General features: G+C 46.5%; 2 protein-coding genes and 2 pseudogenes across 6 annotated transcripts; 3 read left to right on the top strand and 1 right to left on the bottom strand.

The window, feature by feature from the left end:
* Positions 1–45,907: 45,907 nt before the first annotated feature.
* LOC134968135 (5S ribosomal RNA) lies at positions 45,908–46,026 on the bottom strand (annotated as a pseudogene).
* Positions 46,027–49,443: 3,417 nt separating this feature from the next.
* Positions 49,444–49,562, top strand: LOC134968134 (5S ribosomal RNA; annotated as a pseudogene).
* Positions 49,563–104,612: 55,050 nt separating this feature from the next.
* LIPE (lipase E, hormone sensitive type) lies at positions 104,613–246,721 on the top strand. Of its 5 annotated transcripts, none has more exons than XM_063942524.1 (11): positions 104,613–104,807; positions 228,570–229,108; positions 231,857–231,947; positions 238,219–238,245; positions 238,372–238,517; positions 239,874–240,059; positions 240,588–240,882; positions 241,463–241,690; positions 241,785–241,943; positions 242,051–242,673; positions 245,889–246,721. In XM_063942524.1, the coding sequence occupies exons 1-11, from the start codon at positions 104,753–104,755 to the stop codon at positions 246,171–246,173; spliced, it is 2,634 nt and encodes an 877-aa protein (XP_063798594.1). In that variant the 5' UTR covers positions 104,613–104,752; the 3' UTR covers positions 246,174–246,721. The 5 variants fall into 5 exon arrangements, with proteins under 5 accessions (XP_063798594.1, XP_063798592.1, XP_063798595.1 ...); XM_063942522.1 differs by lacking the exon at positions 104,613–104,807 and adding an exon at positions 113,953–113,971; XM_063942525.1 differs by lacking the exon at positions 104,613–104,807 and adding an exon at positions 209,260–209,280.
* LOC134965022 (uncharacterized) lies at positions 175,702–184,221 on the top strand. Its single transcript, XM_063941607.1, has 4 exons — positions 175,702–176,219; positions 181,981–182,451; positions 182,547–183,672; positions 184,190–184,221. Exons 1-3 carry the CDS (start codon positions 175,994–175,996, stop codon positions 182,732–182,734), a joined length of 885 nt encoding a protein of 294 aa, XP_063797677.1. The 5' UTR covers positions 175,702–175,993; the 3' UTR covers positions 182,735–183,672; positions 184,190–184,221.
* Positions 246,722–288,358: the final 41,637 nt, after the last annotated feature.

Below are 288,358 nucleotides of genomic sequence, written 5' to 3'. Positions count from 1 at the left end.
GAGTGTATAGAAGATGTATAAGGAGTCCCATTGTGATCACTGGCCCAAAGCTTGCTGGTACCTCTGAGAACATGAAAAATAAACTCTAGGAGAAAAAATGGTTGCCTCCACAAAATACAGCCCTAAATTTGCATGGACAGCCTACTTTAAAGTAACCTGTCCCTCAATATGAGGTAATTATTTTGTACATAGTGTATTCTCAACAAGAAAATATGGGGTTAAATTTTTTATTAGATTACCTGAGTGCTTTGAATACCAGTGTAATATGATATTGGCATACTACTGTAATCATACTTACCTACTCTCCCGGATTCTGCGGGAGACACCTGGTTTCTCGGGTAGTTCCCCGCAACCCCGGAAGAGTGGGCACCCCTCCCGCATTCTGCCCACTTCCAAGGGAAGTGGGAAGAATGGGTAGCTAAATAGGGCAAAATTGCTGACCTGGCAGAGGGGGCGGGGCTAATGACACAATTATATGCAAATCGCGTCTTTGAAGCTCCACCCCAATGCAAATACTGACCAATCGCGGTATTTTCTTGTGCAGTGGGTGGGGCCTAATGAGGTCATTGGCTCGGTCCCACCCCCGTCGCTGCCCACCTGCTTCTCCTCTCCAGGTATCTCCCGGAGAGGAGAAAAGAAATGTAGGTAAGTATGCTGTATATATGTTACAGTGGTGTTGCACTTTGAGGAGACATATGCAGTAGAGTGACTACAGACAGACAGCTTTGGGAAGCAATCATACAGTGGATCAGAAATCCAGGCCACTTATCAGATATATGTAAAGGAGAGGTGTTTTTCTAGGGGCATTGAGCCAATAATGTCCAAAACTGGCTTAAAGCCTGGGATAGGATTCAGCAGAGGCTGCTGGCCCCTGGGCTGCAGCGCCGACCAAAATGTGCAGCGGGCAGCTGGCCAGTAAATATGAACATACATGTGTAGTTGTATGTAACATATGTGCTGACCAGAGGCTGAACTTGTGATCGAATGACTGCGCATGCATACGGATCGTAATGCGCATGCGCGAGGCCAAACTGCGATAGGAAGCATCATCTTTTTTTGATCACTAGGCGAATGCATGATAGGAAGCCGGCATTTGGGGGTGGTAACTGGCCATTTTCTGGGAGTGTCAGGAAAAATGCAGGCGTTCCCTAGTGTTTTCAGGGAGGGTGTGTGACGTCAGCTCCGGCCCCAACCAACCTGATTCTATCACACTGTGGGAGTAAGTCCTGGGCTACGCATAGACTGGAAAAAACAGATGGTGAGTGAGTTGCGAAAGGATTTGCAGCTGACAGGTGTTTGCAAAGCTTTTCACATGGCGTACGCAGACTTGAATGGGGCGGGTATTCACTCTGTCTGGGTGGCAACTATCCGATCATAAACCTCTGCAAATTCGCAGAGGAGCGATCACGTCTGAATTAGGCCCATAGTTCCAAACCTATGTCGAATACTCACTTTCATGCTTTGTTCCCAGCTGTATTGTGTACTGAGAACTGTGGCCTTAATTATTACCTGAGTACTGTTATGTTTACTGTACTGTTCTGTTCACCCCATACTGTTTTATTTCTGCCGTATGTGCGTGCTGCGGACCATTTGTGGCACCTTATAGATAAAGTACAAAAATAATATTGAGTCTATATATATTGAGTGGTGATATTGCGCCTATTGTGCTTTTGGTTTCCGTGCTGGATTTCGTGCTGGAATGATTATGGTGGACAAATGTCCTTACTTGATGAAATCCTGTGAGCCACATACAATGAAACTATTTCTATGATCTCTAATATTATTATTATATAAAGTAGGTGCTGCATTATCACATACATCACTATATGTAATTGTGCACTTCATATTTTACAGAAAGAAAATGCTGATGATGGCACCTATGCAAACAGTATCAATTAAAAGTAAGAATTTTGTTTTTCTTTATCAAGTTTTATTTGTAAACCTTTAGGTAAAGGCATAGAAAGGAACACGGGCTTTCGGTCTGCTCCATAAAGCAGTTTACTGCTTTTACTCAGCATGGGACATCTACAAAAGTGAAAGCTATAGTACAACGGGTGTTATTATTAGAAAAAAGACATGCTTTCATAGCGTTAGGGCTGGATTAGAGTTAGGGTTAGGCTGCAGTTAGGGATGGGGTTACTGTAGGTTAGAGTAAAACTGCATGGCAAATCATATTGTCAACATGCCAACTGTCGACTTTCACAATTTCAGCATTCTGGTAATGTTAGCATTGTGTCAGTATCGACATTCTGTACATGTTTACATTCAGGGCCATCGAGAGCTCAGACGGGCTGGGGTATGGCAGGGCTGTTTCTAGGCAATTTGGCTCCCAGTGCGAGCAGTAAAAAAAGTGCCACCCCCCCATAGCCATAAAAAACTATTTTGCGTGTGCTGGAGGCGTGCACGTGCACAAGGGGGCATGGTCTCACTATAATGGGAATGGCCTTGCTAAAATAGGAGTGGCCTTGCAGGAAAAGACTACCTTACACCACAGATTTTGACCCTACACCAACGGACCTCAGCCACCACAGAAAAAAACAAACATTCCACCATATTAAACTCTACACAGTAATGCCCCTTGCACCATATTATGCCCCTGAACAATATTATGCCACACATCAGAATACCCATGATACATTATGCTCTACAGTAATGCTTCTAATTACTTTTAAATGACCTGCTCGTTGCCAGGGGTTTCACGCGATGGGTGTCATGCTCGTTGCCAGGGGTTTCATGCAATGGGTGTCACAATTGTTACCAGGGGTTTTATGCACTGGGTGTCATACTCGTTGCCAGGGATTTCATGTGCTGGGTGTCAAGCTCGTTGCCATGGGTTTCATGCGCTGGGTGTCATGCTCATTGCCGGGATTTTGACTCCCCACTCCCGTTGGGCCACACATTGGGGGTCATTCCGACCCGTTCGCATGCAGCGGTTCTTCGCTGCGGTGCGAACGGGCCGAAACTGCGGCTGGGTGGCGCCCACAATGCACATGCACGTAGTTGCCAGGCAACGGTCATCACCGGGCAGCGACGACGCCAGCGCAGAAAGTGATCACAGTGGCGATCGCATGAAAACTGACAGGCGGAAGGCGTTCTGGGGCGTCAACTGACCGTTTTCAAGGCGTGGTGAGGCAAATGCAGGTGGATCCAGGCATCTGGAGGGAGGATGTTGAGGATGTTGTCAATCCCGGAACCTTCGTTGCTGGATCTGTCACACAGGGTAAGTAGGTCTGATCCTGGTCTTGTTTTGCAGGAAACTTTTTTAGCATAGCAGGGCTGCACAAGCGATCGCAGCCTTTCTATGCTAAAATCCCCCCATAGGTGGCGTCAAGTTGATCGCATGAGCAGCAAAAAGTTGCTACATGTGATCAGCTCGGAATGAGGGCCATTGTCCTGGAAGTGGTGCGCACATCAGGTGATGACATCATGATTCTGCCGTCAATGTCTTCTCACTCTGAAGACTCTGCAGTAGTAGTACCTGAAGGAGCATCAGTACAGAGGCGCACAAGTGCACAGGGGAAGACAGAGGTAACATCCCTGTGGACAGAACAAGACAGATGGCAGAGGAGAGAGGACAATGCAAAACAGCGGGCAGAGGGGAGAAAACAATGAGAGACAGAGGGTAGAAGGCAATGCAAGACAGGGCAGAGGACAGCGCAAGACAGATGGCAGAGGGCAATGCAAGACAAATGGCAAAGGGTATGGGACAATGCAAGAAAGAAGGAAGAGAAGGACAATGCAAGACAGGTGGCAGAGGAGAGAGGACAATGCAAGAAAGAGGGGAGAGGACAATGCAAGGCAGTGGGCAGGGGGAAGCGGGTTATACAAGATACAGAGGGCAGGGGGGAAGGGACAATACAAGACACAGAAGGCAGGCGGCATTACAAGACAGAGGGGGAGAGGACAATACAAGTCATGGGGGAAAGGACAATCTAAAACTTACAGATGGGTGTGGGGGGCACAATATAGAAAACATAGAAAAGGGGTACTGCATGCTACAGTACATATAGATTGGAGAGAGGATGCAGAACGTGATATGGACAGCACAATGCAAAACATACAGATGGGGGAGGGGTGGACAGCACAATGCAGGATATACAAATAATTAGGGGTGGAGAGCACAATGCAGGACTTACATATGGTGGGACAAACAGCAAAAAGCAGGATACACATATGGGGGAACAGACAGCACAACGCAGGATATACAGATGTGGAGGAGGAAGAAAGCACAATGCACTATATATATATGGCAGGACAGATAAAACAATGCAGGACCTACAGAAGGGAAAATGGATGGAAAGCACAATGCAGAACATGCAGATGGGGACGGATAAGGACAGCACTGGCATTACATAGAGATGGGGAGGGAGGTGGACAGCACAATGGAGGACATACAGATGGTTAGGGGAATGGAAAGCACAATGTAGGACATGCAGATGGGAAGGAGTAAAAACAGCACTGGCAGTACATAGAGATGGGGAGGGGGATGGACAGCACAATGCAGGACATCCATATGGTGATGAACGGACAGCACAATGCTGGACATACATATAGTGAGACAGACAGCAAAATGCAGGACACACATATGGGGGAAAAGAGAGCACAATGCAGGATATATTACGATGGGGAGGGGGAAGAAAGCACAATGAACTACTTACTGACACTGTACATATGGCAGGACAGACAGCACAGTGCAGGGCATACAGATGGGGAGAGGGATGGACAGCACAATGCAGGACATACAGATGGGGAGGGGGATGAACAGCGCAATGTATTACATACAGATAGGAACGGAGCAGACAGCACAATGCAGGACATCTATATGGTGATGGATGGACAGTACAATGCCGGACATATTTTTCGTGATGGACGAATAGCAAAATGCAGGACCTAGAGTACAGATGGGGGAGACTGACAGCACAGTATAAGACATACAGATGGAGGAGACAGACAGCACAGTGTAGTACATACTTTTTTTTTTTTGGGGGGGGGGGGGGGCAGTACAATGCAGGAACATACAGATGGAGAGAGAGATGACAGCACAATGCAGGGCACACATGTGATAAAGGGGCGAAGGGCAAGAATACACCGATGAGGGGTATCACAATACAAGCATATAGGGAGGAGTCTTAGTACAACAAAATGAAGATATGGGGGTGATGCCAATACAATACAGACAGACAGACATATGGAAGAACTTTTTTGTCATACTAGGGTCATGTCAACAATTGGTGCTTCCCTTTGTTCATTGGTAGACTGTCACGTTACGCTGTTGATATAAGCAAAGAGAAATTAAGGACGCGAAAGGTAGGCACTAGCTATGTCCTCCACGATGCTAGCCACATCCCACGCTCCCTGTACAGACCACACCCGTAGCACTGGTCACGCCACCAGATCAACAGTCTTTCACCCTCTGATATTCATCACACCCGCTGTGGTGGCACACAATAGGCATTTCATACATTTCAGATCCACTGGACCAGGCCCTTGTGAACCTTAATCTGGCACTGGACAAGATATACCACACACTTTTTTCTGACACACTATACTGTCTTATTACTGCATTAGTACAGTCTGCAAGGGACATTATATAATACATACATGGCTCCAAAAGTAATACTGCATCTTTTTTTATTATTATTATTATTATTATTATTATTATTATTATTTATGGGAAATATTTCTGGCAGGAGGGAATCTGGCATCATCAAACCACCACCATGGATTCTGTTAAATTAAATAACAAACAACTTACTCAACAAGCAAAGAATGATTCCAATGGAACAGATTAATATATGGGGGGGAGGGGGGGGGAAATCCTGAGTCACCAAATCAGCACAACCACAGAGTTTGAATGTCCATGGCCCCTGTGGTTCTGTAGCAGCTCATTTCTGCCAGTTCCTGCTGTTCCATGATATTTCAGCCTAGAGTTGGAAAGTCTACTATTGCAGATGCTGGTTGTCAATACAGCCATGTCGGTGCCCTTTATATGTACAGGTCAACATGTCATGTCTCATCATATAAAATGTCATCTGCCAATTACAGATGTATACTAAATGTAGCAAATGGGGGTTGAAAATACCATCGCAAATAAGTAACTGGGGGGCAGATGTATTAACCTGGAGGAGGCATAAGGAAGTGATAAACCAGTGATATGTGCAAGGTGCTAAAGGCACCAGCCAATCAGATCCTAACTGTTAATTTACATATTGGAACTGATTGGCTGGTGCCTTTATCACCTTGCACATATCACTGGTTTATCACTTTCTTATGCCTCCTCCAGGTTAATACATCTGCCCCTCAGTATCTTGTTTCCACACGTTTTCAGAAACACAAATACTCCATAAAGATGTTTAGCAATGGTCTACAGATGTGTCCTTTTTCATTGTTGCTGCATTCACATTAAACAGCCCTTCTAGTCACACTTAGGACCTAATTCAGACCTGATCGCAAAAGCATAATCTTTGGGTGGATTATGTTGTTTCTATGCAGGGTAAATACTGGCTGATTTATTTTTACACTGCAATTTAGATTTCAGTTTGAACGCACCCCACCCAAATCTAACTCTCTCTGCACATGTTATATCTGTTCCCCTTGCAGTGCACATGGTTTTGCCCATTAGAGAAAAATTTTGCTGTTGTGATCAGGTCTGAATAAGACCCTTAGTCGTGACACTGTTTACTAATGTTGGGCATCTTTTTGTGCGTTTTTTCCATGAAAATATGTCTTATTCGCACAGGGACGCACAAGCAGACTCTGCTGATTAAAACGTAATGAGACATGCCTATATACTGCGACTGCACCTGCTTATGAAATACTACGTTACAGTGTTTTCCTGGATGCAGATACAGCCGCAGTCACACCCGTAGTCACACCTAGACCATAGGCATGCTGCATATCATTTAATCAGCAGACTCTACTTGTGCGTCTTATCTGCATAGCGATGTGATTAAGATGCATATCGGCAAAAAAGACACCCAACATTAGCAGAGTTGCAGGGGTCCTGGGAGCTCACTCACACCAGGCATCTCGCCGTACATGGCGTATTGAGGCTAGGACCAATATTAACTAATAATCCGAGTTTGCCCGATTTGTGTTTTTTTTTCTAAGTCCCAACACGGGAATTCACTAAGCACAAATCTCGGCAGTGTTTGGGCCATTTGTAATGGTTTGAACGGCAAAGTCCAGAAATATGAATGAATAGACCATCGGTCAAATGTGGCTGTTATTTCATACAACACGGGTATTCACTATTCATTCATATTTGGGTGTTAGTCTCTGAGTGCTCAAGTGCGGGTGTATTTTTTTGCGATTCGTTAAAAAAAGCAGCAAAAAAATAGACCTGCTTTTTCAAGGCGAGTTTGGATAATCATACACGGATCAGTGAGATCTGTGCATGGTTATCTATGGAAAAGGGTCTGTTTACTGTAAAAACTTGAAAATAAAATTGCGTGGGGTCCCTCCTCCTAAGCCAAACCAGCCTCGGGCTCTTTGAGCCGGTCCTGGTTGAAAAAATATGTGGAAAAAATTGACAGGGGTTCCCCCATATTTGAACAACCAGCACCGGGCTCTGCGCCTGGTCCTGGTGCCAAAAATACAGGGGACAAAAAGCGTAGGGGTCCCCCGTATTTTTTGAACCAGCACCGGGCTCCACTAGTCAGTGAGATAATGCCACAGCCGGGGGACACTTTTATATAGGTCCCTGCGGCCCTGGCATTAAATCACTAACTAGTCACCCCTGGCCGGGGTACCCTGGATGAGTGGGGACCCCTTAAATCAAGGGGTCACCCCCTCCAGCCACCCAAGGGCCAGGGGTGAAGCCCGAGGCTGTCCCCCCATCCAAGGGCTGCGGATGGGGGGCTGATAGCCATGTGTAAAAAAAAGAATATTGTTTTTTGTAGCAGTACTACAAGTCCCAGCAAGCCTCCCCCGCAAGCTGGTACACATTTCTGCTTACTAACTTGGGGGGCTGTAAGCAGAGTTGACGACCCTGGTGGTACTCGTGCCCAAATGGCAGAACAATTGAATAGATGCCGGCGGGTGCCCAAACAATAATTGAGTCAGCCATATAGAGTGGTGTTAGAATTAGAAACTTTAGAATTTAGAATTGTCTGAATTTCTGCATAAATATACAGATGTGTCCCACTACATCTTTGCTGCATATAGCAGTGTTCTATAGTGGGACTGCGATGCATACAGATCACATCATGCCGCTGCTTAAGCATTGCTAGGCAGTACCCATTAGAATGAATGGACCACCACCGCACATTGACAATATGGCATAGTGTACCATATGCGTCGCTATGCCGGTAGTTGTGAGCTGCGATGCCACAACAGGACACATCTACCTCTACCTGTCACCTTCTGCCTCTCCTTGTTGCCCTCTGCTTCTCCCTGTCACCGTCTACCCTACAATCTCTCTCTGTCACCCACTGACTCTCCCTGTCACCCTCTGCTTCTCCCAGTCATCCTGTACTCTCTTCCATCACCCTCTCTCGGACACCCTCTGACTCTGCTTGTCATACCCTGGGCATCATACACTGCCCGTCACCCTCTGCCTCTCCCTGTCCCCTTCGGCCCCTGCTCATCACCCTCTGTCCATCATCCTTTGCCTTACTCTAGACCCATTTGTGGAGCCTACGAGCAGCACTGATGACATAAAACACTTGTGAGTTAAAAGAGGGCACAGATTATTATTATTTGATTAAAGGAAGCACATATTATTATTATTATTATTATTATTATTAATTTTATACTCTGGGATGCTGTATGTATTATTTGGAGGGCTAATACGGTGTGTGTGCCATATTATGATTTCACCATGGGGCCTAGAAGGGAAGGGGCCCAAAGCATATATTTGCACCTGGGCCCACCACTCGCAAGTTCCGCCACTGATTCCAGCATGGAGGCCTTAGGATTGGTTCACAAATTTATTTGGCAGAAATCTTGCCAAGTACAGTATGAGAGAAAAGTCCCGAGCAGTAAAACAGGTTCACTATTCACCTTTCTAGTGGTTTTACACAAATAGATTATTAGCTTCTTAGTGGAACACTTCCAGCTCACTTCTCACCTGTTCTTTTGCATCCATAAGATGCCACGGTTGGTTGCACTGTGCTGTCGAGTTCTGCCCTAGTTCTTCTGATCTGCACTTCAATAAGGGTGCAAATAGCTAAAGTGCAGAAATATAGGTATTTTATTAATGGATGTCAACAAATCTGCCTGTGAATATTACCAGAGACTGTAAAGTGGTAAATTAACACTGATGAACCATGCCAAGATTGCCGCAACAGGCATTATTCAGATGCTCCAACAATATTTTTTTATAAATTGTGATCAGTGATTTATATTTTAATTGCTGAATATTGATAAATAGGCCTTATTATCTGGAGTACACTGTGCTATGCGTAATGTATTATAAATAGTATTTGTGATGTTAATAGACTACTGTACACTATATTTCGGGTGTACTACGTTTGGCCGGCACTCAGAATCCCAGTGCCCAGCATACCGGCGCCGGGATCCTGACCGCCGGAATGCCGGCATCGTGGTGAGCGCAAAAGTGGGCACGGTGGTGCACTACACACACCACACCATTTATTCTCCCTCCAGGGGTGTCATGGACACCCCAAGAGGGAGAATAGTTGTCGGTATACCGGCTGTCGGGATCTCGACAGCCGATATACCGAGTGCCTCCCTATATTACTGTGCAAAAGGACAATTTGTGAGCATGTATTTGTATACATAAATAAGGTGTTCATTGTATTACGATTATCTTTTATATTTCAGGATCAGCAACTTGAAGCAAACAGCCTGTAGACATTGGCTATAATCTATTCATTACTGGGAAGACTGATCATTGCTACAAGTGGACAGTTCCAGGCCATGAACATTATCAAAATTGAACAGGATTTTAGAACATAGGTTACACTGGAGAAAGATAACATCTAAGGCTAGGTACACACTTTTACAATAATAGTGGAAACACATGCAGATTCATGCATACAAGCTATTAAAATTTACCATTCGCTCTACTGAATCATCTGTGAAAAGCTTGTGACTCCAGGAGCAACAGAAGTATTGGACAGAATTTTTGTGGTCCGTACACACTTCCAGATTTGTTCAACATTGTACCATCGCGTCTCCCATAAAATCAGAAAAGTAGGAATCCCATAAAATCAGATCAGTAGACACAACTGGTTTTCTTGAAATAAAACATGATCTTGGGTGCATACACACTCTTACAATAGCTCACTAACAGGTTGTAAATCTTATGATTTGTCAGATGATTGTAGAGGTGTGTACCCTGCTTTACTCGCCACAATCCTTGTACAGTATAACAATGTACAGTATTATATTCTCTTTATTGCCTCTGTAATGTTTGCACAATGGGCGTGATTCGGACGCACCTTGGCCTGGAGAAAAATATTGCTTCTGGACGCATCTAAAGATGCATTTGATTTAACATATGTAAATGAATATGCTTTATTCATACAACTCTTTTCCCTCAGTCATAACATAGTAACATAGTAACATAGTATCTGAGGTTGAAAAAAGACAATTGTCCATCGAGTTCAACCTTTTTGTGGTCTCCTATGCATGATGATTTGACTAAAATTTCTGACTGATGCTGATGTCAGCCGTTGCATTTTATCCCTATTTATAGTAACTATAATGCATGGCTATGCACCATACCCCTGGATATCCTTATCCATTAGGAATTTATCTATGCCATTCCTAAAGGTGTTGACAGATTCCGCCATTACAACTCCCTCAGGCAGGGAATTCCAAACACGTATTGTCCTTACCGTGAAAAAGCCTTTACGCCATATTGTGCGGAATCTCCTCTCCTCTAACCTGAGCAAGTGTCCACGAGTCCACTGTGTTGATCTAACCAAAAACAGGTCCTGCGCAAGCTCTTTGTATTGTCCCCTTATATATTTGTAGATGTTGATCATATCCCCTCTTAGTCTCCGCTTTTCCAATGTAAACATGCCTAGTCTTTCAAGCCTTTCCTTGTATTCCATCGTCTCCATGCCCTTAATTAGTTTGGTCGCCCTCCTCTGAACCTTTTCTAGCTCCAGGATATCCTTTTTGTAGTCCATTGAGTTCCTGATTCAGAGGTGGACACATTGTCGATGTCGGACGTAGTGTAGTGATTTTTTGCTACTGTGTATGCCTCTGTTGCACTGCGCATGCATCCCAATTCTGTTCATAGAGTCGCAGTTGCTATTTCAGATACATGCACGGAGATGTGTATTGAAAATGTAGTGGACGTTCCCAGGCGGTGACAGGGAAATGTTTTAGAGCGCACACGGAGATGGTCCATCTTATGGGCGTATTATGGGAGTGTCAGGGGTATATCCAGGGGCAAACGCTGGATTTCCAGATGGGGGTTTCCAAATGCAATCCACAATCTCCCACTCTGCGCAACAGTGGAGCAAGAGTGGGAGTCTGAGGGAGTGGTAGAAGAACCTAGTAATGACCCTGGACATTAATGTAAACATTGGTCTTTTTATATACCGGATACTATGTTAAATACAGTATTAATATTTAAAACTATAGATTGTGGTATAGTATAGGCTGTATCGAACATATTTAAGTCATATAAATAAGATAAGTGGTCAGGAAAAGGTTAAGCATACCCTAAGAAATAAATACACAACCCTAATAGAACCAGTACTGCACTTTCTAACCACACAATCTCCCACCTCTTGGTAAGGTGCCTGTCTCTTCTTCCTGGTAGCTACTATCTGGTCCAGTACACTAATTCTCAGATCCTCAATCCTGATTCTCAGTGGTTCTGGCCCCAGCAAATTTGGTAGAAGAAGCTGGTTCCACGGGGTATGTGCAGCAGCTCTGCTCTGTCCCTTAAACTTCATGATGTGGCAGCAGTCCTAGTAATCGTATTATATACCATTGCTATTGTTGTCATAATTTTAGCCACTTGAGTGCAACTAGAAACCTCCCCTACGTTTGCCTATGATATTGGGTAAATTGGCTGCATACAATACACAGATGCTGAACCGCCACCAATAAGGGGCCATACACAGAGAAGGAACTGCAATTAGCATAGATGCACCAATCGGTATTACAGCGTGTATGGATGCTGAAAGTGGGTGTCTCAGTCCTTCCACATTAGGACACATGGCTGTACTCAAGGGAAGGAGTTTCCAGATGTATTTGCAAAAAGTTGTTGGTGGGTGACCGCCATTAGACCCAGCTTCGGGCGCTTCTGCATCCACCTCTGAATCAGCCCGTTAGAGTGCATGCAACTCTCCAACTCTAAATGAGTTTTAGTGTACAAATATAAGACATACATAGGCAGTACAGATGGTGTAATGGTTAGCATTACCGCCTCACAGTACAGAGGTCATGGGTTAAATTTCCACCATGACAGCCCTAACTGTGTGGAGTTTGTATATTATCCCCATGCTTGTGTTGGATTTCTTCGGGTTCTTCAGTTTCCTTCCACAATCAAAAATATACTGGTAGGTTAACTGGCACCCAACAAAAGTTAACCCTAGTGTCTAAGTGTGTGCGTGTACATGGGCCGAGTAGATTTATACACGAACTAACTGCGCTTGGGTAATCCCCACAATTTGAGTCAAAGAATAAAAAAATAATTTATTAATTTGTATGAAAAATAATAATAATGCATGTAAAAATGCCTGTATGGTGGATAGAAAATTCTCGGATTGTATCAATATAGAACTGTATGGTTACAAACAATCTGACACAATATCAATACATAAAATATTGCTCATATAAATAACAATGTTGCCATATTCAGTATCACTCTCTGAGATAAGCTGCATAGAAATAAACATCAGACATAAACATAAACAGGCTAGGATACAAGGGGTTAACAGCAGGGCATTCTCCTCGGATTGCCCCAATATGCACATATGATAAGTGCCTTCTATCAGTGTTATACAATGCAGCTTTAACCTTGATAAAGGGTGCCTTCTGTCAGTGTGATGCACTGCAGCTTTTAAATGTAATATTCCTCCAAGCTGGAATGATGTTCATAAGGTGTTTGATAGATGGTAATGCAGCTTAATGCAAGTACTGTACCTTAAAAATGCTGAAGGTAATATGATCCTGAACTTATAAATGCTGGTAGCAGTGAAGGCACTGATCTTACCCTGTGTAGTTATGCTTGTGCATATGATTTTAGATGCGAAGAAGCATCAGAATACCCACTGGGGAATCGGCTCTATCCAAGCTTCCTCAGATGGTTGTATACTGTACCTTGTTGTGTGATGGATACGTCAGAGGGGGGCGCACAATGCTGGTTTGAATGACCGATCTGTGGGAGGTAGCCGTCGGGCGATCAGGCCGGGAATAGCTGCACACTGTGTTTTTTATTAGCTGCACTCACGGAGAGGGCACTGCGTAATCCCAGGTACTGTATGTAAAAGGGATCAGGTAACGGAGGGCTAACGCGTTTCATCACTGACACGTGACTTTCTCAAAGGTATGGGCCGAGAGGTTCTTATCTGCCATCAAATTCTGTTTCTATGAGGCCATTTTTCATACATTGTACAATTTACCATAGCTTGGTAACTTCTCTTGGGAGAAGGAAGAAGGGGCGACAAAGAATATTCCCACAAATGTCATTTTGTGCATACATTGTACAATAATACATTAAAATTGGACCTTTCACATACAGTACTGTATGCAGTCATTCACAAGCCTAACAGTTCAGTAGGACCCAGTGATATCATTGAGATGCTCCATTAATTCAGATATCTGCATGTAACTATGTTACTGTGACACAGTATTCAATATTAAACTTGTTTATTTAAATTGTATACTTGTAGAAACTATTAATTTGTTTTCAGAATATAATCCTTAATGCCAACTTCAAAGAAAATGATAATGAAAAACAACAATGGTGGAAAATTACTTTACAGCAAGTGTCCACTATGGGCCTAATTCAAGGTTGATTGCAAAACAACATTTTCCTCTAATGGGCAAAACCATGTGCACTGCAGATGGGGCAGATATAACATGTAGAGAGAGAGTTAGATTTGGGTTGGTTATATTGTTTCTGCTCAGGGTAAACACTGGCTGCTTTATTTTTTACGATGCAATTTAGATTTCCTTTTGAACACACCCCACCAGAGGCGTCGGCAATGGGTGGGAAGGGGGTAGCATGCCCCCCCTTAACATGTCAGAGGCACAGGCGCTTGGGAGGGGGTGCACTTATCACACGATCCCCACAGAGATCTCTTCTTTAAAAAGTGTACTCTGTGCTCCGCAGCGTGCTGCCCCCTGTCCTGTCCTAGTCGGCTCTTCACTGATGCATTACTGGGAGGAGGCAGAGATGTCCCAGCAGGCTCAGCATGGACACGCCTCCTCCTAGCAATGCATCAGTGAACAGCCGACTAAGATAAGGACAGGGGGCAGCACTTAGCACACTTTTTAAAGTAGAGGTCTCTGCGGGTATCCTGTGGTAAGCGCTCCCCGCAAAGTGCCACTGAGTGAAGCAGTATGTACAGTACATCTGTTGTGAATTGAATATGGTGGTTAGAATTCTGGTGACTGGTTCAAAGGATACAAATCTTGCAGGAGATTCCACTATCATTGCGAAGGTCTAGGACAAAAGATAACTATTGCTGTAGATATTCAAGGAAATTCAGAAGTCTGGTGGGACTAGAATAACTAGCAAGATCTCAGAGTAGGAGCTAGACATGAACTAGTAGCACTGGCTGCAAGGTTGAAGTGGGCTTTTATAACAGGAGGATGTACAGTCATTACTTGAACAACCAAGGGTATAAAGAGAGAAATCCATGAACACCAGAATCCAAACCACAGAGAGTAAAGCCTACTCTAAGCTTCCTTGCAAGTATTGCAAACTGTCGTCATCCCAACTGCCTGGTAATCAACCCATTCTAGCTTGCCCACACAGCCAGAGCCAGCCCTAACCAATATGATGCCCTAGGCAAGATTTTGGCTGGTGCCCCATAGCACCACCGCTAGTTCTGCAGGAGATGCCTGGCATGAGTCAGCTGGCAGCTCTGCTAACGTTGGGCGCCTTTTGTTTATGAAAATGCATCTTATTTGCATTACTATGTGGCTAGGATGCACAAGCAGCTTCTGCTGATTAAAATTATATGCAGCATGCCTATATTCTGTATCCGACTGCGGCTGTATCTGCAAACAAAATGCTACATTACAGTGATTTCCAGGAATAAACTGCAACGTAGCATTTCGTATGCAGATACAGCCGCAGTCACACACAGAATATAGGCATGCCACATATCATTTTAATCAGCAGAAGCTGCTGGTGCCCCTAAGCATACCAAATGCTCTAGGCGTTTGCCTATGCCTAAGGCCGGCTCTGCACACAGCATACTGTATGTCAGACCAAACATGTCCCCACTTTTTGGGCTGGACCCCTTGACATCCAGTATCTCTTGAGAGGTAGAATTTCTGTGTCAAATGAGCCTTTATACTGGGTATTTGAGGCCTATCATTCTGACTACTGTACTGTAGCTTGTCTTTTAGCTTTAAAAACTGTAATTGCCTTCCATAGCATCTCAGGAGAGATACAGTGCATCTGAAAAGCATTCACAGCGCTTCACTTTTTCCACATTTTGTTATGTTACAGCCTTATTCCAAAATGGAATAAAGTCATTTTTTCTCCTCACAATTTTACACACAATACCCCATAATGACAATGTGAAAAAAGTTTTTTTTGTGATTTTTGCAAATTTATTAAAAATAAAAAACTAAGAAATCACATGTACATAAGTATTCACAGCCTTTGCTCAATATTTTGAGCACCTTTGGCAGCAATTACAGCCTCAAGTCTTTTTGAATATGATGCCACAAGCTTGGCACACCTATCTTTGGGCAGTTTTGCCCATTCCTCTTTGCAGCACCTCTCAAGCTCCATCAGGTTGGATGGGAAGCGTCGATGCACAACCATTTTCAGATCTCTCCAGAGATGTTCAATCATATTCAAGCCTGGGCTCTGGCTGGGCCACTCAAGGACATCCACAATGTTGTCCTGAAGCACTCCTTTGATATCTTGGCTGTGTGCTTAGGGTCTTTGTCCTGCTGAAAGATGAACCGTCACCCCACTCTGAGATCAAGAGTGCTCTGGAGCAGGTTTTCATCCAGGATGTCTCTGTACATTGCTGCATTCATCTTTCCCTCTATCCTGATTTATCTCCCAGTACCTGCAGCTGAAAAACATCCCCACAGTGCAGGCAGCAGCGAGGACTTCTTCCAGTTGATGAGCCACCCGTGAACTTGTAGGAAATTGTCAGATCCAGTTGGCTTAGGAGGACATCTTGGGAGTTCACCAGGATCAACAAGTCGTCACGATACGGCAGGATCCTGATTTCCTGAATGAGGAGAAGGGCCGTCATTACGGCCATAAGCTTGGTGAAGATCCGAGGGGCCGTAGCCAGTCCAAATGGCAGGGCCTGGAATTGATAATGTAGGTTGCCAACAGCAAACCGCAGATATTGCTGATGCAACATGGCAATAGGAATGTGCAGATAAGCATCCTGTATGTCCATGGATACCATATAATCCTCAGGTTCCATGGTCAGTATTATGGAGTGCAGTGTTTCCATATGGAATTTGGACACTCTCACAAACTTGTTCAAAGATTTGAGGTTGAGTATAGGCCGGAAAAAAAACCATTTGGTTTCAGAACTAGAAACATGGTCGAATAGTATCCCCTACCTTTCTGTGGCAGAGGTACAGGCACCACCACTCCTGTATCCAGGAGGGATTGCACAACCAAGCGTAGCATTTGTGCTTTTAACGGGTCCGAAGGGATAACTGTTGAGCAGAACTGGTGAGGGGGATGTCTCTTGAAAGAGACTGCATACCCGTGAGAGACCACTTCCCGCACCCAGGCATCTGAAGTGATCTTTAACCAGGCCTGGGTGAACTGTAGAAGTCGGCCACCAACCCTGGGGTCCCCCAGGGGGAGGCCCGTCCCGTCATGCAGCAGGCTTGTCTTGTTTGGAACCAGGCTATCGGGCAGCCCAGGATTGTTTAGGTTTGTGCTTAGTGGTTTTGGCAGCACGAGTCTGTTTGGGGTACGCCTGACCCTTTGCTTTTCGTGGAGGTCGAAAGGAACGAAAAGTGGTAGTCAGGCTTCCTCTGGCGAGCACATGGAGGGCTGTGCGGCCCCCCAAAGAAATGCCACCCCACACCATAACTGACCCACTGCCAAACCGGTCATGCTGGAGGATGTTGCAGGCAGCAGAACGTTCTCCTTGGTGTCTCCAGACTCTGTCACGTCTGTCACATGTGCTCAGTGAGAACCTGCTTTCATCTGTGAAGAGCACAGGGCGCCAGTGGCGAATTTGCCAATCTTGGTGTTCTCTGGCAAATGCCAAACGTCCTGCACGGTGTTCGGCTGTAAGCACAACCCCCACCTGTGTACGTGGGCCCTCATACCACCCTCATGGAGTCTGTTTCTGATCGTTTGAGTAGACACATGCACATTTGTGGTTTGCTGGAGGTCATTTTGCAGGGCTCTGGCAGTGCTCCTCCTGTTCCTCCTTGCACAAAGGCGGAGGTAGCGGTCCTGCTGCTGGGTTGTTGCCCTCCTACGGCCTCCTCCACGTCTCCTGATGTACTGGCCTGTCTCCTGGTAGCGCCTCCGTGCTCTGGACACTACGCTGACAGACACAGCAAACCTTCTTGCCACAGCTCGCATTGATGTGCCATCCTGGATGAGCTGCACTACCTGAGCCACTTGTGTGGGTTGTACACTCCGTCTCATGCTACCACTAGAGTGAAAGCACCGCCAGCTTTCAAAAGTGACCAAAACATCAGCCAGAAAGCATAGGAGCTGAGAAGTGGTCTGTGGCCACCACCTGCAGAACAACTCCTTTATTGGGGGTGTCTTGCTAATTGCCTATAATTTCCACCTGTTGTCTATTCCATTTGCACAACAGCATGTGAACTTGATTGTCAATCAGTGTTGCTACCTAAGTGGACAGTTTGATTTCACAGAAGTGTGATTGACTTGGAGTTACATTGTGTTGTTTAAGTGGTCCCTTTATTTTTTTGAGCAGTGTATATATATATATATATATATATATATATATATATAAATAAATGAGACTCTGACGCACTTGACCACCCAGGGTATAGAAATATAGTGATAGCAAGTAGTGGGATACACAAATAGAAATCACACTGCAGCTACAGGCACGCTCAGTCACAAGTTCAATGCAGAAGTATTACATATAAACAATAAACTGCACTAGTGAATCACACACATATATATATATATATAGATATATTTATATATAGATAGATATATAGATAGATATAACAATGCACAGTAACCACTGAATGTATATCACAGAATACTTGTACTATATATTCCTATAGCAGTACACTTGTTCTTAACTAACACTGTCTAAAATGACATGTAGAATACTTAAGTGTCTGTACATGCACAGCGCTGATAATGCAGGCGGCTTTACAGAGGAGACAGTGCCCAGCAGCCCCAAGGATCAGCACAGCTCCGTGAAATGCCGCCCAAACACTGACAGGGAGTGAGGGAGAGAGAGATGCAGCTCCAGGGTGGGAACATCAGCAGTAGTTGGCGCCTGGAGCTGGGGGAGGGGCTACAGGTCAGCACCTTATCCCCTCTGCTGGTGCTCACCACCGGGTACCATGGAGCCTATAAATAAAAAGAATGGAATGAACCAGCGCTATGTTTCTCTAATATATTGGTCTCTTCTCAAATCTGGACAATCTCTAGCTCTCTCAAGAACAGAACTTACATTGAAATTCTGCCTCGAGTGCACATAGCAGTTTCTTTACACACATTAAACAAGACTTTTTTTCATTTAAAATTAGAATGAAACTTACATTCGATTTCTTTCTCGTGTTCATATAAAGGTATCTTTCATCTGCGTAGAACGACCTTCACTCCAAACAAGGCTTGCATCCCAATAAAGGTTAAAAAAGGATTTATTTAAAATACACAGTCAATTTAAAAAATACCAGTTTGGTATATCACTTGCTTGTGGGGAAACACACAGTTCTCGGATAGTGCAGGTGGTACAAATGTCCTGTGCTGCAGTCACTGGATGCGATGTTACACCTGCTTCTTCTGATGTTTGTGGATGTTACCAATTTCCTCCTGCATCAAGTGGTCTCTCCAGCAGCTTCAACGCGTTTCAAGGAGCACCCTCCTCTTTGGCAAGAAGTGCTGCTGTGTTCTCTGCCCTGACTATTATTCATTGCTCCAAACATCACATGGTCATTCCTGACCAATGACAGCATGACAATGTTGCCAGTTATTCATTTTAGTAAAACATCCATATACGTATGCAATTATAATGTGATTACATATGGCAATAAATATATACAGTTATTCAAAACAGGGAACTTGTAAATAAGACAATACATTTATACAATTAGAAAAAATGGGGACAATATAAACAAAGACATGTATAAAATCAGCCTCTAAAACCATCAGACAGCTATTGCGATCCTGCATGTTCACTATCGCACACATAATAGAGACATTGCTCATAAGGGAAAGAAAAAGAAGAAAGAAAAAAAAAACACCATGACTACATAATTGTTGAGGTTGAAAAAAGACAAATGTCCATTGAGTTCAACCTATATTACATTATTTTATTCTTTTTTTAATATTAATTAAATGCTGTATCCCTGGATATTTTTTTCCACTAGGAATTTAACTAAGCCGTTTTTAAAATTATTGATTGAGTCCACCATTACTACCTTCTCTGGCAGAGAATTCCAAATCCTTACTGCTCTTACTGTGAAGAATCCTTTCCTCCATTGAGTATAGAATTTTTTCTCTTCTAACCTCAGGAGGTGTCCTCGTGTCTTATGTAGTGTTTTTTTTATAAACAAATCGTTTGATAAATCCTTGTATTGTCCATTAATGTATTTATAAATATTAATAATGTCCCATCTCAGTCGCCTCTTTTCCAGTGTGAACATATCAAGCCTTTTAAGTCTTTCCTCATAGTCCAGTGCCTCTAACCCAGGCATTCCCAACCACGGTCCTCAAGGCACACCAACAGTGCATGTTTTAGTGATATCCAGGCTGCAGCACAGGTAACATAATTAGTAGCTCAGTTATTTTGATTTAACCATCTGTGCTGCAGCCTGTATATCACTAAAACCTGCACTGTTGGTGTGCCTTGAGGACCGTGGTTGGGAATGCCTGCTCTAACCCCTTAACCAGTTTAGTGGCTCACCTCTGAACTCTTTCGAGTTCCAAGATATCTTTTTTATAATATGGTGCCCAAAACTGTACACAATATTCAAGGTGTGGTCGCACCAATGATTTATACAGAGACACTCTCATCCCTTGTCTCCATACCCCGTTTTATGCATGATAACACCTTATTAGCCTTTGCTGCTGCATTCTGACATTGCGTACTGCTACCATGTTTATTATCGATGAGCACACCAAAATCTTTTTCAACTACCATTATTCCTACATTTTCCCCATTTAGTTTATAGGCTGCCTGATTGTTCTTAGTCCCAAAGTGCATAACTTTACATTTGTCTATATTGAACCTCATTCTCCATTTATCCGCCCAGTCCTCAAGTTTAGATAAGTCATTCTGTGGAGACTCAACATCCTTGTCTGAATTAATTATTCTACATAGTTTAGTATCATCTGTGAAAATTGACACTGTGCTTTCCAGTCCCTCTCCTAGGTCATTAATGAATATGTTAAACAGCAATGGCCTGAGTACTGTGCCCTGCGGTATTCCACTGAGTACTGAAGCCCATTCTGAGTACATCCCATTAACCCCACTCGCTGTTCCCTATTAAACAGCCAATTACTCACACAAGTACAAATAGTGTTTCCTACCGAAAGTTCTCTTAGTTTGAGAATTAGTCTCCTGTGTGGAACTTTGTCAAAAGCCTTAGCGAAGTCTAAAAAGATCACATCCACTGCTTGACCCTGATCAATATTATCGCTCACTTTCTCATAGAAGCTTATTAAGTTAGTTTTACATGACCTGTCCTTCACAAATCCATGTTGATTCCTAGTAATAACCTTGGAGGTATCCAAGTACTCTAGAATGCTATCCCTTAATATACAGTACCTTCTAGTATTTTCCCCACTATAGATGTCAAGCTAACCGGTCTATAGTTCCTGGGGAGCATAAATTAGAAGTATGGGCAGCCAAATGGAGAATGCGCTTCAACACAGACAAGTGTAAGGTAATGCACTGTGGTAACAAGAACAAAAATTACAACTACCTGGGGTGTGGCCTAGCTACTGTGAGGAACAGACACACTTGCCTTGAGCTCCCCACTTCCAGAGGCCTGAACCATCTAATTTAGCTCAAATCATACCACAAAGTGCCCCCGTTCATAGACCCCCATCTGCAGCACTCAGGGGAGAGCTCAGACTACGACCTCGGAATCGGGGAGCAACTTAATAGAGCTCCCGCGGATTGAGGCCTAGTCGTACCCTCCAGCCTGGGACCTCGATTTTGCTCCGGACCCGACGCGGCTCCACACTGTCCCGCCCGCTACTAATTACATGCCCTGACAGACCATCTAACACTCTCCAATCAGAAGACCCCCCCGACGGTGCCCAACACTCCACCGCAGAACTCACCCTGTTGATCGGCGCTGGGTGCCACTCCAGCCAAGGGTGATCCCTCCGGCGGCCATATTGGAAGGGGCAGATTCATGCGACGGGCCCCCCACCGCCGGCTACGCTGAACGGATAGACCCGGCGAGGTCTCCGCCCGACGACGCTGGGCTCCGCACACCGCCGGACACGACTACCGGACCTGCCCGACCTCCGGCCCCCGCAGCAAAGCACTCTCACCCGGTGCACGGACCCGTCCGGCGGCCATCTTGGAGGTGGCGGACGATCACTGCAAGCTCCACGCCACCAACGCTGCCCTCATTATAAGCTGCGGGAGCCTGTCTGCGGGCGGACACCTCCCTGAAGGTATTTAGCCCTCCGCCACTACTTTTATTCACCCTGCCCACAGGCCCTGAAAGCTCCTGCCACGAGTGCTCTGTCCGGCGGCCATATTGAGAGTGGCAGCCACTTATAAACAAGCCCCATTCTGCTGCTTATACTGCTCAGCCGGGCCCGGTGTGGCTCTACACAGGGCGGCCCCCGGCTCATCATTGGACACTCCTGCCCGAACAGCCCGGCCTTTGCCGCACTCCACACCCGCACATTAAACGGACCCGTCCGGCGGCCATCTTAGAGGTGGCGAACGGCAACAATAAATCCCCACACCACCAACACCGCCCTCATCATGCACTGCAGGCTCTAGCTGGAGGTCCCCACTGGACGCTCCCCAAGACCCCGTGCCTCTGCTTCACTAGAAGCGCATACGAACAACCCCCCCCCCCCCGCGCAACTGATTGGCCCTCAAGACGCCGGCTGATACGCCACTACTTAAAAGCACAACCTACGAGCGCCCCCCCCCGGATGGTGCTGCTCATTTGTGCCCTCCATCCCATTCCTAATTCACAGTGCCTAGTTCCTCACTACATGTGTTCTCTATAATTCGCCTGATGAAGATTTACTATTAAATCATGGGGTGGCCTGACCTGAACAAGGGCTCAGCTGCACGCTTCGGTTATTAACACCGTATGCCTCTAATGCATCTACTTCTATGAGAACGTAACTGTCACTTTATCACGGGAAGCCCCATAACACCCGTTCCGCATTGCAGAACTTTCCATTTTCACTATTACCTATTCCCACGGAATGCCACAGAAGCGCCGAAAGGCCCCTGCTCCATCCAAACACAGTATTATCAGGGCGTGGGAAAAAGCCGGTTCTCTACCGAAACAATCACCTGGAGCAGAGAACGCTCTGATCATGGCAGGTGCCTCTCGCACCGACCCCCCTTTATCGGCTCAAGATGTGATCGCCATAGTTACTAAAACGATACAATCAGAGATGAGATCGGCCCTAGCAGATTTTAAATCGGAACTGGAAGACCTAGGTACCAGAACGAACACTCTCGAACAGAAAGTAGATGAAATCTGCCAATACCAGAGTGTCATGGATCAAGAATTCACGGATCTGCGGGCAGAAATGGAAACATACAAAGATCATCTCGAGGACATTGAAAATCGAAATAGGCGGAATAACATCCGCGTACGCAACATTCCGGAAACAATAACTACCGACACACTTCCATCCTACTTAAAGGACCTTTTTCTCCATATAGACCCTGACATTTCAGTGGATCTTCTTCACCTGGACCGGGCCCATAGGGCCCTCCGCCCAAAACCACCCTCGACCCAACCGCCACGGGACGTTATCCTCCGCTTTCATTATTTTAAAGCGAAAGAGCAAATTATGACTGCTGTTAGAGGGCTCTCAACGGTCTCCTACTCTGGGTCTCAACTTCAACTCTTCCAGGACCTGGCACCGTCGACCCTAAAGAAAAGGAGAGATCTACTGAATGTCACCAAGACTTTGAGAACCCACTCTATCAAATACAAGTGGGGCTTCCCCTTCCAACTTTTGGTCAACAGAAATGGCACGACTCACGCCGTCAAGACCCCAAATCAAGGCTATGACCTACTGAAGTCGTTTGGTCTCCTAGAGGATGTTCCAGAAATATGCCGACAACCCGCCTCACCCTCTAGACCCATGGCGCCAACGAAGGATTGGACCCCGGCTTAATTACATTATTCATGCTAGTTTGGAAACTATGTTTCACATTATTTCACTGTTAGTTCTTCATTCACTTCTTGATGCTCTTTTTATAACAAGTTTGATAATTGTCCTTTAGACGATCCTGACGCCCTTTTCCTTCTCTTCTTATCCACTTGCATCAGGCACCAATATGTTAACACGTTAATATTTGCCCTTGTTCTTCCTTAGGTCACCCCGTTCTTTTTATTTTTTATTTGTTACTTGATATGCTCACCAAGCTTCACGTTCAACGAATTCTGTTGTTAATACACACCCTCACACTCAGATGGATGTGTCAGGACGACACTCCATCTTTCTACATTGGACCTAGCTCCACTAAAGGAGTAGGTCGCCTTCTCTCCCCCTTAACTCTTAACCCCTCTCTCTCTATCTTTAATCTTCTCCATGTTCCACCCCCCTGCCCTCCCCGCCAGTTGGGGTGTGAACCCCATCTGTTACTGAGCTCATTCTCTTTTGACCCACCATGAAGTTGACAGTTTTTACTCTCAATGTAAACGGTCTTAATTCCCCAACCAAAAGGGCTATGGCCATTCAATACCTTCACAGACGAAAACCTAGCATTGTTATGCTGCAAGAGACCCACCTGAAGACTCCACATTCTTCCCTCACGACCAAGCAATATCCCATGGCCTTTCACTCCTCCATGAACGCTAAACGCCGCGGCACAGCGATTCTCATCCATCAGAACACACCTATCACTATACACGACTCTATTTCCGACCCACTGGGACGTTTTCTTATCCTCAAGGGTACATATAATAATGCCCCAATTATATTGGCTTCAGTCTATGCCCCTAATGACCAACAAGGTTCCCTATACGCCACCTTCTTTAATCAACTTACCCAATTGCCCCGAGGACTTACCATCATAGGAGGTGACTTTAACACTATCACGGACCCCAAACTAGACAGATCTCACTCCTCTACCACTCCCCCCAGGCACGCCAAGACATCTAAGGCGCTCATGTCACGATTGGCCCTTCACGATCTATACGACGCATGGAGAGTACAATACCCCAATGCGAGAGGTTTCACACATTACTCTCCCCCCTATGATCTACACACTCGCATTGACTACTTCTTCGTAGACCGTACCACATCCCAATCTCTTGTGGGCGCTCAGACCCTCCCTATACCATGGTCAGATCATCTAGCCATCAAACTGGAAATTTCCTCTCATATAGGCCCCCGACCTGTTCGCCAATGGCGACTGAATGAATCCCTCTTCTTGAAACAATCAAATGTTGAGACTATAGCCACAGCCCTTACAGATTTTATTACCCTCAACAATACCCCTGATATCTCTTCACCCATCCTGTGGGAAGCTCATAAGGCTACCCTCCGGGGCACCCTTATCAGTTTGTCAGCTGCATCTAAGAAATCAGAAATGTCACGTATACTAGAGCTAGAAAAGACACTAATTTCCCTGACAGACCTACACCACAATCACCCTAAAAGATGCACTTATCTAAAAATACTCGCTGTTAAGGGACAACTTTCGCAAATCTTATCTAAAAAGGCAGCACAAACACTTTTATGGGTTCGACAAACTTTTTATGAAAAATCTGATAAAGCAGACACCATTTTAGCTCATTCCCCTAGCATGATGATACACCCCGACTGGCAACCCCCCCCCCCCCACACTACTTTTATCTTATGATTGCATCTTCGATTTTGAAATTCCTATCCCTAATCCTGCCTCCCCCCACCCTCTCTATCACCTTCTCTCTCCCCCTTTTCTCATGTTCTCCCTCTCTGCACCCTTTCTACCTTCCTATCTCCCTCTATGCATATTCATTAAAGTTATATACTGTCTTCTTCCTCCTTCTTTCCCACAATCTACTACACTTTTTTCTTTTACTCTTAGATCTCTGACTAGTATATGCTTCTCCACATACACAAAATGTTAAGTTCTATTTCAATGTTATAACAAGTTACACTCCTGTCGATCTCCAATGATATATACTAGACTGCAGGCGCTATGTACAGTATAATGATGTCTGATTAAGATTCCATAACAAGCCTGCTGTATTTTATATAATTTTTTTTTTTTTTTTTTTATTCTTCTTATGTTTTTTCACACAAGCTGTAACCTAATTCCATATCACCCAATAAAATATTCTTTAAAAAAAAAAAAAAAAAAATTACAACTACCTACTAAATGGGGTAAAAATAGGGGATTCTGTACTGGAAAAGGACTTAGGTGTCCTCATAGATAGCAAGCTAAGCAGTAGTACCCAAAGTAGGACTGCAGCAAAGAAGGCTAATAAGATATTAGCATGCATAAAACGGGGTATTGATGCTAGGGACGAGAGTATTATACTCCCGTTATATAAATCACTAGTGAGGCCACACCTTGAATACTGTGTACAATTCTGGGCACCGTACTACAAAAAGGATATCCTGGAGCTAGAAAAGGTACAGAGGAGGGCGACCAAACTAATTAAGGGCATGGAGACGGTGGAATACAAGTAAAGGCTTGAAAGACTAGGCATGTTTACATTGGAAAAGTGGAGACTAAGAGGGGATATGATCAACATCTACAAATATATAAGGGGACAATACACAGAGCTTGCGCGGGACCTGTTTTTGGTTAGATCAACACAGAAGACTCGTGGACACTCGCTCAGGTTAGAGGAGAGGAGATTCCGCACAATATGGCATAAAGGCTTTTTCACGGTAAGGACAATACGTGTTTGGAATTCCCTGCCCGAGGGAGTTGTAATGGCGGAATCTGTCAACACCTTTAAGAATGGGTTAGATAAATTCCTAATGGATAAGGATATCCAGGGGTATGGTGCATAGTCATGCATTATAGTTACTATAAATAGGGATAAAATGCAACGGCTGACAGCAGCATCAGTCAGAAATTTTAGTCAAATCATCATGCATAGGAGACCACAAATAGGTTGAACTCGATGGACAATTGTCTTTTTCAACCTCAGATACTATGTTACTATGTTACCCTTTTAAAATATTGGGACTACCTCTGCTATACGCCAGTCCTTTGGTATCATTCCTGATCTAATTGACTTGCTGAAGATCAAATATAGAGGTTTCGATATCTCTACTTTGAGTTCCATAAGAACCCTGGGGTGGAGTCCATCCAGCCCAGGAGATTTATTTATCTTAATTTTACTTAGTCTCTCCCGGACTACTCCCTCGTTTAAGCAAGTACCAAGCAATGGGTCATTATTATTTTTTATGTTATGCTCTACTCTCGTCAACCTGTCCTCTTTCGTGTATATTGATGAAAAGAATTTATTAACTAAATCCGCTTTTTCCCTATCATCATTAATCAAGACATCCAACTTGCCCTGTAAGGTCCCAATATTCTCCCTTTTCAACCTTTTACTGTTTATATACTTAAAGAACTTTTTGGGGTTTGTTTTACTCTCCTTTGCGATTTGTTTTTCATTTTCTATTTTAGCTGCTTTGATCGCTTTTTTGCATTTTTTGTTACATTCCTTGTAGAACTGGAATGATTCCACCTTTCCGTCAGACTTAAATGCTTTGAAAGCACACCTCTTTTTATCCATTTGTTCCTTGACCTTCTTATTAAGCCACATTGGTTTGAATTTCCTACTTCTGTTTTTGTGGACTTTGGGAATATATAAATTAGTGTACTTATTGAGCGCAGTTGTAAAAATGTCCCACATTTCAGCAGTATTCTTACCACGAAATACAATTTCCCAGTTGATCTCCTTCATTACTTGTTTCAGCAATGTGAAATTTGCTTTCCTAAAGTTCAAAATCTTAGTTAAACCCTTATATTGTTGTTTTTGAAAGCTGATATCGAATGTGATCATATTGTGATCGCTATTTCCTAGGGTCTCCCCTAATTTAGTATTTGTTATTATTTCCTCATTATTAGTTAGTTCTAGGTCTAGTATAACCCCTTGCCTAGTTGGCTCCTCAATTACCTGGGACAAGTAATGATCTTTTAGCATGTTTAAGAACTTGTTATCCCTAGCTGTATTTACTGTTTCGGTGTTCCAGTTTATGTTCGGGTAATTGAAGTCCCCAACAATAACGACGTCCCCCATACCTGCAGCTTTTTTTATTTGCTGCAAGAGTTGTAATTCGTCAGCCACACTAATATCTGGCGGTTTATAGCATGTCCCTATTAAAAGTTTTTTTTGTATCTTTACCCCCACTCGAAATCTCAACCCATAATGACTCTACGTTATCTCCAGTACCCTCATAAATGACCTCCTTTAAATATTGTTTTAAGAATGGTTAAACATAGAGACAAACACCCCCTCCCTTTTATTAATCCTATCTCTCCTGAAGAGAGTATATCCCTCGATGTTTTCCATCCAGTCGTGAGAATCGTCCCACCATGTCTCAGTAATGCCTATTATGTCATAATGGTCATTAAGTGCAATTGTCTCTAATTCCCCCATTTTACTTGTTAGGCTTCTCGCAGTTGCAATCATACACTTAAGTTTATTAATTCTCTGATCCGCAAGTTCTGTTGTACATAAAATTTCCATAGGAACCTCGGTTTCCCTTAAATTACCATTGCTGACTATTTCTCTCCTTCCCCCCTCTTCACTGCCATTATACTTTATCCATCCCACTATTCTTTGCTCTCTAGTTGTCCCACTAATTCTTTCTAATCCCACCCCCCTGGCACCTAATTTAAAATCTCCTCCAACCTTCTAACCATCCTTCCCCCCAGCACTGTTGCCCCCTCCTCATTCAGGTGCAATCCATCGCGACCAAAAAGATGGCGCCTGACTGAGAAGTCCACCCAGTGTTCTAAGAACACAAACCCCTCCTTCCTACACTAGTCTCTAAACCACACATTTACCTCCCTAATCTCCCTCTGTCTTCCTGGATTAGCGCGTGGCACGGGTAATATTTCAGAGAATATTACCTTAGATGTCCTTGCCTTTAATTTTTGTCCTAGGTCCCTATAAACTCTCTTAAGGACATCCCACCTACCACTAACTTTGTCATTGGTGCCAACGTGCACCAAGACTGCCGGGTCATTCCCGGCCCCTCCCAACAATCTTTCTACCCGGTCCGCAATGTGCCGTACCTGAGCACCCGGGAGACAACAGACTGTACGGCGATTGCGGTCCCGGTAGCAGATTACCCTATCTGTTTTCCTGATAATAGAATCCCCTACCACCACAATTTGACTAGGTACCTCACTTTCTTTTTTTCCCTTTGTCCTGGAGGGACTGCTCCTCTGGTTGCTAGAGGGAAGGGTATCCTCCAGTGCCGTCATTTCCTCACTGCTATCCCCAGAATCTTCGTCCAGTCAGGAAAATTTATTGGGGTTTGGCAGGTCGGAGATGTCCTGTCTCCCCCTCCCCCTCTTCTTCCTTCTAACCGTGACCCAGCTTGCTACCTGATTGTCCTCGTCCTTGACTACCGGTGGCCCCCCCTGCAACTCCTCCCCCGTTCTATCTAAGCTCAGTTCGAGATTGTGAATACTCATCAGTCTCGTAACGGTTTACTCTAGATCAGTTACCTGGGCTTCCAAGGCAACCGTTCGCATACACCTCGCACATATGTATTCACACTGGGCTGGTTTGTCCAGTTGCACATACATCATACACGACATGCACTGAGTGAGATTCCCAACCACGCACTCCTCCATTTTGTCTAAAAACTTTAACTCCCTGTACCTTTATAAAAACAATACAATATAGGCCCTCATTCCGAGTTGTTCGCTCGTTATTTTTCTTCACATCGGTGCGATTAGTCGCAAACTGCGCATGCGCAACATCCGCAGTGCGCCTGCGCCAAGTAAATTTGTTAAAAAGTTTGGTATTTTACTCACGGCTTAACGAAGAAATCTCTTCGTTCTGGTGATCGGAGTGTGATTGACAGGAAGTGGGTGTTTCTGGGCGGAAACTAGCCGTTTTATGGGTGTGTGGGGAAAAACGCAGCCGTTTCTGGGAAAAACGCGGGAGTGTCTGGAGAAATGGGGGAGTGTCTGGGCGAACGCTGGGTGTGTTTGTGACGTCAAACCAGGAACTAAACTGACTGAACTGATCGCAGTGGCAGAGTAAGTCTCGAGCTACTCAGAAACTGCTAAGAAATTTCTATGCGCAATTCCGCGAATCTTTCGTTCGCAATTCTGCTATGCTAAAATACACTCCCAGTAGGCGGCGGCTTAGCGTGTGCAAAGCTGCTAAAAGCAGCTAGCGAGCGAACAACTCAGAATGAGGGCCATAATACAAACAATACTGACTATGTATTACAATATAACTTAGTACAGACTATGCTACACAACACAATACTATAGCTTAGCTGTGGAAAGAGACAATTTTCAACACAGTAAAGTAATTCGTAATGCAATGTCAATGTACAAATGTATAAGTGTATCTATGGAAAACAGTCAAAAAAGAAAAATAGAAATGAGTGTTTAAGAGATGTGATACTTGCGTGTCCGGCCCGCGTCTGGCCTGCCTTCAGCGAAGTTCTTCCACTTGGTGATCACCTTCCTAGTAGTAGAACCATACAACGGGTTTTCTTTTTCACTTCCAAGCACTCACACATAAACAGGACAGCAGTAGTTGCACTCTGATCTGTAACACCCTCACAACCTAACCCTCACCTGCAGCCTTTTCTGCTTAATCCCCGGCTCACACTCAGTCCCCAGCTCACACTCACACTCAGTTCCCGGATCACACTCACCCTCAGAGCAGCACACTCTCTGCTCAGACCTCAGCTCACACACACACACACACACACACACACACACACACACACACACGGAGCAGCACACTCCCCTGCTCCTGTTTGTCCCTGGCTTACAAACACATGGAGCAGCAGCACAATTTCTTGCTGCCTGCTTCGCTTGGCCCCTGCCGCCTGCTCCGCTTGGCCCCTGGGTTCAAAGCGAGAGCCCGATCGGCTCTTTGCTCTGGTGCTCCTCCGGCCTGCCCGAGCGCAACCTGCTTGTCCCCCCGGCACCCGGCAACCGGCTCACGTCACTTCCGGTTCTGGGTCACGTGTCCTCTCAATGCCTCAAGCGTCTCTCAGCCCTCAGCGTCTCCAGCGTCCAGCCCCTCCTCTCCTGCATCCCAAAATGCGGACAAGTAGCGCAGCCCTGCGGACAAGTAGCCCCAAATGAACAGGACATCATCACCAATTAGTATCTTGCAAACAAAATTCTCATAAAAACCATTTTAGCTCAAATTTAACATTCAGCCCTGTTGGTGCTAATGTTCTCATATAATATATGATTTTCATATCTTCTTTTGCTAAGACCTCTTTTATATTTTTCTTTCTCTAATTATTTTTTGCTATTTTGAAGCCACAAAAAGTTTTCAGTTCTTTGACATTGCAACAGTGTTTCTCTTTAAAGTGTAGGGAAACACTGTGTTTATTATAGCCTTTTTTCATATTCCGTATGTGCTCGGCTAGTCTCTCCTTCAGCTGTCTTCCTGTTCTTCCTATATACTGAGTGCAACACTTGCACTCTAGTAAGTAAACCACATTCCTACTATTGCAAGTAATAAAATCCATAATAGGGTATACTTTTTGTGTGTTACATTTGATTTGTATTCAGTGATTTTATCTGTGGTCTTACAATTCCTGCACATCGTGCAATCACCACAGAGGTAAAATCCTTTTGAAGTGACCCTTGTTGTTCTTTTTCTTACTGGAAGAGCACTCTGTACTAACATTGATTTTAAATTTTCAGCTTTTCTATATATTATCTTTGGTTTAGTTGTTATATATTTTTTAAGAATCGGGTCTTTTGTTAAGATGTCCCAATGCTTGCCTACAATGCGTTCCAATTGCTTATGTTTTTGTTCCTTTCTGTTTTCTATTGTTTTTATCAAGATTAGTCTTCAAAATGTCTTGCCTTACTAAGTCCCTGCATTTGTTTCTCGCTTGATTCACATTATGCACATCATAACCTTAATTAAATAACTGTTCTTCCATTGTATTTGCTTGTTCAACAAACATCTCCACCGTTGTAAAATTGCGTCAGAGTCTTTGAAATTGGCTCTGAGGATTGCTGCGGATCCAATTGTCATGATGATTGCTATTAAAATTGATGTATGAATTACAATCGGTCGGTTTTTCATAATTTTTGGTTAACAATTGCTCATTTTCAATGAAAATCATCAAATCTAAAAAATGTACCTCTTGTGTACTTATTTGAAAAGTGAACTCAATATTTTTGGAGTTAGAGTTTAAATACGTGCAAAAGCCCTCTAGGGAATTTTCATCCCTGCCCCAAATGAACAGGACATCATCTATGTAACGCAGACAGAGCACTAGGGTGGCACCCCATTTGTGTCCCGCCCATATGACATGATTCTCCCAATGGGACATAAATACATTTGCATAACTAGTTGCCACACTAGTGCCCATCACTGTCCCAGAGGTCTACATATAATAATCACCTTCATATCAGAAAAAGTTGTTTGATAAAATCAATGACTGTCCAGAATAAAATTTCTTGTGCTTTCACCAACTTTCCCCTTCTCGAGATGATAGCCCACTGCTTCTATACCATTATGATGTTGTATACAGGTATATAAGGCTTTCACATCAGCTGTTACTAATCTATACCCTTCTTGCCATTTTATATCCTTAATTTTATTGATAACAGCTATGGTGTCCTTAACATATGATCTGTTCATGACAACTAATGGCTATATTTTGTTATCAGTAAAACTGGACAAGTTTGATGTAATCGAATTTATCCCTGCAATAATAGGGTGACCTGGTGGGTTATTTTTGCACTTATGTACTTTAGGGAGTATGTATAAAACAGGAAATGCTGGTGTTTCAATTCCCATATAACCTTTCTCTTCCTCAGTTATAGTTCCGTTAGTAGTATATAAATTCAAGAGGACATCCATTTTTTTCTGAATATTTACAGATGGGTCCCCTTTTAATTTTTTTGTATGTTTTCTTATCGCCTAGTTGGCGCAAAACCTCTGCATGATAATAATCCCTATTTAATATCACTACCCCACCACCTTTGTCAGGGGGTTTTATGTAATTTGGTCATTACTTTTTAAGGAATTCAATGCTTGTCTTTCCTTTGATGTAAAATACCAATTTTTTTTGTGGTTTGAGACACATTTTCTCTAGGTCCTCTCTCACTAGACGTTGAAACGTCTCCACAAAGCAACCTCTCTTGTGTTTTGGAAAAATAGGACACCAGAGAGGTTAAGATATAATAAGCAAGAAAGGAGACAGAATAGTAACAGATTCAATGAGGAAAGAGAATAGGAATGAACATTATATAGAAAGAATCCCACACGACAAACGTGAAAATAGGAAAACAAATAGGAGAGAAAATGAAAATATCTGTAAGAGAGAAACATATCTCACACCAAAAATAAGAAACACTGTATACCAAGAAAGCTCCACACAGCATAATTTTTTAGGGATAAGACACCAACAAAGGGAGAATGTATAAGCTCCAAAAAAACAAAAGGGGTTGTAGAGCAGGTGTGTATTAAAATATATCTAAGAAAAAAAGACAAAAAATAAGATTTTAAACCTACCGGTAAATCTTTTACTCCTAGTCCGTAGAGGATGCAGGGGACTCCGTAAGGACCATGGGGTATAGACGGGCTCTGCAGGAGACATGGCCACTCTAAAGACTTTAGATGGGTGTGCACTGGATCCTCCCTCTATGCCCCTCCTCCAGACCTCAGTTAGAGAGCTGTGCCAAGAGGAGACGGACAGTACGAGGAAAGGATTTTTGTTAATCTAAGGGCAAGATACATACCAGCCCACACCATCCACACCGTACAACTTGGAACATACGAACCAGTTAACAGTATGAAACAAAACAGCATCAGCCCGAGACTGATCAAAACTGTAACATAACCCTTATGTAAGCAATAACTATATACAAGGGACGGGCACCCAGCATTCTCTATGGACTAGGAGAAAAAGATTTACCGGTAGGTTTAAAATCTTATTTTCTCTTACGTCCTAGAGGATGCTGGGGACTGCGTAAGAACCATGGGGATTATACCAAAGCTCCAAACCGGGCGGGAGAGTGCGGATGACTCTGCAGCACCGATTGAGCAAACATGAGGTCCTCCTCAGCCAAGGTATCAAACTTGTAGAACTTAGCAAAAGTGTTTGAACCCGACCAAATCGCCGCTCGGCAAAGCTGTAATGCCGAGACGCCTCGGGCAGCCGCCCAAGAAGAGCCCACCTTCCTAGTGGAATGGGCCTTTACCGAATTTGGTAACGGCAATCCAGCCGTAGAATGAGCCTGCTGAATCGTGTTACAGATCCAGCGAGCAATAGTCTGTTTAGAAGCAGGAGCGCCAAGCTTGTTGGCTGCATACAGGACAAACAGTGACTCTGTTTTCCTAACCCGAGCCGTCCTGGCTACATAAATTTTTAAGGCCCTGACTACATCAAGGGACTTGGAATCCTCCAAGTCACCCGTAGCCACAGGCACCACGATAGGTTGGTTCATATGAAAAGATGAAACCACCTTAGGCAAAAATTGAGGACGATTCCTTAATTCTGCTCTATCCACATGGAAAATCAGATAGGGGCTCTTGTGAGACAAAGCCGCCAATTCGGACACCCGCCGTGCAGATGCCAAGGCCAACAACATGACCACCTTCCAAGTAATTTTAAATCCACCGTTTGAAGAGGCTCAAACCAGTGACATTTTAGGAACTGTAACACCACGTTAAGGTCCCATGGTGCCACTGGGGGCACAAAAGGAGACTGGATGTGCAGCACTCCCTTTACAAAAGTCTGAAATCTGTACCTTAATGGAGCCTAACTTTAGGCCCATATCCACTCCTGTCTGTAGAAAGTGGAGAAAACGGCCCAGATGGAAATCTTCAGTAGGAGCATTCTTGGCTTCACACCAAGATACATACTTACTCCAGATGCGGTGATAATGTTTCGCCGTCACCTCCTTACTAGCCTTGATCAGAGTAGGGATGACTTCCTCTGGAATACCTTTCCCAGCTAGGATTTGGTGTTCAATCGCCATGCCGTCAAATGTAACCACGGTAAGTCTTGGAACACGCAGGGCCCCTGTGAGCATTTCCTGAAGATCTGAATACCAGGCCCTTTGAGGCCAATCCGGAACAATGAGTATTGTCTGCACTCTTTTTCGTCTTATGATTCTCAGTATTTTTGAGATGAGCGGAAGAGGAGGGAACACATAGACCGACTGAAACACCCATGGTGTCACCAGGGCGTCCACCGCTACTGCCTGAGGGTCCCTTGACCTGGCACAATACCTCCAAAGCTTCTTGTTGAGGCGTGACGCCATCATGTCTATTTGTGGAAGTCCCCACTGACTTGTTATCTCTGCATAAACTTCTTGATGAAGTCCCCACTCTCCTGGATGGAGATCGTGTCTGCTGAGGAAGTCTGCTTCCCAGTTGTCCACTCCCGGAATGAAGATTGCTGACAGAGCGCTTGCGTGATTTTCCGCCCAGCGAAGAATCCTGGTGGCTTCCGCCATTGCCACTCTGCTCCTTGTCCCGCCTTGGCGGTTTACATGAGCCACAGCTGTGACGTTGTCTGATTGAATCAGAACTGGTAGGTCGGGAAGAAGATTCTCCGCTTGTCGTAGGCCGTTGTATATGGCCCTCAATTCCAGTACGTTGATGTGTAGACGTGCCTCCTGGCTTGACCATAGTCCCTGAAAATTTCTTCCTTGTGTGACTGCTCCTCATCCTCGGAGGCTCGCGTCCGTGGTCACCAGAACCCAGTCTTGAATGCTGAACCTGCGACCTTCGAGAATGTGAGCACTCTGCAGCCACCACAGGAGAGACACCATGGCCCTGGGGGACAGGCTTATTTTCTGATGTATTTGTAGATAGGACCCCGACCAATTGTCCAGAAGGTCCCACTGAAACGTCCTTGCATGGAATCTGCCGAAGGGGATGGCTTCGTAGGTCACCACCATTTTTCCCAGTACTCAAGTGCATTGATGAACTGACATTTTTTTCGGTTTTAACAGGTCTCTGACCATGTTCTGGAGTTCCTGGGCTTTTTCCATCGGGAGAAAAACCCTCTTTTGCTCCGTGTCCCGAATCATGCCTAAGAAAGATAGCCGAGTCGTTGGAATCAACTGTGACTTTGGTAGATTTAGAATCCAGCCATGCTGCTGCAGCACTCTCAGGGAGAGCGACACGCTTTTCTGCAATTGATCTCTCGATCTTGCTTTTATCAGGAGATCGTCCAAGTATGGGATAATTGTGACTCCCTGCCTGCGCAGGAGCACCATCATTTCCGCCATTACCTTGGTGAAAATCCTCGGGGCCGTGGAAAGCCCAAACGGCAACGTCTGAAACTGGTAATGACAGTCCTGTACAGCGAATCTCAGGTACGCCTGATGAGGGGGATATATGGGGACATGAAGGTATGCATCCTTTATGTCTAGTGACACCATAAAATCCCCCACTTCCAGGCTGGAGATAACTGCCCGGGGCGATTCCATCTTGAATTTGAACTTTTTCAAGTACAGGTTTAGGGATTTTAGATTTAGAATGGGTCTGACCGAGCAATCCAGTTTTGGGACCACAAACAGGGTTGAATAGTACCCCTTTCCCTGTTGCACTAGGGGAACCTCGACAATCACTTGTTGTTGACACAGTTTTTGAATTGCAGCTAAAACTGTCTCCCCTTCTGGGGGAGAAGCTGGTAAAGCCGATTTGAAAAATCTGCGAGGAGGCACGTCTTCGAATTCCAGCTTGTAGCCTTGGGATACAATTTCCATCGCCCAAGGATCCACGTCTGACTGAACCCAGACGTGGCTGAAGAGTCGAAGTCGTGCCCCCACCGGCGCGGACTCCCTCAGTGGAGCCCCAGCGTCATGCGGTGGATTTAGTAGAACCCGGGAAGGACTTCTGCTCCTGGGAACTAGCCGTAGCAGGCATTCTTTTCCCTCTACCCTTACCTCTGGCGAGGAAGGAAGAGCCCCGACTTCTCCTGGACTTATGCGACCAAAAGGACTGCATCTGATATTGTGGTGTTTCTTTTGCTGTGGGGGAACATAAGGTAAAAAAGTAGATTTACCCGCGGTAGCTGTGGAAACCAGGTCCGCGAGACCTTCCCCAAATAAAACCTCACCCTTGTAAGGCAAAACTGCCATATGTCTCTTTGAGTCGGCATCACCCGTCCATTGGTGGGTCCACAGGGCTTGCCTAGCAGAAATCGCCATGGCGTTTGCTCTCGAACCTAACAGCCCAACGTCTCTCGAAGCGTCTCTCATATATAAGACTGCGTCTTTAATGTGACCTAAGGTCAATAAAATGCTATCCCTATCGGGGGCGTGGTCTGACTGTTGAGGAGTGCAGGCGTACTTTTGTCTGGCTCCTCTGCTCACCTTAATTAAAGACATTTCTATAGGGTCAATACCCTCTGTGGACATCCTCCGGGGGCTCCCCTCCCCCCCTGTAACACTCCTGTGCCCAGCATAGCTGACCGCAGAGCCGGGGAGCAGTTTTATCTGTTCCCGCAGGTTGCGGCCTTCACACCTCCGGGAGTCGGGGCCTCGCGTACTCCCCACACCCGCGTTTGGAGCTCCATAGCAGGGACGCGGCACCGGGAAGCGGCGCGGACCTTCCCCGGGACATAGGAGTCATCGGCTTGCTCCCCCTGACCCCCAGGGTGGACACCCCCCGTGGGCAGCAAGTAGAGAAGGCATCTGGCGGTGGGGGACAGCAGTAAGGCAGGCACCCAGGAGACGCGGCGGCCATTTTGGATCCCTCTGGAGAGGCTGGATATGTGAAGGTAGTGTGCCTGTTTGCTGTGGGGGACTTTGGACTGGGGATGCACTGGATCTGGTGGCCCTCTGACTCTACTTTAGCTGTGTTCCCACTCTGGGGCCTCTGTTGAGGGATCTGGGCTTTTACCTTTTTTTTGTGTGTGGAACTTTAGACTTTCACCCAGTAGTATCTTCTTCTACCACAACTGCCCCATCCCGTGGCCACTGGGTGTAACTGCATGCACTTCTCCCACAGTGTGCTCGATACATAATACATATTATACTGCAGGCTTCATTGGAACGCAGCTGTCCCAGCACCGGCCGTGAAAATCAGATGCGTTGTCCACATGATAAAATAACCACGCTATTATGATTATGATGTGATTGCTCTGAGATAACTCTGCCTCCACCCGACCGCTCCAATGACATGATATGACAATTCAACTTCCATGTGGATCCTTCTTTGATTGCTATTACTGACGTCTCCTGTCTCCAGTTCCTCTATTTGTGTCGGTCAGCTCTATTATGCCTCCCAAGAAATGTAAGTCTGCGAAATCTGTTTCCCAAGTGGCGTTCTTTAAACCTTCTCCTCAAGCCACCAAAACAAAAGATGTCCGGAGTGGCTCCTCTAAGTCTGTTCTCCCTGTGTCCTCGCCGCTGCGAGCTGCGACCGCCCTTACCACTGTCACCGCACACAACAGCTCTATCAAGGACAGTGACTCGCTTACGGTGGGCGCTATGAAGCATCTCCTAACGCAATTTAAGGATGAAGTTGCGGCAGAATTCAGAGCGACTATGAAGGAATGCCAGAGATCTATTGATGAGACTGGTGGCCGCACCGATCACTTAGAAACAAAAATGGGTGAAGTGGTGTCGTCGCATAATGACCTGATCTCTTCCCATGATCTGCTTCAAAATGAGGTCACAGCACTCAGAGACAAACTTTCGGAGCTGGAGGACAGATCGAGACGTAACAATATAAAGTTGCGAGGTGTTCCAGAGGCTGTCGCCAATAGCGCTTTGAACGATTTTGCAGTTGACCTCTTTAGTAAACTCCTTTCCTCATACCGCTCGTCGGACTTTCTGATTGATCGCATCCATAGGCTGCCTAAAGCCAGGAACGCTCCTGATGGGGTCCCCCGAGACGTCCTTATGAGGTTACATTATTTCCATGTGAAGGAGGCAATTTTGAAAGCTGCAAGATCCTCGGATACTCCTTCGGAGGCTTTGGGCTCACTTCAGCTATTCGGAGACCTGTCCCCTGCTACTCTAGCGAAAAGGCGCTCTCTTTACCCCATCACGTCAGTGTTACGCAAAGAGAACATTCTATACAGATGGGGATTCCCTACAAAGTTTCTTATTTCTCGAGAAGGTTCTACTGTCGTTATAACGAACGTTGAGGAGGGTAAAAAGATCCTCGCATCATGGAACTCTGCAAGCTCATCTACACACACCTCGCCCGAACGAGGCCTTCAGCGGGACTGGACCTCGTCAGCTGCTGATCTTTGAGTATCATCTGTTCTATTATGCTTGCATTGTTTTTATATCTTTCTGATCGTTTTGTTATATCATGTTTCCTATTTTACACCAGTTCCTTGGCGGATGCTTATTATGGGTGTTTATGTAAGGCCTATTTGAGTGTTGTTAGACTGTTTTTAGGTGATACCTCAACACTGTTGGTTTAATGTTTGTTGTCTGCCTCTGCTGCCCCGTCTGCCGCCCACGTCTCTTTGTCAGCTGGGTATTCTACCCTAGATTATTATTTTTTTTGTTTGTTTGTTTGTTTATTAATCCCGGAGGCTGGCGATGCGGGGGTCCAGAGATAGAGGTCCGAGAAACTGCATCTTGTTAAATTTTGGTTCGGGTGTGGGCAGAGTGACCACTACCCCCCCCCCATAGAGTAATTCTGAGTCGCCATGGTTACGCGTCCAACCATGCCCCCGAGACGGGTTAATGTTAAGTTTCCTTTAATTGTTATTCTCCTTTTTCTTATCCTTTCTTTCCCTTTTCCTCTCCTTCTGTCTGGAAATTGTTGCACATATTTTCTACATGCCAGCTGGTTGATGATAATTTTGCAATCTTCGATACCTTTACAGTATGGTTAACATTGTTTCTATAAATGCAAAAGGTCTTAATTCCCCGCATAAGAGGAAGTTAGCACTTAATTATTTTCATAAACTTAAAGCTCAAATCATAGCCGTCCAAGAGACACATTTTATTAATTCAGCCCCTCCACGGTTTACTAATGTGAGATTTCCCCATTGTTATTTGGCCAATGGACCAACGAAGAAGGCGGGGGTGGCAATCTTGGTGTCTCAACATTGCGTGTTTTCCCTCACGTCGCAATACTGCGACCCTGAGGGGAGAATTCTAATCTTGGTGGGCACTCTTGAAAATAAAGAGGTGACGATTGTTTCTTGTTATGCCCTGAACACCAAGCAACTAGCATTCTGCAGGAAACTCTGTGCTAAGGTGCAACAATTGGCCAAGGGTGCTTTACTTTTCTTGGGGGACTTTAATTTGACCCTTGACCCTTTGGTTGATAACTCTGGCAAGCGGCCCTCACTCTCCAGTCAGCTCCATAGGAATGCAAAGGGCTTTAGCCAACTATTGGCGGAATATGATCTTTTAGACCTTTGGCGCGTTAAACACCCCATGGATAGAGACTACACATTTTATTCCCCAGTACATGCCTCTTATTCCAGAATAGACCTAGCCTTAGCGGATAAGTGGACTCTACAGTCCATCCGTAAAATTTCCATTCTCCCCATGTCATGGTCGGATCACTCCCCACTATTTGTCGAGTGGGATATTAATAGTAGAAAGATTGCCCCGGACCCCTGGCGCTTAGGTAAACAAAGTCTTCTTCAGCCGGAGACCAAGCAGGCTATCCAAACCACCATAGATTATTACCGCTCTGAGAACTCCCCTCAGGAGACATCCATCTTCACATTATGGTGTGCCCTCAAAGCAGTATCGCGAGGGACAGCAATTCAAACTGCGGCTAAACTTAAAAGGGAATATCGTAAAAAATTTGAACAAGCTGAGCTTGCAGTCGCTTCCTTGGAGAGTTCTCACAAGGCACATCCACATGATAAAACCCTTCTTAAATCATTGCAGGAAGCCAGAGAGGCGGTAAACGTTTTCTATTTAGCGGAAGTCCAACGCAACCTGCATAGACTGAACCAAAAATTCTATGTATATGGTAACCGGGCTGGTAGACTGCTGGCGAGGAAGTTGAGGGGCAGGAAAGCTAAAGAAAAATTCATATTGTTCATTCGGATAGGGGCAGGAGAGTCTATGATCCTGACGAAATTGCAAATGTCTTTGCATCATATTACTCTAAACTGTACAACTTGAAGGAGGATTTCTCCACTTTTCAACCCACAGGCATGGATGTTCAAAATTTTCTGGGCAATTTTCCTCTCCCTTTGCTGTCACCGGAGTCTTGTAGCTCCCTTAGTGTGCCCTGGACTTTAGCGGAAGTCGAAAAGGCTATTGACTCCCTTCCAGCAGATAAGGCCCCGGGACCCGACGGTTATCCTTCTGGTTTCTATAAATCCTTTAAGGAGAGTTTGGCCCCGGTGCTCCTATCAGTGTTTAATGAAGCCTCAGAAGCCGGGCGCTTCCCCAGGGAGATGCTGGAAGCTCAAATCATCACCATCCCCAAACCGGGAAAAACTCCCACCTCTGTCCAAAATTTTAGACCAATTGCTTTATTAAATACAGATTTGAAACTTTATGCCAAATTAATTGCCAACCGTATCAGTCCCCTCCTCCCCTCTCTTATCAACCCTGATCAAGTGAGCTTCGTGTTAAACAGACAGGCCACAGATAATACGCGAAGAGTGATTAATGTTATTGAACATTCTGCCTGTAGAAAAGAACCCCTCCTAGTTTTGTCTTTAGATGCCGAAAAGGCGTTCGATAGATTGAACTGGGACTTTATGAGATTAACTCTAGACAAATTTGGCTTCTCTGGAAGGATCCTGGACACTATCCTGGCTCTCTATTCCATGCCCTATGCGAGGGTCTTTGTTAACGGATGTCTTTCTTCACCCTTTGACATCTCTAATGGCACTCATCAGGGCTGCCCGTTATCTCCTATTATTTTTGCGTTGGCGATAGAACCTTTGGCTGCTTGCATTAGATCCCGGGACTCGATTAGTGGCCCTGTTATAGGGGGCATTTCTCACAAAATCAGTTTGTTTGCAGACGATATTTTGTTATGTCTTTCTGATCCTGAGACTTCCTTGCCAGCTCTTCATGCCGTTCTCCAAGACTATTCGGATGTCTCCTTTTATAAATTGAATACTAATAAAACTGAGGCCCTCCCACTCAATATATCTCCGACTGTGGTCTCTAGGTTGAAGGAATCGTACAAATACGCCTGGAAGTCCTGCTCACTGAGATATCTAGGGATTAATTTATCCAGTGAAGATAATTTAATTGAATGTAATTATGCCCCGTTATTAAAAGCCTTTGCGGAGCTGACTGGGGAGTGGATGCTGCAGGAGGTGTCTTGGCTGGGCAGAGTTGCTGCTGCCAAGATGGTCTTATTGCCGAAATTAATGTATCTGTTTCGCGCCATACCAAGACCCCTTCCCAAACTCTTCTATAATAAATTTAATCAGGTCCTAATTAGGTATGTGTGGGGAGGCTCTATGCCGAAAATTGCTAAAAAGATTCTTATTCTGCCCAAACAAACCAGTGGGGTAGCTTTCCCAGATATAGAAAAGTACCATGCTGCTTGTCTGTTAAGTCAGTCTAGAGACTGGTTTGACACTTCGAGCCTGAAACCTTGGGTTATTCTGGAGGCTTCCTATCTGAATGCTGTTACTCTCTCTGATTTGTGTTGGTTACCACCTTCTGCTGCCCGTAGTAGGTTCGGATCTTGCAAGTCTATTAAAACGACCCTAGATTCATGGCATAAACTAGTGTCCTCTTCAGAAGAGATCAAATTACCGTCCCCCTGCCTGTCGTTGACCGCTCTTATGTCATTGCACTAGAAGATTGGATTCGGAAGGGGCTCTCCACTGTGGGTGATTTTTTCTTAGGTGACGTCTTGATGTCCTTTTCTCAATTACAAGAGAGATTTGGGATTCAGACTCAAGACTTTTTCAAATATTTGCAGGTGAGAAGTTGGTTACACTCTTTTTCTCCGCATCTTCACAAACCTTCTCTTCCGGCTTACATTAAAAGCCGAATGGAGACGTCCTCACACAAATATGGGATTACGTGGTGGTATCAATTTCAATTAACTAGCAGCACACAGACTAACTTCAAAGCGCAGATTTTATGGGAAAGAGACAAGAATAGATCCTTTACTGATGCAGAATGGGACAGTATATTTAAGTCTTGTTTTAAAGTCTCCAAATGTATTAACCACTCCGAAATGTTCTATAAGCTTATACAGAGGGCCTACTTCACCCCTGAAAGACAAAATAGAATCTGGCCTTCACAATCTAAATTATGTTGGAGGAAATGTGGTTCAACGGGGGATATCTTTCATATTTTCTGGGCGTGCCCACTTATACAACCACTTTGGAGTGAAGTTTTCAATATGGTTAGCATGGTTTTAGGGATCTCCATTCCCCTGGACCCAGCTTTAGCGTTATTTCATTTGTACATAGACCACCTCTCCGCAGGTGATCGCTATGTCTTGGGGCATATCCTGATAGCTACTAAAGCTGCTATAGCCCAATTGTGGAAATCTGAGAATCTTCCTTCCCTAGCGTCTATTCAAAATAAGATTCACAAACACTACATTTTTGAAACAGCGGAAGCTAAATATTCTTCCTTAGCTAATTCTATTCACCTGAAATGGTTAGGTTGGTCCGACTATAGGGGGAGAGAAGGTAGGCTAACCGTCTATAGCTCTCCAATTGATTTATCTGTGCTTCACCCCACCTAGACTGACTGCTTTAAGAATGTTGTAATATCAGACAATTTTTTTGTTTTTTTGGTTATGCCTCTTTTTTTTTGTGTGTTTTTTTGTTTTTTTTGTTTCTGAACGCCCAATGTAACCAATTGTATATTCATCCAACTATGCGTTAATAGTGCTTTGATTATGGTAACCATTCCGGACTGCCCCTATGTTTCCCTTTATCTCTTTTTTCTGTTCCCCATTTCTGTGTGAAAAATCTTCAATAAAAATGTAATGTTTAAAAAAAAAATGCTATCCCTATCTAGGGTATCAATGTCAGATGACAAGGTATCTGCCCAAGCTGCTACAGCGCTACAAACCCAAGCCAATGTTATTGCCGGTCTGAGCAAGGCACCCGTATGTGCATAAATTGATTTTAAGGTAGTTTCCTGTCTGCGATCAGCAGGATCCTTGAGGGCTGCCGTGTCTGGAGACGGTAGCGCCACCTTTTTGGACAAGCGCGTTAAAGCCTTGTCCACCCTGGGCGAGGATTCCCACCGTAACCTGTCCTGTGCAGGGAAAGGATACGCCATATGAATTTTCTTGGGAATCTGCAGTTTCTTGTCTGGAGTTTCCCAAGCCTTTTCAAATAACGCGTTCAGCTCATGAGATGGGGGAAAGGTTACCTCAGGTTTCTTTTCCTTAAACATTCATACCCTCGTGTCAGGGACCGAAGGGTCATCTGTGATATGCAAAACATCTTTTATTGCAATAATCATATAATGAATACTTTTGGCCACCCTTGAGTGTAACCTCGCATCATCGTAGTCGACACTGGAGTCAGAATCCGTGTCGGTATCAGTGTCTGCTACTTGGGACAGGGGACGTTTCTGAGACCCTGGAAAGCCATGGATTGACTCCCTGTCTTTTCTCTGGACTCTGCTTTGTCCATTCTCTTATGTAATAAAGACACATTTGCATTTAAAACATTCCATATATCCAGCCAATCAGGTGTCGGCGTCACCGACGGAGACACCACAATCATCTGCTCCACCTCTTCCTTAGATGAGCTTTCTGCTTCAGACATGCCGAAACACACGTACCGACACCCCCACACACTCAGGGATAGATATATATATATATATATATATATATGGAAAAAATAGTATAAGGGTACCGGCGACCACTGGTGTAAGAAAATGTTTCAAACCATGTATATAATAAAATAAAATATACAAATTTATTTGGTACAGATAAAATACAATTAGTATGAAGGTAAAAATTTAAAAATAGAGGGGGGAGGGGTTGTGTTTTGTTAAAAACACACACGCAATGTTCTAAGACCAAGAATTTTTGCATAAAAATGATAGTAAAAATAATAATAATTAACTAATAATGTTCTAAAATTAGAATAAATAAGAATAAAGGAGAGTCTTAACTTTGTAGGTAGAGGGTCACAGAGGGAGAGCCCAACGCGTTTCGTCCTGATGACTTCTTCAAGGGGTACTGGTGTGCTGGGATCGGGTCTCTATATATACCCTCTATAATCAGGCTGTGATTGCTGATGTCACTTCCTGTTACAGGGCAGGTCAACGACCTTTCGTTAGGAATACATGTAAGATTGTGCCTTACTATGTGGGGGACAGTACACATCGAGTGAAATGTTCAGGTACATACACATTTTAAGTTAAAAATATAAAAATATACAGAGATCGTGTATTCAGACCGGAGTGCGGCACTTCCGCCACACTTCCGGTATCACCAAGTCTCTATTGCGCATGTGCAAGGTACACGTGTACCTCTAATCTCGGAGTGAGACGTTTCCGCCCCACTTCCGGTATCTGACTCATATGGAATGCGCATGTGTCGTTAGAAAGTCTTTAACCACATTATATTCTCCTCTTTCTCCCGGAACCGGAAGCCCGTTCACGTGTGATGCCAGTTGTGTTGTTGCCAAGGGGATCCTCCCGTGGACCGCATACTGACCCGCATGACGATGTCACTTATACCGGAAGTCGACGTGTTGCATAATGATTTCTTAGTCTAATTAGTTCAAAGTCCATGCCTCGTCCTGGCTTCTGTAGCGTTGTGGAACGCATAGTTCACTCTGATTGGCCAGTTCACAGATTCCATTGTTCTCCGGAATAAATATATATAGGATGTAAATAAAAACAGTTTCAGTCATCATTTAGTTATCATCATTTAGTTATCAGAGAATATGCAGAGAGCAACCTTATATTAATGTGCATATTTGTTTGTTTATAAACTCATAATATATCATGTACAGTAGGAAATTCACATTATTTTAATCGATTGCAGATAATAGACATGGTAATTCATTGATATGAAAAAGTGCTTGTGCTAAGGTGGTATGTGTGATAAAAATATTAAAATGTATTTTTCGTGTGAGTTATTAAAGTGATCGCGTTACTATATATCAGTATACAATAAGTTCGTTGAGTGCCAGTGCCATATAGAATTACAGTGATTCTATCAATTCTATATACGATACTCAAATTACGACGTGTGTGATATGCTAGTATTCTAATATTACAGTGGAATAAAAATATATTAAAAATATGCTGTGAGCAATATTTGTGTGGGTGTCTTAATTTACATATGGTAAATACCTTGCTTCCCTTTCGCTCTTCTTATACAGTACCGGATCTTCCCAGGTAGTCACCTCCCCTGGTACTGGTCCGGCCCAACACTGTTTTGCTTCCAAGATCGGACGAGGTTGGGCTTTTCCAGTGTGGAATGACTGTATTCATTCAGCAGGAAAACCCAAATTGCCATATGTTTAATTAAAATATATCTTTTATTAGTGATGTGCTAATTAACAGTGATATAATCTATTTACAGTGTTGTGATTAAAAATAATAAAAGAAGAAATATATAGGGGACCTTCACAGAAATGGTGCAATCTCATAATTCTCGTTAAGTCCCAATGGATGCATGGTTCTCAGGTGGAAAATCCAAAACATTTCTCTTTGGGAAAGCTTGGTGGCTAAATCTCCACCCCTTTCTCCTAATTTCACCACCTCTATTGCTTTGAAGGTGAGTTCATCCGGGTTTGAGCTGTGTTCTGCCATAAAATGTCTCGGTATGGTATGACTGTCCACTTTATTTTTGATGTTCCGTATATGCTCCTGGATCCTTAATTTCAAAGTTCTTTTGGTTTTGCCAACGTATTTCTTGCCGCAAGTACACTCCAGAAGGTAGATGACTGACGAGCTGTTACAATTAATAAAGTCCTTGATCTTATACTCTTTGTTATTGCCGACATCACTGAATGTTCTTCTATTGGGATGAAGATATCTGCAGATGTTGCAACTGCCACATTTGTAAGATCCGACGCACTTGGGCATTGAGCCGTTATCTGCCATTGATGGTTTAAGCATGCTTGGTGCCAGAATGTCCTTTAGATTCCTAGATTTCTTATAGAGAATATCCGGGTGTGGAGGTAGTATCTCTTTAAGAATTGGGTCCATTAGTAGGATTTTCCAATGGTCATTGAGAGATTTCTTGATCATGTTCTCATGTCTATTGTAGGTGGTAATGAAGGAGACTCTTTCCCCCTTCTGGTCTTTCACTCTACATTCAAGCAGATTATCTCTTTCCAATGCCTTGGTCCTCGTGATTGCTTCTTGGATAACAGTTGCCGGATATTCTTTCTCCTCAAATCTGGACTTAAAAATTCCCATTTGTTCTTCACAGTCTTTTAATTCACTGCAATTTCTCCTGATTCTATGGAATTGTGAATATGGAATATTCTTTTTCCATTTCTTCAAATGATTACTCCGGTAATGCAAGTAACTATTCTGGTCGACTTTCTTTATATAATTCGTGGTAGTGACTCTTCCTTCTTTTCCCATTAGTATCAGGTCAAGGAACTCAATGCTGCTGGTGTTGATAGAGGAGGTGAAGGTTAGATTTCGGTCGTTATGACTTAAAAAGCTAAAAAATTGATTAAAAAGATCCGTAGACCCATCCCAGATAATTAAAATGTCATCAATGTACCTCCTATAAAAGATTATGTGCTCCTTAAAGCGGTGTTGACCATATATAAAAAAATTCTCCCAGTCCCCCATAAAAAGATTTGCAAAGCTGGGTGCAAATGTAGTTCCCATTGCTGTGCCACAGCTTTGGAGGTAGAAACAGTCCAAAAATTGAAAATAATTATGACCTAAAATGTACTGCATGATGTCACATAGGAATTCTCTGTGTTGGGGTGAAATTGATGAGTCTTTTTCCAGGAACTTCTTACATGCTTCAATACCTTTGGAATGTTCAATACACGTATATAACGATTGTACATCGATCGTTACCCAGTGGTAATTCTCCTTCCATTCAACATCCTTCATTAAATTGAGTACTGCGGTAGTGTCTTTTAGATATGATGGCAGTTCTTTCACATACTTGCTCAAAAATATATCGACATATTCCGACAATCCTGATGTAAGGGAATCGATACCCGCTACTATCGGACGTCCTGGTGGATTAACAAGTGATTTATGGATCTTAGGTAAGAAATAAAATACGGGGGTGACGGGGTTGGAGCGCATTAAAAACTGGTACTCATCCTTAGTAATTATTTCAGTTCTGAGGCCTTTTAGAAGTAAATTCCTGAGTTCTTCCACGAACATATCTTTTGGGTCACTTGGTAAAGTACGGTAGGATTTACTATCCTTACTATATATTTCAGAACTGAAATAATTACTAAGGATGAGTACCAGTTTTTAATGCGCTCCAACCCCAGTACATTTTAAGTCATAATTATTTTAAATTTTTGGACTGTTTCTACCTCCAAAGCTGTGGCACAGCAATGGGAATTACATTTGCACCCAGCTTTGCAAATCTTTTTATGGGGGACTGGGAGAATTTTTTTATATATGGTCAACACCGCTTTAAGGAGCACATAATCTTTTATAGGAGGTACATTGATGACATTTTAATTATCTGGGATGGGTCTACGGATCTTTTTAATCAATTTTTTAGCTTTTTAAGTCAGAACGACCGAAATCTAACCTTCACCTCCTCTATCAACACCAGCAGCATTGAGTTCCTTGACCTGATACTAATGGGAAAAGAAGGAAGAGTCACTACCACGAATTATATAAAGAAAGTCGACCAGAATAGTTACTTGCATTACCGGAGCAATCATTTGAAGAAATGGAAAAAAAATAATCCATATTCACAATTCCATAGAATCAGGAGAAATTGCAGTGAATTAAAAGACTGTGAAGAACAAATGGGAATATTTAAGTCCAGATTTGAGGAGAAAGAATATCCGGCAACTGTTATCCAAGAAGCAATCACGAGGACCAATGCATTGGAAAGAGATAATCTGCTTGAATATAGAGTGAAAGACCAGAAGGGGGAAAGAGTCTCCTTCATTACCACCTACAATAGACATGAGAATGTGATCAAGAAATCTCTCAATGACCATTGGAAAATCCTACTAATGGACCCAATTCTTAAAGAGATACTACCTCCACACCCGGATATTCTCTATAAGAAATCTAGTTATCTAAAGGACATTCTGGCACCAAGCATGCTTAAACCATCAATGGCAGATAACGGCTCAATGCCCAAGTGCGTCGGATCTTACAAATGTGGCAGGTGCAACATCTGCAGATATCTTCATCCCAATAGAAGAACATTCAGTGATGTCGGCAATAACAAAGAGTATAAGATCAAGGACTTTATTAATTGTAACAGCTCGTCAGTCATCTACCTTCTGGAGTGTACTTGCGGCAAGAAATACGTTGGCAAAACCAAAAGAACTTTGAAATTAAGGATCCAGGAGCATATACGGAACATCAAAAATAAAGTGGACAGTCATACCATACCGAGACATTTTATGGCAGAACACAGCTCAAACCCGGATGAACTCACCTTCAAAGCAATAGAGGTGGTGAAATTAGGAGAAAGGGGTGGAGATTTAGCCACCAAGCTTTCCCAAAGAGAAATGTTTTGGATTTTCCACCTGAGAACCATGCATCCATTGGGACTTAACGAGAATTATGAGATTGCACCATTTCTGTGAAGGTCCCCTATATATTTCTTCTTTTATTATTTTTAATCACAACACTGTAAATAGATTATATCACTGTTAATTAGCACATCACTAATAAAAGATATATTTTAATTAAACATATGGCAATTTGGGTTTTCCTGCTGGATGAATACAGTCATTCCACACTGGAAAAGCCCAACCTCGTCCGATCTTGGAAGCAAAACAGTGTTGGGCCGGACCAGTACCAGGGGAGGTGACTACCTGGGAAGATCCGGTACTGTATAAGAAGAGCGAAAGGGAAGCAAGGTATTTACCATATGTAAATTAAGACACCCACACAAATATTGCTCACAGCATATTTTTAATATATTTTTATTCCACTGTAATATTAGAATACTAGCATATCACACACGTCGTAATTTGAGTATCGTATATAGAATTGATAGAATCACTGTAATTCTATATGGCACTGGCACTCAACGAACTTATTGTATACTGATATATAGTAACGCGATCACTTTAATAACTCACGCGAAAAATAAATTTTAATATTTTTATCACACATACCACCTTAGCACAAGCACTTTTTCATATCAATGAATTACCATGTCTATTATCTGCAATCGATTAAAATAATGTGAATTTCCTACTGTAAATGATATATTATGAGTTTATAAACAAACAAATATGCACATTAATATAAGGTTGCTCTCTGCATATTCTCTGATAACTAAATGATGATAACTAAATGATGACTGAAACTGTTTTTATTTACATCCTATATATATTTATTCCGGAGAACAATGGAATCTGTGAACTGGCCAATCAGAGTGAACTATGCATTCCACAACGCTACAGAAGCCAGGACGAGGCATGGACTTTGAACTAATTAGACTAAGAAATCATTATGCAACACGTCGACTTCCGGTATAAGTGACATCGTCATGCGGGTCAGTATGCGGTCCACGGGAGGATCCCCTTGGCAACAACACAACTGGCATCAGACGTGAACGGGCTTCCGGTTCCGGGAGAAAGAGGAGAATACAACTGTAGTTAAAGACTTTCTACGACACATGCGCATTCCATATGAGTCAGATACCGGAAGTGGGGCGGAAACGTCTCACTCCGAGATTAGAGGTACACGTGTACCTAGCACATGCGCAATAGAGACTTGGTGATACCGGAAGTGTGGCGGAAGTGCCGCACTCCAGTCTGAATACACGATCTCTGTATATTTTTATATTTTTAACTTAAAATGTGTATGTACCTGAACATTTCACTCGATGTGTACTGTCCCCCACATAGTAAGGCACAATCTTACATGTATTCCTAACGAAAGGTCGTTGACCTGCCCTGTAACAGGAAGTGACATCAGCAATCACAGCCTGATTATAGAGGGTATATATAGAGACCCGATCCCAGCACACCAGTACCCCTTGAAGAAGTCATCAGGACGAAACGCGTTGGGCTCTCCCTCTGTGACCCTCTACCTACAAAGTTAAGACTCTCCTTTATTCTTATTTATTCTAATTTTAGAACATTATTAGTTAATTATTATTATTTTTACTATCATTTTTATGCAAAAATTCTTGGTCTTAGAACATTGCGTGTGTGTTTTTAACAAAATACAACCCCTCCCCCCTCTATTTTTACATTTTTACCTTCATACTAATTGTATTTTATCTGTACCAAATAAATTTGTATATTTTATTTTATTATATACATGGTTTGAAACATTTTCTTACACCAGTGGTCGCCGGTACCCTTATACCATTTTTTCCATAAACAATTACAACAGTAACTCACCACTACTGCATACTTAAGGGACGGCAGACGCCCAAAATTATTGGGAGTGTTTTTTAGTCGGGTGTATCTGTAACACTTGTGGCGCTTGCACATTCTCTATTTTACATATATATATACAGGTTGAGTATCCCATATCCAAATATTCCGAAATACGGAATATTCCGAAATACGGACTTTTTTGAGTGAGAGTGAGATATTGAAATCTTTGTTTTCTGTGGCTCAATGTACTCAAACTTTGTTTAATACACAAAGTTATTAAAAATATTGTATTAAATGACCTTCAGGCTGTGTGTATAAGGTGTATATGAAACATAAATGAATTGTGTGTATGTACACACACTTTGTTTAATGCACAGAGTTATTAAAAATATTGGCTAAAATTACCTTCAGGCTGTGTGTATAAGGTGTATATGAAACATAAATGCATTCTGTGCTTAGACTTAGGCCCCATCACCTTGATAACTCATTATAGTATGCAATTATTCCAAAATACGGAAAAATCCGATATCCAAAGTACCTCTGGTCCCAAGCGTTTTGGATAAGGGATACTCAACCTGTATATATATATATATATGGAGACAGTCCCCCAATAAGGCCCTTTGGAGAGACAGAGAGAGAGTATGCCAGCACACACCCAGCGCCACCGGACACTGGAATAAAATCCCAGTCAGTACAGCACTTTTATAAATATACTCACTGCGCCAATTAAATGTGCCCCCCCCCCTCTTTTTTGCCCTCTGTACTTGTGTTCAGCAGGGGAGAGTCCGGGGAGCCAGCTTCTCTGCAGCGTGCTGTGGAGAAAATGGCGCTGGTTAGTGCTGAGGAATCGAGCTCCGCCCCCTCACCAGCAGGCTTCGATCCCGCTCAAATCTTTATACTGGCGAGGGTTTTTGCAATATACTGCCTCCGCAGTATATATCTATGCCAGTGTCCCCAGAGGGTTAATAATTGCTACCCAGGGCGCCCCCCTTCGCCCTGCACCCATACAGTGCCGCCAGTGTGTGTGTGTTGGGAGCAATGGCGCGCAGCGTTACCGCTGCGTGTTACCTCATAGAAAATCCGAAATCTGCCGCCTTTGAAGTCTTCTATCTTCTCATACTCACCCGGCTTCTATCTTCCGGCTCTGTGAGGAGGACGGCGGTGCGGCTCCGGGACGAACGGCGAGGGTGATACCTGCGTTCTGACCCTCTGGAGCTAATGGTGTCCAGTAGCCTAAGAAGCAGAGCCTATCATTTAAGTAGGTCTGCTTCTCTCCCCTCAGTCCCACGATGCAGGGAGCCTGTTGCCAGCAGTGCTCCCTGAAAATAAAAAACCCAACAAAATTATTTTTCAGAGAAACTCAGTAGAGCTCTCCTGCAGTGCACCCAATCTCCTCTGGGCACAGGATCTAACTGAGGTCTGGAGGAGGGGCATAGAGGGAGGAGCCAGTGCACACCCATCTAAAGTCTTAGAGTGCCCATGTCTCCTGCGGAGCCTGTCTATACCCCATGGTCCTTACAGAGTCCCCAGCATCCTCTAGGACGTAAGAAAATAAGATCAATAAAGGAAACTAATCCTGAAATTGAGGTAGAAAAACAGGAGCAAACAAAAGATGACAGTGGTAAAACAAAAATATACAAACTTAGCAGCTATACCCTAACTAAAGAGGTACAAGATCTTCTACAGAAAGGTCTTAAATTTGCTCCGTCAAACAAAGTAAATGAGTTTGAGGTGTTTATAGACCTTCAGCAATTTGTGCGCAAATTATCATTAAAACGATTCTTTACAGAAAAACAAATAGAAAGAAAAGAAGAAACTGAAACAGCCACCTTAGATGACAGCGTGAAAGTCTTTAAGAAAAAAAATCAACATTTTTTCCAAAACATAGGAGAGGCTGCTTTGTGGAGACGTTTGAATGTCCAGTGAGAGATGACCTAGAGAAGATGTGTCTCAAACCACAAAAAAATAGAAATTTAACATCAAAGGAAAGGCAAGCATTGAAATCCCTAAAAAGTAACGACCAAATTATCGTGAAACCCACCGACAGAGGCGGTGGGGTAGTGATATTAAATAGGGATGATTATCATGCGGAAGGTTTTGCGCCAACTAGGCGATAAGGAAACATACAAAAAATTAAAAGGGGACCCATCTGTAAATATTCAGAAAAAAATGGATGTCCTCTTGAATTTATATACTACTAACGGTACTATAACTGAGGAAGAGAAAGGATATATGGGGATTGAAACACCAGCAGTTCCTGTTTTATACATACGGTACTTCCTAAAGTACATAAGTGCAAAAATAACCCACCAGGTCACCCTATTATTGCAGGGATAAATTCGATTACATCAAACTTGTCCAGTTTTACTGATAACAAAATATAGCCATTAGTTGTCACGAACAGATCATATGTTAAGGACACCATAGCTGTTATCAATAAATTTAAGGATATAAAATGGCAAGAAGGGTATAGATTAGTAACAGCTGATGTGAAAGCCTTATATACCTGCATGCAACATCATAATGGTATAGAAGCAGTATGATGTCCTGTTCATTTGGGGCGGGGATGAAAATTCCCTGGAGGACTTTTGCACGTATTTAAACTGTAACTCCAAAAATATTGAGTTCACTTTTCAAATAAGCACACAAGAGGTAAATTTTTTAGGTTTGACGATTTTCATTGTTAATGAGCAATTGTTAACCAAAAATTATGAAAAACCGACCGACTGTAATTCATACATCGATTTTAATTGCAATCATCATGACAACTGGTTCCTCAGCATTCCTCAGAGCCAATTTCAAAGACTCAGATGGAATTGTACAACGGTGGAAAAGTTTGTTGAACAAGCAAATAAAATGGAAAAACAGTTTATTAATAAAGGTTATGATGTGCATAAGGTGAAACAAGCAAAAACAAATGCAGGGACCTAGTAAGGGAAGACATTCTGAAGACTAATCTTGATAAAAACAATAGAAAACAGAAAGGTACAGTAGTTGTTAGATCTATCACTAAGTATACCTCACAGCATAAGCAATTGGAACGCATTGTAGGCAAGCATTGGGACATCTTAACAAAAGACCCGATTTTTAAAAAATAAATAACATCTAAACCAAAGATAATATATAGAAAAGCTGAAAATGTAAAATCAATGTTAGTACAGAGTGCTCTTCCAGTAAGAAAAGGAACAACGAGGGTCACTTCAAAAGGATTTTACCGCTGTGGTGATTGCACGATGTGCAGGAATTGTAAGACCACAGATAAAATCACTGAATACAAATCAAGTGTAACACAAAAAGTATACCCTATTACGGATTTTATTACTTGTAATAGTGGGAATGTGGTTTACCTACTAGAGTGCAAGTGTTGCACTCAGTATATAGGAAGAACAGGAAGACAGCTGAAGGAGAGACTAGCCGAGCACATTAGGAATATGAAAAAGGCTATAATAAACACAGTGTTTCCCTACACTTTAAAGCGAAACACGGTTGCAATGTCAAAGAACTGAAAAGTTTTTGTTGCATCAAAATAGCAAAAAATAATTGGAGAAAGAAAAATATAGAAGAGGTCTTAGCAAAAGAAGAAATGAAAACTATATATTATATGAGAACATTAGCACCAATAGGGCTTAATGTTGAATTTGAGCTAAAATGGTTTTTATAAGAATTTTGTTTGCAAGATAATAAATTGGTGTTTTTTTATTCTTCTTCTTTTTCTTTCCCCTATGAGCAATGGCCCTCATTCCGAGTTGTTCGCTCGCAAGGCGATTATAGCAGAGTTACACACGCTAAGCCGCCGCCTACTGGGAGTGAATCTAAACATCTTAAATGTGCGACCGATGTATTCGCAATATTGCGATCAAAACCGAGTTAGCAGTTTCTGAGTAACTCCAGACTTACTCTGCCTGTGCGATCAATTCAGTGCTTTTCGGTCCCGGCTGACGTCATAAACACACCCAGCGTTCGCCCAAGCACTCCCACCGTTTCTCCAGACACGCCTGCGTTTTTTCCGGAAACGGTAGCGTTTCCTGCCACACGCCCCTAAAACGCCGTACATCCGCCCAGTAACACCCATTTCCTGTCAATCACAATGCGTTCTCCGGAGCGACGAAAAAGCCGTGAGTAAAATTACTTTCTTCTTAGTAAAGTTACTTGACGCATGCGCAGTGCGAACATTACGCATGCGCACTAAGAGAATTCTCACTGCGATGCGATGAAAAATACCGAGCGAACAACTCGGAATGAGGGCCAATGTCTCTATTATGTATGCGATAATGAACATGCAGGATCGCAATAGCTGTCTGATGGTTTTAGAGGCTGATTTTATACGTCTTTGTTTATATTGTCCCCATTTTTTCTAATTGTATAAATGTATTGTCTTTTTTACAAGTTCCCTGTTTTGAATAACTGTATACATTTATTGCCATATGTAATCACATTATAATTACATACGTATATGGATGTTTTACTTTAAAAATGAATAACTGGCAACATTGCCATGCTGTCATTGGTCAGGAATGACCATGTGATGTTTGGAGCAATGAATAATAGTCAGGGCAGAGAACACAGCAGCACTTCTTGCCAAAGAGGAGGGTGCTCCTTGAAACGCGTTGAAGCTGCTGGAGAGACCACTTGATGCAGGAGGAAATCGGTAAACATCCACAATCATCGGAAGAAGCAGGTGTAACATCGCATCCAGTGACTGCAACACAGGACATTTGCGCCACCTGCACTATCCCCACAAGCAAGTGATATACCAAACTGGTATTTTTTAAATTGACTGTGTATTTTAAATAAATCCTTTTTTAACCTATATTGGGATGCAAGCCTTGTTTGGAGTGAAGGTCATTCTGCACAGATGAAAGATACCTTTATATGAACACGAGAAAGTAATTTAATGTAAGTTTCATTCTAATTTTAAATGAAGAAAAGCCTTGTTTGATGTGTGTAAAGAAACTGTTACGTGCACTCTAGGCAGAATATTAATATCAGTTCTGTTCTTGAGAGAGCCAGAGATTGTCCAGATTTGAGAAGACACCAATATATTAGAGAAACATAGCGGTGGTTCCAAAGGCGTCACCAACGTCTTGTACACCCGGTGCAGCGCCATCATAAAAAGGGGTGTGGCTTCATGGAGGGGGCGTGGTGTTGCAGACAGGAGCGGGGCTTTTATTCCCGACCCCCGTTTTTCGTCACTTGGGGGGTTCGGGAGGTGCGTGCTGCCTTTCGTGGAGTGCTTTATGTGCAGAGCCGGCTCCTGTCACTGAGCAGGAGAAGGCATTTTGGTGTCACCGCTCGGCGGGTGACACCCGGGAGCGGGCCACCTCCCCCCACCCCCCACCCCCCCTTGTGACGCCACTGGGTGGTTCATTCCCTTCTTTTTATTTAAATGTAATATTTGTTGGAGGTGGAAATCATAGGAAACAACTAGCAGCTGTGTAGAGCGCAGAGTTAAAACTCCTTTCTGCTTTGTGAACACTATGGAGCCTATGTTAAACAGATTTTAGTAAATCCTATCGATGCTCCTTGCCCTGGTGGATATAGTGTCCACGCCATCGTCGCGGTCCGTTTTCTGAGACTTTGACCGGATCGTGATTTACGTTATCTTCTCCCCTGATGTGCAGCCACGTGATCCAGGAGAGCAGCGGCGGTGTGTGTGTGCCTGAATACCAGAGTGCCTCCGCTGCAATTACCCTGGAACCAGGCCACGGATATGCAGCGCCGCGTGGGAAGGTGATGAAGTCACAGCACAGGATGTCAGACTGATATTCTATACAGTGCTGTGATCCTTGAGGTCTTCTTAAAAGCTCTTTTCAGGGCTGCCTAGCGCAGCCCCACCTGTTAGCTGCCTGCTGTACAGGCACCAACTTACAAACTGAGCTCCAGTGCCTGGAGGCGGGGCTGTAGAGGAGGCACTGCAATGCATCTTGGGAACAGTCAAAGCCTTAGCCTGTTGATACCTCAGATCAAGATCCAACTCTACACCCCCATGTGATTCCCTGTGAAATACCAGTGTACCCCGCTGCAGAAAAAATAAGAATTTACTTACCGATAATTCTATTTCTCGTAGTCCGTAGTGGATGCTGGGGACTCCGTCAGGACCATGGGGAATAGCGGCTCCGCAGGAGACAGGGCACAAAAATAAAGCTTTAGGATCAGGTGGTGTGTACTGGCTCCTCCCCCTATGACCCTCCTCCAAGCCTCAGTTAGGATACTGTGCCCGGACGAGCGTACACAATAAGGAAGGATATTGAACCCCGGGTAAGACTCATACCAGCCACACCAATCACACCGTATAACTTGTGATCTGAACCCAGTTAACAGTATGACAAACGTAGGAGCCTCTGAACAGACGGCTCACAACAAATAACAACCCAATTTTTTTGTAACAATAACTATGTACAAGTATTGCAGACAATCCGCACTTGGGATGGGCGCCCAGCATCCACTACGGACTACGAGAAATAGAATTATCGGTAAGTAAATTCTTATTTTCTCTAACGTCCTAAGTGGATGCTGGGGACTCCGTCAGGACCATGGGGATTATACCAAAGCTCCCAAACGGGCGGGAGAGTGCGGATGACTCTGCAGCACCGAATGAGAGAACTCAAGGCCCTCCTCAGCCAGGGTATCAAATTTGTAGAATTTTGCAAACGTATTTGCCCCTGACCAAGTAGCAGCTCGGCAGAGTTGTAATGCCGAGACTCCCCGGGCAGCCGCCCAGGATGAGCCCACTTTCCTTGTGGAATGGGCCTTGACAGATTTAGGTTGTGGCAAGCCTGCCACAGAATGTGCAAGTTGAATTGTGCTACAAATCCAACGAGCAATCGTCTGCTTAGAAGCAGGAGCACCCATCTTGTTGGGTGCATACAATATAAGCAGTGAGTCAGACTTTCTGACTCCCGCCGTTCTTGAAATATATATTTTCAATGCCCGGACCACGTCCAACAACTTGGAATCCTCCAACTCGTTAGTAGCCGCAGGCACCACAATAGGCTGGTTCAGGTGAAACGCTGACACCACCTTAGGCAGAAAATGAGGACGCGTCCGCAGTTCTGCCCTGTCCGTATGGAAAATCAGATATGGGCTCTTATATGATAAAGCCGCCAATTCTGATACTCTCCTGGCTGAAGCCAGGGCCAGTAGCATGGTTACTTTCCATGTGAGATACTTCAGCTCCACCGATTTGAGCGGCTCAAACCAATGGGATTTGAGAAAATCCAAGACTACATTAAGATCCCACGGTGCCACTGGGGGCACAACCGGGGGCTGTATATGTAGTACTCCTTTTACAAAAGTCTGGACTTCAGGAACTGAAGCCAATTCTTTCTGGAAGAAAATCGACAGGGCCGAAATTTGAACCTTAATGGACCCCAATTTGAGGCCCATAGACAATCCTGTTTGCAGGAAATGTAGGAATCAACCCAGTTGAAATTCCTCCGTGGGGGCCTTCCTGGCCTCACACCACGCAACATATTTTCTCCAAATGCGGTGATAATGTTGTGCAGTCACCTCCTTCCTGGCTTTTACCAGTGTAGGAATGACCTCTTCCGGAATGCCTTTTTCCTTTAGAATTCGGCGTTCAACCGCCATGCCGTCAAACGCAGCCGCGGTAAGTCTTGGAATAGACACGGTCCCTGCTGAAGCAGGTCCCGTCTTAGAGGTAGAGGCCACGGATCCTCCGTGAGCATCTCTTGAAGTTCCGGGTACCAAGTTCTTCTTGGCCAATCCGGAGCCACTAGTATCGTTCTTACTCCCTTCTGCCGTATAATTCTCAGTACTTTTGGTATGAGAGGCAGAGGAGGGAACACATACACTGACTGGAACACCCACGGTGTTACCAGAGCGTCCACAGCTATTGCCTGAGGATCTCTTGACCTGGCGCAATACCTGTCCAGTTTTTTGTTGAGGCGGGACGCCATCATATCCACCATTGGTTTTTCCCAATGGTTCACAATCATGTGGAAGACTTCTGGATGAAGTCCCCACTCTCCCGGGTGTAGATCGTGTCTGCTGAGGAAGTCTGCTTCCCAGTTGTCCACTCCCGGAATGAATACTGCTGACAGTGCTATCACATGATATTCCGCCCAGCGAAGAATCCTTGCAGCTTCTGCCATTGCTGTCCTGCTTCTTGTGCCGCCCTGTCTGTTTACGTGGGCGACTGCCGTGATGTTGTCCGACTGGATCAACACCGGCTGACCCTGAAGCAGGGGTTTTGCCAGACTTAGAGCATTGTAAATCGCTCTTAGCTCCAGTATATTTATGTGAAGAGACATCTCCAGGCTTGACCATACTCCCTGGAAGTTTCTTCCTTGTGTGACCGCTCCCCAGCCTCTCAGACTGGCATCCGTGGTCACCAGGACCCAGTCCTGTATGCCGAATCTGCGGCCCTCTAACAGATGAGCACTCTGCAACCACCACAGAAGAGACACCCTTGTCCGTGGCGATAAGGTTATCCGCTGATGCATCTGCAGATTCGATCCGGACCATTTGTCCAGCAGATCCCACTGAAAAGTTCGTGCGTGGAATCTGCCGAATGGAATCGCTTCGTAAGAAGCCACCATCTTTCCCAGGACTCTTGTGCATTGATGTACAGACACTGTCCCTGGTTTTAGGAGGTTCCTGACAAGTTCGGATAACTCCCTGGCTTTCTCCTCCGGAAGAAACACCTTTTTCTGAACCGTGTCCAGAATCATTCCCAGGAACAGCAGACGTGTTGTCGGGGTCACTGAGATTTTGGAAAATTCAGAATCCACCCGTGTTGTTGCAGCACTACTTGGGTTAGTGCTACTCCGTCCTCCAGCTGTTCTCTGGACCTTGCCCTTATCAGGAGATCGTCCAAGTAAGGGATAATTAATACGCCTCTTCTTCGCAGAAGAATCATCATTTCGGCCATTACCTTGGTAAAGACCCGAGGTGCCGTGGACAATCCAAACGGCAGCGTCTGAAACTGATAATGACAGTTTTGCACCACGAACCTGAGGTACCCTTGATGTGAAGGGCAAATTGGGACATGCAGGTAAGCATCCTTGATGTCCAGGGACACCATAAAGTCCCCTTCTTCCAGATTCGCTATCACTGCTCTGAGTGACTCCATCTTGAACTTGAATTTTTGTATGTACAGGTTCAAAGATTTCAGATTTAGAATAGGTCTTACCGAGCCGTCCGGCTTCGGTACCACAAATAGCGTGGAGTAATACCCCTTTCCCTGTTGTAGGAGGGGTACCTTGACTATCACCTGCTGAGCAAACAGCTTGTGAATGGCTTCCAATACCGTCTCCCTGTCTGAGGGAGACGTTGGCAAAGCAGACTTTAGGAACCGGCGAGGGGGAGACTTCTCGAATTCCAACCTGTAACCCTGAGATACTACCTGCAGAATCCAGGGGTCCACCTGTGAGCAAGCCCACTGTGCGCTGAAATTCTTGAGTCGACCCCCCACCGTTCCTGAGTCCGCTTGTAAGGCCCCAGCGTCATGCTGAGGGCTTTGCAGAACCCTGGGAGGGCTTCTGTTCCTGGGCAGGGGCTGCTTGCTGCCCTCTCTTACCCCTTCCTCTGCCCCTAGGCAGATATGACTGTCCTTTTGTCCGCTTGTTCTTATAGGACCGAAAGGACTGCGGCTGAAAAGACAGTGTCTTTTTCTGTTGGGAGGGGGTCTGAGGTAAAAAGGTGGATTTTCCGGCAGTTGCCGTGGCCACCAGATCCGATAGACCGACGCCAAATAATTCCTCCCCTTTATACGGCAATACTTCCATATGTCGTTTGGAATCCGCATCACCTGACCACTGTCGCGTCCATAAACTCCTTCTGGCAGATATGGACATCGCATTTACTCTCGATGCCAGAGTGCAAATATCTCTCTGCGCATCTCGCATATAAAGGAAAGCATCCTTTAATTGCTCTATAGTCAATAAAATACTGTCCCTATCCAGGGTATCAATATTTTCAGTCAGGGAATCCAACCAGACGACCCCAGCACTGCACATCCAGGCTGAGGCGATGGCCGGTCGCAGTATAACACCAGTATGTGTGTATATACTTTTTAGGGTAGTTTCCAGTCTCCTATCTGCTGGATCCTTGAGGGCGGCCGTATCCGGAGACGGTAACGCCACTTGTTTTGATAAGCGTGTGAGCGCCTTATCCACCCTAGGGGGTGTTTCCCAGCGCGCCCTAACCTCTGGCGGGAAAGGGTATAATGCTAATAACTTTTTTGAAATTAGCATTTTTCTATCTGGGTTAAACCACGCTTCATCACATACATCATTTAATTCCTCTGATTCAGGAAAAACTACAGGTAGTTTTTTCACCCCCCACATAATACCCCTTTTTGTGGTACTTGCAGCATCAGAGATATGCAAAGCCTCCTTCATTGCCGTGATCATATAACGTGTGGCCCTACTTGAAAATACGTTTGTTTCATCACCGTCGACACTAGATTCAGTGTCTGTGTCTGGGTCTGTGTCGACCGACTGAGGTAAAGGGCGCTTTACAGCCCCTGACGGTGTCTGAGACGCCTGGGCAGGTACTAACTGGTTTGCCGGCCGTCTCATGTCGTCAACTGATTTTTGTAATGTGCTGACATTATCACGTAATTCCATAAACAAAGCCATCCATTCCGGTGTCGACTCCCTGGGGGGTGACATCACCATTATCGGCAATTGCTCTGCCTCCACGCCAACATCGTCCTCATACATGTCGACACACACGTACCGACACACAGCAGACACACAGGGAATGCTCTTATCGAAGACAGGACCCCACTAGCCCTTTGGGGAGACAGAGGGAGAGTTTGCCAGCACACACCCAAGCGCTATAATATATATGGGAACAACCTTATATAAGTGTTGTTCCTTATAGCAGCTTAAATATATCCAGTATATCGCCAAAAAATGCCCCCCCTCTCTGTTTTACCCTGTTTCTGTAGTGCAGTGCAGGGGAGAGTCCTGGGAGCCTTCCTCACAGCGGAGCTGAGCAGGAAAATGGCGCTGTGTGCTGAGGAGAATAAGCCCCGCCCCCTATTTCAGCGGGCTTTCCTCCCGTGGATTTAGATAAGTGGCATGGGTTAAATACATACATATAGCCTTAATGGCTATATGTGATGTATTCTTTTGCCTTAAGGTAATAAAATATTGCTGCCCAGGGCGCCCCCAGCAGCGCCCTGCACCCTCCGTGACCGCTTGGTGTGAAGTGTGTGACAACAATGGCGCACAGCTGCAGTGCTGTGCGCTACCTTCATGAAGACTGAAAAGCCTTCTGCCGCCTGATTCCGGACCTTCAATCTTCAGCATCTGTAAGGGGGGTCGGCGGCGCGACCTGTGTTCCGACTCCCTCTGGAGCTAATGGTGTCCAGTAGCCTAAGAATCCAATCCATCCTGCACGCAGGTGAGTTGAAATTCTCTCCCCTAAGTCCCTCGATGCAGTGAGCCTGTTGCCAGCAGGACTCACTGAAAATAAAAAACCTAAAAAACTTTTTCTAAGCAGCTCTTTAAGAGAGCCACCTAGATTGCACCCTGCTCGGACGGGCACAAAAACCTAACTGAGGCTTGGAGGAGGGTCATAGGGGGAGGAGCCAGTACACACCACCTGATCCTAAAGCTTTATTTTTGTGCCCTGTCTCCTGCGGAGCCGCTATTCCCCATGGTCCTGACGGAGTCCCCAGCATCCACTTAGGACGTTAGAGAAATAAATAAAAAGTCAACCTCATACTTTAGCCTCATCATGGATCAAATTCCTATTTCCATAATCTTGCAAGCAGGACCATCTTAACTCTATTTCCCGTTCTTGTTATATTACTGTTTTCTCATTTGTAAAGAGCCAAGGATTATGCAATGGATACACCTCCAAAATAGGCGTACTTCATTTGCATTCATGCCTACATACAGGGATCGTTATGAGAAACTGGCGGATGGGATACTGTCAGTATACTGACAGCGGGATCCAGCGGCATTTCTAGAGAGGAGGGGACCTATGTGCAGACTCCGTGTGTGGGCCCCCTCCTCTCCTGTAGCCGTCACCGCCGCTGTCAGCGCTGAGAATCTGGTGCAGCGGCCATTTTTCTGGAGTCCTGCACATGCGCTGTAGACTCTGGCACTGTGCCAAAGTCTCTAGCACTCAATGCACTAGCAGCGGCGGTGACAGCTACAGGAGAGGAGGGGGCCCACACACAGTCACCGATGGACGCCGGAAAGGTAAGTATAGAAGAAATGGGTGCAGTGTGTGCTGTGTGGGCCCCCTCTGGTCTCAGGGGCCCATGTGCACCGCACACACTGCACCCATTATAGATACGCCAGTGGCGGGATCCCGGCTACTGGTATGCCGGCAGCGGGGTGAGCGCTAGCAAGTCCCTTGCAGGCTCGCTGCACTCGCCATGCTGCAGGCACAGTGGCTCGCTGTAAACGCACCAGCCAATCAGCTCCTAACTGTTAATTTACATATTGGAGCGGGTTGGCTGGTGCGTTTATTACCTTGCACTTTTCACTGGTTTATCACTTCCTTATACCTTCTCCAGGATAATACATCTGTCCCATTGATCTTAGGTTGAGAAAACATGACTCAACTGAAAGGCAATGTGATCCACTTGGATTGGGGAGTTTGAACAAGAAAAGAATAAAAGAGGAAGCCACAGCCGTCGCGGTTCCAAAAGTAATGGGCTTAAACTCATAATGTTTTGACAATGTCAATGAGAAGAGGCCATAACTTTGAAGCAATACTTCTTTGATGATAACTGAGTGGGTTTCCTGGAATCTGTTATTATTGGGAAACACCACCGCCGGTGGACTCACAGGTCACGCGTCTGGTGGTGTCATCTGCTCTGCCTGTCACTATCATCACCTCTCTGAGGAACCAACGGCTAAGCATGTGGAGGGTTGCTTGAAGTCTATTTACACTCTTGCAGGAACTGTGCATAGGCCCACTATAGCGGCCTCTTGGGCTGCAAAAGCTATTGAAGACGGGGTTCAGGAAGTTGAAGCAGAGCTACCTTCCGATAATGCTAGACAGTGTCTTTCATATATTATTACAGCCTCTCATTATATTCAGGAGGCGGCGTCTGATGCCAGTATCCTGGCGGCCAAAGCGCCTACTACGTCTATTCTGGCTCGCCGCATTCTCTGGTTGTGGTCTTGGTCTGTAGGTCTGGACTCTAAAAAGACCTTGGAGGTGATCCCCTTTTAAGGGAAACATCCTTTTTGGGGAAGATCTGAACAAGATTGTTGCTGACTTAGCGTCTGCTAAAACTGCGTGTCTGCCGAGTACTAATCCTTCAGGTCCGAAGGCTAAGAGTACCACCTTTCATTCCTTTTGACCTCCAGGTTAAGCAAAGGGTCAGGCGTACCCAAAACAGGCTCGCACTTCCAAAATCTCTAAGACCAAACCTAAACGTGCCTTGGCTGCCCGTCAACGTGCTTCCAAAACAGACAAGCCTGCTGCATGACGGGGTGGGGCCTTCCCTTGGGGGACCCCAGGGTGGGAGGCCGACTTCTACGGTTTGCCCAGGTATGGTTACAGGCCACTTCAGACGCCTGGGTAAAGGAAGTCGTCACTCATGGATACGCCATCTCTTTCAAGAAACGTATCCCTCGCCAGTTTTGCTCAACAAACCTCCCTACAGATTCGGTGAAAGCAAAAACTCTACATTTGGTGGTATAATCCCTCCTGGATACAGGAGTGATAGTGCCGGTGCCTCTGGCTCAGAGAGGCAGGGGGTACTATTCAATGCTGTTTCTAGTTCCGAAACCGAATGGGTCCTCCCGGCCCATTCTCAACCTCAAGTCTTTGAACAAATTTGTGAAGGTATCCAAATTCTGTATGGAAACTCTTCACTTTATTGTTCTGGCCTTGGAGCCCAAGGACTATAAGGTATCCCTGGACATTCAGGATGCTTACCTGCATATACCTATTACCGTGTCTCATCAGCAATACCTGCGGTTTGCTATTGGCAACCTATATTTTGAGTTCCAGGCCTTACCTTTTAGTCTGATCACGGCTCCAAGAATCTTCACCAAGGTCATGGTGGTCATGATGGCTCTGCTTCGCCATCAGGGTATCAGGATCCTGCCGCATCTGGACGACTTATTGATCCTGGCGAACTCTCCGGAGGTTCTCCTTCGTCATCTGGAACTAAAGGTCCAATTCCTGCAAGCCCACGGGTGGCTCATCAACTGGAACAAATCCTCATTGGTCCCTGCTCAGAGCATGGTGCATCTGGGGGCATTTTTGGACACACACAACCAACAGTTATTCTTGTCTCCGGAGAAGGTCCTGAAACTTCAGGACAAGATAAGATGCTTCCTATCTTGCCCACGTGTGTCGATACACTCGGCGATGCAAGTACTAGGCCTCATGGTGTCGGCTTTCGACATGGTGGAGTACGCTCAATTTCATTCCCACCCTCTGCAGAGGTTAATCCTTTCCAAATGGGACGGCTTGCCTCACCGGATCAGGACTCACATGATCTCCTTTACTCAGGAGGTTTGCCTGTCACTGACTTGGTGGCTACAGGACCAGATATTGAGCAGGAGTCATCCCTTCTGGATCTCCAACTGGGTCCTTCTAATGACGGATGCCAGTCTGCGGGGTTGGGACGCGGCGTTGGAGCAACACTCTCTTAAGGGTCGGTGGACCAGGGAGGAATCTTTCCTCCTAATAAACATTCTGGAGTTGTGGGCAGTGTTCAATGCCTTGAAACTGGCTCTGCCTCTGGTACAGAACAGGCCTGTTCAAGTACAGTCGGAAAACGCCACCACAGTGGGGTACATAAATCATCAAGGCGGTACTCGAAGCCGCATGGCAATGATGGAAGTGTCAAAGATTCTTCTTTGGGCGGAACGCCATCTGCCAGCCATATCGGCAGTGTTCATTCTGGGGGTCAACTGGGAAGCGGACTTCCTCAATCGTCAGGACATACACGCCGGAGAGTGGAGTCTTCATCCGGAGGTCTTTCAACTCCTAGGGGACAAGTGGGGCCTACCAGATGTAGACCTAATGGCGTCTCGACACAACCACAAGGTTCCGGTCTTCGGAGCAAGAACAAGGGATCCTCAAGCTGCGTTCGTGGACATGCTGGAAATTCCATGGAACTTTCGGCTGCCTCGCATGTTCCCTCCAGTGTCACATCTGCCAAGGGTAATACGGAATTTAAAGCAAGAAGGAGGATTACTACTTCTAATCGCTCCAGCGTGGCCCAGACGGCATTGGTTCTCAGACCCAGGGCCAGAATAACAATGGGGCGGATGGAGCTGCAGCTCCAGGCCCCCCATTGAAAATAGGCCTACAGGCTTCCCTGCAAAGCAGCCAGTGTTGACAGGAAAGAAACACTGTCTGTCTGCATTGCTTTGTCCCCACGGTGGCCTGCACTCACCTCTTCAGTGGGTTGCTGCCGCGATCGGAGCTTAGCTCCGATCAGGCAGCATTTGGTAATAGCACCTAGCACAACCTGTACCACTGATGCTGCAGCCCGTGCTGGTTCTCCGTTCTCTTAGTGGCTGGGCTATGCAGCACTTCCTCCTCATACTGCAAACCCCGCCCACTGCATGACATCATGAAAGTGGCGGGGCAAGCACTGCTGCTGTCTTGTCACATGCAATACTGAGGCAGGAAAAGGTAGGAGAGAGAAGTAGCAAGGGAGGGAGCAGCCAGTAACATTTCTTGGTGTCTGTCACCGCTAGCAGCGATCTCATCCAATCGCCGCCTGAGACCTACGGCCTTCCCTCTCTGCTCATCATCGCACACTTCACTACTTTACAATTTATATCAGGTGTTACAATGTGCACGTTCGGGGAGAGCTTGTCGATGTGACTTGGGCTGCGGTGTCAGCAGAGCTGTGCTGGTGCTGACAAGGATCATGAAGCTGAGCCGGCAGATCACGGTGCTTTCTGCGTGGTGATCTTCTTCCTCTACCTGATTCTGTACTGGGCCAGTTAGGCTGTGGGAGGGGAGGTTAGGGTTAGGCTGCAGGGAGGGAAGGTTAGGCTGCAGGGAGGGGAGATTAGGGTTAGGCTGCGGGAAGGTTAGAGTTAGGCTGCGGGGAGGGGAGGTTAGGGTTAGGCTGCAGGGAGGGGAGGTTAGGGTTAGGCTGCGGGGAGGGAAGGGTTAGGCTGTGGGGAGGGGAGGTTAGGGTTAGGCTGCGGGGAGGGAAGGGTTAGGTTGCAGGGGAGGGGAGGTTAGGGTTAGGCTGCGGGGAGGGAAGGGATAGGCTGCGGGAGGGTAGGTTAGGGTAGGCAATGGGAGGAGGTTGGAGAAAGGCTGTGGAAGTGGAGGAGAGGGTTAGGCTGGTGGTACCTATAATTATGGGACACACAGTCACACAGTGACTGGGGAGGTCTATGGACACCTTGCACAGGGCAGCACAAAGTTGCTGGGTGCAATCCGCACCCCACAGTTTTAACACACACACACACAGGGTTAGGAGCCAGTGTCAGGTGTACCAGCGGTGACAGCAAACTGGGGATCTCTAAAACGTGGGCATATGTCAGGACAAAGAGAGGTATGAGCCGGACACAGGGGAAGCCTCCTAGTGGAACAGCAAGCCTCCTCATCTCTCCCTCCTCTTCTGCTCTCCCGTCTCCCCGCTCACTCACCTTGGTCTGTTTCCTGGTGCCGGCGTCAGGGCTTGGTAGAGCAGGTAGAGGTGCTATTGCTCGGGCAACATGTCCGCAGCGCCTCTGCTACAAGGGCCATGCAGGGAGAGATCAGCATGCAGATCCACAGGATAATCAGCCCACATCGCCACCACCAGTCAGGACGCGCTGGGGATAGGTCAGCCAGTGTTGGGGGAAGACCCTTCTGCCCTTAGAGGTGCCGCTCCTGTTCATGGGGTCGAGTGGAAGGGGGGGGGGGGCGAGTGACACAGCAGGGGGAGGAGGGAACAGCTCCTGCAGAGCGGGTGCCTCACTTCTTTTTTTTTTTTTGGTGCATGCAGAGACGCCCTTCATGTGCCGACAGCAATAGGCAGCTGCCTAACGTAAGAGCCGGCACTGCTTACTGCACTGTATCTGACCCGCTCTTTAACCTGCACTGCACCTGACCCACACTGTGTGTCCCACACTGTAACTGACTCAATATTTAACTGTGTCCCAATATATTCCGCACTGTACCCCACACAGTACCAGCAGGTACAGAGCTCTGTTTTTATTGTTGGGGAAATTTTGGGAGCTGCTCAACAAAAAGGCTTATTGATCGGTCTTTTACATGGGCACAGAGTGACAGTCACCAGTGGCCCGGGGCCGCCAGGAGGCTGGTATAGATTGGGAACTGAGAATACGCATGTGCACATGCCTAAAGGCCCATACACACTAGAAGATATTGTGAACTATATCGCTCATTGTGAGCTTTATGAGCGATATCGTTCATAATATAGGGGGTCATTCCGAGTTGATCGTAGCTATGCTAAATTTAGCACAGCTATGATCATGAACTTAGACATGCGGGGAGACGCCGCCCCACATGTCAGGGCCCGCACAGCGGCGATGCTCTTGTATTTGTGGAGTAACTCCCGGCCAGCGCAGATCCTGCGGCTGACCGGGAGTTTTGTGTCGCTGCCGCTGATGTAGTGTGAGGAGGTAGCGTAGCGATGTAGTGTGGATTGGTAGTGCAGTGATATGGTGCAGAGATGAGGCGTGGGGTGGTAGCGTAGCAATGTAGTGTGAGATGGTAGTGCTTTGATATGGTGCAGAGATGTAGTGTGAGGAGGTAGCAGAGTGATGTAGTGTGGGGTGGTAGTGCAGTGATATGGTGCAGAGATGTAGTCTGGGGAGGTAGCGTAGTGGTATAGTGATGAGATGTAGTATGGGGAGGTAGTTCAGGGATATAGTATCGGGGTGTAGTGTTGGGAGGTAGTTTGGCTATGTATAGTGCTGGGATGTAGGGGGGGGTAGCGAAGTGATATAGTGCAGGCATGTTGTGCAGAGATGTAGGAGTGATATAGTGCAGAGATGTAGTATAGTGAAGATAGGTAATGTGGGGAGGTACTGTAGTGTAGTGATGTAGTATGCCACCACACCACCCTGGCCACACAGGGAGAACTTCTGTGCGGTGATAACACACTCGGTTGCGGCACACAATAGGCCCTTCATAAATTTCAGCTCCAGACCTATGTGGACCTTAATCTGGCACTGCTCAGACCTACAGGGTCTCTCGTTAGAGCGTCCTCTTCTACTTCCAAAATGCCCAGACCTCCTCGTTCAGGGCCCTTGTGTCTACCAGGATCTGGCCCGACTGACTTTGACGGCATGGCTCTTGAAGCTTCAGTTCTGAGGGCCAAAGGATTTTCTGAGGAGGTCATACAAACTATGTTGAAGGCCCGTAAACCGGATTCTTACTTCACCTGGTGTGCGGCTAAGAATTATGATGCATACAAGTCCAGTACTTGTTCTGGATGCCTTACAAGAGTCTCCGTTTGAACCTCTTTAGTCTGTGGCCCTTAAGTGGCTTACTCTTAAGGTCTTGTTTTTGCTGGCTATTGCCTCTGCTAAACGGGTTTCAGACTTGGGTGCCTCATCCTGTTGGTCACCCTTTCCGATTTTTCACCGTGACCGGGCGGTTCTTAGAACTTGCCCTGGTTATCTGCTTAAGGTGGTGTCGTCTTTCCACCTTAACCAAGAGATTGTGGTTCCGGCCTTTACATCTCCTGGTTTATCCTCCAAGGAGCGGTCTTTGGATGTGGTACGGGCTCTCCGTATTTATGTGAAGAGAACAGATTCGCTTAGGAGATCTGATTCTCTCTTTGTTCTTTTTGGTTTTCACAAACGTGGCTGGCCTGCTATAAGCAGACCTTTGCCAGATGGATTAGAATGGTAATTGCACATGCTTATGTACAGGCTGGACTTCCAGCTCCTGCTACCATCAAAGCCCATTCTAGTCGGTCTGTTGGACCTTCATGGGCGGCCCGCGTGGTGCGACCCTTGAACAATTGTGCAAGCAGGCTACGTGGTCCTCAGTGAACACGTTCATAAGGTTCTATGCCTTCGATACTTCCGCCTCCCAGGATGCTTCCTTTGGATGTCGGGTTCTTGTGCCCGCTACGGTGCATCCCCTCCTATCAGGAACTGCTTTAGGACATCCCTGATGTCATTTCCTGTGGAATCACAGTGTACCCCGCTGCAAAAAGGATATTTATAGTAAGAACTTACCTTTGTTAAATCTCTTTCTGCGAGGTCCACTGGATTCCACAGGGCGCCCACCCTGATGCACTTAGCTTCTTTGGGTTTGTATGGCATTAACCACTGGTACCTTCTCCTGTCGTGAGAATGTAGTTATATGTGGCTACTAACTGTTGTTGTCTCTTTTACCTGCTACTGCATTGGACTGGTTAACAAAACTGAGCTCCAATGCCTGGAGGCGGGGATATAGAGGAGGTGGCGCTATGCATCCTGGGAACAGTCAAAGCTTTTAGCCTGTTGGTTCCTCGGATCAAGATCCAACTCTACACCCCGATGTAATTCCCTGTGGAATCCATTGTACCTCTCAGAGATTTAACAAAGGTAAGTTCTTACCATAAATCTCCTTTTCTTTCATGATTTCCACCATAAAATTGCGTCTCTTTCTCATTGTGGGACAATTTAGTAGAAATATTGGAAATAATTTCCTTAATGGAATTCAGCCATGCTGGCTCAGCCCCGCTAGCCTGGGAGGGTGCAATATACTGAGTACACAGTAATGAACCCCCTGGAGAAGAGGAACACTCTTTGCCTGACATATTGTAACTGTGACAACACACACACACACACACACACACACACACACACACACACACACACACGAAAAGGGTAAATGCACAATTAACCCACAAAGAACCCTTCCAGGGAGACACAGAGAAAGTATGGAGCCAGCCCACACAGCGCCCTTACCGCCAGAGCCGGATTAAGGCTATGGGGGGCCCGGGGTGCTTCAAACAAGGGGGCCCCTAACAGAGAGGCAGGGAGATATATATATATATATATATATATATATATATGGGATGTATTTATGTGACCGGCGATCGGGGGACCGCCGGTTACAAAACCGACGGCTACATTTCGCTCCCTTCACAATTCCTAGAGTCGGTATGTCGACTAGAAGGGACTATTCCCACTCATATTCCCATAGAGTGGGAATAGAACCTGTGACGAGCTTGCCACTTAGCCCGCCGGGCATCTAAATGCTGAGATCCCACCTTCGGTATGGTGACCGGCGGTCCTACAATACCAACATATATATATATATATATAAAGTCCAGAAATGAAGCGCACACACTTAAATAGAAATAGAAGGGTGCCGTGTCGATTCTTAATAATACAATTGTTCCCAATGTTTTACCCAAGGGGGTTAGACAAGAGGAGACCAGCACACCACCAAATGAAAAAATATGAAAACATTTAATGAGTAAATAGCATTATCAGGCCTTTTGAAAAAAGATTCTTAGTACTCATCATAAGTCACTGAGCAGTATTCATAGTACAGAACAGCCATCCCAACGGCCCGTTTCGGTTGTCACACCTTCATTGACTGACCCCATGATGAAGGTGTGACAACCGAAACGGGCCGTTGGGATGGCTGTTCTGTACTATGAATACTGCTCAGTGACTTATGATGAGTACTAAGAATCTTTTTTCAAAAGGCCTGATAATGCTATTTACTCATTAAATGTTTTCATATTTTTTCATTTGGTGGTGTGCTGGTCTCCTCTTGTCTAACCCCCTTGGGTAAAACATTGGGAACAATTGTATATATATATATACATATAAAATAAATAAATAAATATATATATATATATATATATATCAAAGGCAAGATGTCTGGCTTTCCCCATGCATGAACAATGCTGCAGCGGTTGCCCACCGGGTGTTGCGCTGGGTGGCCGCACAAATAAATCCACAATTGTCCCAATGGTGCAGCACTCCTGGCGTCTAAGTAATACCACTGTTTTAGGCATAAGTTTAGCAACGTTTCAGTGACCTTTATTAGTGTGGCACTTTCATCAATAGTGGTATTACTTAGACACCAGGAGTGCTGCACCATTGGGACACTATGTACATGCATACACCTGCATATACAGTATATGTTTACACATGCACACATATATATATATATATATATATATATATATAAACACACACACATATATATATATATATATATATATACACACACACACACACACACACACACACACAGACACATATATATATATATATACACACATATACACCTATACACACACACACACACACACACACACACACACACACATTACCCATACACACATAATTACACACAACACAAAGCAAAAAATTTCAATTCAACACAGCAGCAGGTAAATAAAAAAACAACAACACACAATACACCCATCTTACTTTTTGATCTGCTGCTGCCAGGATCTACAGCTCGCTCCCCCACGCAACCCCTCTGGCTCCACACATCTTCCGTGCAGCCTGCGCGCCCAGCCAGTGACTGAGCCGCAGGCTGCTACTACATCTCACCCATTGGACAGCTGAGCCGTCGCTCAGCTGTCCCTTACTTCAGGAAGCGCCGGCGCCAGCGCTGTTAGGTTGCCACGGCAACCGACGGGGAGACGCGCGGGGTCCGGGAGGTCAGTGCTGCAGGTCGGATCGCTACCAGAGATCCGATCTGTGGCTGGGGCGGGGGGGGGCCCTTTCAGAAAGGGGGGCCCGGGGTACATACCCCCTGGGCCCCCCCCTTAATCCGGCTCTGCTTACCGCTAATGCCAAGCGTAGCTGGTTCGCAGACTAAGTACCCAGATTGGGGACTTAGTACACTAATAATCGCTACCCCCCTGGTACCGCTGAGGTAATGTGTAGTCACTCTGGAGGAGATGCACGTCTCTGACAGTCAGCGTCTGTGTCCACTGCAGGGGGAAAATGGCGCTGGTGAGCTCCTGGATCCGCTTATAGTGAAGCCCCGCCCCTTTAATGGCGCACAGTCTTCCCACTTTTTTTATACTGGCTGAGGTCATTTTGTGCCTAAAATGAAGTCAGTCCCCTTTTAAGCCTGTGATGCCAGTGTGGGTACTGTGTACACATATAGTGTACTTAAGACTCAGTTTGCCCCCTCAGAAGCGGTGAGTCTGCACTGTGTACTGAGTCTGGAGACCCAGCAGCCTCATGTAAAAGCTAATCGTCTTCAAACCCTCACGCCGCCATAATAGTACTCACCACTTTTCTTGCTGTTAGGGGTGGCGGTGTGATGCGGGAATGTACGGTCACCTTTGCGGAGCTTGCGAATAGTTCCCTCAGGAGCTAGTGCCCTGTCAGCGGGGAATGGGACCATTAACCCTTCAAGAGGTTAGCCCCCCCCCCCTTTAGTCCCACGAAGCAGGCAGGCTGGTGCCATCCAGTCCTACCTGAAAATAGCAAATATATAAAACAAATGCAGAAAACTCTTCAGGAGCTTCCATAAGCGTGACCGGCTCCTCCGGGAACATTTTCTAAACTGAGTCTGGTGGGATGGGCATAGAGGGAGGAGCTAGCGCACACTATCAAATTCTTAAAGTGCCCATGGCTCCTAGTGGACCCGTCTATACCCCATGGTACTAAATGGATTCCTAGTATCCTCTAGGACATAAGATAAATTGGGGCTCTCAATTTGCAGAAAATGTACCCCCTTTTTCGACTGGATTAAACAAAATCAGACAGTGCGCACCTAGATTTATGCTACAAACCACTGTTTCTAGTGTCACCACACCCATTGGTGTTTGTACCTGCGTTTTCAGTAACGCTACATGCAGTGCCGTTTCTAGCGGCGGGCGAGCCGTGCAACCGCACGGGGCGCCCGCCGCGGCACTTTGTTACTCCTTCTCGCCTCTCCCAAGCGCTCCTGCTCGGGGGGCGGAGTTTAGCGGAATGACGCGTTGCGTCGTGACGTCACGACGCAAATGCGTCATTCCGCGAAACTCCGCCCCCCGAGCAGGAGTGCTCGGGAGAGGTGAGAAGGAGATAAGCATGGAGGAGGAGGCGGCCGGCGCGAGGGACGTGAGGCGGCGGGACCGAAGAGCGGGAAGACGTAAGTATTCTCTCTCTCTCCCCCTTCCTTCCCCTCAACTTGAAACCTGCCTGCCGCACTGTGTAAAATGGGGACACCTGCCTATGGGGATACCTGCCTGCTGCACTGTGTAAAATGGGGGCACCTGCCTGCGTACTGTGTAATATGGGGGCACCTGCCTGCGTACTGTGTAATATGGGGGCACCTGCCTGCGTACTGTGTAATATGGGGGCATCTGCCTGCGTACTGTGTAATATGGGGGCATCTGCCTGCGTACTGTGTAATATGGGGGCATCTGCCTGCGTACTGTGTAATATGGGGGCATCTGCCTGCGTACTGTGTAATATGGGGGCACCTGCCTGCGTACTGTGTAATATGGGGGCATCTGCCTGCGTACTGTGTAATACGGGGGCATCTGCCTGCGTACTGTGTAAAATGGGGATATCTGCCTGCCGTGCTGTGTAAAATGGGGGCACCTGCCTGCCGCACTGTGTAATATGGGGATACCTGCCTGCCGCACTGTGTAATATGGGGGCACCTGCCTGCGTACTGTGTAAAAGGGGGATATCTGCCTGCCGTGCTGTGTAAAATGGGGATATCTGCCTGCCGTGCTGTGTAAAATGGGGATATCTGCCTGCCGTGCTGTGTAAAAATAAGATTTTACTTACCGATAAATCTATTTCTCGTAGTCCGTAGTGGATGCTGGGACTCCGTCAGGACCATGGGGATTAGCGGCTCCGCAGGAGACAGGGCACAAAAATAAAGCTTTAGGATCAGGTGGTGTGCACTGGCTCCTCCCCCTATGACCCTCCTCCAAGCCTCAGTTAGGATACTGTGCCCGGACGAGCGTACACAATAAGGAAGGATTTTGAATCCCGGGTAAGACTCATACCAGCCACACCAATCACACCGTACAACTTGTGATCTGAACCCAGTTAACAGTATGACAAACGTAGGAGCCTCTGAACAGACGGCTCACAACAATAACAACCCGATTTTTTTGTAACAATAACTATGTACAAGTATTGCAGACAATCCGCACTTGGGATGGGCGCCCAGCATCCACTACGGACTACGAGAAATAGATTTATCGGTAAGTAAAATCTTATTTTCTCTGACGTCCTAGTGGATGCTGGGACTCCGTCAGGACCATGGGGATTATACCAAAGCTCCCAAACGGGCGGGAGAGTGCGGATGACTCTGCAGCACTGAATGAGAGAACTCCAGGTCCTCTTTAGCCAGGGTATCAAATTTGTAGAATTTTACAAACGTGTTCTCCCCCGACCACGTAGCTGCTCGGCAGAGTTGTAATGCCGAGACCCCTCGGGCAGCCGCCCAGGATGAGCCCACCTTCCTTGTGGAATGGGCCTTGACAGATTTAGGCTGTGGCAGGCCTGCCACAGAATGTGCAAGTTGAATTGTGCTACAAATCCAACGAGCAATCGTCTGCTTAGAAGCAGGAGCACCCAGCTTGTTGGGTGCATACAGTATAAACAGCGAGTCAGATTTTCTGACTCCAGCCGTCCTTGAAATATATGTTTTCAATGCCCGGACAACGTCCAGCAACTTGGAATCCTCCAAATCGCTAGTAGCCGCAGGCACCACAATAGGTTGGTTCAGGTGAAACGCTGACACCACCTTAGGCAGAAACTGAGGACGCGTCCGCAGTTCTGCCCTGTCCGAATGGAAAATCAGATATGGGCTTTTATACGATAAAGCCGCCAATTCTGATACTCTCCTGGCTGAAGCCAGGGCCAGTAGCATGGTTACTTTCCACGTAAGATATTTCAAATCCACCGATTTGAGTGGCTCAAACCAATGGGATTTGAGAAAATCCAAAACTACATTAAGGTCCCACGGAGCCACTGGGGGCACAACCGGGGGCTGTATATGTAGTACTCCTTTTACAAAAGTCTGGACTTCAGGAACTGAAGCCAATTCTTTCTGGAAGAAAATCGACAGGGCCGAAATTTGAACCTTAATGGACCCCAATTTGAGGCCCATAGACAATCCTGTTTGCAGGAAATGTAGGAATCGACCCAGTTGAAATTCCTCCGTGGGGGCCTTCCTGGCCTCACACCACGCAACATATTTTCTCCAAATGCGGTGATAATGTTGTGCAGTCACCTCCTTCCTGGCTTTTACCAGTGTAGGAATGACCTCTTCCGGAATGCCTTTTTCCCTTAGAATTCGGCGTTCAACCGCCATGCCGTCAAACGCAGCCGCGGTAAGTCTTGGAATAGACACGGTCCCTGCTGAAGCAGGTCCCGTCTTAGAGGTAGAGGCCACGGATCTTCCGTGAGCATCTCCTGAAGTTCCGGGTACCAAGTTCTTCTTGGCCAATCCGGAGCCATGAGTATCGTTCTTACTCCCCTTTGCCGTATAATTCTCAGTACTTTTGGTATGAGAGGCAGAGGAGGAAACACATACACTGACTGGAACACCCACGGTGTTACCAGAGCGTCCACAGCTATTGCCTGAGGGTCTCTTGACCTGGCGCAATACCTGTCCAGTTTTTTGTTGAGGCGAGACGCCATCATATCCACCTTTGGTTTTTCCCAACGGTTCACAATCATGTGGAAGACTTCTGGATGAAGTCCCCACTCTCCCGGGTGTAGATCTTGTCTGCTGAGGAAGTCTGCTTCCCAGTTGTCTACTCCCGGAATGAACACTGCTGACAGTGCTATCACATGATCTTCCGCCCAGCAAAGAATCCTTGCAGCTTCTGCCATTGCTCTCCTGCTTCTTGTGCCGCCCTGTCTGTTTACGTGGGCGACTGCCGTGATGTTGTCCGACTGGATCAACACCGGCTGACCCTGAAGCAGGGGTTTTGCCAGGCTTAGAACATTGTAAATCGCTCTTAGCTCCAGTATATTTATGTGAAGAGACATCTCCAGGCTTGACCATACTCCCTGGAAGTTTCTTCCCTGTGTGACCGCTCCCCAGCCTCTCAGACTGGCATCCGTGGTCACCAGGACCCATGCGTGGAATCTGCCGAATGGAATCGCTTCGTAAGAAGCCACCATCTTTCCCAGGACTCTTGTGCATTGATGCACAGACACTTTTCCTGGTTTTAGGAGGTTCCTGACAAGTTCGGATAACTCCCTGGCTTTCTCCTCCGGAAGAAACACCTTTTTCTGAACCGTGTTTAGAATCATTCCCAGGAACAGCAGACGTGTCGTCGGGTTCAATTGAGATTTTGGAAAATTCAGAATCCACCCGTGCTGTTGCAGCACTACTTGGGTTAGTGCTACTACGTCTTCCAGCTGTTCTCTGGACCTTGCCCTTATCAGGAGATCGTCCAAGTAAGGAATAATTAATACGCCTTTTCTTCGCAGAAGAAACATCATCTCGGCCATTACCTTGGTAAAGACCCGAGGTGCCGTGGACAATCCAAACGGCAGCGTCTGAAACTGATAATGACAGTTTTGCACCACGAACCTGAGGTACCCTTGGTGTGAAGGGCAAATTGGGACATGCAGGTAAGCATCCTTGATGTCCAGGGACACCATAAAGTCCCCTTCTTCCAGATTCGCTATCACTGCTCTGAGTGACTCCATCTTGAACTTGAATTTTTGTATGTACAGGTTCAAAGATTTCAGATTTAGAATAGGTCTTACCGAGCCGTCCGGCTTCGGTACCACAAATAGCGTGGAGTAATACCCCTTTCCCTGTTGTAGGAGGGGTACCTTGACTATCAGCTGCTGAGAAAACAGCTTGTGAATGGCTTCCAATACCGTCGCCCTGTCTGAGGGAGACGTTGGCAAAGCAGACTTTAGGAACCGGCGAGGGGGAGACTTCTCGAATTCCAACCTGTAACCCTGAGATACTACCTGCAGGATCCAGGGGTCCACCTGTGAGCAAGCCCACTGCGCGCTGAAATTCTTGAGTCGACCCCCCACCGCTCCTGAGTCCGCTTGTAAAGCCCCAGCGTCATGCTGAGGGCTTTGCAGAACCCGGGGAGGGCTTCTGTTCCTGGGAAGGAGCTGCTTGCTGCCCTCTCTTACCCTTTCCTCTGCCTCGGGGCAGATATGACTGTCCTTTTGCCCGCTTGTTCTTATAGGACCGAAAGGACTGCGGCTGAAAAGACGGTGTCTTTTTCTGTTGGGAGGGGGTCTGAGGTAAAAAGGTGGATTTCCCGGCAGTTGCCGTGGCCACCAGATCCGATAGACCCACGCCAAATAATTCCTCCCCTTTATACGGCAATACTTCCATATGCCGTTTGGAATCCGCATCACCTGACCACTGTCGCGTCCATAAACTTCTTCTGGCAGATATGGACATCGCACTTACTCTCGATGCCAGAGTGCAAATATCCCTCTGAGCATCTCGCATATAAAGAAAAGCATCCTTTAATTGCTCTAAAGTCAATAAAATACTGTCCCTATCCAGGGTATCAATATTTTCAGTCAGGGAATCCGACCAGACCACCCCAGCACTGCACATCCAGGCTGAGGCGATGGCTGGTCGCAGTATAACACCAGTATGTGTGTATATACTTTTTAGGGTAGTTTCCAGCCTCCTATCAGCTGGATCCTTGAGGGCGGCCGTATCAGGAGACGGTAACGCCACTTGTTTTGATAAGCGTGTGAGCGCCTTATCCACCCTAGGGGGTGTTTCCCTAACCTCTGGCGGGAAAGGGTATAATGCCAATAACTTTTTTGAAATTAGCACTTTTCTATCTGGGTTAACCCACGCTTCATCACATACATCATTCAATTCCTCTGATTCAGGAAAAACTACAGGTAGTTTTTTCACACCCCACATAATACCCCTTTTTGTGGTACTTGCAGTATCAGAGATATGTAAAGCCTCCTTCATTGCCGTGATCATATAACGTGTGGCCCTACTGGAAAATACGTTTGTTTCTTCACCGTCGACACTAGATTCAGTGTCCGTGTCTGGGTCTGTGTCGACCGACTGAGGTAAAGGGCGTTTTACAGCCCCTGACGGTGTCTGAGACGCCTGGGCAGGTACTAACTGGTTTTCCGGCCGTCTCATGTCGTCAACTGATTTTTGTAATGTGCTGACATTATCACGTAATTCCATAAACAAAGCCATCCATTCCGGTGTCGACTCCCTGGGGGGTGACATCACCATTACCGGCAATTGCTCTGCCTCCACACCAACATCGTCCTCATACATGTCGACACACACGTACCGACACACAGCAGACACACAGGGAATGCTCTATTGAAGACAGGACCCCACTAGCCCTTTGGGGAGACAGAGGGAGAGTTTGCCAGCACACACCCAAGCGCTATAATATATATGGGAACAACCCTATATAAGTGTTGTATCCTTATAGCAGCTTAAATATAGTAATATCGCCAAAAAAAGTGCCCCCCCTCTCTGTTTTACCCTGTTTCTGTAGTGCAGTGCAGGGGAGAGTCCTGGGAGCCTTCCTCACAGCGGAGCTGAGCAGGAAAATGGCGCTGTGTGCTGAGGAGAATAAGCCCCGCCCCCTATTTCGGTGGGCTCTTCTCCCGGAGTTTGTGAGATCTGGCAGGGGTTAAATACATCCATATAGCCTCAAGGGCTATATGTGATGTATTTTTAGCCATAAGAAAGGTATTATACATTGCTGCCCAGGGCGCCCCCCCCAGCGCCCTGCACCCTCAGTGACCGCTGTGTGAAGTGTGCTGACAACAATGGCGCACAGCTGCAGTGCTGTGCGCTACCTCATGAAGACTGAAAAGTCTTCTGCTGCCTGTTTCTGGACCTCTTCAATCTTCGGCATCTGCAAGGGGGGTCGGCGGCGCGGCTCCGGGACCGGACTCCATGGCTGGGCCTGTGTTCGATCCCTCTGGAGCTAATGGTGTCCAGTAGCCTAAGAAGCCAATCCATCCTGCACGCAGGTGAGTTGACTTCTCTCCCCTAAGTCCCTCGATGCAGTGAGCCTGTTGCCAGCAGGACTCACTGAAAATAAAAAACCTAAAAACTTTTTCTAAGCAGCTCTTTAGGAGAGCCACCTAGATTGCACCCTGCTCGGACGGGCACAAAAACCTAACTGAGGCTTGGAGGAGGGTCATAGGGGGAGGAGCCAGTGCACACCACCTGATCCTAAAGCTTTATTTTTGTGCCCTGTCTCCTGCGGAGCCGCTAATCCCCATGGTCCTGACGGAGTCCCAGCATCCACTAGGACGTCAGAGAAATGGGGATATCTGCCTGCCGTGCTGTGTAAAAATAAGATTTTACTTACCGATAAATCTATTTCTCGTAGTCCGTAGTGGATGCTGGGGACTCCGTCAGGACCATGGGGATTAGCGGCTCCGCAGGAGACAGGGCACAAAAATAAAGCTTTAGGATCAGGTGGTGTGCACTGGCTCCTCCCCCTATGACCCTCCTCCAAGCCTCAGTTAGGATACTGTGCCCGGACGAGCGTACACAATAAGGAAGGATTTTGAATCCCGGGTAAGACTCATACCAGCCACAGCAATCACACCGTACAACTTGTGATCTGAACCCAGTTAACAGTATGACAACGTAGGAGCCTCTGAACAGACGGCTCACAACAAGAACAACCCGATTTTTTTGTAACAATAACTATGTACAAGTATTGCAGACAATCCGCACTTGGGATGGGCGCCCAGCATCCACTACGGACTACGAGAAATAGATTTATCGGTAAGTAAAATCTTATTTTCTCTAACGTCCTAGTGGATGCTGGGGACTCCGTCAGGACCATGGGGATTATACCAAAGCTCCCAAACGGGCGGGAGAGTGCGGATGACTCTGCAGCACCGAATGAGAGAACTCCAGGTCCTCTTTAGCAAGGGTATCAAATTTGTAGAATTTTACAAACGTGTTCTCCCCCGATCACGTAGCTGCTCGGCAGAGTTGTAATGCCGAGACCCCTCGGGCAGCCGCCCAGGATGAGCCCACCTTCCTTGTGGAATGGGCCTTGACAGATTTAGGCTGTGGCAGGCCTACCACAGAATGTGCAAGTTGAATTGTGCTACAAATCCAACGAGCAATCGTCTGCTTAGAAGCAGGAGCACCCAGCTTGTTGGGTGCATACAGTGATAAAGCTAAATATTTATCTTATATAATACCCTTTATGAGGTCTAAGAACACTGTACGCTATCTACGTATGAAGTACCGTAAGGGTACGCACGTTGCGTAACAATCGCTTAGCCGTAGTCGAGACGCTCAAGCGTCACGTTCGCTCACGGCCAAGAGATCACTGGCAGGCACGCTATTGGCTGCTGACTAACGTAATGATTCGCTATAGCATAGCGGACGCTCGGGACCACGAGGAGATCACCAGCGGCGCTGACGCTCACAATGTTAAACCTTTGTATCTAAACCATAAACAATGTAATATGCTGTAAAACCTTTGTGTAGAGATAGGGTGTAGATGCAACCTAGTGTAACCTTATTAACTTAAAAGGTGTTTGAGCGTCACCGACGCTCTGAGAATACTAGACACTATAAGAAATACACAGATACCTGGGCTTAGGGTCCAACGCCTAATATGTATATATTTTGAATGATATACTTGCAAAAGAATTAATACAAATACAAATCATACACTACAATATAACATAGACTACCTAACCAGATAACTACACAGTAAATATAATACAATTACTATTTAAAGGAAAATAAGAGAGAAAGAGGAGGAGAGAGAGAGAGAGAGAGAAATTGGCCCACAATAACAAGAAGATCAATATAGTTGCGGAGAAACACTTACGCACAAGGGGAAACGATCGCATGCGCCTCGATATCCAGCTCCCAGTTATCAGCAATGAGAACCGTTGAAGAGAGTGAGCTGGATATGGTCGGCTTGCCTATTTATGCCCCACACACAATACAATTCAAGGGTCCCTACAATCTCATTGTTCATTGGACACAGGAATTCGGCTTCGTATTATAACAAAAGGTCATAGGTTGATTCATACAGGTGGGCTGTGACTGCTTCCAACTGTTCAGGTGGGTGGGACACTGAGTTTCCCGCCGCATGACTAAATAAGAACAAATAATAGTAAATGGACATAAACTTCTTATGTCCATAACTATTCGCACGAGCGATTAATCCGCTCCAAACCAACACCGGAATATTGCTATTTAAATACTCTTCCGATGGGTACCAAACACCACTGTATGACCCCTATTAGACCCTTCGTACAATACAAAGAGGGATCTCTCTGTTCAGGAACATGCTATGTTAACTAAACTTTCAGAATCTATCAAAGGGACCATGATCTACAAAATACATTATATAGTGAAAATATGTAACGATTGAGTCGCACGCTACGATCACATAAACTCTACCGTAAATACGCATACCGTGCGCCTGCGGGAGCCCGCGACTGTGAGTATGCGCACGTACGGGAGAGCGCACGCATGCGCAGCACGGACCTGTGTGAGGTGCAAATATGGTAGTGTGCATAGAGATATTTTTCTGACTTTGACAGTCCACCCTTTGGCAGTCAATAATAACTGCCACCTTCTAAAACATTTCAAAAGAGCAAAATATATGTCAGGGGTTAATACATTTACATGGTTGGGTAGGGGAGGAGAGGAGAAGGTAGGAAAAGGGTATGACCTAGTGAGATAGCAGAAGCATGTGTGTATGAATCCGTGCTTGGGGGTCATGTATCATCGTGCCGTACGTGTTTTAAATCAAGCTTCGAGGTATTGCGAAGTATACATTTGAATTCCTTCTTATCCCGTGGTACGGGTCTGTGGATGGGCTGTCAAACTTTACCGAGCTCTTTTCGGCTTTGGTTGTAACAAAATGGGGGAGCACATTTTAGTTGATGATACATGAATGGGGGAGATATGTGATTGCTGATATCTGTGCCTGTATTCCCTATCGACTATGTGTGTCATTACCTGAGGGTTGTAGAAATGAAGAAAAGACATAATTACGGTAAATGCGGTGGTATTCTATGTCAGGTAAATGTACATTCGTCGATTGAGGTCTTGTTTGGTGTCTGTTGAATGCAGTCTTCTTTGTGCTTTTGCCCATAAGGTGCGAGCAAAAGCTGTCAATGTCCATAGATTTACAAAAGTGTTGGGCTAGCGTAATTTTAAAATTTCTAGGGAAACTGGGGATCCATGGCATAGTTCATCAAAAATCTGTGTATCAGGTTGTCAAAACTTCTTCTTTAATCCCTCTGTTGTCTGTATATCGGCTCATCAAATTCCTCGTCCAAGTGGGTCTTTTTACCTTGGAGGAAACGGAAAAACAGGTGAAAGAAATGGACCGTAGAAATCGCATTTTCATCACATCATTGTTTCTACATTTGGGTCATAAATCAAGTCCATTGGAATTACAGTTTCCTCACTCCTTAAACTCATTACCTTAGTACGACGGTTGCACCTCATTAAAGCCTGACCGCATCTAAATATCAAACCAATCGTTATGATAACACCTAAGATACATAGGAGAAACTTCCCAACATCCATTATGACTCCTTGAGCCCAGTCTCCTAAACCAGAGAACCAATTTCGCGGGTTCAACCATGACACCCAACCAGTCAGCTCATTACCTACAGCAGCAAGAGTGAGATTGTGTCTCCTGCGAAATTCCCACTTCAGTTGGAGAATATCGTCCATCTTTTGGTCTATGACCTCGACCGGGTCCTCGGTGCTATTCGTAATATATGTGCAACATTTCACGCCGTATTGTGTTGCCAGTGTGACACAATATCCGCCTGTCACTGCTGTGAGGTAATTAAGAACCATTCTATGCTGTACCAGTTCTGTTTTATAAGCTTGAAGTTCCCTTCCAGTATACCTAAACGTGTCATCATACATTTCAGTGATATTATCTAACAAATTGGCGAGCGCAGATATGTATTTATAATTCAACACTCCTCTAGCGGTGCGAGTGATATCTAACGCGATTAGAAACTGAATCCCGGTGGATTCATGGATCATGTCAGAGGCCGGATGCTCTGTTCTTTCTATCAGGTGCCGTTTAACTACGTGCTCGTAATGGGTGTGAGTATAAGGAGTTTGGGCAACACGGTGTATGTCTTTCATTTTGTCATGTGATACAGTCATTACTTCAGGCAGTACTTTTCCAATATAACACAATCCTTCAGAGTTTGGGGCAAGCCACTTATACGCCTTTCTCCCGCATATGAAATATGCATCATCGGGGAGAACATATGGGACGGAGTAGGACATAACCATATTACACACCTTCCATGTGAAATCTCCTAACCCTAATTCTTCCATCTGCTTAGTACACGTATCAGGTTGTACGATATGTGCACAGTATCCTGGTGATACCTCTCCAACTCTCGTAATCCTATTTCCTAAGGTATACCTATACCGGAAAGATTTTCCTCTACTGGCTATGTGGCGTATAAGCTCTGTGTCTGTAGGCATTCTATCTGCTCTATGTGAAAAGGTCATGGTTTGATTACTCCATGACACTTCCCAATTTCCCGGCTTTCGGGGATTGGAGATGTTAAAACATAATAGGGACCTATCCACATGGTATTGGTGGAGCTTCAAACTAGGAGGGCTGGAGATATTAAACCTCCTGTCCACCGGTCTCCCACCACTTAACTCAAGTACCTCCCCTAACGTTAAAGGAAATGGTACTAGCCCTGATTTGCTATGACCTTGAGGTACTTGAGAGCATACCCAACAATCTGTTTTATTTAACACACTACCCACTAAGGAGTGATAGTCACTCAATGGATGCCGGTCCATATGGATATTAAAACTGGATTGGCATTTCTTTATGCACCTATCCTCAATGACATTGTTACAGAGCCGACAGATACAGTTTTCTTCAGCTAACAATCCTTCACAATTCCTTCTATGGTCAATGTTATCGGATCGTTTTCTGATACTCGCCTTTGCTTGTTGATTATGTTGTTCTTGGAAAACTACGCCTCCATCTCTGTCATCAGAACCCATTCCAGAACCTCTCTCGACCTCCATGGTACTCTCGCCGGAACAGACTGCTCTGGTCAACATCATGGTCAACAGGAAAATCCGGATCACAGTCTCTTGGGGCAAGTCCATCTTGTGGGAGGAAACGGAGAAGAATGAGAAGGGGGAAAAAAATAATTTGAGGGAGAGGGGATGGGAAGTTGGAGAAAAACAATAAAAGGGAACAGGGGATCGACAACTGCTTTTGGTCTTGTGATTTTCAATGCTCAGGTGCCGCCTCAATCTTCCTGGAACAGACACTCCAGTGATACAACCTCTACCGTCTGTTCCTTATCACGGGACCTCTCTGGATCAGCAACCTTTTTACAGTGGGACGAATGAACCCAAGTCTCTCTCTCAGCAACCTTCAATGCTGTAGTGCTAGTCAATAAGACCTGGTATGGTCCTTCCCATCTGTCAATAAGGCAACCTGAGCGTAGAAAATTCCGTATCATTACATAATCCCCAGGTTCAATGTCATGACAATTACTATCTGGTAAATCAGGAATCACTAACTTCAGATTATTATTTTGATTCCTCAACTGTTTACTCATGTTAATCAAGTATTTACAGTCACTTCATTGTTACACTTCAAATCATCCTGAGGGTTAATCATAACATGCGGTTGTCGACCAAACAAGATTTCAAAGGGAGACAGATTAAGAGGGGACCTGGGAGTGGTTCTGATGCTGTACAGTACAATGGGTAAAGCTTCTGGCCATGTCAATCCTGTCTCTGCCATCACTTTACTCAGTTTATTTTTAATAGTGCTGTTCACTCTTTTGCAGCTTGCTATCAATTCCCATCAATTTACACATTCCTTGAAAGACATCACCTGTGAAATGGGTACCCCTATCACTTTCGATAATTCTAGGGATACCATATCTACATACAAATTCCTGCACAATTTTCTTAGCAGTAAACATAGCGGTATTTGTGGCCGCCGGAAATGCTTCGACCCAATTTGAGAAAACATCTATACAAACAAGTACATATTTCAAATTTCGACAAGGGGGTAATTGAATAAAGTCAATCTGTATTACCTGGAAAGGGCCGCCGGCAGGTGGGATATGAGATGGTGCTGTAGGTATTGCCTTTCCGATGTTCTTTCTCAGACAGGTAAGGCATGACATTGCCCTTTTACTCGCATGAGAAGAAAATCCTGGGGCACACCAATATGCTCTTACCAACTTGCACATCCCTTCCTTGCCCAGATGAGTCAGCCCGTGAGCTGCCTCAGCTAAGCATGGAAGGTATGCTCTGGGGGCCACTGGTTTACCGTGTCCATCCGTCCAGAGTCCTGAGGACTCCTGACCATATCCCTTTGCCTTCCAGACTGCCTTTTCCTGTGTGGAACACAAATTTTGCATCTCACACAACTTCTGTGTGTTGATGGTATTAAATACCATCAGTTGTGTGGTGTCTGTTTGTCTGGGGGTAGCAGCTGCTAATTTAGCAGCTTCGTCTGCTCGGCTGTTACCAAGTGATACTGGGTCTTGGCTATATGTGTGTGCTTTACATTTGATAACAGCCACTCTGTCGGGTTCCTGTATCGCTGTTAGAAGCCTTTTTATGTGAGCTGCATGCGCTACCGGTGTACCAGCTGCCGTCATGAAATTTCTGAGGCGCCATAGGGCTCCGAAATCATGGACTACCCCGAATGCGTATCTAGAGTCGGTGTAGATATTGGCTGATTTGCCCTTAGCCAATTCACATGCTCTGGTTAGGGCGACCAGTTCAGCAACCTGGGCTGAGTGAGGTGGGCCTAGCGGTTCCGCTTCTATGGTGCCTTGGTCATCTACGACTGCGTATCCAGTACACAAGTCTCCCGAGTCTGACTGTCTATGACAACTACCGTCCGTGTAAAACGTAAGTTCTACATCTTCCAGTGGGTTGTCACTGATGTCAGGCCTTGCGGTAAAATTTTGGGTCAAATATTCCATACAATCATGAGTGTCTTCCTTTGTATTAAATCCTCCTTCCCCACCACTCTCATCCTCCACCCTTTGTGCCTGTCCAGGCACACCTGGGAGATATGTTGCAGGATTTAATGCACTGCATCTCCTTATGGTGATGTTTACGGGGGCCATTAGTGCCAATTCCCATCTTGTAAACCGCGCTGATGAGACGTGTCTGGTTTGGGCAGAATTCAACAAGGCTGACACTGCATGTGGTGTATGAATTGTGAGGTTGTGACCTAGCACGACGTCTTCGCTTTTTGTTACTAGCAATGCTATCGCAGCAACGCTTCGCAAGCATGTGGGGAGGGATCGCGCTACCGTATCTAGCTGAGCGCTGTAATATGCTACCGGCCTGCTGGCATCACCGTGCTTTTGGGTTAGTACGCCTGCCGCGCAACCAGCACTTTCTGTTCCGTATAGTTCAAAGGGTTTCCCATAGTCAGGCATACCTAATGCTGGTGCCTGCGTTAGGCACTGTTTAAGTCTCTCAAATGCTGTCTCAGACTCGTCTGTATGCGAAATCCGATCAGGTTTGTTTGAGGAGACCATCTCCTGCAAGGGTAACGCTAGGATGGAAAACCCTGGGATCCAGTTACGGCAATACCCACACATTCCTAAAAATGTTCTGATCTGTTGCTGGGTTTGTGGCAGAGTCATGTCTCTAATTGCTTGAATTCTATCAGCGGTCAGGTGTCTCAGTCCTTGTGTTAAACAGTGTCCCAAATATTTTACCTTAGTTTGGCATAATTGCAACTTGTCTTTGGAAACCTTGTGTCCTGTGTCTGAAAGATGAAACAGGAGCTGTTTCGTATCCTTCAGGGATGCTTCCAATGAATCAGAACACAGTAGTAGATCATCCACGTACTGTATTAATACTGATCCACTCACTGGTTGGAAAGACTGTAAACAATCATGCAAAGCCTGAGAAAATATACTTGGGCTATCTATGAATCCTTGTGGTAATCGAGTCCATGTGTATTGGACTCCTCTGTATGTAAATGCAAACAAATATTGACTGTCAGGGTGCAGAGGTACCGAAAAGAAAGCGGAGCAGAGGTCAATAACAGTGAAAAATTTCGCAGTGGGAGGGATTTGCATTAATGACAGCTGGATTTGGCACTACGGGGAACTGACTCTCAACTATTTTGTTAATCCCCCTTAGATCCTGCACTAGCCGGTAACCCCTCCCCCCACTCTTTTTAACAGGGAAGATGAGACTATTGGCAGTGCTGGACGTTCTTACCAGAATGCCCAGTTGTAGCAAGCGCTCTATTACGGGATACACTCCTAACTCCACCTCTGGCTTCAGAGGGTACTGTGGGATTTTTGGAGCTATCCTACCATCTTTTACTTGTACAACTACCGGAGCTACGTTTGCCATTAATCCAGTGTCCTGTCCATCTTTAGTCCAAAGTGACTCTGGTATCTGAGATGTCATTTCTTCTACTTGGGAGGGAGTCCTATTTGTCATAATGGTATGTGACATTAATTTTGACGGGGAGTCTAACATGTCTCGCACTTCCTGAGCCTGATTCTCAGGTATGTCCAAGAATACACCTTCAGGAGTACAATAAATGACGCACCCCATTTTACACAGTAAGTCTCTTCCCAGGAGATTAGTCGGTGCCGATGCAGCCAGCAAAAAGGAATGCTTGGTATGTAAAGGCCCTACTGTAATCTCGGCTGGTTTGCTAACAGGGTAGTGCTGGACTACTCCCGTTACCCCTATGGCTGGAATTGTCTTACCAGTGGTTCTCATGCCCACTGTCGAATTTATCACTGATTTGGCCGCCCCTGTGTCTACAAGAAAGTTTAATGATTTACCAGCTACATTGATTGCAATTTCTGACTCACTTTCAAGACTTGCAATCAATTTTACTGGCTGCAGATTACAGGTATGGCCACACCCCTATTGGGTATGGTGACCTCCCTGAATCCCGCTGGCAGCAACTACTTGTGAAGGAGTTAATTGGGAGCTACCAGAGGCTTGCCAGTCTCTGTTCGGGGGGTATCTTTTTGTTTCCCCTGTATGTGGCTCATAACTCCGTTTCTGCGGACCTTGCTCCCAATGTCGTGTGTCGTGTCGTTGTCTAGGGGTTTGGTATGAGTTTCGTGAATTCTTCATTCTACAATCTCGTGCCATGTGTCCCTGTTTATGACAAGAATAACAAGTAACCACACTTGACTTACCCACAGGGTTTGGTGATATAAACAAAGGCTGCCTTGTGGTCAGGGCCTGTATACTTACTGCCATTAACTTATCACCTTGTTGTTCCCTGTGTCTGGTGATGTTCCTATCGTGATCAATAGCAGCCTCTCTCAAAGTAGCCACAGACAGACCTCGCCAACATGGTTGTGTGGTCTGTACCCTAGTCTTCAATGACTCTTTTAAACCATCCATCAGTACCGATACTGCTACTTCTCGATGGTTTATGTTTGTTTTAATGTCCTCTATGCCTGTGTATTTTGCCATTTCTGATAATGCTCTGTGAAAATACTCTGCAGCTGTTTCTGACTCCTTCTGTTTAATGGAGAATATTTTGTTCCATTTAACTACGGCTGGGAAATACTCTTTTAACTGTAAGCTTATTCTTTTTACATTGTCTTTGTTGTACACATCTGTAAGAGGTACATCCTGATCTAATCCACAGTCAGCTAAAAATTGAGCTGCGTCGACATTGGAGGGTAAACATGCTCTCAGCAATATCTGCCAGTCTTTATTGTTGGGCTCTAACGTGTTACCTAGGTCTCTGATGTATTTTTGGCTGGCAACTAAGTCTTTTCTAGGGTCAGGGAATTCCGACACTATGGTCCTTAATTCCATTCGGGAAAATGGGCTGTACATGGCAATGTTCCTAACAGGAGTGACTCCTGAAGTGTCTGTTTTCCCATTTGGAACTACTATTACCTTAACAGGATTAACTCTAACAACCTCATCCTGTGTAGATTCTACAGGCTGTGGTGAAATAGTTTCAGCATAGTGTATGGTGCCGTACTTACCCGTTGATACGACCTCACCTATCCCTCCGCTAGGGGCTTTCGTTACTAATCTCGGGGGTTGAGCTGTGCCTACAGTGGTCTCTGCTATGGTGGCTGCTAGAGAGAGCGCTGAAATTGTTGCCGATTCGTCCTCTTGATCACACTCCTGAGGAAAGTTCAAAACAGGGTACAACTTGCACGGGTTAATGCTTGCATTGGTTAATTGGTTAACATTATCTTTAACATTTACACAGTTGCTAAGTGTTTGTTTGTTACACCTTAATGCGTCATTCTCCGCAACCAATTTTTCTCCCGATATATATGGTGGCGGTGGGGCCGTGGCTATCAGTTTTCTGATCGAGCCAGATCCCGCCGCCTGAGCCAATCCCCTCTGTATGTCACCCTCCTGTTGCCACAACTGTAAATAATCATAATGCTTGATTCGTCTCTTGGCTGATTTAATGAGACATATCCTTCTCCTTAAATTCGTTAACACTTCTGTGCTGAAGCTACCTACTCTTGGAAATTTCTCCCCGTCATGTACCGTCATTCTCTCCCATTCATCACATAAAGCTTCTGTGTGACTTCCGTATTTCTCACACATTACGTATCTTGCCGACCCGACTGGTCGGTTCACTGAATCAACCCGAACCGAGGTTGATCGCCCCCTACCTGAACAAGTGGCCCCCATAGTTCGAAGGTGTTGCTTTATTCAACCAACCCTTACGCAAACCAAAATGTTCAAAATAGGCTGACGGTGGCGGTTTACCGAGTACCCCACTCACTCGCCCACGCCGACCAATACGACCTGATCACACCGATATGGTGCTGGCGTACTCGACCTAGGGCCCCTGCGACCTGAACCTCTATTTACTGGAACCTGTGAGGGTGATCCGAAGAACACTTACTCTTTCCAGTAACTATTGGTTGTTGGATAGTTCCTGAGTGAGCAGCGAACCTCCCTTAAAATAAAAAAAATTACACAAATCACGTTAGAATGTACAAATAGCGTTTATGACCTTCGTACACAAATAGTACCGGTCAGGTTTACTAATGCACACAATTACGTGCGGTACAATCGTTCAGCACATAAGCAACTAATCTTATGTACGGAGCGACCAGTGGAATCGAAAATTGCGGCTGCGAATTCCTTCAGCCAGAGCTTGTATGGCCTATATGGGTGTTGCACCAACCCTTTCTTGGTGTTGTGCCTGTGGACTGTATAGCGGACTTCCTTGTCTGCTGTACCTGAACCTGCTGGTCTGCTATGACCTCCTGGTCTGTTACAGTATGACCTCCTGGTCTGCTACACTCTAATGCTCAAATTGTATGTTTTAACCAGGGATGCCTCCCTAGCCACCATGTACGTCACTTACACGCATGTACCTCACGAGAACTCGACTTTTCTTGTGGTTCAACCTCAAAAATTGTAAAAACAAACACTCACTCACCACATATACACTTTTGTTTCTATTTCTATTTCTGCGCAGAAATTTTCTTCAGACCAGATGTGTTACAAATTAGGAGAAGGATCTATTAATTTAAATTTCGAATTTTAAAATAGATTTGCGCAATTTATCGCCTTGCGTTATTTACCGCGTTGCGCTATTTATCGCGTTGAAAAAAAATTAACGCTTGTGATTTGAGTTACGTGGGCGTACCCGTACGCTCCGTTGCGTAATATACGCTGCGTGCGTCGGCCCTTGGGTTGCGTACACAAGTCTCAGTCCTTTGTTAGAGACACGTGTACGCAAAGCAAAGATCCACCGTAACACAATTTATACGTTTATCAATGTAGATGAACCTTTATCATCTACCACGCACCACACTGACTTCGCCTTGTCTCTCAGGCACAGCTGTGTGTTTGTCTATACTTTAACTATATTACCTTTACTCTTAAACTATAAAATAGCGGCAAATCTCTCTTAGCACGTTTATCAACTATAAAACTGGCAAACAGGAGAGTGATATACGAAAATACACAAATGAAAAAAAAGAAATGCAGATATGTGTGCGTGTGTGCGCAAGACAGAAAAATAAACAGTTGTAAAAGAGACTAGCGTGTTGTTCTTACCTCCGGTTCCCGGATTCCTTCAGCACCCTTTACTAAGAGAAGCAGACGCTTATCCAAACAGCACTACGAGGAATATGATCTCCCGCCCTTTGCTGCTGGATAATGTCTGCTGAAATTACCTAGTGCAGATGTGTGAAGGACAGGACGAGCCCCCAATTGATAAAGCGAAATATTTATCTTATATAATACCCTTTATGAGGTCTAAGAACACTGTACGCTATCTACGTATGAAGTACCGTAAGGGTACGCACGTTGCGTAACAATCGCTTAGCCGTAGTCGAGACGCTCAAGCGTCACGTTCGCTCACGGCCAAGAGATCACTGGCAGGCACGCTATTGGCTGCTGACTAACGTAATGATTCGCTATAGCGTAGCGGACGCTCGGGACCACGAGGAGATCACCAGCGGCGCTGACGCTCACAATGTGAAACCTTTGTATCTAAACCATAAACAATGTAATATGCTGTAAAACCTTTGTGTAGAGATAGGGTGTAGATGCAACCTAGTGTAACCTTATTAACTTAAAAGCTGTTTGAGCGTCACCGACGCTCTGAGAATACTAGACACTATAAGAAATACACAGATACCTGGGCTTAGGGTCCAACGCCTAATATGTATATATTTTGAATGATATACTTGCAAAAGAATTAATACAAATACAAATCATACACTACAATATAACATAGACTACCTAACCAGATAACTACACAGGAAATATAATACAATTACTATTTAAAGGAAAATAAGAGAGAAAGAGGAGGAGAGAGAGAGAGAGAGAGAGAGAGAGAGAAATTGGCCCACAATAACAAGAAGATCAATATAGTTGCGGAGAAACACTTACGCACAAGGGGAAACGATCGCATGCGCCTCGATATCCAGCTCCCGATTATCAGCAATGAGAACCGTTGAAGAGAGTGAGCTGGATATGGTCGGCTTGCCTATTTATGCCCCACACACAATACAATTCAAGGGTCCCTACAATCTCATTGTTCATTGGACACAGGAATTCGGCTTCGTATTATAACAAAAGGTCATAGGTTGATTCATACAGGTGGGCTGTGACTGCTTCCAACTGTTCAGGTGGGTGGGACACTGAGTTTCCCGCCGCATGACTAAATAAGAACAAATAATAGTAAATGGACATAAACTTCTTATGTCCATAACTATTCGCACGAGCGATTAATCCGCTCCAAACCAACACCGGAATATTGCTATTTAAATACTCTTCCGATGGGTACCAAACACCACTGTATGACCCCTATTAGACCCTTCGTACAATACAAAGAGGGATCTCTCTGTTCAGGAACATGCTATGTTAACTAAACTTTCAGAATCTATCAAAGGGACCATGATCTACAAAATACATTATATAGTGAAAATATGTAACGACTGAGTCGCACGCTACGATCACATAAACTCTACCGTAAATACGCATACCGTGCGCCTGCGGGTGCCCGCGACTGTGAGTATGCGCACGTACGGGAGAGCGCACGCATGCGCAGCACGGACCTGTGTGAGGTGCAAATATGGTAGTGTGCATAGAGATATTTTTCTGACTTTGACAACAGTATAAACAGCGAGTCAGATTTTCTGACTCCAGCCGTCCTTGAAATATATATTTTCAATGCCCTGACAACGTCCAGCAACTTGGAATCCTCCAAATCGCTAGTAGCCGCAGGCACCACAATAGGCTGGTTCAGGTGAAACGCTGACACCACCTTAGGCAGAAAATGAGGACGCGTCCGCAGTTCTGCCCTGTCCGAATGGAAAATCAGATATGGGCTTTTATACGATAAAGCCGCCAATTCTGACACTCTCCTGGCTGAAGCCAGGGCCAGTAGCATGGTTACTTTCCATGTAAGATATTTCAAATCCGCCGATTTGAGTGGCTCAAACCAATGGGATTTGAGAAAATCCAAAACTACATTAAGGTCCCACGGAGCCACTGGGGGCACAACCGGGGGCTGTATATGTAGTACTCCTTTTACAAAAGTCTGGACTTCAGGAACTGAAGCCAATTCTTTCTGGAAGAAAATCGACAGGGCCAAAATTTGAACCTTAATGGACCCCAACTTGAGGCCCATAGACAATCCTGTTTGCAGGAAATGTAGGAATCGACCCAATTGAAATTCCTCCGTGGGGGCCTTCCTGGCCTCACACCACGCAACATATTTTCTCCAAATGCGGTGATAATGTTGTGCAGTCACCTCCTTCCTGGCTTTAACCAGTGTAGGAATGACCTCTTCTGGAATGCCTTTTTCCCTTAGAATTCGGCGTTCAACCGCCACGCCATCAAACGCAGCCGCGGTAAGTCTTGGAATAGACACGGTCCCTGCTGAATCAGGTCCCGTCTTAGAGGTAGAGGCCACGGATTTTCCGTGAGCATCTCCTGAAGTTCCGGGTACCAAGTTCTTCTTGGCCAATCCGGAGCCACGAGTATCGTTCTTACTCCCCTTTGCCGTATAATTCTCAGTACTTTGGGTATGAGAGGCAGAGGAGGAAACACATACACTGACTGGAACACCCACGGTGTTACCAGAGCGTCCACAGCTATTGCCTGAGGGTCTCTTGACCTGGCGCAATACCTGTCCAGTTTTTTGTTGAGGCGAGACGCCATCATATCCACCTTTGGTTTTTCCCAACGGTTCACAATCATGTGGAAGACTTCTGGATGAAGTCCCCACTCTCCCGGGTGTAGATCGTGTCTGCTGAGGAAGTCTGCTTCCCAGTTGTCCACTCCCGGAATGAACACTGCTGACAGTGCTATCACATGATCTTCCGCCCAGCGAAGAATCCTTGCAGCTTCTGCCATTGCTCTCCTGCTTCTTGTGCCGCCCTGTCTGTTTACGTGGGCGACTGCCGTGATGTTGTCCGACTGGATCAACACCGGCTGACCCTGAAGCAGGGGTTTTGCCAGGCTTAGAGCATTGTAAATCGCTCTTAGCTCCAGTATATTTATGTGAAGAGACATCTCCAGGCTTGACCATACTCCCTGGAAGTTTCTTCCCTGTGTGACCGCTCCCCAGCCTCTCAGACTGGCATCCGTGGTCACCAGGACCCAGTCCTGTATGCCGAATCTGCGGCCTTCTAACAGATGAGCACTCTGCAACCACCACAGAAGAGACACCCTTGTCCGTGGCGATAAGGTTATCCGCTGATGCATCTGCAGATGCGATCCGGACCATTTGTCCAGCAGATCCCACTGAAAAGTTCGTGCGTGGAATCTGCCGAATGGGATTGCTTCGTAAGAAGCCACCATCTTTCCCAGGACTCTTGTGCATTGATGCACAGACACTTTTCCTGGTTTTAGGAGGTTCCTGACAAGTTCGGATAACTCCTTGGCTTTCTCCTCCGGAAGAAACACCTTTTTCTGAACTGTGTCCAGAATCATTCCCAGGAACAGCAGACGTGTTGTCGGGGTCAACTGAGATTTTGGAAAATTCAGAATCCACCCGTGTTGTTGCAGCACTACTTGGGTTAGTGCTACTCCGTCCTCCAGCTGTTCTCTGGACCTTGCCCTTATCAGGAGATCGTCCAAGTAAGGGATAATTAATACGCCTCTTCTTCGCAGAAGAATCATCATTTCGGCCATTACCTTGGTAAAGACCCGAGGTGCCGTGGACAATCCAAACGGCAGCGTCTGAAACTGATAATGACAGTTTTGCACCACGAACCTGAGTTACCCTTGATGTGAAGGGCAAATTGGGACATGCAGGTAAGCATCTTTTATGTCCAGGGACACCATAAAGTCCCCTTCTTCCAGATTCGCTATCACTGCTCTGAGTGATTCCATCTTGAACTTGAATTTTTGTATGTACAGGTTCAAAGATTTCAGATTTAGAATAGGTCTTACCGAGCCGTCCGGCTTCGGTACCACAAATAGTGTGGAGTAATACCCCTTTTCCTGTTGTAGGAGGGGTACCTTGACTATCACCTGCTGAGAAAACAGCTTGTGAATGGCTTCCAATACCGTCGCCCTGTCTGAGGGAGACGTTGGCAAAGCAGACTTTAGGGACCGGCGAGGGGGAGACTTCTCGAATTCCAACCTGTAACCCTGAGATACTACCTGCAGGATCCAGGGGTCCACCTGTGAGCAAGCCCACTGCGCGCTGAAATTCTTGAGTCGACCCCCCACCGTTCCTGAGTCCGCTTGTAAAGCCCCAGCGTCATGCTGAGGGCTTTGCAGAACCCGCGGAGGGCTTCTGTTCCTGGGAAGGAGCTGCTTGCTGCCCTCTTTTACCCTTTCCTCTGCCTCGGGGCAGATATGACTGTCCTTTTGCCCGCTTCTTATAGGACCGAAAGGACTGCGGCTGAAAAGACGGTGTCTTTTTCTGTTGGGAGGGGGTCTGAGGTAAAAAAGGTGGATTTCCCGGCAGTTGCCGTGGCCACCAAATCCGATAGACCGACGCCAAATAATTCCTCCCCTTTATACGGCAATACTTCCATATGCCGTTTGGAATCCGCATCACCTGACCACTGTCGTGTCCATAAACTTCTTCTGGCAGATATGGACATCGCACTTACTCTCGATGCCAGAGTGCAAATATCCCTCTGAGCATCTCGCATATAAAGAAAAGCATCCTTTAATTGCTCTAAAGTCTGTAAAATACTGTCCCTATCCAGGGTATCAATATTTTCAGTCAGGGAATCCGACCAGACCACCCCAGCACTGCACATCCAGGCTGAGGCGATGGCTGGTCGCAGTATAACACCAGTATGTGTGTATATACTTTTTAGGGTAGTTTCCAGCCTCCTATCAGCTGGATCCTTGAGGGCGGCCGTATCAGGAGACGGTAACGCCACTTGTTTTGATAAGCGTGTGAGCGCCTTATCCACCTTAGGGGGTGTTTCCCAGCGCGCCCTAACCTCTGGCGGGAAAGGGTATAATGCCAATAACTTTTTTGAAATTAGCACTTTTCTATCTGGGTTAACCCACGCTTCATCACATACATCATTCAATTCCTCTGATTCAGGAAAAACTACAGGTAGTTTTTTCACCCCCCACATAATACCCCTTTTTGTGGTACTTGTAGTATCAGAGATATGCAAAGCCTCCTTCATTGCCGTGATCATATAACGTGTGGCCCTACTGGAAAATACGTTTGTTTCTTCACCGTCGACACTAGATTCAGTGTCCGTGTCTGGGTCTGTGTCGACCGACTGAGGTAAAGGGCGTTTTACAGCCCCTGACGGTGTCTGAGACGCCTGGGCAGGTACTAACTGGTTTTCCGGCCGTCTCATGTCGTCAACTGATTTTTGTAATGTGCTGACATTATCACGTAATTCCATAAACAAAGCCATCCATTCCGGTGTCGACTCCCTGGGGGGTGACATCACCATTACCGGCAATTGCTCTGCCTCCACACCAACATCGTCCTCATACATGTCGACACACACGTACCGACACACAGCAGACACACAGGGAATGCTCTATTGAAGACAGGACCCCACTAGCCCTTTGGGGAGACAGAGGGAGAGTTTGCCAGCACACACCCAAGCGCTATAATATATATGGGAACAACCCTATATAAGTGTTGTATCCTTATAGCAGCTTAAATATAGTAATATCGCCAAAAAAAATGCCCCCCCTCTCTGTTTTACCCTGTTTCTGTAGTGCAGTGCAGGGGAGAGTCCTGGGAGCCTTCCTCACAGCGGAGCTGAGCAGGAAAATGGCGCTGTGTGCTGAGGAGAATAAGCCCCGCCCCCTATTGCGGCGGGCTCTTCTCCGGAGTTTGTGAGATCTGGCAGGGGTTAAATACATCCATATAGCCTCAAGGGCTATATGTGATGTATTTTTTAGCCATAAAAAGGTATTATACATTGCTGCCCAGGGCGCCCCCCCAGCGCCCTGCACCCTCCGTGACCGCTGTGTGAAGTGTGCTGACAACAATGGCGCACAGCTGCAGTGCTGTGCGCTACCTCAGGAAGACTGAAAAGTCTTCTGCCGCCTGCTTCTGGACCTCTTTCATCTTCGGCATCTGCAAGGGGGGTCGGCGGCGCGGCTCCGGGACCGGACTCCATGGCTGGGCCTGTGTTCGATCCCTCTGGAGCTAATGGTGTCCAGTAGCCTAAGAAGCCAATCCATCCTGCACGCAGGTGAGTTGACTTCTCTCCCCTAAGTCCCTCGATGCAGTGAGCCTGTTGCCAGCAGGACTCACTGAAAATAAAAAACCTAAAAACTTTTTCTAAGCAGCTCTTTAGGAGAGCCACCTAGATTGCACCCTGCTCGGACGGGCACAAAAACCTAACTGAGGCTTGGAGGAGGGTCATAGGGGGAGGAGCCAGTGCACACCACCTGATCCTAAAGCTTTATTTTTGTGCCCTGTCTCCTGCGGAGCCGCTAATCCCCATGGTCCTGACGGAGTCCCCAGCATCCACTAGGACGTTAGAGAAATGGGGATACCTGCCTGCCGCACTGTGTAAAATGGGGATACCTGCCTGCTGCACTTTGTAAAATGGGGGCACCTGCCTGCGTACAGTGTAAAATGGGGATACCTGCCTACCGTACTGTGTAAAAATAAGATTTTACTCACCGGTAAATCTATTTCTCGTAGTCCGTAGTGGATGCTGGGAACTCCGTAAGGACCATGGGGAATAGACGGGCTCCGCAGGAGACTGGGCACTCTAAAAGAAAGATTAGGTACTATCTGGTGAGCACTGGCTCCTCCCTCTATGCCCCTCCTCCAGACCTCAGTTAGGATACTGTGCCCGGAAGAGCTGACACAATAAGGAAGGATTTTGAATCCCGGGTAAGACTCATACCAGCCACACCAATCACACCGTATAACTCGTGATACTATACCCAGTTAACAGTATGAAATATAACTGAGCCTCTCAACAGATGGCTCAACAATAACCCTTTAGTTAGGCAATAACTATATACAAGTATTGCAGACAATCCGCACTTGGGATGGGCGCCCAGCATCCACTACGGACTACGAGAAATAGATTTACCGGTGAGTAAAATCTTATTTTCTCTGATGTCCTAGTGGATGCTGGGAACTCCGTAAGGACCATGGGGATTATACCAAAGCTCCCAAACGGGCGGGAGAGTGTGGATGACTCTGCAGCACCGAATGAGAGAACTCAAGGTCCTCCTCAGCCAGGGTATCAAATTTGTAGAATTTAGCAAACGTGTTTGCCCCTGACCAAGTTGCAGCTCGGCAAAGTTGTAAAGCCGAGACCCCTCGGGCAGCCGCCCAAGATGAGCCCACTTTCCTTGTGGAATGGGCTTTTACTGATTTAGAATGCGGCAATCCAGCCGCAGAATGCGCCAGCTGAATTGTGCTACAAATCCAGCGAGCAATAGTCTGCTCAAAAGCAGGAGCACCTAGTTTGTTGGGTGCCTACAGGATAAAAAGCGAGTCAGTTTTCCTGACTCCAGCCGTCCTGGAAACATAAATTTTCAAGGCCCTGACTACGTCCAGTAACTTGGAATCTTCCAAGCCCCTAGTAGCCGCAGGCACTACAATAGGTTGGTTCAAGTGAAAAGCTGATACCACCTTAGGGAGAAACTGGGGACGAGTCCTCAATTCTGCCCTATCCATATGGAAAATCAGATAAGGGCTTTTACATGACAAAGCCGCCAATTCTGACACACGCCTGGCCGAAGCCAAGGCCAATAACATGACCACTTTTTTTTTTCACGTGAGATATTTCAGATCCATAGTTTTAAGTGGCTCAAACCAATGTGATTTCAGGAAACTCAACACCACGTTGAGATCCCAAGGAGCCAAAGGAGGCACAACAGGGGCTGAATATGTAGCACTCCCTTTACAAATGTCTGAACTTCAGGCAGTGAAGCCAGTTCTTTCTGAAAGAAAATCGACAGAGCCGAAATCTGGACCTTAATGGAACCCAATTTTTAGGCCCATAGTCACTCCCGACTGTAGGAAGTGCAGAAAACGACCCAGCTGAAATTCCTCTGTAGGGGCCTTCCTGGCCTCACACCACGCAACATATTTTCGCCAAATACGGTGATAATGGTTTGCGGTTACTTCTTTCCTGGCTTTTATCAGCGTAGGAATGACTTCCTCCGGAATGCCCTTTTCCTTTAGGATCCGGAATTCAACCGCCATGCCGTCAAACGCAGCCGCGGGAAGTCTTGGAACAGACAGGGCCCCTGCTGTAACAGATCCTGTCTGAGCGGTAGAGGCCATGGGTCCTCTGATATCATTTCTTGAAGTTCTGGGTACCAAGCTCTTCTTGGCCAATCCGGAATCACGAGTTTCATTCCTACTCCTCACCTTCTTATTATTCTCAGTACCTTTGGTATGAGAGGCAGAGGAGGGAACACATAAACCGACTGGTACACCCACGGTGTCACTAGAGTGTCCACAGCTATCGCCTGAGGGTCCCTTGACCTGGCGCAATATCTCTTTAGCTTTTTGTTGAGGCGGGACGCCATCATGTCCACCTGTGGCCTTTCCCAACGGTTTACCAACAGTCTGAAGACTTCTGGATGAAGTCCCCACTCTCCCGGGTGTAGGTCGTTTCTGCTGAGGAAGTCTGCTTCCCAGTTGTCCACTCCCGGAATGAACACTGCTGACAGTGCTAAGACGTGATTTTCCGCCCATCGGAGAATCCTTGTGGCTTCTGCCACGCCATCCTGCTTCTTGTGCCGCCCTGTCGGTTTACATGGGCGACTGCCGTGATGTTGTCTGATTGGATCAGTACCGGCTGGTTTTGAAGCAGAGGTCTTGCCTGACTTAGGGCATTGTAAATGGCCCTCAGTTCAAGAATATTTATGTGTAGGGACGACTCCTGACTTGACCAAAGTCCTTGGAAATTTTTTCCCTGTGTGACTGCCCCCCAGCCTCAAAGGCTGGCATCCGTGATCACCAGGACCCAGTCCTGTATGCCGAATCTGCGGCCCTATAGAAGATGAGCACTCTGCAGCCACCACAGCAGAGACACCCTGGTCCTTGGAGATAGGGTTATCAGCCGATGCATCTGAAGATGCGATCCCGTCCAAGAGGTCCCACTGAAAAGTTCTTGCATGGAACCTGCCGAATGGAACTGCTTCGTAGGAAGCTACCATTTTTTCCAGGACTCGCGTGCAGTGATGCACCGACACCTGTTTTGGTTTCAGGAGGCCTCTGACTAGAGATGACAGCTCCTTGGCTTTCTCCTGCGGGAGAAACACTTTTTTCTGTTCTGTGTCCAGAACCATCCCCAGGAACAGTAGATGCGTCGTAGGAACCAGCTGCGACTTTGGAATATTCAGAATCCAGCCATGCTGTTGTAGCACTTCCCGAGATAGTGCAACTCTGACAAACAACTGCTCCCTGGACCTCGCCTTTATAAGGAGATTGTCCAAGTACTGGATAATTCTTTCGGCCATTACCTTGGTAAATACCCTCGGTGCCGGGGACAGACCAACGGCAACGTCTGGAATTGGTAATGACAATTCTATACCACAATTTTGAGGTACTCCTGGTGAGGAGGGTAAATAGGGACATGCAGGTAAGCATCCTTGATGTCCAGTGATACCCTGAAATTCTCCAGGCTTGCAATAATCGCCCTGAGCGATTCCATTTTGAACTTGAACCTTCGTATATAAGTGTTCAAGGATTTCAATTTTAGAATGGGTCTCACCGAACCGTCTGGTTTCGGTACCACAACATTTTTGGAATAGTAACCCCGGCCTTGTTGAAGGAGGGGTACCTTGATTTCACCTGCTGGAAGTACAGCTTGTGAATTGCCGCCAGTACTAACTCCCTATATCCGAGGGCAGCAGGCAAGGCTGATGTGAGGTAACGGCGAGGGGGAGTCGCCTCGAACTCCAGCTTGTATCCCTGTGATACTACTTGCAGAACCCAGTGATTCACCTGTGGGCAAGCCCACTGGTCCCTGAAGTTCCCGAGACGTGCCCCCACCGCACCTGTCTGTGGAGCCCCAGCGGGGGAAGATTTTTGATCCTGGGAACTGGCTGTCTGTGCAGCCTTTTCCTTCTTCCCTTGTGCAGAAAGGAAGCGCCTTTGGCCCCCTTGCTTTTCTGAAGCCGAAAGGACTGTACCCCATAATACAGTGCTTTCTTAGGGTGTGAGGAAACCTGAGGTAGAAATTTTTCTTCCCAGCTGTTGCTGTGGATACAAGGTCCCAGAGACCATCCCCAAACAATTCCTCACCCTTATAAGGCATAATCTCCTTTTAAAGTCAACATCACCTGTCCACTGCCGGGTCTCTAATACCCTCCAGGCAGAATGGACCTTGCATTAATTCTGGACGCCAGCCGGCAAATATCCCTCTGTGCATCCCTCATATATAAGACTACCTCTTTAATATGCTCTATGTTAGCACCATATTCTCCCTGTCTAGGGTATTAATATTATCTGACAGGGTATCAGACCCTGCTGCAGCCGCACTATTCATGCTGAGGCAATTGCAGGTCTCAGTATAATACCTGAGTGTGTATATACAGACTTCAGGATAGCCTCCTGCTTTTTATCAGCAGGCTCCTTCAAAGTGGCCGTATCCTAAGACGGCAGTGCCACCTTTTATGACAAACGTGTGAGCGCCTTATCCACCCTAGGGGATATCTCCCAACGTGACCTATCCTCTGGCGGGAAAGGGTACGCCAGCAGTAATTTTTTTGAAATTACCAGTTTCTTATCGGGGGAACCCACGCTTCTTCACACACTTAATTCACTCATCTGATGGGGGAACAAAACACCGGCTGCTTTTTCTCCCCAAACATAAAAACCCTTTTATGTGGTACTTGGGTTAATGTCAGAAATGTGTAACACAATTTTTATTGCCGAGATCATGCAACGGATGTTCCTAGTGGATTGTGTTTATGTCTCAACCTCGTCGACACTGGAGTTAGACTCCGTGTCGACATCTGTGTCTGCCATCTGAGGTAACGGGCGTTTTTTGAGCCCCTGATGGCCTTTGAGAAGCCGGCTGTCCCACAGCTGTTACGTCATCCAGCCTTTTATGTAAGGAGTTGACACTGTCGGTTAATACCTTCCACCTATCCATCCACTCTGGTGTCGGCCCCACAGGGGGCGACATCCCATTTATCGGCATCTGCTCTGCCTCCACATAAGCCTCCTCATCAAACATGTCAACACAGCCGTACCGACACACCGCACACACACAGGGAATGCTCTGACTGAGGACAGGACCCCACACAGCCCTTTGGGGAGACAGAGAGAGAGTATGCCAGCACACACCAGAGCGCTATATAATGTAGGGATAAACACTATCACTGAGTGAATTTTCCCCAATAGCTGCTTGTATAAACAATATTGCGCCTAAATTTAGTGCCCCCCCTCTCTTTTTAACCCTTTGAGCCTGAAAACTACAGGGGAGAGCCTGGGGAGCTGTCTTCCAGCTACACTGTGAAGAGAAAATGGCGCCAGTGTGCCGAGGGAGATAGCTCCGCCCCTTTTTCACGGACTTTTCTCCCGCTTTTTTATGGATTCTGGCAGGGGTAATTATCACATATATAGCCTCTGGGGCTATATATTGTGATTATTTTGCCAGCCAAGGTGTTTTATTGCTGCTCAGGGCGCCCCCCCCCAGCGCCCTGCACCCTCAGTGACCGGAGTGTGAAGTGTGTATGAGGAGCAATGGCGCACAGCTGCAGTGCTGTGCGCTACCTTGGTGAAGACTGAAGTCTTCTGCCGCCGATTTTCCGGACCATCTTCATGCTTCTGGCTCTGTAAGGGGGACGGCGGCGCGGCTCCGGGAACGAACACCAAGGACGGGTCCTGCGGTCGATCCCTCTGGAGCTAATGGTGTCCAGTAGCCTAAGAAGCCCAAGCTAGCTGCAAGCAGGTAGGTTCACTTCTTCTCCCCTTAGTCCCTCGTTGCAGTGAGCCTGTTGCCAGCAGGTCTCACTGTAAAATAAAAAACCTAACATATACTTTCTTTCTAGGAGCCCAGGAGAGCCCCTAGTGTGCATCCAGCTCGGCCGGGCACAGAAATCTAACTGAGGTCTGGAGGAGGGGCATAGAGGGAGGAGCCAGCGCACACCAGATAGTACCTAATCTTTCTTTTAGAGTGCCCAGTCTCCTGCGGAGCCCGTCTATTCCCCATGGTCCTTACGGAGTTCCCAGCATCCACTAGGACGTCAGAGAAATGGGGATACCTGCCTTCCGTACTGTGTAAAATTGGGACACCTGCCTGCCGCGCTGTGTAAAATGGGGACACCTGCCTGCCGCGCTGTGTAATATGGGGACACTTGCCTGCTGTAATGTGTAAAAAGGAGACTTTTTTATTTTTATTTTTTCCCCCCTGTGGTGGGTGTGATGATATCAGATGAGGCCATGCCCACTTTAATGAGACCACGCCCATTTTAATCAGGCCACACACCCTTGACGGGAGCGCGCGCCGTGCATGCTTTCTCTTTTTATGGCTACATGGGAGGGGCACACATTTTTTTTTTTTAGACAATAGGGGGGGGGGGGGGGGCGCATTTTGAAATCTCGCACTGGGAGCCAAATTGTCTAGAAACGGCCCTGGCTACATGTTGCAATATTGTTTGTTTGCTACGTTTAAAACGCCTGATGAAGCCTGCAGTGACCTGTACACACTACACAGCTAGCGAGCATCCTCACAGACACCTTGCTGGGCAGCCTCGCCATAGCGCCCCCTGCTGATACACACGCAGAGCTGCAGGACATGAACATGACCTAGCCCTTTCGTGTCACCACCTCCCACTGCCCAGACACGGGTGAAGTCAGTGCACAGTGTACCTGTCCCGCTGCCGGGGCGGAGCCTAATCACATCTCTGAGTCTGACAGTTCCCGGATGCCGGGGCGTGTTCACGCTGTCACTGTGCCGATGACGTCGTAGCAAGATGGCGCATGGCGGGGAGGCGGAGGAAGGGAGAGATAGAGACGGGTATGATGCGGGTGAGTTATCATTGCTCTTTCACATTATTCCTATAGGATTAGCTGTACGGGAGTGTATGTGTGTACACGGGTATAGCCTCACTGCGGAGGCACGGCGCTTATATGTATTACAGTGCACAGTACTATTCAGTATACACTACATGTCAGCAGGTACCGGGTTACGATGAATACACCCAGTGAGTGTTGTGCTGACAAATCATTATGGGGAAGATGTATCAAAGCTTGGAGAGAGATAAAGTACCAACAAATCAGTGTATAGCTATCATGTTTGAAACTGCCTATAAAATATCAGAAGCGGAGTGTTTGGTGCATTATCTCTCTCCAAGCTTTGCTAAATCTCCCCCTAAGTCATGTACAGTTACTGCATACGGTTTATCCTGTTACCAGCTAGTGTACTGTATATACCATGTCACCTGCAACTTTTTATATGTACATGTTATTTGCAACTGTATTTATCCTGCCTTTGGTTACTGTATACATCCTGTGATCTGCTACTGTATGTATCCTGTCACCTGCTGCTTTATATATCCTGCTAGTGGTTACTGTATATGCAGTGTCAGTTGCTGCTGTATGTGTCCTGCCACTGGTTACTGTATACACCCTGCTAGTGGTTACTGTATATTCCCTGCTGCTGTGTGTACCCTGTGAACTGCTGCTGTATTCAACCTTCCAGCGGTTACTGTATATGCCGTGTCACCTGCTACTGTATGTATCCTGTCGCCTGCTGCTTCAGATATCCTGCCAGCGGTTACTGTATACACCATGTCACCTGCTGCTGTGTGTACCCTGTCACATGCTCCTCTATTCACCCTGCATGCGGTTACTGTATATCCTTTGTCACCTGCTACTTTATATATCCTGCCACTGGTTACTGTATACACCCTGTCACCTGCTGCTGTATACACCCTGCCAGCGGTTACTGTATATTTCCTGCCGCTGTATGCACCCTGTCACCTTTATGATGTATATATCCTGCCACTAGTTACTGTTGTTAGAGTGGAAGCCATGGTTTAACTAACATGACTCCATTTTGTGTGTTCAGTTGCTAGAAATGAGACGGAGGCATATAAAAAAGGTTTTGTTTCAAAGAAAGTTAGATTTCAGTCAGGAATGTACCCATGCAGCATAATTCCATTTTAATTAGCATGATTCACTGTAACTAGTTAGAACCAAGATATATGCTTATACAGGTTGAGTATCCCATATCCAAATATTCCGAAATACGGAATATTCCGAAATACGGACTTTTTTGAGTGAGAGTGAGATAGTGAAACCTTTGTTTTTTGATGGCTCAATGTACACAAACTTTGTTTAATACACACAGTTATTAAAAATATTGTATTAAATGACCTTCAGACTGTGTGTATAAGGTGTATATGAAACATAAATGAATTGTGTGAATGTAGACACACTTTGTTTAATGCACAAAGTTATAAAAAATATTGGCTAAAATGACCTTCAGGCTGTGTGTATAAGGTGTATATGTAACATAAATGCATTCTGTGCTTAGATTTAGGTCCCATCACCATGATATCTCATTATGGTATGCAATTATTCCAAAATACGGAAAAATCCCATATCCAAAATGCCTCTGGTCCCAAGCATTTTGGATAAGGGAGACTCAACCTGTACTAAGATAATAAATATGTAGAAATGTATAGACTAATTATACAGTATGATTTTGTGACAGCAGATAAGAAATATGTAGAGGAATGTAGACAAATTATATTCTTACAAGTGTCTAGCGCTATAATTTACGTATTCAAGGGTGTAGTGATTATCTTTTATAGACAACATGTTTATTCTCTATTAATAATTTAGGCAACACTGCTGTGATTCTCTTATGCAATGTTTAAAACCAGTTGACACATGTGCAGTTTGAAATCAGATAACAAATGAGTGAGCTATATAACCTTTTTCACACGGAATAAAGAGTCAGTGATTTTGGAAACACACAAAGCTTGTTACGTTAATTACAGACGCGGCTCTCTGTGGCCGCATCTGTACTGTATGTTGATCTGAAGGGATGTGTTCAGCATCCTGTCTGTTGGGATGTCAGCTGTTATGTGACCGATGCTGTAATCCCAACACCGCTCAGGAGACTGGAGCTGGATCACTGACAGCCAATATGGGCAATTCCAAAGTAATGGATTTAACTCTCGGATACAGTGGGGTCGATTCAATTCTCCGACAGTTGAATAGCGCCGGGAATTAGCTCCCGTTGCTATTCAATACAGCGCCAAGTGACAGTCAATTGTCGGAAATTCTTCTCTCACCCCCGGGGGATGTGAGAGGAAATCTGACAAAAGTGCTGCCACGCGGCCGCCGCGAGGCTGATTCTGTCGGGAATCAGCATCGTGGCGGGGAGTTAAGTCGGAGAATGCCCGTTCTCCCGACAAATCAACCTGTTAAGTCCGGGAGAATGGGCATTTGCCGACTTAACTTGAGCTGAATTGAATAGCGACGGGAGCTAATTCCCGGCGCTATTCAACTGTCGGAGAATTGAATCGACACCAATGTTTGTGATAAACATCTGGATTGCTGTAAATTTAAAATGCACATAAAGAAGTACATTTTAACACAATTGTATCTTCCACTGGTGAATAAAAATATGAAGTGTGAACAAGCCTCACCATTGTTGTCTGCTGTAAATAAATACATTGTTTAAATGTAACGGATGTAACTGGGAAAGAACATGGTGATTTCTGACATAAAATACATGTCTGATTTCTCTGAAACTACAACAGATATATACTTTTTACAATAAAGCATAAACCACACAGATTGTTTTAGTACACAGGTTCTCAAACTCGGTCCTCAGGACCCCACACAGTGCATGTTTTGCAGGTCTCCTCACAGAATCCCAAGTGAAATAACTAACTCCACCTGTGAACCTTTTAAATTGTGTCTGTGAGTAATTAATATACCTGTGCACCTGCTGGGTTACCTGCAAAACATGCACTGTGTGGGGTCCTGAGGACTGAGTTTGAGAACCTGTGTTTTAGTACAATTTTCAGGAAAGTCATTCTAATTACCTTGACAATATTTAATGGAATATATGTGTAACGGACGTAACCATCAAATACATTAATCAGGAAATTAAAAACGGCCCCTTGCATAAACTGGTACAGGGTCATTTACCTTTCTAATACACCACTTGTAGCACGGGTCGTAGCTGGGAGCCTGACACGGCTGCGACCCGTGCTACACTTCAGCTCACCAACACGGCATATTGCCGGGTTGGTGACGCTGCTGCTGACGCGACAGGGGCGGCGCTGGGAGATCACATGATTTCCCAGCGCTGCCCTTCCATACACTGTGAACGGGAGCCGTGTCGCATCAACATGGCTTCCGTTCACACTACAGAAATTACCGGGTTGAACACGTATTCAACCCGGCAAGCTACCCGGGTAGGATTCCCGAATCACTTGATCCGGGAATTTGCAGGGGGGGCTGTTTCCACTAGGAAAAAACACAGGTAAATGTGCGCCCCGTGCATTTACCCGTGTTTTTAGAGCTAGTGGAAAAGGGGTTTAACCATGTTTTCAGATGTGTACCATATCTCATTATCTTTGTTTTAACTCTTTCACTAACATAAAACTACATGAAACACTGATTATCAACATATAATTTCTGACAGTACATGCCCTCAACTTTTGTTATAAACTACAATAATCCAAGTCTTTTTTACATTTGTTTTGAGAAAACAGCAATAGATAATCAGTGATCACACTCAGTGGGGTATATGCAATTGTGGTCGAATTCCCGAAATTGTCGAATTTCGGGTCAATTTCGACCAAAAAAAAAATTCCCCTATGCAATCCAGTGCTTTCCGACCAAAAAACGGACTTTCAAAATTCGACTTTTTGAAATTCGACTTTTTGCAAATTCGACTTTTCTGCAATGATACAAGTGCTGCAATTCGACCAAAGCATATTCAATTCAAGTTTGGAAATTCGACAGCAGTGCTTTTAGACAGCAAATTCGTCATTTTCAATCCGCCACACTTTGGAGGGTGAAAACAAATAAAAAAATTTTAAACATGTTTTTTTTGGTGTTTTTTTTTTTGGGAATAGCAGATCTATTTATATTAGAAGGGATTAGGTACTTTTTTTTTTTTTGGGGAGGCACAAATATTATTTATATATTTTTTAAAATATTAATTTTTTTTTTTTTTTTTTTTATGCTGGAAGGGTAAAATCATAAAAAAAAAAATGGCGTGGGGTCCCCCCTCCAAAGCATAACCAGCCTCGGGCTCATTGAGCTGGTCCTGGTTCTAAAAATGCGGGGAAAAAATTGACAGGGGATCCCCCGTATTTTTAAAACCAGCACCGGGCTCTGCGCCTGATGCTGGTGCCAAAAATACGGGGGACAAAAAGACTAGGGGTCCCCCGTATTTTTAACACCAGCATCGGGCTCCACTAGCTGGACAGATAATGCCACAGCCGGGGGTCACTTTTATGCCGTGCCCTGCGGCCGTGGCATTAAATATCCAACTAGTCACCCCTGGCCGGGGTACCCTAGGGGAGTGGGGACCCCTTCAATCAAGGGGTCCCCCCCCCAGCCACCCAAGGGCCAGGGGTGAAGCCCGAGGCTGTCCCCCCCCATCCAATGGGCTGCGGATGGGAGGGCTGATAGCCTTTTGTGATAGAAAGATATTGTTTTTTCCATTAGTACTACAAGTCCCAGCAAGCCTCCCCCGCAAGCTGGTACTTGGAGAACCACAAGTACCAGCATGCGGGAGAAAAACGGGCCCGCTGGTACCTGTAGTACTACTGGGAAAAAAATACCCAAATAAAAACAGGACACACACACCGTCGACAGTAAAACTTTATTACACACTACCGACACACACATACTTACCTATGTTCACACGCCGACATCGGTCCTCTTCTCCATGTAGAATCCACGGATACCTGAAAAGAAAAGTTCAATATACTCACCTCAACCAGGGTCCAGAGATAAATCCACGTACTTGGCAAAAAAATAAATCGCAAATACCCGCTCCATAACGGACTGAAAGGGGTCCCATGCTGACACATGGGACACCTTTCCACGAATGAGACCTGTCAGTGACAGCTGTCACTGACAGGTCTCTAAGCCAACCAGGAAGCGCAACTTTGTTGCGCTCACCTGATTGGCTGATCGCTGTCTGAACTCTGACAGCGCATCGCATAGCTCCCTCCATTATATTCAATGGTGGGAACTTAGCGGCTAGCGGTGAGGTCACCCGCCGGTCAGCGGCTGACCGGCGGGTGACCCCACCGCTACCCGCAAAGTTCCCACCATTGAAAGTAATGGAGCGGCTTTGCGAGGCGCTGTCAGAGTCCAGACGGCGCACAGCCAATCAGGTGAGCGCCACGGAAGTAGCGCTTCCTGATTGGCTGAAGGGACATCAGTGACAGGAGTCACGTGATGTCCCGGCATTCGGGGAAAGGAGTCTAATGTGAAAACATTGGACCCCTTTCATTAGTCCGGTGGATCGTGTTCGTTTTTTTTTTTTACCAAGTACGTGGGTTATACCCTGGACCTGGATGTACCTCTGGACGCTGGAAGGTGAGTACCATTTTTTCACAGGTACCCTCGGATCGTCGGAGACCGTGGCAGTCGGCGTGTCAACATAGGTAAGTATGTGTGTGTCGGTGTATGAAATAAAGTTTTACTATCAAGGTGTGTGTGTCCTGTTTTTATTTGGGTATTTTTTCCCCAGTAGTACTACAGGTACCAGCGGGCCCGTTTTTCTCCCGCATGCTGGTACTTGTGGTTCTCCAAGTACCAGCTTGCGGGGGAGGCTTGCTGGGACTTGTAGTACTAATGGAAAAAACAATATCTTTTAATTTTCACAAAGGCTATCAGCCCTCCCATCCGCAGCCCATTGGATGGGGGAGGACAGCCTCGGGCTTCACCCCTGGCCCTTGGGTGGCTGGGGGGGGGGGACCCCTTGATTGAAGGGGTCCCCACTCCCCCAGGGTACCCCGGCCAGGGGTGACTAGTTGGATTTTTGATGCCACGGCCGCAGGGCACGGCATAAAAGTGACCCCCGGCTGTGGCATTATCTGTCCAGCTAGTGGAGCCCGATGCTGGTGTTAAAAATACGGGGGACCCCTACTCTTTTTGTCCCCCGTATTTTTGGCACCAGCATCAGGCGCAGAGCCCGGTGCTGGTTTTAAAAATACGGGGGATCCCTGGCCAATTTTCCCCCTGCATTTTTAGAACCAGGACCAGCTCAAAGAGCCCGAGGCTGGTTATGCTTTGGAGGGGGGACCCCACGCCATTTTTTCCCCCGGGTTTTTCACGTTTTTTCCCGTTTTTTAAAATCGCGGCAAAATCCGCCAAATCGGCCGATTTTCGCCCGCGATTCTGGCGAATCCGTTTTTCATTGAATATGGTGAATCCCGGCAGGCACCTGCCGGGATTCACCTGGCGAATTTGGTCGAATTAAAAAACGGCGATAATTGCCGCGAATTCGACCGCAATTGCATATACCCCTGTGTCTGCCTAATGCCTGGTAGCTATTACTGAAATAAGAGAAAATGGCAGCATGTCATGTGACACACTGATACCAGCACATTTTTTAACTACTATAGACTATGACTGATGCACTGGGAAATACATTTTTTGAATATTCCAACTTTTTTTTTTTTTCTTGACCCATATCCACTTTTGGTTGGAATTGCCCATATCCCGAACGTGAGTATCTGGTGTTCAGGATTAGGCTCTTGGCTGAGGTTTGAAGTTTTTTGGGTACTTGTGCACAAAGCGGTCCTGGAGAGTTACCAAATTAGCTGACAGCCGGAGCTACGAGACAGTGTACATGTGGAAGCAGTAGCGCTGGTGTACTACAGTGACGCCCATGGTATTAGCAAGTACCAAAAATAGTGTTATATGAGGTTTACAGAATGTGACATCTGTACCTGTGACCACATGGCAGAACAGGTCACATTTTTACAGAACTCGGTGAATAAAATGAACATTCACTATTGATTTACTCTATGGTACAAACGTCTTGTTACAGTGTGGTGTGCCTCATAACAACTACTGTGTTCTTTTTCAATAATTGTTATACCTGTGTACGGGAGCACACAAACCTGTTATTGAAAATAAATATACTGTATGCCAGTCTTCATCAGATATTAAGCTGCTTACTGGAGTGCCTGTCATGGTGGAAGACATTTGAATTCCTTGGGGGAACTTCAGTTAGCATTGCATGGATGTAGCTTTCAGGTTAAGTGCCCGGTGCTGTTCAATTAACAGCGTCGAACCTGGTACAGAACCCAGGAGATACAACTTACCGTGACTGATACATGAGACGTGGTATACGGCATCTCTTCGGCTAAGTGCTGGGTGTTATTTCTACATCCTCGCAATGCTAACTGAGTTGTTCTCCCTCACCACCCCCAGTGGCAGAGGGGTATAACTGATCGACAACTGGGCATTCACACTAATGAGGGTGTTCAGACATAATTGCGGGATATTCAGAGTTCAGTGAAAATAGATATCCATTTTAGATTTCAGGCTAATCTCTTGCACCAGGTATAGTGCTGGCGAAAGTTTGCACTGATTAGTGATGACAGTTAAGGGTCCTACACACTGGATGACATTTTAGAAAGATATTGGTAAAAAAATAAACAATATATCGTTCAGTGTGGAGGCACCAATGATGAATGATGCGCGTCCTCGCAGTCGTTCATTGTTGGTCTTTCATCATTTATCATTGTAAGCCAATTTGGACGATATAGATGTTTGCAGTGTCAAATCATTCATACAAATCGTTCAGTGTGTGTGCAAAAAATTGTTACTGAAAAATCGTTTATTGGTCATATCGTTCATTGTCCAAATCGCCCAATTGCCCAGTGTGTAGGGTCCTTTACTTTTATAGGCAAAAAATTGGTTAATGAAGGAAGCGCTAAGTATGAAACGAGGGTTAAAGTAATATTTTATAGCCCTTTTTATGTTTATTTTAGAGGAGTCCGTTTTTACATTGCTAGAGTACTGGCAAGGGTAATGAAACTAACTATCCTTAACACTACTTAATGAGAAAAATGGAAAACGAACTTATCCTGCGCTCGTAGCTGTTGTCACAATTTAATCAGTTCTCATGCGTCTTTGGTAGTTTGACGTGGAACCAATGAATAGAGAAATATAGTGAAGTACAGTTTAATAAGACACACATATACATTTCTAAAAATCCAAATGACAATTCACATATAATAATTCATAAAAACTGTTAACAGCCTATCCCAATGGACAGGAGTCCCAGAAACGGAGGTGCAATGGATAGTTACCAAACTTTGTGACAACTGTGGCCAAACGGTTCTTAACCAGCATACAGGTTTTTGTTGAAGGGGATCCCGGAAATCCCCAATCCTCGTCACAGTGAACTCCTGTCCATTGGGATATGTTGTTAACAGTTTAATGAATTATTATATGTGAATTGTCATTTGGTTTTTAGAAATGTATATGTGTGTCTTATTAAACTGTACTTCACTATATATTGCTATTCATTTGTTCCATGTCAAAACTGCCAAAGACAGTGCATGAGAACTGATTGAATTGTGACAACAGCAGGATAAGTTCGCTTTCCATTTTTCTCAATTGGCGCACTTGCGGTGAACGGAGAGGGAACCTTCAAGGAAAGTGTTTTTTTCCCAGCAGCTCCATTGCGCACTCAGTAATTCCTTTACTCTTTATCTATCCTTAACACTACTTGCCTTGGTTTTTTTGTCGGTCTCTGCTCCTTCTTCGACTGGTTCTCCTGCAACATTCAGCCATGCTGGTGTTCGTCAGTGATTTGCTTCTGACGTTACTAGCACAGGGCTCCGGTTTCAGTCTCGGCATACACTGTTCCAGGGATAGTTAGTTTCAGTATCCAGAATCACCTTGCATGTGTGCCGGCTTTATAGGAACCCTGGCAATGTCAACACGGACTCCTCTAAAATAAACATAAAAAGTCTGTAAAACATTACTATTACCCCATTTTTCCCCCCCAAAGGTATTAGCTCAATACTACATTAATTTCATACTTAGCGCACCCTTCATTAACCAATATATATATTTTAAACTAAACGGAGCAGCTTTAAATCCTATAACGCAAACGATAATTTTTATTTATTATAATTTGATAGGCATATGGATTGGAGCAGCTAGGCCAACTCTGAATGCAGGTAAATTTACAAATACATTTTCAGGAGTGCTATGAGGCCAACTGCCGTGCAATTCTGAATCAGGCCGTTAATGACCAGATTTCCTCTCTGCCACACAGGTGCAACCTAAATCATTAAATGGATTTATATTGCCATGCAGACATAAGAGGCTTATTGTTGTACAGTAATGTCGCACTGTTACAGGAGAATAGATAGTACGTAAAAGTACAAAACCGTAACCAAATGTACACACAAGAACTTATGAGATTTACAATCAAAAACAGCCTCTTAAGTAGCACGTAAATTGACTTACATGACAACTTTAACGCTGACTAATCATTCATGGTAAGGCTTTGGTTTTCCTGGTGGCATCTGTAAACAGATTAGACTCCACTGTCGGATTTACTAGCTGTCTGTAATGTGGATAATGATCAGCAGGATTTCATATGGATCAGACTAACGAGCAGATTGAGATTCTTCAAAAGCGCTGCACTGTTGTTGTTTTTTTTCCCATTCGCTACGTAGCGCTAAGTAATGGCAGAGATTCTCAGCTGATTCTTTATATAAAATACTTTTATTTATACTAAAATCTTATATAAGAAAGTTTTTTTTCAATATATTTATTTGTGTATTTTTTTTGTATAATCTGTTTTTATTGTAAAGAATACAGACTTGTACCAACATGTAAACACATACGAACATCAGTCAGCGGCATAATACAGTGTCGTACAGAAACATAAACAAGATAGCAGCCGTGTGTTCAATATATCCAAAGTCTGCACTAACATTTTTTATTTAAGATAAGAAACATTAAAGAACACAGATACAGAACGAGAAAAAGAAAATAATAGGGAGAAAAGGTGACCGAGCCGAGAATGCAGAGAAGAGAAGGGAAGAATATGCGAAATGAACCGAAAGGTTCAAACCTGTTGGCCCGGGGCAGATGTCAAATAACATACAGCAAATAGGCTCCCACCCCCCATCTCAATTCATAGAAGAGATATAGGTCTTGTACGACTCAGAGGTCTTATATTCTATCCAAGGCAACCACGTAGCAATAAACTCCGACCGTCTATCCCCAGTACTCCGTAATATATCTTCCATATTCATGTAATAGTCTAATCGAGTAAACCAGGTGTACTGTGTGGGAGGACTAGAGGACCTCCACAGAGTGGGAATTACTGCCCGTGCAGCATTGCCAAGGTGTCTTAGTAGTGAGGACTTATAGGTAGAGAGTGGGGTCTTGGAATGATTCAATAACCAATAGGCCGGGTCAGATGGAACAGGGACATGTAGGATATCACCGGAAATGGAAATTACAACCCCCCAGAAAGTTTTAATAAGGGGACAGGTCCACCAGATATGCAACAGAGAGCCTAGGTCTCCATGACATCTCCAGCAGGCAGGAGAGATAGATTAGGAAATGGCGTGGAGGAGGGTAGGGTGTCTGTACCATCTCATCAGAATCTTATATTGAGTTTCTCTGACCTGTATGCATATGGAACTTTTATGGGCTTTAAGAAAAATAGCGTCCCAATCCCTGTCCGAGAGAGAGATGTTCAAATCCCTCTCCCATTTCTGGGTGAAAAGAGGAGGGGTCAGGGAATCAGACGCACCTAGGAGCTTATACAGGGTGGACACAGTATGTAAGGGGTTTAGGGGCGCAACACACATTTTTTCAAATGCCGTCAGCTCCCGGGACGCCCGACGGTATATATTGTCCGTGTATAGAAAGTGTCGAACCTGTAAGAACTTCCAGAAGTCCGCCTGCGGGATCTCCCATTTTGCTTGAATCTCCGAGAATTGCTTAATCCCGGACGGGTGAACTAGGTGACCTACCCTAAAAAGTCCCTCCAGCGCCCAGTTTTGGTAGTATCCCAGAGAGAGGCCAGGTGGGAACGTCGGGTTGCTCAAAAAGGAGGTAAGGGGGCCAAAGACCGAGGTGATGTACGAATGTCGTCTTATCCCTTTCCAAAAGGATAGCGTAGGAGAAACAGTCGGGTGAGGGTGCAGGAGTTTGGGTAAAGTCGGGAGCCAAGGAAAGATTTCAGGGTACATCTGAACACATAGGCCTTCCAAGACCACCCATTGTTTGACCTCCCGACTCCTGGTCCAGTCCAAGACCCTGTTTAAGAGGATTGCATGGTAATAGGTTTTAATATCTGGGAGTTGAAATCCACCTTTTTTAGGCGGGCGAGTCAGAACAGATCTACCAATTCTGGGCCTCTTATGGCGCCAAATAAATTGTTGGATCAAGGATCTTACAGTCTGGAACCAGGAGTCCGGGACTCGAATCGGTAAGGTCTGGAGGAGATAGAGCAATTTGGGTAGTGTGTTCATCTTTACAACATTGATTCTGCCTAGCTACGAAAGATTATGGTGTTGCCATCCGCAATAATCATTTCTAATGGCCTGGAGAATGGGGTGGAAGTTCAGGGACACCAAACGTGATGAGTCGCTGGAAAGTTGGACTCCCAGGTATGTAATGTGGGAGTCTCGCCATATAAATGGGAAAGTGGCTTTCAAGACAGTTAAGATATTTTGAGGGGTTGAGATATGAAGGGCATAGGATTTAGATGTGTTGACTTTAAAACCGGAGAGTGAACTGAAAATGTCTAACTCACACATTAGGTGAGGAAGTGAGTGGGCAGGTTGTGTGACAGCCGCCAGCGGGTCATCTGCAAATAGAGCAAGTTTATATTCTATGTCACCGACTTGAAGCCCCTTAATACCGTCATTCGCTCTAATAGCCCTGGCCAGAGCTTCAATACAAAGAACGAAAATCAAGGGGAACAAGGGGCAGCCCTGTCTCGTTCCATTACTTATAAAGAAGTTGTCAGAAAGGGTCCCATTAACCCGCACTCTGGCCGATGGCTGCGTATAAAGTGAAAGTATTCTGTGGAGGGCCCGTGGACCCAACCCAATGTGCTCCAGCACCGCCCTCATGAAGTCCCAATTTACTCTGTTGAAGGCCTTTTCGGCGTCAGTAGACAGCAACACAGTAGGTGTCCTGCTGTTAGAGGCCAGATGTATAAGGTTGAGGATTTTTGTCGTATTGTCTTTTGCCTCACGGCCAGGGGCAAAGCCCACCTGGTCGCTGTGAATGAGGGATGGGAGAAAATCGTTCAATCTAAGAGCCATCAATTTCGCAAAAAGTTTAAGGTCCACATTGAGCAAAGAAATGGGTCTGTAACTGGAGCACACTGAGGGGTCCTTCCCCTGTTTAGGGATCACAGTAATGTGGGCCTCCAGGGACTGACGTGAGAAGTGAGTTTCAGCGGATATGGAGTTAAAGGCCTGTAATAATCTGGGGGTAAGAGTCTCCTTAAATGTCTTATAATAGGTGGCGGTAAAACCGTCCGGGCCCGGGCTTTTACGTAGGGGCGTGATGGAAATAACGTGTTCCACCTCAGCTAAGGTGAAAGGTGCTTCCAGAGAGTCACGAACGGAGATCGACAACTGAGGGAAAGCCACTTTAGCTAAGTATTTCCTGGATCTCAACATATTAGAAAGGGGGTCATAGGTCGGAGAAGGGTCACCTAGGTTGTATAAAGTTTTATAATAATTTTTAAAGCACGTTGCTATCTCTGGTGTCTTAAAGCATACGGAGCCCGCAATGTTTTTCATTGAGGGGATAAAAGAGGCCAATCTCTGGGACCTAAGTGCCTGTGCCAGCAGGCGCCCCGGCTTATTACCCCACTTATAGTATTTGCTGTTACATTTACGCAAAGAGGCTTGGGTTTTATTGTTAAGGGTTGTCCGGAGGTATGTCCGGGCTTCGGACAGCTCCACCAAATCGGAGGGAGACAGGGAGGATTTGTGGCGGGCCTCTAAGGAATGAATTTTATGTAGTAGTGTGGTGATTAAGGCCAGTCTATTTTTCTTCACAAAGGAGCCTAATTGAATTAATTTACCCCGTATAACACATTTGTGGGCCTCCCAGACCATAAGTTTGGATACATCCCCTGTATCATTAATGGCAAAATAATAAGAATTTACACACCGGTAATTCTATTTCTCGTAGTCCGTAGTGGATGCTGGGAACTCCGTAAGGACCATGGGGAATAGACGGGCTCCGCAGGAGACTGGGCACTCTAAAAGAAAGATTAGGTACTATCTGGTGTGCACTGGCTCCTCCCTCTATGCCCCTCCTCCAGACCTCAGTTAGGGAAACTGTGCCCGGAAGAGCTGACACAACAAGGAAAGGATTTGGAATCCAGGGTAAGACTCATACCAGCTACACCAATCACACTGTACAACTTGTGATAACCATACCCAGTTAACAGTATGAACAACAACTGAGCCTCATTTAACGGATGGCTCATAACAATAACCCTTTAGTTAAGCAATAACTATATACATGTATTGCAGAGAGTCCGCACTTGGGACGGGCGCCCAGCATCCACTACGGATTACGAGAAATAGAATTACCGGTGAGTAAATTCTTATTTTCTCTGACGTCCTAGTGGATGCTGAGAACTCCGTAAGGACCATGGGGATTATACCAAAGCTCCCAAACGGGCGGGAGAGTGCGGATGACTCTGCAGCACCGCATGAGCAAACTCAAGGTCCTCCTCAGCCAGGGTATCAAACTTGTAGAACTTAGCAAACTTGTTTGACCCCGACCAAGTAGCAGCTCGGCAAAGCTGTAAAGCCGAGACCCCTCGGGCAGCCGCCCAAGAAGAGCCCACCTTCCTTGTGGAATGGGCTTTCACCATTTTGGATGCGGCAATCCAGCCGCAGAGTGAACCAGCTGAATCGTGCTATAGATCCAGCGAGCAATAGTCTGCTTCGAAGCAGGAGCGCCAACCTTGTTGGCTGCATACAGAATAAACAGCGAGTCAGACTTTCTGACTCCCGCCGTTCCGGAAACATACATTTTCAAAGCCCGCACTACGTCCAGCAACTTGGAATCCTCCAAGTCCCTAGTAGCCGCAGGCACCACAATAGGCTGGTTCAAATGAAACGATGATACCACCCTAGGGAGAAATTGGGGACGAGTCCTCAATTCTGCCCTGTCCATATGGAAGATCAGATAAGGGCTTTTACATGACAAAACCGCCAATTCTGACACACGCCTAGCCGAAGCTAAGGCCAATAGCATGACCACTTTCCACGTGAGATATTTTAGCTCCACGGTCTTAAGTGGCTCAAACCAGTGGCATTTCAGGAAATCCAACACAACGTTAAGATCCCAAGGTGCCACCGGTGGCCCAAAAGGAGGCTGAATATGCAGCACCCCCGGAACAACGTCTGAACTTCAGGCAGTGAAGCCAGTTCTTTTTGAGAGAAAATGGATAGGGCCGAAATCTTGACCTTTATGGATCCTAATTTTAGGCCCATAGTCACTCCTGACTGTAGGAAGTGCAGGAATCGACCCCGCTGGAATTCCTCTGTAGGGCCTTCCCGGCCTCACACCAAGCAACCTATTTTCGCTATATACAGTGAAAAAGTCTTGCTGTCACGTCTTTCCTAGCCCTTATCAGCGTAGGAATAACTGCATCCGGCATGCCCTTTTCCGCTATGATCCGGCGTTCAACCGCCATGCCGTCAAATGCAGCCGCAGTAAGTCTTGGAACAGACAGGGCCCCTGTTGCAACATGTCCTGTCTGAGAGGCAGAATCCCTGAGTCCTCTGAGAGCATTTCTTGCAGCTCCGGGTACCGAGTCCTTCTTAGCCAATTCGGAGCAAAGAATATTGTTCTCATTCCTCCTTTTATTACAATTCTCAGCCCTTGGGTATGAGAGGAAGAGGAGGGAATACATAGACCGACTGGAACACCCACGGTGTTACTAGTGCGACCAAACCTTTTTTAGCTTTTTATTGAGGTGGGACGCCATCTAGTCCACCTGAGGCAGTTCCCATCAATTTGCAAACTGCGTGAAGACTTCCTGATGAAGTCCCCACTTTCCCGGGTGGAGGTCGTGCCTGCTGAGGAAGTCTGCTTCCCAGTTGTCCACTCCCGGAATGAACACTGCTGACAGTGCGCTTACTTGATTCTCCGCCCAGCGAAGAATTCTGGTGGCTTCTACTCTCGCCACCCTGCTCCTTGTGCCGCCTTGGCGGTTTACATGAACCCCTGCGGTCTGACTGGATCAGAACCGGTTGGTCGCGAAGCAGGATCTCCGCTTGACTTAGGGCGTTGTATATGGCCCTTAGTTCCAGGATATTGATGTGGAGGCAAGTCTGTTGACTTGACCACAGACATTGGAAATTTCTTCTCTGTGTAACTGCCCCCCACCCTCGGAGGCTTGCATCCGTGGTCACCAGGATCCAGTCCTGAATGCCGAATCTGCAGCCCTCGAGAAGGTGAGCACTCTGCAGCCACCACAGGAGAGACACCCTGGCCCTGGGGGATAGGGTGATTAACCGATGCATCTGAAGAGGTGATCCGGACCACTTGTCCAGTAAGTCCCATTGGAAGGTCCTCGCACGGAACCTGCCTAAGGGGATGGCCTCGTATGATGCCACCATCCTTCCCAGGACTCGAGTGCAGTGATGCACTGACACCTGTTTTGGTTTTAATAGATTCCTGACCAGTGTCATGAGCTCCTGAGCTCTCTCTATCTGGAGATAAACCCTTTTCTGGTCTGTGTCTAGGATCGTGCCTAGGAGAGGCAGATGAGCTGTAGGAACCAACTGCGACTTTGGAATATATAGAATCCAGCCGTGTTGCCGTTACACTTCCAGAGAAAGTGATACGCTTTTCAGCAACTGCTCTCTTGATCTCGCTTGTATGAGGAGATCGTCCAAGTACGTGATAATAGTGACACCTTGCTTCCGCAGGAGCACAATCATATCCGCCATTACCTTGGTTATGACAATCCCGTACCGCAATTCTGAGGTACGCCTAATGAGGTGGATAAATGGGGACATGAAGGTATGCATCCCTTATGACCCGATTTACGATAAAGTCTCCCTCTTTTTAGGCTTGCCCTGACCGCTCTTAGCGATTCCATCTTGAACTTGAACCTTCTCAGGTTTATGTTCAGGGATTTTTAATTCAATATGGGTCTGACCGAACCGTCTGGTTTCGGGATTACAACATGGTCGAATAATAACACCCTCTTGTTGAAGGAGGGGACCCTTGACTACCACCTGTTAAAGATACAATTTGTGAATTGCAGTTAACACTGGCTCCCTCTATTGGGGGGAAGCCCGCAGGGCTGTCGGTGAGGGGGCATCTTCTCACAGTCCAGCTTGTACCACTGAGACACAATATCTATTGCCCAGGGACCTAACAGGGAGTGAACCCACTTGTGGCTGAACTTACGAAGGCGTGTCCCCACCGGGCCTAGCTCTGCCTGTGGAGCCCCAGCGGCATAGGTGGATTTTTGTAGGGGCCGGGGAGGACTTCTGTTCCTGGGAACTAGCTGTGTTGATCCCGGCTCTGACAAGAAAGGACACACCTCAGACTTTCTTGTTTCTTTATTCGAATGGCTGCATTTAATAATGTCGTGCTTTCTTAGGCTGTGCAGGAATATAAGGCAAACTAGCAGAATTACCAGCTATAGCTGTGGAGACCAGGCCCGAGAACCCTTCTCCACACAATCCTCAGCCTTCCATATGCCTCTTAAGTCGGCATCATCTGTCCAATGCATATTCTACAGGACACGTCAAGCAGAGATCGACATAGCTTTGACTCTAGGACCCAGTATACTCATGTCTCTTTGGGCATGCTTTATAACTATATATCTATCACTTAAGACAGCATCTTTAATATATTTACTAGGGTCTCAATCTCTGCTGATAAGGTACCTGTCCACGCTGCCACAGCGCTATAAACCCATGCCAACACAATCGCCGGTCTGGGTAGTATACTAGAATGTGCACGCTATCTGCAGGATCCCTGAGAATAGCAAGTGCTACCGTCTGTGCAAACAGGACACCCTAGGGGAAGATTCTCAACACATCCTGGCCCTAGTGGGGAAAGGATACAGCCTGAGAATTCTCTTGTGGGAAGCTGCCGTCTCTTGTCTGGAGATTCCCGCTCTTTTTCCTCATGAGAGGAGGGAAATTTACCTCAGCATTCTTCCCCTTAAACATGTGTACTCTCGTGTCAGGGACAGATGAGTCATCAGTAATATGCAAATCATCTTTTATTTCAATAATCATATATTGAATACCTTCTAGCCATCTTGGCTGTAACTTTGCATTATCGTAGTCGACAGTGGAGTTAAACTCCGTGTCGATACCAGTGTTTGTTATTTTGGATAGTGAGCATTGTGAGACTCTGAAGGTCTCTGTGACATAGGGACAGACATGGGTAAATTTCCTGTCTGTTCCCTAACCATTTGTGCAATAAATTCACCTTAGCACTTACACATATCCAAACAGGTGTCGGCGTTGTCGACGGAGACACCCTCTCACACACACATCCGCTCTTTCACCTCCTTAGAGGAGCCTTTTACCTCAGACATGTCGACACACGCGTACCGACACACCACACACACAGGGGGTGCTTATTTGAGGACAGTTCCCCCACAAGGCCCTTTGGAGAGACAGAGAGAGAGTATGCCAGCACACACCCCAGCGCTATATAACCCAGGGATTACACTACAACTCAGTGTTTACCCAGTAGCTGCTGTATATACAATTTTTGCGCCTAGATTTATGTGCCCCCCCCCCCCCCCCCCTCTCTTTTCACCCTTTGTGTACCAGGATACTGCAGGGGAGAGCCTGGGGAGCTTCCTTCCAGCGCAGCTGTGAAGAGAAAATGGCGCTGGTGTGCTGAGGAAAAAGGCCCCACCCCCTCAGCGGCGGGCTTCTGTCCTGTTTCTGACTAAAAATGGCGGGGGTTTTACACATATATAGTCACAGACTGTATTATGTGTATTTTTATGCCAAAGGTATTTTTATTGCTGCCCAGGGCGCCCTCCCCCCCAGCGCCCTGCACCCTACAGTGACCGGAGTGTGTGGTGTGCTGTGGGAGCAATGGCGCACAACTGCGGTGCTGTGCGCTACCTTAATGAAGACAGGAGTCTTCTGCCGCCGATTTCATCGCTTCTCTTCTGTCTTCTGGCTCTGCAAGGGGGACGGCGGCGCGGCTCAGGGAACGGACGATCGAGGTCAGGCCCTGTGTTCGAACCCTCTGGAGCTAATGGTGTCCAGTAGCCTAAGAAGCACAAGCTAGCTGCAAGCAGGTAGGTTTGCTTCTCTCCCCTCAGTCCCACGTAGCAGTGAGTCTGTTGCCAGCAGATCTCACTGAAAATAAAAAACCTAACAAATACTTTCTTTTCTAGCAAGCTCAGGAGAGCCCACTAGGAACACCCAGCTCTGGCCGGGCACAGATTCTAACTGAGGTCTGGAGGAGGGGCATAGAGGGAGGAGCCAGTGCACACCAGATAGTACCTAATCTTTATTTTAGAGTGCCCAGTCTCCTGCGGAGCCAGTCTATTCCCCATGGTCCTTACGGAGTTCCCAGCATCCACTAGGACGTGAGAGAAAATCAGATAGCGCCTTATCTAATTCTGACTTGCAATACTCATCATATAGAAGGGATTCATTAAGTCTCCAGGTCCAAGGACCAGGGGTTCGGGAGGGGGCTGAAAGAGACTGGAATACTGGGGCATGATCTGACCAAGTAATGGAGCCAATAGAGGCGTCCATTATTAAGGGAAGGTGTTTATGGCTCAAAAACAAATAGTCTAGGCGTGAGTAAACCTGATGTGGGTGTGAGAAGAATGAAAAGTCTCTGTCAGCGGGATGTGTTAGTCTAGTTGAAATTCGTGGAAGACCTTCCTAACTTGCCTGTGTTTTTTTTCAGAGAATTTAGGGGCTGGTGGGGAGGTATCCATGGAGGGGTCCATGGACCAGTTTAAGTCACCACCCAAAACTACAATACCCGTCATAAGAGCTTCAAGTCTGGGAAGTTGGTACCGAAAAAAGGACAGTTGACCCTGGTTTGGAGCATAGAGGGCTATGAGAGTGTACGCCTGAGAAAATATAGTGCATTGGACCACCAGCAATCTCCCTGGAACTAATTTATGGACAGAGACATCGGTTACTTGGAGAGCTTTAGAGAAAAGTATAGCGACCCCTTTTGATTTACTCTCAGGATTGTTGGAGTAGAAAGCAAGGGGGAATCTATGATTCACCAAAGAGGGCCTGCGAGCAGAGATCTTAAAGTGTGTCTCCTGAATCAGAGCCACATCTCCATCTGATCGCAGCGTCCGAAAAAATTGGGACCGTTTCTCGGGGATGTTAAGACCTTTGGCGTTAATTGAGGTGAATTTAAGTATACCCGGGGTAGCCATCAAATCATATCACAACACAGGATAGCAAAACACTCGGACAGGTCACCAAAGAAAATAAAAAAACAGTTCAGGAGAGAAAGATAGAAAAGAAAGCAAGTCACAGAAAATAGAAACATCATGAACAAAGAATCACCCGCAATGGGAGAGCAGGTAAGTATATATACAAGCATCCCCATAGGGCACAGCGGCCGTGTGCGGGACTGGGGCAAGGGAGTCACCCCTACAGGCACCATATCTTTTGTAAACATTATACATTTACCGGCAGTAACAATTAACTGTCTAAAAGCATAGTCTCTATACTAATCTCCAAATGTAAAGGTGAAACCGGGGAGAAGAGTGTGAGACGGAGCAGCAGAAGCGCGGGGCGGCATTGGATGTAACTCACCCGGCATGCCACCTCTGGAGCGCTCAACCCTCCTGCATAATAAGAGAAAATCCAGTTTCCAGGGCAATAAAGAAAGATGTCTTCAGGTAGCGGAAGAGTCCTGGCAAACGGAGAGGGTTTTCGAGGTTTTCTTCTGAGAACTACGTGCAACGTGCCATGACGCTCCACTCCCGGCAGGTTGTGGCGGATGCAGGTCGGGAAAGATGAAGTCCCAATCAGGAATCTTTATGGGTGGGAGACCGAGACCGGAGCAGAAAGTGGGAAGGTCGGAAGGAGTATGTAGGGCGTGGATATTTCCAGAAAAGGAGACCTGGAGGTTGAAAGGAAAACCCCATCGGTATTTCAGTTGTCGTTTGCGGAGTTCCTCCGTGAGGGGGCGGAGGGTCTTCCTTTGTTGAAGCGTATGCCAGGAAAGATCCTGGAAGATGGAGATTGGGTCACCATTAAAGTCCAGGCCATCTAGGCGACGCACTTTATTCATAATTTCCTCCTTCTGAGAGTAGTAATGCAATCGACATATGACGTCCCGAGGTCGGTCGGCGGGGAGTCCTCTCGGTTTCAGGGCACGGTGAGCTCTGTCAAAGGTTATGATGTTGTCCGAGTCTTTACCCAGAACTGCGTTGAATATTTTCGTTAGAGCATCTACTAAGCCCGTCTGGGGGACATCCTCGGGGATTCCTCTCACCCGGACATTGTTTCTCCTACCTCTATTGTCCAAATCCAACACACGGGACCTCAGCGACCGGATTTCATCTGATTGAGCCTTGATAACATCTGTAAGGGACCCCAGAAAAGCATTCGCAGAATCACGATGGTCCTCCAGAACGGTCACCCTATCAGAAAGTTGCGATATATCATGTTTAATAGATGCCAACTCTCTACGCATGGTATCCTGGAGATCCTGCTTAGTTGGAAGCGTTTTCATGAACTTCAAGATGTCCTGGAGAGCGGCATCGCCATGAGCGCTTGGGGTAGGTTGTTCCATCCCTAAAGGGGAGGTAGGATGGCAGGAAGAGGGGCTTGAGGGGGAGAGATCTCCGGAAGGCGTAGCGGGAGTAGATTGTAGGAATGATCTCATTCCCGGCTGGGTCACGGTCTCCCCCGGTTGCGTAGTATTACCTTTCTTCTTCCCGGATCTGACCATGCTGAGGGGAGGACAGATAATTGAGCGTGTTCATGTGATAGAGAGACTAAATGCAATGGTACTGCTCAGTACGCTGTGAAGTGCCTACAGCATGATGACTCCCAGTGGAATGGCACTAGCACGCCATTAATCAAACTTCAGCTAATAGGGCATCAAGCACACATTGGGTATCATATTCCGCATCCCCAAGAAGGAGTGGGCGGATGCAGGACATCCGTGCTACCGACTCACAAAAGACGTCCCGAGACAATTTGCAAAATCTGTCAGGCAGGTGTAAATGCAGCAGAGTTACAGAAATAAGCTTGTGTATCTGGGAGAGCCACTAGGGGGAGCTCCAACCCAGTACATATACTTCATAGAGCAAATCCTCTGTGCAATGGGAGAAGAATCAGCAAGAAATAGTAATTGCACGGAAACAGCACCCACCTCAATGATAGCAAATAGCCCTCCAATAGCCCCCCCACAAACGGTGGAGTATAGAAATACAATGGATAATTGCAGCAGTAGGGGCAATGGAGGGGTCTCACCCGGTCAGCAGCTCTCGGCTCCAGGCTGCAGCAGCGTCCTCCAAGTTCAGGGGGAAGATGGCCGCCCAGAATATATTCCGGTGAGGGAGACTGCTGCAGGCAGTGTCCCCCGCACCACTGCGTACCCCAGGAATAGGAGGGCCTTGTTCAGGGGCCAGGGAAGGTCTCAGAGCCGTCCGCCGGGCGCCGCAGCAGCAACACGTGATGCACCCGGAGGTCGGAGCCGCGGCCGCCGAGCACGGCCGTGCGGGCAGAGGGAGGCAACGCTGTATAGCAGCCGAGCCGCTGCAGAGGACTGTCTCCCCGTATTTAAAGTAGCGGTAAGCTGCGGAGGGGGTATCCGAGGTGGGAGGAGTGTCCAGTTCCACCGAGGCGGCTCCAGCAGGGTAGGAGGGAAAATTGAGTCCCCGGCTTCCAGGCAGGGAACAGGCCGCAACCTGCAGAGGGGTAGGAGACCCCCCGGCTCCGCGAACCCGGTTCCCGTGACAGGGGATGCTTCCAGGCACCAAGGAGGGTGTTTATGGATGCAAGATGGGGGGATAGATCCACTGGAAAGGGGTCTGTTAGGCTAAATTAGCAGGAGCTCTTTCAAAGCCTTTGTGCATTCAATGGCTGCCAAGCCACGTCCCCTCTTATTTGTGTATTTATTAATATTGACATATATAGCGCCAGCATTATCCATTGGGTTTAACCGTTGGGGAGAAAACTGATCAAATGAGACCAGATAATAATAGACATTTTTATAAAAGCGAGAGCTTAAGATAGGGAAAACGGCTCTCCAAATTGTGATTCAAACACCAAAGTGTTTATTTAAAGCATTTGAAAATATGCAGTGACGTTTCAGGCAGCCCAATGCCCTTTCTGCAGTACTGGTCTCCCGAAACCATTGCTGTTATTTCATATGCTGTAAATAAACACACTGGGGTTTGAATCACAATTTAGAGACCCGTATTCCATATCTTCCACTGCATCTACTATATCCTGGCACCCTTGATGAAGCATTGGGCATTGGAGTGTCTATTTTCTCTATATGGTGTAAGCTTACCATACCATCCCTTTAAATTGGGACACTCATGGATTACACAGGTTCTGTGGCTGATTACAACCAGATAAATTGCAGGCTTGAAGTCAGCCAGCCACATAGGGATAGATAAATTGCAGGCTTGAAGTCAGCCAGCCACACAAGGATAGTATGGTAAGCCTATCTATATGTGTATATGCTGTGCTTCTACCTGCATAAGGAGGCACACCTGTCATTGAGTGGATGTACCTGTGTTAGGGAGCAGGCACACCTGTCATTGAGTGGATGTACCTGTGTTAGGGAGCAGGCACACCTGTCATTGAGCGGATGTACCTGTGTTAGGGAGCAGGCACACCTGTCATTGAGCGGATGTACCTGTGTTAGGGAGCAGGCACACCTGTCATTGAGTGGATGTACCTGTGTTAGGGAGCAGGCACACCTGTCATTGAGCGGATGTACCTGTGTTAGGTAGCAGGCACACATGTCATTGAGCGGATGTACCTGTGTTAGGCTAGGGCCACAAATAGCCCGCTTGGCCGGGAGGGGGGTTTTGTGTGCACACGGATCATGTTCTGCGGGATGCTGCAGAACAGGATCCGGCCAGTGACACACAGGATTTCAATTGAAGCCGCACTGTGAACACACGTACGTTGAAATGTATGTGGATCCTGCAGCGGTGGGACTGCCGCATGTGTGCAGTCTCCTTCCTGCCAAGCGGGTCCCGCTGAATGGGACCCGCTTGGCTGGTATGTGTGACCCTAGCCTAAGGGAGCAGGCAAACCTGTCATTGAGTGAGTGTACCAGTGTAAGGGAGCAGGCACACCTGTCATTGAGTGGATGTACCTGTGTTGGTGAGCAGACACACCTGTCATTGATTGGATGCAGTTATTGCATTAGCACATTACGTAACATCTCCGAAATCAAAGGCAGTCATCAATATGTGTCATGTTGTTTCCATCCATGAGACTAAATATCAGAGAAAATATAATCATATTAAAGTACGTCACCAGATCTCCTGATTTACAGTTAAGCCCCATACACACTAAACAACCCCCGCCAATGCCGGTATTGGCGGGGACCCGACATCGGCAAGTGCATACCCACTGGGGGAAGGGTGCGGCGGCAGGGGGAATGATGCAGATGCTGCATCTACAGCATGGCTGTCGTTAACGAGGACCTCCCTCATTTGTACATGTTCAGACAAGGGAGGGGGTCATTAATGATGCGCGGGAGAGCACACCATTAACAACATTGAGTGTACACACTACACTAAATTGTAAAATCTGTCGCTCAGATTGGCCCTTCTGAGCGATATCTTTCTTTTTCATCCACTAGGGGTAACTGGAGTACTCTTGGGATATGGACGGTGTTAGCAAGGACAGGGCACTGAATATTCAAATTTCAGTAACTCTCCTCCCCTCCCCTCCATACTCCCAGAATACCTCAGTGTTTTTTCGGTGCTCACATGGATAGGAGCACAGTGTGGAGCTCCTCCACATATTCTACTTTTAGATTGTTTTATTTTTATTTTTTATACTTTTTTTCTATTACAATCCTTTCCCAGCTTATACAAAAGCTATGGGTCCAGGATTACAGAAGCTGCTGCGTGCAGCTCTTGGCGTGTCGGGCCTCACAAAGGAGCCCCCTCACAGCCACAAGATGCTCAGCTACCTTCAGCTGAGGCTGCAGAAGGGACTGGACGGCACTTGATCGAGAAGCCCCGTCAGAGCCCATGAGCACATAACTTCAGCAGTGCTGCAGAACGTCTTGCTGGAGAAGCCGACAAAAAGGTATTTCTGAACGGGGCGGTCAGTCACGCTGCTGCCCCGCCGTGTTGGGGACTATTAGACAGGGCCGCTCCAAACACGTTGCCACCCGCCCCCCCGCTCTCCGCTCGCCGCCACCGCTGATGTCCGCTCCCCGCCTAGCAGTCCGGGGCTGGGTAGTGGTTACCCCACCGCTCGGCTCCCTGTGCCGCTGCTCTACCCCTCCCTCCCGCTTCAGAGCTCCGGGCCGAGAACGGCGGCTGGCGGGGCTCCGTCTGCCGTGGGAGGAGAGAGGGGAGACTGACCGCAGACAGTGCTTGCTGCCGCGGTCCGTCTGTGAGGGGGAGGTCGCCCGGCCGCCGCTCAGAGGGATGCGCTGCAGGACCGCTCCAAGCGCTGTTGTCAGCGCTCCCTGATGCTCTGCACAGACCGCGAACAGCGTTCACTGCTGCCGCAGTCTGTCCCTGTCACGGCGCCAGCTTAGTCACTCAGAAGGGCATGCTGGGGGGGGAAGTTGCCGGCGGCTCTGCTCACTCAGACCGCGGACAGCTCAGTGCTGCCGCGGTCTGTCCCTAAAAACAGTCCTCGTAGTCACTGGGCTCATGCTGGACAGACAGGAGTTTCACTGTCCCTATTCCATGCAGCGCAACTGCGGGGGGGGGGGGGGGAGAGTTTGTGCCCACAGCAGCAGCAATAGACTGCTTTTGCTAAAGAAGGCTGTATTGTGTTATATATGCATAAGGGCACGTTTTATAACATTGAAATGCAATATGTAGTATGCTCTATGTAACGGACTATACGCACATGGCTGGAGGCCATTTTTAACAATGCTTCCTGTTTCTTTTCTAGAACTTTCCTGTCCTACAACACTCTCCACCAGATGGCGCAGGGGTGTTAGTAGGAATTTTCACTCGTGCCCTGCTCTTCAGCCATATACAGAATTTTACTGAGTCGTGGAATTTGTCTGGTTACATAATAGGTAAGGCGCCAGCAAAACCTCACTGCGCAAGATAGTGGGGATATTAACAGCCGGGCAGTGTTAATTTCACCAGGGCAGTGCGTCAGTCTCTGAAGTTTACCGAGACTGAAGAAACTCTAGTGCCTGATGGGGTAGTATTTACTACACGAAACAGAGCTCCGGTGTGTTTTCCGGTTTCGGAATCTCTTAATAAGATGTTAGTAGAAACACGGAAGAAACCAGATAACCGTTTTTCTATACCTCGCAGATTTAAGTCTAGTTACCCATTTCCACAGTTTGTAACATCTACATGCCAATGGTGGATTCGTCTGTGTCTAAACTTACTAAAAATATTAACATTCCAGTAACAACTGCTACTACGCTTTAAGACCCGTCAGAGCGTAAACTAGAAGCTATGCTAAAGTCCATGTATACAGCAGCAGGAGTGTTGCTTACACCTGGTTTGATTGCCATTTGGGTAACTAAGGCGCTAATGGTATGGATACCGAAACACAAGTCTGGTCTACATGACGATCACCTTATACTTCTCACAGATCACATCTGTGACGCTGCTGAGTATCTAGGTACAGCTTCTACTGACATCTGTCAGCTCACTTCTTGCATTTCCTCGTCGCTAGTTACGGCACGACGAGCACTCTGACTGCGGTCTTGGCAAGCGGAGGCAGAGGTTAAGAGAGGTATAGAGGCGTTTCCTTACGGTGGCGAGAAGTTGTTTGGTCCTGCATTGGACAAATGGGTTTCTGAGGACATGGGAGGGAAGTCTGTTTTCCTACCATTGCCTCCAACGGTACCTAGACGGAACTACTCTGGCCCGGCCTTCAAATCCTTTAGACCTCATCCCTTTCGAGGCCGTGGTAGAAGAACAGCCACGCCTGGTAGACGAGGTCGAGGACGTGGTTTTCAACAAACCAACACCTGTAATCAGGACGCTAAGGTCACCCACAAGCCAGTGGCATGACGGGCTCCCAGCCCTTCTCGGATCTCCAGTTGTGGGAGCACGCCTTCAGATGTTCCATTTGGCGTGGTTCCGAACTTCCACTGATGGGTGGATACGCAATTTAGTGTTAAAAGGTTACAATATAGAGTTCGACTGTCTACCGCCTCTGCGCAAGACAGGACTGCCTGTGTCGGACGACAAGAGGGCGGTTCTGCAAATTGCCATTCAGTCTCTGCTGGATTCAGCTGTTTTGATTCAGGTCCCTGTACACCGACAAGGTCAGGGTTACTATTTTTCCAGTCTGTTTGTGGTACCACAGCCGGATGGCTCGGTCAGGCCAATATTGAACTTAAAGGGCCTCAATCAGTACATCACTTACTACAGATTCAAGATGGAATCTCTGCGGTCAGTAATTGCAGGTTTAGAGCCACAGGAATTCATGATTGCGCTGGATCTCAAGGATGCGTACTTACACATTCCGATTTGGCCACCTCATTAGAGGTTCTTGCAGTTTGCGATACGGCAGAACCCTTATCAGTTTCACGTTCTACCGTTTGGCCTCTCGTCAGCGCCTCGGGTATTCACCAAAGTGATGTCTCTGATGATAGCTCATCTCAGATCCCTGGGAGTGATAATAGTTCCGTACTTGGACGTTCTGCTCATCAAAGCTCCGTCTCAACGGATGCTCCTCCAACATGCGTTGCTAACGTACAATGTACTAGGTCGGCACGGTTGGATGGTTAACTTCAAGAAATCACATCTGCTTCCGTCTCAACGATTTCAATTCCTAGGGATGATTCTCGATATGGTAGATCAAAGAATTTACCTACCAGAACAGAAAGTCATCTGGTACAATTAGTGCTCAAGCCTCGCACTGTCTCGGTACAGTTGTGCATTCGCCTGTTCGGCACAATGGTGGCGGCTTTCGAAGTGCATCAGTTCGGAAGATTTCACTCGCGTCCTTTTCAACTAGAAGTGCTCGCACAGTGGTCGGGCTCGCATCTGCAGATTCACCAGAGGGTGAGGTTGTCTCCACGAGCCAGAGTCTCTCTACTCTGGTGGCTCAAAGTACACTAACAGCAGGGAGACGGTTCGGCATCTGGAAATGGTTAATTCTAAAGACGGACGCAAGTCTCAGAGGAGCTGTAGTTCAAAATTGTCAGCTCCAGGGTCTCTGGGCGGATCACGAAAGATTGCTGTCTATAAATGTCCTAGAACTCCGGGCAATTTACAATGCGCTACGACAAGCAGTGCACATGCTTCGGTCTCAGGTTGTCCAAGTGTAGGCAGACAACGTGACAGCGGTCGCGTACATCAACAAACAAGGAAGAACGAGAAGCCGCATGGCCATGCGGGAAGTAGCTTGAATCCTCAATTGGCCCGAGCATCACCAAGTGATATTGTCGGCAGTGTTCATTCCGGGAGTGGACAACTGGGAGGCGGATTATCTCAGCCGTCGGGATTTTCATCCAGGAGAATGGGCATTAAATCCAGAAGTGTTTCACATGTTGGTCCAGAGGTGGGGTTACCCTCAAGTGGACCTGATGGCATCTTGCCACAATCACCACACGCCCCAGTATGTGTCCAGAACGCGAGATCCAAAGGCAGTGGCGGTGGATGCTCTCACAATCGCGTGGCCGTACAGCCTCGTGTATCTGTTTCCACCGTTTCCGCTGCTCCCTCTGTTGCTAAAACGGATCAAAAGAGAGTCCGCCACAGTCATACTAGTGGCGCCTCATTGGCCTCGGAGAGCTTGGTTCTCAGATCTACGCGGACTACTCGCAGACGATCCTTGCCCGCTCCCACTACGTCCGGACCTGTTACAACAGGGTCCGTTTCTTTACCCCGCTTTAGCGCGACTGCGTTTGACTGGGTGGCTGTTGAGACCGCCCTCTTAAGAAGAGGGGCATTCCAGAATTGGTTATACCAACCATGTTACAAGCTAGGAAGCCAGTTACGGCAGCTCATTATTACAGAATTTGGCGTGCCTATATAGGTTGGTGTGAAGCTCGTAAGTTTCCGACATCATCTTTCAAGTTATCCCGTCTTTTGCTGTTTCTATAGACTGGGTTAGATGGAGGACTGCGTTTATCTACACTAAAGGTGCTGGTTTCTGCTTTGTCAATTTACTTTCAAAGACGATTGGCTCTATTGCCGTCTGTACACACCTTTCTGCAAGGTGTCCTCAGAGTACAGCCTCCATTCATTCCACCTACAGCGCCATGGGACTTGAATCTGGTTTTAGATTTCTTACAGTCTTCATATTTTGAACCCTTACAACAAGTGGATATTAAGTTTCTCACTTGGAAAACAATTTTTCTACTAGCCTTAGCTTCAGCAAGGCGTGTTTCAGATTTGGGTGCCTTGTCATGCAAGCCACCATATTTGGTGTTTCATGATGACAGAGCGGAACTTCAGACGAATCCCGCTTTCTTACCAAAGGTAGTGTCATCTTTTCACATCAATCAACCAATAGTAGTTCCTGTGTTAACAGAAGATTCTGGAACTTTGGATGTGGTACGCGCATTACGCGTTTATGTATCCCGAACGTCTACAGTTCGTAAGACGGATACGTTGTTTGTTCTCTATGATGCTGCCAAGATGGGTTGGCCAGCTTCTAAGCAGACCTTATCCAGATGGATTAAACTGACCATACGTCAGGCTTACCTTCATGCTAGGTTACAGCCGCCTACATCAGTAACAGCTCATTCCACACATTCTGTGGGAACTTCATGGGCAGCTGGTCGTGGAGCTTCTACGACGCAGCTTTGCCGTGCGGCTACATGGTCTTCAGTGCACACGTTTGTGCGCTTTTAACAAGTTTCATACGTTTGCGGCATCAGCATCTAGCTTTGGCCGCCTAGTGTTACAGGTGCCAAACAGCTCTGCCGCCCACGCGGGAAGCTTTGGTACGTCCCAAGAGTACTCCAGTGACCCCTAGTGGATGAAAAAGAAAATAGGATTTTGGTACTTACCAGGTAAATCCTTTTCTTTGAATCCATAGGTGGCACTGGACGCCCACCCAGAGCAGTTTTACCTGGTAGTGGTAAGTTCAGTGGAGCTTATGGTAACACATTCTCACAGATTTATCGGTTATGGTGTCAACTGGTTAGTTGTCAGTTACGTTATGTGTCAACTTTATTGTTGTCCGTTATGTTATAATGTTATAGGTAATTCTCCATTGTTCATCCTCTCTATCCTGTTCGCCTCAGGAAAAAACACTGAGGTATTCTGGGAGTATGGAGGGGAGGAGAGTTACTGAAATTTGAATATTCAGTGCCCTGTCCTTGCTAACACCGTCCATATCCCAAGAGTACTCCAGTGCCCCCTATGGATTCAAAGAAGAGGATTTACCTGGTAAGTACCAAAATCCCATTTTCTCGTCTAGTGTGTATGGGCCTTTTGTGCTTCCACAATTTCAAGGAGATTCTCAAGGAGTGCTTGGAGTTCCTGCATCTAGTGGGTGATTCAGATCTAAATTTAGCACATCTATGATCATTTACTCTGACATGCGGGGGGATGCCCAGTACAGGGCTTGTCCGCCCTGCATGTTAAACCCTTCCCCTTTCCCCCCCACCCAGGGGCAAAAGCATTGCACGGCGGTAATGCTTTTGCACCTGGCGAATAGCTCCCTGCCAGCGCAGCTCCTACGCGCTGGCAGGCAACTACCCGCTGCGACCCGGGTCGCAGTGGCTACGTGTGACGTCACGCAGCCACCGCGGCCCGCCCCCCTCCGATGGTCGGACACGCCTGCGTTGTCCAGACTGCGCCCCGCTAACAGCGTACTGATGCCGTTGGCACGCCTCCTCCCACCCAGCGACCGCCTCTGCCTGTCGATCAGGCAGAGGCGATCGCAGTCAGAGATGCCTTTAGCATCTCACTGTACTCCTGGGGTGAGACAAGTGCGTGGAACGCACTCCATATAGGAATTCCGACTGCGATCCCGCCGCTGCAGCGATCCAGTCTGAATTAGGCCCTAAGCCAGAAGAGGTGGTGCTCACCCCCTGTGAACAGTGATGTGTGGAAATTCACACAATACGCTGTAGATAATATAATTGCTGTCACGCAGTTCTGCCATTCACAAATTGTTTGAATCATAGCTAGCAGTACAAAGTATACCTGAGGCTTTTATTACTAGATGTTGTCATTTGAGATTTACAAGAGACATCTAGTAATAGAAATTCCACTAGTACACACATGCACACACTGGACTTATAACTCATCTTTGTCAGGAGATAATATGTAGGTTATCCGGATAAACAACAGTGTCCATCACTCTCAGACTTGTTAAGCTATGGTAATGTATGCATAGCTGGTAATGTTATCATTCAAGAGTGATGGGGTACCGCACCTGACCATTGATATTATGCAATCAGCGTAAAAAAGAACCAAATCATTTTTAATTTCTCTTACGTCCTAGAGGATGCTGGGGACTCCGTAAGGACCATGGGGATAGACGGGCTCCGCAGGAGACATGGGCACTTTAAGAAAGACTTTAGGTATGGGTGTGCACTGGCTCCTCCCTCTGTGCCCCTCCTCCAGACCTCAGTTTACTACTGTGCCCAGAGGAGACTGGGTGCATTACAGGGAGCTCTCCTGAGTTTCCTGTCAGAAAGTATTTTGTTAGGTTTTTTATTTTCAGGGAGCCTGCTGGCAACAGACTCCCTGCATCGAGGGACTGAGGGGAGAGAAGCAGACCTACTTCTGTGAGTTTCAAGGCTCTGATTCTTAGGCTACTGGACACCATTAGCGCCAGAGGGATCGGTACGCAGGTCTCACCCTCGCCGTCGTCCTCCTCACAGAGCCGGAAGATAGAAGCCGGGTGAGTATGAGAAGAAAAGTAGACTTCAGAGGCGGCAGAAGACTTCATGATCTTCACTGAGGTAATGCACAGCAGTAAAGCTGTGCGCCATTGCTTCCATACACCTCACACACGGCAGTCACTGTAAGGGTGCAGGGCGCAGGGGGGGGCGCCCTGGGCAGCATATGAACCTCTTTTTTGGCAAAAATAAATAAATATATATATATATATATATATATAAATGCAGGAATGGTTGTGCAATCAATGTCCTTAAATCTCCTGATTTTTAGTCCACAATTCAATCGATGCAAGTGCTGGCACTTCAATAAACAGCGTAACCACAGCTGTACTGTTCCAATGTGCACTAAAAAAGAGTGAAGGCGCACTCAATGAGCAGGTATAACAGGTAATTTAATACAATGATAAAAGCTCACATACATCTCAGTTTAAAACAGCCGGCTCACGAACAAATCCATAGTGCCTCCGGATAGCAACTGGTGAATCGTTCTCTGCCGCTCAATCAGCAAATGGTCTCCTCAGCGTGTATGCTCATGGACTCAGCAACAAACTCCGATCGCTCAGAGCTGTCCTTCCCGGCCACGCCCAACGCGTTTCGTCACTGCCGGACTTCGTCAGGGGGTGTGGTCTAAATCACTCTGACTCTCATTTTTATATCACATTTCTCTAACGTCCTAAGTGGATGCTGGGACTCCGTAAGGACCATGGGGAATAGCGGCTCCGTTGGAGACAGGGCACAAAATAAAAGCTTGAGATATCAGGTGGTGTGCACTGGCTCCTCCCTCTATGACCCTCCTCCAAGCCAGTTAGATTTTTGTGCCCGGCCGAGAAGGGTGCAAACTAGGTAGCTCTCCAGAGCTGCTTAGAATAAAAGTTTAGTTAGGTTTTTTTATTTTCAGTGAGTCCTGCTGGCAACAGGCTCACTGCATCGTGGGACTAAGGGGAGAAGAAGCGAACTCACCTGAGTGCAGAGTGGATTGGGCTTCTTAGGCTACTGGACGTTAGCTCCAGAGGGACGATCACAGGTTCAGCCTGGATGGGTCACCGGAGCCGCGCCGCCGTCCCCCTTACAGAGCCAGAAGAGACGAAGGTCCGGTGAAAGCGGCGGCAGAAGACATCCTGTCTTCAAGACTAAGGTAGCGCACAGCACCGCAGCTGTGCGCCATTGCTCTCAGCACACTTCACACTCCGGTCACTGAGGGTGCAGGGCGCTGGGGGGGAGCGCCCTGAGACGCAATATAACACACATATACCTTAGCTGGCAAAAGGAATACATCACATATAGCTCCAGGGCTATATGGATGTATTTTTTCCCCTGCCATTTTACACAAAAAAGCGGGAGTTAAGGACGTCGTGAAGGGGCGGGGCCTATCTCCTCAGCACACGGCGCCATTATTCCCTCACAGCTCCGCTGGAAGGACGGCTCCCTGATTCTCCCCTGCAGTACTGCATCTGATTCAGGGTAAAAAAGAGAAGGGGGGGCATTTTGGCAGCAAATAACTAGATTAACAGCAGCTATAAGGGATTAACACTTATATAAGGTTATCCCTGTATATATATAGCGCTGGGTGTGTGCTGGCAGACTCTCCCTCTGTCTCTCCAAAGGGCTAAGTGGGTCCTGTCCTCTATCAGAGCATTCCCGGTGTGTGTGCTGTGTGTCGGTACGCGTGTGTCGACATGTATGAGGAGGAAAATGAGGTGGAGGCGGAGCAGTTGCCTGTGTTAGTGATGTCACCCCCTAGGGAGTCGACACCTGACTGGATGATTGTGTTTAAGCAATTAAGTGATAATGTCAGCAATTTACAAAAAACTGTTGACGACATGAGAAAGCCGGCAAATCAATTAGTGCCTGTTCAGGCGTCTCAGACACCCTCAGGGGCCCTAAAACGGCCGCTACCTCAGTGGGTCGACACGGATCCAGATACAGATACTGAATCTAGTGTCGACGGTGACGAGACAAACGTAATGTCCAGTAGGGCCACACGTTACATGATCACGGCAATGAAAGAGGCATTGAACCTTTCTGACACTACAAATACCTCAAAGGCGGGTATTATGTGGGGTGTGAAAAAACTGCCAATAGTTTTTCCTGAGTCTGAGGAAATAAATGAGGTGTGTGATAAAGCGTGGGTTTCCCCCGATAAAAAACAGCTAATTTCTAATAAGTTATTAGCACTATACCCTTTCCCGCCAGAGGTTAGGGCACGGTGGGAAACACCCCCTAGGGTAGATAAGGCGCTCACACGTTTATCTAAACAAGTAGCGTTACCGTCCCCTGATACGGCCACCCTCAAAGAACCAGCTGATAGGAGGCTGGAAAATATCCTGAAAAGTATATACACACATACTGGTGTTATACTGCGACCAGCAATCGCATCAGCCTGGATGTGCAGTGCTGGAGTCGCATGGGCGGATTCCCTGACTGAGAATATTGATACCCTGGATAGGGACAATATTCTGTTAACTATAGAACATTTAAAGGATGCATTGCTATATATGCGTGATGCGCAGAGGGATATTTGTACCCTGGCATCAAGAGTAAGCGCAATGTCCATCTCTGCCAGAAGAGCATTATGGACCAGACAGTGGTCAGGGGACGCAGATTCCAAACGGCACATGGAAGTATTGCCGTATAAGGGGGAGGAGTTATTTGGGGCTGGTCTAACAGACCTGGTGGCCACGGCAACGGCTGGAAAATCCACCTTTTTACCCCAGGTTACTTCACATCAACAGAAAAAGACACAGTCTTTTCAAACTCAGTCCTTTCGTTCCCATAAGTACAAGCGAGCAAAAGGTCACTCTTTTCTGCCCAAGGGCAGAGGAAGAGGAAAAAGGCAGCACCATGCAGCCGCTTCCCAGGGCAGAAGCCCTCCCCTGCTTCTGCCAAGTCTTCAGCATGACGCTGGGACTTTACAAGCAGACTCAGACACGGTGGGGGCCCGTCTCAAGAATTTCAACGCGCAGTGGGCTCACTCGCAAGTGGATCCCTGGATTCTACAGGTAGTATCACAGGGGTACAAACTGGAATTCGAGGCGTTTCCTCCTCATCGGTTCCTGAAGTCTGCTTTACCAAAGTCTCCCTCCGACAGGGAGGCAGTTTTGGAAGCCATTCACAAGCTGTACTCCCAGCAGGTGATAATCAAGGTACCCCTCTTACAACAGGGGAAGGGGTATTATTCCACACTATTTGTGGTACCGAAGCCGGACGGCTCGGTGAGACCAATATTAAATCTAAAATCTTTGAACACTTACATAAAAAGGTTCAAATTCAAGATGGAGTCACTCAGAGCGGTGATAGCGAACCTGGAAGAGGGGGACTATATGGTGTCGCTGGACATCAAGGATGCTTATCTCCACGTCCCAATATATCCTTCTCACCAAGGGTACCTCAGGTTTGTAGTACAAAACTGTCATTATCAGTTTCAGACGCTGCCGTTTGGATTGTCCACGACGCCTCGGGTCTTTACCAAGGTAATGGCCGAAATGATGATTCTTCTACGAAGAAAAGGCATCTTAATTATCCCTTACTTGGACGATCTCCTGATAAGGGCAAGAACCAAGGAACAGTTAGAAGTCGGAGTGGCACTATCTCAGGTAGTGCTAAGTCAGCACGGATGGATTCTAAATATTCCAAAATCGCAGCTGATTCCAACGACACGTCTACTGTTCTTAGGAATGATTCTGGACACAGTCCAGAAGAAGGTGTTTCTCCCGGAGGAGAAGGCCAGGGAGTTATCCGAGCTAGTCAGGAACCTCCTAAAACCAGGACAGGTCTCAGTGCATCAGTGCACAAGGGTCCTGGGAAAAATGGTGGCTTCTTACGAAGCGATTCCATTCGGAAGATTCCATGCAAGAACTTTTCAGTGGGATCTACTGGGAAAATGGTCCGGATCGCATCTTCAGATGCATCAACGGATAACCCTGTCGCCAAGGACAAGGGTGTCTCTCCTATGGTGGCTTCAGAGGGCTCATCTACTAGAGGGCCGCAGATTTGGCATTCAGGATTGGATCCTGGTAACCACGGATGCCAGCCTGAGAGGCTGGGGAGCAGTCACACAGGGAAGGAATTTCCAGGGCTTGTGGTCAAGCATGGAAACATCTCTTCATATAAACATTCTAGAACTAAGGGCCATTTACCATGCCTTAATTCAAGCAAAACCTCTGCTTCAGGGTCAGGCGGTGTTGATCCAGTCGGACAACATCACGTCAGTCGCCCACATAAACAGACAGGGCGGCACGAGAAGCAGGAGGGCAATGGCAGAAACTGCAAGGATTCTTCGCTGGGCGGAAAATCATGTGATAGCACTGTCAGCAGTGTTCATTCCGGGAGTGGACAACTGGGAAGCAGACTTCCTCAGCAGACACGACCTTCACCCGGGAGAGTGGGGACTTCACCCAGAAGTCTTCCACCAGATTGTAAACCGTTGGGAAAGACCAAAGGTGGACATGATGGCGTCACGTCTAAACAAAAAACTGGACAGATATTGCGCCAGGTCAAGGGACCCTCAGGCAATAGCAGTGGACGCTCTGGTAACGCCGTGGGTGTACCAGTCAGTGTATGTATTCCCTCCTCTGCCCCTCATACCGAAAGTATTGAGAATCATAAGAAGGAGAGGAGTAAGAACTATACTCGTGGTTCCGGATTGGCCAAGAAGGTCTTGGTACCCGGAACTTCAAGAGATGCTCACGGACGAACCGTGGCCTCTACCTCTAAGACAGGACCTGCTACTGCAGGGGCCTTGTCTGTTCCAAGACTTACCGCGGCTGCGTTTGACGGCATGGCGGTTGAACGCCGGATCCTGAAGGACAAGGGCATTCCAGAAGAAGTCATCCCTACTCTGGTAAAAGCCAGAAAGGAAGTAACCGCAAAACATTATCACCGCATTTGGCGTAAATATGTTGCGTGGTGTGAGGCCAAGAAGGCCCCTACACAGGAATTTCAACTGGGTCGTTTCTTGCATTTCCTGCAAACAGGACTGTCTATGGGCCTAAAATTAGGGTCCATTAAGGTTCAAATTTCGGCCCTGTCGATATTCTTCCAGAAAGAACTGGCTTCAGTACCTGAAGTTCAGACATTTGTGAAAGGGGTGCTGCACATACAGCCTCCTTTTGTGCCTCCAGTGGCACCTTGGGATCTCAATGTTGTGTTGAGATTTCTAAAATCACACTGGTTTGAACCATTGTCTACGGTAGATTTAAAATATCTCACGTGGAAGGTGTCGATGCTGTTGGCCTTGGCTTCAGCTAGGCGTGTGTCAGAATTGGCGGCTTTATCATGTAAAAGCCCTTACCTAAATTTTCATTCTGACAGGGCGGAATTGAGGACTCGTCCTCAATTTCTACCTAAGGTGGTTTCTGCATTTCACATGAACCAACCTATTGTGGTACCTGCGGCTACTAGGGACTTAGAGGACTCTAAGTTGCTGGACGTTGTCAGGGCCTTGAAAATATATGTTTCCAGGACGGCTGGAGTCAGGAAAACTGACTCGCTGTTTATCCTGTATGCACCCAACAAGCTGGGTGCTCCTGCTTCAAAGCAGACGATTGCTCGTTGGATTTGTAGTACAATTCAGCTTGCACATTCCGTGGCAGGATTGCCACAGCCAAAATCAGTAAAAGCCCATTCCACAAGGAAAGTGGGCTCATCTTGGGCGGCTGCCCGAGGGGTCTCGGCTTTACAACTTTGCCGAGCAGCTACTTGGTCAGGGGCAAACACGTTTGCTAAATTCTACAAATTTGATACCCTGGCTGAGGAGGACCTGGAGTTCTCTCATTCGGTGCTGCAGAGTCATCCGCACTCTCCCGCCCGTTTGGGAGCTTTGGTATAATCCCCATGGTCCTTACGGAGTCCCAGCATCCACTTAGGACGTTAGAGAAAATAAGATTTTACTTACCGATAAATCTATTTCTCGTAGTCCGTAGTGGATGCTGGGCGCCCATCCCTAGTGCGGATTGTCTGCAATACTTGTATATAGTTATTGTTACAAAAAATTCGGGTTATTATTGTTGAGCCATCCTTTCAGAGGCTCCTTAAAATTTATCATACTGTTAACTGGGTTCAGATCACGAGTTGTACGGTGTGATTGGTGTGGCTGGTATGAGTCTTACCCGGGATTCAATATCTTTCCTTATTATGTACGCTCGTCCGGGCACAGTGTCCTAACTGGCTTGGAGGAGGGTCATAGGGGGAGGAGCCAGTGCACACCACCTGATATCTCAAGCTTTTATTTTGTGCCCTGTCTCCTGCGGAGCCGCTATTCCCCATGGTCCTTACGGAGTCCCAGCATCCACTACGGACTACGAGAAATAGATTTATCGGTAAGTAAAATCTTATTATACCAATCAATTAATTATCAAAAAACTATAAATTTTCACTATTTCGTGCCATACGCACTTCTGCAATATATCTAAAGATTAATTTACACAAATATACACTTTATTAATCAATCAGCTAAGAGAATAAAACCTTCTTATTCAGCATAAAAAATCTGCTAATCATTTTTAACAATATTGCTCCTTAATAGAGAATCAATCAATTACCTTAATTAAAAAACACACACACATGTCACAAAAGAAACGATTCCATGACGATCATCATAAAAATCATCATTTAACATTTTCAATATTAAGAGATTTGATTGTATCGGCTTCATTAGGCTTTCACAATAATTCATACAGAAAAAGAACTCAGCATTGTATATAATCTGTAACTACGAGAAACTGACATGAGCAGACCCAGTCTCTGACGTAACACCAGCTGAAACCAAATCTTCTCGCGATACAAGTACAGCTGCCGGAAGCCGCACCGATATCCCGATCCGATAATTGAGCTCAGCGGAGCCACGCCAGACACCGGTTACATTAAAAATGCACTCAATCCATCCACATCAGACCCGTATTCCACTATTGCGGACAATTGTACCTATGAACTAACATTTGATACTTAAAAAAGAGAGAGAGACATAATAAAGAAAAAACGGGCATAATAAAGAAAAGACACTATCATATACGGACCCCACATTCTAATACGATCGCTCCATAACCTCTATAAAGCTCGATATTATACACATTGATACAAATCCTAGTGGTTAGAGAAATTACTTCATTAATCATGTAGAAACGGTACTATATCATAAGTCTCATTTAAACCATATGGTGAAAGGGTATTTAATCTATGGATCCAAAATGTTTCTCTCTTGCTTAATTGTTTCAGGACATCTCCACCCCTTTCTGTCAGTACAACATGTTCTAATGCTTTAAACGTAAATTTATCTAAAGAAGAATTACAACATTTAATAAAGTGTCTGGGAACACTATGATTAGTTAATTTGTTGACAATACTACGTACATGCTCTAATATTCTTAGTTTCAGCTGGCGTTTAGTTTTTCCTATATATCTAATCCCACAGCCACATTGTAGCATATAAATAACACACGTTGTCTGACAATTAATAAACCCCTTTATGTCCCATGATTCTATGTTGTCTGTACTGAAAATCTTTTTTCTATCTTTACTTACATATTTACATACTTTGCACTTATTGCAAGGGAAACATCCGTTTATATTATCCAGCCATGAATTCTCTTTCACCGTTTTTAGTTTCGTTGGTGCCAACTTATTCTTTAACGTAGTTGCTCGTCTAAAAACTAGCTGTGGTTTTTGAGGGAGTATTTTATTCAAAACGGGGTCTAATTTTAACACATCCCAGTGTTTACTGATGATATCCCTTATCTCTCGATTCTTAGAATTAAAACCTGTAATAAAAGGAATAAAAGTATTATCTTTTGGTTTCTTTTCTTTATACCTTAATAAATCACATCTATTCATACTTCTAACCTTATCCTTACATCTAGAGATGAGTTTATCAGGATATTGTTTTTCCAGAAATCTTTCTTTATATTTTAAAGCTTGTTCATCAAATTTGGCTATATTTGTACAGTTGCGTCTAATTCTAATGAACTGTGACAGCGGGATATTATCCACCCAATTTCTTAAATGACAGCTTCCGTAGTGTATATAATTATTACTGTCCACTTCCTTAATATGGGTGTATGTTTCAATTTTATCTCCACATACCCATTCGCTTGTATCCAACACCAAATCTAAATACTCTATTTTTTCTTTCTGGAAATTAGACGTGAACCTTAGATTATATGTATTACAGTTTAAATTATCTATAAAGATCTCAAACGATTCTTTGTCCCCTTGCCACACTATTAGCACATCTATGTACCGTTTATACAATTTAATATTATCTTTAAACATAGTATTCGTTTCTATAACTTCCTCCTCCCATTTACCAAGGTGTATATATAAAGAGCCCCCACCAGTTTTTAGTATATTTGAGCGGGACAGAAGCCCGCCGCCGAGGGGGCGGGGCTTCTCCCTCAGCACTCACCAGCGCCATTTTCTCCACAGCACAGCGCTGAGAGGAAGCTCCCCGGACTCTCCACTACTTATTCCACGGTGAAAGAGGGTTTTGAAGAAGAGGGGGGGGCACATAATTTGGCGCATATATGTATGTACAAACAGCGCTACTGGGTAAACATATATTTCTCTGACGTCCTAGTGGATGCTGGGAACTCCGTAAGGACCATGGGGAATAGACGGGCTCCGCAGGTGACTGGGCACTCTAAAGAAAAGATTAGGTACTATCTGGTGTGCACTGGCTCCTCCCTCTATGCCCCTCCTCCAGACCTCAGTTAGAATCTGTGCCCGGCCAGAGCTGGGTGCTCCTAGTGGGCTCTCCTGAGCTTACTAGTAAAGAAAGTATTTATTAGGTTTTTTATTTTCAGTGAGCTTCTGCTGGCAACAGACTCACTGCTACGTGGGACTAAGGGGAGAGAAGCAAACCTACCTGCTTGCAGCTAGCTTGTGCTTCTTGGGCTACTGGACACCATTAGCTCCAGAGGGTTCGAGCACAGGCACCTGTCCTCGATCGTCCGTTCCCGGAGCCGCGCCGCCGTCCCCCTTGCAGAGCCAGAAGAACAGAAGCTTGAAGACGACGAAATCGGCGGCTGAAGACTCCTGTCTTCATTAAGGTAGCGCACAGCACCGCAGCTGTGCGCCATTGCTCCCAGCACACTTACACACTCCGGTCACTGTAGGGTGCAGGGCGCTGGGGGGGGGGGGGGGGGGCGGTGGCGCCCTGGGCTGCAATTGAAGTACCTGTGGCATATAAATACATATATACAGTCTGGCACTGTATATATGTAAAAACCCCCGCCATTTTTTTACACAGAAAGCGTGGCAGAAGCCCACCACTGAGGGGGCGTGGCCTTCTTCCTCAGCACACCAGCGCCATTTTCTCTTCACAGCTCCGCTGGAAGCAGCTCCCCAGGCTCTCCCCTGCAGTATCCAGGTACAAGACGGGTTAAAAAGAGAGGGGGGGCACATAAATTTAGGCGCAAATAAGACATATAAAGCAGCTATTGGGTAAATCACTTATTATCAGTGAAAATCCCTGTGTTATATAGCGCTGTGGTGTGTGCTGGCATACTCTCTCTCTGTCTCCCCAAAGGACTTTGTGGGGTCCTGTCCTCAGTCTGAGCATTCCCTTTGTGTGTGCGGTGTGTCGGTACGGCTGTGTCGACATGTTTGATGAGGAAGGTTACGTGGAGGCGGAGCAAGGGCAGATAAGTGGTGTCGGTGCCGACACCTGATTGGATGGATATGTGGAAGGTCTTAAATGACAATGTAAACTCCTTACATAAAAGGTTTGATGACGCTGCAGCCTTGGGACAGCCGGGGTCTCAGCCCGCGCCTGCCCAGGCGACTCAGAAACCGTCAGGGGCTCATAAACGCCCTCTATCTCAGATGGTTGACACAGATGTCGACACGGAGTCCGACTCCAGTGTCGACGATGATGAGGCACATTTACAGTCTAAAATGACCAAGGCCATCCGATGCATGATTATTGCAATGAAAGATGTATTACACATTTCTGAGATTAACCCTGTTAATACCAAGAGGGTTTATATGTTTGGGGAGAAAAAGCAGCCAGTGACTTTTCCCCCATCTGATGAATTAAATGAATTGTGTGAAGAAGCGTGGAGTTCCCCTGATAAGAAATTAGTGATTTCTAAGAGGTTACTGATGGCGTACCTTTCCCGCCAACGGACAGGTTACGTTGGGAAACATCCCCTAGGGTGGACAAGGCGCTGACACGCTTATCTAAAAAGGTGGCCCTGCCGTCTCAGGATACGGCCGCCCTAAAGGAGCCAGCGGATAGAAAGTAGGAAGCTATCCTGAAGTCAGTGTATACACACTCTGGTACTCTACTGAGTATTGCTACTATTGCTTCAGCCTGGATGTGTAGTGCTGTAGCAGCGTGGACAGATACTCTGTTAGACAACATAGATTCCCTCGACAGAGATACTGTTTTGCTAACCCTGGGCCATATCAAAGACGTCGTCTTATATATGCGGGATGCTCAGAGGGACATTTGCCTGCTGGGCTCTAGAATTAATGCTATGTCCATTTCTCTGACGTCCTAGTGGATGCTGGGAACTCCGTAAGGACCATGGGGAATAGCGGCTCCGCAGGAGACTGGGCACAAAAGTAAAGCTTTAGGACTACCTGGTGTGCACTGGCTCCTCCCCCTATGACCCTCCTCCAAGCCTCAGTTAGATTTTTGTGCCCGGCCGAGAAGGGTGCACACTAGGGGCTCTCCTGAGCTTCTTAGTGAAAGTTTAGTTTTAGGTTTTTTATTTTCAGTGAGACCTGCTGGCAACAGGCTCACTGCATCGAGGGACTAAGGGGAGAAGAAGCGAACCTGCCTGCTTGCAGCCAGCTTGGGCTTCTTAGGCTACTGGACACCATTAGCTCCAGAGGGACCGAACACAGGCCCAGCCTCGGAGTCCGGTCCAGAGCCGCGCCGCCGGCCCCCTTACAGAGCCAGAAGCAAGAAGAGGTCCGGAAAAATCGGCGGCAGAAGACATCAGTCTTCAACAAGGTGGCGCACAGCACTGCAGCTGTGCGCCATTGTTACTCAGGCACACTTCACACTTCGGTCACTGAGGGTGCAGGGCGCTAGGGGGGGGCGCCCTGAGCAGCAATGTAAACACCTTGGCTGGCGAAAATACACCACATATAACCCCCAGGGCTATATGGATGTATTTTAACCCCTGCCAGAACTCACCAAAAAGCGGGAGAAAAGGCCGCCGAGAAGGGGGCGGAGCCTATCTCCTCAGCACACGGGCGCCATTTTCCATCACAGCTCCGCTGGAAGGACGTCTCCCTCACTCTCCCCTGCAGTCCTGCACTACAGAAAAGGGTAAAAAAGAGAGGGGGGCACTAATTTGGCGCAGTTCTAATAATAACAGCAGCTATAAAGGGAAAAGCACGTTTTATAGTGGTATTCCTGTCTATATATAGCGCTCTGGTGTGTGCTGGCATACTCTCCCTCTGTCTCCCCAAAGGGCTAGTGGGGTCCTGTCCTCTATCAGAGCATTCCCTGTGTGTGTGCGGTGTGTCGGTACGATTGTGTCGACATGTTTGAGGAGGAAAATGAGATGGAGGCGGAGCAATTGCCTATTATAGAGTTGTCACCCTCTAGGGAGTCGACACCTGAGTGGCTGAGCTTATGGAAGGAATTGCGTGACAGTGTCAGTTCTTTACGAAAGACAGTTGACGACATGAGACAGCCGGCTACTCAGCTTGTGCCTGTCCAGGGGTCTCAACCGCCATCAGGGGCTTTAAAACGCCCGTTACCTCAAATGGCAGACACAGACACGGATACTGACTCCAGTGTCGATGATGAGGAGACAAACGTGACTTCCAGTAGGGCCACACGTTACATGATTGAAGCAATGAAAAATTTATTGCATATCTCTGATAATACAAGTACCACTAAAAAGGGTATTATGTTTGGTGAGAAAAAACTGCCTGTAGTTTTTCCTGTATCCGAGGAATTAAATGAAGTGTGTGATGAGGCGTGGGTTTCCCCCGATAAAAAACTGATAATTCCTAAAAGGTTATTGGCATCATACCCTTTCCCGCCAGAGGATAGGGCACGTTGGGAAACACCCCCTAGGGTGGATAAAGCGCTCACACGCTTGTCTAAACAGGTAGCACTACCCTCTCCTGATACGGCCGCCCTAAAGGAACCTGCCGATAGAAAGCAGGAGAATATCCTAAAATGTATATACACTCACACGGTGTTATACTGCGACCAGCAATCGCCTCAGCCTGGATGTGCAGTGCGGGCGTGGCGTGGTCGGATTCCCTGACTGAAAATATTGATACCCTAGATAGGGACAGTATATTACTGACTATAGAGCATTTGAAAGATGCATTTTTATATATGCGTGATGCACAGAGGGATATTTGCCGACTGGCATCAAGAGTTAGCGCGCTGTCCATTTCTGCAAGAAGAGGTTTATGGACGCGGCAGTGGTCAGGTGATGCGGATTCTAAAAGGCACATGGAAGTATTGCCTTATAAGGGGGAGGAGTTATTTGGGGTAGGTCTATCAGACCTGGTAGCCACGGCAACTGCTGGAAAATCCACATTTTTACCCCAGGTAGCTTCTCAACCTAAGAAGACGCCGTATTATCAGGCGCAGTCCTTTCGGCCCCATAAGGGCAAGCGGGCAAAAGGCGCCTCATTTCTGCCCCGTGGCAGAGGGAGAGGAAAAAGGCTGCAGCAAACAGCCAGTTCCCAGGAACAAAAGCCCTCTCCCGCCTCCGCAAAGTCCTCAGCATGACGCTGGGGCTTTACAAGCGGACTCAGGCACGGTGGGGGCCCGTCTCAAGAAGTTCAGTGCGCAGTGGGCCCACTCGCAAGTGGACCCCTGGATCCTTCAGGTGGTATCTCAGGGGTACAAATTGGAATTCGAGACGTCTCCCCCTCGCCGTTTCCTAAAGTCTGCTTTACCGACGTCTCCCTCAGACAGGGAGGCAGTATTGCAAGCCATTCACAAGCTGTATTCCCAGCAGGTGATAATCAAGGTACCCCTCCTGCAACAGGGAAAGGGGTACTATTCCACACTATTTGTGGTACCGAAGCCGGACGGCTCGGTGAGACCAATTTTAAATCTAAAATCCTTGAACACTTACATACAAAGGTTCAAATTCAAGATGGAGTCACTCAGAGCAGTGATTGCAAACCTGGAAGAAGGGGACTATATGGTCTCTCTGGACATCAAAGATGCTTACCTACATGTCCCAATTTACCCTTCTCACCAAGGGTACCTCAGGTTTGTGGTACAGAACTGTCACTATCAGTTTCAGACGCTGCCGTTTGGATTGTCCACGGCACCCCGGGTCTTTACCAAGGTAATGGCCGAAATGATGATACTCCTTCGAAAGAAGGGAGTTTTAGTTATCCCTTACTTGGACGATCTCCTGATAAGGGCAAGATCCAGGGAACAGTTGGAAGTCGGGGTAGCACTATCTCAGATAGTGCTGCGGCAGCACGGTTGGATTCTCAATATTCCAAAATCGCAGCTGATCCCGACGACACGCCTTCTATTCCTAGGGATGATCCTGGACACAGTCCAGAAAAAGGTGTTTCTCCCGGAGGAGAAAGCCAGGGAGTTATCCGAGCTAGTCAGAAATCTCCTAAAACCAGGCCAAGTCTCAGTGCATCAATGCACAAGGGTCCTGGGAAAGATGGTGGCTTCTTACGAAGCAATCCCATTCGGCAGATTCCACGCAAGAACCTTCCAGTGGGATCTGCTAGACAAATGGTCCGGGTCGCATCTTCAGATGCATCAGCGGATAATCTTGTCACCAAGGACAAGGGTGTCTCTCCTGTGGTGGTTGCAGAGTGCTCATCTTCTAGAGGGCCGCAGATTCGGCATTCAGGACTGGGTCCTGGTGACCACGGATGCCAGCCTGAGAGGCTGGGGAGCAGTCACACAGGGAAGGAATTTCCAGGGCTTGTGGTCAAGCCTGGAGACATCACTTCACATAAATATCCTGGAGCTAAGGGCCATCTACAATGCTCTAAGCCTAGCAAGACCTCTGCTTCAAGGTCAGCCGGTGCTGATCCAGTCAGACAACATCACGGCAGTCGCCCACGTAAACAGACAGGGCGGCACAAGAAGCAGGAGGGCAATGGCAGAAGCTGCAAGGATTCTTCGCTGGGCGGAAAATCATGTGATAGCACTGTCAGCAGTGTTCATTCCGGGAGTGGACAACTGGGAAGCAGACTTCCTCAGCAGACACGACCTCCACCCGGGAGAGTGGGGACTTCACCCAGAAGTCTTCCACATGATTGTGAACCGTTGGGAAAAACCAAAGGTGGACATGATGGCGTCCCGCCTCAACAAAAAACTAGACAGGTATTGCGCCAGGTCACGGGACCCTCAGGCAATAACTGTGGACGCTCTGGTAACACCGTGGGTGTACCAGTCAGTGTATGTGTTCCCTCCTCTGCCTCTCATACCCAAGGTACTGAGAATCATAAGAAGGAGAGGAGTAAGAACTATACTCGTGGCTCCGGATTGGCCAAGAAGGACTTGGTACCCGGAACTTCAAGAGATGCTCACAGAGGACCCGTGGCCTCTACCTCTAAGAAGGGATCTGCTCCAGCAGGGACCCTGTCTGTTCCAAGACTTGCCGCGGCTGCGTTTGACGGCATGGCGGTTGAACGCCGGATCCTGAAGGAAAAAGGCATTCCGGATGAAGTCATCCCTACCCTGATCAAAGCCAGGAAGGATGTAACCGCACAACATTATCACCGTATTTGGCGTAAATATGTTGCGTGGTGCGAGGCCAGGAAGGCCCCTACAGAGGAATTTCAACTGGGTCGTTTCCTGCATTTCCTGCAAACAGGACTGTCTATGGGCCTAAAATTAGGGTCCATTAAGGTTCAAATTTCGGCCCTGTCGATTTTCTTCCAGAAAGAACTGGCTTCAGTTCCTGAAGTTCAGACGTTTGTCAAGGGGGTACTGCATATACAACCTCCTTTTGTGCCTCCAGTGGCACCTTGGGATCTCAATGTAGTTTTGGGGTTCCTAAAATCACATTGGTTTGAACCACTCACCACTGTGGACTTAAAATATCTCACATGGAAAGTGGTAATGCTGTTGGCCCTGGCTTCAGCCAGGCGTGTCTCAGAATTGGTGGCTTTATCCTATAAAAGCCCTTACCTAATTTTTCATACGGACAGGGCAGAATTGAGGACTCGTCCTCAATTTCTCCCTAAGGTGGTTTCAGCGTTTCACCTGAACCAGCCTATTGTGGTACCTGCGGCTACTAGGGACTTGGAGGACTCCAAGTTGCTGGACGTAGTCAGGGCCCTGAAAATATATGTTTCCAGGACGGCTGGAGTCAGGAAATCTGACTCGCTGTTTATCCTGTATGCACCCAACAAGCTGGGTGCTCCTGCTTCTAAGCAGACTATTGCTCGTTGGATTTGTAGTACAATTCAGCTTGCACATTCTGTGGCAGGCCTGCCACAGCCAAAATCTGTGAAAGCCCATTCCACAAGGAAGGTGGGCTCATCTTGGGCGGCTGCCCGAGGGGTCTCGGCGTTACAACTTTGCCGAGCAGCTACTTGGTCAGGGGCAAACACGTTTGCTAAATTCTACAAATTTGATACCCTGGCTGAGGAGGACCTGGAGTTCTCTCATTCGGTGCTGCAGAGTCATCCGCACTCTCCCGCCCGTTTGGGAGCTTTGGTATAATCCCCATGGTCCTTACGGAGTTCCCAGCATCCACTAGGACGTCAGAGAAAATAAGAATTTACTTACCGATAATTCTATTTCTCGTAGTCCGTAGTGGATGCTGGGCGCCCATCCCAAGTGCGGATTGTCTGCAATACTTGTACATAGTTATTGTTACAAAAATCGGGTTATTATTGTTGTGAGCCATCTTTCCAGAGGCTCCTCTGTTATCATGCTGTTAACTGGGTTCAGATCACAGGTTATACGGTGTGATTGGTGTGGCTGGTATGAGTCTTACCCGGGATTCAAAATCCTTCCTTATTGTGTACGCTCGTCCGGGCACAGTATCCTAACTGAGGCTTGGAGGAGGGTCATAGGGGGAGGAGCCAGTGCACACCAGGTAGTCCTAAAGCTTTACTTTTGTGCCCAGTCTCCTGCGGAGCCGCTATTCCCCATGGTCCTTACGGAGTTCCCAGCATCCACTACGGACTACGAGAAATAGAATTATCGGTAAGTAAATTCTTATTTTCTGCCAGGAGGGTCTTATGGACTCGGCAATGGACAGGAGATGCTGATTCTAAAAAACACATGGAGGTTTTGCCTTATAAGGGTGAGGAATTGTTTGGGGACGGTCTGTCGGACCTCGTGTCTACAGCGACAGCTGGAAAGTCGACTTTCCTGCCTCAGGTTTCCTCACAGCCTAAGAAAGCACCGTATTATCAAATGCAGTCCTTTTCGTTCCCAAAAAGGCAAGAGGGTCAGGGGCGCATCCTTTCTTGCCAGAGGCAGGGGTAGAGGTAAGAAGCTGCATCATACAGCCAGTTCCCAGGAACAAAAGTCCTCCCCTGCTTCCACTAAGTCCACCGCATGACGTTGGGGCTCCACAGGCGGAGCCAGGTGCGGTGGGGGCGCGTCTCCGAAACTTCAGCAGCCAGTGGGTTCGCTCACAGGTGGATCTCTGTGCTATACAAATTGTATCTCAGGGATACAAGCTTGAATTCAAAGCGACTCCCCCCCGCCGTTACCTCAAATCAGCCTTGCTAGCTTCCCCCATGGAAAGGGAGGTAGTGCTGGCGGCAATTCACAAGCTGTACCTCCAGCAAGTGATTGTCAGGGTCCCCCTCCTTCAACAGGGAAGGGGTTACTATTCCACAATGTTTGTGGTACCGAAACCGGACGGTTCGGTGAGACCCATTCTGAATTTAAAATCCTTGAACACTTCTATAAAGAAATTCAAGTTCAAAATGGAATCGCTCAGAGCGGTTATTGCAAGCCTGGAAGAGGGGGATTTTATGGTGTCGCTGGACATCAAAGATGCTTACTTGCATGTCCCCATTTACCCACCTCACCAGGAGTACCTCAGATTTGTTGTACAGGACTGTCAGTACCAATTCCAGACGTTGCCGTTTGGCCTGTCCACGGCACCGAGAATATTTACCAAGGTAATGGCCGAAATGATGATACTCCTTCGGCAGAAGGGAGTTATAATTATCCCATACTTGGACGATCTCCTCATAAAGGCGAGGTCCAGGGAGCAGTTGTAGATCAGCGTAGCACTCTCTCAGGAAGTGTTGCAACAGCACGGCTGGATTCTGAATGTTTCAAAGTCGCAGCTGATTCCTACGACGCGTCTGCTTTTCCTGGGCATGATTCTGGACACAGAACAGAAGAAGGTGTTTCTCCCGGTGGAGAAGGCCCAGGAATTAGCATCTCTGGTCAGGGACCTTCTGAAACCAAAACAGGTATCGGTGCATCACTGCACGCAAGTCCTGGGAAAGATGGTGGCTTCATACGAAGCCATTCCCTTCGGCAGGTTCTGTGCGAGGAGCTTTCAGTGGGATCTGTTGGACAAGTGGTCCGGATCGCATCTTCAGATGCATCGATTGATCACCCTGTCCCCAAGGGCCAGGGTGTCTCTTCTGTGGTGGCTGCAGAGTGCTCACCTTCTCGAGGGCCACAGGTTCGGCATACAGGACTGGGTCCTGGTGACCACGGATGCAAGCCTCCGAGGATGGGGGGCAGTCACTCAGGGAAGAAACTTCCAAAGGCTGTGGTCAAGTCTGGAGACTTCTCTACACATAAATATACTGGAATTAAGGGCCATTTACAACGCCCTGAGTCAAGCAGAGCCCCTGCTTCAAAACCGGCCAGTGCTGATTCAGTCAGACAACATCACGGCGGTCGCCCCATGTAAACCGCCAGGGCGGCACAAGAAGCAGGATGGCAATGGCGGAAGCCACAAAGATTCTTCGATGGGCGGAGAATCACGTGCAAGCACGGTCAGCAGTGTTCATTCCGGGAGTGGACAACTGGAAGCAGACTTCCTCAGCAGACACGACCTCCACCCGGGAGAGTGGGGACTTCATCAAGAAGTCTTCCAACTGATTGCGAACCGATGGGAACTGCCACAGGTGGACATGATGGCGTCCCGCCTCAACAAAAAGCTAAAAAAGATATTGCGCCAGGTCAAGGGACCCTCAGGCGATAGCTGTGGACGCCCTAGTGACACCGTGGGTGTACCAGTCGGTATATGTGTTTCCTCCTCTTCCTCTCATACCCAAGGTACTGAGAATAGTAAGAAAGAGAGGAATAAGAACAATACTCATTGTTCCGGACTGGCCAAGAAGGACTTGGTACCCGGAACTGCAAGAAATGCGCACAGAGGACCCATGGCCTCTGCCTCTCAGACAGGACCTGCTGCAACAAGGGCCCTGTCTGTTCCAAGACTTACCGCGGCTGCGTTTGACGGCATGGCGGTTGAACGCCGGATCCTAGCGGAAAAAGGCATTCCGGATGAAGTTATTCCTACGCTGATAAAGGCTAGGAAAGACGTGACCGCAAAGCATTATCACCGTATATGGCGGAAATATGTTGCTCGGTGTGAGGCCAGGAAGGCCCCTACAGAGGAATTCCAACTGGGTCGTTTCCTGCACTTCCTACAGTTAGGGGTGACTATGGGCCTAAAATTGGGGTCCATAAAGGTCCAGATTTCGGCCCTATCCATTCTCTTTCAAAAAGAACTGGCTTCTTTGCCTGAGGTTCAGACATTTGTTAAGGGAGTGCTGCATATTCAGCCCCCTTTTGTGCCACCAGTGGCACCCTGGGATCTTAACGTTGTGTTGGATTTCCTGAAATCCCACTGGTTTGAGCCACTTAAGACCGTGGAACTAAAGTATCTCACGTGGAAAGTGGTCATGCTGTTGGCCTTAGCATCGGCTAGGCGTGTGTCGGAATTGGCGGCTTTGTCATGTAAAAGCCCTTATCTGATCTTCCATTTGGACAGGGCAGAATTGGGGACTCGTCCCCAATTTCTCCCAAAGGTGGTGTCATCGTTTCATTTGAACCAACCTATTGTGGTGCCTGCGGCTACTCGGGACTTGGAGGACTCCAAGTTGCTGGACGTAGTCAGGGCTTTGAAAATATGTTTCCAGAACGGCTGGAGTCAGGAAGACTGACTTGCTGTTTATCTTGCATGCACCCAACAAGCTGGGTGCTCCTGCTTCAAAGCAAACTATTGCTCGCTGGATCTGTAGCACGATTCAGCAGGCTCATTCTGCGGCTGGATTGCCGCATCCAAAATCAGTAAAAGGTGGGCTCTTCTTGGGCGGCTGCCCGAGGGGTCTCGGCTTTACAGCTTTGCCGAGCGGCTACTTGGTCGGGTTCAAACACATTTGCAAAATTCTACAAGTTTGATACCCTGGCTGAGGAGGACCTTGTGTTTGCTCATTCGGTGCTGCAGAGTCATCCGCACTCTCCCGCCCGTTTGGGAGCTTTGGTATAATCCCCATCGTCCTTACGGAGTTCCCAGCATCCACTAGGACGTCAGAGAAAATAAGAATTTACTCACCGGTAAATCTATTTCTCGTAGTCCGTAGTGGATGCTGGGCGCCCGTCCCAAGTGCGGACTTTCTGCAATACGTGTACAGGTTGAGTATCCCATATCCAAATATTCCGAAATACGGAATATTCCGAAATACGGACTTTTTTGATTGAGATTGAGATAGTGAAACCTTTGTTTTCTGATGGCTCAATGTACACAAACTTTGTTTAATACACAAAGTTATTAAAAATATTGTATTAAATGACCTTCAGGCTGTGTGTATAAGGTGTATATGAAACATAAATGAATTGTGTGAAAGTACACACACTTTGTGTAATGCACAAAGTTACAAAAAATATTGGCTAAAATTACCTTCCTGCTGTGTGTATAAGGTGTACATGTAACATAAATGCATTCTGTGCTTAGACTTGGGTCCTATCACCATGATATCTCATAATGGTATGCAATTATTCCAAAATACGGAAAAATCCGATATCCAAAATACCTCTGGTCCCAAGCATTTTGGATAAGGGATACTCAACCTGTATATAGTTATTGCTTAACTAAGGGTTATTGTTGTGAGCCATCCGTTGAGTGAGGCTCAGTTGTTGTTCATACTGTTAACTGGGTAAGGTTATCACAAGTTGTACGGTGTGATTGGTGTGGCTGGTATGAGTCTTACTCTGGATTCAAAATTTCCTTTCCTTGTAATGTCAGCTCTTCCGGCACAGTTTCCCTAACTGAGGTCTGGAGGAGGGGCATAGAGGGAGGAGCCAGTGCACACCAGATAGTACCTAATCTTTTCTTTTAGAGTGCCCAGTCTCCTGCGGAGCCCGTCTATTCCCCATGGTCCTTACGGAGTGCCCAGCATCCACTACGGACTACGAGAAATAGAATTACCAGTGAGTAAATTCTTATTTTATATAGCGTTTTTTCCTGGGTCATATAGCGCTGGGTGTGTGCTGGCATACGCTCTCTCTGTCTCTCCAAAGGGCCTCGTGGGGGAACTGTCTTCAGATAAGAGCATTCCCTGAGTGTGTGGTGTGTCGGTACGTGTGTGTCGACATGTCTGAGGTAGAAGGCTTTCAGGAGGAGGAGAAGGAGAAAATGAATGTGGTTTCTCCGTCGACAACGCCGACACCTGACTGGATGGATATGTGGAAGGCTTTAAGTGCTAATGTAAATGTATTGCACAAAACATTAGACAGCGGAAGCTAGGGAACAGCCATGCAGTCAGCCCATGTCTGTCCCTATGTCGCAGGGACCTTCGGGGTCTCTAAAACGCCCACTATCCCAAATAGTAGACACAGATACCGACACTGATTCTGACTCCAGTGTCGATTACGATGATGCAAAGTTACAGCCAAAATTGGCTAAATGTATTCGATATATGATTATTGCAATAAAAGATGGTACACATGTATAAGGAAAAGAAACCTGAGGTAACCTTTCCTCCCTCACATGAGCTGAACGAGTTATGTGAAAAAGCTTGGAAATCTCCAGACAAAAAGCTGCAGATTCCCAAAAGGATTCATGGCGTATCCTTTCCCGCCAACGGACAGGATACGGTGGGAATCCTCCCCTAGGGTGGACAAAGCATTGACACGCTTATCCAAGAAGGTAGCGCTGCCATCCCAGGATACGGCTACCCTCAGGGATCCTGCTGATCGCAAGCAGGAGGTTACCTTGAAGTCCATTTACACGCATTCGGGTACCTTACTCAGACCGGCTGTTGCGTCGGCCTGGGTGTGTAGCGCTGTAGCGGCATGGACAGATACCTTATCAGCGGAAATTGAAACCCTAGATAAGGATACCATTTTATTGACCCTAGGACATATAAAGGATGCTGTCTTATATATGAGAGATGCTCAAAGAGACATTGGTTTATTGGGTTGTAGAATCAACGCTATGTCGATTTATGCTAGATGAGTCCTATGGACCCGGCAATGGACAGGTGATGCCGACTCAAAAAGGCATATTGAGGTTTTACCTTACAAGGGTGAGGAATTGTTTGGAGAAGGTCTCTCGGACCTGGTCTCCACAGCTACAGCTGGTAAATCCAATTTTTTGCCTTATATTCCCTCACAGCCTAAGAAAGCACCACATTATCAGATGCAGTCCTTTCGGTCACAGAGAAACAAGAAAGTACGAGGTGCGTCCTTTCTTGCCAGAGGTAAGGGAAGAGGTAAGAAGCTGCACAACACAGCTAGTTCTCAGGAACAGAAGTCCTCCCGGCCTCTACAAAATCCACTGCATGACGCTGGGGCTCTGCTAAGGGAGTCCGCCCCAGTGGGGGCACGTCTTCGACTTTTCAGCCACATCTGGGTTCACTCACAGGTGGATCCCTGGGCAATAGAAATTGTTTCTCAGGGTTACAAGCTGGAATTCGAAGAGGTGCCTCCTCGCCGGGTTTTTCAAATCGACTCTGCCGACTTCTTCCCCAGAAAGGGAGGTAGTGTTAAATGCAATTCACAAATTGTATCTTCAACAGGTGGTGGTCAAGGTTCCCCTACTGCAACAAGGGAGGGGATATTATTCGACCCTGTTTGTAATCCCGAAACTGAACGCTTCGGTCAGACCCATTTTAAATTTAAAATCTCTGAACCTATACTTGAAAAGGTTCAAGTTCAAAATGGAATCGCTCAGGGCGGTCATCGCCAGCTTGGAAGGGGGGGATTTTATGGTATCTCTGGACATAAAGGATGCGTACCTTCATGTTCCCATATATCCACCTCATCAGGCATACCTGAGATTTGCGGTACAGGATTGTCATTACCAATTTCAGACGTTGCCGTTTGGACTTTCCACGGCCCCGAGAAATTTCACCAAGGTAATGGCGAAAAGGATGGTGCTCCTGCGCAAGCAGGGTATCAAAATTATCCCGTACTTGGACGATCTCCTCATAAAAGCGAGATCACGAGAGCAGTTACTGAACAGCGTGTCACTTTCACTGAAGGTGTTACAGCAACACGGCTCTATTCTCAATATCCCGAAGTCGCAGCTGGTGCCTACGACTCGTCTGACCTTCTTGGGCATGATTCTGGATACGGACCAGAAAAAGGTTTATCTTCCGACGGAAAAGGCTCAGGAACTCATGACTTTGGTCAGAAACCTATTGAAACCAAAACAGGTGTCAGTGCATCTCTGCACTCGAGTCCTGGGAAAGATGGTGGCATCTTACGAGGCCATTCCCTTCGGCAGATTCCATGCGAGGACCTTCCAATGGGACCTACTGGACAAGTGGTCCGGGTCACATCTACAGATTCATCAGTTGATCAAACTGTCCCCCAGGGCCAGGGTGTCTCTCGTGGAAGCTGCAGAGTGCTCGCTTTCTAGAGGGTCGCAGGTTCGGCATTCAGGACTGGGTTCTGGTGACCACGGACGCAAGCCTCCGAGGTTGGGGAGCAGTCACACAAGGAAGAAACTTCCAGGGTCTTTGGTCAAGTCAAGAGACTTGTCTTCACATCAACGTCCTGGAGCTAAGGGCCATATACAATGCCCTTCGTCAAGCGGAGACCTTGCTTCGCGACTTACCAGTTCTGATCCAGTCAGACAACATCACCACAGTGGCTCATGTAAACCGCCAGGGCGGCACAAGGAGCAGAGTGGCAATGGCGGAAGCCACCAGGATTCTTCGCTGGGCGGAAAATCATGTAAGCGCACTGGCAGCAGTGTTCATTCCGGGAGTGGACAACTGGGAAGCAGACTTTCTCAGCAGACACGATCTGCATCCAGGAGAGTGGGGACTTCATCAGGAAGTATTCACACAGATTGCAAGTCAGTGGGGACTGCCCCAGATAGACATGATGGCGTCCCGCCTCAACAAAAAGCTGCAGAGGTATTGCGCCAGGTCAAGAGACCCTCAGGCGGTAGCTGTGGAAGCCCTAGTGACACCATGGGTGTTCCAGTCGGTCTATGTATTTCCTCCTCTTCCTCTCATCCCAAAGGTGTTGAGAATAATAAGAAAAAGAGGAGTACAGACAATTCTCATTGTTCCAGATTGGCCGCGAAGGGCCTGGTATCCGGAGCTACAGGAAATGCTCTCAGAAGATCCGTGGCCTCTTCCTCTCAGAGAGGACCTGTTACAACAGGGGCCCTGTCTGTTCCAAGAGTTACCGCGGCTTCGTTTGATGGCATGGCGGTTGAACGCCGGATCCTAGCGGAAAAGGGCATTCCGGATGAGGTCATTCCTACTCTAATAAAGGCTAGGAAGGACGTGACAGCTAAACATTATCACCGTATATGGCGAAAATATGTTTCTTGGTGTGAGGCCAGGAATGCTCCTACGGAAGAATTCCATCTGGGCCGTTTCCTTCACTTCCTACAAACTGGAGTGAATTTGGGACTAAAATTAGGCTCCATTAAGGTTCAGATTTCGGCCTTATCCATTTTCTTTCAGAAGGAATTGGCTTCTCTCCCAGAAGTACAAACTTTTGTGAAGGGAGTGCTGCATATTCAGCCTCCTTTTGTACCTCCGGTGGCGCCTTGGGACCTTAACGTGGTGTTGAGTTTCCTGAAGTCACACTGGTTTGAACCACTTAAAACGGTGGATTTAAAATATCTCACTTGGAAAGTGGTCATGTTGTTAGCCTTGGCTTCGGCTAGGTGAGTGTCGGAATTGGTGGCTTTGTCTCATAAAAGCCCCTATCTGGTTTTCCATATGGATAGAGTGGAATTGGTGACCCGTCCTCAATTTTTGCCTAAGGAGGTGTTGTCTTTTCATATGAACCAACCTATTGTGGTGCCTGTGGCTACACGAGACTTGGAGGATTCCGAGTCCCTTGATGTGGTCAGAGCTTTGAAAATTTACGTGGCCAGAACGGCTAGAGTCGGAAAAACAGAAGCACTGTTTATCCTGTATGCAGCCAACAAGGTTGGCGCTCCTTCTTCAAAGCAGACTATTGCTTGCTGGATATGTAACACGATTCAGCAGGCACATGCGACGGCTGGATTGCCGTTACCAAAATCGGTCAGGGCCCATTCCACTAGGAAGGTGGGCTCGTCTTGGGCGGCTGCCCGAGGGGTCTCGGCACTACAGCTGTGCCGAGCTGCTACTTGGTCGGGTTCAAACACCTTTGCAAAGTTCTATAAGTTTGATACCCTGGCTGAGGAGGACCTCCTGTTTGCTCAATCGGTGCGGCAGAGTCATCCGCACTCTCCCGCCCGTTTGGGAGCTTTGGTATAATCCCCATGGTCCTTACGGAGTCCCCAGCATCCTCTAGGACGTAAGAGAAAATAAGATTTTAAACCTACCGGTAAATCTTTTTCTCGTCCGTAGAGGATGCTGGGCGCCCGTCCCAAGTGCGGACTACTGCTGCAAGACTTGTATATAGTTATGCTTACATAAGGGTTACGTTATAGTTTTCGTCGGTCTTGGACTGATGCTATGTTGTTTTCATACTGTTAACTGGTTAGTATATCACAAGTTATACGGTGTGATTGGTGTGGCTGGTATGAATCTTGCCCTTGGATTAACAAAAATCCTTTCCTCGTACTGTTCGTCTCCTCTGGGCACAGTTTCTCTAACTGAGGTCTGGAGGAGGGGCATAGAGGGAGGAGCCAGTGCACACCCATACCTAAAGTCTTTCTTAAAGTGCCCATGTCTCCTGCGGAGCCCGTCTATCCCCATGGTCTTTACGGAGTCCCCAGCATCCTCTACGGACTACGAGAAAAAGATTTACCGGTAGGTTTAAAATCTTATTATTACGGCTAAATTCCTGTAAATTTAGATTGGTGCTGCACCCAAAGTCTTGTGTGGGTGCACTCTTAGAAACGTCAGAAGACGACTATGTAATAAAGTATTAAAATATACAGATTTATTAGTACAGATTAAAAAATGAGACAATCGGTGTATCCAATAAAAACAAAACAGTGATCAACAAACATACTTGTTAAAAAGTCCATCATTCAATAGGTCTAATAGTAACAAGCAAATGCAAATATTGCCCTATATAGGGAGACCATGTATAAATTAATGTAAGTGATCAGTCCGGGTCACTGAAGCCAATAATTTAATTATCATATGGGAACGAGCAAATAGCTATAAATAGGTGATGTACAAATCACAATAATAAACCAATATGATAAATGTTTACACACCTTAACAGTGCATAAGAAATCAAGTATAAAGAGTAGAGCCATAAGGCAGAGGAGAATAAGAGGTTAATCTGCTGTCAGTGTTTGGGCTCAGAGCATCCAAGTAACTCCTGCCTCTACTACATTTAGTATTCCCGGGGGGTCATCCACCTCATTACTGACCAAGCCCACACTGCTTTGCTTCCAAAATCGAAATGGAATCGGGCGTTTACAGTGTGGTATGATAGTAGGGGTACAAATACTCTTCTCTGGAATTGCTGATGAGAGTTCACATGGAAGAATAAGAGTAAGCACAATTAAAGACAAATTACATAGATAGGGTCAAAGGGGATCTGCTGCCAGTGTTGGACGTAGGTGTCGGGATTAATAGCCACTATCTCTGAATCGCTGGTGAGAGTCCAGAATAATAGTGAAGGAAAAAAGGAAAGGAAAATATCTATTCAATCAGACTTAACTATGAAGTATAGAATATATAAAGCTTGACACGGAAAGGTGATCTAATAATCGTACGGCCAAATACTGGTATCGCGTGAGTACCGTGCACAAGGTCTGAGATTAATAATACAGATCTGTGTCTGATAATGTTTAAGCACTGCAACACTATGACTAGTGCCAGTAGTTATGAGATTGGAGAGAAAAGGAATGTAACAAGAGGTAATAAATGGATGTAACAAAAGAAATATACACTGTAACAAGGGAATTCAAAACAGTGCTATAAGTATTGCACTGAGTGATCCCTTACCACTGCCAAGGGGGGATATGTAACATTGGAAATAATGCACAGTGTAGCCAAATCCTACTACCTATAAAGGGGGGTTCAATATATATATCACCCCAGTATATTGTGTAATCACTGACAGATAACCTATATCAAAATAGACATACAAGGTATATAGAGTAGTCTGAAATTAATACCCACACTCTTGAAGGAAAGGATGCAATATCACTAACAATATAGAGATAAATAGTAATCAATCAGTCCTTGACAATAAGGGGTATGGTGTCCTGTATGCTAGCCTTTAACCAGGCAAATTAAGGGGTCAATTCAATTCGGCAACTTATGAATAGCGCCGGGAATTAGCTCCCGACGCTATTCAATTCAGCTGCTAGTTACCCGCAATTGTCGGGAATTCTTCTCTCATCCCCGGGGGATGAGAGAAGAAACCCGACAAAAGTGCTGCCTCGCGGCCGGCGCAAGGCTGATTCTGTCGGGAATCAGCCTCGCGCCGGGGAGTTAAGTCGGAGAATGCCCGTTCTCCCGACAATTCAACCTGTTTAGTCGGCGGGAACGGGCCATCGCCGACTTAACTGTAGCTGAATTGAATAGCGTCGGGAGCTAATTCCCGGCGCTATTTATAAATTGCCGAATTGAATCGACCCCTATATGTCCAAAGATAGGCTGAAATAAGATTACCCAGCTGGGAATGGGAGTGGCTAGCAGAGGGGGCTGGCGGGAGGTCCGGCTACCAGTTGCGGCTTGTGAACGGGTTGATGGCGATGCGGCTGATGGGAGGTGCTGAACGGAAGATGCGTTTCACCCTCACAGGCTTGCTCACTTTCTCGCAGATTCACCTCTTATTCTCCTCTGCCTTATGGCTCTACTCTTTATACTTGATTTCTAATGCACTGTTAAGGTGTGTGAACATTTATCATATTGGTTTATTATTGTGATTTGTACATCACCTATTTACAGCTATTTGCTGGTTCCGATATGATAATTTAAATTATTGGCTTCAGTGACCGGGACTGATCACTTACATTAATATATATACGGTCTCCCCATATAGGGCAATATTTGCATTTGCTTGTTACTATTAGACCTATTGCATGACGGACTTTTTAACAAGTATATGTTTGTTGATCACTGTTTTGTTATTATTGGATACACCGATTGTCTAATTTTTTAATCTGTACTAATAAATCTGTATATTTTAATACTTTATTACATAGTCGTCTTCTGACGTTTCCAAGATTGCACCCACACGAGTCTTCTTTTTCTCTCATTTAAACTTTCTCATTCACACTGAATATCTATGAAGTTCTGTTGCTGTGTAAATTGATTTTGAATGCATGAAGGGTATTACTTAGTATTTCATTTTATTATTAAGGTGCCACAAAATTTCTGCAGCGCCGTTCAAGGAATAGACATAGGATGGGGGTAATCAATTTTGGGCGAGCAGATTCGCCCAGCCAAATTAGCATGACATTCACCGTCAAGTGTTCGCTACCCCATAGGCTAGGGAGCACTTTTGATTGAAAGGGGTGCAAACAGGGCTGCCGCTGCCAGTGTTTAAATGCCTTGGCAATGCCAATTCACCCTTTCAACAACAATTGGATTCCCCCCATAGTGTAACTTTACATACCTTAAGTACAATACAGTGTATATTGACATATCTAGGAATAAACACAGCAATAAAATTACAGACTAGGTAGGATGAGAATATGGGGCAGGGGTAGGGTAATTAAATATCTTTTAGGGCAAGCAGTAGTACGGGGTGTATTCAATACCTGTCGGATCCTTTCCGACGGAAAGGATCCGACAGGTCAGCATTCAATACGAGCGGCCAAATCCGACCGTCGGATTTGGCCGCTCCCGACAACAGCAATCTTCAAGTCCACCCGTGTCCCCGCTCTGAGAGGATATATGCGTGCTGCGCCTCTACCGCACTGGCCCCGCCCCCTGCTGCCTCACTTGTTCTCATAGCTCTCCCCCCAGGGTCCTGAGAGATGCCGCCCCCGGGCTCAGCGTCGTCATTGCCTGCACCACATCATCATATAGGCTCGTCCTCCTCTAGCAGTGAGAGAGTGGCTAACTACAAGTTACACTACAGTCTTAGTGTCTGCGCGGGAGCGCAGTTTCTGTTTACCAGACTCATCATAACAACAATGGTACGTATGAGATGTGAGGCAGCAATGTACAGCATGGTCACAGTTATACACACACACCACCAGCGTCCAGCACGGACACAGGAAGCCGCATTTCACGGACTCGCATGCTCGCCGTCATGACGTATCCCTGCTCCCCCGTCTCATCTCCCTGGTTCTGACATCTTTAAAAAAAGTCGTATTGACATTGTCGGAACCGGGTCCAAAACCTGTCGGATTTGGCCGCAGAACACATGGATCCGCGGCTAGTCTGACAATCCACATGGTTTCCGACATGGCCAGGCATTGAATAGGTTGTAACCCCTTTCCGACCTAAAGCTGTCGGAAACTGCCGTCTTTCCGACAGGTATTGAATATACCCCTAAGTCGCAGAAGCAGGGGTACTGAGGTTCTGAACTCAGTGAGCCTGTACACAAGGTGGGGTTGTGTTGCTGTACGGACTGAGAAACAAGGAGCACAGGTGGCATGAATAGTTCTAAGGAGAGAACAAGGAAAGAGGGCCCTTCCTGTTAGAGCTTACATACTAAGGGGAGGGGTGAGCAAATTGAAAGGTAAATGGGGAAGATAGGAAGGTCAAAGGTTATGTATGTATGTACTGCCAAGCCCAATGGCGACACACTACTGGGACTCACTCATAAATCAAGTGGACACAATGGGGGGAATTCGTATGTTATCCCACCCCCAATCTCCCTTGTAAAGTGACAGGGGATCGAGGGACGATTCCCAAATGCCCCTCCGTTATCGTGCTGATCGAGCCCATTAAACCCAAAGCACCTAAACCCGACTAAAGTAATGGGCGCGTGCATGAAAAGACCCGTGTGGGTGCCCAAATGGGTGTCTCTACACGCATTTCAGCTCACTACCTCTGTGGGTAGTGAGCTGAAAAGAACTTGTTGCACCGGTCAGCAGCAACATTAGAGTAGCAGGGGGAGTGGGGGGGGGGGGGTGCATTTGTATCTGGCCCAAAGGCTTCAGGGGGTCATTTAGAACTGATCGCATGCTAGGTTTTTTCGCTGCGCTGCGATCAGGTGAGAACTGCACATGCGTATGGACCGCAATGTGCAGGTGCGTCGCACGGGTACAAAGCGGATCGTTGCTGTGCGATGGGTTTTTACGAAGAAACCATTTGCATGGCCGATCGCAAGGTGATTGACAGGAAGAAGTCGTTTGTAAGTGGCAACTGACCGTTTTCTTGGAGTGTTTGGAAAAACGCAGACGTGTCCAAGCGTTCGCAGGGCGGGTGTCTGACGTCAATTCCGGCCCCGGACAGGCTGAAGTGATCTTAGCGGCTGAGTAAGTTCTGGGCAACTCAGAAACTGCACAAAACTTTTTTGTACCTCTCGGCTGCACATGCGATCGCACACTTGCAAAGCAAAAATACACTCCCCTATGGGCGGCGACTATCTGCTCACAGCAGTACAAAAAAACCCTAGCGAGCAATCAGGTCTGAATTAGGCCCTCAGTCTGATGTTTCCGTTTCCTCAGGGACAATCAAATAACACAACACAATACTACAGTCCCATTGTGCAAAATCCTTCCATGCTTGGTCAATGACAATGTAATCTCTCGCTAGACAGTGACGCAGATCCAGATGACTCCCAATTAATAATACACGATCGGTTAGTTACCAAGGAAAATTAGCAAATGATATTAAAGTGCAACGGAACATGCTGCCACTATATAAATGACGTTAGTAACAACGTTTATAAACAGGTTCGTGTTTGGTTGGAGACATCCACTAGATGGTGCTTTCTTGATGAAAGTGATGTGCACATTAACAGTATGCCATAACAAGTTTTCCCCATTATCTAAGCAACTTGTATATGTACCATCCTATAAAATAAGAAAACAAGTAAAAGAATGTTTTTATATTAGTGGAAAAAAAGTTGTAATTCAGACTTCTATTGCTTTCAAAGATGATCTAATATTCCCTTAGGTATGTAGAGTAAGCCATTACTATTACTTCATAGGTTTCATTTTATGTAACAGGAAAGTGGGCGCTAGTGTATTGACTGTGAGACACCTTTAAAAACACTAATTCGGTGGCTGCAGCTCCTATATTTGAGGTGCCGACCCTCAAAAAAATATAGACAAGTATAGAAACAAAATAAGGAGTGCTGTCACCAATAGTGAAAAATGTTAAAAATATATTTATTACCGTTATAACACACAATATATTAAAACAAATGAAACCTTTTCTGCTGAAATGTTTATCAAAGCTGAAATATAGCTAAAAATGATAGCTTTTTATTATTAGGAGGCTCCTTTCATTATATTTAGAAGATGTTACAGTTCCTTGAAAGATCCTTGGATGTACTTAAGTGAATGGAGCAATCTCCAGAGTGTGCACACTCCTCAGGTGGAACCACTAATGCAGAAGTTCACTATTGATCCTTTGTATCATTATATGATCCACTTGAATAATTTGTAAAAGGGTCCACTGCAGAATACAAATGAAATCGGATGATATATTTCTTTTACCTTCGTTCAAGCACTGAACTATAATGGTCCAATAATTAAGAGACTTTTCTGGGGTGCATAATTAAACATTCGTTTGATGTCTCAATTAGAATCGGAGCATAGCCCGTTCTATAGCAGCGTTCAGTTCATATAATATGTATCCTGCCATTCTTTTCTGCTGAATAATTGATGCTGGTGGCTCCATTTTTGCCCCATCGATTGATCCACATACGGGAACCACAGTCGGAGCAAGGCAACCATAAGCTCCGTGCAGATCCTTCACACCGAGTACAAGCCACGGGCAGCCGGCGCCCGCATCGGTGAGAAACCTCGGCGGGTCCGGAACTAATAGAGACGGGGGTAAGCATATTATATGAACTGAACGCTGCTATAGAACGGGCTATGCTCCGATTCTAATTGAGACATCAAACGAATGTTTAATTATGCACCCCAGAAAAGTCTCTTAATTATTGGACCATTATAGTTCAGTGCTTGAACGGAGGTAAAAGAAATATATCATCCGATTTCATTTGTATTCTGCAGTGGACCCAAATTATTCAAGTGGATCATATAATGATACAAAGGATCAATAGTGAACTTCTGCATTAGTGGTTCCACCTGAGGAGTGTGCACACTCTGGAGATTGCTCCATTCACTTAAGTACATCCAAGGATCTTTCAAGGAACTGCAACATCTTCTAAATATAATGAAAGGAGCCTCCTAATAATAAAAAGCTATCATTTTTAGCTATATTTCAGCTTTGATAAACATTTCAGCAGAAAAGGTTTCATTTGTTTTAATATATTGTGTGTTATAACGGTAATAAATATATTTTTAACATTTTTCACTATTGGTGACAGCGCTCCTTATTTTGTTTCTATACTTGTTTCATTTTATGCTCTGATGTATCTTTATAATGACCACAATAGTAAGTAATAATAATCTGTGACACTCTTTTACTTCCAGATTTTTTTACTCCCATTATTTCTCACAGCTGTTGCGTGTACCAGACACTGGCATAACTATTGCTGATCATTGGGCCTGATTCGTAGATGTACGTAAACCCGATAGTATACGCGCATGTCCGATGACGGGGCGCATGTTGAGTATGGGTCCTGCGCTTTTGCACGCTGTGCCCCCAAGCTGCAGCCTGTGGATTGATGAATGAAAAACAGGTCGGGAGCTTTCTATGGACAAGAGAAATAGTACTTTATTAATTGTAGACGGTACACCACTATCTATGCACATCGTATATTGTTTCTCATGCTGTTATTTCTGCTCCTCCCAGTACAAGGCTGAATCACACAGTTTCACAATATCTGAGATGTGCAGCTTTCCCTTGGACTTTGGCTGTTATGTACAGGGCTGGGGAGAGTAGGAAAGCAGTTTGTCAGTGGATCTTCTTTCTCTGACACAGGGGTATATGCAATAGCGGGCGAATCGCGTCATTTAATCCGCCCCTGTATAATTCGCCCGCTATCGCCAGCCGCAGCCCTGTCGCCGGGACCCTGAATTCACCATATTCAATGTATAACTGATTCGACCCACCCCCAGGCGGATTACGGCCAATCGGCGAGTAGTGGGAGTACTGAATTCGCCTTCCCGCCGAAAGCAGCCCTTTATTAGGGCTTGTTTGCTGCGTGCTCTGCAGCCATTTTGTGAACCTGCAGAGAGGTGTGAGGAGGTGCAGAGCTAGCAATTTGGTTGTTTGCTGTGGATATCGTTTGGACACCCCAGCAGGCTTTATTCCAGGACAGTCAGGAGGATTCCTGTTACCCGGAGGAGAGCCGTTTTAGGAGCTTTTACTACATTTGTAGGTAAGTACCACATGTGTGTCTGGTGTTGCATGTATGTGTTTGTGTAGTGGGGGTTGCCATGAGGTGTACATGGGGTGTTTGTGTATGTGTGCAGGTATGTGTATAGCCCCTTGCTTGTGTTGCTGCATTTTTTGGGGGAGACTTGTGTTTTGGGGTAGTTTTTCACGTTTTTTTTTTATTCTTAAATTGACTTTTTTGGGTCTTCTATTAGCATTGGTGTACCTCCTGAGTGTGTTGGGATGCTTTCTGGCCATTTTGGGGTGATTTGGAGCAAGTTTAGTCGACAGCCTGGTCGACCTGTGCTGTAGACTGTTTGGCAAACGTGTTTTCCCGCCTAATTTTGCTGTGGTGTTCCTCCTGAGTGTGCTGGGATGCTTTCTGGCCATTTTGGGGTGATTTGGAGCAAGTTTAGTCGACAGCCTGGTCGACCTGTGCTGTAGACTGTTTGGCAAACATGTGTTTTCCCGCCTAATTTTGCTGTGGTGTACCTCCTGAGTGTGTTGGGATGCTTTCTGGCCATTTTGGGGTGATTTGGAGCAAGTTTAGTCGACAGCCTGGTCGACCTGTGCTGTCGGCAGTTTGGCAAACATGTGTTTTCCCGCCTAATTTTGCTGTGGTGTTCCTCCTGAGTGTGCTGGGATGCTTTCTGGCCATTTTGGGGTGATTTGGAGCAAGTTTAGTCGACAGCCTGGTCGACCTGTGTTGTCGGCAGTTTGGCAAACATGTGTTTTCCCGCCTAATTTTGCTGTGGTGTTCCTCCTGAGTGTGCTGGGATGCTTTCTGCCCATTTTGGGGTGATTTGGAGCAAGTTTAGTCGACAGCCTGGTCGACCTGTGCTGTAGACTGTTTGGCAAACGTGTTTTCCCGCCTAATTTTGCTGTGGTGTTCCTCCTGAGTGTGCTGGGATGCTTTCTGGCCATTTTGGGGTGATTTGGAGCAAGTTTAGTCGACAGCCTGGTCGACCTGTGCTGTAGACTGTTTGGCAAACATGTGTTTTCCCGCCTAATTTTGCTGTGGTGTACCTCCTGAGTGTGTTGGGATGCTTTCTGGCCATTTTGGGGTGATTTGGAGCAAGTTTAGTCGACAGCCTGGTCGACCTGTGTTGTCGGCAGTTTGGCAAACATGTGTTTTCCCGCCTAATTTTGCTGTGGTGTACCTCCTGAGTGTGTTGGGATGCTTTCTGGCCATTTTGGGGTGATTTGGAGCAAGTTTAGTCGACAGTGTGGGTCAGCCATTTTGTGTGGGTCAGCCATTTATACATGTATGTATGTATGTATGTATGTATGTATGTATGTATGTTTATTTATTTTTATTTTATTTTATTTTATTTTATAACAGAGATGTCAAAGGACAAGCAGACCCGATCCGCCCCTTCCCCCACCCCCTCGGATCTATCCCTTCATAGCAACGAGGAGTGGGAGCCAACCCAGGAGGCGGATACGACCGCCCAGGCATGTAGTGACCAGCCGCGGTCGTCAAGGGCCCATGAGAAGTCCAAGAAAAAGCCTAGTAGAAAGGTACTAACCACACCTGCAGACACAAATAGCATCAAACTTTCTTTACTGTAGTTTGCGCAATGCCATGCACACCTACTGGAATATGTGCGCAATGCCAGGGATACTGACACTCACAGGTACATACCGATCTTATTATTATTTATTTTTATTTTTTCTCTGACGTCCTAGTGGATGCTGGGAACTCCGTAAGGACCATGGGGAATAGCGGCTCCGCAGGAGACTGGGCACATCTAAAGAAAGCTTTAGGATCACCTGGTGTGCACTGGCTCCTCCCCCTATGACCCTCCTCCAAGCCTCAGTTAGATTTCTGTGCCCGACGAGAAGGGTGCACACTAGGGGCTCTCCTGAGCTCTTTGTGAAAGTTTTAGTTTAGGTTTATTATTTTCAGTGAGACCTGCTGGCAACAGGCTCACTGCATCGAGGGACTAAGGGGAGAAGAAGCGAACTCACCTGCGTGCAGAGTGGATTGGGCTTCTTAGGCTACTGGACATTAGCTCCAGAGGGACGATCACAGGTTCAGCCTGGATGGGTCACCGGAGCCGCGCCGCCGTCCCCCTTACAGAGCCAGAAGAGCGAAGAGGTCCGGAAAAATCGGCGGCAGAAGACGATCCTGTCTTCAGATAAGGTAGCGCACAGCACCGCAGCTGTGCGCCATTGCTCTCAGCACACTTCACACTCCGGTCACTGAGGGTGCAGGGCGCTGGGGGGGGCAGCGCCCTGAGACGCAATAAATCGATAAAAAAACCTTATATGGCTAAAATAAATGCATCACATATAACTCCTGGGCTATATGGATGCATTTAACCCCTGCCAAAACATACAGAAAAAGGATGATAGGCTCCGCCCCTTTCTCGGCGTCCTTATCTCCTCAGCACACTGGCGCCATTTTCCCTCACAGCTCAGTTGGAGGGAAGCTCCCTGGCTCTCCCCTGCAGTCACTACACTACAGAAAGGGGTTAAAAAAGAGAGGGGGGCACAAATTAGGCGCAGTATATAACAATACAGCAGCTATAAAGGGAAAAACACTTATATAAGGTTATCCCTGTATATATATAGCGCTCTGGTGTGTGCTGGCAAACTCTCCCTCTGTCTCCCCAAAGGGCTAGTGGGGTCCTGTCCTCTATCAGAGCATTCCCTGTGTGTGTGCTGTGTGTCGGTACGTTGGTGTCGACATGTATGAGGAGAAAAATGATGAGGAGACGGAGTAGAGTGTCTGAAATTGTGTTGTCACCCCCTAGGGGGTCGACACCTGAGTGGATGTACTGTTGAAATTGCGTGACAGTGTCAGCTTTGTATAAAAGACAGTGGTTGACATGAGACAGCCGGCTACTCAGCTTGTGCATGTCCAGACGTCTCATACAGGGGCCCTAAAGCGCCCGTTACCTCAGATACAGACGCCGACAGGGGTACTGACTCCTGTGTCGACGGTGAAGAGACAACCGTGATTTCCAATAGGGCCACACATTGCATGATTGAGGCAATGGAAAAAGTTTACACTTTTCTGATAATATGAATACCACCAAAAAAAGGGGTATTATGTTTGGTGAGGAAAAACTTCCTGTAGTTTTCCTGAATCTGAGAAATAAAATGAGGTGTGTGATGATGCGTGGGTTTCCCCCCGATAACAATTGATATTTTCTAAAAAGTTATTGGCAGTATACCTTTTCCCGCCAGAGGTTAGGGTGCGTTGGGAAACACCCCCTAGGGTGGATAAAGCGCTCACACGCTTGTAAAAACAAGGGCTCTACCCTCTCCTGAGATGGCCGCCCTTAAGGATCCTGCGGATAGAAAGCAGGAGCGTATCCTAAAATGTATTTACACACATACTGGTGTTATACTGCGACCAGCAATCGCCTCAGCCTGGATGTGCAGTGCTGGGTTGGCGTGGTCGGATTCCCTGACTGGAAATATGATATCCTAGATAAGGACAGTATATTATTGCCTATAGAGCAATTAAAAGATGCATTTCTATATATGCAGGATGCACAGCGGAATATTTGCCGACTGGCATCAAGTATAAGTGCGTTGTCCAATTATTCCAGTAAAGTGGTCAGGTGATGCGGATTCCAAACGGCATTTGGAAGTATTGCCTTAAAAGAGGGGATGTACCCCAGGTCGCCTCTCAAAATAAGACGCCGTATTATCAGGCGCAGTCCTGGTTGGCAAGCGGACAAAAGGGTTCCTCTTTTCTGCTCGTGACAGAGGGAGAGGAAAATGGCTGCAGAGATCAGCCAGTTCCAAGGAACAGAAACCCTTTTCCGCCGCTGCCAAGCCCTCAGTATGACGCTAGGGCTTTACAAGTTCAGGCACGGTGGGGTCCCGTTCTCAATGAATTTCAGTGCGCAGTGGGCTCACTCGCAAGTAGACCCCTGGATCCTTCAGATAATATTTCAGGGGTACAAATTGGAATTCGAGACGTATTCCCCTCGCCGTTTCCAAAAGTCTGTTTTACCGACGTCTCCCGCTGACAGGGAGGTAGTTTTGGAAGCCATTCACAAGCTGTATTCCCAGCAGGTGATAATCAAGGTACCCCTCCTGCAACAGGGAACGGGGTATTATTCCACACTATTGTGGTACCGAAGCCAGACGGCTCGGTGAGACCGATTTTAAAATCTAAAATCTAAAATCTTTGAACACTTGCATACAGAGGTTCAAATTCAAAATTGAGTCACTCAGAGCAGTGATTGCAAACCTGGAAGAAGGGGACTACATGATGTCGCGGGACATCAAGGAAGCTTACCTTCATGTCAAAATTTACCCTTCTCACCAAGGGTATTTCAGGTTATGGTACAGAACTGTATCAGTTCGGACGCTGCCGTAGGGATGGTCCACGGCACCCCGGGTCTTTACTGAAGTAATGACCGAAATGATGATATTCCTTCGAAGGAAGGGAATTTTAGTTATCCTTTACTTGGACGATTCCCTGATAAGGGTAAGATCCAGGGAACAGTTGGAGATCGGTGTAGCACTATATCAGGTAGTGTTGCGGCAGCACGATTGGATTTTCAATATTCCAAAATCGCAGCTGGTTCCGACGACTTGTCTTCTGTTCCTAGGGATGATTCTGGACATAGTCCAGAAAGAAGGTGCTTCTCCCGGAGGAAAAAGCCAGGGAGTTATCCGAGCTAGTCAGGAACCTCCTAAAACCGAACCAAGTCTCAGTGCATCAATGCACAAGGGTTCTGGGTAAAAATGGTGGCTTCCTACGAAGCAATCCCATTCGGCAGATTCCACGCACAGTGGAACCTTCTGGACAAATGGTCCGGGTCGCATCTTCAGATGCTTCAGCGGATAACCCTGTCACCAGGGACAAGGGTATCCCTCCTGTGGTGGTTGCAGAGTGCTCATCTTCTAGAGGGCCGCAGATTCGGCATTCGGGACTGGGTCCTGGTGGCCACGGATGCCAGCCTGCGAGGCTGGGGAGCAGTCACACAGGGAAGGAATTTCCAGGGCTTATGGTCAAGCCTGGAGACATCTCTTCATATAAACATTCTGGAACTAAGGGCCATTTACAATGCCCTAAGTCAAGCGAAACCCCTGCTTCAGGGTCAGGCGGTATTGATCCAATCGGACAACATCACGTCAGTCGCCCACGTAAACAGACAGGGCGGCACGAGAAGCAGGAGGGCAATGGCAGAAGCTGCAAGGATTTTCGCTGGGCGGAAAATCATGTGATAGCACTGTCAGCAGTGTTCATTCCGGGAGTGGACAACTGGGAAGCAGACTTCCTCAGCAGACACGACCTTCACCCGGGAGAGTGGGGACTTCACCCAGAAGTCTTCCACCTGATTGTAAACCGTTGGGAAAAACAAAAGGTGGACATAATGGCGTCCCGTCTAAACAAAAAACTAGACAGATATTGCGCCAGGTCAAGGGACCCTCAGGCAATAGCGGTGGACGCTCTGGTAACACCGTGGGTGTACCAGTCAGTGTATGTGTTCCCTCCTCTGCCCCTCATACCAAAAGTACTGAGAATCATAAGAAGGAGAGGAGTAAGAACTATACTCGTGGTTCCGGATTGGCCAAGAAGGACTTGGTATCCGGAACTTCAAGAGATGCTCACGGACGAACCGTGGCCTCTACCTCTAAGAAAGGACCTGCTCCAGCAAGGGCCTTGTCTATTCCAAGACTTACCGCGGCTGCGTTTGACGGCATGGCGGTTGAACGCCGGATCCTGAAGATCCCTACCCTGGTCAAGGCCAGGAAAGACGTAACCGCAAAACATTATCACCGCATTTGGCGAAAATATGTTGCGTGGGGTGAGGCCAAGAAGGCCCCTACAGAGGAATTTCAACTGGGTCGTTTCCTCCATTTCCTGCAAACAGGACTGTCTATGGGCCTAAAATTAGGGTCCATTAAGGTTCAAATTTCGGCCCTGTCGATTTTCTTCCAAAAAGAACTGGCTTCAGTGCCTGAAGTTCAGACATTTGTAAAAGGGGTACTGCATATACAGTCTCCTTTTGTGCCTCCAGTGGCACCTTGGGGATCTCAATGTTGTGTTGAGTTTCCTAAAGTCACATTGGTTTGAACCACTCACCACTGTGGACTTAAAATATCTCACATGGAAGTGACGAGTTAGCCCTGGTTTCAGCCAGGCGGGTGTCAGAATTGGCGGCTTTATCATATAAAAGCCCTTACTTAATATTTCATTCTGAAAGGGCAGAATTGAGGACTCGTCCTCAAATTTTCTACCTAAGGTGGTTTCTGCATTTCACATGAACCAACCTATTGTGGTACCTGCGGCTACTAAGGACTTGGAGGATTCCAAGTTGCTTGACGTGGTCAGGACCCTGAAAATACATGTTTCCAGGACGGCTGGAGTCAGAAAATCTGACTCGCTGTTTATCCTGTATGCACCCAACAAACTGGGTGCTCCTGCTTCTAAGCAGACGATTGCTCGTTGGATTTGTAGTACAATTCAGCTTGCACATTCTGTGGCAGGCCTGCCACAGCCAAAATTCTTAAAATGCCCACTCCACAAGGAAGGTGGGCTCATCTTGGGCAGCTGCCCGAGGGGTCTCGGCTTTACAACTTTGCCGAGCAGTTACTTGGTCAGGAGCAAATACGTTTGTATAATTCTACAAATTTGATATCTTGGCTGAGGAGGACCTGGAGTTCTCTCATTCGGTGCTGCAGAGTCATCCGCACTCTCCCGCCCGTTTGGGAGCTTTGGTATAATCCCCATGGTCCTTACGGAGTTCCCAGCATCCACTAGGACGTCAGAGAAAATAAGAATTTACTTACCGATAATTCTATTTCTCGTAGTCCGTAGTGGATGCTGGGCGCCCATCCCAAGTGCGGATTGTCTGCAATACTGGTACATAATTATTGTTACCAAAAAATTCGGGTTATTGTTGTAGTGAGCCATCTTTTCTAGAGGCTCCTCTATTATCATGCTGTTAACTGGGTTCAGATCACAAGTTGTACAGTGTGATTGGTGTGGCTGGTATGAGTCTTACCCGGGATTCAAAATCCTTCCTTATTGTGTACGCTCGTCCGGGCACAGTATCCTAACTGAGGCTTGGAGGAGGGTCATAGGGGGAGGAGCCAGTGCACACCAGGTGATCCTAAAGCTTTCTTTAGATGTGCCCAGTCTCCTGCGGAGCCGCTATTCCCCATGGTCCTTACGGAGTTCCCAGCATCCACTACGGACTACGAGAAATAGAATTATCGGTAAGTAAATTCTTATTTTTTAATCCCTAAAGGCAAGAAGCCAGCCAGAGGAGCAGTCGGAGGAGGAAGCCTCTGGTGAAGATGCAGGACAGAAAAAGGTGCGTGGACCCAGATACACTGAGGCGGAAAACTGTACCCTAGTGGATTGCGTCGATAGGTCCTACGACGTTTTGTATGGACCAAGGGCACAGACAACAGCAGCTAGGACAAAGCGAAGCATCTGGGAATCCATTGCGAGTCAAGTCACTGCAATATCTGGAAACCGCCGGAGCACCAGAAATTGCTTGAAGCGGTACAGTGATTGCCGCAGACAGACCAAGAAGAAGATGGGGATTCAGCGCCGACATGAGACAGCTACGGGAGGTGGCCCGGCTCTCAACCTGAAGTGGCTACCCTGGGAGGATGTTATTAGAAGGCGCATGAACCCTGCCATGGTCGAAGGAGTTCGCGGAGGTGTGGACTCTAGCCGTCCTGCTGGCTTTCCCGAGGAGGAAGAACCGCCCAGAAGACGGAAGAAGGCGGGAGATAAGCCGTCCAAAAGGAGGTCTGATGGTAAGAATACATTCACATGAGCTGTACTTCCCTTTAAAATGTTTGTATGTGCTAAATGTGTTTTCTCTATCGTCCTAAGTGGATGCTGGGGTTCCTGAAAGGACCATGGGGAATAGCGGCTCCGCAGGAGACAGGGCACAAAAAAGTAAAGCTTTACTAGGTCAGGTGGTGTGCACTGGCTCCTCCCCCTATGACCCTCCTCCAGACTCCAGTTAGATTTTGTGCCCGAACGAGAAGGGTGCAATCTAGGTGGCTCTCCTAAAGAGCTGCTTAGAGAAAGTTTAGTTTAGGTTTTTTTCTTTACAGTGAGTCCTGCTGGCAACAGGATCACTGCAACGTGGGACTTAGGGGGAAAGTAGTAAACTCACCTGCATGCAGAGTGGATTTGCTGCTTGGCTACTGGACACCATTAGCTCCAGAGGGATCGAACACAGGCCCAGCCGTGGAGTCCGGTCCCGGAGCCGCGCCGCCGACCCCCTTGCAGATGCTGAAGCGTGAAGAGGTCCGGAAACCGGCGGCTGAAGACTCCTCAGTCTTCATAAGGTAGCGCACAGCACTGCAGCTGTGCGCCATTTTCCTCTCAGCACACTTCACTGGGCAGTCACTGAGGGTGCAGAGCGCTGGGGGGGGGCGCTCTGAGAGGCAAATATAAACCTTATACAAGGCTAAAAATACCTCACATATAGCCCATAGGGGCTATATGGAGATATTTAACCCCTGCCTGACTGGAAAAATAGCGGGAGAAGAACCCGCCGAAAAAGGGGCGGGGCCTATCTCCTCAGCACACGGCGCCATTTTCTGTCACAGCTCCGCTGGTCAGAACGGCTCCCAGGTCTCTCCCCTGCACTGCACTACAGAAACAGGGTAAAACAGAGAGGGGGGGCACATTAATGGCTATATATATATATATTAAAGCAGCTATAAGGGAGCACTTAATATAAGGATATCCCTTGTATATATAGCGCTTTGTGGTGTGTGCTGGCAGACTCTCCCTCTGTCTCCCCAAAAGGGCTAGTGGGTCCTGTCTTCATTAGAGCATTCCCTGTGAGTTTGCGGTGTGTGTCGGTACGTGGTGTCGACATGTATGAGGACGATATTGGTGTGGAGGCGGAGCAATTGCCAAATATGCAGATGTCACCCCCCAGGGGGTCGACACCAGAATGGATGCCTTTATTTGTGGAATTACGTGATGGTTTATCTTCCCTTAAACAGTCAGTTGAGGACATGAGGCGGCCGGACAATCAATTAATGCCTGTCCAGGCGCCTCAAACACCGTCAGGGGCTGTAAAACGCCCTTTGCCTCAGTCGGTCGACACAGACCCAGACACGGGCACTGATTCCAGTGACGACGGTAGAAATTCAAACGTATTTTCCAGTAGGGCCACACGTTATATGATTTTGGCAATGAAGGAGACGTTACATTTAGCTGATACTACAGATACCGTAAAACAGGGTATTATGTATGGTGTGAAAAAACTACAAACAGTTTTTCCTGAATCAGAAGAATTAAATGACGTGTGTGATGAAGCGTGGGTTGCTCCTGATAAAAAGTTGATAATTTCAAAAAAGTTATTGGCATTATACCCTTTCCCGCCAGAGGTTAGGGCGCGCTGGGAAACACCCCCTAAGGTGGACAAGGCGCTCACACGCTTATCCAAACAAGTGGCGTTACCCTCTCCTGAGACGGCCGCACTTAAGGATCCATCAGATAGAAAGATGGAAGTTATTCAAAAGAATATATACACACATGCAGGTGTTATACTACGACCAGCTATAGCAACTGCCTGGATGTGCAGTGCTGGAGTAGTTTGGTCAGAATCCCTGATTGAAAATATTGATACCCTAGATAGGGACAATGTTTTACTGTCGTTAGAACAAATAAAGGATGCATTTATCTATATGCGTGATGCACAGAGGGATATTTGCACACTGGCATCTCGGATGAGTGCTATGTCCATTTCAGCCAGAAGAGCCTTATGGACACGACAGTGGACAGGCGATGCGGATTCAAAACGTCACATGGAGGTTTTGCCGTATAAAGGGGAGGAGTTATTTGGAGTTGGTCTATCAGACTTGGTGGCCACGGCTACTGCCGGGAAATCCACTTTTTTACCTCAAGTCACTCCCCAACAGAGAAAGGCACCGACCTTTCAACCGCAGCCTTTTCGCTCCTACAAAAATAAGAGAGCAAAGGGCTTGTCGTACCTGCCACGAGGCAGAGGAAGAGGGAAGAGACACCAACAGGCAGCTCCTTCCCAGGAACAGAAGCCCTCCCCGGCTCCTGCAAAAACCTCAGCATGACGCTGGGGCCTCTCAAGCGGACTCGGGGACAGTGGGGGGCCGTCTCAAAAATTACAGCGCGCAGTGGGCTCACTCGCAGGTAGACCCCTGGATCCTGCAGATAATATCTCAGGGGTACAGGTTGGAATTAGAGACGGATCCTCCTCATCGTTTCCTGAAGTCTGCCTTACCAACCGTCTCTTCCGAAAGGGAGAGGGTGTTGGAAGCCATTCACAAGCTGTACGCTCAGCAGGTGATAGTCAAAGTACCCCTATTACAACAAGGAAAGGGGTATTATTCCACTCTATTTGTGGTACCGAAGCCGGATGGCTCGGTAAGGCCTATTCTAAATCTGAAGTCCTTGAACCTCTACATAAAAAAGTTCAAGTTCAAGATGGAGTCACTCAGAGCAGTGATAGCGAACCTGGAAGAAGGGGACTTTATGGTATCCTTGGACATCAAGGATGCGTATCTACACGTTCCGATTTACCCCGCACACCAGGGGTACCTCAGGTTCATTGTTCAAAACTGTCACTATCAGTTTCAGACGCTGCCGTTCGGATTGTCCACGGCGCCTCGGGTCTTTACCAAGGTAATGGCCGAGATGATGATTCTTCTTCGAAGAAAAGGCGTATTAGTTATCCCATACTTGGACGATCTCCTAATAAGGGCAAGGTCCAGAGAACAGCTGGAGACAGCTTTAGCACTATCTCAAGAGGTGCTAAGACAACACGGGTGGATTCTGAATATTCCAAAATCCCATTTAATCCCGACAACTCGTCTGCTGTTCCTAGGAATGATTCTGGACACGGTTCAGAAAAAGGTTTTCCTTCCAGAGGAAAAAGCCAAGGAGTTATCCGATCTGGTCAGGAACCTCCTAAAACCAGGAAAAGTGTCAGTACATCAATGCACAAGAGTCCTGGGAAAAATGGTGGCTTCTTACGAAGCAATTCCATTCGGCAGATTCCATGCAAGAATATTCCAAAGGGATCTGTTGGACAAATGGTCAGGGTCGCATCTGCAGATGCACCTGCGAATAACCCTGTCACCAAAGACAAGGGTGTCACTTCTGTGGTGGTTGCAGAAGGCTCACCTATTAGAAGGCCGCAGATTCGGCATTCAGGATTGGATCCTGGTGACCACGGACGCCAGCCTGAGAGGCTGGGGAGCAGTCACACAAGGAAGAAACTTCCAGGGAGTATGGACGAGTCTGGAAAAGTCTCTTCACATAAACATTCTGGAACTAAGAGCAATCTACAATGCTCTAAGCCAGGCGGAACTTCTCCTGCAAGGAAAGCCGGTGTTGATTCAGTCGGACAACATCACGGCGGTCGCCCATGTAAACAGGCAGGGCGGCACAAGAAGCAGGAGTGCAATGGCAGAAGCTGCCAAGATTCTTCGCTGGGCGGAGAATCACGTGATAGCACTGTCAGCAGTGTTCATCCCGGGCGTGGACAACTGGGAAGCAGACTTCCTCAGCAGACACGATCTTCATCCGGGAGAGTGGGGTCTACATCCAGAAGTCTTCAACATGTTAATAGACCGTTGGGAAAGACCAATTGTAGACATGATGGCGTCTCGCCTCAACAAGAAACTGGACAAATATTGCGCCAGGTCAAGAGATCCACAGGCAATAGCTGTGGACGCACTGGTAACTCCTTGGGTGTACCAGTCAGTGTATGTGTTTCCTCCTCTGCCGCTCATACCAAAGGTATTGAAGATCATACGGCAAAGAAGAGTAAGAACAATACTAGTGGTTCCGGATTGGCCGAGAAGGACTTGGTATCCGGAACTTCAAGAGATGCTCACGGACGAACCGTGGCCTCTACCTCTGAGAAGGGACCTGCTACAGCAGGGTCCCTGTCTTTTTCAAGACTTACCGCGGCTGCGTTTGACGGCATGGCGGTTGAACGCCAGATCCTAAAAGGGAAAGGCATTCCAGAAGAAGTCATTCCTACCTTGATTAAGGCACGGAAGGAAGTCACCGTGAAACATTATCACCGCATTTGGCGAAAATATGTAGCGTGGTGCGAGGATCGGAGGGTTCCGACGGAGGAATTCCAACTGGGTCGTTTCCTACATTTCCTGCAATCAGGATTATCTATGGGTCTCAAATTGGGATCCATTAAGGTTCAAATTTCGGCCCTGTCAATATTCTTCCAAAAAGAATTGGCCTCTGTCCCTGAGGTCCAGACTTTTGTCAAGGGAGTACTGCATATACAGCCTCCTGTGGTGCCTCCGGTGGCACCGTGGGATCTAAATGTAGTTTTAGATTTCCTCAAATCCCATTGGTTTGAACCATTGAAAAAGGTGGATTTGAAATATCTCACATTGAAAGTGACTATGTTACTAGCCCTGGCCTCTGCCAGGAGAGTATCTGAATTGGCGGCTTTATCTTATAAAAGTCCTTATCTAATCTTCCATTCGGATAGGGCAGAACTGCGGACTCGTCCGCATTTTCTCCCTAAAGTGGTATCAGCATTTCATCTGAACCAACCTATTGTGGTGCCTGCGGCCACTAGCGACTTGGAGGACTCCAAGTTGTTGGACGTTGTCAGAGCCTTAAAAATATACATTGCAAGGACGGCTGGAGTCAGAAAATCTGACTCGCTGTTTATATTGTATGCACCCAACAAGTTGGGCGCACCTGCTTCTAAGCAGTCGATTGCTCGTTGGATTTGTAACACAATTCAACTTGCACATTCTGTGGCAGGCCTGCCACAGCCTAAAACTGTAAAAGCCCACTCCACAAGGAAGGTGGGCTCATCTTGGGCGGCTGCCCGAGGGGTCTCGGCATTACAACTCTGCCGAGCAGCTACGTGGTCGGGGGAGAACACGTTTGTAAAATTTTACAAATTTGATACCCTGGCAAAGGAGGACCTGGAGTTCTCTCATTCGGTGCTGCAGAGTCATCCGCACTCTCCCGCCCGTTTGGGAGCTTTGGTATAATCCCCATGGTCCTTTCAGGAACCCCAGCATCCACTTAGGACGATAGAGAAAATAAGAATTTACTTACCGATAATTCTATTTCTCGGAGTCCGTAGTGGATGCTGGGCGCCCATCCCAAGTGCGGATTATCTGCAATACTTGTACATAGTTATTGTTAACTAATTCGGGTTATTGTTAAGGAGCCATCTTTAAGAGGCCTTTTCTGTTGTCATACTGTTAACTGGGTTTAGATCACAAGTTGTACGGTGTGATTGGTGTGGCTGGTATGAGTCTTACCCGGGATTCAAAATGCCTCCCTTATTGTGTATGCTCGTCCGGGCACAGTACCTAACTGGAGTCTGGAGGAGGGTCATAGGGGGAGGAGCCAGTGCACACCACCTGACCTAGTAAAGCTTTACTTTTTTGTGCCCTGTCTCCTGCGGAGCCGCTATTCCCCATGGTCCTTTCAGGAACCCCAGCATCCACTACGGACTCCGAGAAATAGAATTATCGGTAAGTAAATTCTTATTTTTTTTTTTTATTTTTTTTTCAGACAGGCCTGCCCAGAGGACATCACCTGTGCAGCAGGCATCGGCAGCAGCGCGCGGACCATCAACTGCGCCGCAAGCATCGCGAGCACACAGATCGTCACCTGTGCGCCACAGTTCGTCATCGCGCAGTTTGTCACCTGTGCACCAGACGACGTCGGCGCACAGACTCTCACCTGTGCGCCAGACACCGTCGGCGACCACACCACAAGATGGGCGCCAAACTACAGCTCCTGCGCGCAGGCCATCACCAGATCGTCGTCTCTCCAGGAGCTCTGGGACTGTGACTGAAGAGCCTCAAGACACACCCCTTGTGGACCCATCACCCGATCTGTTTGAGTCTACAGGGTTAACAGACGAAACTTTTCTTGGGTTTGAGGACAGCCGTGCAGACGTATCCAGCCAGACCCTTGAAAAGTCTTCCGAAACGAGGACAAGTGGAGCTCCTGGAGCAGCGGCATCACAGGATGGAGAAGGTTTGTATTTATTTTGTGTGTGTGGAGGGGGGGGGGGGGGGTCAGCAGTTGTGTAAAGTTTATTAACTTTCCCAAAAAAATTATTTTGCAAACAGTGGTGCCACGAACCAGCAGCGGACTAGCTTCGGGGATTGGTTCCTACTTCAGGCCGGATCTCCTACAGGAGTCGTCAGAGGATGACGAGGTGGAAGTGCAGGAGGCTCCAGTTACTACTGGCATCAGAGATTGGGACACGCCAGGATACATACACAAATGTCGTGGGAAGCAGACTGGACAACATTGAGAGGACAATGGAGAAAATGGCAAACAGTCTGCTTGAACTGCAAAAGACTCTTTCCGACAGCACGGCCACAATACTACAGGTCAGAATGCAAGATCATAGGGAGAGTATGACCGTACTTAACATTCTGGCCGAATCCATGACCCGGCTCGTGGACAACACTGCATGTCTGGTAGCAAGCAATAAAAACATGTCGGAGAGTCATCGACACTCCTCATCCAGCCAACAGGTCATCGCAACCACACTGCAGATGATCTATGATAAGCTCCCAGGAACAGCTAATCAACACGCTGGTGATCCACCATATCCGCCGTCGCAAGCCACAAGGACGCCTCGTACCCTTCCTCAAGTCCCATCCCAGTACAGACAGTCACAGATGTACCAGGGATATACAGGGATGTACCCCACCCCCCAGATGCCTCCACCACCGGCCACACAATCTTCAGCAGCATGGGCACAGAGGACCAGTCAACATACTCCCCAGCCTCCCAGGACATCCACGCCCTATCAGGGGGAAGAAGAGGATCCGGACAGACTTCCACCATAAACCCGGTCGTATTGTTTTATTTATTTACAAATGTTTTTCGTGTATCCCTTTCTTCCCCTCCCATTAGTTTGTTTTTTTTCTTACTATTGTTTTCTGTGTTGGGCTTCCCCACCCGTGACCGGGTACTACCAAGGAGCTTTGTGTAGGCATACATGCGCGGGCATGTATGCGGGCGCGTGTGGTAACGGATGAAAGCTCCTTGTGGCTACGTGTATGATGGGCCAAAGAGCTATTCTGATACCACTTTTTTCTTCCAAAAATCCTTTTTGTAATGGTGTACAGTAGGCTTTAATTGTGTGAATTTACTATTCACTAGTCTGTGTTTTTGTCTTCTTCATAGGATTGGTGGGGAAAAATTAAGTGGACGGCATAAGTTTGTGTTGTGCGTACCAAGGTGAGTAGAACCATGTTTCATTCAAGAAAATTTGAACCGCATGCCTCTGTAGAACCACACAGTCCAGCAATGGGTCATGCTGGGCTGTGTTGTTCCACAAATGTTAGCGTGTCAAAGTGCTGACCACTGACGCCACTCTTTCACTTTGAACCGCATGCCTCTGTAGAACCACACAGTCCAGCAATGGGTCATGCTGGGCTGTGTTGTTCCACAAATGTTAGCGTGTCAAAGTGCTGACCACTGACGCCACTCTTTCACTTTGAACCGCATGCCTCTGTAGAACCACACAGTCCAGCAATGGGTCATGCTGGGCTGTGTTGTTCCACAAATGTTAGCGTGTCAAAGTGCTGACCACTGACGCCACTCTTTCACTTTGAACCGCATGCCTCTGTAGAACCACACAGTCCAGCAATGGGTCATGCTGGGCTGTGTTGTTCCACCAATTTTTAGTGAAAATAAATGAACATGAGTTTAGTGTGTCTTTACTTTAATATACTTTTTTTTCTTTTCCCCACAGATATCTATATACACAAGAAAAGAATGTAAAGAAGAACAAACTACTTTTTTGTTTTAATTAACTTTCAAACTTTATTAAAAAAATTTCTTCAATAAACTTTTAAAAATAGAAGTTTCCTGTGGTTTTTATTAAAATTTGTAATGCATTTGAATTGTACGTAAGTAGATTGCCCAGGGAACATCAAGGGAACTGTCTCTTCACATCCACACCACTTAGGAAGGATACACCGGAAGACCTGTGGAAGAGAACAGTATGAGCTTCCAGATATGGGTGATAGTGTCACCCTGGGGCTGGAAAAAGAGGTACATACAACAGTCCACACAACACAAGCGGGTTGCAGCGGCCCAAATGCAACCCTCCTGCACTTGCATCACTACACATCCAAACATTCCCTAGCATTGCTGTTTCAGGGAATGTTTGGATGTGCAGTCTTGCAAATGCCGGAGGGCTGCACTTTGGACATGCCGGGGTGATTTTGGACAAGGGAGTTTTGGGCAATACATCTCACCTGAGGGGGGGTTGTCTGCTACATGGCGGAGGGTCAGGTCCACATCACCAGTAGGGTCACCCAGGGAACATCAGGTGAAATGTCGTGTCTCCTCACATCCACGCCACTTGGGAAGATACATCGCAGGACCTGTGGAAGAGAAAAGTTTGAGCATCCAGATATGGGTGATAGTGTCACCCTGGGGCTGGAAAAAGAGGTACATACAACAGTCCACACAACACAAGCGGGTTGCAGCGGCCCAAATGCAACCCTCCTGCACTTGCATCACTACACATCCAAACATTCCCTAGCATTGCTGTTTCAGGGAATGCTTGGATGTGCAGTCTTGCAAATGCCGGAGGGTTGCTCTTTGGACATGCCGGGGTGATTTTGGACAAGGGAGTTTTGGGCAATACATCTCACCTGAGGGGGGGTTGTCTGCTACATGGCGGAGGGTCAGGTCCACATCACCAGTAGGGTCACCCATGGAACATCAGGTGAAATGTCGTGTGTCCTCACATCCACGCCACTTGGGAAGATACATCGCAGGACCTGTGGAAGAGAAAAGTTTGAGCATCCAGATATGGGTGATAGTGTCACCCTGGGGCTGGAAAAAGAGGTACATACAACAGTCCACACAACACAAGCTGGTTGCAGCGGCCCAAATGCAACCCTCCTGCACTTGCATCACTACACATCCAAACATTCCCTAGCATTGCTGTTTCAGGGAATGCTTGGATGTGCAGTCTTGCAAATGCCGGAGGGCTGCACTTTGGACATGCGGGGGTGATTTTGGACAAGGGAGTTTTGGGCAATACATCTCACCTGAGGGGGGGTTGTCTGCTACATGGCGGAGGGTCAGGTCCACATCACCAGTAGGTTCACCCATGGTAGAGTTGGATAAAAGGATCAAATATTTGCGGGAACCCAACAACAGGATAAAACAGGGTAACGAACTGTACAAACATGGCCTGGGGATATACATCAACAGGATGTAAAACTCTGAAATACATAAATGAAGAGGTTTTTTTAAAAATATTCCAATGTCCGTTTACACGATAATACAAATGTCAGTATACTCACGGGCAACTGCAAAATAATTTTGGATCAATGTCCGCCGGGAATCCTCTCCTTCGTCCATACCCACCGGTAGAGCAGAAGACCGGTTCCCGCGTCGGAAAGCACTGCGACGAAGAGTCACCGGCAAACGGTTTGCGACACATATGTTGTGTAAAATACAACATGCATTTACCATGCCGCAAACCTTCGACGGTGAGTACAAAAGAGCACCGCCGGAAGTGTCTAAACATCGAAACCGGCTTTTAAGTACACCGAAGGCACGCTCAATTACTCCCCTCGATGCAATGTGTGTCTCTTGGTAACGTTTTTCTGCTCTACCAACAGGATTAGACAATGGGGTCAACAGCCACGGTTTGTTTGGATAACCCGCATCGCCTATAGAAAATATAAAAAAAATGTTAGGTACTTGTAAAAAATAATAAAAAATAATAATAAAATAATAAAAAAATAAAAAAATGAAAATACATACCTAACAGCCAGCCACCAGGCATGTTTCCTGTTTCAAACTTGTCAAACAGCGATGACTGGCTTAGGATGAAGGAGTCGTGAGATGATCCAGGAAATCCCACAAAAATGTTCAAAAATCTCATGTTTACATCACAGACCGCCTGCACGTTCAGGGAATGGAACTGTTTTCGGTTCCGAAAACATTCCTCTGAATTCCGTGGCGGTCTGATCTGCACGTGGGTACAGTCAATCGCGCCCAGCACATTGGGAAATTTGTATTTGTTGAAAAAGCCTAATTTGATCTCACGACATTCGCTGTCCGTCTCTGGAAATGTGATGTACTGGATCGTCAATTTGCGGAAAGCCCTAATGACCTGGGTTATACAGCGCGACAGTGTCGACTGTGAAAAACCGCATGTTTGAGACAGTGTAGGCTGGAATGTGCCTGACGCCAAAAAATGTAACGTCCCCAGCAGTTTCTGAAAACCGCTGATTGCACGATTTGTCCGTGCCCGAGGTTCCAAGTCGGCCTCCAACAGAGCGTACAGCGAATATATGTCGCGAGTCGATAAGCGATAATTTTGTATCACCTCGAACTCGCTGAGATCCTCCAGTTCACGCCTAGTGCGATACTGGCGTGGACGTGGAAATGAAACCCGCAATACTGGCTCACCCAATGCAGACATTTGCTGACCTGGACCCTGATGTTCATCAGCACTTTCTTCCTCCATCATGCTTGCAGCCAGCATGAACATCACAATCTGGTCAGAAAAAGGCTCCATCATTGTAGTCAGTACAAAAATAGGAATGTGTTTTAAAACGCAGGAATTTTCCTAAAAAAACGATTCCACAGAGCTGACTGTAAAATGGCTCCTTCTCCCTGTAGTCTCAAACCTGGGAGTGAGGAGATAGGAGGGGCTTTGCAGAAGTGTATCCTGGGAAAAACTGTGGAATCATGGGTAAATTTCCCTCAGGAGATTGAAGAAAAAAATATTCCTTTAAAAAATCAATTAAATAATACTTGTGAAGCAAAAAAAGACAAACCAAGTAGATAATCCTTTCAAATATAAATAGATATGCTACTAGCAATCCTCAAATATCCAAAAAAAACATGTACTAAAAATTTTTTTTAGATCCCGCCAGTCAACTGAGGCGGACTAAAATAGGCGAATTTGCGGTCGAAAAGCACTGCAGGCGAATTTCCAAACTTGAATTGAATATGCTCTGGGCGAATTGCAGCATCTATACCATTGCAGAAAAGTCGAATGCGAAAAAAGTCGAATTGCCAAAAGTCGAATTTTGAATGTCCGTTTTTTTGCGATAAAGTACTGTACTGCATAGGCGAATTGTTTTTTTGAGGCGAATTCGTTCCGGAATTCGACTTTTTCTGGAATTCGACCGCAATTGCATATACCTAACAGTGAGCTAGCTCAGTCCGTCACTTAGGGGAATGTGGAAACCTAGAACATATTTTCCATTTGTTATCGTATCTGGGTTTTATTTATTCATGTATACTTCTCTCTCCCTGAGGTAGAAGTCGGCCTGTAGCCTGCATGGTATACAGTATATTGTACAGGAATATTGCTGATAATATTTATTTTTAATTTTTATATAAGATACTGTTTGTACTTTATTAGTAATTATATTTCTCTAACGTCCTAGTGGATGCTGGAGACTCCGTAAGGACCATGGGGAATAGACGGGCTCCGCAGGAGACTGGGCACTCTAAAGAAAGATTCAGTACTATCTGGTGTGCACTGGCTCCTCCCTCTATGCCCCTCCTCCAGACCTCAGTTAGAATCTGTGCCCGGCCAGAGCTGGGTGCTCCTAGTGGGCTCTCCTGAGCTTGCTAGAAAAGAAAATATTTTGTCAGGTTTTTTATTTTCAGAGAGCTTCTGCTGGCAACAGACTCTCTGCTACGATGGACTGAGGGGAGAGAAGCAAACCTACTCACGGCAGCTAGGTAGCGCTTCTTAGGCTACTGGACACCATTAGCTCCAGAGGGATCGAACACAGGTACCTAACCTTGATCGTCCGTTCCCGGAGCTGCGCCGCCGTCCCCCTCGCAGAGCCAGAAGTACAGAAGCAGCAGAAGTATGAAGACATCGAAATCGGCGGCTGAAGACTCCTGTCTTCACTTAAGGTAGCGCACAGCACTGTAGCTGTGCGCCATTGCTCCCACAGCGCACCGCACACTCCGGTCACTGTAGGGTGCAGGGCGCAGGGCGCAGGGGGGGGGGCGCGCCCTGGGCAGCAATTAATTACCTTTTTGGCAAAAATAGACATATATACAGTCTGGGACTGTATATATGCCTGAGCCCCCGCCATTTTTTACACATTAAAGCGGGACAGAAGCCCGCCGCTGAGGGGGCGGGGCCTTCTTCCTCAGCACACCAGCGCCATTTTCTATTCACAGCTCCGCTGGAAGGACGCTCCCCAGGCTCTCCCCTGTAGTATACAGGTGCAATAAAGGGTAAAAAAGAGAGGGGGGGGCACATAAATTTAGGCGCAGAGATATATTTAACAGCAGCTACGGGGTAAACACTAAGGTACAGTGTAATCCCTGGGTTATATAGCGCTGGGGTGTGTGCTGGCATACTCTCTCTCTGTCTCCCCAAAAGCCTTTGTGGGGTCCTGTCCTCAGTCAGAGCATTCCCTGTGTGTGCTGTGTGTTGGTACACCTGTGTCGACATGTTTGATGAGGAAGGATACGTGGAGGCAGAACAAGTGCAGCTGAGTGTGGTGTCGCCGCCGACGGTGCCGACACCTGATTGGATGGATATGTGGAAGGTGTTAAATGATAATGTTAACTCCTTGCATAACAGATTGGATAAAACTGTAACCTTGGGACAGTCAGGGTCTCAACCCATGCCTGATCCTACAGCGCAGAGGCCGTCAGGGTCTCAAAAGCGCACACTATCCCAGATAGTTGACACAGATGTCGACACGGAATCTGACTCCAGTGTCGATGACGATGAGGCAAAGTTGCAGCCTAAAATGACTAAAGCCATCCGCTACATGATTGTAGCAATGAAGGATGTATTACACATTTCTGAGGAAAATCCTGTCCCTGACAAGAGGATTTATATGTATGGGGAGAAAAAGCATGAAGTGACTTTTCCCCCTTCACATGAATTAAATGAATTATGTGAAAAAGCGTGGGATTCCCCTGACAGGAAGGTGATAATTTCCAAGAGATTACTTATGGTGTATCCTTTCCCGCCAACGGACAGGTTACGCTGGGAATCCTCCCCTAGGGTAGACAAGGCGTTGACACGCTTGTCTAAGAAGGTGGCCCTGCCGTCTCAGGATACGGCCGCCCTAAAGGATCCTGCGGATAGAAAGCAGGAAGCTATCCTGAAGTCTGTTTATACACATTCTGGCACACTGCTGAGGCCAGCAATTGCTTCGGCCTGGATGTGTAGTGCGGTAGCTGCATGGACGGATACTCTGTCTGAGGAGATAGATACCCTGGACAGGGACACTGTTCTACTGACCCTGGCACATATCAAGGACGCGGTCCTATATATGCGGGATGCCCAGAGGGACATTTGCCTGCTGGGCTCTAGAGTAAACGCAATGTCCATTTCTGCCAGAAGGGTCTTATGGACTCGGCAATGGACAGGGGATACCGACTCTAAAAAACACATGGAGGTTTTACCTTATAAGGGTGAGGAATTGTTTGGGGACGGTCTCTCGGACCTAGTTTCCACAGCTACGGCTGGGAAGTCAAATTTCTTGCCTTATGTCCCTCCACAGCCTAAGAAAGCACCGTATTACCAAATGCAGTCCTTTCGTTCTCAGAAGAGCAAGAAGGTTAGAGGTGCGTCCTTTCTTGCCAGAGGCAGGGGTAGAGTAAAAAAGCTGCACCATGCAGCTAGTTCCCAGGAACAAAAGTCTTCCCCAGTTTCCACTAAATCCACCGCATGACGCTGGGGCTCCACAGGCGGAGCCAGGAGCCGTGGGGGCGCGTCTCCGACATTTCAGCCACCAGTGGGTTCGCTCACAGGTGGATTCTTGGGCTATACAAATTGTGTCTCAGGGATACAAGCTGGAATTCGAGGTGACGCCCCCTCACCGTTACCTAAAATCGGCCTTACCAACTTCCCCCATGGAAAGGGAGATAGTGTTGGCGGCAATTCACAAACTTGTTCTCCAGCAGGTGGTGGTAGAGGTTCCCCCCCTTCAAAGGGGAAGGGGCTACTATTCCACTATGTTTGTGGTACCGAAACCGGACGGTTCGGTCAGACCCATTTTAAATTTAAAATCCCTGAACATTTATCTGAAGAAATTCAAGTTCAAAATGGAATCGCTCAGAGCGGTCATTGCAAGCCTGGAAGAGGGGGATTTTATGGTGTCTCTGGACATCAAGGATGCTTACTTGCATGTCCCCATTTATCCGCCTCATCAGGAGTACCTCAGGTTTGTGGTACGGGACTGTCATTACCAATTCCAGACGTTGCCGTTTGGCCTGTCCACGGCACCGAGAGTTTTTACCAAGGTGATGGCGGAAATGATGGTGCTCCTTCGGAAGCAAGGGGTTACAATTATCCCATACTTGGACGATCTCCTCATAAAGGCGAGGTCCAGGGAGCAGTTACTGATCAGCGTAGCACACTCTCAGGAAGTGTTGCGTCAGCACGGCTGGATTCTGAACATTCCAAAGTCGCAGCTGATTCCTGCGACGCGTCTGCCCTTCCTGGGCATGATTCTGGACACAGACCAGAAGAAGGTGTTTCTCCCGGAGGAGAAGGCTCAGGAGCTCGTGACTCTGGTCAGAGACCACCTAAAGCCAAAACAGGTGTCGGTGCATCACTGCACACGAGTCCTGGGAAAGATGGTGGCGTCATACGAAGCCATTCCCTTCGGCAGGTTCCATGCGAGGATCTTTCAGTGGGATCTGCTGGACAAGTGGTCCGGATCGCATCTTCAGATGCATCGGATGATCACCCTGTCCCCCAGGGCAAGGGTGTCTCTTCTGTGGTGGCTACAAGGTGCTCACCTCCTCGAGGGCCGCAGATTCGGCATACAGGACTGGGTCCTGGTGTCCACGGATGCAAGCCTCCGAGGGTGGGGGGCAGTCACTCAAGGAAGAAACTTCCAAAGGCTGTGGTCAAGTCAGGAGACTTGTCTGCACATCCATATCCTGGAACTAAGGGCCGTATACAACGCCCTGAGTCAAGCGGAGCCTCTGCTTCGAAACCAACCAGTGCTGATTCAGTCAGACAACATCACTGCAGTGGCCCATGTAAACCGCCAGGGCGGCACAAGAAGCAGGGTGGCAATGGCGGAAGCCACCAGGATTCTTCGTTGGGCGGAGAATCACGTGCAAGCACTGTCAGCAGTGTTCATTCCGGGAGTGGACAACTGGGAAGCAGACTTCCTCAGCAGACACGACCTCCACCCGGGAGAGTGGGGACTTCATCAAGAAGTCTTCACGCAGATTGTAAATCGATGGGAACTGCCACAGGTGGACATGATGGCGTCCCGCCTCAACAAAAAATAAAAGAAGTATTGCGCCAGGTCAAGAGACCCTCAGGCGATAGCTGTGGACGCACTGGTGACACCGTGGGTATTCCAGTCGGTCTATGTGTTTCCTCCTCTTCCTCTCATACCCAGGGCACTGAGAATCGTAAGAAAAAGAGGAGTGAGAACAATACTCATTGTTCCGGATTGGCCAAGAAGGACTTGGTACCCGGAACTGCAAGAAATGCTCACAGAGGACCCATGGCCTCTGCCTCTCAGACAGGACCTGTTGCAACAGGGGCCCTGTCTGTTCCAAAACTTACCGCGGCTGCGTTTGACGGCATGGCGGTTGAACGCCGGATCCTAGCAGAAAATGGCATGCCGGATGCAGTTATTCCTACGCTGATAAAGGCTAGGAAGGACGTGACAGCAAAACATTATCACCGTATATGGCGAAAATATGTTGCTTGGTGTGAGGCCAGGAAGGCCCCTACAGAGGAATTCCAGCTGGGTCGATTCCTGCACTTCCAACAGTCAGGTGTGACTATGGGCCTAAAATTAGGGTCCATAAAGGTCCAGATTTCGGCCCTATCCATTTTCTTTCAAAAAGAACTGGCTTCACTGCCTGAGGTTCAGACGTTTGTTAAGGGAGTGCTGCATATTCAGCCTCCTTTTGTGCCACCAGTGGCACCTTGGGATCTTAACGTGGTCTTGGGTTTTCTGAAATCCCACTGGTTTGAGCCACTTAAGACAGTGGAGCTAAAGTATCTCACGTGGAAAGTGGTCATGCTGTTGGCCTTGACTTCAGCTAGGCGTGTGTCAGAATTGGCGGCTTTGTCATGTAAAAGCCCCTATCTGGTTTTCCATATGGATAGGGCAGAATTGCGGACTCGTCTGCAGTTTCTGCCAAAGGTGGTGTCATCTTTTCATTTGAACCAACCCATTGTGGTGCCTGCGGCTACTCGTGACTTGGAGGATTCCAAGTTGCTTGATGTAGTCAGGGCTTTAAAGATCTATGTTGCCAGGACGGCTGGAGTCCGGAAAACTGACTCGCTGTTTATCCTGTATGCATCCAACAAGCTGGGTGCTCCTGCTTCAAAGCAAACCATTGCTCGCTGGATCTGTAACACGATTCAGCAGGCTCATTCTGCGGCTGGATTGCTGCATCCAAAATCAGTGAAAGCCCATTCCACAAGGAAGGTGGGATCTTCTTGGGCGGCTGTCCGAGGGGTCTCGGCATTACAGCTTTGCCGAGCTGCTACTTGGTCGGGTTAAAACACATTTGCAAAATTCTACAAGTTTGATACCCTGGCTGAGGAGGACCTGGTGTTTGCCCATTCGGTGCTGCAGAGTCATCCGCACTCTCCCGCCCGTTTGGGAGCTTTGGTATAATCCCCATGGTCCTTACGGAGTTCCCAGCATCCACTAGGACGTTAGAGAAAATAAGAATTTACTCACCGGTAATTCTATTTCTCGTAGTCCGTAGTGGATGCTGGGCGCCCGTCCCAAGTGCGGACTTTCTGCAATACGTGTATATAGTTATTGCTTAACAAAGGGTTATGGTTATGTAGCATCGGTTGAGTGATGCTCAGTTGTTGTTCATACTGTCAACTGGGTAAGTTTATCACAAGTTGTACAGTGTGATTGGTGTGGCTGGTATGAGTCTTACCCTGGATTCCAAAATCCTTTCCTTGTAATGTCAGCTCTTCCGGGCACAGTTTCCTTAACTGAGGTCTGGAGGAGGGGCATAGAGGGAGGAGCCAGTGCACACCAGATAGTACTGAATCTTTCTTTAGAGTGCCCAGTCTCCTGCGGAGCCCGTCTATTCCCCATGGTCCTTACGGAGTCCCCAGCATCCACTATGGACTACGAGAAATAGAATTACCGGTGAGTAAATTCTTATTTTATACCATATATCTGTCTCATAAGTTTAGTCTTTACCTATATTTTAGTAGATAGTAAATATGTATGAAATGGGGGTGGGAGGCGTGGCTTTGACCGATGGGCAATTGGAAACTTAGAGCCTGATTCTAAGGTGGACGCAATGGCGATGTTTGCACAGGCGGCCTATATGTTACAGCCATTCTGAGCAACCATTTAGTTTTTGTACGCAAGTGGTGGATCAGTGAGACCATCAGTAGGCGTCTCTGTACAAATTCCAGCGGCTGCGGTATTGGCGTATTTTCGCAGATCCGCAACGTACGGGATCGCAGATCGATGGGATTTGCAGCGTACTGGATCCCGGCAGTCGAAATACGGATGCCGGAATCCCGACACTACTCGGAATGCCGGCACTGGGATCCCGACATTGCTCACTATCCCGACACTGGCATCCTGACCGCCGGAATCCCGAACGATGCTTACATGGGCTGCCAGAGAGGGGTGGGTGGGGGGGGGGGGGGGGGGGTTTAGTATTAGGCTGCAGTGAAGAAGGGCTTAGGTTAAGCTGTGGGGAAGGGAGTGTTAGATTTAGGCCGCGTGAAGGGAAGCTTAGGGTTAGACACCACTATGGAAAGTTATGGTTAGGCTGCGGGGGGTGGGGGGTTGGACGATTAGGTTTAGGCTGCGAGAAAGGTGGGTTACAGTTAGAGTGTTTAGGAATCAGGGTTGGCTTAATTAGGGTATGTTGGTATTTTAAACTATGGGATGCTAGTGTCGGTATATTGACAGCCGGCATACCAACCTTCTGGATCCCTAAACCAACCCCTCTGATCATGTCATACTACTAGAAGGATTTGTTTCCCCACTCTCGCTCTGCTACACCCAGTGCTCCTCATGTTAAGTGCCCAACATCGACTAACCCAGAAGGCTATGTTACTGAAACACAAGCTGCCCAGTCTCATTTAGGTCCTGCAACAAATATAAAGTTAGAGCTTAAAGCAGGGCTTGACAAATGTTTCTAAAATCTTGGAGCCAGGATGAAAGTGTAGGAACCAGACCCCCTTTCCCTTCCAAATAAAACAATAAAACCAACCCAGCAACATTACAGAGCAGCCTCTGCGCACTCCCCACCAGACAAACCAACACCCATGGCCGAGCAAGTACGGGGGTTAACCCCAGGCGAACTATCCCTCCACAGCTACTCCTGAGAACCCCTCCCCCCCCCCCCCCCCCTCGGCCACATTAATGAGCATTTTACTCCTCGTCGGTCAGCCAACCCCCATGGCCACACTACTAAGGGGGTACACCCAGGCAAAACACCCCTTCACAGCCAACCCCCAGGAAAACAATACCCCTCCAAAGCTCTATGCAGCCGGAGTTAGGAGACAGCAGACAGCGCAGGTTGGGACGAACAGGCACACTAGTCAGCGCAGGGCCGGACAGACACACACAGCACATGCACTCCTGTGCAAGAAGTGGCTGTCGCAATACAGGCTCGTCCACGAATCTCTGCTGGGGCTTTCTCCCTTCCTGCATAATCTGGTAGCCAGGTAGCAAAATCTAGGGGCCATTGCGACCTGGCCCCTGGGATTTATAGAGCCCTGGCTTAAAGAGAAGATGAGACAGACAGTTAAAAGAATTAGAGACGAACCCTGGGATGGTATTGTTAGACTACGTTATTACACAATCAAATACTGTCAGGTGCTCCGTATCGGTTGAGGAGCGTTATGCACCAACATTTTGCAGATTTCTAACCCACTACTGTTCTGCAACACTGCCATCATTCCTCTGTTACAGAAATCCTTCCATTGGTAAACAGTAAATATTGTTTGTCATCCGCAATTTTACATACAATCTTGCACCTGTTTTAGTGAACAGCGTACAACGCTTGCTTTCTGATTTGGAAAGTCTTGCTTATTTCAGATGCAACATTTAATCCTATCTAATCCAAACAGGGCCGTTTTTTCGCCTAGGCGAAAAAATTGCACTTTTTGCTATTAGTTATGCAATAGCAGGGATGTTTTTTCGCCTAGGCAAAACATTCGGCAGGAGCAAAAAACATGAGGATCTGCGAATCCAAATGCTTTTGAACCTGCGAAAATGCGAGACATTTTAGTTGATTTTGAGGCATTTTTTCGCCAATACCTTTGCACTAAAAATAAAAAAGTGAAAAGGCATTGGCGAAAATTCCTTAAAAACGTCCCACGATTGAATATGCAGCGGGGTAAATTCGATAGCTCATAAATTGGCAAAACTAATTGAATACCCACCTAAATGAAGGTGAAAATGGAGTATGATGTAACACTGACCCTAAGAGGGGTATTTCCCAAAATGGCAGTGTCCGAACTAATGTAACTCTAATATAGACCCGCAGGGGAGACATGCAATGATGAGGCCCTTCCATATCTTCTCTTGTGTTATCAGTCAGCTTTGTAACTGTCTCCAGTGAAGCCACACAGATCTAATGTGCATTGGCCTGCCCCTTTTGACAAACATGGAACAAATGTGTTGCAAAATGTTCAGCATACTTGTCCCTTCAGGTCCTAAGATGTTTCTGTTGAGACTGCTATCTGCAGAGATTAAGCAAAGTTCCAGGCCTATAATACTGAAACAGTTCATATTTGTACCTGGAACCCAGCTGAGATCCCCACTCTGAGAACGTCACCAAAATATAAAACAGGTTTTTCTGTCAATGGATAATATGCGAAGCTTGATTATGGTTATTATTTAATTTCGGAGTTGCTAAACATGGCCTAGTGTCACACCATTTCCCACAGTTGGTTACGTGGGGTGTTAGAGTGTATCAAGTAATCAGTCCCTATGTATATTATTTCTCTATAGGAGTCTGATAATCCTGGTTTGCTTGTGTTTTCCTTCATTTCTCATACGTCCTAGAGGATGCTGGGGTCCACTTCATGACCATGGGGTATAGACTGTTCCGCAGGAGCCATGGGCACTCTTAAGACTTTTTTCAATGGGTGTGAACTGGCTCCTCCCTCTATGCCCCTCCTCCAGACCTCAGTTTTAGAAATGTGCCCAGGCAGACTGGATGCACTCCAGAGGAGCTCAACTGAGTTTCTCTGAAAAGACTTATGTTAGGTTTTTTATTTTCAGGGAGAACTGCTGGCAACAGTCTCCCTGCTTCGTGGGACTGAGGTGGCAGAAGTAGGAACAAATTTCCTGAAGAGTTTCATGGCTCTGCTTCTGGCTGACAGGACACCATTAGCTCCTGAACGGTACTGAACGCTAGCCTTGTCCAGATGCTCACTCCCACAGCACGCCGTCACCCCCGTCACAGAGCCAGAAGTCAGAAGACAGGTGCGTATAAGAAGAATGATCTTCTATCAAGTAAAGTGATGACTGAGGTACAGCGCGGCTGGCGGGAGCACAGCGCGCCATTGCTGCCCACAGGCACTGCAGGGTGCAGGTCGCGGGGGGGGGGGCCCTGGGCACAAAAGCGCCTCTATAAACTGGCAAAAAGGGGGCATAAGATGCCAAGGCACAGCCCTACCCCTGCCAGTATAAATATATAAAAAAATCTCTGAGGAGAAACGCGCCATTGTGGGGCGGAACTTCCTCCTCAGTCAGCCAGCACACTGTTCAGTACCATTTTCTCTCATTCACAGACTGCAGAGAAGAAGCTGGTCCTCCTACACTTCTGAACAGGTATCAGGGTGAAAAACAGGGGGGCCTGGGTGCTAAAACATATTATTCATAATATAATAGCGCTTAAAGGTTTCTGTGTACAAAGTACACGGCACGGGGATTTTTTCTTTGGCGCTGGGTTGTGAACTGGCTGCTCCTAAACTGTGTCCCTCTGACAGATTTTACTGTGGGTCTGTCCCCTATAAGTCCCAGTGTGTCTGAGTGTGTGTTGTACACGTGTGTAAGACATGTCTGAGGCATGGAGTTCCTCCCCGGAGGAAGGTATTTTAGGGACACAGAGTTGTAATGTGGTGGCGCTGCCGGCACATCAAGAGCCTGCATGGGTGAAAGAAATACGTGATAGTATGCATCATATCAATAGGAGATTAGATAAATCTGAATCTCATGCTGAGTGCTGGAGAAAATCTGTGGAGGATGTGATTTTTCAGGGCTCTGTTCATCCATCTGCAGGCGACCCCTCTGGGTCACATAAGAGACCATTTGCGAATATTGTGAATACTGATACCGACATGGACACTGATTCTTGTGTCGACGATAGTGACTCCAGAGAAATAGATCATAAATTGGCAAAAAATATACAATATATGATTGTAGCTATAAGGAAAGTTCTGGAAGTCACGGAAGCCACTCCTGTACCTTCAAGAGAAGGCTTATTTCTATAAAGAAAATAAATCCAAGGTCACATTCCCTCCTTCCCACGAGCTTAATACTCTCTTTGAAGGGATGTGGGTGAATCCCGAAAAGAAATTTCGTATTCCCAAGAGAATTCAGATAGCTTATCCTTTCCCAGTGGAGGACAGGAAAAAATTGGAGTCACGAAAAAATTGGAGTCACCCCCTGTGTTAGACAGTGCTCTGTCCAGGTTGACAAAGAAGGTAATTCTCCCTGCACCTGGCACGGCTTCACTAAAGGAGCCAGCAGACCGCAAAATGGAGACTACATTGAAATCCATTTATGTTGCCAATGGTACGCTTCTCAGGCCCACAATTGCTTGCGTGTGAGTGAGTCGCGTTATTGAAAAATGGTCAGAAAGCGTGTCATCAGAAATTGAGATGATTAATAAAGATGATATACTCCTTAAGTTAGGGAATATCAAAGACGCTGTCGCATACATGCTAGAAGCGATGAAAGATATTGGACTCCTGAGTTCACAAGCCGCTACCATGGCAGTATCGGCTCGGCGGGAGTTGTGGATTCGCCAGTGGAATGCGGATGCAGATTCCAAAAGAAATATGGAGGCTCTCCCATATAAAGGTGAGGTCTTATTTGGCGATGGACTGGATGCGTTAGTCTCGGCGGCTACCGCAGGTAAGTCGACATTTTTGCCCTCTGCGCCTTCACCGGCAAAAAAGACATATCACCCGCACATGCAGTCCTTTCGACCCAATAAATACAAAAAAGCGAGAAGTTCCCCTTTCTTTGCAGGTAGGGGAAGGGGAAAGGAAAAGAAGTCCACAGCGGCTCCAGGTTCCCAGGAGCAGAATCTACCCCTACTTCTGCCAAATCTTCAGCATGACGCTGGGGCTCCTTTGCGGGAGGCCAATCGGGTAGGGGCACGTCTCAAACTGTTCAGCCAAGGTTGGATTCTGTTTGGCCTGGTCCCCTGGGTTTTGCAAATAGTATCCCAGGGGTACAAGCTGGAGTTTCAAGACGTTCCCCCATGCCGATTTTTCAAATCGACCTTGCCAGCTTCTCTTCCGGAAAGGGAAGCAGTAACAGCGGCAATCCAAAAATTATGTCAGGATCAGGTTATAGTCCTGGTACCCTTGTCACAACAAGGGGAAGGGTTTTATTCAAGCCTTTTTGTAGTTCCGAAGCCGGACGGCTCGGTCAGACCGATCCTAAACCTAAAAAATCTGAATCTCTACTTGAAACGATTCAAGTTCAAAATGGAATCACTGAGGGCAGTGATTTCCAGTCTGGAGGAGGGGGACTACTTGGTGTCTGTAGACATAAAGAATGCTTACCTGCATGTTCCCATTTATCCTCCTCACCAGGCTTATCTGGGATTCGCGGTTCAGGATTGCCATTACCAATTACAGACGTTACCTTTTGGTCTCTCCACGGCGCCGAGGGTATTCACCAAGGTGATGGCGGAGATGATGGTTCTCCTGCGTCAAAAAGGAGTCAATATAATTCCTTATCTAGACGATCTCCTGATAAAGGCGAAATCCAGGGAGCAGTTGTTACAAAACATCACACTCTCCCTGTCAATACTCCAACAACACGGTTGGATCATAAATTATCCAAAGTCACAGTTGGAACCGATGACAAGATTGTCTTTTCTCGGGATGATGCTGGACAAAGAAGTTCAGAGAGTATTTCTTCCGGTGGAAAAGGCTCTGGAAATCCAGAAAATGGTAAAACAGATATTGAAACCATCAAGTGTGTCGATCCATCAGTGCATTTGATTGTTGGAGATAATCCTGTCGTCAAAAGCCAGGATTCGCTCCTGTGGTGGCTTCACAGTTCTCACCTACTAGAGCAGAGGTTCTCAAACTCGGTCCTCGGGAGCCTACACAATGCATGTTTTGCAGGTAACCCAGCAGGTGCACAGGTGTATTAATTACTCACTGACACATTTTAAAAGGTCCACAGGTGGAGCTAATTATTTCACTTGCGATTCTGTGAGGAGACCTGCAAAACATGCACTGTGTGGGCCCCCGAGGACCGAGTTTGAGAACCTCTGTACTAGAGGGACGCATGTTCGGGATTCAGGACTGGGTCCTGGTAACCACGTATGCAAGTCTCCGAGGCTGTGGAGCTGTCACTCAGGGGGAAAACTTCCAAAGAAAATGGTCAAGTCAGGAAGCCTGCCTTCACATAAACGTGCTGGAATTGAGAGCCATTTACAATGGCCTTCAACAAGCGGTACATCTTCTTCAAGATCATCCCGTGCGGATCCAGTCAGACAATGTAACAGCAGTCGCGTACATAAACAGGCAGGGCGGAACGAAAAGCAGAGCGGCAATGGCAGAGGTGACAAAGATCCTCCTCTGGGCAGAAAGACATGTAAAAGCTCTGTCGGCAATTTTCATTCCGGGAGTAGACAACTGGGAAGCAGACTTCCTCAGCAGACACAATTTCCATCCAGGAGAGTGGGGCCTCCACCAAGAAGTCTTCACAGAGGTGACAAGTCTTTGGGTAGTTCCGCAAGTAGACATGATGGCATCTCGTCTCAACAAGAAGCTTCAGATATATTGTTCCAGGTTGAGAGACCCTCAAGCAATAGCAGTGGGTGCGCTAGTGATCCAGTGGGTATTCCGGTCAGTGTATGTCTTCCCTCCGCTTCCGCTGATCCCAAAAGTTCTTAGGATCATAAGAAGAACAAGGGTTCGAGCAATCTTCATTGCCTCAGGCTGGCCAAGAAGGGCTTGGTACCCAGATACTCGGGAGTTGCTCATAGAAGATCCCCGGCCTCTTCCTCTTCGCGAGGACTTTCTGCAGCAGGGGCCGTGCGTGTATCAAGACTTAACGCGGCTATGTTTGACGGCATGGCTGTTGAGCGCCGGATCCTAGCCCGAAAGGGTATTCCCAAGGATGTCATCCCCACCCTTATTCAGGAAAGGAGTAACGTCGAAACATTACCACCGTATTTGGAGAAAATATGTGTCTTGGTGTGAATCCAAGAAGGCTCCTATGGAAGAGTTTCAGTTGGGACATTTTCTCCATTTTCTGCAGGCTGGTGTGGAGGCGGGCCTCCGATTGGGGTCAATCAAGGTCCAGATTTCGGCCTTGTCAGTGTTCTTCCAAAAACAATTGGCCTCTCTTCCAGAGGTTCAGACCTTCGTGAAAGGGGTTCTGCACATCCAGCCTCCATTTGTGCCTCCAATGGCACCATGGGACCTTAATGTAGTGTTGCAGTTCCTTCAATCGGATTGCTTTGAGCCTCTACAAGAGATACAGTTGAAGTTTCTCACTTGGAAAGTGGTGATGCTTTTGGCATTGGCATCCGCACGGCGGGTGTCTGAATTAGGGGCCTTGTCCCACAAGAGCCCTTACCTGATCTTCCATGAAGATAAGGCAGAGTTGAGAACTCGTCAACATTTTCTTCCAATGGTGGTTTCATCTTTCCACATAAACCAACCTATTGTGGTGCCAGTGGCTACTGACACGTTCACGGAGTCAAAGTCTCTAGATGTGGTTAGGGCTTTGAAGATTTATGTCGCTAGAACAGCTTGAATACGGAAAACAGAGTCCTTGTTTGTCCTGTATGCTCCCAACGAGATTGGGTGTCCTGCTTCCAAGCAGACTATTGCGCGTTGGATCAGAGGTACGATTCAACACGCTCATACTACGGCTGGATTGCCGTTGCCGACGTCGGTGAAGGCCCATTCCACTAGGAAGGTGGGCTCATCCTGGGCGGCTGCCCGGGGGGTCTCGGCATTGCAACTTTGCAGAGCAGCTATTTGGTCGGGGTCAAACACATTTGCAAAATTCTACAAGTTTGACACCTTGGCCGATGAAGACCTCAAGTTCGGTCAATTGGTGCTGCAGGGTCATCCGCACTCTCCCGCCCGTACTGGAGCTTTGGTATAAACCCCATGGTCATGAAGTGGACCCCAGCATCCTCTAAGACGTATGAGAAAACAGGATTTTGATACCTACCGGTAAATCCTTTTCTCCTAGTCCATAGAGGATGCTGGGCGCCCGTCCCAGTGTGTACTTTACCTGCAGTTTTGTTATTACAGTTACACAAGTTGTGTTATATTAGTTTAGCATGTTGCTGTCATTGATTCATGCCTGTTGGCGTGTGTTCTGTTGAATGCCATGTTGTGTGGCATGGTTGAGGTGTGAGCTGGTATGTATCTCACCACTAGTATTAAAGTAAATCCTTTCCCCGAAATGTCTGTCTCCCTAGGCACAGTTCCTATAACTGAGATCTGGAGGAGGGGCATAGATGGAGAAGCCAGTTCACACACATTGAAGAGTCTTAAGAGTGCCCATGGCTCCTGCGGAACCGTCTATACCCCATGGTCATGAACTGGACCCCAGCCTCCTCTACGGACTAGGAGAAAAGGATTTACCGGTAGGTATCAAAATCCTGTTTTCCGTTTTCCTGTGAGGACAGTGAGTGCTGTATGAAAGCATATTGCAGTGGCATATACTGTAAAGTCCATCTCATACCCCTTCCAGATATACAACCCGGGATTTTCCTGCTCAGTTTTTGCTGGAGACCCCCTATCACATTAAACCTGAGACCTGGGAAATTCCCGGGTCGACCCCTTTCAGACATAAGCCGCAGCCAGGGCAGACCAGGCGACTCATGTCATATGCCATATATGCACACACACGTCACACTCATACATGTCTTACACACACACATGTCACACTCATACATGTCTTACACACACACACGCAGGGCCGTTTCTAGACAATTTGGCTCCCAGTGCGAGATTTCAAAATGCGCCCCCCCCCCCCCCTATTGCTCTAAAAAAAAAAAAAAAAGTGTGCCCCCCCATATAGCCATAAAAAGAAAAAGCATGCGCGCGCCTACGGCGCGCGCGCTCCCGACAAGGGTGTGTGGCCTGATTAAAATGGGCGTGGTCTCATTAAAGTGGGCATGGCCTCATCTGATATCATCACACCCACCACAGTGGGGAAAAAATAAAAATAAAAAAGTCCCCTTTTTACACATTACAGCAGGCAGGTGTCCCCATTTTACACAGCGCGGCAGGCAGGTGTCCCCATTTTACACAGCGCGGCAGGCAGGTGTCCCAATTTTACACAGCGCGTAAGGCTGGTATCCCCATTTTACACAGTACGCAGGCAGGTATCCCCATTTTACACAGTACACAGGCAGGTGCCCCCATTTTACACAGTACGCAGGCAGGTGCCCCCATTTTACACAGCACGGCAGGCAGATATCCCCATTTTACACAGCACGGCAGGCAGATATCCCCATTTTACACAGCACGGCAGGCAGATATCCCCATTTTACACAGCACGGCAGGCAGATATCCCCATTTTACACAGTACGCAGGCAGGTGCCCCCATTTTACACAGTACGCAGGCAGGTGCCCCCATATTACACAGTACGCAGGCAGGTGCCCCCATATTACACAGTACGCAGGCAGGTGCCCCCATATTACACAGTACGCAGGCAGGTGCCCACATATTACACAGTACGCAGGCAGGTGCCACCATATTACACAGTGTGGCAGGCAGGTGTCCCCATATTACACAGTGTGGCAGGCAGGTGTCCCCATATTACACAGTACGGCAGGCAGGTGCCCCCATATTACACAGTACGGCAGGCAGGTGCCCCCATATTACACAGTACGCAGGTAGGTGCCCCCATATTACACAGTACGCAGGCAGATGCCCCCATATTATACAGTACGCAGGCAGGTGCCCTCATATTACACAGTACGCAGGCAGGTGCCCCCATATTACACAGTACGCAGGCAGGTGCCCCCATATTACACAGTACGCAGGCAGGTGCCCCCATATTACACAGTACGCAGGCAGGTGCCCCCATATTACACAGTACGCAGGCAGGTGCCCCCATATTACACAGTGTGGCAGGCAGGTGTCCCCATAGGCAGGTGCCCCCATATTACACAGTGTGGCAGGCAGGTATCCCCATAGGCAGGTGCCCCCATATTACACAGTGTGGCAGGCAGGTGTCCCCATAGGCAGGTGCCCCCATATTACACAGTGTGGCAGGCAGGTATCCCCATAGGCAGGTGCCCCCATATTACACAGTGTGGCAGGCAGGTATCCCCATAGGCAGGTGCCCCCATATTACACAGTGTGGCAGGCAGGTATCCCCATAGGCAGGTGCCCCCATATTACACAGTGTGGCAGGCAGGTATCCCCATAGGCAGGTGCCCCCATTTTACACAGAGCGGCAGGCAGGTTTCAAGCTGAGGAGAAGGAAGGGGGAGAGGGGGGGGAGAGAGAGAGAATACTTACGTCTTCCCGCTCTTCGGTCCCGCCGCCTGACGTCCCTCGCGCCGGCCGCCTCCTCCTTCTTGCTTCTCCTTCTCGCCTCTCCCGAGCGCTCCTGCTCGGGGGGCGGGGCTTTGCGGAATGACGCGTTTGCGTCGTGACGTCACGACGCAACGCGTCATTTCGCGAAACTCCGCCCCCCGAGCAGGAGCGCTCGGGAGAGGCGACAAGGATTAACAAAGTGCCGCTGCGGGCGCCCCGTGCGGTTGCACGGCTCGCCCGCCCCTAGAAACGGCACTGCACACACGTCTTACACATACATATGTCACACAAACACACACATGTAATATATGCACACACGCCAAACTCACACACACCAGCCAGCCAAGACCTCATCACAACAGGCCGCCTCTCTGTTAGGCTGCGCCGGCTGCTTCTACTTCTCACTGCAGCACGGACTGCAGCAGCCGGCGCATGCCCCCTCCAAGCAGCCCCGCCCCTTCCAGCAGTCCAGTGACCAATCAGTGGCATCTAGGTGCGACCTGGGAGTAAATTCCCGGGTCACACAATTCAGACTTAAACCGGGTTGTCTACCCGGGGAAAACCCTGGTCAATTGCAGGGTCGGCAACCGGAGCCTCTAAGAAAGGCCAAAATCCTGGGTTGATGCGTGATCATGTGGAAAATCCCGGGATTTTGGAGGATGCCTGAAAGGGGTATTAGGCTTTGATATTAGTTTTCTTATTATTGCAAACTACTTTTATTAGCCAGTCGATGCTAAGATATTCTACAGTATATGCTAGATGGTATCCGTTTGGCAGGTTGATAGTCACTAGGTCGACATTGACATGGTCGACACATGCACATGGTCAATACAGGACAGGTCGACACACGAAAAGGTTGACATGACATTTAAAAAAAAAAATAGATTTTGAACTTTTTCATACTTTACTATCCACGTGGACTACGATTGGGAATAGTAACCTGTACCGAGCGAGGCTCCTTGCCCGCAGTTGCAAGGGGACACGATACACTAATTGGAGTTCCTGGTCATGTTACGGAAAAAATGACACCAAAAACAGTTCAAAAATGCATGTCGACATGTCCGGTGTCGACCATTTTCATGTGTCGACTATTTTTCCATGTTGACCAATAGTTGTCGACCTAATGACTGTCGACCTTAACATGGACGTCCATTCATACCAGAACCACGCTAGATGTGTTGTATTTATTTTCTGTGTTTTTACTTGAAAACCAATATTTTGTGTTACAAAAGCTTGAATTGTATGTTAAAAAGTCTTTTCTTTGTGCTATTCCATGAAAATATGGACATAGAGCCTAAAACATAAAAGTAAACACAGGTACAATATGCTGGCGTTATTAATCAGTTACTCTATTTTGCTAATAGAGGAAAATAAATTTAGTTTGTGACCTAATACTTCATATTAGGGCTCTTTAAACTATCAGTGTTCACATTATGGGCAGGCTTTTATTAATTTGCATATAAAGCAATGACAATATGATTAAATTATCACATCATATCTCAATATCCGGATTAATGGTTCCAGTATGATGGTCGACCATGTTAAGGTCAACAGTCATTAGGTTGACCACTATTGGTCGACATTGACTTGGACTAATGGTCGACACATGAAAATGTCGACATGGACTTTTGAACTGTTTTTTTTCCGTAACGTGACCAGGAACCCCAATTAGGGTACAGCTTCCCCTTGCATGGCTCGCTTCACTCGCCATGCTGCGGGCAAGGTGCCTCGCAACGCTACCGCTGCACTCTGCACAGGTTACTATTCCCAGTCATAGTCCACGTTGATGGTAAAGTATGAAAAAGATAAAAATCTATAAAAAACATGTCGACCTCTTCATGTGTCGACCTGTCATGTATCGACCATGTGTCCATGTCGATCAATAGTGGTCAACCCAATGACTGTCGACCTTAAAATGCTCGACCATCCAAACAGGTATCAGTGTTAATATAAGGCAATATAATGGCCATAAATAAATTTCTCTCTGATATGGTTAAATCAAAACATTCAATAGTAAAGTTACAGTAATTCTCTCCTTTTTTTAATCAAAATGAAGATGCAGTAACGTCTAGTACAGACAGGGAGATTTCCCCAGAGATGTGTGGTGAGCGAGGTGGGGGGGAGCTCATTTCACCCAGCGGTGAAATGAGCGATGTGCTAAACTGTGCCTGCATGCAGGCCAATCTAGCACTGGCGGTAGCGACGCTCAGGGCCGTGCATCGCTGTCACCGACACCCCTACTCACGGAGCGATGTGTTCTTAATTTCTAAGCAATTCAGTCAGATTGATTAGAAATAAAGTGAACATCGCTCCGTGTGTACCCCTTAAGTTGTAGATATTGTATTGACATAGAGATGGTCACAGTGATAGGCTGACAGTGAAACGGGCACAGTGACAGACTCAGGAATATGATGAATTCGCCCCAATTTCCAATGTGATAATTGAATACATCGCCCCACCCACTTCCTGGTATTTTTACACATTTTCCCTTAGTAAATTCGGGCAGATCCCATTTCTCATTACTATAATGGGACATTTTATCTGCTTGCTTAAAGGCCTTTGAATAGTTTTTCAGGAAACTGCTTCAAAAGCTCTTTAATACATTCAGGTGATACTAAAAAAAATTCAAAAGGGAATGAAAACAAACAACTTTTTAAACATAATCATTTTTATAAATATGCGAGAGGGAGAGAGTTCGGTCAGAGTGATAGACTGACAGAGATACGGTGACAGACTGACAGAGGGTACGGTTAGAGGGATGCGCTGATAGATGGTATGGACACGCTGACTGAGTGTACAGTCAGAGGGTACGGTCAGAGGGACGCACTGACAGAGGGTACGGTCGGAGGGACGCACCGACAGAGGGTACGGTTGGAGGGACGCGCCGAAAGAGGGTACGGTCGGAGGGACGCGCCGACAGAGGATACGGTCAGAGGGACGCGCTGGCAGGACTGAGGGATGCGCTGGCAGAGGGTACGGTCAGAGGGACGAGCCGACAGAGGGTACGGTGAGAGGGACGCGCCGACAGAGGGTACGGTCAGAGGGACGCGCTGGCAGGACTGAGGGACGCGCTGGCAGAGGGTACGGTCGGAGGGACGCGCCAACAGAGGGTACGCTCGGAGGGACTCTCTGACAGAGGATACGGTCATAGGGACGCGTTGACAGAGAGTACGGTCAGAGGGACGCGCTGGCAGGACTGAGGGACGCGCTGGCAGAGGGTACGGTCAGAGGGACGCGCTGGCAGAGGGTACGTGAGAGGGACGCTCCGAAAGAGGGTACGGTGAGAGGGACGCTCCGACAAAGGGTACGGTGAGAGGGACGCTCCGACAGAGGGTACGGTGAGGGGGACGCTCCGACAGAGGGTACGGTGAGAGGGACGCTCCGACAGAGGGTACGGTGAGGGGGACGCTCCGACAGAGGGTACGGTGAGAGGGACGCTCCGACAGAGGGTACGGTGAGAGGGACGCTCCGACAGAGGGTACGGTGAGAGGGACGCTCCGACAGAGGGTACGGTGAGAGGGACGCTCCGACAGAGGTTGCGGTGAGAGGGGCACTATGACAGAGTGTACGGTCAGAGGGACGCGCTGGTAGGTCTGAGGGACGCGCTGGCAGAGTGTACGGTCAGAGTGACGCTCTGAAAGAGGGATGTCACAGTAACACGGTCAGGCTGGTTGGAGGACCAGGCTTCAGGCTCTGTTCAGACATGCCCGGGGTAAATCGGTATAACACGTGCACCTAACACATGCTGCCTGTGTTAGGTGCATGTGATGCATTTTTAATGCACTTTTGTGTGCTCTTATTAGTGGAAGCTGTACTAATAATGACATTTCTGCATGAGAAAAGGATTATCCATCATCTAAAAGTAACCATGTACCTTATTTTCAGTGTTTTCAGGCTCTATTGACTGAAGAGCCCATTGACAATATAAAGTCTCACAGATTTAGCAGCATCTCGTGCTGATAGCAAGACTCCACTGTCACAGGACAAGTGCAACAAATTAATAGACATTGAAGTAGGAAGCGGGTTCGTGTTCCAGGTTGTGGATTTTATTTATTGAGTGGTTGCCTGGTAGATATGTACCTGTCTGTGGATTGTAATATACGGATTAAGTAGCAGGCATAGGTAGCTGTCACATGATCCCATAGTGTTGAGTTCCAATGCTGTGTAAAATATTGATGAATGCTGAACCATTCTAAAAGCCAGAGACTGCTAGCGAGCAAGAGCCAAGATGTCTGGAATAGAACCTCAGGACGGTAATAATAATTATTATTATGAATATTTATTTCTATAACACTAGCATACTCCACAATGCTTTACAATTGTATAATGACGGTAATGTATGAAGGTCTGTTTTTAAGATATAAAAGGCGCATTGTACTAATGGGGAATTGTAAAAATGTGGTGTGTTCTCTGCAAGAGGGCTCATTTACTTACCTGAGCTTGCCACGGGCGGTTATCTGAGCCTGCCACGGGCACAAATTGGGGGTGGACAAGCACTGAAAATCGGAGGGTCTATATTCAGTTCATACTTTCTGCGGCATAACTCTTCTGCAACTATAGGACAATATTCTGCGTGTTGGAGATCTGCAGAGAATCATGGGGCCGGATGTATTGGAATGCGAGACCGCTGGAGCTCCGAGACTCCGGCCGAACTTGTACGTTTCTTTAAAGCAGCAAACGTTTACAAAGCAAAACCAACCTCTGGCCGTCTCGCATTACAATACATCCGGCCCATGGTTTTTTTTTATTTTATGTATTTTATTTCTGTTGTATCAATTGTATTGTTACTTTTTCTATAGCTCTGCTTTCTATTAGAGGTATTGCAGAGGACATCTGTCCTTTTACTGTGCAGAGTTTCTACATAACCAATATTACTAGTGATTCTGCTTTTCCCTAGCCACTATTACCATGTCCTTGTGACAGCAGAAGTAAGCAGTGTCCTGTCATAGGGACTGTATAGCACTGTGCCCCTCCCCCTCCTATGGAGTGACCACAAGCCTGCCCATCACACCACCACTGGTCACTGACTATTGGCTGCCTCTGACCTTTCACTCTTAGCCAAAACACTGAATAGTCTGCATGCTGCTGCTCTGGATATACTGTATGCATACAGAGCGTCACCTACCCTGTAAGTAATCATACATATCCAGCCACATCATGTTTTCTGCAATGCATTTGCTGCAAAATGCTTATATATTTGTATGTGTTCTATGTACCTATTTTTTGCTGCCTGGTCATGTGATATTGAACTATTGCAAACACGGAACTAACTCTGTATAATATTTATCCATCTCTTCTTAGTACAGCTAATCCCTCTAACATCCCCTTCCACCTGAGCAGTCTATTTGTTGTTTCCTTTCTCTGTATTGTGGTTGTTAGGAAGTTTTCTATTTAAACTGTACTCAACATTATCGCCTGTTTTATTTCTATGAATATAACTTGTTGGAAAGGTAACATCTCTGGAACCCACAGCAGCTAATCAGATTTTAGCAGTTTTGTTTGGTCAAACTAGGGGGAAAATGTCAGTTGCTATCGGTTACAGCATTTTGTACTGTTGGCACTGTCCTTATTTTCCCATTTTCATGTTTCCTGATTACGAACAACCATTCACATGTAGCGGAGCATTGTTACATGGGTATGCGTTCAGGATCCCAGCTGTCAAGACCCCGACAGCCTTAATATCGAAACCAGAATTCCGACAGCCATTAGAATGCCGACGCTGGCATCCCGAAAAGATCAGGATCATGACGACGGAAACCCGACAGTAAGAATCCCGACGGTAAGTATGCGCAGCCGGGTTAAGTTTAGCGTGCGGGACGGGTGGGTTAGGTTGGGGCTTAGGCTGCGGGGTGGGGGAGGTTTGGGTTAGGCTGCAGAAAGTGGGGTTTAGCGTTAGGCACCACTGGTGGTGTGTTGGGGTTAGGCGCTAACGGGGAGGGTTAGGATTAGACTGTGGGAACAGGGGACCTAACGCACCCTTGTCGGCATTGCCCCAATCAGGATGCCGGTATACTGACCGGCGGCATCCTGAACACCAACTTTACTTACTGGACCCGTTACATGAAATAACTGTTTTGTATGCAAACGAGCAAAGGTGACCTGGTTGGTGCCCCAATGAAAAGATGAAGTGTATAGAGATGATGATAATAATTTTTCTTTATATAGCGCTTTTCTCCAATATGACTTAACAGGGGAATTTAATTCATATTGCCGCCTGATCTCCCGTCTAAAATGACGGGATATCGCAGGGGGCGATATTCAAGTGATGCTATTTATCGCGCTGATTGAGCCCATTAGTGTCTGGTTTAGCTGCATAAAGCAGTTAAACCTGACTAAACTAATGGATGCAATCACAAAAAGTGGCGTTTAGGCGCCCAAGCGTTTCACTTTTCTCTCATTTGAACTCGCCAACATGGGGGGCTGCGTGCTGAAATGTCTCTCCACAGCTCTGCGCGTCCGAACAAGGCAACAATGGAATTGCTCTGTTGGGTGTCATCTAGTTGGGGCTGCGGGGAGAAACTTTTGAATTCCCCCCCAAGGTGCTTTATAGATAGTAAAAGGATAATACAGAGATTTGCATAAAATACAGACACAATGATAAATATTACATCCATGTGTCATTTTTATTTTACAGCTTAATGATTTTCGTGTTACTATGTAGTTTTCTGTTTTCACACACACAAATAATATTTATATACATGCATACTGAGCAGAGGATCTAATGCCTAAACCTAACCTCCTCCCCACCACAGCAGGACATGAGCCCGTCCCGCTGAGAGGACGTTCGGGATATTAGGCGTCGATATTTTGACACCGAGAATCCCACTTCTGGCGACATCTTAACTGCTTCCAGAGTAAAGGTATTTTGTGCTATGCTACGCACTTACACACGTCGTGTCCCATATACACACATGCATCATAAATACAGGGCATTGCCCAAAAGTACTCTGGGCTTTATGTAGGAAGCAACCTGGTGATTTTGGTTGTGTTTATGCAGTATATTAAAATGGGCAATGCTTTTACTTGCAAGACACCGATAGTAAAAGCATTGTCCATTTACATTTCAGACATAAACACGATCAGAAGCTGATGCTTTGTAAATAAACACCTATGACTCACAAACAGGAATTCTGCCAATCCACGATCAGATCTGTTCACTGGCGACCATCGATGATCGGCAATTCGTTTGGGAAACGGAAATCCGTAATATTTAAAAATGCCCAATTTGCCGATTCCAACTTTCTTTTTCATTGAGATCGGGGAATCAATCTATTTAAACATGTTTAATATTCCAAATTCCCCGGCCATCGGAGGACGTTGTGGCATTTCTATAATCTGCCTGTAATGTATGGGGGCCATTTCTTATGTATCATGGTGTATGTACCATAGCATAGCTGTTTGTTTACAAATGTTACATATTCATAAAATAGGGAACCATTATTAATACCGTTCCACGGGTCACTGAAGAAAGTGTTGTACAAATCCCATGAGGTAGAAAGCCAATGTGCTTATTTTTGCTAGTCATCCCTGTTTGTCAGTGGATGCACATATTCAAAAATCTTCCTTCTGTCTCCTCGAGGTTACTGATTGGCTCCTAAATACGGTATTATTTTATCCATTGTTGCTGTAACCTGTAGCAACCATTTAAATATTTGCTTACATTTTCAACACTGTATTGATAATTGATTTGAATCCTACTATTCTCAACACACTGTTTGCACGTTTTCATTTATACCCCCCCAGTTTGTTTTCGTGTTGACTTATCTTTCTTGTGACCATATTGGCATTGTTTCCCACTTAAATCATCCCTGTTTTTGTGTTTCATGAATCTAATCCTTAATCATTATGGCATTATGTTCCTGCGGTGATAACATTGGCAGTATAATATGTCCCCTTAGTCCTATGTAGTGTTATGAAGGCTGCCAAGTGGTCCCGTGGTGTTGTTACTTTTCTTGACTCATGCACGTGGTCGTAGAGTTTATTCCATCTTTAGCTTAGGCTGTCTGTACAAAGGACACAAGTGGGATTACTTGTTTATACATGCCTAAGTCACAGAGGACAGCTGGACTGCGGCTTCTTCCAGGAGTAGTATAACTACTGTGCGGCCCCAGAGTTCCCAGTAAAAGAGTTGATGTCTTGCTACAGAAATTGGGGCAGAGAGCATTGCTCTACTGGGATGACTGGGAAATGGCAAAATGGTTCACAGCATAAGTCAGTCATAAAGGTGGATACTGCAGAATTTGGGCCAGATAGTGGTGATGTCTCATTGTACAGGCATACTGTAGTAGGTGAATGCTCCACGGCAAGCAGCTAGATATTTTTAGCCAAAGGAGAAATGCTGTGAAGGGTCAGTTCAATGTTAGATAAACAGTCTACACTCTGAGGGGGAATTCAATTGTTTTTCCCCGTGGCTGCCACTAGATGGTACCTGACTGAGGAATGCAGCTCCTGAGGTGGCGAGCTGAAATGTGCAAAAAGTCCACCATCTGGGCGCCCAAACAGCACTTTTCACGTTGCGCCCATTAGTTAAGAAGGGTTTAGGCACTTTCCGCAGCTAAACCCGGTCTGTTTGGGCACGATGTGCATGAAAAACACCTCATTTGAATATCGCCCAGCGATCATTAGAGGGGAGATCAGGTGTGAAAAAACAAATGAATTACCCCCCTCTAAAGAGTTAACACTAGTCTGTGCGATGGCCGCAAAGTGCCTAGAGAATAGTTGGTCAGAGGCACTTTACAATCAGTATTTTAATAAATTTCCTCTGTTATCCCCCATAGTGGTACAATGTTGTGTACCGCAATGGATGGTAGTGTGCACAGCTGTGTATCACTGTGTTGTCCAATGGCATATCCCACTGAATTAAATCCCATTCCCCAGTCTCAAATGTTCTGCCCACTGGACGTATATGGTAGTATCATTGATACGTTACTGTTGTAACATGCTGATGCCCCAGTGCCATTAGAGAGGCAGTCCCAACCAACCAATTATTTCTCTATCGTCCTAGTGGATGCTGGGGTTCCTGAAAGGACCATGGGGAATAGCGGCTCCGCAGGAGACAGGGCACAAAAAGTAAAGCTTTCCGATCAGGTGGTGTGCACTGGCTCCTCCCCCTATGACCCTCCTCCAAGCCTCAGTTAGATTTTTGTGCCCGGCCGAGAAGGGTGCAATCTAGGTGGCTCTCCTAAAGAGCTGCTTAGAAAAGTTTAGCTTAGGTTTTTTATTTTACAGTGAGTCCTGCTGGCAACAGGATCACTGCAACGAGGGACTTAGGGGAGAAGAAGTGAACTCACCTGCGTGCAGGATGGATTGGCTTCTTGGCTACTGGACATCAGCTCCAGAGGGACGATCACAGGTACAGCCTGGATGGTCACCGGAGCCTCGCCGCCGGCCCCCTTGCAGATGCTGAAACAAGAAGAGGTCCAGAATCGGCGGCAGAAGACTCCTCAGTCTTCTAAAGGTAGCGCACAGCACTGCAGCTGTGCGCCATTTTCCTCTCAGCACACTTCACACGGCAGTCACTGAGGGTGCAGGGCGCTGGGAGGGGAGCGCCCTGGGAGGCAAATGAAAACCTATTTGGCTAAAAAATACCTCACATATAGCCTCCGGGGGCTATATGGAGATATTTAACCCCTGCCAGAATCCACTAAAGAGCGGGAGACGAGCCCACCGAAAAAGGGGCGGGGCGTATCTCCTCAGCACACAGCGCCATTTTCCTTACACAGCTCCGCTGGTCAGGACGGCTCCCAGGTCTCTCCCCTGCACTGCACTACAGAAACAGGGTAAAACAAGAGAGGGGGGGCAAAATAGTGGCAAAAATTATATTATAAAAGCAGCTATACAGGGAGCACTTATTATAAGGCTATCCCTGTCATATATAGCGCTTTGGTGTGTGCTGGCAAACTCTCCCTCTGTCTCCCCAAAGGGCTAGTGGGGTCCTGTCTTCGTTAAGAGCATTCCCTGTGTGTCTGCTGTGTGTCGGTACGTGTGTGTCGACATGTATGAGGACGATATTGGTGTGGAGGCGGAGCAATTGCCAAATATGGGGATGTCACCTCCTAGGGGGTCGACACCAGAATGGATGCCTTTATTTTTGGAATTACGGGATAGTGTCAACACGCTAAAGCAGTCGTTTGACGACATGAGACGGCCGGACAATCAATTAGTGCCTGTCCAGGCGCCTCAAACACCGTCAGGGGCTGTAAAACGCCCTTTGCCTCAGTCGGTCGACACAGACCCAGACACAGGCACTGATTCCAGTGGCGACGGTGACGAATCAACCGTATTTTCCAGTAGGGCCACACGTTATATGATTTTGGCAATGAAGGAGGCGTTACATTTAGCTGATACTACAGGTACCACTAAACAGGGTATTATGTGGGGTGTGAAAAAACTACCTATAGTTTTTCCTGAATCAGAAGAACTAAATGAGGTGTGTGATGAAGCGTGGGTTGCCCCCGATAAAAAGATGCTAATTTCAAAGAAGTTATTGGCTTTATACCCTTTCCCGCCAGAGGTTAGGGCGCGCTGGGAAACACCTCCTAGGGTGGACAAGGCGCTCACACGCTTATCTAAACAAGTGGCGTTACCCTCTCCTGAGACGGCCGCACTTAAAGATCCAGCAGATAGGAGGATGGAAAATATCCAAAAAAGTATATACACACATACAGGTGTTATACTACGACCAGCTATAGCGACAGCCTGGATGTGCAGTGCTGGAGTAGCTTGGTCAGAGTCCCTGATTGAAAATATTGATACCCTGGATAGGGACAATGTTTTACTGTCTTTAGAGCAAATAAAGGATGCATTTCTTTATATGCGTGATGCACAGAGGGATATCTGCACACTGGCATCACGGGTAAGTGCTATGTCCATTTCGGCCAGAAGAAGTTTATGGACGCGACAGTGGTCAGGCGATGCGGACTCAAAACGGCATATGGAAGTTTTGCCGTATAAAGGGGAGGAGTTATTTGGAGTCGGTCTATCAGATTTGGTGGCCACGGCTACAGCCGGGAAATCCACCTTTTTACCTCAAGTTACTCCCCAACAGAAAAAGACACCGACTTTTCAACCGCAGCCCTTTCGTTCCTTTAAAAACAAGAGAGCAAAGGAATATTCATATCTGCCACGAGGCAGAGGAAGGGGGAAGAGACAGCAACAGGCAGCTCCTTCCCAGGAACAGAAGCCCTCCCCCGCTTCTACAAAAGCCTCAGCATGACGCTGGGGCTTCTCAAGCGGACTCGTGGGCGGTCGTCTCAAGAATTTCAGCGCGCAGTGGGCTCACTCGCAGGTAGATCCCTGGATCCTGCAGATAATATCTCAGGGATACAGGTTGGAACTAGAGACAGATCCACCTCGCCGTTTCCTGAAGTCTGCTTTACCAACGTCCCCCTCCGAAAGGGAGACGGTCTTGGAAGCCATTCACAAGCTGTACTCTCAGCAGGTGATAGTCAAGGTACCTCTTCTACAACAAGGAAAGGGGTATTATTCCACTCTATTTGTGGTACCGAAGCCGGATGGCTCGGTAAGACCTATTCTAAATCTGAAGTCCTTGAACCTGTACATAAAGAAGTTCAAGTTCAAGATGGAGTCACTCAGAGCAGTGATAGCGAACCTGGAAGAAGGGGACTTTATGGTATCCTTGGACATCAAGGATGCGTACCTCCACGTTCCAATTTACCCCTCACACCAGGGGTACCTCAGGTTCGTCGTACAAAACTGTCACTATCAGTTTCAGACGCTGCCGTTCGGATTGTCCACGGCACCTCGGGTCTTTACAAAGGTAATGGCCGAGATGATGATTCTTCTTCGAAGAAAAGGCGTATTAATTATCCCATACTTGGACGATCTCCTGATAAGGGCAAGGTCCAGAGAACAGCTAGAGATGGGATTAGCACTGTCTCAAGAAGTGCTAAAACAGCACGGGTGGATTCTGAATATTCCAAAATCCCAGTTAATGCCAACAACTCGTCTGCTGTTCCTAGGGATGATTCTGGACACGGTTCAGAAAAAGGTTTTTCTCCCGGAGGAAAAAGCCAAGGAGTTATCCGAGCTTGTCAGGAACCTCCTAAAACCAGGAAAGGTGTCTGTACATCAATGCACAAGAGTCCTGGGAAAAATGGTGGCTTCTTACGAAGCAATTCCATTCGGCAGATTCCACGCAAGGGCCGCAGATTCGGCATACAGGATTGGATCCTGGTGACCACGGACGCCAGCCTGAGAGGCTGGGGAGCAGTCACACAAGGAAGAAACTTCCAGGGAGTGTGGACGAGCCTGGAAACGTCTCTTCACATAAACATTCTGGAACTAAGAGCAATCTACAATGCTCTAAGCCAGGCAGAACCTCTGCTTCAGGGAAAACCGGTGTTGATCCAGTCGGACAACATCACGGCAGTCGCCCATGTGAACAGACAGGGCGGCACAAGAAGCAGGAGTGCAATGGCAGAAGCTGCAAGGATTCTTCGCTGGGCAGAGAATCATGTGATGGCACTGTCAGCAGTGTTCATCCCGGGAGTGGACAACTGGGAAGCAGACTTCCTCAGCAGACACGACCTTCACCCGGGAGAGTGGGGACTTCATCCAGAAGTCTTCCACATGCTGGTAACCCGTTGGGAAAGACCAATGGTGGACATGATGGCGTCTCGCCTCAACAAAAAACTGGACAGGTATTGCGCCAGGTCAAGAGATCCGCAGGCAATAGCTGTGGACGCGCTGGTAACGCCTTGGGTGTACCAGTCGGTGTATGTGTTTCCTCCTCTGCCTCTCATACCAAAAGTATTGAGAATTATACGGCAAAGAGGCGTAAGAACGATACTAGTGGTTCCGGATTGGCCAAGAAGGACTTGGTACCCGGAACTTCAAGAGATGATCACGGAAGATCCGTGGCCTCTACCTCTAAGGAGGGACTTGCTTCAGCAGGGTCCCTGTCTGTTTCAAGACTTACCGCGGCTGCGTTTGACGGCATGGCGGTTGAACGCCGGATCCTAAAGGAAAAAGGCATGCCGGAAGAAGTCATTCCTACTTTGATTAAAGCAAGGAAGGAAGTAACCGTGCAACATTATCACCGCATTTGGCGAAAATATGTTGCGTGGTGCGAGGATCGGAGTGCTCCGACGGAGGAATTTCAACTGGGTCGATTCCTACATTTCCTGCAATCAGGATTGTCTATGGGTCTCAAATTGGGATTTATTAAGGTTCAAATTTCGGCCCTGTCGATTTTCTTCCAGAAAGAATTGGCTTCAGTCCCTGAAGTCCAGACTTTTGTTAAGGGAGTGCTGCATATACAGCCTCCTGTGGTGCCTCCAGTGGCACCGTGGGATCTCAATGTGGTTTTGGACTTTCTAAAATCTCATTGGTTTGAACCACTAAAAAATGTGGATTTGAAATATCTCACATGGAAAGTGACCATGCTACTAGCCCTGGCTTCGGCCAGGAGAGTGTCAGAACTGGCAGCTTTATCTTACAAAAGCCCATATCTGATTTTCCATTCGGACAGGGCGGAACTGCGGACTCGTCCGCATTTTCTCCCTAAGGTGGTGTCAGCATTTCATCTGAACCAGCCTATTGTAGTGCCTGCGGCTACAAGTGACTTGGAGGACTCCAAGTTACTGGACGTTGTCAGAGCATTGAAAATATATATTGCAAGGACAGCTGGAGTCAGAAAATCTGACTCGTTGTTTATATTGTATGCACCCAACAAGATGGGTGCTCCTGCGTCTAAGCAGACGATTGCTCGTTGGATCTGTAGCACAATCCAACTTGCACATTCTGTGGCAGGCCTGCCACAGCCTAAATCTGTAAAGGCCCACTCCACAAGGAAGGTGGGCTCATCTTGGGCGGCTGCCCGAGGGGTCTCGGCATTACAACTTTGCCGAGCAGCTACGTGGTCAGGGGAGAACACGTTTGTAAAATTTTACAAATTTGATACTCTGGCTAAGGAGGACCTGGAGTTCTCTCATTCGGTGCTGCAGAGTCATCCGCACTCTCCCGCCCGTTTGGGAGCTTTGGTATAATCCCCATGGTCCTTTCAGGAACCCCAGCATCCACTAGGACGATAGAGAAAATAAGAATTTACTTACCGATAATTCTATTTCTCGGAGTCCGTAGTGGATGCTGGGCGCCCATCCCAAGTGCGGATTATCTGCAATAATTGTACATAGTTATTGTTAACTAATTCGGGTTATTGTTGTAGGGAGCCATCTTTCAGAGGCTCCTCTGTTATCATACTGTTAACTGGGTTTAGATCACAAGTTGTACGGTGTGATTGGTGTGGCTGGTATGAGTCTTACCCGGGATTCAAAATTCCTCCCTTATTGTGTACGCTCGTCCGGGCACAGTACCTAACTGAGGCTTGGAGGAGGGTCATAGGGGGAGGAGCCAGTGCACACCACCTGATCGGAAAGCTTTACTTTTTGTGCCCTGTCTCCTGCGGAGCCGCTATTCCCCATGGTCCTTTCAGGAACCCCAGCATCCACTACGGACTCCGAGAAATAGAATTATCGGTAAGTAAATTCTTATTATTGTCTTTATCATTGGGCTATCCTGAAGAATTGTTTCAATAGCAATTTGGTAATTTAGCATGATGGAGGACATGAGGTTTCTTGTGGAGACATTACATTGTGCTGTTGATAAATAAGAATATGATAAAAGGGCTAATGGTCTCCATACTTTGAATAACAGTGATAAAATTATTAAATATCACAGAAGAGTTATTTGACCATATAAGCACATGAAACCATACAGATCACCACAGCCCCAGGGGACTTCTAATATCCATAGTAATTTGCAGTATTCCTCATAGCACCCAAGGTTTTCATACGGACATTGAAGTGAAGACCTCAGAACACCCTGTTTATGTTATTTACAGGAGCTCATACATTTGTTGGGTGTGCTACGCATAGGAAATGCAGTGTACAGATCCTAAAAGCATGGTTGTATTTTATGTAATAGTTAGAGGAAAAGTAGAATGGTATAGAGGTCCCATGTACATTGGGGGTCATTCCGACCTGATCGAACGCTGTCGATTTTCGCAGCGCAGCGATCAGGTCACTACTGTGCATGCGTATGCAACACAATACACAGGCGTGTCGTATGGGTACAAAGCGGATCGTTGCTGAGCGATGGATTTAACGAAGAATCCATTCGCACAGCCGATCGGAAGAAGATCGACAGGAAGAAGGCGTTTATGGGTGTCAACTGACCGTTTTCTGGGAGTGTTTGGAAAAACGCAGGCGTGTCCAAGCGTTTGCAGGGCGGGTATCTGATGTCCATTCTGGGACCGGACAGGCTGAAGTGATCGAAAGGGCTGAGTAAGTTCTGAGCTACTCAGAAACTGCACAAACTATTTTTGGACCACTCGACTGCACATGCGATCTCACCCTTGCACAGCAAATATACACTACCCAGTGGGCGGCGACTGCATTCGCACGGCTGCAAAAAGTAGCTAGCGAGCGATCAACTCGGAATGACCCCCGTTGTCATTTCTCTTAAGCTTGCTTCATGTTGCGTCCACTCCCATTATATAAGCAAAAGCTTTAGTGTATGGGTGGTTCTCAATGCAGCTGGTGTCTGCATTTCAAGTATTGTCAGGATTCCGGCGTAGGTAGTCTGACCCCTGCTGATCCCTTTTCATCTGGGTAAAAATGAGTTAAATGAGCAATGACCTGCATGTAACAGCCCCAATGCCTCTTGGTAGGTGTAGGAGCATATTAATAATAGGTAGTAATGTAGCTTGTCTTAGAGATCACTGCTCTTGGGGAATCAGGGGTAACTCATTTTGTGATGAAATTGGGGTAAAAGCCACTTTCTGGTTCTGCGGTTTCTTAGCTGAGAAATGTTAATATGCACTCAGAGGCTACTTGATTAGGTACATCTTTCTAATACCGAGTACAATTGACCTTTGCCCCCAGAATAGCCTGAATTCTTTGTGGAGTGAATTCAGTAAGGTGTTGTAAACATTCTTAAGAGATTCAGGTCCATAGTGAATGATGGCATCCATTGTGCAGTTACTTCAGATTAGTCAGTAGCATTTTGGATGCTCAGACTCTCCCGTTCCACCACACTCCAAAGGTGCTTTATTTGATAGAAAGTTGGTGACTGTGAAAGCGTTTGCAGTATACTGATCTCATTGTCATGTACGTGGAGCCAGCTGCAAATGATGTGGTGCTTGTGATATGGTGTGTAGCCATTAGAAAATGGGTAGACTGGCCATGAAAGGATGCACATGGTCACTGGTCAGCAACAATACTCAAGACAGGCTTTGGCATTTAAATGTTGAGTTTTGGTGAGTCACAAAATATTGCCCACATTATTACATCACCACCGCTGTGAACGATTGACAAGGCAAATTCTGACCCTGCCATCTGAATGTTGCAGCAATCCAGGTGACATTTTCCCAATGCTCTGAAGGCCATTCAGTGAGTGTAGCCTCAATTTCCTGTTCATGGCTGACAGGAGTGGAGTCCTTTGTGGACTGCTGCTGCTGCCTCTACTCCAAGGTGTTACTTTCTTGTTTTCAGAGATGCTTTTCTACATACCACTGGTGTAACGCATGGTGCATTGACTACATTGACTGCATTATTAAGTCTAACCATACTGGTGACCTCTCTTATTAACACAGCGTTTTCACCCTTAGCATTGCTGCTCACTGGATGTTTTTTGCGCACCACTCTCTGTAAACTCTAGAGACTATTGTGTATGTCAAGGACAGTCCGTACAGAATACATACTAAATTCCGGTAGACTGGATGCTGGCTGTCACTATACTGACAGCGGTATCCCATCTGCCGGAATCCCAGCATCGATTTCCCTTGCGGGTTTGTTGCACTCGCCACACATTGGGCCGGTTGCGTACTTCGCTCGCCACAAGTTCTGTTACCACTCGGCTGGTGGCCTGGACCCACCAACCAAGTGGGAGTTACTGGGGCGAGTGCCTGGATTCCGGCTGTCGGCATATAGCCAGGTGTCGGGATTACGGTGTCTGTCTCCTGTAGGCCGGGATCCTGACAGCCGGCAAATTGACTGCATCCCGTCAGTATGACATTACTGATGCCTAGGTTTCCGGCCCCGTTTCTTATGAGGTTGGTGAATTCACATCTCCCTGGCTACATAAAATGTGCAGCTGGTTCTTGATGTGACAGACTGTTACCAGATATTAGTTTGTCCACCCCTGTACATGAGGGGAGAATACTATGGGCTGTATTCAATAACTGTCGGAAGCTGCCGTCTTTCCAACAGAAATAGTTCGGAAGGGGTTCCGACCTATTCAATAGGGGCTGATTTTTTCTGACAAGTCGGGAATTCCCGACTTGTCGGAAAACACGTGGATCGGCGAAATAGACGCCAATCCACATGCTTCTGTCGGAAATGGGGCCAAATCCGACAGGTTTTTGCCCCTTTTCCGACAAACTCAATCCGACTTGAAAACAAGTCGGATTGAGGTGAGGAGAGGAGCGGTGCTGCGGGTGGTGGGGGGAGCTGAGATCGACAGCCGGCGGAGGGAGCTGGCTGTGGGGGGACATGTCTGCGGCGGCGGGTGGAGACGCTGCAGGGAGAGAGGTGCCTGGCCGTTCCCTGGTCAGTGCACCTCTCTCCCTGCAGCGCCTCCCGCCGCCGCCATGTTCCCCAGCTGCTAGCACCTCCTGCCGGCCGCCGATCTCTGCTCCCCCCGCCGCCGCAGCACCTCTCTTCCTGCTGCCAGCTCCTCCTGCGGCTGCACACATGTCCCCTGCAGCCAGCCCCTCCCGCTCATGGCCGCTGATCTCTGCTCCCCTGGCAGCTGCTGTCAGTGCATCCGCAGCCGCTGACAGCAGCGGCCTGACAGGACGTCCAAATCTGCCAGTCTGATTTGGCCATCCATTGGGGTTGTCGGATTCATTCCGACAACTGCATGTCGGAATGGATCAGACTCCTATTGAATATACCCCTATGTTTCCATTTGCGAAAGTGGAGTTGCAGTTGTCTGAGACTAAAAAAGTTATTATTAATTTATTATTTTTTGGGTGCCACTAAATTCTGCAGCACCTGATAAAAGAAGAAAAGCAGAGTGTTTAAAAAAAACAACATGATGACATAAAGATATATAAGTAAGACGAGGCAGCACGGATGGCGTAGTGTTCAGCACTATTGCCTTACAGCACTGAGGTCATAAGTTAAATTCATGGTCATGCAAGGTTTGTATGTTCTCCCCATGTTTGTGTGGGTTTCCATCTGGTTCTCCAGTTTCCTTCAACACTCCAAAAACAGACTGACAAGAAACGAATGCTGGCAATTACAGTATGTGTCCTTGTGATGGGGAATATATGGGTTAGTTCAATACAGCTCTATATGAATAGCGATAGGAATGAGGTCCTGGAGCTATTCAATTGAGCGCGCTGTTATGCCCAACCAGTGGATTTCTTTTCACACCCCTCCTACTGTTCAAGCAGAAATCGACTAAACTACTGCCGCGATGATGTTTCTTGCCTTTAGCGCAGCACAAACAGCATCGCGACAGGCACTTCAGCTGGAGAATGCCAATTCTCTCTGCTAAACACCTGGTTTAAGGTGTGAGAACTGGCATTCCGTGACATAACAGCACAGTCAATTGAATAGCGCCGGGACCTCCTTCCTGGCACTATTCATATTGTGCTGAATTGATTGTAAGCTTCGTTGTGCCAGGGACTAATGTGAGTGACTGAAATATTCTGTAAAGCTCTGCGGGATATTTGTGCGCTATGTACACGACTGTTAATTAATAGATAATTGTGGTTTAGTATAGATTGTAATGCGTTTCCTGTATGTTCCTCTGTGGCACGGAGGGCCAATGATCTGTTAGGCGTCCCTAGCCCCTGGCTGAAAAGTTGTGGCTTCCTCTGATTTCTAGTATTCTGTTGTCTTAAACGAAGTGCAGAAATAGCCTGGCTTGTTTCCTGTCAGTGCTGCTGTCTTATTCTGTACAGAGTGGAGTGTGATCATAGAGCACCAGGGGGAAGGGGGGGGGGGGGGGGGGGGGCGCACTAATCCTCAATCATGTGAGACTCTGATGCCAGGCAGTGCCACGCTGACCCATAAGTCCAATGCTGGACACAGGGGACTCATTGTTTACTAATCCCCAGTACAGTATCTACATGCAGTAAGAAGGGCTGATCATATAGGTAATAGTGCCAGATGCTGATCCAGGGGTGACATGCTGTTGAAGTGACAGGATGCTGACACAAGGGTGTGGGGGTTGTTGAAGAGAGACCAGTTTTTTTTATTTCATTACTGTTGGGTCAGGCCTAGAACAAATCAGCGATGTGACAGTGCCAGGAGATTCCCATATATTACTAAGGAGTGGCCTGCATCCTCTGGAGAGTTATGGTTTTCCATATGGGCCGGCTCCGGCTGCATTTCCCTCCTCCTTCTGCAGGTATAAAGCTGTGTGAGGAGGGGTCTGATTGGAGAGTGAGATGTGACTATCTCAGAGAGCAAAGTCCCTGCTTGGACACTAATAAGAGAAGAAAGTGAAGCTTCCATTGCAGGTACAGACAGAATGGGACATTCGCCTCACTGCCACATTATATCCATGTTCTTGTGTTCCCTTCATGTCCTCCTGCTATTTGTTTTCCCTATCCTCTGTATGCATAATCTGCCCAGTCTGTCTCTCCATGTCGCTCTCCCTCTTTCATGCTCCTTGACCTTTCCTATCTTGTGACACACATCTTGCGAGCAGCTTCTGTGTTTATAGGACTGGTATACTAGCTAAGACATATGGAAAGTGCAGCTCCCCTCCAGATGTGTGGGGGAGGCCTGTGCCACTGTTATAGACTTATATGTATAATATATATGAAAGAGTGTCTCCTGGTGTGTGTGTGTGTGTGTGTGTGTGTGTGTGTATATATATATATATATAATGCATACCCTCCAACTGTACCTTTTTTTTAATGGTCTGTACCGATTTTTGGCTCTCCAAACTACCATTGAAAGTATAGGAAAAGCCCTTTACCCACGACCACGCCCGTTTTCAGGATTTGTACTAATTTTTATGTGTAAAATGTTGGAGGGTATGTATATGTGTGCATATCGGTCAGTTTAGTCTTGCATGTTATGCCTTTGTCACACTGCTGTGTGCAGCACAGTGGCTGTTCCCTTGTGTGATTCTCTTCTATGATAGTGGTATAGCGAAGCTGCTGTAGAAGTGGCTAGCGTTGGCACTGTCTGTAATAATGGGGTCTATTCATGAAGCAGTGAAAAGCATGGAGATGTGAGCCTGCGGAGAAGTTTCCCATGGCAACCAATCAGCTGCTCCGTACAATTGGATAGTATGCAAATAATAAATGTTACTTCAATGCTGATTGTTTGCCATGGGCAACTTCTCCACAGGCTCACTTCTCCATGCTTTTCACTGCTTCATGAATAGACCCCAATGTGTCCTACGCATGGCGTAACTACTAGCATAATCACTGTCTGGGGCATCAGAAGTATTGTAGAGGGCACTATTGTGTTACACTGCACTCAATGATGACACTACGGTCGCTTCTGGCTCTATGATTTAATATTGTTCCTCTTGAACAGACTTAGGCTATCCTGTGGTTCTGCTGTGGAACTATATGTTGCACAGTGCCTCTGATTGGCAGTACACATAGGGACGTGTAAATCCAGAACATCTGGAAAGCCACAGAGCAGTGAAAGAAGCAGAGGTTGCTGTGGTCGCAGATGGTATTCTTTACATTGTACATCTCGCTATAGGCCATCTCCCTAGGGCTGTAAACATAGTCGCTGTATTACTGTAATGTTCTTGGACATGTTGACTAAAGTATGAGCTTTGTGGGTGAAATTGGCTCTGACGCGTGTATTGCTTTCATATCTACGATCCGTAGTGTGTTCAGCTAATATCTATCCGAGTTAATGACCTCAAACGCCCACTTACTGATAAGCCGGGTCCCCTGGGGACATGATATATATTTATCTTCCATACAAGTTTCTCTAAACCTTGTTCTGCTAGTGTCATAAATATATTTCCATCATGTGCCAGTATCATGCAATCACTTTCCTCAGCTGTACAGCTACTTTTGTGATGCTTCTGACTAGAGGGATCTTGCAGCCGATTGGTAAGTGTGTATTCACAATATCTTTTGTCTGCATCACTTATGTGGGGTACATGCCAACCGACTGATCAGTTTGGTAAGTATGCGGCATGGCATACATACTTACACCTCTTTCACACCAACGCTTTGAACCAGGTTATTGCCGGCTTGACCCGGGTTATTGGCGAGTTAACCTGGGTCGCGGATAGGTGTGAAAGTGGCAGTGTGAACTGGTAAACAATCTTCCGTCCTGGCCACAGGAACCACAGGTGAGGTTGTTGTTGATGGTTCCTTCGGCTAACACATGGGTCGCTCGGTTTCCTGCCCGTTCACACAGGCAGCTACACATGATATACTATATCTAAAAGATATATTGCATCTGCTGTGCTGCACGGAACACGTGATATTTCTGTGAAGCACGTGGTTCGCAGATATATCATGTATCCGCACCGGCCGATGGGCTGTACAAGCAATATACAGAGGTGTCCTCATATTGTACATTATTGCTGCAGTCATGCCAAACAGTCTCACTCGGTGCACCAGGTTCAGTGCAAGTCTACAAGGGCTGAGCATCTTTTTTACCCAAAAATGCATGTTAGTTGTAGTGCGATATGACTAGGACGTAAGGGAGTCAGTTCTGATTAATTTGATGTTATCTGTTTGCGAGTGAGTCTGAAACTGGATACAAAGTGCTATGATGCTGCAGCTATTTCCCACGCTATGTCCCGTTGTGCTACGTATACAGACTGGCACACAGATATATGCTGCAAAGTTGCTCTTTTATTCTAGGCAGGTATCGCATGTACAGCACGGGGATATCCGCACCTGACAACAGTGTATCTTGATATTGCTGTGAAACCCTTTAATGTAATGAGTCATTTTCTGGTGACATTAATTATTAACGTTATTATGTGGTATAATGGTGACCCCTTATTCACACCCTATATTCCGCAGTGCTATGTGGGCTAGCTATTGTCCATTACTCTTTTTAAATCCAAATTATTTTGTTTAAATAATTTTGCTTTGAACTTAAATTAATATATGAAGGTCAGAATCTGCTTTGTATGCCGTTCAAGTATCAGTCCTGCAAACCAAAGAAAAAATGATGTTTAAGTATACTAATTGGGTAGCGATTCTCAGGCTTTACTACATATATCTTCATTTCTGTGTTGCATCACAGCTGAAACCAAAGTGGCTTAGTGTACTAGGTGCACAGGAGTAGTATTTTTTCACGTTGGAGTTGGTATAAAGTCATTGACTAAGTACAGTGCTGCGTGGTGGGATGCACGGCACATATAGGTCCCTTGGTCTGTTGTCTTTTTCACTAGGTTAGCGTCCAAGGGGCTGCTGCCTGAGACGCAAACTCTGTAGAGAACAGTGGTAGGACACGTGTTGCGGCTTAGTTGCCTAATTTGTGGCGCACCAAACAGGACTGTTTGTTACGATTCCAGAATAGGTTATTGTAGACACATCTGTACTGTAGCTACATACCGGTGTATAGGTTCAGTGATGTCTGTGTGTATATGTGCGTGTGTGTGTGAATGTATGTGTATATATGTATTTGTGAGTATATGTATGTACGTGAGTATGTGTATGTTTATATATATATATATATATATATATATATATATATATATATATATAAACACACACATACAGTTCTACCAGGAACATTACACATTCTGGATTATCCTGCCTATGTGTCTCTGTCTAGTTGGGCTCCGTCTACTTTTGGTGCAATGACTTTGAACTCCGGTCCCAGCATGTTGATGTCCGTCTTCTCCATTCAGTGCTGAGTTACTGTTTCTGTTTCTGTAACTTTTCATTTGTACAATATAAAATCAATTTATTAATTTTGATATGATCTACAGTATGGCAGGGGTGTTCGACGTGCGCTCCTCCAGCTGCTGTGGGACTACTCATCCCAGCAGGCCCTTCTGCAGTTCTGCTAGTAGGGCATGCTAAAACTGGCAGAGATGGGATGTGTAGTTCCACAGCAGCTGGAGGGGCACATTTTGCATACCCCTGTCATATGGAATTATCTACAGCTTATCTGTCTGAGAGTGCAATATGACCATTCCACCTAGGTTCTGTTCGAGAATGTAGCACCGCCTGTTTTTTGGTCTTACACTGGTCTCAATGAATTAACTGATATAAGACAAGCCATTTACTGGAATTAATTAGTTGAGCCCATGTTAAATAAGGGAAAGAGTTTAATTGTCACCCAAGTGGAATAGGTCAAGTTGAAATATTTGTAGAATCGTGGAGATGTAGGCACAAAGTAGTATTTCTCTGCGTCATGGTCTTATCCAGCTTTTACTATGTTACTCCTCCATAATGATCAATGATCCCTCCCTAACTATAGAATGATGTGTATTCAGATATTTGCACATTCTGTGTATATTATAAAACAATGACTGCAGTAGAATTTTTTTTGTTAACCTCAGGGCCTGATTCAGGTCCCGACACTTCTGCGGCTCATGCAACAAAGTACAGATAATTGTTATTTTGTGCATGCAACGTCGGTTTGCACCACAGCATCAGATGCCAGTGATGTCAGTGATTGACAGTTTGATGTCGTTTGGGGGAGGGTGGGTAGGTGGCAGCGATGGCCTCAGTTTCCCAAAACGGAGTTTTGTCCCTGCCGTTGTTGGTGAGGGACGGGGCCAATATGTCCTGGCCTCTTGGTAGGACCTGCAGCGGCTGGCTTGCACAACCCTGTGAGATATGCAGCCACGGATGATCAGATACTGCGTCCTAGGATGGAACATTGTAACCTTGGAGGGGTTCGGTATGATTTACTGACGGCCATCAGTATAACGATAACGGCATCCTGGCCGCCAGATTACCGGCAGCGGGGCAAGTGCAAAGAGTCCCCTTGTGGGCTCGCTGCGCTCGCCACAGGTTCTTTTCACGCTCAGTGGGTGTCGCGGACTCCCACAGGTGGAAATAGTCCTGTTTGGCCGGTATTTCGGCTGACGGCATTGCCAGTTTTCAGGATTTCAGCGTTGGTATTCTGAACGTCGGGATCCTGACAGCCGGCAACTTAAACGGATACCCCTCGAAGGACATTACAATTAATTGAAGGGGAACGTGGTTGCTCCTTAATTGGTAACGGCTGCACTGTAAACGAAGCGCTAATTGAAACCATAACATTTTTGTATTAACATATTCCATGTAAGCAGCAGTGATAGTCCCTCCGTAATGTGATTTCTGTCTTATCTGCTGCAGTCAATGCTGTAGCGTCAAGCAGACAATCTATGAAATTGTTTTTGCCATTTTTCCCTCAATTCTTATACAGAAGCAAATATTTATTGTTCTTGACAATAAAAACAAAACTGGGATCTAATTTCCTTTCTTGTGTTGTGTCATTCCAGGTGTGGTATTTGTGCCTCACGAACAGATGGATCCCCGGCCTCTATTCCAGGCTGTGGATGCCTTGTGCCAGGACAACATACAACATTTCGGGGAGTCTAGCTCCGAGGTTGGCTCCCGTCTGGTCCAGGCATTCTCCCGCATCCAGGAACAGGCACGTGGACTCGAGCCAGCCCTACGTGCTCTAGCTGCGGTATGCCCGCTTTTTGACTTAGACCCTGACACACCCGCCAATGGGTACCGCAGCCTGATGAAGGTGGTATTAGCCTGCACCCAGCACATCCTGCACAAGTGCCGCTATGTCACAGCCAGCCGCCGCAGCCTCTTCTTCCGAGCTGCACACAACTGCGCGGAGCTAGAGGCCTATGGGGCCGCCCTCACCCAGCTCCGTGCCCTGCTCTGCTTTGCCCAGCGCCTACTCACTGCCAATCGGCATGGAGACCTTTTCTTTCGTCAAGAACGAGGCCTGTCCGAGGAGTTCCTGCGAGAGTATAGCACCATGCACAAAGGCTGCTTCTATGGACGCTGTCTCGGCTTCCAAGTGAGTGTGCCCCTATGGACAACATTATTTATATTAATACCATTTTAATTAGCTTATGTGCCGCAGCAACGAAACCGCTATGTGTTACTCTTATCAAGTGTGTACTTGTTTCACCCTAATATGTCTGCTAGGTATTTGATTTGCACAAATCAAAAGTATGCACTTGGGAATATTTACGAAGGCTGAAGTACCAATGGGTGCTGTAACCCTTAGCAACCAGAGTCTGTCTTTTTTTCTTTCTTTTTTTTCTTAGTACAGGGTTGAAATTGAAATCAAGCATCTGATTTGGTTGCCTCCTTTTACAATACAAAGGTCCCTCATCCATGTTGTCAGCATTAAACTACTCTTTCTACCCTTGTTGGGCACCCCAGAGTCTCTCTCATTTCTCCTTGTGTCCCAGCATCATACACTACGTGCACTTTCTCTTACTCTGTAATTCACTCTCTATTCCTGGCACTGTGCTGTCTCTGACCTCGAACTCCTGAGCAGCCTTGATCTACTCTCAGCATGCGTAGTGACATCATATGTGTTATCTGTGCCAGTGATAAGATGGGACAGAGATTGCATTAATGCCGTCCACTTGTGTGACTCAGCTCTGTTTACCCTTCACTCCTGATTTACCTGGTTGATGGGAACGGAGAAAATGGCAGTGGCGTTAGCTTATTAAGGCTTCTTGTCCGTAAATGAAAGATGGCTGTATGCTGAAACCGTATGTACAGATGTGTCCACTTACATCTAGCCTCACTGCACATTAAACAGCCCTTCTGGTCACGCCATGCCATGACTTTGTAGAGCAGAGCGTCTTTTCGTGCAACTTTTTCCATTGAAATGCGTCTTATTTGCAAAACAATGCGAAAAGAAAGCACGAGCAGTCTTTGCTGATTAAAATGATGTGCTGCATCCCTATATTCTGTGTGCGACTGTGGCTATATCTGCATATGAAATGCTACGTTTTATAGAAAACACTGTAGCGTAGCATTTCATATGCAGATACAGCCACACATACAATATAGGCATGCTGCATATCATTTTAATCAGCAGAGTCTGCTTGTGCGTCTTATTCATCTTTTAGCTCACTCACGCCAGGCCTCTCCCGCTGTGTGGTTATAGGAATGCTATATAACATGTACATGGCAGCATTTCAGTATTTAAACCACCAACAGCAGGCACACAATTACCACAGGCTTCCTCAGTGCAGGAAAAAGGCCCACTGCTAGATTCAGATATACATGTATACAGTCTGTTCAATATGGTGTTAAATAAAAGTGAACTCTTTGGGGGGAATTCAATTGACATTGCTGCCTAATCTCCCGTCTACAGTGATGGGAGAATGCAGGGGCCATATTCAATTGAAGGCCTTTATTGCGCCAATCGCTTCCATTAGTGTGGGGTTTAGCTGCGTAAAGCAGCTAAACCAGACTAAACTAATGGGTGCAATGCGATAACTCCTGCGTGAGCTCTGAAACGGATCACTTCTCACACATTTCAGCTCGCCGACCCCAGGGGGGTGCGAGCTGAAACGCCGGCAGCCTTGGCTCCCGATCAGAGCTACAATTTAATAGCTCTGTTGGGTGCCATCTGCTGGTTGCTGGCAACAATAACAATTGAATTCTCCCCATTGTCTTCCCTCCATCTAGAGTCTCCTCACCGATCTCTCTAAAGGGTCAATTCAGTTCAGTGCGGATTGAATAGCACCAGGAATTAGGTCCCCCGTGCTGTTCAATTCAGCGCGCAGTTATGTAGAAGGAGGCCAGTTCTCACGGACTAAACAGGGTGTTTTGTTGGGACAATCGTCATTTTCCGACTTAAGTGCCTGGTGCCATGCTGTTTCCGCCGCGTTAAGGGCACAAAACAGCATCGCGCAAGCACTTTTGTCTGATTTCTGCTTGCACCCCCGATGACAGAGGAATGAGGCACAAATCACCTCATGCCTCAATGGCCTCGCTAGTTGTCAGCGAATGATTAGGCTATATTATGGTATATACTGTATTGGCGGGAGCCACACATTGTCCACCTCTACTGTGACTAGATGTAGGCCGGTATTTGTTATAAATTGGATGTAGAGTCCCATATAAATCATCAGGCAGTGGTACAGAATATTATGGTAGTATACTACGGATTAGACACACTGACCGAGTGCTGGTGGTCTCCAGGTCACTTTGTCCTTTCCTTCCATGCTGGTTGTCTCCATAAGCCCTCTCCATATGATGTGTGATCGCAACCGCTACCCAGTAAGATAATTTCAGACTTGTACTGCCGGAACTCTCCATGTCCACCCTGTGGCTGCTGTTGGTTCTGTTGCCCGGTATGGCTGGCACAACAGCAGACACATTTCCTTAAGGTTTTCAGCCTTTGTCTTCATCTTTGTTTTGCTGATATTTAGGGAATGAATGACCAGACAGCTAGAAGGAATGGATGTGATTTGTTATACTGTGCACTGATAAGACCTGAGGGATATATGAGCACTATACTGCATCTTGTTGGGATAAAGGGATTAAGATAACAGGACAATCTATTTGCACAATCTACGTACTCCTTACAACAAACCACACACTTCTCTAGCATTTTTTTTTATTTTTTTACATATTTTGACATTTCCTTTAAGCTTACTTCCCAAGTATATGGCCTTTGTCGTGTCACCTGATTCCTGTCTCCTAACCTGCAGCCTTCATCCTGGCTTCTGCCGTTCTTTTGCTGTTTTCACACCTACTCTTTTCTCATTCCCCATTGTCCGTCTTCTACCTGCAGTTTACTCCGTCCATCCGCCCATTCTTGCAGACCATCTCCATCGGGCTGGTGTCATTCGGGGAGAATTACAAGCGCCATGGGTCTGGAATAAGTAAGTCTCTACGTTGGCCGAGTGGTTTGTGAAAGAGACTGTCATACCCGGTTGTTTAACCTATATTGAAATAACTGTGACAATTGACCAGCTCTTTCACACTCAATATTATGATGTTTTTTTTTTTTTTTTACTTTCTCTGACGTCCTAGTGGATGCTGGGAACTCCGTAAGGACCATGGGGAATAGCGGCTCCGCAGGATTCTGGGCACATCTAAAGAAAGCTTTAGGATCACCTGGTGTGCACTGGCTCCTCCCCCTATGACCCTCCTCCAAGCCTCAGTTAGATCTTTGTGCCCGAACGAGAAGGGTGCACACTAGGGGCTCTCCTGAGCTCTTTGTGAAAGTTTTAGTTTAGGTTTATTATTTTCAGTGAGACCTGCTGGCAACAGGCTCACTGCATCGAGGGACTAAGGGGAGAAGAAGCGAACTCACCTGCGTGCAGAGTGGATTGGGCTTCTTGGCTACTGGACATTAGCTCCAGAGGGACGATCACAGGTTCAGCCTGGATGGGTCCCGGAGCCGCGCCGCCGGCCCCCTTACAGAGCCAGAAGAGCGAAGAGGTCCGGAAAATCGGCGGCAGAAGACGATCCTGTCTTCAGATAAGGTAGCGCACAGCACCGCAGCTGTGCGCCATTGCTCTCAGCACACTTCACACTCCGGTCACTGAGGGTGCAGGGCGCTGGGGGGGCAGCGCCCTGAGACGCAATAAATCGATAAAAACCTTATATGGCTAAAATAAATGCATCACATATAACTCCTGGGCTATATGGATGCATTTAACCCCTGCCAAAACATACAGAAAAACGGATGATAAGGACGCCGAGAAAGGGGCGGAGCCTATCTCCTCAGCACACTGGCGCCATTTTCCCTCACAGCTCAGTTGGAGGGAAGCTCCCTGGCTCTCCCCTGCAGTCACTACACTACAGAAAGGGGTTAAAAAAGAGAGGGGGGCACAAATTAGGCGCAGTATAAACAATACAGCAGCTATAAAGGGAAAAACACTTATATAAGGTTATCCCTGTATATATATAGCGCTCTGGTGTGTGCTGGCAAACTCTCCCTCTGTCTGCCCAAAGGGCTAGTGGGGTCCTGTCCTCTATCAGAGCATTCCCTGTGTGTGTGCTGTGTGTCGGTACGTTTGTGTCGACATGTATGAGGAGAAAAATGATGTGGAGACGGAGTAGTGTGTCTGTAATAGTGTTGTCACCCCCTAGGGGGGTCGACACCTGAGTAGATGTACTGTTGAAATTGCGTGACAGTGTCAGCTTTGTATTAAAGACAGTGGTTGACATGAGACAGCCGGCTACTCAGCTTGTGCATGTCCAGACGTCTCATACAGGGGCTCTAAAGCGCCCGTTACCTCAGATACAGACGCCGACACGGATACTGACTCCTGTGTCGACGGTGAAGAGACAACCGTGATTTCCAATAGGGCCACACATTGCATGATTGAGGCAATGGAAAATGTTTACACTTTTCTGATAATATGAATACCACCAAAAAAGGGGTATTATGTTTGGTGAGGAAAAACTTCCTGTAGTTTTCCTGAATCTGAGAAATAAAATGAGGTGTGTGATGATGCGTGGGTTTCCCCCCGATAACAATTGATAATTTCTAAAAAGTTATTGGCAGTATACCTTTTCCCGCCAGAGGTTAGGGTGCGTTGGGAAACACCCCCTAGGGGGGATAAGGCGCTCACACGCTTGTAAGAACAAGGGCTCTATCCTCTCCTGAGATGGCCGCCCTTAAGGATCCTGCTGATAGAAAGCAGGAGGGTATCCTAAAATGTATTTACACACATACTGGTGTTATACTGCGACCAGCAATCGCCTCAGCCTGGATGTGCAGTGCTGGGTTGGCGTGGTCGGATTCCCTGACTGGAAATATTGATATCCTAGATAAGGACAGTATATTATTGCCTATAGAGCAATTAAAAGATGCATTTCTATATATGCATGATGCACAGCGGAATATTTGCCGACTGGCATCAAGTATAAGTGCGTTGTCCAATTCTACCAGTAAAGTGGTCAGGTGATGCGGATTCCAAACGGCATTTGGAAGTATTGGCTTAAAAAAAAAGGGGATGTACCCCTGGTCGCCTCTCAAAATAAGACGCCGTATTATCAGGCGCAGTCCTGGTTGGCAAGCGAACAAAAGGGTTCCTCTTTTCTGCACGTGACAGAGGGAGAGGAAAATGGCTGCAGAGATCAGCCAGTTCCCAGGAACAGAAACCCTTTTCTGCCTCTGCCAAGCCCTCAGTATGACGCTAGGGCTTTACAAGTTCAGGCACGGTGGGGGCCCGTTCTCAATGAATTTCAGTGCGCAGTGGGCTCACTCGCAAGTAGACCCCTGGATCCTTCAGGTAATATTTTCAGGGGTACAAATTGGAATTCGAGACGTATTCCCCTCGCCGTTTCCAAAAGTCTGTTTTACCGACGTCTCCCGCTGACAGGGAGGCAGTTTTGGAAGCCATTCACAAGCTGTATTCCCAGCAGGTGATAATTAAGGTACCCCTCCTGCAACAGGGAACGGGGTATTATTCCACACTATTGTGGTACCGAAGCCAGACGGCTCGGTGAGACCGATTTTAAAATCTAAAATCTTTGAACACTTACATACAGAGGTTCAAATTCAAAATTGAGTCACTCAGAGCAGTGATTGCAAACCTGGAAAAAGGGGACTACATGATGTCTCGGGACATCAAGGATGCTTACCTTCATGTCAAAATTTACCCTTCTCACCAAGGGTATCTCAGGTTATGGTACAGAACTGTCACTATCAGTTCAGACGCTGCCGTAGGGATGGTCCACGGCACCCCGGGTCTTTACTGAAGTAATGACCGAAATGATGATATTCCTTCGAAGGAAGGGAATTTTAGTTATCCTTTACTTGGACGATTCCCTGATAAGGGTAAGATCCAGGGAACAGTTGGAGATCGGTGTAGCACTATCTCAGGTAGTGTTGCGGCAGCACGATTGGATTCTCAATATTCCAAATTCGCAGCTGGTTCCGACGACTTGTCTTCTGTTCCTAGGGATGATCCTGGACACAGTCCAGAAAGAAGGTGTTTCTCCCGGAGGAGAATGCCAGGGAGTTATCCGAGCTAGTCAGGAACCTCCTAAAACCGAACCAAGTCTCAGTGCATCAATGCACAAGGGTTCTGGGTAAAAACTTCCTACGAAGCAATCCCATTCGGCAGATTCCACGCAAGACTTTCCAGTGGAACCTACTGGACAAATGGTCCGGGTCGCATCTTCAGATGCATCAGCGGATAACCCTGTCACCAGGGACAAGGGTATCCCTCCTGTGGTGGTTGCAGAGTGCTCATCTTCTAGAGGGCCGCAGATTCGGCATTCAGGACTGGGTCCTGGTGACCACGGATGCCAGCCTGCGAGGCTGGGGAGCAGTCACACAGGGAAGGAATATCCAGGGCTTAAGGTCAAGCCTGGAGACATCACTTCATAAATGTCCTGAAGCTAAGGGCCATTTACAATGCTCTAAGCTTAGCAAGACCTCTGCTTCAAGGTCAGCCGGTGTTGATCCAGTCGGACAACATTACGGCAGTCACCCACGTAAACAGACAGGGTGCCACAAGAAGCAGGAGGGCAATGGCAGAAGCTGCAAGGATTCTTCGCTGGGCGAAAAACCATGTGATAGCACTGTCAGCAGTTTTCATTCCGGGAGTGGACAACTGGGAAGCAGATTTCCTCAGCACGACCTCCACCCGGGAGAGTAGGGACTTCACCCAGAAGTCTTCCACATGATTATAAACCGTTGGGAAAAACTCGACAGGTATTGCGCCAGGTCAAGGGACCCTCAGGCAATAGCTGTAGATGCTCTGGTAACACCGTGGGTGTACCAATCCAGTGTATGGGTTCCCTCCTCTGCCTCTCATACCCAAGGTACTGAGATTGATAAGATGGAGAGGAGTAAGCACTATATTAGTGGCTCCGGATTGGCCAAGAAGGACTTGGTAACCGGAACTTCAAGAGATGCTCACGGAGGATCCGTGGCCTCTACCTCTAAGAAGGGACCTGCTTCAGCGGGGACCTTGTCTGTTCCAAGACTTGCCGCGGCTGCGTTGACGGCATGGCGGTTGAACGCCGGATCCTGAAGGAAAAAGGCATTCCGTATGAAGTCATCCCTATCCTGATCAAGGTCGGGAAGGATTTAACCGCAAAACATTATCACCGCATTTGGCGAAAATATGTTGCGTGGTGCGAGGCCAGTAAGGCTCGACGGAGGAAATTCAACTGGGTCGATTCCTACATTTCCTGCAAACAGCAGTATCTATGGGCCTGAAATTGGGGTCCATTAAGGTTCAAATTTCGGCTCTGTCGATTTTCTTCCAAAAAAGAACTAGCTTCAGTCCCTGAAGTTCAGACGTTTGTTAAAGGGGTACTGCATATACAGCCTCCTTTTGTGCCTTCAGTGGCACTTTGGGATCTCAAGGTGGTTTTTGGGTTCCAAAAGTCACATTGGTTTGACCCACTTAAATCTGTGGAGTTAAAATATCTCACAGAAAAAGTGGTCATGCTGTTGGCTCTGGCCTGGGCCAGGCGCGTGTCAGAATTGGTGGCTTTATCCTGTAAAAGCCCTTATCTGATTTTCCATTCGGACAGGGCGGAATTGAGGACTCGTCCTCAGTTTCTCCCTAAGGTGGTTTCAGCGTTCACCTGAACCAAACCTATTGTGGTGCCTGCGGCTACTAGGGACTTGGAGGACTCCAAGTTGCTAGACGTTGTCAGGACCCGGAAAATATATGTTTCCAGGACGGCTGGAGTCAGGAAATCTGACTCGCTGTTTATCCTGTATGCACCCAACTAGCTGGGTGCTCCTGCTTCTAAGCAGACTATTGCTCGTTGGATTTGTAGTACAATTCAGCTTGCACATTCTGTGGCAGGCCTGCCACAGCCAAAAAATCTGTAAATGCCCACTCCACAAGGAAGGTGGGCTCATCTTGGGCAGCTGCCCGAGGGGTCTCTGCTTTACAACTTTGCCGAGCAGTTACTTGGTCAGGAGCAAATACGTTTGTAAAATTCTACAAATTTGATACCCTGGCTGAGGAGGACCGGGAGTTCTCTCATTGGGTGCTGCAGAGTCATCCGCACTCTCCCGCCCGTTTGGGAGCTTTGGTATAATCCCCATGGTCCTTACGGAGTTCCCAGCATCCACTAGGACGTCAGAGAAAATAAGAATTTACTTACCGATAATTCTATTTCTCGTAGTCCGTAGTGGATGCTGGGCGCCCATCCCAAGTGCGGATTGTCTGCAATACTGGTACATAATTATTATTACCAAAAAATTCGGGTTATTGCTGTAGTGAGCCATCTTTTCTAGAGGCTCCTCTATTATCATGCTGTGAACTGGGTTCAGATCACAAGTTGTACAGTGTGATTGGTGTGGCTGGTATGAGTCTTACCCGGGATTCAAAATCCTTCCTTATTGTGTACGCTCGTCCGGGCACAGTATCCTAACTGAGGCTTGGAGGAGGGTCATAGGGGGAGGAGCCAGTGCACACCAGGTGATCCTAAAGCTTTCTTTAGATGTGCCCAGAATCCTGCGGAGCCGCTATTCCCCATGGTCCTTACGGAGTTCCCAGCATCCACTACGGACTACGAGAAATAGAATTATCGGTAAGTAAATTCTTATTTTTTTTTTTAATTCTTCATATTTGCAATTATTTGGCTTTTCGGAGAGTGTGAGAATGATTGTATCTTGTTGCATGTGCAGTTATTCCTCTCAAATGTTCCCGTGCATTGATCAGAAGAGTTGGTGATAGTTGGCGCCCTCTAGTGGAATGCAGTTTAGCATACCTGTTAGTTTTAGGAACTTGTCTGTGCATGTTGCTGCATGTCAAATAGCTTAGATAACCTGGGCATTCTCTTTTCTTGGCTGCTTAGATAGCTGAAGGTCTCCCTTATTCCACCAACTTATAAGACAGCCACAGAAATAATAATATACAAAAGTCAGAACTTCAAAAATAGAGAATGGGTCTTTTATAGATATATATGTGTGTATATGTATAAAAAAAGTCTCACAAGATATCAATCTTATAATTGTCCTCTAATTATATAGCTCAAATATATTACACAGCGCTTTACAGAGAGTCTGTATAATAATTCTTCAAAGTGTGCCTTGTCATGCATGTGCATGGCTTGTGTTATGTAAAGCAGATGTGTATTTGCTTATATGTGTGTAAGGAGGACACCATCTGTGCTGTAATGTGACTGTCTCCCCTCTTCCTCTTGTAATGCTCTCATTGACAGCAGATGGAGCTCTTTCAGCTTACTATGGTAAGTGTGTATCAGGCAGGTAACTGCCACTGCACCTACTTCTGTTAGTTATTCTGTAAAGTGCAGGGATTGTAATATACTGTGTGACCCACAACAAGGTGATTATTCCCATCCCTCTCCATGTAGGTGTAGCTGCCAGCTCCTTCTTTATAAGTGGGAGGTATGCCATTGACCCTGAGCTACGGGGAGCAGAGTTTGAAAGGATCACACAGAACCTGGATGTGAACTTCTGGAAGACATTCTGGAACATTACAGAGATGGAAGTGCTGACGGTGAGTTATAGGCAATGGTGTGGTGCCCAGAATGTGCCCAGGAAAGGTGATAAGGGGTGCAGTCTGTGGAGCGATTGCTGAATTTATCACTCCGATTTCTCAGGTTAATAGGTGGAGTGTGAAATAAAGTTATTGTGTGAATGATGGACAACAGGGCATACTTTGGAAAGTTTGAGAAAGCAATGTAAGAGAAGAATACTGTTGACCGCACGCACTGTAATATCAGCAGTGACATTGGGCAGTAAGTCTAATAACCATGCAGACTGCCACTGATCCTGTCACTCGGCTTCAGATTCCGAGCAAGTGTGCGCTAAAGTTTTTAGCATCGTAGCAGAGTATTTCATTTCTTTAGGGTTTTTGGGTATGTGAATTAATCCCTCCACTGTGGTAGTCATTCCGAGTTGATCGCTAGCTGCATTCGCTCACTGTGCAGCGATGAGGCAAAAAAACGGCACTGCTGCGCATGCGTATGCGGCGCAATGTGCATGCGCAGCGTACCATTACAACGAACGATGTAGTTTCACACAGGGTCTAGCGAAGTTTTTCAGTCGCACTGCTGGCCGCAGAGTGATTTGACATGAAGTGGGCGTTTCTGGGTGGCAACTGACAGTTTTCAGGGAGTGTTTGGAAAAACGCAGGCGTGCCAGGAAAAAGGCAGGCGTGGCTGGGCGAACGCAGGGAGTGCTTGTGACGTCAAAACAGGAACTAACAGTCTAAAGTGATCGCAAGCGCTGAGTAGGTCTGAAGCGACTCTGAAACTGCACAAAAAAACTTTGTAGCCGCTCTGTGATCCTTTCGTTCGCACTTCTGCTATGCTAAAATACACTCCCAGTGGGAGGCGGCATAGCGTTTGCACGGCTGCTAAAACCTGCTAGCGAGCGATCAACTCGGAATGACCCCCTGTGTGTGATGCAGTTAGAAGCCATGAAGACATCATCATGTTCCTGTTTAATAGAAGACAACGTTTCCACCCAGAAGCAAATGATTTAGCATTGTGTGTCAGTGAGTCTAGGGTAGGCACCGTCTACCTACCGTCTAACCTTCTGTTATTTCTATTCAGCCAGTTTACAGTATATATCAGTAAAGATATCAATCACAGACAGCTATTGGAAATGTGTTAGATGCAGTGTTGAAGGACTCCTCAAACCTTTCCCAGACAGACTGTAATGATGAGAGTGAATAGCATTGGAACAGCCAGTTATGAGTTTGAGTTTTAGATATAAGTGTAACAAATGAGTACAGTAGTAATGTAGTGCCACATATCTGGATCCTTCCTCTTTTTACTTCTGTGACTCTTCTTTCTTCTCATTTGATCATGAATTCTGTATATTAAATTCATCCTTTCTCCCCATGCAGTCTTTGGTCGGAATAGCTTCTACAACTGTTCGCATCAACAAGACCCTAACTGTGCCACCCCAGCCACTAGAGATGCCTCTGTTGTCGGATCCGCAGCGCACGGTCACCATCAACCCTCCTGTAGCCCATACCGGACCAGGGCCGGTGCACATGCGGCTCATCTCTTATCAGCTGCGCGAGGGACAGGTCAGTAAATGGAGCATCTGAGAAGATCTGTCTGTTGTAGAATCTTACACCTGTAACTGCTAGAAGTCTTATCCTGCAGTTGTGGTTTAAGGATGACATCCAAAGTGTCCAGTTCTCCAAGTTTGTTATATAATCGAGTTCATAGGTTCTCAAACTTGTACTCAGGACTCCAAACAGTTCATGTTTTCCAGGTTACCTCACAAAATCACAAGGGAAATAATTAGCTCCTCCTGAGGATCTTTTAATATGTGTCAGTGAATAAAAAATTTGTCAGTGAATAATGAGTACACCTGTGCACCTCCTAGGTGACCTTTAAAATGTGAACTCTTTGGGGTCCTGAGGAACGAGATTGAGAAACACTTATTTAGTCACATGTGTTTCTATTTACTGCAGTAGAATTAACATGAAGCCCTGCCTCACCAATGTCTGATCTGCAACAGTAGATGGTTTTCTGACTAGATCCAAGAGGCCACAGAGTTGTGTTCCCCCATTGTCCCTACTCTGTGACATATACGTCTTGTGTTTCAGGAGAGTGAACAACTTAACGCTTTCATGAAGCCTGAAGGGCCCTTGAGTCTGGACCTACATATGAGATCTCGCCCGGCCCCCCTTTCTCCTGACCTGATTATCCATTTCCACGGTGGGGGTTTTGTAGCTCAGACCTCTAAGTCCCATGAACCATACCTGAGGACGTGGGCGCAGGAACTAGAAGCTCCTATCTTGTCTGTGGATTACTCACTTGCTCCTGAGGCTCCTTTCCCGAGGGCTCTGGAGGATTGTTTCTACGCTTACTGCTGGGCAATCAAACACTGCCGGCTGCTGGGTTAGTATCTTCCTCTCTCATTGTTTTTCGCTATCTGTGTGGAGTTTGTATCACGTCGGTTTCCACCCACAGTCCAGTTATATACTAATAGATGAATTGGCTTCTGACTAAATTGTTATGTGTGTCTGGGGTAGAAGAATCAGACTGTGAGATCTGTGGGGGTGGAGTGGATATTGTTTTAGTGTATTGAATATCACTACAGAATATATTGGCGTTAAATAAATATTAATTAAATCCATTACCAACATTTTGCTCAGAGAGGTAAATTGACTAAAGCGTCTTAAAATAAAAAGTAATTGTTGCCCATAGCAACCAGTCAGACTCTAGCTATCATTTCTATATTGTATCCTAGATAATGATAGCATCTGATTGGTTTCTATGGGCAACAGCTACACATGCCTAGTTTAGGCATACCCTATAGCGATATTTCTTTCTCAGCAGTCATCGGCTCATAAACTATAACCATTTATAGATACCAGTGGAGTTGCCAATACTATACTGGCATTATTAGAGTTCATATAACATGTGATGGTAAATCAGACCCATTGAGAGTGAACTTCATTTGTCTCTATCTTATCAGGTTCCACTGGTGAACGAGTATGCCTGGCCGGTGACAGCGCTGGTGGTAACCTGTGTATCACCGTGTCACTGCGCGCAGCCTCTGTTGGTGTTAGATTACCAGACGGGATCATGGCCGCCTACCCAGCCACACTGTTACAGGCCACAGCGTCCCCCTCCCGCCTCCTCACTCTGATCGATCCGCTGCTGCCGCTCAGTGTGTTGTCAAAGTGTCTGAGCGCCTATGCAGGTATTGGTTCTTGGGTATCGGGACACCTTTCTGTAGGGCACATCCCGGTTCTTTCCTTAACTTCTCGCTCACTGACTTTGCTGTCTCTATACAGGCACTGAGCATGTCCCAATAGATGATCGAGTGGTTGAAAAGCAGAGTGCTGTGAGTCAAGTTAAGAGAGGAACTGCTTTATTTCTCAGAGACATCCGACAAGGGGCTGCATCCTGGCTGAGTAATCTAATGGAGGGGAACAAGGAGAAGGAAAGTCCTGGTAAGTAGCATCATCTTTCCGGAACACTCATTTAGTCTGAATGAACAGTTATACTCTGTGTCTAAATGTATGACTTTAACTACTTCTGTGTCTTATCATTGTTACAGGGACAGTGAGGAAGAGTGTATCAGAGACAGCTTTGAAAGAAGAAAGCTCTGTAAACCGCAAGGTGTCCTTAAAGAGCAAGACCTGCCAGGACCTAAGCCGGCATCAGTACAGTGAGCAAAGCACGGAGCAGGACAGCCAGCCAGGGGGATCGCAGAGCCAGCACAACGCACAAAACAGAGCACAGAACAAACGCACAGATAACGCATCACAGATTGGACCTCATTGCAGTAGTGGTTCTTCTGTGAAGGACCAGCAGTCACCTCCCTCCTTGTCAGTGCTAGCAAGTACTGGAGCCAAAGAGCCGCTGTCTCCAAGCAGCCCACAGGACCAGGTCAATTTCTTCCTGACAGAGAGTGAGGCCGAACACTCCTTTGATAGAGACCCTTCTTTGCACTCCAAGGAGAACATTCCCCCTTTGCACTCCAATGAGGACAACTCATCCCCGCATTCCAACTCCAGCTCACACATGCTGGGCTTCCCAGAGGGATTTCAGCCACTGCGCTCACAGAATGGCTTTGCTAATATGACCTTGCAGACGTCTGCGATTGTACATAACCCCTACATGTCGCCTCTGCTGGCCCCAGACAGTATGCTCCAAGGTCTTCCTCCTATACACATTGTTGTGAGTACAAGACATGGATGGAATATTTTAAATGTTTGTTATTCACATGCAGAAATTCTAATTTCCTTTGTATCCACGGTAGTGGGGATACATTCTACTCATTGGGGGGAATTCAAATATTTGAAAAGTCAGTTGGCTGTCTGTTTTTTCCTGTCTATTAGATAGAAAAAAACAGACACTCAACTCACTTTTCAAACAATTGAATATCCCCCATTGTGTTCTAAAAATGACTTCTCGAAGTGCATACATGCAAATGCAATGATTATAGTACAGTCATACTAATTACAGTAGAACTTTACTCCAGCCTGCTAGCAGCTTCTATCCGTCCTTCACATTTTTAGGTTATACCCCTAAAAAGCTGGTGGCTTACAAATCCCGCCGCTTTGTAAATATTGCCCATCATCTTTGTAGCTCTCTGCCATGAATGAGGTACTTATGTGATAGCCTTACAAGTTTTCTGTATTTTCATACAGATCACAGAACTGTAAGGTGACATCTATTCTGTAGAGTGTAGCATTCCTTATTATACATGGCTTGTAGTTTTTGATAATGAAGTGCATTTTAGTATTTTTTTCATATGGTGCAGTTTCCACGGGGGTGCTGAGTGTGTTGTATATTGTGGCCAGTGTAAGCTCGGGTACACATTGGAGGGATGTGCCATCAGAATGATGTAATAAAGGACTGAACGATCCCTTGTTCCGTTCTTCATTAAGCTACACAGAGCCACAATTGATATGTTCCGGTTGGCCATGCAGCACGGCCGACTGGAAGATATCACTAATGACCGGGTGGGCGCGCAGATTGGCCGTATACACTGAACGATCCGGCCGATACTGTGTGTCGTTCTGATTTGTCCGGAAATTACATATCAGCCCGATATCGCTCTAGTGTGTACCTGGCTTAACCTGTGGCCAAGAAAACGTAGTATATTTACAAAGGAGAAATGTATCTCTTACATAGACAAAAAGGTATGTCCTGAATTGTACACCACAGTGAGAGATTATGGGGCCGCTTCAATTGTTTTACGCCGCGGCTACCACTAGGTGGCGCAAAATGGAGCAATTCAATTGTTAGTCTGTTTAGATGCCTGGTAGTCATGGAGGTGACATTTCTTCTCACAGCCTCCTGAGGTGCGAGATATAAATGTGCGCTGAGTCGGCACTTTGTCATCTGAATAGGAGTTGGGACACCCAAAGCTGGACTTTAGATGGGTTTAGCCATTGTACACAGCTAAACCCTATCTATTTGGGCGCTATATGCATGTGTACCCAAACATCAATTGAATTGTGACAATTGTAGCTCGCCTCCGAGCCCACAGGGGTCGTCTTTGTGCTCGCCCCCTTGCCGGCATTCCACCGCTCGGGATGCTGATGTCTGTCTACTGACATCAGCATCCCATGCGGCGGGATACCATACCGATCCCGTCTAACAGTCCCGTTTAAACTGGGAAGTACGATGCCCCAAACAGTTAAATCTTCCCCATTGTTAGCCGTGATCAAGGAGTGACAGAATGTATCAAGGTATTGGCAAAAATTAAGGAGGGGACTACTACCTGTAATGTGATGCACCATTTTCACAAAAATGGGTGTACAAATGAGGGTAGTTAAAAAGGGGGGTTAGAATGGAATGAATATATTTTAACCACTTAACTGGCATGATCGGATCCCATGCGACCGCGCCGCCGCTACTGTGTCCCCCTGTTTTTGACAAGGAGATCCGTTCTGCAGATATGCATAATATAATATTTAAAAAAAATACTTTTTAAACTATATTAAATTAAACATATTTTAAAAAACAGTTATGAACAGCTTTGAAGGGAAAAATCGTTAGTTAAGTGGTTTTGATGCACTCTTGTGCTAAGCATATAGGTGGTTGTAAGCAGTGATCACGTTATAAAGATTCACTATACTTTAGTAAACTACTTGTATCATTAGTTCCCAAACTTTTTTAAATCTCAGTGCCCTAGAGTATCCGCTTTTTTCACAGCACCCCTAGGCTAACAGTTTCTTACTCAGAAAAGTGTATTAAATTAAATCTATTAAAGTAAATTGTGCTTTTACCGGTCATCCTCAGGGGTCAGTTATGTAGCCACCCCATGGCATCCCTGCAAATACCCTTTGCACCTCAGAGTGCCAGAGCACCCAGTTTGGAAACCACTGACTTATACTAATACTTACAGATGGAGCCACGCTAATCGTGGGTACGTCTGTGCCTGGGCGCACCTGCCTAGGTGTGCCTATCGCTGCGTCTGGGGCACGCGTCTGGGGCACGCGTCCGAGATGCGCACGCGCTCTATTCACTTTAATGGGAGCGTCTCTGTGCACTTCCATAGCGGGGCTAGGCGCCGGATCGCCTAGTCCCGCCGGGAGCGCACCCCTGCGATGGATCCGCACTAGATGAGTGCGGCTCCATCTGTATATTCAAATAAACAAGAGAAATAGTTTGAATATGTTCTGCAGCATATATCTGGGTGCAATACTGTGCAGCATCATGTATATCTGTACATTTTTCTGTTTTTGCTTAATTCTCCCATACAAAGATAAAATTAGAGTCTTGCATATAAATATTAAAATTAATGATAGAGATTTGCGCTAAATTACCACGTGTTGTGTAAAAATGGCAGTGTTCTGGACTCTTAAGGCTGCACTAGTTTTTCAGAATATTAGGCAGAAAACGTTACCCACCCGAGCTCCCCGGTGACGGCACATCTTGGAAACTGTGCTGCTTCCTTATTTGTATCCTGTGATATGGAAATTCCTGGACACTGTGGGATGGATCGGTATCCAGTATCTCCCACCTGCTTGTGCTGTCGGTCCATGTAATCTGCTAGAATCAGATCTGTCAGATCCAGTGTACACTAATTAGTACATGCAAAAGAGGAGGCCAATGAAAGGCATAAGAATAAATATAGTTACAGTATGTACAGCTACAGCCCTCTCCCCCTTTTTAGATTAAGTAAATAAAACACATTTAGGGGCCTATTTACTGAGTGGTGGCTTGCAAATGCCACCACTTCTTGACTTAAGTCCAAGGTAGTTATGAGTGGAGAAAAGAAGTTAATTAAGTATTAAAAGAATTGCTTAGCAAAAATACTAATATTAGTCTTGACCCCTAAATCACTAAAATATAATATTACCCATATCTTCCCTATTGCGAGCCTTTCTCATATCTCCGTATGATTACACTTCTCATGCTAGGCTTTTCTCTCCATACAGGCCTGTGCCCTGGACCCCATGCTGGATGACTCTGTGATGTTTGCGAAAAGGCTCCGCTCTCTCTCCCGCCCGGTCACACTCCACGTGGTTGAAGATCTCCCTCACGGCTTCCTAAGCCTGTCACAGCTCTCCCACGAGACCCGAAATGCCACAGCAGTGTGTGTACAGCGTATCCGACAAATACTGCGGGAAGACCCTCCTGCCGCAGCTCCCCGAAAGCATCGGAAGCTAGAGAGGACTCTGGGGAAGAAGAGCACTGTGACTGAGCGAGAGATCGGCGCTTGAGACCACGAGAGCTTGTCTTCATAATGTGCAATAACAATCCACATTTAATCTCACTGGTTACCCTTGTTACGCTGCTTTCATTGCAATAAGACCCAAATTACCTGCAGTTGTTAATGCAACATGAGCTTAGCGGTCACTGATAAATTGGCTTTAATAAGGGATGAGTGTATTTGGTTAGAGCATCTTGCTGAACGCCAGGTGATAACAAAATGGACCAGGAGAAATGTTGTAAAGCCGGTTCTGTGCAATAGATTTAAATGGCTAGAAAGGATGAGGGCATGTTGTCCTGTATCCTATATCTGTGGTTTCAACAGTTATGTACAGTCCCTGAAAAGATCTACAAATCAGATACAGATGGTTTATTGCTTGCAGAAAATGTGTCTCTGCCAAAGGAGTATACATGGACACCCATGTATAAATAAATACCTTTGAAAATACTGTGTCTTCAGCTCTGACACGATCAGGGTGCTCCCACCAACATATTCGGTAATGATAAAATCTTCCATTAAGAAATACATACATTGAAATTAAAAGTTTGAGTAAGAATATACGAGTCTCCTAATGTGGTAAAACAAGACTGTTGCATTAGTCACTATGCTATACTGTACATCTGTGTTACTACCTCCTCACTTAGAAACAAAGGAGTCTATTTACTAAACCTTGGACAGAGATAAAGTGGACGGAGGTAAAGTACCAGCCAATCAGCTCCTAACTGTCATGTCACAGGCTGTGCTTGAAAAATTATAGTTAGGAGCTGGTTGGCTGGTACTTTATCTCCGTCCACTTTATCTCTATCGAAGACTTAGTAAATAGACCACTAAGTTCTGTATGTGCTCCAACTGATACCCACATTACGGCATAGTACATATTTGACCAGCAGAGACCTTTATAGTTGTACAGGTCTCATCACTACAGTTGTAAGATGTGAGTATTATATCAATATAGTGACATGTAAAGTCATCCGTTTTATTTAGGAGATTGGTATCTGAAGAGTTTGTCCTTTTAATTACATTGATCCAATATTCACTGGTATTAAAGCCTGATCACGTGGCAGATCTACAGTAGTCACAGGTTACTGTGCAAATCTTTACGGATACAGGTGCAGCATCATTAAAGTACAGTGGTTCCCTGCTTTGTTGACTGAACCGATGCTGAGAATGCAGCCTCCCAAGTCGCTAGGAGCCGGTGATGTGACGGAGCTGTGTCATTGGTTTTTAGTAACTTAACAAACCACAAACAGGATGCTGCCACTGTTAACAAGTACGTCTTTAGAGGTGTATGACATGTCTCTCTTTCAGCAAATGTTATTGTTTTCTTATATATTTGTATATATTTGTCATGTACCACTCCTTATTCTGGGGTGTGGTTTATATATATATATATATATATATATATATATATATATATATATATATATATATATATATATATATATATATATATATTTTATGTGAGAAGCTAAGTATTAAATAAAAAGCTAAGGATCAATTATAGTCTAATATGTTTGGTAATAAAATGGACAGGCTACAGGTAGATAAGCCATGTGGCTCTTCTCATCCATCAAATACTTTGTGTATTTCTTTGTTTACTTAATTTACTATTTTTCTCTGAGGACAAAGCGTTGTATAGGTTTGTATTGCTGTCTCCACACCGATGATTCATTTTGGTGCGTTCATTACATCAGCCGGTTAACGAGGTCAGCTAATGTTTGCTAAATTTTGTCTTTTTTGTTTAGCTTAGTGATCTTTAGAGTTGTAAATGTGATGTTTCCTGGCTCTTAATATTGTTGTTATGTCTTAAACATGTAAAGTAACTAATCACTGTGAATTATTTTTAATGCTTGCAATTCTACAGCAATTATAAGTTTCCGGTAGATGAAAGCACTTTTCTTAAAAAAGCATTTGTGGATTTTCCACTTCTTACTGTATATAAAGGTTTTATTTACCACTAATAACAGTAAAAGGACTGCGACACGTTGACTCATTCTGTGGCCGCTTATATCGTCCACAGGGACTTTGCATGTCTCTGCTTCGCTGGCTCATATATTAACGCTGGTAAGTTCTTGTACAGCAGGAATCCAGCAGTGGCTTTTCCTGTTGTGTATGGATACAAGGCACAGATCAGGACCAGGTTACTGTGGCTGATACAATCCAGTGCACAAAGTGCCAGTATGCACCTACCATTAAACATGTTTGAATATTCTATACCTGCCTGTATTAACTATCATAAGTTTTAGCTGATACTACACAGCCAGAGGTAATGATAGGAAAGACCTGGAACATGTAAACCAGTATGCAATAGCATTTTAAAAAATGTTGCTGAGTTAGATTTGGTTACCATAAAAGTATACCTGTGCCTGAAACATTTGGGTGTGTTCTTGAATTGACATCCTTGTATCTTAATTAGTTCCCCTTTATGGTTCAGTACATCACGCTGGGGTGATCGAGCATTATGGTAGCTGGAAAAGGCACCTGCCCTGACACCACCCAGTTTCTTAGCACAAAGCCTCGTTATTACTCCCTAGTAAGTTGATTGGCTTCTCATTGGTTCAGACTGCAGAATGTGCAGACAGCAATGAGACCACTAAATAGAGATCCTAGTCATTTTAAATATTGGCCAAACTCTTCCAGTTAATATATGAAAAGGGGGAAACCACTGTTAAACCTGTCAGTACTTACCTGTGACTTTAGTGGTGTCAGTCCCTTTATCTGCCAGCTAGATGGGTAATTGTCATGTCATTTAAGTATATGGTAATCACTGTTTTTATAGTCTCTCTAAATTAGCAGCTGCAGAAGCACACTAGCAAGTTATGTACTTGTACTGTGCCCTTACACTATATATACAACATGTATACTATTGTACAGTATTTACACCTTGGGATCACCAGCCATCTGCAGATATATTTGCATAAAATGTATACGTTCTTATGGTACTGTACATAAATAAACACACCACTTTATATGTCAGTGTTTATGCACACAGAAAGACGTTTATATATTTATACATATATATTGATATGTATATATAATTTTCTTCACAGCTATTTATATATGATACATTTGTGTAAAATGTATTTAACCAAAAGGAAATGTAAGTTAGTAGGGGAGTCCCTGTGTAGGGACTCCCCTGTGATCACTAACAACAACTTAGTTGTATTATATATATATCTAAGGACCTAGATACTATTTTTACCTTTAAATAAAATAACTTGTGTACAGAAAGACATGTGTCTAGTTCATTGTATTACTATTTGTGACTTCTGTGCAAACAAAGGCCATGCACATGCCATAATCAATCACCGGCTCTGTGTACTCTGTCTGAGTGTCCCTAGCCTTTCTTTTCTTTTTCTTTTTCTTTTTTTTGGGGGAAAGCAACCAGTTAGGGACTTGTACATGTTACTGTGCAACTCCTGGTTTTGCTTATGTCACTGCTGAAAGCCTACTACTGGCAGAAGGAGTAAGGACAGTATGTGAACATTGCACACCTGGGGGCTTCCAACCACGGCCTACACAGGAGTCTTACATAGTGCATCACAGAAAGCAGCAGAGCAGAACACCACAAATGTCAGTTGCTGTAATCTTACCCACAGTACATCAATACTGGTGCTCACAGCCCTTAAGCCAGCTCAGTAATGTGCAGATTCACAAACCCCATGTCAGAACATAGGACACTCTTCACTTTGGGTGACAAATGTGTAAATTTATTTCTGCTTTATGAAAAGCAGCTGCTGGGCTGTATGTGATAGAGGTTATACATTTTTATTAGGGGGCTGATTGGGAAGGGTCACAGATGAAGCCATGCTTAAAGATTACACCAGGACAATGAGTCAGTACTTTGTATATATCCCAGTCTCATAGCCGTAACTAGCAGTGCATGAGTGGCGCAGCCGCCAAGGGGGTGGCACTATCACAGCCGCAGTGGCACCTGTATATGCTTGCAGGGTGCCTCTAGAGCTGGCCAGCACAACCTTAGGATGTATCTGGTGCTCCGCTTCCTGGTCCCAACTTAATGACGGGGGGTGTGTTAGTGCCAGTTATGGCACTGGTCATTGTCAGGAGGTGCAAATAAACTTTGCTGATTACATAAGACTAGAGGAGAAAAGACATGGCAAAAAAAGCTACGTAATACAATCTGGGACGTATATATAAGCAGGGCCTTGTATTAATGAAGCAAATAACATCCCAGCATGCTCCAGTTCATGTATAGAAATACAGGACTGATCTGATTATATGTTTACAGTTGTTGCTCACATGGCAGAAACGGTTAATTGTTGGGGTTATTTGTCACTAGCATCTTTGACCAAAATAGCTCAACTGCCGTGTTGCAGACATTATAGCCTCAATACCTCGGTGCATACAGACCTACTGGCCTTGTATTAGCCCAATGCTCTGTTGAGTGACTGGTGTTTATTTGTTGGTCCACAAGAAGCCAGAGGCTAGTTGCGACACATTCATTCCTTCATTATTACTTACCAGGTTTTGTTTCTCTTACGTCCTAGAGGATGCTGGGGACTCCAAAAGGACCATGGGGTATAGACGGGATCCGCAGGAGACATGGGCACACTATAAGACTTTGAATGGGTGTGAACTGGCTCCTCCCTCTATGCCCCTCCTCCAGACCTCAGTTAGATTCTGTGCCCAGAGAGACTGGACACACACTAGGGGAGCTCTCCTGAGTTTCTCTAAAAAGACTTTTGTTAGGTTTTTTATTTTCAGGGAGACCTGCTGGCTACAGGTTTCCTGCATCGTGGGACTGAGGGGAGAGAAGTCAGACCTACTTCTTAGTTCAAAGGCTCTGCTTCTTACCATTAGGGTTCGATCACTTGGTGCGCCTAGCTGCTTGTTCCCAGAGCCGTGCCGTCACCCCCCTTACAGAAGCCTGAAGAAAGAAGCCCGGTGAGTATTCAGAAGAAAGAAGACTTCAGTGACGGCAGAAGACTTCGGTAACGGAGGTACAGCACGGCGGACGCGCTGCGCCCCATGCTCCCACACATATACCAACGGCACTTGCAGGGGGGGCGCCCTGGGCAGCAGTTACTGATGTTTGTTAACACTGGCAAAGAGCATATTTTAAGTGCCTAGACACTAAATATAAGACCCCCGCCAGTATAAATATTTAAAAATCGAGCGGGACTACAGCGCGCCGGAAGGGGGTGTGGCTTAGCCCTCACAGCTTACCAGCGCCATTTTCTCTCTTCACAGACGCTGCAGAGACGCTGGCCCGGACCTCCACTCTCCTTATCAAGTACAGGGAGCAAAAGGGGGGGCACAGTAAATTGGTGCTATTTAAACAGCGCAGTGATCATATATTATTTTGTCAGTAGTATATGGGCGCTGGGGTGTGAGCTGGTATACTCCCTCTGTTTTCTCTCTAACAGGCTTCCCTGTGGATCTGTCCCCTATTGCCAGTGTGAGAGTGTGTGTGTCGGTATGGTGTGTCAACATGTCTGAGGCTGGGTGCTCCTCCCCGGAGGAAGTTACTGGGGGCGCAGAGAACGATTTGGGAGTGACTCTGTCTGCACCGCCGACTGCTGATTGGGTGAATATGTTGAGTACATTGAATGCAAATGTGGCGTTATTGTGTAAGAGGCTGGATAAATCTGATTCTCAGTCACAAACGTGGAGAAAATCCATGGAGGACGCCTTATCCCAGGTGCAGGCCGATCCTGAACTTAAAATCCCTCAATCTGTATTTTAAAAACTTTCAAGTTCAAGATGGAATCTCTTCGAGCAGTGATTTCCAGTCTAGAAGGGGGGTATTTTATGGCGTCAGTCAACATAAAAGATGCCTACTTACGCATCCCGATATATCCTCCACATCAGGTTTTCCTGAGATTTTCGGTGCAGGATTATCATTACCAATTTCAGACGTTGCCGTTTGGGCTTTCCACAGCCCCGAGGGTCTTCACCAAAGTGATGGCGGAAATTATGATACTCCTACGCAAGCAGGGTGTCACAATTATCCCGTACTTGGACGATCTCCTGATAAAGGCGAGATCGAAGGAGCAGTTGCTAAGAAATGTGGAACTTTCCCTGACGGTTCTGCAACATCATGGTTGGATTCTAAATTTGCCAAAGTCTCAGTTGATCCCGACAACTCGGCTGCCCTTCTTGGGCATAATCCTAGACACGGAACTGCAGAGAGTGTTTCTTCCGGTGGAAAAAGCTCTGGAAATCCAATGCATGGTCAAGGAGATTCTGAAACCGGCAAGAGTGTTGATTCATCAATGCACTCGAGTGCTAGGGAAGATGGATGCAGCCTACGAAGCCATTCCGTTTGGCAGGTTTCATGCCCGGGTGTTTCAGTGGGACCTGCTGGACAAATGGTCCGGGTCTCACCTGCACATGCACCGGAAAATAAGTCTATCTTCCAGGACCAGAATTTCTCTTCTGTGGTGGCTGCAAAGTTCTCACCTTCTAGAGGGACGCAGGTTCGGGATCCAGGATTGGGTCCTGCTGACCACGGATGCAAGTCTCCGAGGCTGGGGAGCAGTCACGCAAGGAAGAAATTTCCAGGGAAAATGGTCAAGCCAGGAAACTTGTCTCCACATAAACGTTCTGGAGTTAAGAGCCATTTACAACGGCCTTCTGCAAGTGGAACACCTTCTACGAGGTCTACCTGTCTTGATTCAGTCGGACAACGTAACAGCGGTGGCGAACGTAAACCGCCAGGGTGGATCAAAGAGCAGAGCGGCAATGGCGGAGGCCACAAAAGTTCTCCGCTGGGCGGAAAAACCCGTGAGTGCTCTGTCAGCAGTCTTCCTTCCGGGCGTGGACAACTGGGAAGCAGATTACCTCAGCAGACACGATCTTCATCCAGGAGAGTGGGCCCTTCATCAAGAGGTATTTGCAGAAGTGACAAGGCGTTGGGGAATTCCTCATGATGGCATCTCGCCTCAACAAGAAGCTTCCGAGGTATTGTTCCAGGTCGAGGGACCCCCAAGCCAGTGGAGTGGACGCTCTCGTAACTCCGTGGGTATTTCAGTTGGTGTATGTATTCCCTCCACTTTCTCTCATTCCAAAAGTGTTGAGGATCGTAAGACGAACAAGGGTTCAGGAGGTACTTGTCGTTCCAGATTGGCCACGGAGGGCCTGGTATCCGGATCTTCAGGGATTGCTCGTAGAAGATCCTTGGCCACTTCCTCTCAGAGAGGACCTATTGCTGCAGGGGCCATGCGTATTTCAAGACTTACCGCGGCTGCGTTTGACGGCGTGGAGGTTGAACGCCAGATCCTAGCTCGAAAGGGTATTCCCGGGGATGTCATCCCCACTCTCCTTAAGGCTAGAAAGGAGGTCACGGCGAAGCACTATCACCGTATTTGGAGAAAATGTGTCGTGGTGTGAAGCCAAGAAGGCTCCTACGGAGGAGTTTCAGCTGGGTCGTTTCCTCCATTTTTTGCAGGCAGGCCTGAAATTGGGTTCCATCAAAGTCCAGATTTCGGCTTTATCTATTTTCTTTCAAAAAGAATTGGCCGCCCTTCCTGAAGTTCAGACTTTCATGAAGGGAGTGCTGCATAGCCATCCTCCATTTGTGCCACCCGTGGCACCGTGGGATTTTGACGTGGTGTTACAATTTCTTATGTCTCACTGGTCTGAACCTTTGCAAAAGGTTGAGTTGAAATTTCTCACCTGGAAAGTGATCATGCTTTTGGCCTTGGCGTCTGCCAGACGGGTTTCGGAATTGGCGGCTTTGTCTCACAAGAGCCCACATTTGGTTTTCCATGTGGATAGAGCGGAATTGAGGACTGGTCAACAATTTCTGCCGAAGGTGGTTTCTTCGTTTCACATAAATCAACTTATTGTGGTCCCTGTGGCTACGGATACCATGCCGGTGCCAAAATCTCTCGATGTCGTAAGAGCTTTGAAAATTTATGTAGCCAGAACGGCTCTTGTTAGGAAAACGGAGGCTCTGTTTGTCCTGTACGCTTCCAACAAGATTGGAAATCCTGCTTCCAAGGAGACTATTGCACGCTGGATTAGTAATACGATTCAGCATGCCCATTCTACGGCTGGATTGCCGTTGCCGAAGTCAGTGAAGGCCCATTCTACCAGGAAGGTGGGCTCCTCTTGGGCGGCTGCCCGAGGGGTCTCGGCTCTTCAACTATGCCGAGCGGCTACGTGGTCGGGTTCAAACACTTTTGCTAAGTTCTACAAGTTTGATACTCTTTCTGATGAGGACCTCATGTTTGCTCAATCAGTGCTGCAGAGTCGTCCGCACTCTCCCGCCCGGTCTGGAGCTTTGGTATAGACCCCATGGTCCTTTTGTAGTCCCTAGCATCCTCTAGGACGTAAGAGAAAATAGGATTTTAATACCTACCGGTAAATCCTTTTCTCCTAGTCCGTAGAAGATGCTGGGCGCCCATCCCAGTGCAGACTGTTACTTGCAGTTGTATTGTTAGTTGCTGTTTTCGGATACACAAAGGTTGTGTATTGGTTATGTTCAGCTTGTTGCTGTTTGTCGTTCATACTGTTGTCTGGTATTCCTGCTAATCCAGTTGTACGGTATGTTAGTGGTGTAAGCTGGTATGTATTTCACCCTTAGTGTAACAAATATAATTTTCCTCGAAATGTCCGTCTCCCTGGGCACAGTTCCTATAACTGAGGTCTGGAGGAGGGGCATAGAGGGAGGAGCCAGTTCACACCCATTCAAAGTCTTATAGTGTGCCCATGTCTCCTGCGGATCCCATCTATACCCAATGGTCTTTTTGGAGTCCCCAGCATCCTCTATGGACTAGGAGAAAAGGATTTACCGGTAGGTATTAAAATCCTATTTTTTTTAGCGCACACATATTCCGCAGCGCTTTACAGGAATATTTAACCATGTACTTCATTCCCTGCCCCAGTGGAGCTTACAATCTATATTGACTCCCACATGTACATGCACACACATTCACGCTAGGGTAGATCTTGTTGGGAGCCAATTAACCTACCAGTATATTTTTGGATTGTAAAAGGAAACCCGCACAAGTACAGGGAGTATATACTAACCCCACAGAGTTAGGAGTATTGAACCCATGACCTCAGTCCTGTGAGGCATTAATGCTAACAATTCCACCTGCTTCCCATTATAGTGCCCATCTATTATAGTGATAGATGACACATGACAGGGCCAACATTTTGCGTGCTCTACTATTTGTCTACCTGAAGAGCAAAATTATATAATCAACATTCAAGGGTATTGTGCTTATCATAGATTCAACCCATGTTAATTTATTAAGTAACAGAAACAGAATTTGATGGCAGATAAAACCACTTGGCCCATCTAGTTTGCCCCTTTTTTATCCTTTAGGTAATCTCAAACCCTTTTTAAACCTTCGTTCTTTGTAAGGATATTAATATGCCTATCCAAGCATGTTTAAATTGCTCTATAGTCTCCGCCTCTACCATCTCTGATGGGAAACTATTCCATTTATCCACTACCCTTTCTGTGAAGTAATTAGTTATATTACAATGTGAGCACAAAAGTATAACGTACCAGTATAAAGGAACATTAAAGTATACACCATAAACAGAAGTAATTGACCCTATAGTGTATTTCCAGTGGGCAATGTTGAATTTAATCAAATCTCCAGTAATAACATTAGGAAATTAGCCATTGCATGAAATCCCAATAAATGGTGCAGAAATCCCTGTTCAGCCCTATAGAAGACAGTTGCTGGGATGTAATGAAGTCCAAGTTTGGCAGCCGTGTGGGATGCAGCCGGACGTTTTTTTTAAAGGGGCAATTATGTACAAGGCTAAATCATACCTTGTACATGATTGCCCCTTTAAAAAAACTTCAAAGTTTGGACGGCTTCCCGCACGGCCACCAAACTTGGACTTCATTACATCCCGTCCTGTGTTTGAAGTTTGTAATCCAAAGAAACCTCTGTGTGAATCTACATAGAGTAATCTGTCACCTGCTCATCTCATTTATCAGAAATGTAGTTGACTTGGGGAGATGTATCAAACCTACATAGAGCAGGGAATATGTAAGTTGCCTATTTGTTTCTAGTAACATAGTATTTGAGGTTGAATAGAGGCAAATTGCCCATCGTGTTCAACCTGTTTTAAGTTGTGATGATTCTACATACTTGCTAAATAATGTTTTCTCTGACGTCCTAAGTGGATGCTGGGACTCCGTAAGGACCATGGGGATTAGCGGCTCCGCAGGAGACTGGGCACAACTAAAGAAAGCTTTAGGACTACCTGGTGTGCACTGGCTCCTCCCACTAAGACCCTCCTCCAGACCTCAGTTAGATTCTTGTGCCCGGCTGAGCTGGATGCACACTAGGGGCTCTCCTGAGCTCCTAGAAAGAAAGTATATTTTAGGTTTTTTATTTTACAGTGAGATCTGCTGGCAACAGACTCACTGCAGCGAGGGACTAAGGGGAGAAGAAGCGAACCTACCTAACAGGTGGTAGTTTGGGCTTCTTAGGCTACTGGACACCATTAGCTCCAGAGGGATCGACCGCAGGACCCGACCTTGGTGTTCGTTCCCGGAGCCGCGCCGCCGTCCCCCTTACAGAGCCAGAAGCATGAAGAGTCCGGAAAATCGGCGGCAGAAGACTTCGGTCTTCACCAAGGTAGCAAACAGCACTGCAGCTGTGCGCCATTGCTCCTCATGTACACCTCACACTCCGGTCACTGATGGGTGCAGGGCGCTGGGGGGGGGCGCACTGAGGGCAATATAAGACACCTTGGCTGGCAAATCATCACAATATATAGTCCCAGGGCTATATATGTGATAAATTACCCCTGCCAGAATCCATAAAAAAGCGGGAGAAAAGTCAGCCGAAAAAGGGGCGGGGCTTCTCCCTCAGCACACTGGCGCCATTTTCTCTTCACAGTGCAGCTGGAAGACAGCTCCCCAGGCTCTCCCCTGTAGTTTTCAGGCTCAAAGGGTTAAAAAGAGAGGGGGGGGCACTAAATTTAGGCGCAATATATGTATACAAGCAGCTATTGGGGGAAAAATCACTCGGTTATAGTATTAATCCCTGCATTATATAGCGCTCTGGTGTGTGCTGGCATACTCTCTCCCTGTCTCCCCAAAGGACTTTGTGGGGTCCTGTCCTCAGTCAGAGCATTCCCTGTGTGTGTGCGGTGTGTCGGTACGGCTGTGTCGACATGTTGGATGAGGAAGGTTACGTGGAGGCGGAGCAGAGGCCGATAAATGGGATGTCGCCCCCTGTGGGGCCGACACCAGAGTGGATGGATAGGTGAAAGGTATTAACCGACAATGTCAACTCCTTACATAAAAGGCTGGATGACGTAACAGCTGTGGGACAGCCGGCTTCTCAGCCCGCGCCTGCCCAGGCATCTCAAAGGCCATCAGGGGCTCAAAAAAACACCCGTTACCTCAGATGGCAGACAGATGTCGACACGGAGTCCGACTCCAGTGTCGACGAGGTTGAGACATATACACAATCCACTAGTAACATCCGTTACATGATCTCGGCAATTAAAAATGTGTTACGCATTTCTGACATGAACCCAAGTACCACATAAAAGGGGTTTTATTTTTGGGGAGAAAAAGCAGCCAGTGTTTTGTTCCCCCATCAGATGAATGAATGAAGTGTGTAAAGAAGCGTGGGTTCCCGATAAGAAACTGGTAATTTCTAAAAAGTTACTGATGGTGTACCCTTTCCCGCCAGAGGATAGGTCACGTTGGGAGATATCCCCTAGGGTGGATAAGGCCTCACACGTTTGTCAAAAAAGGTGGCACTGCCGTCTTAGGATACGGCCACCTTGAAGGAGCCTGCTGATAAAAAGCAGGAGGCTATCCTGAAGTCTGTATATACACACTCAGGTTCTATTCTGAGAGCTGCAATTGCCTCAGCATAAATAGTGCTGCTGCAGCGTGGTCTGATACCCTGTCAGATAATATTAATACCCTAGACAGGGATAATATTTTGCTAACATAGAGCATATTAAAGACGTTGTCTTATATATGAAGGATGCATAGAGGGATATTTGCCGGCTGGCATCCAGATTTAATGCAATGTCCATTCTGCCAGGAGGGTATTAGAAACCCGGCAGTGGACAGGTGATGCTGCCTGTAAAAGGCACATGGAGATTCTGCCTTATAAGGGTGAGGAATTGTTTGGGGATGGTCTCCGGGACCTCGTATCCACAGCAACAGCTGGGAAGAAAATTTTTACCTCAGGTTTCCTCACAGCCTAAGAAAGCACCGTATTTTCAGGTACAGTCCTTTCGGCTTCAGAAAAGCAAGCGGGTCAAAGGCGCTTCCTTTCTGCACAGAGACAAGGGAAGAAGGAAAAAGCTGCACCAGCAGCCAGTTCCCAGGATCAAGAATCTTCCCCCGCTTCCTCTGAGTCCACCGCATGACGCTGGGGCTCCACAGGTGGAGACAGGTGCGGTAGGGGCGCGTCTCGGGAACTTCAGGGACCAGTGGGCTTGCCCATAGGTGGATCCCTAGGTTCTGCAAATAGTATCACAGGGATACAGGCTGGAGTTCGAGGCGACTCCCCCTCGCCGTTACCTCACATCAGCCTTGCCTGCTGCCCTCGGAGAAAGGTAGTACTGGCGGCAATTCACAAGCTGTACTTCCAGCAGGTGAAATCAAGGTACCCCTCCTTCAACAAGGCCGGGGTTACTATTCCAAAATGTTGTGGTACCGAAACCAGACGGTTCGGTGAGACCCATTCTAAAATGGAAAGCCTTGAACACTTATATACGAAGGTTCAAGTTCAAAATGGAATCGCTCAGGGCGATTATGGCAAGCCTGGAGAATTTCATGGTATCACTGGACATCAAGGATGCTTACCTGCATGTCCCTATTTACCCTCTTCACCAGGAGTACCTCAAAATTGTGGTACAGGATTGTCATTACCAATGCCAGACGTTGCCGTTCGTCTGTCCCCGACACCGAGGTATTTACCAAGGTAATGGCCGAAATATCCCGTACTTGGATGATCTCCTTATAAAGGCGAGGTCCAGGGAGCAGTTGTTCGTCGGAGTAGCACTATCTCGGGAAGTGCTACAACAGCACGGCTGGATTCTGAATATTCCTAAGTCGCAGCTGGTTCCTACGACGCATCTACTGTTCCTGGGTATGGTTCTGGACACAGAACAGGAAAAAAAGGGTTTCTCACCGAGGAGAAGTCCAAGGAGTTGTCGTCTCTAGACAGAGACCTCCTAATACAAATACAGGTGTCGGTGCATCAATGCACGTGAGCCCTGGGAAAGATGGTAGCTTCTTACGAAGAAATTCCATTCGCCAGGTCCCATGCAGGGATTTTCCAGTGGGATCTGTTGGACAAGTGGTCCGGGTCGCATCTTCAGATGCATCGGTGGATAACCCTGTCTCCAAGGGCCAGGGTGTCGCTGTTGTGGTGGCTGCAGAGTGCTCATCTTCTAGGGGGCCGCAGATTCGGCATACAGGACTGGGTCCTGGTGACCACGGATGCCAGCCTTCGAGGCTGGGGGGCAGTCACACAGGGAAGAAACTTCCAAGGCTATGGAAAAGTCAGAAAACTTCCCTACACATAAATATTCTGGAACTAAGGGCCATTTACAATGCCCTAAGTCAGGCTAGACCCTTCCTCAACACCGGCCGGTGCTGATCCAGTCAAACAACATCACGGCGGTCGCTCATGTAAACCGACAGGGCGGCACAAGAAGCAGGATGGCGATGGCAGAAGCCACAAGGATTCTCCGATGGGCGGAAAATCATGTGTTAGCACTGTCCGCAGTGTTCATTCCCGGAGTGGACAACTGAGAAGCAGACTTTCTCAGAAGACACGACCTCCACCCGGGAGAGTGGGGACTTCATCCAGAAGTCTTCCAAATGATTGTACACCGTTGGGAAAGGCCACAGGTGGACATGATGGCGTCCCGCCTCAACAAAAAACTACAAAGATATTGCGCAGGTCAAGGGACGCTCAGGCGATAGCTGTGGATGCTCTGGTAACACCGTGGGTGTACCAGTCGGTGTATGTGTTCCCTTCTCTGCCTCTCTTACCCAGGGTAATGAGAATAATAAGAAGGAGAGGAGTAAGAACTATACTCATTGTTCCGGGTTGGCCAAGAAGAGCTTGGTAACCAGAACTCCAAGAAATGATCTCAGAGGACCCATGGCCTCTGCCGCTCAGACAGGACCTGCTGCAGCAGGGGGCCTGTCTGTTCCAAGACGTACCGCGGCTGCGTTTGACGGCATGGCGGTTGAACGCCGGATCCTGAAGGAAAAGGGCATTCCGGAGGAAGTTATCCCTACGCTATTTAAAGCTAGGAAAGAAGTGAACGCAAACCATTATCACCGCATATGGTGGAAGTATGTTGCGTGCTGTGAGGCCAGGAAGGCCCCAAAGGAGAAATTTCAGCTAGGTCGATTTCTGCACTTCCTACAGTCAGAGGTGACTATGGGCCTAAAATTGGGTTCCATGAAGGTCCAGATTTCGGCTCTATCGATTTTCTTCCAAAATAGAACTGGCTTCACTGCCTGAAGTTCGGACTTTTGTTAAGGGAGTGCTGCATAGTCAGCCCCCGTTTGTGCCTCAAGTGGCACCGTGGGATCTCAACGTGGTGTTGGATTTCCTGAAGTCGCATTGGATTGAGCCACTTAAATCCGTGGAGCTACAATACCTCACGTGCAAAGTGGTCATGCTGTGGGCCTTGGCGTCGGCCAGGCGTGTATCAGAATTGGCGGCTTTGTCATACAAAAGCCCTTATCTGTATTTTATATGGATAAGGCGGAATTGAGTACTCGTTCCCAATTCCTTCCTAAGGTGGTATCAGTTTTTCATGTGAACCAACCTATTGTGGTGCCTGCGGCTACTTGGAACTTGGAGGATTCCAAGTTACTGGACGTAGTCAGGGCCCTGAAAAGTATATGTTTCCAGGACGGCTGGAGTCAGGAAAACTGACTCGCTATTTATCCTGTATGCACCCAACAAGCTGGGTGCTCCTGCTTCTAAGCAGACTATTGCTCGCTGGATCTGTAGCACGATTCAACTTGCACATGCTGCGGCTGGACTGCCGCACCCTAAATCTGTAAAAGCCCATTCCACGAGGAAAGTGGGCTCTTCTTGGGCGGCTGCCCGAGGGGTCTCGGCTTTACAACTTTGCCGAGCAGTTACTTGGTCGGGTTCAAACATTTTTGCAACAGTCTACAAGTTTGATACCCTGGCTGAGGAGGACCTAGAGTTTGCTCATTCGGTGCTGCAGAGTCATCCGCACTCTCCCGCCCGTTTGGGAGCTTTGGTATAATCCCCATGGTCCTTACGGAGTCCCAGCATCCACTTAGGACGTCAGAGAAAATAAGATTTTACTCACCGGTAAATCTATTTCTCGTAGTCCGTAGTGGATGCTGGGCGCCCATCCCAAGTGCGGATTGTCTGCAATACTTGTTTATAGTTATTGCCTAACTAAAGGGTTATTGTTGAGCCATCTGTTGAGAGGCTCAGTTATATTTCATACTGTTAACTGGGTATAGTATCACGAGTTATACGGTGTGATTGGTGTGGCTGGTATGAGTCTTACCCGGGATTCAAAATCCTTCCTAATTGTGTCAGCTCTTCCGGGCACAGTATTCTAACTGAGGTCTGGAGGAGGGTCTTAGTGGGAGGAGCCAGTGCACACCAGGTAGTCCTAAAGCTTTCTTTAGTTGTGCCCAGTCTCCTGCGGAGCCGCTAATCCCCATGGTCCTTACGGAGTCCCAGCATCCACTACGGACTACGAGAAATAGATTTACCGGTGAGTAAAATCTTATTTTATGACTAGTTAGCTACTATAACTCATGTTACCCCCGGATTAACCACGTTGATATTTTAAGTATTATAACCTTGGATAGCTTTTTAAATTTATCCATTCCTTTTTTAAATCCAATCACAGAGTCCGCCATTACCACCTTCCCTGGCAGGGAATTCCACATCCTGATTGCCCTAACAGTGAAGAACCCTTTCCTCCGTTGTGTTCGGAACTGTCTCTCATCCAGTCGCAGCGAGTGCCCATGTGTCCTAAACTGTGTGTTTTTTAATAAATAATTCCTCTGATAACTCTCTGTGATGTCCCTTTACATATTTGAAGATATTAAGAATATCTCCTCTTAGGTGCCTCTTTTCTAGTGTATATATAATCAGCCTAGTAAGTCTTTCCTTATAGTCCAGTCCTAGGCCTTTAATCAATTTAGTAGCTCGCCTTTGAACACTTTCGAGTTCACTGATGTCTTTTTTATACAATGGTGCCCAAAACTGAACACAATATTCCAGGTGCGGACATACCAATGCCTTATACAGCGGCATGATTACATCCGAGTCCCTTGTCTCAATTCCGCTTTTTATGCACGCTAGCACCTTACTTGCCTTCTTTGATGCCTTTTGACATTGTGTACGGTTATTAAGCCTATTATCAATGAATACCCCCAAATCTTTTTCCAACTCTTTCCCCTAGGCGTTTCCCATTTAATATGTAGGATGCAAATTTGTTTTTAGTCCCAAAATGCATAACCTTGCATTTGTCTGTATTGAACCTCATTTTCCATTTAGACGCCCATAGTTCAAGTTTAGATTGATCATTCTGCAAGGACTCCATATCCAATTCTGAATGAATTACCTTACACAGTTTAATATCATCTGCAAAGATTGACACTGCTTTCCAGGCCTACTTCTAGGTCATTGATAAATATGTTGAACAGTAGTGGTCCGAGTACAGACCCTTGTGGTATTCCGCTGACTACTGGGGACCAGGTTGAGGACTTCCCATTGACCACTACTTGCTGTACCCTGCTATCCAACCAGCTGCTTATCCATGTTCAAATAGTTTTTCCTAGGCCAATCTCCTTTAATTTGATCATCAGTCTCCTGTGAGGAACTGTATCAAGGCTTTTGCAAAATCTAGGAAGACCACATCCACTGCTTTTCCTTGATCAAGATTATTGCTCACTTCCTCGTAGAAGCTAATTAAGTTAGTCTGACATGACCTGTCCCTCACAAACCCATGCTGGTTCTTGCTAATAATCCTAGCGGACTTTAGATACTCCTGTATGACGTCCCTCAGAATTCTTTCCAATATTTTCCCCACTACCTAGATATAATTTTTCCAGTTAGAAGCAGAATTTTGGCTATGGGTAACTTTGTCTTTAGAAGGTTGATCTATGACCCCGCTTAATCTATGTATATGTACAATAAAATATCTAGCTCTTAGAAAGTGTTAGAGGTTCTCTGAGTGTTTTTGCTGAGAGCTGCAGTCTCAAAATGTGGATGGTACAGTATAACGGTAGCCCTGTTGTGTGAGGGGGGAAGGATGTTTACAGTACCAGAGACTATAAAGCAGGGGTGTCAAACTCAAATTCATCGGGGGCCGCATCAGCAGTTTGGTCCCCATCAAAGGGCCGGTTGTATCTGTAGGTCTATCCAAAATTTACCGCTCCACCTGCCTTATATGTGCCCAGCCATCTGCCCCCTTTTAAAGTGCCCAGCCATGTGCCCCCTTTTATAGTGCCCAGCCATGTGCCCCCTTTTATAGTGCACAGGTCCCCATTTTACACAGTGCGGCAGGCACAGGTCCCCATTTTACACATTGCGGCAGGCACAGGTCCCCATTTTACACATAGCGGCAGGTACAGGTCCCCATTTTACACATTGTGGCAGGCACAGGTCCCCATTTTACACATAGCGGCAGGTACAGGTCCCCATTTTACACATTGTGGCAGGCACAGGTCCCCATTTTACACATTGTGGCAGGCACAGGTCCCCATTTTACACATAGCGGCAGGTACAGGTCCCCATTTTACACATTGTGGCAGGCACAGGTCCCCATTTTACACATTGTGGCAGGCACAGGTCCCCATTTTACACATTGTGGCAGGCACAGGTCCCCATTTTACACATAGCGGCAGGTACAGGTCCCCATTTTATACATTGTGGCAGGCACAGGTCCCCATTTTACACATTGTGGCAGGCACAGGTCCCCATTTTACACATTGTGGCAGGCACAGGTCCCCATTTTACACATTGTGGCAGGTACAGGTCCCCATTTTACACATTGTGGCAGGCACAGGTCCCCATTTTACACATTGTGGCAGGCACAGGTCCCCATTTTACACATTGTGGCAGGCACAGGTCCCCATTTTACACATTGTGGCAGGCACAGGTCCCCATTTTACACATTGCGGCAGGTGGTGGAAGGAGGGAGAGAGAGAGAAAGAGGAAGGGAGAGGGGCTGACTTACATTTGAAGCGGTTCTCGCCGCTCTTCAGCCGCCTCTCCCTCCTCGTCTGCGCGGCTCCCTTCTCCCTCCTCCGACGGGGTTTCGTTGAATGACGCATTTGCGCCGTGACGTCACGACGCAATCGCGTCATTCCGCGAAACCCCGCCCCCCACGAGCTGGGCACTCGGGAGAAGGGGGTTTCATGGCGGCGGCACCGCGGGCCATCAGACGAGGTCTGGCGGGCCGGATTTGGCCCGCGGGCCTTGTCTTTGACACCCCTGCTATAAAGAATAAGGAGGATTTCCAGTACAGAATGACAGAAACTACTGAGTGATAACATAAACACATGAACTAAGCCACAAATGGATAAGTATTAATAGAATGGAGAATTATTTGGCTACAAAGAGGTATTTAGAGGCATACTTATCAAAAGTATATTTATTAAAATAATGTGAAAAAGTATGTTTTCACACCATTTTAGCATCACCTCCATGTACTAAAGGGCAATTGGAGGAGAATTAGCAAAATTAGCAAAGCTGATGCTTTGAGACTCTCACTTTACTGCACTGATGCCAGCCGGGAGTTTCACAGCAGCAAGTGAGCGGAGACACAGGAGAGTCGGGCACTAATCTGTGGCTGTAGCAGCATGCAGGTAAGTGTTAGCTTGGTGTAGGGTTTGCGGGGCGGTCTTTAATGTGCAGAGAGGGGTGGGGTGGTAGCCGGCAGTGCATGCATGGTCATGATTTCAGTGTATTTTTGGAAAAAAAATACCCTGATTGCTGCGGGGAGAGAATTTGCAGGGACAGAGCTTACTCTCAAGCGAAATTTGATACATCTCTCTGTTGTATTCAAATATCTCAATTAGTGATGTGCACCGGAAATTTTTCGGGTTTTGGATTCGGTTCCGCGGCTGTGTTTTGGATTCGGACGCGTTTTGGCAAAACCTCCCTGAACATTTTTTGTCGGATTCGGGTGTGTTTTGGATTCGGGTGTTTTTTTTTTTTTTTTTAAACCCTCAAAAACAGCTTAAATCATAGAATTTGGGGGTCATTTTGATCCCATAGTATTATTAACCTCAATAACCATAATTTACACTCATTTTCAGTCTATTCTGAACACCTCACAATATTATTTTTAGTCCTAAAATTTGCACCGAGGTCGCTGGATGGCTAAGCTAACCGACACAAGTGGCCGACACAAACACCTGGCCCATCTAGGAGTGGCACTGCAGTGTCAGGCAGGATGGCACTTCAAAAAAATTGTCCCCAAACAGCACATGATGCAAAGAAAAAAAGAGGCGCACCAAGGTCGCTGTGTGACTAAGCTAAGCGACACAAGTGGCCGACACAAACACCTGGCCCATCTAGGAGTGGCACTGCAGTGTCAGGCAGGATGGCACTTCAAAAAAATTGTCCCCAAACAGCACATGATGCAAAGAAAAAAAGAGGCGCACCAAGGTCGCTGTGTGACTAAGCTAAGCGACACAAGTGGCCGACACAAGCACCTGGCCCATCTAGGAGTGGAACTGCAGTGTCAGGCAGGATGGCACTTCAAAAAAATTGTCCCCAAACAGCACATGACGCAAAGAAAAAAAAAGGTGCACCAAGGTCGCTGTGTGACTAAGCTAAGCGACACAAGTGGCCGACACAAACACCTGGCCCATCTAGGAGTGGCACTGCAGTGTCAGACAGGATGGCACTTAAAAAAATAGTCCCCAAACAGCACATGATGCAAAGAAAAATGAAAGAAAAAAGAGGTGCAAGATGGAATTGTCCTTGGTCCCTCCCACCCACCCTTATGTTGTATAAACAGGACATGCACACTTTAACGAACCCATCATTTCAGCGACAGGGTCTGCCACACGACTGTGACTGAAATGACTGGTTGGTTTGGGCCCCCACCAAAAAAGAAGCAATCAATCTCTCCTTGCACAAACTGGCTCTACAGAGGCAAGATGTCCACCTCATCATCATCCTCCGATTCCTCACCCCTTTCACTGTGTACATCCCCCTCCTCACAGATTATTCGTCCCCACTGGAATCCACCATCTCAGATCCCTGTGTACATTCTGGAGGCAATTGCTGGTGAATGTCTCCACGGAGGAATTGATTATAATTCATTTTGATGAACATCATCATCTCCACATTTTCTGGAAGTAACCTTGTACGCCGATTGCTGACAAGGTGAGCGGCTGCACTAAACACTCTTTCGGAGTACACACTGGAGGGAGGGCAACTTAGGTAGAATAAAGCCAGTTTGTGCAAGGGCCTCCAAATTGCCTCTTTTTCCTGCCAGTATACGTACGGACTGCCTGACGTGTCTACTTGGATGCGGTCACTCATATAATCCTCCACCATTCTTTCAATGGTGACAGAATCATATGCAGTGACAGTAGACGACATGTCAGTAATCGTTGGCAGGTCCTTCAGTCCGGACCAGATGTCAGCACTCGCTCCAGACTGCCATGCATCACCGCCAGCGGGTGGGCTCGGAATTCTTAGCCTTTTCCTCGCACCCCCAGTTGCGGGAGAATGTGAAGGAGGAGCTGTTGACGGGTCACGTTCCGCTTGACTTGACAATTTTCTCACCAGCAGGTCTTTGAACCTCTGCAGACTTGTGTCTGCCGGAAAGAGAGATACAACGTAGGTTTTAAATCTAGGATCGAGCACGGTGGCCAAAATGTAGTGCTCTGATTTCAACAGATTGACCACCCGTGAATCCTGGTTAAGCGAATTAAGGCCTCCATCCACAAGTCCCACATGCCTAGCGGAATCGCTCTGTTTTAGCTCCTCCTTCAATGTCTCCAGCTTCTTCTGCAAAAACCTGACACAGGCTGGCAGTGTCTGAACTGACTTCACGTGTGGCAAGTTCAAAGGGTTGCAGAACCTTGCACAACGTTGAAATCATTCTCCACTGCGCTTAAGTCAGGTGCATTCCCCTTCCTTTGCCTATATCGTGGGCAGATGTATAGGCTTGAATGGCCTTTTGCTGCTCCTCCATCCTCTGAAGCATATAGAGGGTTGAATTCCACCTCATTACCACCTCTTGCTTCAGATGATGGCAGGGCAGGTTCAGGACTGTTTGCTGGTGCTCCAGTCTTCAGCACGCGGTGGCTGAATGCCAAAAGTGGCCCGCAATTCTTCGGGCCACCGACAGCATCTCTTGCACGCCCCTGTCGTTTTTTAAATAATTCTGCACCACCAAATTCAATGTATGTGCCAAACATGGGACGTGCTGGAATTTGCCCAGATGTAATACACGCACAATATTGGTGGCGTTGTCCGATGTCACAAATTTTGCAGCAGGATGACTGCTGTGATATTTCATCTTCCTCGCAAAGGACTGTTGGACAGTCAATTGCTTACTGGAAGTAGTACAAGTGGTCTTCCGACTTCCCCTCTGGGATGACGATCGACTCCCAGCAGCAACAATAGCAGCGCCAGCAGCAGTAGGCGTTACACTCAAGGATGCATCGGAGGAATCCCAGGCAGGAGAGGACTCGTCAGACTTGCCAGTGACATGGCCTGCAGGACTATTGGCTTTCCTGTGTAAGGTGGAAATTGACACTGAGGGAGTTGGTGGTGTGGTTTGCAGGAGCTTGGTTACAAGAGGAAGGGATTTAGTGGTCAATGGACTGCTTCCGCTGTCATCCAAAGTTTTTGAACTTGTCACTGACTTTTGATGAATGCGGTCCAGGTGACGTATAAGGGAGGATGTTCCTAGGTGGTTAACGTCCTTACCCCTACTTATTACAGCTTGACAAAGGCAACACACGGCTTGACACCTGTTGTCCGCATTTGTGTTGAAATAATTCCACACCGAAGAGGTGATTTTTTTTTGTATTTTGACCAGGCATGTCAATGGCCATATTCGTCCCACGGACAACAGGTGTCTCCCCGGGTGCCTGACTTAAACAAACCACCTCACCATCAGAATCCTCCTTGTCAATTTCCTCCCCAGCACCAGCAACACCCATATCCTCATCCTGGTGTACTTCAACAGTGACATCTTCAATTTGACTATCAGGAACTGGACTGCGGGTGCTCCTTCCAGCACTTGCAGGGGGCGTGCAAATGGTGGAAGGCGCAAACTCTTCCCGTCCAGTGTTGGGAAGGTCAGGCATCGCAACCGACACAATTGGACTCTCCTTGGGGATTTGTGATTTAGAAGAATGCACAGTTCTTTGCTGTGCTTTTGCCAGCTTAAGTCTTTTCATTTTTCTAGCGAGAGGATACGTGCTTCCATCCTCATGTGAATCTGAACCACTAGCCATGAACATAGGCCAGGGCCATAGCCGTTCCTTGCCACTCCGAGTCGTAAATGGCATATTTGCAAGTTTACGCTTCTCATCAGACGCTTTCAATTTAGATTTTTGGGTAATTTTACTGAACTTTTTGTTTTTTGGATTTTACATGCTCTCTACTATGACATTGGGCATCGGCCTTGGCAGACGACGTTGGTGGCATTTCATCGTCTCGGCCATGACTAGTGGCAGCAGCTTCAGCACGAGGTGGAAGTGGATCTTGATCTTTCCCTATTTTATCCTCCACATTTTTGTTCTCCATTTTTTAATGTGTGGCATTATATGCCAGTATCAATAGCAATGGCCTACTACTATATATACTGCGCACAACTGAAATGCACCACAGGTATGGATGGATAGTATACTTGACGACACAGAGGTAGGTAGAGCAGTGGCCTTCCGTACCGTACTGCTATATATACTGGTGGTCACTGTCAGCAAACTGCAAAACTAAAATGCACCACAGGTATAGAATCTAGATGGATAGTATACTTGACGACACAGAGGTAGGTAGAGCAGTGGCCTTCCATACCGTACTGCTATATATACTGGTGGTCACTGTCAGCAAATTGCAAAACTAAAATGCACCACAGGTATAGAATCTAGATGGATAGTATACTTGACGACACAGAGGTAGGTAGAGCAGTGGCCTTCCGTACCGTACTGCTATATATACTGGTGGTCACTGTCGGCAAACTGCAAAACTAAAATGCACCACAGGTATGGATGGATAGTATACTTGACGACACAGAGGTAGGTAGAGCAGTGGCCTTCCGTACCGTACTGCTATATATACTGGTGGTCACTGTCAGCAAAACTCTGCACTGTACTCCTATATAATACAGCTAATCCCCAGTCCCCACAATTTAGCAATAAGCACAAATATTTGCATCAACATTAATAAACGGAGAGGACGCCAGCCACGTCCTCTCCCTAACATTTCCAATGCACGAGTGAAAATGGCGGCGACGCGCGGCTGCTTATATAGAATCCGAATCTCGCGAGAATCCGACAGCGGGATGATGACGTTCGGGCGCGCTCGGGTTAACCGAGCCATACGGGAGAATCCGAGTATGCCTCGGACCCGTGTAAAATGGGTGACGTTCGGGGGTATTCGGTTTCCGAGGAACTGAACCCGCTCATCACTAATCTCAATGTGAATTTGGCAGAATATATAATATCCCTTCTGCATCTGTGATGCAGATTGTGATATATATACACCTTAATGTTACATTCAGAAAAATAAGTAATGCTATAATGGACTTTGCTATGTCGATTTAATCTATTTATTGCAACACCTACAATATAGTCACAGAAACAGTGTAAAAGCTGCCTTTATTGTTTTTTTTTTAAAAACATATTGTATTTTTCACGTGAAATACAGCAAGACAAACAGACTTATAAAAAGTACATCAAAATGGACTTCATAACTTATTGGTCACATAATGAGTCGCTAAAAACGCCATAAAATATAACGGGTCACCTAGGAAGAAAATAGATTTCCTCTTATAATAAGAGCGAACCATTCGCAGTTCAAGAAAAAATATATCCATAATAGAAATATCACTCTGTAAAATAAAGTAACATATGCAATGAATTCACATAAGAATGGAAAAACATCTCAATCTGGAATCAGACGAATGTAAGAATATTGGTAAAGGATTATCAATATAAGGCAACGTTGTAGATGAACCAACAAGCCATGTGTAAGTGTCTGTCATTTCACATATATTGGACAATACAGAAATAAAAAGGCGAAAAAGAAAAAAAAAGTAGAAATAGAGGGAAGAAAGAATGGGAGAGGGGGGAGGGAGTAAACAGAAGTGGGATGGATGACCGGACCTCCATACGACAGCATCAATACTAATGGGGACAAAAAAGTCATACACTACTTTGTTCAAAAATCTTTGTGATTTGGGAATGTTCCTTGGCGGGCCTTGTGGAATGGTTTGGCTTCCATTCATTGAAAAAATACTTGGCAACCAATTGAACATTCAGATACAATGAATATCAAAATACATCAATTTACGGAGCAGGTTATGAACTTCTGCAAGAGATGGGGCTGATTTGGAAATCCAAGAGTTTAAGATCACTTTTTTAGCGACAGTTACCAGCACCGTAAAAAAGAGTATAAGATTTCCATTACGGACAGCCAGGGACCATGTATCGAAATTAGCAAATAATATCAAGAGCGGTTCTAAGGGTATAGTCAGAGAGTAGGAGGAATTAATAAAATTTCTTCGTTTATGCCAAAAGTGCTTAATCTGACCACAAGCCCAAAAATTGTGGAATAAAGAGGCCGAAGAATGATGACATTTTGGGCATGAACCATTTTCCTCTTGAACAAAATCACTGTTGTTTTTGCGATATGTGCGCCCTGTATAATGTTTTCACATGGATTTCTTGAAGGGAGGCAGTGTGTAATATTTTCAACGTTTTGTGGTAATATTTAAACATCAAGCTTTCAGGTATAGGGGGCGAGATATCTCTCCTCCACATCCCAGCCACCGACTCCCACACGGTATGCTTAGCAGGAGACATCAATTTCTGATATACACTGCTCAAAAAAATAAAGGGAACACTTAAACAACACAATGTAACTCCAAGTCAATCACACTTCTGTGAAATCAAACTGTCCACTTAGGAAGCAACACTGATTGACAATCAATTTCACATGCTGTTGTGCATATGGAATAGACAACAGGTGGAAATTATAGGCAATTAGCAAGACACCCCCAATTAAAGTGTTGTTCTGCAGGTGGTGACCACAGACCACTTCTCAGCTCCTATGCTTTCTGGCTGATGTTTTGGTCACTTTTGAAAGCTGGCGGTGCTTTTACTCTAGTGGTAGCATGAGACGGAGTCTACAACCCCCACAAGTGGCTCAGGTAGTGCAGCTCATCCAGGATGGCACATCAATGCGAGCTGTGGCAAGAAGGTTTGCTGTGTCTGTCAGCATAGTGTCCAGAGCATGGAGGCGCTACCAGGAGACAGGCCAGTACATCAGGAGACGTGGAGGAGGCCGTAGGAGGGCAACAACCCAGCAGCAGGACCGCTACCTCCGCCTTTGTGCAAAGAGGAACAGGAGGAGCACTGCCAGAGCCCTGCAAAATTACCTCCAGCAAGCCACAAATGTGCATGTGTCTACTCAAACGAACAGAAACAGACTCCATGAGGGTGGTATGAGGGCCCGACGTCCACAGGTGGGGGTTGTGCTTACAGCCCAACACCGTGCAGGACGTTTGGCATTTGCCAGAGAACACCAAGATTGGCAAATTTGCCACTGGCGCCCTGTGCTCTTCACAGATGAAAGCAGGTTCTCACTGAGCACATGTGACAGAGTCTGGAGACGCCAAGGAGAACATTCTGCTGCCTGGAACATCCTCCAGCATGACCGGTTTGGGAGTGGGTCAGTAATGGTGTGGGGTGGCATTTCTTTGGGGGTCGCACAGCCCTCCATGTGCTCGCCAGAGGTAGCCTGACTTCCATTAGGTACCGAGATGAGATCCTCAGACCCCTAGTGAGACCATATGCTGGTGCGTTGGCCCTGGGTTCCTCCTAATGCAAGACAATGCTAGACCTCATGTGGCTGGAGTGTGTCAGCAGTTCCTGCAAGACGAAGGCATTGATGCTATGGACTGGCCCACTCGTTCCCCAGACCTGAATCCAATTGAGCACATCTGGGACATCATGTCTCGCTCCATCCACCAACGCCACGTTGCACTACAGACTGTCCAGGAGTTGGCGGATGCTTTAGTTCAGGTCTGGGAGGATATCCCTCAGGAGACCATCCGCCACCTCATCAGGAGCATGCCCAGGCATTGTAGGGAGGTCATACAGGCACGTGGAGGCCACACACACTACTGAGCCTCATTTTGACTTGTTTTAAGGACATTACATCAAAGTTGGATCAGCCTGTAGTGTGTTTTTCCACTTTAGTTTTGAGTGTGACTCCAAATCCAGACCTCCATGGGTTAATACATTTTATTTCCATTGATAATTTTTGTGTGATTTTGTTGTTAGCACATTCAACTATGTAAAGAACAAAGTATTTAACAAGAATATTTCATTCATTCAGATCTAGGATGTGTTATTTTAGTGTTCCCTTTATTTTTTTGAGCAGTATATAAGTCTTGTTGTATTTGTCATTCAAAAATATATTCGCCACTTGGGCTATAGGGTCCGGGGAGCCCGGTTGCAGCATGATAGGGGAGAGAGATCTAATGTAATGTGTAAGTTGATGGAAGGGGAACCGATAATGATCCGAAACCCCATAAATCTCTTATATGGGAAAAGTACATAAACTGGCCGCCCGGATCAAAAACTTGGGAGGTGTTGTGGAGCCCCTTCAGTTTGAGTCTATAGAAAAAGGTACACTGCAGCCCAGGGAGAAACATGGGGTCTTCGTCTTGCAGGAAATGCTGACACACTCCAGCCACATGAGGTCAAGCATTGCCTTGCATTAGGAGGAACCCAGGGCCAACCACACCAGCATATGGTCTCACTAGGGGTCTGAGGATCTCATCTCGGTACCTAATGGCAGTCAGGCTACCTCTGGCGAGCACATGGAGGGCTGTGCGGCCCCCCAAAGAAATGCCAACCTACACCATTACTGACCCACTCCCAAACCGGTCATGCTGGAGGATGTTCCAGGCAGCAGAATGTTCTCCTTGGCGTCTCCAGACTCTGTCACGTCTGTCACATGTGCTCAGTGAGAACCTGCTTTCATCTGTGAAGAGCACAGGACGCCAGTGGAAAATTTGCCAATCTTAGTGTTCTCTGGCAAATGCCAAACGTCCTGCACAGTGTTGGGCTGTAAGCACAACCCCCACCTGTGGACGTCGGGCCCTCATACCACCCTCATGGAGTCTGTTTCTGTTCGTTTGAGTAGACACATGCACATTTGTGGCTTGCTGGAGGTCATTTTGCAGGGCTCTGGCAGTGCTCCTCCTGTTCCTCCTTGCACAAAGGCAGAGGTAGCGGTCCTGCTGCTGTGTTGTTGCCCTAATACGGCCTCCTCCACGTCTCCTGATGTACTGGCCCAAAGAGGTATCCATTTCAAATTTTGAGGATTTTTTCCTAATTTCTTGTTGACTGCCCACCAGGCATTATGTGTATCTCTAAAAAGTAGGTAAGAATAAACTTCCGATGGTAATTTAGTTCTGGCGGTATGTAGGAGTTCACCCGGGGCGTAAGGCAAAAGCAGAACACAGTCTAAGTCATAAGAAGTGTATTTACTCATTTCCATTAACCAGTCATAAATGTATCTAAATATTAAAGCACGGGAATACTGAAGTAAGTCAGGAAATCCCCCAACCCCCATCAGCTTTAGGCAGTTGGAGTTTTTGTCTGGAAATCCGTGATTTCTTGGATCTCCATATAAGTCTCTGAAAAATCGAATACAGCTCCCCAATATCTCCCAATGTATGCCGGATTGGCAACATTTGCATGCAATATGTGAGATTAGGTAGCAGAGTAGATTTGATTACTTCTAGCCTACCCAATAAAGATAAAGGAAGACTTTTCCAATTCTCAAAATATTTAGTAAAGTGAGTAATCATTGGGGTATAATTAAGTTTGTAAAGAGATGATAATTATTAGAGATCAAAATACCAAAATATTTAAGGTGAGAGTGCACGATTTTAATATAATTTAAAAAATTAGTCATATCTGGGAAAGAGGGGGAAGGACCTTTAAGCATAAGGAGTTTCGACTTATCTATATTGATTTTATATCCTGAAAAGGAAGTAAATCGTATAATGTAAAAAGTTTAGGGAATGGAGGATTCTGGGTCAGAAAAGAAAAGTAACATATCGTCAGCAAATAGGGATAAACGTAGGTCCACCTTGACAATCAGTATACCTGAGAACAAAGGGGATTGTCTCAAGGCTATCACCAGGTGTTCTAGTGCGAGGACGAATAATAGTGGGGACAGGGGGCATCCCTGCCTGGTCCCTCACAAAATTGGTAAGTGAGCCAATAAATGACCATTACAAATTAATTGGGATGACAAGTTTGCGTATAAGGTCTGCAAGATGGTTATAAACTGTCGCGGAATCCAAAGCGGTGCAAGGTGTCATAGAGGTGTTCCCAGTGCACCTTGTCAAATGCTTTTTCGGCGTCAAGTGATAAAATAGCCTTCGATATGTTAGGATTCACACACCACCGCCAGAACCCGTGATATATTCACCAACGGATTCCGAGACTTCACAAACCCCGTTTGATGAGGGTGTATTATACTTGGTAGAATCTCTAAGTCTATCAGTTAGTATTTTGGTTAATAGTTTGTAGTCAATATTAAGAAGGGATATACGTCTATAAGAACCAGGATCCGAAAGGTTACGACCGAGCTTTGGGAGCAATCTCAAAACAGCTGAGTTAAAATAAGCAGGAATAGATCCTGAGGAAATAATGGAACTAGATACTGAGGTTAAGGTTGGAGCTATAGAAGGGCCAAGTCATTTAGAATAATCTAGAGTGAGACCATCCGGGCCCGGGGGTTTTCTGGATTTCAGAACTGCAATAGCTTTAGTCACTTCTAATTCAGATATGGGTGCTATCAAGAAAGCGCCCTGAGTCGCATCTATTTGTGGAATAGGGAGTGCATCCCAAATGGAGGCGTCTCCCGCTAGGGGTGAGGGTGGGAGGGAATAGAGAGTAGTGTAAAAGTTTTCCAAGACCAGTGTAGTTTGTTTATTATTGGCAGATAGGGTTCCATCCTCCATTTTCAAGGACTTATTGCCAAACTTATAAAATCGGTATCCCGCCCTGATACTTATTGCGGGATAACGATTTTATAAGTTTGGCAATAAGTTTAGACTTATTGCCAAACTTATAAAATTGGTATCCCGCCCTGAAAGAATAATGTGCTTCAAATTTAGTGAGTAATGCATCGAATAACGTTTTCGCGGCAATGTAGTCTGATTTAGTAGTATGGGAAGGGGTATTTTTGAAATTATTGAAAGCACTTGTAAGGGTGTGTTGTGCTTTAATATAGTCTTTCAGTAGAGCTTTCTTCGATGACGATGAACAGGCAACAATGTTATCTCTAATCATCGCTTTCGAAGCTTGCCAAAACAAAGGCGGATTAGTGGATAGTATGTCAGAATTGTGAAAAACATACTCATCCCAGCTTTCTCGAACCCTCTGTCTAAAGGTGGGGGAAGTGGCGAGAGCTGGGGGGCAACACCATGAAATAATTTTTTTCTGCGAAGGTGCCAGTTGAAGCTCTACCCATATCACAGCGTGATCTGACTGGGAAATAGATTAAATTTCAGAGTGCATGGTTATGGCTAGCAAAAAGTTGGACAACAGTATATAATCTTTACGAGACAGCATGCCTCTCGCTGCAGACAAACACGTGAAATCACGGTCAGTCGGGTGCATGACCTTCCAGATATCAATCAGTTGGAGTTTCCTGGCCACAGAAGGTATTCCAAATTTAGTTGGGTTGCCCCCATGCTCTCTCGGAAATTGTTTATCTAAATATTTGGATGAAATAATGGGGGTAATTCCAAGTTGATCGCAGCAGGAATTTAGTTAGCAATTGGGCAAAACCATGTGCACTGCAGGGGAGGCAGATTTAACATGTGCAGAGAGAGTTAGATTTGGGTGGGGTGTGTTCAATCGGCAATCTAATTTGCAGTGTAAAAATAAAGCAGCCAGTATTTACCCTGCACAGAAATAAAATAACCCACCCAAATCTAACTCTCTCTGCACATGTTAAATCTGCCTCCCCTGCAGTGCACATGGTTTTGCCCAATTGCTAACTAAATTCCTGCTGCGATCAACTTGGAATTACCCCCAATATTCCAGTCTCCACAAAGAATAAGGGGAATCCGCTAAGGGTGCCAGTTTAGTGAGAATGGACTGTAAAAAGCGTTCGCTGACGATATTAGGGGCGTAAACGTTGCACAGAGTGTAAAACTGGTTATTATACATAATGTGACACACAACCTATCTACCCTCTGCATCAGCAGAGACAGATTGAACATCAATAGGTGCATTCTGTTTTGATAAGATTACCAAACCTCTGGCTTTCTTGGAGAATGAAGCAGCCGCTAACACCCTCCAGCCCAAAACGTTGAGCCTCTGAACATCTGGGGACAGAAGATGAGATTCCTGTAAAAATACCAAATCTAAATGGAGTTTCTGTAAGTAAATAAGTACTTTTTTCCATTTTTGCTGAGAGTTTATGCCTCCCACATTACAACTGCCCACTTTGAGTAGACATCAAACCAAAAGTGAAGAAACTGATACATCACACATATTATGTCAGAAGTCCCGTCATCCATTGGGAGAAAGGAAGGGGAGAGGAACACATCAATGAAAAACAAACATACAAAAATAACCACAATAATAGTAAGAAAAGCATACATCGCAGAGCGACTTTCCGGTATAAAGACCGAACAATTGTATCTATGCATTAACATTCACAGAAAATCCGATAACCACCCTATAGAACCACGGATGAGCAACCAGTCCACTGGGCAAGACATTACAACAGAATGCGAAACAGAAACCGATCTCAAACTACCCCATACAGTAAGATGGAAATTTAAACCAAGAAGGAGAGTACAGAAATAAATAGAGTTCAGTAGGGGACCCTGTTGGCAGGAAAGGTACACTAGGTAGGAAGGAAAAGTGGAGGGCTAATACATTGAGAAGCATATTCAGATAGCATACACATTACCAGAATGCGGACATATGAGAGAAGAAGCAGTATAAACATCTATATCTGAAATAACATTAGCCACGCACAGTATCAAAGGTGCAAATTCGCAGTGGGGTGTGAGAAGCACATAAGGAGCTCAGAAATAGAATATCAATCCGTCAAACAACGAGGTAAATTACCAATCTGGAACAACAAAGCACAGTCAATCTTGAAGGTCAGGGTCCTCGGATTGCATCTAGAGATAAGCTTCTGCGTCATGCACGGAAAGTCTTTGAAATAGTTATCTTTATATATACGCAGCCACGCTGGATACAACAGTGCAAACTTCTGATGCTCTTGGATAAGCTTAGAACATAACGGGGAAAATTCCTTCCTGGCTTTTGTCAGCTCCACAGAAAAATCTTGAAAGATCAGCAAAGAATGACCATCCCAGGATAAGTTCTGGTGTTTACGGGAAGCGTGCCATAGTATTTCTTTGTGACGATATTTCAGAACTTTGAAAATCACAGCACGTGGTCTGCCGCCCTCTTGTGGCTGAAAAGGGCCAAGGCGATGAGCCCTCTCAATGACAATGTCAGCACATTCATTTTGAACCTGTAATAGGGCTGGCAGGGTATCGCGCACGAAGATTAGCAGCTCCGCACCTTTCACAGCCTCAGGCAGGCCAGTAATGTGCAAGTTATGTCTTATGGCTCTGTTCTCCAGTTCATCTGTCTTGTTATGGAGACTGTAGCAAGCGTTAGTATTCAGACTGACTGCTTTCTTCAGGTTAGCTATAATAGCAAAACATTCCCCTAGCCTGAGCTCAGTTGTAGAGAGCCTCTGAGAGAATTGAGCCAGCTGTTTGTTCTTTTAAAAGAGGGCCCACCGTCTCTTTTATAGCCTGGACTATGGCACTGTATGTGACAGGGGTTTCTGCAAGTTGGGATGCACCAGCAAGGTGTGGAGGGCTGTTGCTCTCAGAGAGACTTTGAGGAAGAGGGGGAGAGGGGGACCTGCCCCAAGGAGTTTGCTGATCGGAGCCTTGGTGAGGGGGAAGTGGCTGGGAGGGCTGCTGAGCAGCCAGGGACTCGCCTCCAGCCGCTGCCATCTTGAATTCCGTGCGGCACTGCTCCTTATCCCTCTGTCCCTTATTGCGCGGCATGAGGAGAGTGAGGTAGTGCTTCATACACCGGGGGGCTGACACTGGAGGTAGGGGGACCCAGTGGGCCGATTGCGGGAGGCTTAAGAGTTGTGGAGAGGCACAGATCAACAGGGTCAGCAGAGCTGTACACTTCAGCTGCCTCCCATGCAGCAGCCAGAACCGGAAGTCCCTGCCTTTATTGTTTAATGAAAAGTTAGCAAAATAGATTGATGGTTAATTTGCAACTGTAATGACTAGTTTTGTGAACCTGGCGTATATGTAAAGTCTGTGCGGGGGTAACTTGAGAACTCTGTGTTTGACTGGTCTGTAGGAATCAGTGAGATACAGTAGTCAGGAGCAATCCTTGACCGGGAGTTGAACCCAGGCCTTGGCAGAAGGGAGCTGTATCCTGACCACTGATAGCAGGATGGTGAATGTATTGGTGAGAGCGAACTGGATATACTGTCACGACTAGATATTTATGTACCCAAAGAAAACTATGAAATAAGTTCTCTGGAGTTACGCAGATCTGGGAGGAGAGCTGAAGACGTTGAACTGGACTGGTTACCTGTGAGACGGGAACCGGGCTGGTTACCGGAGCACTAGTAGTGCACTGTGAAATGGGCTGGGTACCAGTATAACTGATAACACACTGTGAACCGTGCTGGGTACCGATATAACTAGAAGTGCATTATGAACCGGGCTGGGTTTCGGTGTAGCTAGTAATGCACTGTAATCTGGGCTGGTACCGGATATAACTGGAAACGCAACTGTAATCCATTCTGGTTCTGTGTAGAACTGATATCACAACTGTAATCCGGACTGGTTCTGGATAGAACTGGTAACACAACTGTAATCCGGACCGGGTAGCAAAAAAGCAGAGTTTTACAGGAACTTAAGTAATTAGTGTTACCTCTAAGGGAGCTCAACCACTAAGCTCACACTGAGCTCAAGGAATTGGCAGCTTCTGAAACACAAGTCTCTGTACTTCTACCTCCTGGTCTTTGGTGATTGGTGAATAGAGTCAGGTGATTCAGGGAGACTCAGGCTGGTTCTGGATTGTATAGCTCACCTGATCAGACACTGTCACGTCTGTACTCCAGTTTAGGCTCTGATATGGAGTGAGGTCTAGCAGGCCAGAAAACACTGAAACCTAAACTACTAAAAATGGACAGAGGATGCAGGCTTTTAGGCCCAAACACCAGAGAGCTGAGTACAGTGGAGCATGTATCTGGTGACCACTGGAGTCAGAGAGGCATATAGTATAATGACAACATGGGCAATCCTCAATGATTGCTGTGTAGGCACAGCATAGAGAGACTTGCTGAATTCAGTATTCACACAAAAGGTTTAATCAACACAGGTGCAGTTCATTAGCAACTCTCACCTTCCAGACAAAGAACTCAGGAAACTCATGGTACTGGCAAGCTGTTTATCCCAGTGAGCAGAAAAGATGCAGGATTCAGGAGAGATGGCAGAGGTAAGTCACCAAACGATAAGTATTTAGACAGGATTGTGACAGTACCCCACCCCTTTAAGGGTGGACTCCGGACACCCTTGTAGAGACTTGAAAAATAACTTGCACACAGAAATTCAGTAAAGTGGAAACCAGATGGACTTGAAACAAAACTTAAGCTGGATTCCTTAGAAGTCTTCCCGATCTTCTTGTTCTGACAGGTAGACCATCCATCATTGACAAAACTGGAATTTCCATCATCTGAAAGGACTGAGGAATAAACTGTAGAAAGTTCCTTTCCTGGATTTGAAGTGCAAGAAGATTGGGCTTTCGAAGCTAGCACTCCACTAAGGCTTAAATTAAATCTTTTCCAAAACCTGAGTAGTCAACAAATTCACTTTTAAAGTCAGAGTCCAAGTCGAAAGTGAGCATGGGTTGCTTTTCTTTAAGAGTAACAACATCCGAGGCAAACAAATGGAGCCTCCGTTATCTTGGCCTTCCTAGTCTTAGGCATGTACTCCCGGCGTGAGTGGTCCGCCTAGTCACGCAAGTAGTGCACAGAGACTCTCCCATTCAGAGTGTCTGCCGGGCGCGCGGACAGAAATGCTGTCCATTCAAGTGAATGAGGCACGTCTCTGTCCGGGTGCGAGCGCCCATCCAGACGGAGACGCTCACAGTGACTAGGTGCTCCCAGGCAGGCGCACCTATTCACAGAAGCAACCAAGTTACTTGAGGCTCCATCTGTATGACGATTCAATGAACTTGGAGCTACGCAAGAAATCTGGAGTAGAGTAAAAAGAAACATAACCAATTCTTAAATCACTATCCTGTTATATCTGAACCGTCTCTAAGACCCTCTATTTCCTTTTATTCCTGAAATCTTTGATGCATTGATCCAACAAGGCTTGATCTTGCTTAGAAAGTGATGGATCAGAACACTGATCAGTGGGCAGATTTTCTTTAAGTTGAGTGAATGATAGACCCAAGGTATGGGTACTTACAGAAGAGCTGCAGTTAGATGGAGGCAGGGTAGAATTGGCTTGAGATGCTCCAGGGTGGAGAGAGAACATCATCTCCAGAAACGACTGACAGTAGTTCCCAGCTCAAGTTGACTGAAGGAGGCTGATCTGGACAGATGAATGGGACCGAATTGGGTCCTGAAATGCTTGAACCGGCTGGGACCGGAGGAGTCTTCGGATTGACAGACAGGTCCAGATTAGATCTGAAGATGCTTGAATCACCTGAAACCGAAAGAGACTGACCAGAGTGGACTTGGAGTATAGCTGGACCGGATGGAAATGGAATGGACTAACCAGGCTGGACCTGGAGTATTGCTGGCCTGGATGGAACTGGAATGGACTGACCAGGCTGGACCTGGAGTATTTCTGGACCGGATGGAACTGGGACAGACTGAGCAGGCTGGACCTGGAGTATAAATGGACTGAATGGAACCAGGATGGACTGACAAGGCTGGACCTGAAGTATTACTGGACCGGCTGGAACTGGAGGAGACTGAACCGGACAAATGGACTGAACCGGGTTGAGTCCGGACGATAAACTAGAATTGGTTGGGAGGCAGATTCTAGTTTGTACTGGAATGCATAGAGTCCAAGTGTTCAGATGGCCCATCCTGGACCTGAACCATGCAGGATGCCAACATGGTGGTGCTCTCTGAAGATGGCAAACAGGAGTTTATGACTGCATCTGTAGCACAAAGATTTCCACCTGGAAACTTGGCTCTGGATACTTCCCCTGTGGCTGAAACTCTGGTGACCCCTCCTGGGGTTTATGAATCAGACACTACTTTTAGGGTTGGTTTTTCCAGCACCCCTCTTTGAGTGGAAGACTCATGCCACTTCTAGAGCTTGAACACTGGATACTTCACCTGGGGTCGGCAAATCAGATGCCTCCTCAGTGGCTGCAGAAACATGGCCCTCCTTGCAGAAACAGACGCACCTCCTTGGGCAGCAGAAACAGACCCCTCTGTGACTTTAAGTGGCCTGGACATTTGTTTCTGGACACTCAACTTTGGATAGGGTCTTTTAATCACAGGACCCCAGTCATAAATTTGAGTCTCTTTTTGAGGATCCTTCTTGGCACCCCTGTCAGCAGTAGCAGGATCAACTACTGTAGATGACTTATAGACATGAGTGCAATGATACTGAGATTTGTCACTATTTCTTGGCTTGCGAAGAATGCAATCCATAACGAAATGACCAGAATTTCCACAGTAAAGACGATGTCGCTCCCTACACTGCTGGTGTTCAGCTTCTGAGAGCTTGGGCGTGGATAGCTCTGATGTACAACGTTTCTTTACACAGAGGAAGAGACTTCAATAACTGAATGGGACAAAACAGGCTTGACTAAATCAGTGGTATTCCCGAGGAGTTCAGCAATCACAGAAAGAATACTAATCAAAAGTTCTTGTAGCTGTATTATCTGATAAAGAATCAGCAGTTGGTCAGGAGTCTGATTACAGAGAGCCTGTGAATATCTAGAGAAAGCATTCCGCTGCAGACACTGTGCCAATTGATGCTGAGTCGAATCCAAACCATCCTGACATCCTGCAATATTGCTTAGGAGGTCCCGCATCAAACACTTTCGAACGGGTCCATGGGGCCAGTTCCTACTGTCATGATGGACTTCACATCTACAGGCGTATATGTGAAGTCTGTGCGGGTAACTGGAAGACTGTGTATATTTGGCTGGTCTGTGGGAATCAGTGAGATGAAGTAGTAAGGAGCAAATCCTGACCGGGAGTTGAACCTGGGCCTCGGCAGAGGGAGCTGTATCCTGACCACTGGATAACAAGGGACTTAGTGTTGATAGCCGGATGGTGAATGTATTGGTGAGAATGAACTGAATATACTGTCACAGGACTAGGTGTTTGTATACCCGAAGTTAACTATGAAATAGGTTCTCTGGAGTTACACAGCTATGGGAGGAGAACTGAAGACGTTGAACTGGACTGGTTACCGGTGAGACTAGAACCAGGCTGGAACCGGAGCACTAGTAGTACACTGTGAACTGGGCTGGGTACCGATATAACTGGTAACGCATTGTAAACTGGGCTGGGTACCGGTATAACTGGTAGCGTACTGTGAACCGGGCTGGGTACCGGTAAAGCTGGTAGTGCATTGTGAACTGGGTTGGGTACCGGTATTACTGGTAGCGCACTGTGAACTGGGCTGGGTATCAGTGTAACTGTTAATGCATTGTAATCCAGGCTGGTACCGGATATAACTGGTAACGCAACTGTAATCCGGAATGGTACCAGATATTACTGGTAATGCAACTGTAATCCAGGCTGGTTCTGGGTAGAACTGGTAACACAACTGTAATCCAGACTAGTTCTGGATAGAACTGGTAACACAACTGTAATCCGGACTGGGTAGCAAAAGAGCAGAGTTTTACAGGAGCTAAGGTCATTAGTGTTACCTCTTAGGGAGCTCAGCTACTAAGCTCACACTGAGCTGTGTGATTCAAGGAACTGGAAGCTTCTGAAACACAAGTCTCTGTACCTATACCTCCTGGTCTTTGGTGATTGGTGAATAGAGTCAGGTGATTCATGCAGACTCAGGCTGGCACCTAATTGGATAGCTCATGATCAGGTGATCAGACCCTGTCACGAGGCCTAGCAGGCCGGAAAACACTGAAGTCTAAAATACTAAAAATGGACAGAGGATGCTGGCTTTTATACCCAAATACCAGAGAGCTGAGCACAGTGGAGAATGTATCTGGTGACCAATGGAGTCAGAGAGGCCTATAGTATAATGACAACAATGATTGCTGTGTAGGCACAGCATAGAGAGACTTGCGCAATTCAGTATTTACACAGAAGGTTTAATCAACACAGGTGTAACTCATTAGCAATGCTCACCTTACAGACAGAGAACTCATCACTCAGAGAACTCATGGTACTGGTGAGCTGTTTATCCCAGTGAGCAGAAAAGATGCAGGATCCAGGACAGATGGCAGAGGTAAGTCACCAAACGATATGGATTTACACAGGATTGTGACAGCAACTAAGAAAATGAGCAAAAGCGATCGATCATAAAAATAAACAGAAATTAAATGTTTTTCAGAGTTCTTTTAGCAGGTAAATGTGTGTTTGCTAGGTTATTATGACTGTAAATGTCAGTGGGGAGGGCCTGGTGTGAATAATTACATAAAGTAACAGAGCACATCCAAGATGGCTTACTCACTTTCTGTAATAATGTAAAGTGCTTTCAGTCTTAACAGGAGAAAGGCGTTTTATAAATAATTATAGTTATTAAACATGTATAAAATGTAGATTGAATGTGTTTAAGGTGATTTTCACACATGTAAACCCATTCAACCTATGAACTAGTTTGAACACAATCAAAGAGTGCCAAAGTAGCATAAATATGGTTCAAACTTTCTCAAATTGAGCTCACTTTTTAAATCAATTTCAAATTCATTAAATTGCAGCAAGTTTTGTAAGTTATAAACCAATTTGTTGTACTGGTTTTGACAATCTGTATGCAGCCAGCGCAAAATCTCCGGACCGCTTCAATCCTATGTTACAGCAGAGAATACCTTAGCCAAGTAGATATGAGAAAAGCCAGCTGGGAGAGAGCATAGATCAATAAGGAATTCCACTCTTGAGCTAAGTCATGTTATTTGTATGTAGTCAGAGGCGGTTTAAGAATGGAGGGGGGCCCTTTTGAATTTCCTGTGTAGGCTCCCTCTTCTCATGGTGCAGTAGACTCTGGCATGACCAGGTCTGTGCGAACATGGCTGACTACACCATTTTCCCATGTGATTTCTACAGCGCCAACATGGAACTCCAGAGAGGTGAGTATAATAGTATATGGGTGTGGTGGGGGTTTAACACCCTGCACCTATTATAGATATGCCACTGTATGTAGTGCAAGCTATATTTACATGCTCTCTCTCTCCTTTTTCCTTCCACTTTTACCTGTAATGTGTGTAACATAGAAAAATGTATTTATAAACTATCAGCTTTTCAATAATCAGTCATTATTGGATTGGCACTTTCACTTGTGACTTAGATGAACTTAGGTTCGTAGGCATAGGCACATAGTTTGGCCTAAAACATTGAGGGCCAGATGTACTAAGCCTTGAAAAGTTATAAAGGGGAGAGTAATAAACTACCAACCAATCATCTCCAAACTGTCATTTTTCAAATACAGACTGTAACATGGCAGGAGCTGACTGGCTGGTACTTTATACCTCTTCACTTTATGACATTTCAAGGCTTAGTGCCTAATTAAGCATGATTTGTAGTTATGCGAAAAACTGCACTACTACACCCTATTCCACTAACGCGGGGGGGGGGGGGCACCCAGCACAAGGCAAGGCCACCCTGCATGCCGGGTCCGACCCCCCCCCCCTGCAAAAATGCGAGCACTTCGCTACACAGCAAAACGTTTATGGTAGCCCCCTGCCTCCGCAGCCTAGCTGAAAAGGCCGCCCAGCACAAGGCAAGGCCACTCTGCATGCCGGGTCCTGCCCCCCTGCAAAAATGTGAGCACTTCGCTACAAAGCAAAACATTTATGGTAGCCCCCTGCCTCCGCAGACTAGCTGCAAAGGTAGTCATTAGGCAGCCATGTTTTGGGTCGCAGTGGCTGCGTGTGATGTCCCGTATCCCACCCTCAAATGATCCAGACACGCCTGTGTTGTGTGGACCATGCCCCACCAACGCTGCATCGACACCCCCATCCTGTGAATGCCTCTTCCTGACAATCAGGCAGAGGCATTCGCATAAGTGAGATGCTATCGCGGTGCAGCTCCTGCGTGTGCACACATTGCACAAGGGCTTCAACATGTGACCGCTTCGCAGATGCATCTTCTGCTGAATTAGGCCCCTGGTACATCTCTCCCTGAAGTTAAATAACATCACTCATTCAGCATATGTATTTTCCCTGTGGCACCTCCACATTAAGCACTGGCTGCTGGCATACTAAATCAGCAGTCAGCAAGAAACAGCAACTAACAGTCTCCTTTTACAAACCAGTTGACATTTCACTCCGACAATTGAAAGCATCCCTTAGGGTGGGTTTCTAAGACTACATGGCAACTGTACAGAGGACGCCATCTTTAAATAAAAGAGCCTTGAACTCACGAACTGTCTAATAGTGCGGGGTTATAGCAAACCCTCACTGAAACCAGCACAGCAACAGGTGTCCCTAATCAAAAGAGAAACCTTGATCTTCCAGAACAAGGCAGACAGGGATAGGAACGATACTAAAATCAGGTTTGTTGGCTCATTTTGTCCAGAATGGAGATCCCTACAGCATGCCATACAGAAACTTCTGCCAATTCTATATCTGGAGACAGACCTTTCCCCCCTTTTAGACTCAAAGATCCAAATGAGTTGGCGCAGGTCCAAAAACATCAAGGACCTGCTAGTTTGGAGTCATTTTACAAAGGAACAACCAAGAGCCTCAAAACTAATAGTTGGCTCTTTTCCTAGTGGTCACTGTAAGGTTTGCATCCAGATTCATGATATAGTTGGGGATGACTACAAGCAAACTCAAACAAAGGACACTGGAACATGCAGGCACTATTCGCAGTGCAACAATGGATCTATCTTGATTAAGGAAACTCACTTCTGCTGTAAGACACTTTCATGCTAAACATCATGACTCATCAAAAGAAATGAAGATTTTTGGTCTAGACAAGGTCCACCTGGACCTCACCAGAGAGCTGTTAAAGAAGGAAAGTGAATGGATATTCCGGTTAGGTGGCTTCAAACCCACAGGCCTCCACGAGTACATAAACTGCAGTGTATTCCTGTAGCATCATTCTATTTATCCATAATCAGAACAACTGGCTCTTCCTTTCCCTTTTTCATGTGTCTCTTATATAGAACACACAGCAATGCAACTATTCAACTATTTAAATGCCTACCCTTATGATACCCTCATTCTAATTTCTCCCTGTCTCTCCTATAACACAGCCAGCTTCACCTCTGGTTATCATCACGTATAAGGACACATCCAGTCCTCACCTTACACTTCACCTACATTTTATCATTTTATCATTTCAATAAGCCACATAGTGATTGTATACACACACATTTCACTTCACGTTTATGTTTCTTTTTTTGCACATTTTTCTCACATATATTTTTTCACATGACCATTCACACCATTACATCATCTCATATATCCCACATATCTTTTTCTATACACCTACTCCCCTTTAATCCTAGGCCCTCCATTCACACTTAGCTAAATCATCGTCACATTTATATTCCACCTATCATTTCATCTATCCCATCTTCCCTGACATACATCTCACTACCCCTGTATGTTTGTTTCCATATTGCTTCACAGAACACACCCACTATCATAGAGATATTGATATTTATTTAGTTTCTCACAAATCATCACGAGGGTATGGAGAGAAAGTGATATCGGTATGTCTCTCTAATCTTATGATATACAATTTTCAGGCATCCTATGCATATTTTTTTCTCCACAAATCCATATTTTTTCTGGAACATATTTTTATCTGCAACCAATTCATACAGTCACTTTAACAATCTCTAATGACACCTTACTATCCCTTCCATGTTACTTATATCCTTAAATTATTAAATTATAACCAGTCTTTTGTAACTTTCAACACCACTTGGAAAGTGGATACTGCCATTTCTATTCCCTGATTTACATTGATCTCCCCGGCACCTCTCCATACTGCTCATTTTTCAACCGTCTGTCTTTTTTTAACAAATATCTAGTGACACCGTAGTATGCTTTCCGCATGACTCTTACTCTAAAATTATAACCATTCATTTGCAACTATTAATAACACTTGTATATGCCACACGTTTTTTCCCTGGAGTAATATTGATATCCTCGGCACCTCCTTACAAGATAGTTGCTAAATCCTAGTGGGCTAAAGGACCTTTCACACCCAGGGGGAGGAGCAAGGCCGGTGGTTTCTAGTTTCACTATCCATGCCACAACTAGTTGCCTTTAGTAACCAGATGGTGGGCGAAGCATGCCACCATGACCGAAGCGTGGCAAGCGTCCATTTGGGGACCCTTCTTCCTACATTGCTCCTTCCCCTCTTCTGCCCGGTCACGTGTCCTTTAGCCCACACTGCTTGCTTGAAGCATGGTTACTTAGTAATCAGAAAACAATGCCCTCTGACCTAGTGACCCAGAGAGCTCCGTTCTAGCAGCTGGTGTTTCATAGCAACCACTGCATAATCACCGCCCATAGTCCTGATGGGTCCCCAGTTATTTCTAATGAAGTATCCACACGCTCTCACAGACAATATAGAAATACCTTCTCCCCTTTGACACATATTGTACACATGCAAGCTCTGAATTATGTGAATAATTCTTATATGATGGGGATTTTCTATGCACTCATCTGTAGTTGTGTGTTGTAATACTGTCAATAACTCTTGCCCTTCAATTGTGGTGATACAAAATGTACATGTAATACATTCTGCTGTTATCGTTGTACTTATATATATATAT

Source organism: Pseudophryne corroboree, chromosome 10 (assembly GCF_028390025.1).
Source record: "Pseudophryne corroboree isolate aPseCor3 chromosome 10, aPseCor3.hap2, whole genome shotgun sequence".
Taxonomy (NCBI): Eukaryota; Metazoa; Chordata; class Amphibia; order Anura; family Myobatrachidae; genus Pseudophryne; species Pseudophryne corroboree.
Note: the sequence above shows the minus strand (reverse complement) of the source record. Positions and strands in the feature narration are given on the sequence as shown.

Bases quoted from the DNA above. Each gene is read 5' to 3' on its own strand.
- LIPE (XM_063942524.1), top strand. From the start codon at position 104,753: ATGGCGCATGGCGGGGAGGCGGAGGAAGGGAGAGATAGAGACGGGTAT. The intron at 229,109-231,856 runs GTGAGTGTGCCC...TTCTACCTGCAG, and splicing joins GACGCTGTCTCGGCTTCCAA to TTTACTCCGTCCATCCGCCC. The intron at 242,674-245,888 runs GTGAGTACAAGA...CTCTCCATACAG, and splicing joins TTCCTCCTATACACATTGTT to GCCTGTGCCCTGGACCCCAT.
- LOC134965022 (XM_063941607.1), top strand. From the start codon at position 175,994: ATGGGGATTCAGCGCCGACATGAGACAGCTACGGGAGGTGGCCCGGCT. The intron at 176,220-181,980 runs GTAAGAATACAT...TTTTTTTTTCAG, and splicing joins GTCCAAAAGGAGGTCTGATG to ACAGGCCTGCCCAGAGGACA. The intron at 182,452-182,546 runs GTTTGTATTTAT...TTTTGCAAACAG, and splicing joins GGCATCACAGGATGGAGAAG to TGGTGCCACGAACCAGCAGC.